The 227,910-nt window shown below is 49.1% G+C and overlaps 5 protein-coding genes across 14 annotated transcripts; 4 read left to right on the top strand and 1 right to left on the bottom strand.

Moving 5' to 3' along the window:
- Positions 1-7,596: 7,596 nt before the first annotated feature.
- On the bottom strand, positions 7,597-56,559 carry FAM131A (family with sequence similarity 131 member A). 3 transcript variants are annotated; one of them, XR_009755811.1, is made up of 9 exons: positions 56,425-56,559; positions 50,529-50,590; positions 30,863-31,047; positions 29,065-29,158; positions 26,226-26,335; positions 24,667-24,748; positions 23,344-23,490; positions 14,208-15,155; positions 7,597-11,630 (listed from the first exon to the last, which is right to left on the bottom strand). XR_009755811.1 is itself a non-coding variant. In XM_061561498.1 (9 exons), the coding sequence occupies exons 2-9, from the start codon at positions 50,557-50,559 to the stop codon at positions 11,608-11,610; spliced, it is 1,140 nt and encodes a 379-aa protein (XP_061417482.1). In that variant the 5' UTR covers positions 50,560-50,590; positions 56,425-56,559; the 3' UTR covers positions 7,597-11,607. The 3 variants fall into 3 exon arrangements, 1 of the variants encoding a protein (XP_061417482.1); XR_009755812.1 differs by lacking the exon at positions 56,425-56,559 and adding an exon at positions 55,085-55,999; XM_061561498.1 differs by having other exon boundaries at positions 14,688-15,155.
- Positions 56,560-63,282: 6,723 nt separating this feature from the next.
- Positions 63,283-154,313, top strand: LOC133348565 (polyamine-transporting ATPase 13A3-like). Of its 4 annotated transcripts, XM_061561449.1 has the most exons (34): positions 63,283-63,562; positions 72,869-72,935; positions 87,715-87,888; positions 88,468-88,623; positions 88,904-88,974; positions 95,632-95,712; positions 97,589-97,658; positions 99,624-99,758; positions 107,264-107,336; positions 108,598-108,729; positions 111,132-111,308; positions 114,694-114,851; positions 116,146-116,334; positions 116,717-116,778; positions 117,713-117,863; positions 118,373-118,522; positions 120,479-120,496; positions 121,186-121,339; positions 121,740-121,860; positions 123,355-123,479; positions 123,994-124,154; positions 125,612-125,713; positions 126,745-126,824; positions 127,935-127,977; positions 129,239-129,348; positions 129,831-129,927; positions 131,791-131,863; positions 132,271-132,448; positions 132,602-132,774; positions 133,737-133,825; positions 134,666-134,746; positions 138,222-138,269; positions 143,173-143,244; positions 148,270-154,313. In XM_061561449.1, exons 2-34 carry the CDS (start codon positions 72,879-72,881, stop codon positions 148,459-148,461), a joined length of 3,753 nt encoding a protein of 1,250 aa, XP_061417433.1. In that variant the 5' UTR covers positions 63,283-63,562; positions 72,869-72,878; the 3' UTR covers positions 148,462-154,313. The 4 variants fall into 4 exon arrangements, with proteins under 4 accessions (XP_061417433.1, XP_061417434.1, XP_061417435.1 ...); XM_061561450.1 differs by lacking the exon at positions 120,479-120,496; XM_061561451.1 differs by lacking the exon at positions 138,222-138,269.
- Positions 154,314-175,290: 20,977 nt separating this feature from the next.
- On the top strand, positions 175,291-205,010 carry LOC133348594 (guanine nucleotide-binding protein G(I)/G(S)/G(T) subunit beta-1-like). 3 transcript variants are annotated; one of them, XM_061561499.1, is made up of 11 exons: positions 175,291-175,449; positions 178,444-178,537; positions 180,384-180,422; positions 183,752-183,858; positions 190,302-190,365; positions 191,455-191,561; positions 194,162-194,217; positions 195,761-195,827; positions 197,051-197,252; positions 202,279-202,495; positions 203,107-205,010. In XM_061561499.1, the coding sequence occupies exons 2-11, from the start codon at positions 178,481-178,483 to the stop codon at positions 203,211-203,213; spliced, it is 1,023 nt and encodes a 340-aa protein (XP_061417483.1). In that variant the 5' UTR covers positions 175,291-175,449; positions 178,444-178,480; the 3' UTR covers positions 203,214-205,010. The 3 variants fall into 3 exon arrangements, with proteins under 3 accessions (XP_061417483.1, XP_061417484.1, XP_061417485.1); XM_061561500.1 differs by lacking the exon at positions 190,302-190,365 and adding an exon at positions 189,340-189,403; XM_061561501.1 differs by lacking the exon at positions 175,291-175,449 and adding an exon at positions 175,469-175,539.
- A 2,701-nt stretch (positions 205,011-207,711) lies between these two features.
- POLR2H (RNA polymerase II, I and III subunit H) lies at positions 207,712-216,848 on the top strand. 3 transcript variants are annotated; one of them, XM_061561512.1, is made up of 7 exons: positions 207,712-207,912; positions 208,155-209,012; positions 211,414-211,555; positions 213,546-213,629; positions 213,764-213,857; positions 214,189-214,272; positions 215,879-216,848. In XM_061561512.1, the coding sequence occupies exons 3-7, from the start codon at positions 211,483-211,485 to the stop codon at positions 215,994-215,996; spliced, it is 453 nt and encodes a 150-aa protein (XP_061417496.1). In that variant the 5' UTR covers positions 207,712-207,912; positions 208,155-209,012; positions 211,414-211,482; the 3' UTR covers positions 215,997-216,848. The 3 variants fall into 3 exon arrangements, with proteins under 3 accessions (XP_061417496.1, XP_061417495.1, XP_061417497.1); XM_061561511.1 differs by having other exon boundaries at positions 208,109-209,012; XM_061561513.1 differs by lacking the exons at positions 207,712-207,912; positions 208,155-209,012 and having other exon boundaries at positions 211,446-211,555; positions 213,553-213,629.
- A 3,175-nt stretch (positions 216,849-220,023) lies between these two features.
- Positions 220,024-226,357, top strand: MICOS10 (mitochondrial contact site and cristae organizing system subunit 10). The gene is made up of 4 exons (XM_061561515.1): positions 220,024-220,278; positions 223,221-223,268; positions 225,399-225,508; positions 226,127-226,357. Exons 1-4 carry the CDS (start codon positions 220,215-220,217, stop codon positions 226,160-226,162), a joined length of 258 nt encoding a protein of 85 aa, XP_061417499.1. The 5' UTR covers positions 220,024-220,214; the 3' UTR covers positions 226,163-226,357.
- Positions 226,358-227,910: the final 1,553 nt, after the last annotated feature.

Below are 227,910 nucleotides of genomic sequence, written 5' to 3'. Positions count from 1 at the left end.
TTTCGTGACTGCAGGAATCCATACCAAACAGGACAATATATTTTGACCTTCGTGTAAAGGCCATGTGAGTCTGTTGGTCTCTGGATCATGTAAGTGCATGCTAGTTTATGGATCTATGGATGTCTATGTATGGGTCTCAATGGAAGTCTATTCGTCTCTTTGTAAGTCTACAGTTAATATAACTTAATGTGAGGCTATGATTCTCTCTAAGTCTATGGAATATGTAATTGAATGTAAGTCTATGGGTCTCTATGGAAGGCTATGGGTCTCTATGTAAGTCTCTGGGTCTCTATGTAAGGCTATGGGTCTATATTTAAGTATATGGGTCTCTATGGAAGGATAGTGGACGCTGCTCTAGAAGAGGCACAGGATAAGAGGACATGGAGGGAATCCGAGCAGCCGACCCCATCCAATCGGGGGATTGCAGTTGGAAGATTCACGAATCTTTCCGTGATCCACCAACACTCGCCCGCCAAATCGCAAGATTACAGGGTTACGCCGCCACGCCCGGCAGTGGAATGTATTTGCAAAACCGAGCCAGACAAAGTCTCCCACTGTCTACAATCAGCCTCGTCTTTTAGACTTCGTTGTGGAATTGGTAGTGAACACCTGCGTACGACACACGCTTCTTTGCACCCTCATAATCAGCCGTTGTTCCACGTTGTCAATGCTCATCGTTGGCATCCATATATCGTGGCAGATGAATATAATGTAGGGGTGGAAGATGGCAGCATTCAGGCGGACCACTCACTCTGTTCAGTGAGAAATCACTACGAATGTTATCAACGCGGCCACTGAAAACCGAGCATCGATCTCCCGGTCTCCAGATAAACAACACAATGTAATCAATACTGATTTGTTATATTTTTTTTATTAAAGGCACAAATAATAATAATAACAAACTCAACTCATTACTCATTAACATTGTCTTGAAGAGAAAAAGTATTAAATCGGTGACAGAGGGAAAGTCTAAACTGTACGCTGAGTCTCGATTGGCTCTGATTAAGGACCATGTACCGAAACGTTAACTGAGAGACAGGCAGAGGAACACATGGATTTGAGATCGGAGCCAAGTTTGATCCATCATACCGTTAGCACACTAAGTTTGCAATCACAAGGTCGCTAGTTCGATTCCATCTCACAGCTCGGTGGTTTGAACTTCTTTCTAACCGTACATAGCCAACCTTTGGAGGTGGGGGGGGAAGGACAACAAATGAAACACAAAAAGCAGTTCTAAAGAAAGGAGTTTTTAATTTGTATTGAAATCTTGACTTAAAGCTTTCGTTACTGCAGGAATTAATATTCTTTGGGTCTTTCGGTAAAGTCACATAGATAGGTTCAAAGAGATAGGTTCAAACAGAACCTATATTCTTAGGTTTTTTCGGTAAAGTCACGTAGGTAAAACATCAAAATTAATAAAAAATAAAATAAAATGATCTTTATTTTATTTTATTTTTATTAATTTTGATGTTTTACTTACGTGACTTTACCGAAAAAACCTAAGAATATGAATCATTGCAGTCACGACAGCTTCAAATCTAGAATCAAAGAGAACCTGTCTACGTGACTTTACCGAAAGACCCAAAGAATATTTGTATTTAAGTTTATAATTTGTATTTAAAAGTGCATAGCTCCAGTTGCTTCCTAATAGCGGAAGAAAGAGCGTTCCAGACGGCCGCAGAAGGGTATCTAAAAGCACGCGTTGCAGTGACTATCTTTGTTCGATGGTTAGCCAGAAGCCGCTGCGAGGATAACCGCAGTTTGCATGATGGTTTATGCTCCTTAACGAGCTCAGGAATTGTGGTTTGTTTGTGGCAAGCACTTTGTGTGTTAAAAGCACGACTTTTTAAACTTTGACCGTTTACACCCATACCAACCTTCCACTGAAAAGGATCACTGGTTCCTGATGTTGTGAAAACGCTTACCGGTTTTAGTGGTTGTCGTTTAGCAACCCCAGTCTGGTAACCGTGTCTCAACACTGCCCAGCAACATCACTACTACTTGCAAGGCAGTCCCAGTTTCATACAACTGGGTACAGCAACTGTTGAGTACAACAACTGCTGTGGCATTGGATTGTGTGCTCCAGGCATAGGCTTGTGACTTTCAGTTATTTGAGTGGCAGTTTTTACACTTTTTTTCATATTGCTTTACAATGTAAATGTTTATATATGCACGTATATTTGTAATCTAATTAATTAAATTGGCAATATGCTACACACAGTAAATTGAGAGCAGGGTTTCCCCTTTTTTCTGGCAACAAAACAGTTGTGTTAAGATGTTAAAACACCAAACTGAAACCTTTTACAAGGAATCATGTTTGCATCAACCACAATACTTGTGGTCAGAATGCAAATAAAAAAGTACTCTGATAATATATGCAATCTTTGAAACTGATTGGTCCACACTGGAGCAGAATTATTTTGAGCCGAGTCTCAGGGGACATCCTCTGGTCTAACACCGTTTTGAGACTAGGCTAGTACGTTTTTTGTTTGCATTCTGACCAGAAGTATTGTGGTTAATGCAGACATGATTCCTTGTAAAAGGTTTCAGTTTGGTGTTTTAACATCTTAACACAACTGTTTTGTTGCCAGAAAAGAGGGGGAAAACCTATTCTCATATTTTGGTACTGGCAAAGGAGGTCCCATGACACAGTAAATTGGCTACATTTTGGTATTCATAGAAATAATGGAATTTTGATACAAAAACTGATATACCGGTGTAACAGGCTAAAATAACCCCTGCCCCGATTAAACCCGGGTATAGTTTGGCCCAGGCCAGAGTATACCCGTGGGGGATAAAGTGTCCTCGGCTAAACTATACCCCCCGGGGGTTTAAGCTCGACTGGGCCAGACCATACCCCTCCAGGCCAGAATATGCTCCATATGAAAGTTCAAACGAACTTCAATCGATATCTAAAAAGCGTATAAATGGAAGTAAGAATTTGATCAATGGAAGCATTTTTAAATCCTTTATATTAAGTTCACTTGCTTGCTTGCGTGCTTGCTTGCTTGCTTACGACCGTGCAAATCTTTTGGTCGTTTTTTAACCAACTTCCCGTGATCCAATCGAGCTGACATTTTCCACACAGACTCGTTGTGCCAGACAATTAATGTTCGTGAAAAAAAATTCCCCAAATTTGACACTTTTTAGGCAAAAAAAAATTATTTTACATATATTCAAATAGAACTCATTCATGGCTTTGGCTGAACGTCACAGTATAAGAGCCCAGAGCGTAACCCCTCCACAGGCCGTGGCGGAGTAGCGCAGTTGGTAGTGCCCTCGCTTCCCATGCCAAAGGTCGCGGGATCGATCCCCGCGTCCTCCACAGGCGAATATATTTTTTAATCCTTTATATTAAGTTCGCTGCCACGCATATAAAGGATTTATAGTGAAAAACTTTGTTTTTACGGGTTATACTTATTATGGTCAGGGATAGGGATAAGGTTAGGGATAGGGTTAGGGATAGGGTTCGGGTTATTATTATCAAAGTTTTTCTGGTTGAAGCAATCAAAGTCTATGTGTTTACAGTTTTAAATAAAATGTTGGAAAAATTAAGTAATTCATGTGTATATCGCTCAACACTATTACTATCATGGGGGTATGATTTGGCCTAAAGGGGTATAATTTGGCCTTGGCCATAATATACCCCAGAATATAAATTGGCCTAGGCCATAATATACCCGGGTATAATCTAGCCTCGGCCGTTTTAACCCCGGGTATACTACGGCCTGGGGGTATACTACGGCCTTGTTACACCGGGATCACCTCACCATTGAGTTCGCTGGGTATTTCGAGGACAGTGAATCTGAGCCCATCCAGACTGAGTCCCAGTGTGCGCTGTACAAACCTAGGAAACATGCAATGTTGGGCTAACGTTGGCATGCAATTGGAACCGTTGGAGCAACGTTGGCCCAACGTTTAATGTTTACTCAGAAGATGTGGGCATCAATGAGCAGCAAAAAGGTGTGGAACCACGATGGGATTGGTTGGGTGAGTTCCATGAGCCCTGTACGAGAATGCACCTGGCGGGCCCCAGGAAGGGCACTTCGGATCTGCAGGTGTTTGTAGAAACGTGAGAAATCCTGTCGTGTAATTACAAATCAGTCACTCCCGTTCTGGAGCAGTGGAACTTTACCGTCTGGCGTAAACGGGTTCTTAAATGTCACATTCACCAGTATTCACCCCACGAAAAACAATTATTGCCCACACCACCAACACAGAGGGAGGGATTACACGAAATTACTGAGGTCACTCGAAGGTACATAGCAGTGCCCGTGGGCTGCTGTAGGGAACGCTATGCCCAAAGGGCACATGCCACCGACCACTCGGATGGAAACAATTTGTGTTGATCTTTATGGTGGGACCGTATCAAGCCTTCTTGGGACCACGCAAAGGTCAGTTCTTCTTTTCACAATTTACAAGTGGACTAGCTGCCACTAGCTAGCCAGGACGGAATCGCGAATGCCACCATGTAATCCACTGCTGTATGAGGGACTTCCCACTACGTGTGGGTCGTGGGGAAGGCCACTATATCCAGGTAATATTTATAGAAGTCAGGGAGAGATAGGTCTCCTGTAACATTGGGGGGAAGTCAGAGAAGCATAATCTATCCTAGGGATGCCATGCTGCCAGAGGAAGGATGATACTTTATTGAAGAGAAACTTTGGGATCTGGGTTGAGATCATTGTAAACAGACAGAACCTGCAGGAGTATAATTTTTTGCATGAAATTCAGCCGGCTAGCGAATGGGAATGAGGATCAGGTTCCAAAGGTTTTAGAGAGGACTGAATCTCTATCAAAAGTGAGGGGAAATTGATCTGTGAAGCCTGTTTGGCATGAGGAACCCAACACGTTTTAGATTATGCTGGATTCCAGGCAGAAGGACATCAGTCTGGATTCAATTGACTCAACTGAATTTGCACTGAGATTGGGTTTTTATTGTCCCGCGTCATCCGTGTAAAGGTCAATTTTTGCTTACTACCCGATGGAGCTCAAACAGTTTGTATTTTGAAGTTGAATTAATTTGTGAAGTCTTACACCGTCTGAGCGATGAACAAGGGACATTCACCGCAGAGATGGAGCGATGACATCAGCTCGTGCACAGGACCTCGATGGGATTTTGCATTGTGAGGGATTGCAACGGCTTGTGGAGGCGTTCATCCAGCAGTGGACAGATCAAGGCTCATGATCACGATGACGAACTCACAACACACTAAGCCGTCCGCTGTACATCGCCATCCTGGGATTGACTAAGTGCAGTGCTGTCACCAGAGCAAGCAAAACTTTTCCAGCCAATAAAGACCACCCAATTTAAAACGTGCTTATGTTCATGACGACGATAATAATGCCATTTACCCATAAAAGCCTGACCGAGTCTCAACTCTTATCAAGAGGGTCCTGCAAGATGTTCGGACATCTCCATTGAATGTTTGGCTCGTACCCAGAGAAGATTGACCCGTACGAGGGGGGTAACACTCAAAGTTCTGTACTGATTTATTCAAGAATCCATTAATTTATTTTACCAGGTAAGGCCCACTGAGCTATATAGTTATTTTTTAGAAGTGACCTGGCCACAAATGAAAGCTTAACGAAGTGGCTTATCATGTAGAAATTTATAGCAGCCAAATACTGGACTCTTAATCACATGTTTTTTTACATGTGGAGGGAAAATCCACGCGATCACGGGGAGAGACATAGAGAGACACGCAAACCCCAAGCATACAGCAGGAGTCAGGGTCGGGATTGAACCCAAGACCTCCTGTATACCAGGCGAGGTAGTTAACGTCTCACCATATGACAGCCACCACCCAGCCCCAGGCAAGTAATGACCATATACAGACCCTGCTTTGCTTCCGAGATCTGCGGTGATAGGGTCCACTCAAGGTGATATGGTCGTATATGTTTATATTGACATGCTGTACGTATGAAGAGTTGTTTCAAAAACAGAGGCCAAACCCAGGCCGGTTTTACCGCATTCTACAGGGTGATCCAGTTTTCCGGTCACCCCAAAAGAATTGACCCCGAACATGTTTTTCCCTTTGCATATTCATTTGTTACAAATAAATATTACTTATTTATTTCAGGTGGCTGATTCGAGTTCATATGCTATTGAAGAACGGCTCCTCGTGAGCGTATTGGGCTCATGAAAGATAACAAACCAGAACAATAAACGATGAAAAATGATCAAAAGGATTTCTGTGAAATATTTAAGCTCCAGAAAAAATGGAAAATACTGAGACGGGAACATAAGCTGTTTTACACAGGATCAGTGTTGGTCAACAACAAAAAACAGGACTGGGAGACACCTTCAAAGCGAGCCGATGCGCAGCGTTTGTGGAATAAATTAAATTAGAGGTCACAAGACATCTGGACCTCCCTGTACAGTACATCAGTAATTGTTTAGGTCCGCTCACGTGAGTGCGTCCTCTGCCGGTCACACTGAGAATATTACATTTTAAAAAATTAACCCGTAAAAACAAAGTTTCTCACTCTAAATCCTTTATATGCGTGGCGGCTAGAGTCCTCTCGTCCTCTGGCTTGAGATGGCTGCCACCTATGGGTCAGATGATTGTCTGCCACCATTAAGCAATTGGTAATTAAATATTTTAAAAAAATTCCCTAAACAGTGTAAAATTTAGGAAAAAATTTTTCACGAAAATTGTCACGCACAACGAGTCTGTGTGCAAAATGTCAGCTCGATTGGATCACGGGAAGTGGGTTAAAAAACGACCGAAAGATTTGCACGGTCGTAAGCAAGCAAGCAAGCACGCAAGCACGCAAGCAAGCAAGCAAGTGAATTTAATATAAAGGATTTAAAAATATATAACGATCACCCGCTGGCCCATCATCAGTGCGGATAAAGAGTGAGTGGATGCTGTGCAGAGAGAGGCGCGTTACGAGTTGGGAAATTATAATCACAGGCATCCCCCGATTTACGAAAGGGATGCGTTCTTCAAACAATGCGCATGCAACGAAATTTCGTAAACTGGAATGGCTTTTTTTCCAATGATTTAATACAAAAAAAAATCAGGGGATGTGTTTGGGACAGTTATTACAACTCTACGCCTAACCTAAAAATATACACCAATACAACTTTTTACAAATAAAACAATAAATGACGTAAATATTAAAGCGATTGAATGATGATTTAAAACGAAAATATTTCACCTTTTAAGGAAAACGATCGGCTGCATGTTGGAACGACTGCCAAGGGCGATGTGGAGGGCTCACTGCTGCACTGCAGGGATGGATGACGCTGCCTTCCAGAGTGGCTTCTCGTCTCATCTCGTGGCGCGTGCCATCTGAAACGTCGTTCACGCCGACATTCGATTCCATTAATCGAAAAAGTGTCCGTAATTTTGTCAATTGCGTGAACGCCAAATTTTGTCAACCGAACGTCCGTGCATCGAGGAGTATCTGCATCATTACTTTCGAGATCTGTCACTTCTACGATGGCCACCAATCTGACCTCTGGGTGGCTGGAGCAGCGCGTTTCGTCACCGCCACCCCCACACATCAGCATCTCGTATTCCCCAAACGCAGCCGACAAACAAAACAACACGCGGCAAGGCGTTTGGCAACAAATAACGTTTAATAACAGATTTGCCCAAATAAAACGTAACTTTCTGTACATACCGATGAGTGGCTGCAGACCTGGACAAACCAGGGTGTGCACACGCACCCTGGACCTCCCCCCACCCAGGTCCTACAAACCCGCACCCAAACTCACAGCGCCACGACCTCCGTTTAATATGGCTGGGGCATTAAACAGCCTTTTAGTAAGCTCGCCGACCGACCGCCAACACCATCGTCGTCATCGTAGGTACGCTCTTCACTGAGAACAGGCAAGAGTCGTATCAACGTGAAGTCGGGTTGGCTTAACGACGACGCGTTAAAGAAGAAAACCCCGACGGCGATCGTGCGATTTCACGACGACGATGGCAGCAGTAGCAGCAGCAGCAGCCGGTGTTTAGTGACGGATTGTTGCGAATGGGTCAAACCCTCTGGCTGTCCATGCCGTCTCCCCGCTCCGTGCAGAAACGTGTAGAGGGCACGGAATAACGGGGAGGGGGCTCGGAGAGGAAAATCATGAGGATGATGAAGTGAAAAAAAGGCTGTGCCCTTCTGGGAGGGGGCCCTTCCTCCGGATTGAATCTTGAAGCTGAACGTTCCCAAAACTGAGCCGAGGGAGGCCACCCTCTTCAGAACAGTTCTTGGCTCGTAAGGAAATCATCAAAGCGCGCGATGCCTCGTCGCTGAAAGCGTGGCCCATGCAGTGTCCCATGAGCCATGACGTCGGCGTCTCTTCACCGAAGCACGGACACCGTCGAAAAAGTACAGCACGCTTCCGTGGAAATAAACGATGAAATCGCGCCAACGCAAACAACTTTAAGCCGATGCATATCAAGCCACTGAACATTAGCGGGCAACGTGCACCGAAGACAATTCAAAGGATAGAGCGCGTCACTTAAGAGAATCAAAAATCATGAGAAAGGCAAGAGGCGGCGGGGTTTTAAACGCGGCGCGCGTTCCCCGTGTCTCATGCGGCGACTTTCTTCACGGTCACCGCACGGGAAGCGTCGCAGGGAATCCGCTGCGAAGCCACCACCACCATCACCACCACCGCCACCACCACCACCGCCGCTGCCGCTACTGCAGCCACCTGCTTCAGTCCGTGGGCTAAAGCAGAAGTCAGTGTCGGCCGAGGTGCAAAACTCTTAGTGGTTGAGAATATCCTTGACTTTCTCTTTGGTTTTTTCGGTAAAGTCACGTAACCTACGTGACTTTAGCGAAAGAACCAAGAAGATGAATCCCTGCAGTCACGAAAGCTTTAAATCGAAAAAGTCACGTAGGTTAAAAGAAAACAAATACATTTAATCACGACGTTTCGGAGGCAACACTTGAAACAGCAATTTTGCTGTGACGGTTTCACCTGAAGACGGAAGCTTGTGTTGCCTCCGAAACGTCGTGATTTAATTTATGTGTTTTCTTTTAACCTAAGTGACTTTACCGAAAAAAACAAAGAGTATGAATCCTTGCAGTCACGAAAGCTTCAAATCTAGAATCCTTGACTTTGTTTTGGTCTTTCCCATCCACCTCACCAACAAATTCAATTCCACTTGTGCAATTGGCATCGTGTCATGAGAAATAATCATAGCGATGGGAAACTCTCGCAAAGCAATGCATCACCCCACGTGGTAAAGAATGGCCTGTGGAAGCAGATTTCACAGCACTACATCGGAGATCCTTTCATGCGGTCGTTAATGCACACACAGTGCAGGGATTCCACATGCCCTTGTATAATTATCAAACGACATTCAAACCAATGTTTTTTTTATTCTCAGACCTGGATTTCAGCCAAATTAAGTAACAAATAATAATTTTATATCATGGGTGGTTTTTTTGTGTGCAGCCATTGGTGACTGGACTGAGACCATCGATTTACTCCACCTAAGAACCCGGTTTAAACGTGGGTGGACGAATCATGGATTTGAATCAAGGATCCCAGGAGTGTCCACTTCGAGTTCTGAGCCCTGAGCCACTCGAAACATGGGTGAGTTGAAATGAATTATGATCTAACCCAATTATTTGACGAAATAAATTGCTACCATTACAGTTGTGCATGGGTGGAGCAGTGGCGTGGTGTTTTGTGACATGACCTCGATGACTGGAAATCGGCTCAGGGCCACGACGAACATCAGTGCAGAGTGATATCTAACCGGCGTGATGAAGCATGTTCAAATGACCCCGATGACTGGTACGGTGAGCTAACGTTTCAGTTTTGGCACCTCGAGTGGTGCCGACACGCCAGACATCTGCCCCGGGCCCATGACAACCCATTTCACTGCAACTCTCGCGTGTGGCGCCTTGTCCACACCTTCAGGTTTGGCCACGTATGGCCTTTGTAAACGATCGTGGCCCACCCAGCAACGCGGCCTGCCAGCAACGTGGCCAGCCGGCAGAGAGAGCCCTTGGCGATGACTCAACTCCCTGAGGATGCATCACGGCAACGTCGCTCCGCCTGGTCTCTGTGTCATAAAGACTCGGCCGAAAAACGAAAAACGAACTTCTCTGACACACCCTTTCTACAGTTTGCCGGCCTCACATTTGGCCTCGGTCTCACGTGAGAAACGGACCCCAAACTCAAGCGGCACCCAGAAAAGAGCCTCACTGAGGCTCACGAGTCTCTCTCTCTCTATATTGGGACCTCTTTTGCGATGCTCGGCCAAATATTGTAAAAGTAACATATCGTGGGTTTTTTTTTTTTGCAAGCGGAGGGAATCTGGAATAACCAGAAAATAAAACTCTACGCATACGAGGAGAAAACAACCAAACTCCGTTACACAGGTTGATTCTGCTTGCTGTACCGTACTGCCCCGTACAGCGGGAAGCTTGTATGTTGCCTGCTGGAAAACGATGCCCGTTTAATTGAACACGCACGCGTGAATCACAGCGGCCGTCGCCCGGCAGACTGAACGGGCGATCGCGCGCCTCCCTATGCAGCTATTGCGCGTGATGAGGGCGAGATTGTCAGTGGTGGCGAGTTGTAAAAACTACCTCGCCTGGTATACAGCGAGGCCGCGGGTTCGATCCCGACCCCCATGATGCTTGTGTATCTGGAGTTTGCATGTACTTCCCGTGATTGAGTGGATTTTCCTCCGTTTTTTTCCTCCACATTTATAAATATGCGTTTGAGTTTTTGGCAGCTAAAAATAGCCACGTGATAAGCCACTTCATTGCGCTATCATTTGTGGCCAGGTTGCTTCTGAAAAAGAGCTGTATAGTTCAGTTAGTTAGTTAAAATAGTTAGTTTACTCATCTGTACAACAGAAGTCATGTTCATAAAAAAAACGTCTATGCAGTGTAAGTCAAGACAATGCATGATGGGCTGAGAGGGCATGCGGTTCCAAGAGTAGAGGTTTGATCAGGAAAGGAACGTAATTTACTTATGTTTTTTACTTGAAGGCTTTTGGTTGGGGAGAGATAAAATATTTCCCGTGAGCCATGAAAGCCGCACAGGGCGTCAATGCTCTTTCACGAGGCTCGTTGCAGTTGGCATGTTAAGCCAAATTTCATGAGCGTATTGCTTCGTGCGGAACGGAAACCGGAGAAACCCGGAGAACATCCACACAAATATGGGGATAACACAAAAAGCTTCCACACGGATGGAATCAAGAACCAACTTGCTAATAATACTTTCATCCCGTGGCCACCTCGCAGCCCAGCGAGCCGTTTGAGAGTCTCACGCGTGTGCATGACCCCTCTCACCCTCGTCCCCAAAGTGCAAAAACCACAATGTGGCAAAGAAGAGACCGCAAAGTCAGATAGCAGGAATCAGTCCGTTATATGCAGAGGAGAAACGTCTTTAAAATGTTGATTTGTACAACGGGGGGAGGGGGAGGGATGGCCAGGGAGTCTTCATTTCAAACCGGTGATCCTTCCTCTGTATTCGCCAGACCGGCGATATTTTCTCTGCATTTGCCCTCGTCCAGCGGCGGACTGACACAAAGATGGATGGGGGTTGTGTGTGTGTGTGCGTGTTTTCGCGAGCCGAGACAGCAGTCGCGTCCGAGCGGAGGGCGATCCGTGACACGGCATCCGGCGAAATCACTTCCTTTTGCCGCTCCCTCCTGTTGGAATACAAGCACGAGGTCAGGTGACGGAGGCTCGAGTAGCAACTGAGACCACGGGGAGTCGTAGCCGATGTGTCCGCCCACAGGGGCCATGCCTCTGCTGCGCTGTTGCCGTCACCAGGACCATTGGGTGAATGAAGGACCGACCGACCGATTGGGCAACCGATGCTTGAGGCTCGCCGTGTCCTCCCAGTGACATTGGGGGCATTGGGACGACCGTGGCGGCTCTCTGTGGCAGTCGCCACGTGCGCCACGTGCATTTGGACCTCTCGCCTTGCGGGCGATCGTTTTTACACGAAGTTTTTTTTCGTACGATTTTGTTCATTTCCTAACCCCCCACGTATATACACGACCCCCACCGATGTTTTCATTTTCACTCGTCAGTAAGGCAAAGTCTTGAGCCAGCATGCAGCAATATAACACGAATATTTGTGTGTGTGTGTATATATATCGCGCGCTGTGCTCGCTAACAGCACTTGCCCCATAAGTCTGTTAAGGCTATACGGGGGATTTTTGTATGTGTGTGTGTGTGTGTCTGTACACACTTTTGTGTACGACTGCATGTACGATTGTGTGTGTGTGTGTTCGAGCGCCACGCGTGTGCGGACACGTGCACGCCAATGCCGGTGCGCGCATTGTGCAGTCACACCCCGATTCACGTCTTTCCCCTTTTCGTCGTTTCGCAAACACGTCGTCGTCTTCGTCATCGCCACTTTTATTAATACCACGACCCGATTTGCGTCGTCTCAACCTCCACATTTACGTCGCTGACAGCATCGTCCGTCATTCCTCGTTATCCGTCGCCTCTCAGCATTCGCCTCCACCACCACCTCTCCTGTGAAATCGCTTTGATTTTACGTCGTTTCGATATTCGTCGTCGCACCTTTCAGGAACGCATCCCCGACGTAAACCGGGGTATTACTGTCGTTGTATTACGCTTGTTGTTCTGGTCTCCTCCCACCAGGTTCCTAGTCAATCTGATAGCAAACTGCGGCATTAAATTCTGAATTCTCCTATAGGCAGCAGACCGTCCTCTTCACTGGAGAACGATGTCAGAGGACGGGTGAGAGTGACAACAACCCAAACTATTTACAAACTAAACTAAAACACATGCGATCACTGCTGGCGGCTCTACAGGGGACCTCTCTGTCTAGACGGCGCCTTGTGCCGAATTAGAACACTGCCCGCAAAATTACTCGGCAGGGATCATAACGCAGCAGCAGCAGCAGCAATCATCGCCAGCAAGCAATCATCGCCACCCCCGTACTGGTAGATGGAATGGCCCAGGTCACCGTTGCAGATGAGGCTGTATCCAGGTTTGTTTGCGTTCTCACCTGGTCAAACAAATTAACCAAATTTTCTCGGGAGGTTTTACCACGTGACCATCAATCCTCACGTCTGCATGAGACCAATGCAAGTGTAAAACAAAACAAAAACTACGCTTGTTTCGCGTCAGTCATCGGTGACTGGGCTGGCACTGCACGTTAGAACGTGGATTTTGGTTCGTGTGGGTTATCAAACCTGCAAGTTGAACACAGGTCCTGAGTAATTACGGATCAGTGGCAGAGCGTTACATGTACAATAATGTTGGTCTCATCCCCGGTGCACTATCGGCCTCGCGCCATAAAGAATCCAATTAAAAATATCACGGTGGGGGAGTAGGGGGAGAGGAGGAGGAAGTGTGACCCCCACGTGCCCCGAAGCACGGCAGCCGCGCAGGAGTTTTCCCCAGAAATATACACGCGCGCATGACCGTCAGCACCAATGTTTCAATTCTCAAGAGCTGGAATTTTGCCTAAATTAAGTGCAAACCCAACATATGCAGTCCATGGGTGACAGGTCTAAGACCACCAGGTTAGCCACGGGTGGCCGCCCCGATTCAAACCCAGGGTCTCAGTGGTGCTGGCTAATTGCTCTGACCTCTGACCCACCCGGATACAACAGCGGTGTTTTTTTTACATTTGTATTACTGAATGGCGGAATTGGTGGAGCAGCAATTATCGCACACTGCGCTATGAACCTGTGACATCAGTTTGATTCCTCGCCATGGCTAACATTGGTGGCGAGTAATATCTCGACCAGTCCTGGGCCTCCCACCTTCACCAACATGTACTGACCAGCGTGGTGAAGTATAGTCAAACTACGCCTATGACCGAAAGAGCATGGGGAGGCCTTCATCCAGAAGTGAATTAACATTAGACTGTAAATTATTATTAGTACAATACTACCCCTATTCACGTCTACTCCTTTCACGTCGTTTTGCAAATACGTCGTCACTTTATTAACAGCGTTTCCCGATTTGCGTCACCTCAACCCCCACACTTACGTCGCTGACAGTATCGTCCGTCCTTTCTCGTTATCCGTCGCCTCTCAGCCCTCGCCTCCACCACCACCTCCCCTGTAAATCGCTTTCATTTTACGTCGTTTCGATATTCGTAGTCGCACCTTTCAGGAACGCATCCCCGACGTAAAACCGGGGCATCACTAGATTACTACTCTGGCAGGAAAGTCACAAGACAAAGGCTCGATGATACCACAAAACCTCTTCTGGAGTCACTTCACACGGCCGCTCACCTCACAGCAGATGGCGCACGCGCCCGCAAACAGCAAATTTCTCCGCATCATTCGAATGTAGAGATGCCCGAAATCCACCAAAAACAAAACAACAACGCGAGCCCGGTGAGCCACGGAGCACCACGAGCCTCCCGGTCACTTGCTCAGTACGCGCGTGCGTGCACGGACGCGCGCGTGCGTGTGTGTGGGGGGGGGGGTTGCACGAAGGTAGTGCACGTGCGCATGAGTGTCTGTGCACGTGTGCGTGTGCACACGCATCGGTGCAAGTGTTTAGCGTTTAACAAACGCGCCCACACGCACGCACCCATGCAGTACATGCAGCTTGCACACATGCATCACGCGCTAGTCTACGCCTGAACGTGCGTGCGCGTGTGTACATGCGCATGCGCGCGTGCGCGCGGCCAGAGGTGATCGCCGCGTGACCCCGACCGCCCTATGTCGGCGCCACCTCCGCCTTCAAATCTGGCAAGAGCACCGCACCCGGCGAATTTCGGTAACCCCACGGCGCCCCGAGCTGACGCTGCCGCCCGTCATCCTCCTCTTCCTCCTCCTCCTCTTCCTCCTCGCCCTCCAATTCACCCTCCTCGTCCTCCCGCTCCTCCCGCTCCTCCTCCTCTCCCGAAGGCAGGAGCGTCCCCGCGGGAACGCCGGCGCGCCCGTCCTCGTTCCTGACAAACGTCTGCAGGGGGAGACACTCGGGGGCGGCGAGGAGGCCCGGGGCGAGGTCCGGCAAGCGCTGCCGCTCGACGGAGGCGAAGCCGTCGGCGAAGCCGCGGCACACGAGCGTCTCGAGCGTCTCGAGCGCGACGCCGTCGGGGGAGAAGAGCACGCCTTGAACGCTCTCCGGCGAGAGCACCGGTGGTGTGCGCGCCGCCGCCAGCCGGCGCAGACGCGCCTGCAGCACTTCGGACAGCGACACGGAGGACGGGAAGCGCTCCAGGTCGCAGTCTGCGGGTGGAAGAAACGGGCGCGCCGGTGAACGGGCGCGCTGATGGATGGGTGCGCGGCCACCCCCCCCCCCCCCCCACTCTGAATTGCTCCCCTCTCCCAGCCCATTTCTTCCCTCTTCCCTGATAGCTTAGTCCAGTCATGGCTTCTTCCCTTCCTCCCTTGCCTGCCCGGCGCTCCTTGTTTCCTGCTGCTGCTGATCGTGAACCGTGCCCCCTCTTTATCCTGACTCCCCCCCCCCCTCCTACTGTGGTGTGCCAAAGGGGTAATAGTTTTTTTTTTACACATTCATAAAATCAAACATGTAGATACATTTAAACAGATGCAAAGCCATGCAGAAGCATGGAAACGTAGAAGCACAGACACTCGGATGCAAACACACCAAGCCATATGCAGCCTAATGGATATTTAAAAATAAACAACGGTCTCCGTTTGGAAGAAAGAAGCCTCTGATTGGTCGGGAGGCAGACTTTAAAGGGACAAGAAGGTTCGAGAGAGGAGCGTGAGGGAGATGTAAGTGGAGAGCACGAGGAGTGGGGACGCTCGGAGGAAGATACAAGCAGGAAGACAGGAACGAGCCGAGGGTCCCTCATTGTGGAACTCGTTAGTAGTGTCCCTTACACCTCATTTGCCAGTAAAAAATATGATAATTGTTTTTTTACCCTTTTATCTAGCAACAAAACTGACACCTTTTTTTTACAAGGAGTCATGTTTGCATAGACCACAATACCTGCAGTCATAATGCAAACAAACTTTAAATGAAAAGTTGCTTCCTCATTTCTTTGCCATCCGAGTCGTTACACTATTATAATTTCACGTGCGGAAACACAAATGCCTCCCGAGAAATTTCCCAAACAGCAAAATCACAACTAGCAAAAAAAACACAAGTTAAAATCGCTCCTTATCTGGAGGTGGGTAGGGTCCCAAATTGAATGCAGACAGCTGTCACACAATTACGCAGTACCATCGTGGCTGCAGTACTTGAAACAGTTTTAGACTCTACCTGTGGATTTATAGACAAGACGGGAATATGCTTGGCCGCGTTATTGAGTTATCAAGTGCCCTTGACCCTTCAGCCCTCCCTTTGATATTCCTTCTGTATCCTTGACTCTTGAAAAACAATTTTAAAAATGCTTTTTGTGTTTAAAAAAAAAGCCATTGACACAATAGGCCATCGCAGCCTAATCTCAAGACTGAAAGACTGTGGCGTTAGCGATAAGGGCACTTCGCATGGCTGATTCTCACATTATATTCACCTCCTACGCATTTTCCATATGCTGAATTCCTCTTGATATGCAAATTATTTTGTTTAGGCGCTCTTCTTCCCACCTCCCCCCCTCTAACCCAGCTTAAATATACGCTCCAAGCTTGGTGGTGCTTCATTCTTCGCCTGAGGACGGCTGCTTGCGTTGTGGCCGAAACGTCGTGAGAATTGTTTTATTATGTTTTATTTTTATTATTTTATTACTTCCCTTCTACGTGACTTTACCGAAAGAACCAAGAAGAAGGGGAAGAAAACGGTGCACAGTTGTTAAAATAATGCATTCAACTCGTTCCTGGTTTACTAACAACAACTCACTCACCCACTCACTCACTCACACTGCAGGTCACATCGACTCACTCACCCACTCACACTGCAGGTCACAACAACTCACTCACCCACTCACTCACCACACTGCAGGTCACATCAACTCCCTCACCCACTCACTTACCACACTGCAGGTCACATCAACTCACTCACCCACTCACTCGCCACACTGCAGGTCACAACAACTCACTCACCCACTCACTCACCACACTGCAGGTCACATCAACTCCCTCACCCACTCACTTACCACACTGCAGGTCACATCAACTCACTCACCCACTCACTCGCCACACTGCAGGTCACATCGACTCACTCACCCACTCACTCACACTGCAGGTCACAACAACTCACTCACTCACCCACTCACTCACATTGCAGGTCACATCAACTCACTCACCCACTCACTTACCACACTGCAGGTCACATCAACTCCCTCACCCACTCACTCACCACACTGCAGGTCACATCAACTCACTCACCCACTCACTCACTCATACTGCAAGTCACAACAACTCACTCACCCACTCACTCGCCACACTGCAGGTCACTTTTTCTTCTTCCCTCGCACCGTTTCCACTTAGTTTTGCTCTCTGATCGTCGTCACTTATCTCAAGCTCCTACAGTGAAAACCTTTCTCAATTCAGGAAATGCGTTAACTCTGACCAATTACAGCTTTTGGTAGTGCTGTTCGTTGCCTGCCGCTTAACTCTTTTGGACCTTTAGTCGGGCCTGGGCTAAGCAACTGTATTTAAATAAATATATTGGACAAAAGCTGAGCCGCTGGAAAATTGTTGTGCTGATGACACGACCTTACATAAGCCTGCAGCACCTGTGGATGAGGAACATATTAAATAGCATTTCAATCACAATCGGCGGGACCTCACATCAATAAGGCTCCTGCGAAACGCGAGCGAAAGTAAACGCTGATCCCTTCTTAGCCATAAGTCCTCCTCGCTATTTAAACCTTCGTGGTATTTTTAATTAAACACCGCGTGCAGCTCTCTCTCGCTCAGCCGAAAACGTCAAATCCTACAAATATGCTGGCATCTGCCTTGGATTCATGGCCGAATGTTAACGATCGCATTTCACACCCACGGCCCGGAACTGCATCTGCGTGGTGAAGCGCAGATGACGCCTTTCGCTCGCTCGCCCGCTCGCCCGCCAAAGTGTTATGGGCTGATGATGCGAGCGACATTACTGCGTTATCTTCCGGCTGAGTCGCCCTTGAAAAAGAGCTTCATACATCGATGGGATTTACTCAGTGGGAAATAATCTTCTGATTCTTATGACTGACTGTGCGTGGGGTTGGGTGGGTGGGTGGGGGGCGGCTATTGTCCTCCACTAACGGTCGTCGTTGATCTGACTGAGTTGGTCAGATGGATACAAAGTGAATAGAGACATTACCAAAAAAAAACTTACAATCAATAAAAAAATCACGTGAAAGGTTCTACGTCAAAAATAAATCACGTTACTGTCAGCCCACTTGTTACATCCACCTGCATGGCCATGGTTGGCCACGACGATGTTATTTATAAGCCAGCGCAAGTCACAGCTAATAAAAATAATTGTGCGTTTGCTATTCGTGCCATTCTTATAGTGCACAAGGCTATCACGAAGGAAGGCGCTGCTGCGTTGGACGCGTGCTGATGTTGCTATGTGTCATCCCAATTTAATCATTTGCCGGCAGTATCTGAAATTTGGAAAATTTGGATCATGACGCCGGCACACAATGACATACACGTTTCAAATGACGACAGGGGGATCTTTAACGTGCACTCTGAAGAGACGACGACACCTAGCATTGTATCGTTAATACACCCGCAGTGAAAACCAGGGCTGCCTGTCAGATTCGAACCGTGGACCTCTGCAACAAGTGGCGAATGCGCTCCCACTGGGTCACATGTCCCCACCCAGTCTGGCCTTTTACGGACGCCGCTGGGGCAACGAACTTGTGGCAGCAGCAGCAGCAGCAGTCCTCTACCGTTGGCTCTAATAATTTCCCTTCCGTTGCTGATGCTTCCATGTCATTCCTCTGCTCTCTTAGGGCCTCCACCTCCATCAGCCCATCTTTTTCCCAGCCACCCTCTGGTACCGCTGGTCTACACAGTAGGGGGCAGCACGTTCCCACTCGCCTTGCCGCAGGCAGTAATGTTTGTCACGTGACATTTTTTATTTTCTCATTGCTGGAATTTAGCAAAACGAAGCACAGGACCAAATTTAATGTGATGGGTTTTTTTGTGTGCAGTCATTGGTGAACGAGCTGAGGTCATCAATTCACTACACTCAATAACCCGGTTTTAATCTCAGGCCACTGCCTGCATTTGAACACCAGAATCTCAGCGCTGTGAGCTACATTGCCTTGCGTGGATTCCGCTCGTTGGTATGCTTCTGATATGACCGTACCATAGCTGCCTGTTCCACATTTATTTGGTTATTGTTCGTTCCACTTTCAAGTTCTTTCGAATGACTTCATCTCCTATTCTACCTAAACTTAGAAATATAATGGAATACACACACAGAGAGTCGGCTAACATAACAGTCAACACCCTAGTTTAACACGTAGGCTTTCGCGACCAATGTTATTCATAATCAACGATTTTGGGTTTAGATCGCGTTTATTTATAAATGTGTCGTAACCCTCCACCACCCGACACGGCCAATCAGTAAAAATGTGTCACGTTGACAAAGACAAATAGTTCACTGCTTTAGCCCACCGGTGTGTTGAAGCCAAATTGTAAATGTTGTGGCTTCAACACACCGGTGGGCTAAATCAGTGAACTATTTGTCTTTGTCAACGTGACACATTTTTACTGATTGGCCGTGTCGGGTGGTGGAGGGTTACGACACATTTATAAATAAACGCGATCTAAACCCAAAAACGTTGATTATGAGTCAACACCCTACCTGGTTGATTACGTTCTTCCAATGATTGCTACATTTAAGAGAGAGATAAAACACAGAACCGGAGACACATAGACAGACACGTAAGCAGAGAGAGATAACACAGAGACACACAGAGAGAGACACACAGAGTATCTGTGAGACCCACTGCTTATCTGCTTATCTGTGTTGTATTGCAAGAAATGTCTAAGTTTACTAGGTTTTTCTCTCTTTTATTTGTACCTGATGATGATTTGCTTGTGTTGCAATCTAAACGTCGTCTGCTATTATTAAATTCATTATTTTCTCTTTCTACGTCACTTTACCGAAAAAACCAAAAAGAGTCACTCCCATAGTTTATAATTCCCCGTGCCGGGGAGATGGAACCGAACCGCCGACCATCGGGGTTTGCAAGTCCGGTGCGCTGCTCACTATTGCCCCACGCACGAGTTAAGATGCGGAGAGCGTTCCTTCATCCACGGCGCTTCACTGAACATTGCCTACAGCTCGTCTTTTACATTTAATGACTGTTCTCTCCCTCTCAATTGGTTTTCTGCAACAAAGTGGATTTATTGGTTGTGCAGTCCGAATGTAAACACGTTTCATCATTGCCTTCTACATCATGCGGTGGTCGTTATCTTGCTCATATTGTTTATTAGTTCGTCAGTATTTTTTTTTTACGTGAAATGTTTTTTTTTTAATCTGATATCGCGCTTAATTTAAAGGTTTATTCATGGAATTTAACAGTTTTGTGATTCTTGGTCCGTGTCTTCACTGTGTACATGTGCAGTTGTAGCTTTAGTAACTCAAGTATCTCTTGATAAAGAGTCTCAATGGGCTCCCCATCTGGTTACAGATACGCCTGTCTGTCTTAAACACTCAGACGCACAGACAAATAGACACCCAGATGCACAAACACACAGATACACAGACACATATTCGCACACTCACAGATATATAAAGACGCAAATACACAGACACACAGATGCAAAAGAGACTCAGAGACATAGACACTCAGATGCACAAAACACAGATACACAGACACACACGTCCACGCAGACCCACAGATGCACAGAGACGCACTGACACACAGACCCACAGATGCATAGAAACTCAGACACATATACACGACGACGCAGAGACACACAGACGCAGAGACACAGTCTCCGGCAACAGTGTTGGGTGGATATCGGGCTGTGGGATGGCAGGATTGTGAGTGCCGCTCCTCTGCCATTCACCCCGCTCTGTCGACACTTGGCAACCCCCCGGGTGTGTCCACTGACGAGCCGCCGCTTAATTGATGCATCACAAGGAGGGCACTTGAATGCGGCACGCCTATGGCCAAATTGCCCGGAATGTGCCTGGTCTCGTCGGACTAAGCAGGGGTTGCTTGAGCCTGGGTCGCGCTCGGATGGGCGACCTGCGACATACGCATGGGCCAGTTTCTGGTCTGGCTGCGGGGCTACGTGGAGCGAAGCGGAGGGCGGTGCAGCAAAAGACAATACAGGTAGTCCTCGACTTACGATGGAGATGCGTTACGACGACCCCATCGTAAGTCAAAAATATCGTAAGTCGAAGATGGCCTCGCCTACCCAGGAGTCTTAAAGAATAGTGATAATTTATCAAAACAGAGCAATTTACAGTACCGTACTGTATAAACTATATACTGTATGTATTTATTAATTACAATACTGTGTTGCACAGTAAAATGTAAAGTAAAAAACAAGGTAAACGTTTAGCCTACCTATATGAACTGCAATTTAATAGAAAGTTTTTTCAGGAAACAATCCTATCTGCTATAAAAAAAACTTTTAACATGCATGAACGTATCGTATCGTGGTAACACCCTAAAATGAAATCGTTCGCTGCTGCGTTTGCCTGCCGCGCGAAATTTAAAATATTTTACAATTTTGTCATATCGCTATCGCCATCGTAAGATCGAAATATCGTAAGTCGGACCATCGTAACTCGGGGACTACCTGTATTGTACCCTAACTCTATCCCACAAGTGTTCTTCATTGCAATGTCTCGCAGGCCACTCGTAGCCCCTGGTGGCCTTTAGTGCGGTCACTGACGATCGACAAATGTGAGAACACCCTCTTTGCAGGCGGTGTGGCAGCCCTCATACCGAAGTCTTAGGGACGCCACGGTGGCGAGATGTGAACTACTTCGTTTGGTATACAGGAGGTCGTGGGTTTGATCCCCGATCCTGACACCTGTATATTTGGAATCAACACGAGTATTTGGCAGCTATAAATTTCCACGTGATAAGCCACTTCGTTGAGCTTTCATTTGTGGCCATGGCGTTTCTGAAAAAAGAGCTATATAGCTCAGTGGGCCTTACCTGGTAAAATAAAAAAATGTTGTAATTAGCAGTTATCGGCGAAAGTGCCTCCCCCCCCCCCTCTGAAAATGAGTGAATAACACTGCTCTATACTCTTTTTTCTTCACGGTTCCACCTGAAGACGGAAGCTTGTGTTGCCTCCAAAACGTGGTGATTTAATTTATTTTAATTTTTTACCTACGTGACTTTACCGAAAAAACCAGAGTATGAATCCTTGCAGTCACGAAAACTTCAAATCTCGAACACCGCTCTACACTAACCCCTACACCAATACTAACTCTGCACTCCCCATATCTATGCTGCCCACCTTCACCAACTTTCGCCAGCGAGTGTGGCGGATTATGGCCACGTAATCCCTACGACCAGCAGAGAGATAGTTTACAGATCGCTGGACATGTACAGCCCAGTACAGCCACCTTGGTGACACTGCTGCTGCCTTCTGAGTGGAGAACACCAGCCGTGTTGTTGCTGTGTGAGCGCACGTGGCCGTATTGGTGCCGTAAGGACCACACGTGCTTGCGTACTTTAGCTGTGCGTGGTCTGAGTGCGTACATGCGTGTGATTGTATTCGCATGTGTGCGTGCCTGCCTGCCTGCATGTACCGGTGTGTTATGGCGTGTGGGAATGTGTATGTTTAAGGCGAAACAGGGATCTTCCTCTGTGTACCCGTGCTGGTGTGGTTAAGCGTGTGTAAGTAGGTGTGAGTGTGTGTGCCTACCCATGCTGTTGTGGTCGGATGTGTGTACGTGTGTAAGTGTTTGAGTACTCATGCTGGTGTGGTAGGGCGTGTGTAGGTATGTGAGTGTGTGTGTGCCCGTGCTGATGTGGCAAGGGGCCGTCCATAAATGACGTCACGCGATTTTGGACGATTTTTGAACCCCCCCCCCCCCGTCGTCACACGCCGTCACAAAAAGTCAGACCCCCCCTCAAATATGACGTCACAAAGCTCTGCCCCCCCCCCCCAAAATACAACATGCTTCAAATCGCTTTAAACTATTGTCATTGTTGTGCGTATTTAATGTGGCGCTGCACTCTGATGTTGTAGGAGTAAACATTTATTAAAAAGTCTATTTAATTAAGTAGAACGTGTTGTCTACATTTATTTAAAGTTGCGCATTTTTATGTGACGTCACATTTCTCAAACACCCCCCTCCCCGCGTCACACATCGTCACAAATGTCTGACCCCCCCCCCCCCAGGTGCGTGACGTCATTTATGGACGGCCCTTAAGGCGTGTGTGTGTGTGAGTGTGTACGTACCCGTGCTGGTGTGGTAGGGCGTGTGTGCGTGTGTGTGAGTGTGTGCATGTGTGTGAGTGTGTGCGTACCCGTGCTGGTGTGGTAGGGCGTGTGTGCGTGTGTGTGAGTGTGTACGTACCCGTGCTGGTGTGGAAGGGCGTGTGCACACAGGGGATGTGCACCCACTCCCCTGACCCATCCCCCATGTCCCCGTCCTCACCATCTCCCTCCCCGGACGACCAGGCCCTGAGGCGGGCCTCACTCAGGGCAAACTGCTGTGCCACACCTGCACCGCAGGACCGCACAGCCAACCACACAGCACCGCACTGCGTTACATGGAACAAGGCCGTACACACTCCCCTCCACCCCCCCAATATTCAAATATGCTCAGAATGTCCCCCCCCCCCCCAATATATTGCTAGAAAATAGATATCTGTTTATATCATTGTGGTTATGGTTGTACTGTGTTAATCCCTAATCTCTGTCATTACATACAATGAAACAAGAAAAGGTAAAAAAGAAAAAAACAGCAATGTAATATAATATAATACACTATTAGACATTATTGTAAATATTTTATAAAAAGTCCATCCTGTGTGTTAGTTATTTTTTTTTATCTTAGGCAAGAAATTCGCTTTCATATTTAGATCTTTTTTTCTGGGGGGGGACCCCCAGAACCCCTGTAAGATTTGGTCCCCCCCAATGTTGACTCCATGGCTACGGCCTTGACAGGGAACCACACAGAGCCCTGCTGGTTCAACCACCATACTCCCTGTGTGTATATGTGTCTGTGTGTTACGTGGGGAGCGGTAGTGTACTGGTTAGCACACTGCGCTACAAACCCGGAGACCCGCGTTAAATTCGCGCTCACGGCCAATACCGGTTACTAATATCTGAACTGGTCCTGTGCCTCTTCAGGGTCGACTCAGCCTGAAATGGAATTCGGTGCAATATGTAAACAGCACTGGGGAGACAAAAGCGGTCAGGCATGGGGTTGGCCACCCACCTCTTTTGTGTGCCGTGCTGGCCTTAATAGGTGCTCGCTAACAGCACTTTCCCCAACAGTCTGTTAAGGCTACATGGGGGATCTGTGCTTTGTGTGCACGTTTGAGTGCGAGAGCATATTGAAGTCTGCGTGGGCAGCAGTGGCGCTGTGGTTACAGCACTGCGCGACGAACCCAGTGACCTCACTTTGATTCCTATCCATGCCCAACATCAGTGCTGAGTTATATGTGAAGCGGTCCTGGGCCTCGCCTAGGTCGACTGAGCCTTAAATGAATACCACGTGTGGTGCGTAAAGGTCACTCAGGCAGCCCGGGCATGGTGCTGGCCACACCAAGCACTCGTGTTGCCGTGTTGGCTTTCAGAGGTGCTCGCTAACAGCACTTGCCCCAACAGCCTACTCATGTCTATGTGGGGGATCTTTGTCTTTGTGTGTGTGTGTGTGTGCAGGGTGAGGTACCCTCAGCAAAGCGAGCCTCTCTCTCCCCATCGACCATGTCGGTGGTGTCGCAGTACGGGGCGTCTGTGTAAAGCGTCGACTCCTGTGCACACAACACACAAAGACAAAGATCCCCCGTGTAGCCTCAACAGACTGTGGGGGCAAGTGCTGTTAGCGAGTACTTATGAAGGCCGGTACGGCACACGAAGGGGTGGGTGGCCAGCACCAAGCCTTTGTCTCCCCAGTGGCAATGTTTTACACACCGCACCAGGTACTCATTTGAGGCTGAGTCAACCTCGGGGAGGCCCAGGACCAGTTCAGATAATCGTCACTGGTGTTGGCCATGAGCGGGAATCGAATTCAGGTCGCTGGGTTCATAGTGCAGTGCGCTAACCGCTAACCACGACACGACCGCTCCCCACAAAAAACACCCAATGCAGTGTCTCACACACACTGCATCTCCGCAGTGTCCGGTGGTAGGTATGTGTGTGTGTAGGTATGTGTGTGTATGTGTGTGGTGTATTTGGAAGCTGTTGTATGAAGAGCAGAAGGCGGCGGTGTATGCAGTAGAGGTGATATCTGTGAACGTGGTGATAGTGGTGGTCGGGTGTCCAGTGTGAGTGGTAGTGGTGGTGTATGTGGTGGTAGTGGTGTGTGTGGTCGTGTAACAGTGTAAGTGGTAGTGGTGTATGTGGTGGTAGTGGTATATGTGGTAGGGTAGCAGTGTAGATGGTAATAGTGCACGTGATATAATAGTGGTGTAGGTTATATGTGTGATTGTGGTGGTAGTGGTGCATGTGGTCAGGTAGTGGTGTAGGTGGTAGCGGTGTAGGTGGTAGTGGTGCACGTGGTCGGGTAGTGGTGTAGGTAGTAGCGATGTATGTGGTAGTGGTGTACATGGTCGTGTTAGTGGTAGGGTAGTGGTGTATGTGGTCGTGTAGCGGTGTAGGTGGTAGTAGTGTCGGCAGCAGTGGTGTAGGTGGTAGCGGTGTAGGTGGTAGTAGTGTAGGTAGCAGTGGTGTAGGTGGTAGCGGTGTAGGTGGTAGTAGTGTAGGTAGCAGTGGTGTAGATGGTAGCGGTGTAGGTAGCAGTGGTGTAGGTGGTAGCAGTGTAGGTAGCAGTGGTGTAGGTGGTAGTAGTGTAGGTAGCAGTGGTGTAGGTAGCAGTGGTGTAGGTGGTAGTAGTGTACGTAGCAGTGGTGTAGGTAGCAGTGGTGTAGGTGGTAGTAGTGTAGGTAGCAGTGGTGTAGGTGGTAGTAGTGTAGGTAGCAGTGGTGTAGGTGGTAGCGGTGTAGGTGGTAGTATTGTATGTAGCAGTGGTGTAGGTGGTAGCGGTGTAGGTAGCAGTGGTATAGGTGGTAGTAGTGTAGGTAGCAGTGGTGTAGGTGGTAGCGGTGTAGGTGGTAGTAGTGTATGTAGCAGTGGTGTAGGTGGTAGCGGTGTAGGTAGCAGTGGTATAGGTGGTAGTAGTGTATGTAGCAGTGGTGTAGGTGGTAGCGGTGTAGGTAGCAGTGGTATAGGTGGTAGTAGTGTAGGTAGCAGTGGTGTAGGTGGTAGCGGCGTAGGTGCTGGAGGGCCCACGTGGTAGGACTGGACGTGGCCGTGGTCCCAGTCGTTCCACTCGATGAGGTGAGCCACCCGGCCCCGCGCCATGGGCTTGGTGACACGTGCACGCACGCTCTCCGACAGACCTACCCGCGCACCGCCACAACACAAACAGACCTGCTGTACATAGACGTGCGTACATATTAGTTCCATCATCATCATCATCACCATTAGCCATGGTCAATCCACTGCTGGATGAAGGCCTCCCCCCAAGCCAATACCACCGATGGTTCTGCAATGCAACATTACACCGAGCAAAGGGGTCGGCATGCGGCTCCTTAAGGTCTGCTTCATGAGGATATTCACTTGCATTGCGGCTCTTGAAATAGAGTTTTTTATCTTAATCGAATTATTGTTATTTTGGTTGTCGACCCCTGACCTTGCACCAGCACACAAATTCATTCTATCGCTCCGTCTCCCCCGGCTGACGACCCTCCGATACACGCCTTCCATTCTTTGGCTGCAACTCCGTGATTATGCTTATCCACCGGCCATCTTTCCCTTCTGGCGATGTTTCCTGCCCAAGCCCACTTACTTTTCTTCAGAGTTTGGACCATGTTAAATAAATTGCGTACCTTCTCTAATGCAATGGCAGTCATGTGCGGGTCTCCCTGTGCTTCTTTGCCTACCTTTCAGTATTTGTTTTGTATTTTTCGTTGATGACTGCAGCGCTTCTTATTCCAAATGTCATAGCAGGAGGTACCCACCCATTGAAAGCGTTCTTCTCAAGCAGCAGTGCCCGCGTGACTTTTCATTGTCAAGCTCAGTTTTACCCAAAAAGCACTTCAGCCTTGCCCTTCACCGCCTCTTCATCTCATCGGTGTGATCCCGTGCGTCGTCAGTAGCCGCCCCACGCTCACGAGCTCTCGTGTGTTTTCCAGTTGTGCCTCTCCGACAGATGTCTCCGGTTGTTTAGCGATTTGGTTGAGCATGAACTTTAGTGTTCTCGATCGGAATTATCCTGAGGCCAACTTTGCAGCCAGCCGTCTTTATTCAGTTATTCCAACATTTCCTGCAGTTCACTGCCAGTGGACACGTTAAGGGTAATGTCATCATCGTGCAGATTAGTTTAATCATTAACAGCTTTTGTAAAGCCACTACCAAACGAAGGTCTCCCAAAACCTTGTCAGTCATGAGGGGTTGTTTGACCATACTTCACCACGGTCGTCAGTGTGGAATGGTGAAGTGAAAAATAATAATATTTTGGAGGGGAGGGGAGATTTGTGACCGGGCTGAGGCCACCAATCAGAAAAAAACTCAACACATGTCCGTAAAAAAACACTGCTTTAAAAGAGGAAAATTACATATAATAGATAACAATTCAGGAAATGACCCTTCTATATGACAAATAAAATGGTAGTATCACTAAATAATTTGTTTAGTATACTCACAGTTATATGCCAATTCAACCCACGGTCTCAGCAGTGTTGGCTCAGCATTTCTAACCCAGAATAAGCCTCCAGGACACCACTCATAATGCTTTTACTGAAGCCCCCATCATCCAAAGCACCCCACCATTCCTCTGCCGGTGGCAGTGGGCGATCGTAAACCACATGGACACCTCCCATGGGCGATGTGCATCGCATCTGATGCACGAGCGGCGAACTTCACGCAATGAAATTCGCCGTCAACAGTCGCCCCTAACAATCGGTTTGGCCGACAGGACGACAAGAAGTCAATACGCATCCGACGATGCTCTTGAATGGATATCAGGGCCCGATCTGCCCTCGTAAATGTTGCCATTCACATTCGACAGAAGACAACTAATCAGAGTGCGAGAATAAAGCGGCATTTTTTGGTTCTTTTGGTAAAGCCGTCCTCAGGTGAAGAACAGGTCTGTCAGACGCTGTCTTTCTGACAGACCTGTTCTTCACCTGAGGACGGCTGCTTGCGTGATGGCCGAAACGTCGTGAGAATTATTTTATTATGTTTTATCTATATTATTTTATTATTTCCATTCTACGTGACTTTACCGAAAGAACCAAGAAGATGAATCCCTGCAGTCACGAAAGCTTTAAATCGAAATTTAAAGCGGCATTGACAACAGGAAGGAGGCCAGTGGGAGGGCAGGGGAAAGAGAGGCAGACATACATTGAGATGGCAGGAAGAGGCAATCGAAGATTTGGAAGAGCGTGCTAGATGTAGGTGCCAAGAGACTGTGAAGAGCTAGATATATTAGCAGAGGACTTGCCCGGCAGTGGGGTGTTCATGGACAAGATAGGGAGAAGAGAGAGAGAGAGAGATATCGTAATGAAAAATAATGGATGTATGTTGAACTTCTTTCGCACTGTACATAGCCAATCTTGACTTGAAGCTTTCGTGACTGCAGGAATCCATACTCTTTGGTTCTTTCGGTAAAGTCACGTGGGTAGAAAAATTAAATAAATCACGACGTTTCGGGTGACAAGCGTCTGTCATCAGGTGGGAAAGCATGGCCTGCTGCTGATGCAGACTGTTTAAAAGAGCTGATGACGGACGCTTGTGTTGCGCCCGAAACGTCGTGATTTATTTTATTTTATTTTTAATACCTACGTGACTTTACCGAAAGAACCAATGTACATAGCCAGTACTGCACATGTGGTATTCACGCCATCCCTCACTTGCCAGCAGCTATAATGGTGCAAGCTATCACCCAGGGAAGGCGCTGCTATGTTTCACAAACAGCCTGCAGTAGTTGCACAGCAGGGGGCGATGTTGCCATCCGTAATCCCAATCGATGAACGAATTCACATCCACGGGCAAGCGGACGTCCCGCACAGTTTTTGCGCTCAACGGCGCTGTCAGCGTTAACCGGGGCAACCACCACTGCCCTCACCTGTGATGGACGACCTGGCCAACGCTGTTATCCCGGTAAGAGTTCGTGACCTCCGAACCCTGGGCAGGATCTGCGTGGTGTCCTCAACGGAAGCCTGAGAAACGTGTGCGCACACAAATGCAAAGATTTCCCACCCCCCCCCCCTCGTTTAGCCGACACGGGACAAGAGGGGCTGGGTGGCCAGCATCACGCCCGGCCGCCTTTGTCTCCCAAGCAGCGATATTTACACATCACACCAGTTACTCATTTGAGGCCCAGGATTGAGCGGGAATCAAACTCGGGTCGCTGGGTTTGTAGCTAACACATGAACACACATGGACACAGGAGTGATAGTACAAACACATAGGCAGGATATTGTACATAAGTGGAATGTTGTTTGGTGTCCAATCCACTTCCTATTCTGTTTGCTGTTTAAAATTGAACATCTGGTCCGCTGGTCTTTTTTGCTGTGCTTACAGCCTTGCCACCTGAGCTGCTTTGTACAGGTCTGCTTGCTATGTCCATCTTGTATGCTGTACATGTACTTTGCTGTAGTGCGTGTGCGTGTGTGTACAGCCCATTGTCTGGTCTATTATGTTTACAATTGGCCGTTTGATCTGCTGTGTGTACACTGTCAAGTCTGCTCTCTGTGTATATATGCATCGTGCTCTCTGGAGCTTTGGTGACTGACGATATTGTACTGATGAGTCCCAATATGAACGAAACCGTTCGACAGTTGTTGTCTATATCTGTCTCACTGCTGCCTCTCGGTTGGTCACATTCGTTCTAGATTTTAAGTTTTCGTGGCTGCAAGGATTCATACTCTTTGCTTTTTTCGGTAAAGTCACGTAGGAAAAAGAAAGTAAAAAAAATATGAAAAAACAACTAAATTAAATCACGACGTTTCAGAGGCAACACAAGCTTCAGGTGTAATGGTTCCACCTGAAGACGGAAGCTTGTGTTGCCTCCGAAACGTCGTGATTTAATTGAGTTGTTTTTTCATTTATTATTTTTTTTCCCTACGTGACTTTACCGAAACAACCAAAGCATGTGGTCACATTCGGTCCAATTTATTTTGACGGCGACATAAACCAAGAGGAGTTTGCCCTTCGGGAACCGCTGATGGTTTTTTGGACAACACACAAGGGCCCACAGTGCATTTTGCGTGCATTACCCTGTGCGTTATTGAAAACTTGCGGTGTTTCGGCCTGCACAATTTGTTTCTGTTACGATCATAGCGATGGCGATTAGATGGCGGGTCTTCTAACCCCACCGTTTACACATTTTGCATTGAGCTCTGCGTTGCACGGCTCTAAGATCCGCTCGCTTGCCCGTCTCTCATGCGAGCGCCACTGTGTGCAGGCTGCTTGTCCGAACTGTCTGGTGGTAACATCCACCGCTGGGGCGCCACGGTGTCGGGATGTTAAATACCTCGCCTGGTATACAGGTGGTCGTGGGTTCGATCACAACTGTGACACCTGCTGAATATTTTGAATTTTGGTTGTATCTCTCTCCCCGTGGTCACGTGGATCTTTCTCTGCGGGTCCTCCGGTTTCTCCCACCGCATTTAGACTCTACACGCGTTTAGAGTATTTCGCTGATATAAATTTCCACACGACGATAAGCCACTTCGTTGGATTATCCTTTGTGGCCAGGTCGTTTTTGCAAAAATAATAAAGAACAGCTATACAGCTCAGTGGGCCTTTCCTGAAACAAAAAAGTCTACAGCTGATAAGCAGCGTGCAGCCAGGAGGCAGCTCGAGTGAAACTCGCTTCGCGGATGCATAAAAAACACAGCCCGGCGTCGTGCAGCGGGCACCTCGCTGGTGTTGCCCGAGAGGGCGGGAGCGCTCGGCCCGCTCGCCTCCGAGCTGCAGCTCCCCAGGTCCCCTCTCGCCAGGCCTCCCTGCACCCCCGTGCTCCCAGGGACGCTGACGCTGCTCCCTCCGCCGCTCCCTGGCCCATTGCTCTTGTGGGGCCACTCGCGCAGGACCTCTGCCTTCACTGCTCAGAGGCGACAAAAGAGAAACCGCAAAGCCTCAAAGATCGTACCGTACCCGCCGCTCCCACACATGCACACGTCGTCTCGCTTGAACAGACTGCTGGGGGCAAGTGCCGCTTGGTGAGCACTTACTGAAGGTCGATTAGCACGGTTAGTTATGTATGGCGCCAAAGAAGTTCAACGTACACACGTGCAACGGCGCACGTGCGCTGGGGTGGTGTGGCCAGCGCAATGCACGGCCAACTTTGTCTGCACAAATGCTGATGTTTACACGCCGCACCCAGGTACACGTTTTAAGGCTGCGTCGACATGGGAGATATCACTGGTCAACACACTTTTTCTGGCATAAGGTATTCCAACGGGTTTAAGGTAATTTTGGGGTGCTGATTCCAAATCTGGCATCAGTTTTTGTCTACCACATCAGGTTTTTGAGATATCAAATATTGCATTTTCAATAAAAACTGCAGAAGAAAAATATTAAATAAATGTGGATATCTACATAAAATGATATTATAAACACATTATCCTAAAAATACAGCACCATATTTTAACACTAAAGCAGTCACTGACTCGCAACAACTTGCAATCATAAGTGACAGAGTTAATTTCGGGTGAAATCAATGAAAATGGGGTATGCCGATAGCATAAAATGAGATGTGATTGCGCAAATCTGATTTGGAATCAGCACCCTGAAATTAGTCTAAAACAGCTGAAAAAGTCCAGGCCAGAAATTTTTTTTTTGTTGACCAGTGTAGTCGCCATTGATGTTGAACTCCATTCACCGGGTTTGTATCGCAGCACGCTAGCCACTGAATTACCGCTCCCTACTGTATGTATGTTCAACTTCTTTCGCACCGTATGTAGCCAGCCGTACTATTCGGAGGTGCGGGGGAAGGACAACAAACTAAACACAAAAAGCATTTCTAAAAAGTGAGTCTTCAATGTAGCTCCAGTGGCTTCTCAATATCGGAAGGAAGAGCGTTCCAGACGGCCGCAGAAGCGCATCTTATAGCAAGCAATGCAGTGACAGAATACCATCTCTCAGAATTGCAAGAAAATACTGTATCGGTTTTGATTGCCTACGAAAGGAACATTCATCTGCAGCATGGCATGTAGGAAAGTGAATGCCCTAAAGTTTGGATGAGTAACGGTCACAATGAAGCGAACCAAACCAAAGTGCACCAGGGTTGCGAGCTCGTCATCGATCAGCCGAGTCACTAATTGGTCCACGCGCCAGACCAGAAATCGGTACAACCTCAAGTAGCAAGAAACTTGGGTTCCACAGTACCGATTTATTTACACGGTCAACGACAAGCGGATCACTCGATAACCCCACTTATTTCAAGTGGTTATCGCGTACATTCATTCAGCGTTACTGCCCTCACAAAGAAACTGGAACCACGACGCGTAAATGGCCCACCTCGTGTGGCGCCGACAGGTGAGATACCTCGTCTAGGCTCGTGGATTTAAATAACCGTACAACTCGCTCACATTTAGCCTTGTCGCCCTGCTTGGCCAATTACAACGCTGAGCATTAAACACACCGCCAGGCGTGTGCACGTGTGTGCCAGGGGCCCGTTGAAGCGAAACGACGGCCGTTCTCTGGCTCGGCGTGGTGCACCGAGTTATCAATGGAAATGCCTCACGACATGAAGCCGATAGCGCAATTGGAATATGCGGGGAACAGAAACAGACGGCTTGAGTAAGAGACCCGCAGGGGACGAGGGCGATGCCAGCGAATGCCAAGTAAGGGCAAATGAGGCCCATGGGTTGGGTGGTGGTGTCAGTTCTACGCACAAAGACAAAGATCCCTGGATAGCCTTCTCAGGCTGTTGGGGCAAGTGCTGTTGGCGAGCACCTATGACGGACGGAATGACAGGGGTGGGTGGCCAGCACCATACCCGGCCGCCTTTGTCTCCGCAGTACTCATTATTTACAGGTTGCACCAGGAACTTAAGGCTCAATCCATCTGCGTAAGTGCCAGAACCGGTGCAGATGTAGTGGCGGTACGCGCTGACAAGGGGGGCGCGTGTGTGAGTGCGCCGGGTGTGGCTACGTCGCGTGGTATAGTGGTGACGCGCGCTGACAGTGATGGATCACGTGGCAGCGCGTGGTGCGTGGTTGTGTGCGCTGACACAAGATGGGAAAAAGGATCGTGGGGCAACGCGTGGTGATTGGTCAACTGGGGTGGGTGCTCTCAGCGACGTCCGCATGGGCTCCGCCTCCCCGGGAGCGGAGGACTATAAAGGGGGACGCGCGGGAGCACTCGAGGAGTGGTTAACCAGTGAAGATCGAAGACGGAGTTGGAGAGATAGGGCCCTGAGACCCCTAGTCCCGCTGTCCTTGTAAGGGCCGGGGCCCTGTGCGGCTCAGAGGCGAGACTGTGGGACCCGCGGTCTGACGTCCATGTGGGGCGAGGCTGTGGGACCCAGGGGTCGAGACTCATACCCCAGCCGGGGTGGGTTCCCGAGAAGCTACTGGGGCGGAAGAGCCCGTGGGTGTGTAGCCGGGGGAACCGCGCAGCTTAGGCTACAGTTGGCCATACGTGTAAATAAGTTTGGTGTTAATAAAAGTGTGCTACCCGTTAAGTCGTCTCCCGCCAAGTTACTACATTACACAGATATTCACCACGAACATCGTCCATGAGCGGGAATCGAACTCGGGTTCCCTCGCGGGTTCATAGCTCAGCACGCCAACCACCGCGCCGCCGCTCCCCGAGAGAGACCAAAGACAAAGATCCCCCGTGTAGCCTTAAGAGACTGTTGGGGCAAGTGCTGTTAGCGATAAGCACCTACGACGGCCAGAACGGCACATATGGGAGGGGGGGGGGGGGTGAGTCGGCGGTCAGCACCATGCCCATCTGCTTTAGTCTTCCTCGTGCCAATGTTTACACAGCACACCGGGTACTCAATTGAAGCCAAGCTGACCTAGGGGCGGAGGCCAAGGACCGCTTCGGATAATCGTCACTGTTTGTTGGTGGCCGTGAGCGGGGATCGAAGTCGGGGGTGGGGTTCATAGCGCAGCGCGCTAACCACCAGCGCCACCGCTCCCCGAGAGAGACGGCACTCTCATTACGACTCTCCCGCTCTCTCAAGGGCAACGCGTTGACGCTCGCGGTCCGCTCCATCGATGGGAGCGAGAGCGAGTGGGAGAGAAGCTTCGATCGCTGCTAATTGCGCGGCAGCATCGCCCTTGCCTCGTCCAAGGCGCGGGCGTTATTTTTAGACCAAGCTCCAGCAGCAAACCAGCAGCCAGCGGCAGTCCCATCGGGTGGTGGTGGCGGTGGCGGTGGCGAAAGGAAAAAAAAATAAGAAGCGGCCCTTCCTCTGCCCGCGGAGGGCCATTGCCCTCGTGAGACGTAAATTTGCCGGGCGGCAAAACCGGCCATTAATCGCCGCAAGTGTCCCGGCTCGGAAATTTACAATGACGTCAACAACAACAACAACACCACCACCGCTACCAACAAAACCTCACAGAACTGTCATGCATGTCGCGAGGTGACGGTGATGGCGAGGGTTGTATAAGGACGCGTAATTGAGCTGTGCGTAACCTCTTTTCGGAGTCAGCGAATTAATCAAAGTCCCGCCGGATCAAAGGTTCGGAGGGGCGATGATCATGTTGGGGCAATGGCCAAACGTGTCGGAGAGTTCTTGATATGAAGCTTTCGTGACTTCATTAATCCAGGAATCCATATTCTTTGGTTCTTTCGGTGAAGTCACGTGGGTAGAAAAAATAATAGATCACGAAAGTTTCGATCGCAATAACAAGCGACCGTCTTCACCTGAAGACGAACAAACCCGAGAGTACGTGTCGGAGAGTGTTACAAGCGCGAGGCCACGGTGACAGGATGCTTGTCGGAGTGCTGTACCATACCGAGCCAAGTCCTGGGTGTCTATCAATGGGCTAATGCCTGCGGTGTTATAACACTGATCCTGTGCATCTGAGTGGTCCAGCGATTCCAACCAGAGGTCGCAAACGGGTTTTGATTCCTTACCCGTACCCGTACCCGGCCGCACCAGGGTCGCAAATGGGTACCCGTACTCGTACCCGGCCGGGTATGGGTACCCGTTCCCTACCCGTACCCGTACCCTACCCGAAATGAGTGACAAACGGTTACTCACCAGTGACTCACGGCCTACCCGTACCCGTACCCGGCCGTACAAGGGTTGCAAACCCGGCTGGATACGGGTAGCCGGGTATCGGGTAGGGTACGGGTATCGGGTACCCGGTTGCGACCTCTGGTTCCAACCCAGGAGGTAAGGGCGTCTGTCCATTTCAACGGGGCTGATGTCCATGCCATAGCCAGTGGCACTGAGGGTGTGTGTTCGAGCACTGGACCTGGGTGTCTCTCTCCCTCCCCGCATGCAATTACATCTTGGTGTGTTTAGCAACTGAATTTAAATTATGCTGTTGGTGTCATTGCATGGGACCACGATGCACATCAATTTCGCAACGAGCGGGGCACCACTTTTGTGGAGAACGCCCCCCGCAAAATGGCATCACAAAACTACAGCAGTCATTCGACAGCCACGTCAAGACGCCTCATCTCCGTCTGTTTCCATCCGCACGTTTGTAGAATGCTTACCGCACGCGCGAGGCCGTGGGTTTTCTCCGGGTGCTCCGGTTTCCTCCCACGTGTCTAATAAAGTCAGCTCGTCATTAATTGGCTGAAAACATCTTAAGATAAAAAACCCAATGTAGCAGCGGTAGCAAGGCCCTCCTTAAAAATAATTATACGACTGCGTGGCTCTCCTGGATAAATACGTTTAACAAAAATTATCCACACAAGGGGCACACCTTTACATGCTCTTAAGGGAGTGTTCGTCGCATGCCTATCAATCTGAATATTTTGTAATTCTCAGAGCTGGGACTAACGACATGTAGTGAAAAAAAACGAAGTTATTTTTAAGACCATGTTTAACACGTGCATTTAAATGCTGCTGACACGAGAAGACCTTGAGGCCTTCATCGGATGTACAATCCATTCTATGCAATTTTACGTTTCCTCCCATGGTGACCAGACCCTGTCTGCTATAATTATGTCATAGGCTGTAACGAGCCCAATTATCACATTCGTAAGCAGCCATTTATGGTGAAAATTATCTCCGCTAATTCCCCCACCTGCTGCACACAGATGTTTGGCGTGCGCCCTTCCGTCATGTGAACACAAGAGGGTAATGGGATTACAATATCGGTGAAATTTAGGCGGCTGGTCTCCGCCTCTATCCGGCCCTCGCATGCTCTCCTCGTGCATTCACACCTTTTTCGATTTAAAACTTTCGTGACTGCAGGGATTCATATTTCTTGGTTCTTTCGGTAAAGTCACGTAGAAGGGAAATAATAAAATAATAAAAATAAAACAATAAAAATTATCACGACGTTCCCATCGCAACACAAGCAATCATCATTAGGTGTGAAAACTACAGCAAGAACATTTTAGCTGAAGTGGGAGAGATGCTGTAGTTTTCACGCCTGATGATGATTTTATATTTTATGATTTCCCTTCTACGTGACTTTACCGAAAGAACCAAGAATATTCACACCTTTGTCAGGGTGCACAGCAAACACCCCTGAGGATCTGGGCCCTAGCCAATTGCACGCTATCAAGATGCGCGTCTGCTGCCGTCTGGAACGCTCTTCCTTCCGACATTAGGAAGCCACTGGAGCTATGCACTTTTAAATAAGCCAGACCCCGCAGCGTCGCGCGATTGGCATGGGCCCCGCTCCAAGAAATGAAATTCGGCCTCCTGTCCGTCCTTCTCTCTTCATCGTAGCCAGGCACCTCTGGGTCCCTCCGGCCCGTGGGTCGTGATAGTGAGGTCACGGGCCAGACCCATATGGGATGCTGGGTTCAAGCCCTGAGGTTGGGTGTCTCTCAGGAGGATGACGGCCCATGTCTGGGAACTGAGCCATCGCCGCTAAGGGTGTAGGTTCAAGGGTTGATGCCCATGTCAAGGCAATGAGCCAGCTCCTAGTTTACAGCCAAGGAAGTGGGCGGCTCTCACTGTGGCGCTTCCCATATTGGGACACTGAGCCACTACTTACTGAGGTCCTGAGTTTAAGCAGCCCTGGCTAATTTAATTCATAAACTAAACCAAACTTTTTTTTTTTACAGGTAAGGCCCACTGAGCTACGTAGCTATTATAGCAAAGTATAGCTCAAACAAGTAGTTTATAAGTGCGTGGAAATGTATCGCAGCCAAATACTATGAACGCATGTTGATTATAAATGTGGAGGGAAAAACCGGAGGACCCGGAGAAATGGACGCGACAATGGGGAGAAACATGCAAACTCCAAATATACAGGCGTCAGGTCGCGTAAATACATAAATGTGTCGTTAAACCCGCCACCACCCGACACAGCCAACTAGTTAGGGTTTAATGACACATTTATATATTTACGCGATCTCACCCAAAAAAAAACCCCTCTGTTATGGATGATATTGGTCGCGAAAGCAAACGTGTTAAACTGACAGACATCTGGGTCGGGATCAAACCCACGACCTCCTGTATACCAGGTGATGTAGTTAACATCTCGCCAACGCGACACTCCTCTCGTCACCGCAATGATCGTCTCCCATTTCAAACCATGCGATTGGTGGGAACTCCACATTTTTCCGTTGGGGGGGTGGGGTGAGTCCTTCCAAGGAAACTATTGCCTGAAAAAAGTAAGCATAGGTTTTAACCTTACTGGTAATAAAACAGGTGTTAAGATTTTGATTTAAAGCTTTCGTGACTGCAGGGATTCATATTCTTGATTATTTCGGTAAAGTCACGTAGAAGTGAAATAATAAAATAATAAAAATATAAAACAAGAATATAGGTGTTAAGATGTTCCACGATTGTCTACCTACCACAAACTGGTATAAATTGTATTGACCCAGGGTGGATGAAAGACGGAGTCGTCCCATGGTCGGGATGTGAACTCACACTTTACCGACTGTGAGGCTTGCGCTTGAACTGCTGTGCCATCTACCCGGATTATTTGTCCCCACGGAGGGTAATAAGCTCTTAGCGTGCAGTGTCCGATAACTGCATGAAAATATTCCACTCTCGTCCAATCCTCCCTCCGTCATATTCAGAAAAAATTAATGAATAATTGAGTCATTGCTGGCAAAGTGGTTAGCGCAATTGCACCATTAACCCGGTATCCTGAGTTCAATTCCTGGCCATGCCTAACTTTGGTGGCAAGTGATATCTGAATCAGTCACGGGTCGTTACCTTCGCCAAACCTGCACTGACCAGCGTGAGACAATTGCCAAAATCGCCGAAATGCATGGAAAGGGTTTGATCCAGCGGTAGATTTACAAAGGGCTGTATTTATATATATAGTTTGTACTCATCTTAATTATATTCCAAACTGTCCTATCGACGTCTGGTTACCATGAGATAAAGCCATTTCCATTTGGAACTCTTGCAGAGAGCCGTGTCAAATACAGCATGTTCTCACCTGCCACGGAGATGTCCGTCACACATTACTAAAACTTACATGTACAATTTTTTGGATCTGGATTAAATCAAATTAGGAAGAAAATCTAATTTAACACGGTGTGGGTTTTTTTTTTTGTACAATCATTGGTGACCGGGGCGAGACCATCACCTCTGTACGTGCGGGGACACCAGTGTCACCACGAGTGGCTGAAACCCAGATTCAAACTCAGGCTCTTAGCGTTGTAGGCTCAGTGGTATCAGCCACCTCTGTCCGTCACTCTACTCAATACCGAGTAGCCGTTGCCTCGATTATGAAGCCACTCAACGCTGTGAAAACTTGGACGTTTATATATAACATCACCATACTGTCCCCTCGGTGACATTTACAAAAGTATCCATCCGATTCTCTGTCTCCCTCTCGCCCTCTTTCCTTCCCACTTCACCAAACACGAACCTTTCCTCCACGTTCCCTCCTCGTCACACGCCGTCACCCAGACAAACTCACTTGGCTCGTTGTTTAACCGCCCCATATCAGGCCGGCAGCCCCCCCCCCCCCCCCCCCGCTGTGGCTCTGACTCCACCTGAAACAAGACCGTGTGGAACGGTGTTCTTGTGATGCAGCTGGGCGCTGCTGCCGGGTCATCAAATTTGCCACCCGGCGGGAAGTCTGCCCTTACCAACCCCACGCCTGTGTAAGCATCGTCAATCTCGCCGCCTCCTGCTCGGCGAGTGTGGGTCGCTTGTCCTCATAGAGTTGAGGTCTTTACTTTAGCACACGGGTTTGAGAACCTTTTTTCTGCCAAGAATCGTTTGGATATTTATAACATCATTCGCGGCCCATACAAAATGATCATCTTAAAAATTAGCCTGTTATATTTGGTCAAACATTTAATTAACTCACCCCTAATGCGATGGCTGGAACTGCTTCTCTTTGGCGAGGCGTGTGATGTTAGCTGGTATTGATGATGTTGCTACTCTTTTCCACGTTTGCTCCGAGATTTATTGAATTTCGAGTCCCGCCTGCGGTTGCCTTGGCAGGGCCAGACCCAAATGAATTTGCGGGCCTTACACGGCCCGCGGGCCGGACGTCCCCCACCCCTGCTTTAGCAGGTGGTTTCTCAACATATGTCCGATTCGGGTTTCATTTATCGGTTGCGCTACAGTCGCTCCGTTGCCACGGTCTTCCACCGTGAGCAAGAGCATCATGCCTCGCCAGGAGAGCACGGACGTCCCGTACATGGCAGTGCCACTGCTATTCATGGCTATGAATGCACCATTTTTCTGAATGCTACTTACATATCGTGGTAAGTGCACGGTGTAAGTATGTCTGTTTAACTTTTTTCGCACCGTACGTAGCCAACCGTGCTAATTGGACAACGAACTAAAGACAAAAAGCAGTTCTAAAGAAATGAGTTTTCAATCGAGATGATTTGAAAGTGCATAGCTCCCAGCGGCTTCCTAATATCGGAAGGAAGAGCGTTCCAGACAGCCGCAGAAGCGCATCTGAAAGCACGCGATGCGGTGACCATCTTTGTTCGATGGCCAGCCAAAACGATACAATAGCAACTACATGGACAACAGCCCTTTACAGGTCTAGAAACTTCCAAGGGGCAGGGAGAGCAAGGAGGAGGGGGTGGTCCTGAAATGTCAAGATTTTCAAATACCCCCCCCCCCATTCCCCTTACATTAATTAATAAACATATTCAATGTATTTCTCTAGTGAATACCAATGAATTAAAACAGTTAAGTTTCAAGACTGCTGGATGAACAAGGGCCTCTAGATATTTGTCAATCATATGTGCTCTTTGACCATACTTCACCAAACTGGTCAGTGAGGATTGCTGAAGAGCAGTTTCGATATCAGTCACCACTGATGAATCGAGCTCAGGTCATTAGGTTCATAGTGCAGTGTGCGAACCGCTGTGCCACCATGCACTCTCCCAAGTGATTACGTAGAGTACAGCAGGGACGTGCGGTCAGGGGAGGCAGGGGAGGCAGAGCCTGTCATACGCCAATGAAAATAGCTGTTACTAAAATAAAAAAAAGAATAATAAATAAAATAAAAATTAAGATGTTTCCACTGATGTGTGTTATCAATGTCATTTCTGTACGATTCCAATCATTTTTATAGTCAAAATCGGCAAATTTGCGGAGCTCCGCTGCAAATACAGGAAGAGATGAGAGGTGAGGCAGCAACGAGCTCAGCCTCCCCTCTGATTGCGCAACCCCTCAGTAACTGGATGTAGTGTGGGCAATAAGCGCGTGCCTGTTACTATCTCAGTTTGTCACCAATGTAATGTTGGTAGACCCCTTCATTTCATGTCCTTGTTCGTTGAGAGTAGCCCAGCCATTGACCTCACCGCACGTCACTGGAGTACAGCAGTTATTAGTTGATTAATACGCGGCTAACGGGCGGTGATACGGCCTCGTGGAAGCGAATTCGTCGCCTATAGCAGAGGGTCACGGTTCGAATCCAAAGGCTGCGCTGGTTATTACTGCGCCGCCCACTTTACAAGTGGACGTTAAAAATCGTTGACGTCATTCGCAAGAGTAGGCCCATGTGTGCCGGCGTCACGATTCAATTTCGTAAAATTACAAGTGAATACGTTTCAATTATACAGAGCAACCACAAGGGCCCTTCGAAAAAAAGTCACGAGACTCGGCAAGGCTTTCCTAGATGATCAAGCGTCACAATTAAATAACGGTTAGCGGGCCATTGCCCGCGCCCTATTGGCTTTGGCGTCACACTCCACGGGAGGGTAATTGCTTGATTCACTGATGGTGGAGTTGGTATATTTTAAGTGTTTAGCGCGAGACCCGAAAGCAATGTAGAAATGTAGTCTTCTTCTTTCGTACGGCTGATGGAGATGCGGAGAAACAACTACAATTTCGCCTTAAGGTGGTCAGACTGAACAACCGCGCCGGGAGCAGCGGAGTGTATCGCTGTAATGTGTCTTTCGTATTTGTGGATCGGGCGTTGCGTCGTTATACGAAGCTTATGGCGGGACCCCGGGGTCCCATAAGCCCCCGGCTCTCGCATAAACTGCGTTGCGACGTAATTTTATGTCTGTTGAAGGCGAACGACACGGCAATCTATTCCTCTCGACGAGCTCTACACGATGAGCTCATTAAAGTTTCAAAATTTTGTTTATGACTACGGCAATTTTGGCAACGACGGGTGCTTGGTGAAGAACGAGCGGATTGATTTCTGGTGGATCGCGGCGTTTATGTGCGCGGTGGGACAGAGTCGCCAAAAATAAATAAATCATTTTCCCTTCTTGGTTCTTTCGGTAAATTCACGTAGAAGGGAAATAATAAAATAATACATTTACATATTATTTTATTTATTTGTATTACTTTATTATTTCCCTTCTACGTGACTTTACCGAAAGAACCAAGATGAATCCCTGCATTCACGAAAGCTTTAAATCGAAAAATAAATTGCAATTTTGATTTCCGTTTATTCGAGACCCCGGGGTCCCGCCATGAGGTTTGTATGTTGTATGGTCTGTTCTAGATGACCACAGTCGCACACTGGAGCATCAGGTATCTATCTGCACCTGCCATGGTTTGTGCAGTGGATGCGCTTTAGGGTGGACCATGAGCTTCGTGGAAGATCAAACCCAGGGATATTCTGCGTTGGAACTTTAGGCTGACCCTACCCTGTGAGTGAAATCAATCAACCTCTGGGCCATAACCTTTTGGCGGACCAGATTACATTTTGATGTTTGCATTTTTATATCCATAGGCATACACTTAACCAGAGGTGTGCCACATTTCAGATGTCAGTCACTCGGTCATGATTTTATCTATCTACAGTGATACTCCGGTTTACGTCAGGGATGCGTTCCTGAAAGGTGCGACAACGAACATCGAAACGACGTAAAATGAAAGCGATTTCACAGGGGAGGTGGTGGTGGAGGCGAAGGCTGAGAGGCGACGGATAACGAGAAAGGACGGACGATGCAGTCAGCGACGTCAGTGTGGGGGTTGAGGTGACGCAAATTAGGTCGCGGTGTTAATAAAGTGACGACGTGTTTGTGAGACAACGTAAGAAGAGAGACGTAAGTTGGTGTACTAATGCACTAAATATGCATGTGCTACGTACTGTTAATATGGCACACACGAAAGACTGTGTAGATCAGCGGTCGGGAACCTATGGCTCGCGAGCCATACATGGCTCTTCCAGTGACGGCATATGGCTCCCAGACAATTTTGAGTTGAAAAAATAATAAAAAATAATTAGAAATTCAGTTTGGAACTGATTTTAAAATACTTGTGATGTTGCTTAATAATACTGTGTCATTTTAAAGTAAACGGAAATTAGTTTTGAAGATAAATTTCACGGGTCACGCCTGCACGAAGCTCAACCTCACCACGTATGAACCAGACTACAAGGCCATCAGCAAAACCATGCAGCACCAGAAGTCGCATTAAGAGTAAGACATATTTAATTTATTACACGTTAAAAATACTATATGGCTCTCAATGAAATATATTTAGAAATATTTGGCGTTTATGGCTCTCCCAGTCAAAAAGGTTCCCGACCCCTGGTGTAGATCATGGGACTTTCCTTCCCAAATATAACAATTGGCTAAAACCTATTCTTATAGACTGTGTACATGATCGGTCCTTTTTTTGGGGGGGGGGGGTGCGAGACTTGGGCCAGATTTTTTTAGAAGGTAAATCATTGAAACACAAATTACGCACGGGTAGGTAAGTATAACTACTTTCTAGATTTGAGGCTTTCGTGACTGCAAGGATTCATTCGGTAAAGTCACGTAGGTAAAAATTAAATTAATAAAAGTAAAATTAAAATAAAAATCACGATGTTTTCGGAGGCAACACAAGCTTCCGTCTTCAGGAGGAACCGTCACAGCACGATTGCTGTATCAAGTAAAGAGAAATTCTAAGAGACCCGTCCTTGTATATATACTGGTTGAGGGGGGGAGGAGCCAAGGTAGGCACCTGGATCGGAGTTTTGTTTTATTATTGTGAGGTTGGTGTGGCTGAGGCTGCTGCTAGGAATGAGCCTTTGTTGTGTAGACTGGTTGAAACTGGGAGGTGCCAGAGTTGTTAACTACTTTGTCTCATCAAAGGGGTGCAAGGCTGCAGTAAAGGTTAAGAACCACTGCTTTAGAGAGACTCCGCCCCCCCCCCGCCGCCAAAAAAAATCCACACCAGTCCTGCAGTGGCTGATGATGCCGATTACATCACCAATACCCCACACCGCCACCTCCCGTCCAGCGGCACACGCGTGAACAGAGTTCGGCGTCTTCTCCCCACGCACTCCGTGGGGGAAGAGGGGGGTGGTTTGTGTTTCGTGCACGGGGAAAGGAACATTCTTTTTCCGATGGCCAATTGAGAATGCACTTCGTCGGGGGAAACACGTTGTGCACTGTATTAGCGGAAACGACTTTTGGGTGATTCAAGTCACACGTAAAAGACGACCGTCTCGTGCGCCACCACCGTAGCATTGGCATCGTTTACCGCGACTCGCGAGTTTTCAAGTGCGTTCGGCATAGAGCCGTTTCAATACGGGGCAACAAAAAACGTTGTCTATTTGTTTGTGTTTCTCCCTTGTGATGGGAGTTTGTAGGATGAACGTTCAGATTTATAAGTGTACGGGGTGACCAATACGGTCTGTAACAAGGTAGGCACTGATAAGGGGTTGACAGGCATGTTTTTTGTGATCGCCCGATTCGTGATTTACTACAATAAAGTTTTTTTTTTTTGGGGTAAGATCGCGTCATAATAAATGTGTAGTTAAACCCGCCACCACCAGACACAGCCAATTAGTAAATGTTTGTCACGTTAACAAAACGTGCTAATTCGTTACTAGTACAGCACACCGGTGTGTTGGAGAGTACACCCATAATTGATTTATTTACAGAACACACAGCAGGCGCGTTATGGCCTATAATATAACAGCACCCCTCTGTCAATCCACTGCTGGATTAAGGCCCCCGCTGCCCCCCCCTCTCCCGCACACACCGTGGTGGTCCTGGGGAGTTGTGTTGGCCATACTTCACCACGCTGGTCGAGAGTGCGAGTTGGTGAAGTGCGTGGCAGGCACCCGGGACCGGTTCGGATATCACTCACTGGGAGTGCAATGTACATAGGAGGCACGCAATAATAATTGTAGAAACTTTCATAATACTTTCATTTTATATAGCTTCATTCATGCCAACAGCATCCCACAATGCTGTACATTAATTACACTTAACGATAATCATAACTCTCTACTTACAATGCCAATCCACTGCTGCATGAAAGCCTCTCTGTGCCGTGTCGTTGGACATTTTCTTCGACTTTGACCATAGCTTTCTAGATTTTAAGTTTTCGTGACTGCAAGGATCCATACTCTTGGTTCTTTCGGTAAAGTCACGTAGGTAAAGAAAATAAGAAATACAAATAAAAGATAAAAATAAAGAAACTTAAATGTGATTACATTTTATTTAGTTTTATTTTTTTTTTTTCTTCTTTTCTTTACCTACGTGACTTTATCGAAAGAGTATTTGACCATACTTTACCACGCTGGTCAGTGCCGTTGGGTATACAGGTGGGTGAGAGCCAGGAGCGGTTCAGACAACACTCGCCCAGGCTGTCTCTGGTATCGGCCAATCAGTTTCAGAGGCAATGCAAATATTATCAGAGCATGTTTGTTTGCATGCTTTTCCACAAGTATGCATGGTTAATGCAGACCTGATGCCTTGGAATGGGTATCTATTGTTTGTTTGAACATTTTAACACCTATAATGGAGGGTTTTTTTTAGTTAAGGTTTGTCACATGAACACAATGTGCCAATTAGTTACTAGTTCAGCACACGGTGTGTTGGAGAGTAGACCGACACCATTTACATTTCGAGTACGACGTTTCGCTGGTAATTGCAACCAGCCTCATCAGGCAACAGCCAGAGTTTTGGAGAAATCCTCTTCCTGTTTCGGTCTTAAATTGGGTGTGTCGGGTGGTGGCGGCTTTAACGACACATTTATATTTACGCGATCTGACCCAAAACACCTCTGTTATGGATAATATTGGTCTATGGGCAGTGTTGAGTCTATGGGCAGTGTTGAGTCTATGGGCAGTGTTGAGTCTATGGGCAGTGTTGAGTCTATGAACAGTGTTGAGTCTATGGGCAGTCTTGAGTCTATGGGCAGTGTTGAGTCTATGGGCAGTGTTGGGTCTATGGGCAGTGTTGAGTCTATGGGCAGTGTTGAGTCTATGGGCAGTGTTGAGTCTATGGGGTAGTGTTGAGTCTATGGGCAGTGTTGAGTCTATGGGGTAGTGTTGAGTCTATGGGCAGTGTTGAGTCTATGGGGTAGGGTTGAGTCTATGGTGCAGTGTTGAGTCTATGGGCAGTGTTGAGTCTATGGGCAGTGTTGAGTCTATGGGCAGTGTTGAGTCTATGGGCAGTGTTGAGTCTATGAGCAGTGTTGAGTCTATGGGCAGTGTTGAGTCTATGGACAGTGTTGAGTCTATGGGCAGTGTTGAGTCTATGGGCAGTGTTGAGTCTATGAGCAGTGGTAGTCTATGGGCAGTGTGGAGTCTATGAGCAGTGGTAGTCTATGGGCAGTGTTGAGTCTATGTGCAGTGGTAGTCTATGGGCAGTGTTGAGTCTATGGGCAGTGTTGAATCTATGGACAGTGTTGAGTCTATGGGCAGTGTTGAGTCTATGGGCAGTGTTGAGTCTATGGGGTAGTGTTGAGTCTATGGGCAGTGTTGAGTCTATGGGCAGTGTTGAGTCTATGAGCAGTGCTGCTTAATGTACAAGGGAAGTTGATTCGAGTGGAGAGGTGCTGCAAGCGGGTTTGGGCACAGGAATAAGGAGGGACAGAGAGAGCGAGAGAGACAGAGAGAAGATTGGGAACGAAGAGGACGAGAGGAAACATGGAAGGAGATCAGAGAGGTAAGATGAGCTGGGTCAAGGCCACGTAGAGACTTAAAGACGAGCCTCGGGTGTTTGAGAAGAAACGGGAAGCCAGTTCCGTCGATTCGCGTCATCGTTGCGCAAAATGCTCCCATGTTACGACAGCGCACGAGAACACAGCAAGTGATGACGCAGGACGAGCGAGACCGAACAAAACGAACCACGGTCAGCGGATGGGACAGACCATACACGCCGTGCAAGACCGATGACGAACACGACGAGACGGACAGAGTTATCAGCGAGACGGCAACCAATCGAGGCGGGACGCCGGGAGGACAAGATTGGACGATGCGCACGGGACCAACGTAACGAGGGGAGAGAGAGATGCACGAGTGAACAAGTAATGCTCAAACGAGAGAGCACGGAATGAGATTGCCCGTCTCCTTTACAAAGCAGGAGGGTGAAATGAATCAAAAGCGTGAGCGGCAAGAAGGGTGACTCATCACGTAGCAAGACATATCTCGTAATGTGTGTAGGCATGCACGTGCCAATGTTTAAATATACTGCGTACGCTGCATACGTAGCGCGGAACGGTGGCGCAGTGGTTGGGGTGCTGTACCACGAGCCCGGCCACCCGAGTTCCATGCCCGGCCACGGCGGTCAGGGTCGTCGATGTGGGGGTGCGGCGGCCGGGGCAAAAAACCCCCCACTGTGTGGCCCCCCCCCCAAACGCCTCCACAATTCCCGTCCGTCTTCATCAACAAGCGCTGACCAGCATGGTGAAGTATGGTCAAAGTCAAACAATGACCGACACGGCACGGAAGAGGCCTTCTTCATCGAGCAGTGAATTGACAAAGGACTTTAGCTATGTAGTCGTGTGCTTCGTTCGAATTATTTCGCACATAAATTGCACTCCCGTGGGGGGCAGGAGGGAAAGCCACGTGGACCGAGTGCAGTTGCTAAGTGAGTTGCCACATAGCGGGACTGTGAGAGACAGCGACGGATGATTTGGGCAGGCCTTCATCCAGCAGTTGATAGATCAGGGCACATGATGGTGATGCTTGCATCGCATAGAGCGTGCTAAGTGCGTGCGTGCCGTGTGTACGTAACATGAGGCACAATCAGAGCTAAATCATGCCGACTGCCCTCCCACGCAGCTCCATAATTCTTTGTTTAACCCTTTCAGGGAAAACGCTTGAGTGTAGAACCCCCCCCCCCCCCCGCCAATGCTTACGCAGGGGAATTGAACGAGACCGGTAATAAATGTTTAAATCTTTAAAGAGCTTTCTGCATTACAAAGTGCGCACTGCTGCTGCTTTATGCCCTTCATAAAAATGTTATTTTCAGAATATGTACGCATTCCACCCTGCCCAAGCCTGCACTGTGTGTGCTTGTCTGCTGTCAGTAGCCCTCTACCCGTGGTGGAAATTCCACATTCCCACCCAGGTCAGCACCAATGACGCATCACGATATGTTAAAAAAAACCCCACAGCACTCTGCAAATCCACTGCTGGATCCAAGCCTCCTGAGGCCGTAGCAGTCATTGGGAGGGGGTGGGGGGGGGGATCATACTTCACACGCTGGTCTAGTGCGGTTTGGTGATGGGGGAAGAACGGTTCAGGACGAGTTCAAATGTCACTCGGCCACTGCCGCTAGCCGTGGCTAAGGAGCTGAACTTCAAGCCCCGGGGGTTCACAGCGTAGCGTGCTAACTGCTGCGCCACCTCTCCTCTCCCCAGACAACGTAGAACAACATCATAAATCCTTGCTAAGCACCAGATGAAATTACTCTAATGGGTATTGTGAGAATGATGAAGCATGGTGAATGTACGAATATAATTACAGAAAATCCCTGCAATGAATAGTAATGCGGTGGGGTTTGACATTTGTGAATGGTCAAAAATCTATAGTTTAAATGCGAAAAAAGTACACAATTAGTAATGGTAACAAAACTACTCCTATTGCTCTTATACTGGTAGGAACCTCCTGGTTACACCAGCCCACAGGGGATTATTGTGTCCGTCCGTCGTGCAGGGAGGCGCTGGGTGGGGAGGGGAGGGTGGGGAGGGGCTGGGTGGGGAGGGTGGGGAGGGGCTGGGTGGGGAGGGTGAGGCTGGGTGAGGGGTGGGAGAGGTGGGGCTGGGTCGGGAGGAGCTGGTCACCCCGTGGTGCCCTTATAAAACTCAACGTTTAACCTACTCACGCCGGCTTGTGCCCGCCCTCACAGTCGGGCATATTTGCGGAATACACCACGCCGCCGTTGACTCTGGCCATTGACCGAGCAACCCAACGTTCCTACCAGCTCCCTCCGCAGGAATGTGTTAAAATACAACAAACGCACGAGCAACCCTGGCGATCAAATCACCTGGAACGCGTCTGATCTCAACAGATCTAGGAAGCTAAGCCGGCTTTCAGCCTGGCAGTGCTTGGACGGGTGACCACGACGAACCAACGTTGCCATCAGCCTCTGCGTAGCCACGTGGCGAACAGCAGAGGCGGGTGTGCTGCGACATCCATTGTTGTGCTGTACTTCTACGCCTCCACATCGTTGGACATTCACCAAACGCACACTGAGCAGCGTGGTGAAGTATGGTCGAATAACAGCCCACGACCCGCACAGCGTAGAGGATGGGAGGACCTCATCCAGCAGTGGATTGTTAAAAGGGCTGCGCGTGTACATCAACAGCCACCAGTCATCATTCGCCTTGAGTGGATTACGAGTTATATACAGACGAGAGAGTCCGTGGGTCTCTGTGTCCATCGTCCTATGCAGATTCCATGGCCTATGTTATCCAGCGGCGTTTGTTCAAAGCAAGCAAACTCTCGACTGGTCTCAACTTTTCAGAGTTTCATCAGCAATGTGGCATCTTAAAAATAACTGTTGCGTGGGTGTGCACAATGTACAGCACGTGTATAATCTGTGGGTGTGTGGAGTGTGTGGCATAGTCGTAAGTCAGAGTGGTCTCCTGCTCAAACAATCAATGAGGCAGCGACCATCTCCAGTTTACAGGCCTGAGTCAGTTGTGGAAATTCAACATTCATATGGCAGAGGTGAGTCCATCCACAGGACAACTACTTTTGACCCTCCCTACGAAGTGGTATCTATTTTATCGACCCCGGAGATATGATGGGCTTAGTCACCCCCCCATTCCCCCCCCCCCCCCCCCCCATTCCCTCCCCCCCCAACCAGGGTTTGAACTCCCACGCTTCCAAACTGCGAACCGCTTGCTCTACCGCCGAGCCAGCTGGCGTGTAGGTGTGTGCCAAATCTGGCGTGTAGGTGTGTGCCAAATCTGGCGTGTAGGTGTGTGCCAAATCTGGCGTGTAGGTGTGTGTCAAATCTGGCGTGTAGGTGTGTGCCAAATCTGGCGTGTAGGTGTGTGTCAAATCTGGCGTGTAGGTGTGTGTCAAATCTGGCGTGTAGTGTGTGTCAAATCTGGCGTGTAGTGTGTGTCAAATCTGGCGTGTAGGTGTGTGTCAAATCTGGCGTGTAGTGTGTGTCAAATCTGGCGTGTAGGTGTGTGTCAAATCTGGCGTGTAGTGTGTGTCAAATCTGGCGTGTAGGTGTGTGCCAAATCTGGCGTGTAGGGGTGTGTCAAATCTGGCGTATAGGTGTGTGCCAAATCTGGCGTGTAGGTGTGTGTCAAATCTGGCGTGTAGGTGTGTCAAATCTGGCGTGTAGGTGTGTGTCAAATCTGGCGTGTAGGTGTGTCAAATCTGGCGTGTATGTGTGTGTCAAATCTGGCGTGTAGGTGTGTGCCAAATCTGGCGTGTAGGTGTGTGTCAAATCTGGCGTGTAGGTGTGTGTCAAATCTGGCGTGTAGGTGTGTGTCAAATCTGTGTGACGTACATGTGCGTAGGTGCACTACGAACCCGGCGACCCGAGTTCGATTCCCGCTCACGGCCGACACACCCAGTGACGATTATCTGAAGCGGTCCTGGGCCTCCCCTAGGTCGACTCGGTCTCAAATAAGTACCTGGTGCGGTGTGTAAACATCGCCACTTGGAAGACAACGGCAGACAGACGGGCGTGGTGCTGGCCACCCACCCCCTCGTGTGCCGTGCTGGCCTTCATAGGAGCGCGCTAACAGCACTTGTCCTAACAGTCTGTTAAAGGCTATACGGGGAATCTTTATATTTGTTTTGTTTTGTGTGTGTGTGGAGTGGGGTGCGCAATTCTTACCTATGCTCCTCCGTGAGCCGATACAGCCCATAGCCCCGTGGCCACTCTTCGCAAGCTAAATCCTTAGCAACATAAAGACGAACAAACACACAGACATAAATCAACCAGGTTTGTTAACATCGATATTAATTTTTTTGCATTGCCAGTAAGCGAATGGTAAATACTGGTTCAAAACAAGGCCCGGTTACCGATTTGCCGCACATTTAGGAATGTCTCGAGCAAGGGTCGACAAACCAAAACAGAAAAGGAAAGGCATTTTTCGAATTCGGTAAAAAATGTATCAAGATATCAAGAGCCGTAATTGCAATGTGAATACGAAACTGTTCATGCTTAATAAATGTCACGAATCAGTCCCTTGGGGGTGGCGAGCCACGGCCAGATTTTTTTTTAGAAGGTAAATCATCGAAAGACAAATGTAGCACGGACACGTAACCCATGTCTTTATTATAACGTTATACTTTTCTTTTTTTACGATTGAGAACGAAAATGTGTGCAAGGCTGCAGTAAAGGTTAAGAACCACTGGTCTAGAGCAATGAGCACACACCGCGTATACCGAAGTGACCGAGAAAACAGAGGCAGCTGCTGTCGTTCAACGGTTAGCAAGCTGGACATGGCGTGATCCTCGAAACAACAAAGGAAATTTCGTGACTGCAGGGATTCATATTCTTGGTTCTTTCGGTAAAGTCACGTAGAAGGGAAGTAATAAAATAATAAGAAAAATCTAGTTATTATGTTTTATTTAATTATTTTATTATGTTTTATTTTTATTATTTTATTACTTCCCTTCTACGTGACTTTACCGAAAGAACCAAGAAGGTCAACGAAGGAAAGTTTGTTCATCCCCCCACCACCACCAACCGGCCCTGACCACCCAGCGATATACTGGGCAAGGGTGGCACAGTCGGGTTTTTTACAATCGGGATTAATTATCTTTTTATATTAAACCCGATCATCTGAGATTGGGAGAAATCCGGTTTAATTGGTTCTAATTGCAGAACGATGGGCTTCATCCATTCCAAGCGAAGGAACTCACTGGCGGCGCCCACGATTGTGGAGGAGAAGCTCGTGTTCATCAAGACCAACCTGCCCGCCGCATTCTACGACTACCCCGTGCCCGACGGCCCCCCCGAGTACGATAGCAGCACCGACGAGGAAGCAGCCTAAGCCTTGGATCAGAGTTTCGTATTCATTAAACCAGGTTTTAATTCCCCGAAATCGGGTTTAATTGCATTAAAGAAAAAACCCGATGCCTGCCGCTAGAAAAAAATCGGTTTTTTTTTCCACCCATGATAATGGGGCAACTCCGCGGTTAGTGTGGATTGGCAGGTTGAGTGTGGTGGTTGATGCCGATGCAGATGATCAGCTACAATTTCACGTTCACGTGGTCAAAGCCAGACAATCGCGTCAGGAGCAGCAGATCGGGCATTGCGTCGTTAAATTTCGATGTAAAGCTTTCGTGACTGCAGGGATTCATCTTCTTGGTTCTTTCGGTAAAGTCACGTAGAATGGAAGTAATAAAATAATAAAAATAAAACAATAAAATAATTCTCACGACGTTTCGGCCACAACGCAAGCAGCCGTCCTCAGGTGAAGAATGCTTTCATTCTTTTATTTTGATTATTCTCAGGTGAAGAATGCTTTCATTCTTTTATTTTTATTATTTTATTACTTCCCTTCTACGTGACTTTACCGAAAGAACCAAGAAGACATTGCGTCGTTGTACGCTGCACGGTCTGTTCTGGATGACCACAGTCGCACACGACTGAAGAGATTTTACATTTCCATTTGTGCATCAGGTATCCGCATCCGTCGTTATTTGTGCGGGTGAGGGTTCAAGTCAAGTGTAGGGTGTCCTCTTCTTGGTTCTTTCGGTAAAGTCACGTAGAAGGGAAATAATAAAATAATAAATATAAAACATAATAAAATAATATAATAATATTATGTGGGTGTCCTGTCACCACTTCCAACACGAGTTTGGTGTCCCTCCCCCGCACCTCCGATAAGCACGGGTTTGGCTACGCACGGAGCGAAAGAAGTTCTACACGCGTCTGGCGATAGCATCGAACAGATGCCCTCTGGAGCTCCCTCCAGCGTGAGCCGGCAAAACTTGCGGGGTTGCGCCTTTAGCCCCGGTTAACCTCGTCTGAGAATTGGTCGGAACGCACCGCGCCAGAGTAATCGGTGCTTTCGTTCACAGCATTTGCACAGGAAACGATTGCAGGCCCCCCCGCCCTGTCGTGCCCGTGCACCGATAATGGTGAACGGTTACCGGTTTAGTCGTTTAACAACCCCAATTATAAGACAAAGACAACGGTCCCCCCGTGTAGCCTTTAACAGACTGTAGGGGCAAGTGTTGTTAGCGAGCACCTGTGAAGGCCGGAAACGGTACACGAGGGGGTGGGTGGCCAGCACCACGCCCGACCGCCTTTGTCTCCCTAGTGCCGATGTTTACACACCGCACCAGGTACTAATTTGAGGCTGAGTCGACCTAGGGGAGGCCCAGGACCGGTTCAGGTAATCGTCGCAGGTATTGGCCATGAGTGGGAATCGAACCCCAGGTGGCCGGGTTCGTAGCGCAGCGCGCTAACCACTGCACCACCGCTTCCCATGTATTATATTATAAACACACACGCACATAAATACACAAAAGCACATGTAGACATAACATAAACACACAGACGCGCATACATATACTGTAGACACATAAAAGCACACGAACATACACGTCTGAAAACACGAATACAATCACATCCATGCACATGTCCATGAACACAAAAATGCATCCACACAAATACTCTACGTACATGCACAGCCATAACAACAACAACCACGACACTTGTGCCAGGCTAGGTGCACTTTGAGGCCACATGAAGTGTCAAACGCCCGCTGGCAGGTTACGGAACAGACCCAGGTGCCATGGGTCGACTGCCTGAGATTCTGGGCAGATGCACCACCTGTCCCCCCTGCTGTGCCAACTTGCTGAGGTTTTATCCGCCCGGCGCTCTTATCTTTGTTGTGAGCGTCACTCATCTGGCCTTCGCTGTGACTGGTAGGCGACTGCCTCCAACTGCCCACGTGTGGGCTTCAAAATGCTTCTCTAAAGAGGCCGATATTGACACCGTTGTTACCAGTCATCGGCAAGTCCACTCAGCTCCAAATTCTTCTGTGCCGCATCAGTCCTTTTCTTCTCTAGCATGTGCCGGGCCCGTTCAGTCCCCTCTATCCGGCCAAACTGAAGCTGATTATGCATGCGGTGGTTGGGCATGTGGGCTACATGACCCAGCCAACGCAGCCTTACCTGCCAGAGGCGCTGGGACCCGGGTATAGATTGGTCAAGGATCTGTGATAATCACACAATCCAGTTCAGTTAAAACCAGGATGGATTTTATGCAGGCCAGCCTGAATCTTTAAAACCGGTGCAGGTGTTCATTCAAAGGAGTCCACGTTTCAGAAGCATGTTTCACAAGCACACGTAACTTTGGCCGAGCAAACTCGCGATAGGCCAAGTAGCTTCAACACAGCATTACGCAGCCGATGAAACGATTCCGCTCGATTGATTCCATAGTGAGACCTCCGTTGCGAAAAACCGGAGCTGGTCATATGGACACTAGCCAGGAATGGGAACTTTTCTACTCTCTTCACAACTGCCCCATCACTCATGGAGAGTTGAGGGAGTGTTTGATAACATAAAATATCCAGGCAGGTGCTTTGTTTTGGTGTGGTTGGAAGTACGGCCCCACTTCTTATTAGCATGCTCCAGGTTCAGCAGTAGATTATAAATCTCCTCAGTGAGCAGCAATGACCAGATCATCAGCATACGTAACATAGTTGACCAATCTGGAGCCATCCCTTGATTGCACCCAGGCATCCGCCTATTGTATTTGTACCAGATGGAAATGTATCCGATACTGCCATGGAAAGCTTCTCGAATTACATGGACATTACATACCTGTTGCACCCCAAGGTTAAGAGAAAATGGTTTCGACTACCGGCCCACACATTTTTACCCAGGCCTGTTCACAACCTTGAAGATCCAAAATAATTGCAAACAGAGAGGCAGGGCTCCTGAAAGCACGAATAACAACCCAAAACCTAGGCCTATTGATGGAATCATAGACCTTGACTAAGTTAATAAAGCAGAGATGTAGGTCCCGTCAAATATCCCTCCACCTCTGGTGTAACAGGCGGACAGAGAATATTGCATCTGTATGTACATATGTTGAACTTCTTTCACGCAGTACGTAGTCAACCGTGGTAATTGGAAGTGAGTGAGGGGTATGGACAACAAACAACATAGGACCACCCCAGTCTAAAACCACATCGGGGCTCCGCAAGCCTGACAAGGCGATGTTGAATCATCCTTGCCAGGACCTTTGCCGGCACACTGAGGAGGAAGATGCCCTGGTAGTTGTTACAATCTGTGACGCCCATCATTCTTAAAGAGTGGGACCACCAGGGCATTCTTCAATTCTTCAAAACCCATCATACGGACCAAACGCTTGTAATTATGCCACATAGGGCAGCTCGCAAACAATTGGCATCCTCTATTACGTACGTTTGGGAGGTCATCTCTGCATGGCGCTTTACTGGTCTCTGGCTCCGGATTGCTTTCTCAACAATATCGGCAGGCCAGTCGCAGGAGATTAATACACAAACACGCATACGGCACATACATGTACACACCTGTACTGTATATACAGAGTCGTGACTACGCATCGTTGCCTCTGTCAAATCTGGAAATTACGAGTAGACCCATCGTAACAGAGCAAAAAATGTTCAAGCAAAAACATTGCAAGTTTAAAACCACGCACAGAAACGCGTACAAAAGCATCAAGTCCTTGTGCAATATGCCAAACCATCAGCAGTCCCCGAATAACTAACTGCATTGTGCATTAATTTTCTGTTACACTTCCTTACATAATTAGTGACAATGATGTTTAATTAAGTTGATATTGTACTTTATAATGCTGATTATGATGAAGATAGTATGACGAGGTAGACAAACTCCATGACGCTGAAGTTACGGTTGTTGATGGCAAATCGTGATGATTAAGTTATTTATATGTACTTTGTTGTTCTGATGGTGTTTATCATGTTTAATTATTTCATGTAGATGATGCTGATGGTGGCGTTGCTGATGCTGCTGACGATATTGCTCATAATGATGATGCTGTAAATGTTATGATGCAGTTACTGATTATGATCATGTTGATATGAATGATGCTGACGATATTCATGATAATGCTGCAGACGATGATGATGTTCACGTTAATGATGATGTTCACATTTGCTGATGTTAATAATTATATTGATGATGCTGATGATGTTAAATCTGCTGATGCTGAATATGTTGATAATGATCACTGTATTTAACGCTGTTGTTCATGTAAATGCTGATGATGATGTTGACATTAACGCTGCTGCTGTTGCTAACGCTGCTGATGCTGCTGCTGATTTTAATGCAAACACTGCTGCTAGTAATGATGATACTAACGTTGCTGATGCTGATGACATCAACGCCGCTGCTGATGCTCTTGATACTAACGCCGCTGCTGCTACTAACGCTGATGCTGCTGGTGATGATGATACGACCGCTGCTGCTGCTGATGGTGATATTTACGCTCGTAATGATATATAAGGCTCATTATGATATTAACACTGCCGCTGATTATGAGACTAAGGCTGTTGCTGATATTAGCACTGCCGCTGATGATTTGAACACTGCTGCTGGTGATATTAACCACGATACTATCGCTGCTGCTGATGAAAATTATGATTAACTCTGCTACTGATGATATTAACGCCGCCACCGCTGCTGCTGATGACGATGCTTTTAACCCTGCTGATGCTCACATTAACCCAACTGCTGCTGATGCTGCTGATGCTCATATTAACCCTGCTGATGATGATGATGGTGCCGCTGCCGCTGCTGCTGCTGGTCAAGAAGCCTCTCTCGTCGTCTCCGCTGTGATCTCGTCTCCTCCCGGCGCTCCGCGTGGGGAATCAAGAACGAGGCTGCTCCCAGCCCCCCCTCCTCCTCCTGCTGCTGCTGTTCCTCCTGCTGCTGCTGCTCCTGCTGCTCCTCCTGCTGCTGTTCCTTGTGCTGCTGCTGTTCCTCCTGCGGCTGCTGTTCCTCCTGCTGCTGCTGCTGTTCCTCCTGCTGCTGCTCCTGCTGCTGTTCCTCCTGCTGCTGCTGCTGTTCCTCCTCCTGCTGCTGCTCCTGCTGCTGCTGTTCCTCCTGCTGCTGCTCCTCCTCCTGTTCCTCCTGCTGCTGCTCCTCCTGCTGCTCCTCCTCCTGCTGTTCCTCCTGCTGCTGTTCCTCCTGCTGCTGCTGCTTCTCCTGCTGTTCCTCCTGCTGCTGTTCCTCCTGCTGCTGCTGTTCCTCCTGCTGCTGTTCCTCCTCCTGCTGTTCCTCCTGCTACTCCTCCTGCTCCTGCTGCTCCTCCTCGATCCTCGCTCCCCTTCAACGCGGCGGCAGTCGCCGCAACGCTCTCCAACTCAATGCAATTGCTTAACGAAACCACGCGCACATCATCATCATTATTTTTTTGGGTTAATCGCGCTACGGCGCGCGTGGTTTTTGTTTGTTTGTTTGTCCGTCGACGTTGCTTTGTTATCTTTAGTTTTATTGCACAGCAGCGGAGCGGCGACGCGGCGGCAAGCAACGATCACGCGCGCTCGTGAGACGTGCAATGATGCAAGGCGGCGCCGTGCGCTCCTCCGCCGCGCTCAGTCGACGGACCTGCGCGATGACGTCACGCCCTGCGTTGTGACGTCACGCCCGGCGCGCCGACGTCACACTCGTCGCTGGCAACGTCAACGGATAAATCTGAACGATTAGCAGCAGTAGCAGCAACGTGTGTGTGTGTGGTTGTCTTTGTCTTACTGGGAAGACAAAGACGGCCGGGCGTGGTGTTGGCCACCCACCCCCTCGTGTGCCGTGTCGGCCTTCATAGGTGCTCGCTAACAGCACTTGCACCTATTGTCTGTTACAGGCTACACGGGACATAGTTGTCTTTATAACCCGTTATAATAGGTGACGATTCGGGAAATGGCCCTCCTCTTTTTCAAAGGCCATAAGAGAGTAAGCCGATAAGAGATGGAGTGGATAATGAGAGTTGGATAATGAGAGTTGGCCATTGGAGAGATCGGCGATAAGTAAACAATTGAGTGACGGACAAACCCTACAATCTTACAGAGTATCAGCACTAAATACAATTATTTATGTTGAAAGTAAAATCGTAAAAATTTGCTGGCACAAGATAATACAAAACTCAACACAATTGCAAATAACACGGTGTGTGTGTGGCCTTAAATTATATACCGTATTGTAGACGATATATAATAGGCAACGTTTTGGGCAATGGGCCTTTGTCATCGCTCATCAAGACAGTGTTATGGGGGAATGTGTTTAGTTGCGGTTATTTGTGCTTGGGCACCACTAACCAACGCAGCATCACCAAATACTTTGTTTACTAATGTGGGAGAACTCCACTTATCCGCGCTCATGTCGGGACCAAGTAACCTTGGGTTTTTACTCCACTTATCCGCTGGGGGATAAAATACAATTGCAGATCGTCACGGTAAAATAGTACAGTCGCATAGGTAAAAAATAAAATAAATGAAAACAACTCAATGAAATTTCGATATAAAGCTTTCGTGACTGCAGGGATTCATCTTCTTGGTTCCTTCGGTAAAGTCACGTAGAATGGAAATAATAAAATAATAAAATTTTACGTAATAAAATAATATAATAATGAGTTATTTTTATTATTTCCATTATATGTGACTTTACCGAAAGAACCAAGAAGACAACTCAATGAAATCACGAGCTCCCTTCTTCAGGGGGGGACAACTCAGCGAAAGCTACGAAGGAGGCTTGTGTTGCGCCCGAAACGTCGTGATTTAATTGAGTTGTTTTCATTTATTTTATTTTGTACCTACGTGACTTTACGGATAAAAGCAAAGAGTATTAATCCTTGCGGTCACGAAAGCTTCAAATCTAGGATTAAATAGTACAATTTTTGATTTAAAGCTTTCGTGACTGCATGCAGGGATTCATATTCTTGGTTCTTTCGGTAAAGTCACGTAGAAGGGAAATAATAAAATATAAAAAACTATAAAAAAAATAGTGATTGTTTTATTCGTTTTATTTTATTATTTCCCTTCTACGTGACTTTACCAAAAGAACCAATAATATAAAATAGTCCAGTTTATTTTATTTATCCAGATGAAAAACTTTGAGACCAGGGTTGTCACAATCCTGACCTGGGTTCATCAACATGGCAAAACCAAAAAAACAATATAAAGTAATGCAAATAGCAATCAAGCATAAATCAGAGCGAACACAACTGTGTGCCATGATGAATGGAACACATTGCACACACATAAATCAATGCTAAGTAATACATTTCCTGTAGCGTACGTTAACGAGGGCAGATTACTATTTGACTGCTCATAGCGCAATTACAAATTAAGTTATAGAAACATTTAACAAATGTCGGGCGACCATTGTTCTAATTTGTAAATATACGAGGATTTTTGCCAAATTGAATGGTAAGTGAAATCTATTTAAAAAATCTACATCTCAGCATCAATTTGTAATTTAGATTTGGAGAGTAACCAGTGACACCTTTGAAGCGATGGCATTCCACGTGTTTAGGGCATGAACAGATAATCGATAAGAGCCGTTTAATACTGGTAGGAACCTCCTGGTTACACCAGCCCACAGGGGATTATTGTGTCCGTCCGTCGTGCAGGGAGGGGCTGGGTGGGGAGGGGAGGGTGGGGAGGGGCTGGGTGGGGTGGGGAGGGTGGGGAGGGGCTGGGTGGGGAGGGTGGGGCTGGGTGGGGGGTGGGAGGGGTGGGGCTGGGTGGGGAGGGGCTGGTCACCCCGTGGTGCCCTTATAAAACTCAACGCTTAACCTACTGACGCCGGCTTGTGCCCGCCCTCACAGTCGGTCATATTTGCGGAATACACCACGCCGCCGTTGACCCTGGCCATTGACTGAGCAACCCAACGTTCCTACCAGCTCCCTCCGCAGGAATGTGTTTTGCTACTTGTCTTCCCTCTTCCGTGATCATGCGGGACACGGGAAACCCGTTCTGCAAAGTAGAGTGGGAAACCCCGCATATGATTAGGGCACGGATAATGATTTGTCACGGACTCTACAGTTCCCGCAGATTATCAGCTTTGTGGGTAAGATGGTCACAGATACGAGAGCTTAGATTTGAAGTTTTCGTGACTGCAGAGATCCATACTCTTTGGTTTTTTCGGTAAAGTCACGTAGGTATAAAATAAAATAAATAAAATCACGACATTTCGATTGCAACACAAGCAATGATGATGATTGCTTGTGAAATTATTCACTTGAGTGGCACGTGTTACCTGAATGGAATTTCTAAACAGAAATGTTTAACTGGAGTGGAACATTTACACTTGCCTCGCAATTTAAACAGATTTGTTTTTTTTTATTTGACATATAACCTTGCCTGTTTACGCACTAGTGCAATAATCACCCGAAATCCATTTTGATGTTTCCGTAACTTAATTTTACTTTGATTTAGTTTTTGTTTAATACTGTACGTAATTTGTCTGAGCCAACTGTCGTTACAGAAAAATTATTTTCTTCAATATTGATTTATTGTTTGCTCAATGGACATAACGTACGCAGGGCTTCGTTGTATTACTCCGATTTATATTTGCTTCGATCTTGTCCTTGTTTGCATCGAATTAAAATTGCCATTTTGGTGACCCAAGTCACTCTTGAAAGATTCGAATATCATGCTCTCTTGGTAACTGTTCGTACGTGAAGAATAGCTGGTATACATTTCCACGTAAACACATTCCTGCGGAGGGAGCTGGTAGGAACGTTGGGTTGCTTGGTCAATGACCAGGGTCAACGGCGGCGTGGTGTATTCCGCAAATATGCCCGACTGTGAGGGCGGGCACAAGCCGGCGTGAGTAGGTTAAGCGTTGAGTTTTATAAGGGCACCACGAGGTGACCAGCCCCTCCCCACCCAGCCCCACAACTCCCACCCAGTCCCACCCTCCCCACCCAGCCCCTTCCCACCCTCCCCACCCAGCCCCTCCCCACCCTCCCCACCCAGCCCCTCTCCACCCTCCCCTTTCCACCCAGCTCCTCCCTCCCTCCCCACCCAGCCCCACCCCACCCTGCCCTGACCACCCAGCCCCTCCCTCCCCACCCAGCCCCTCCCTGCACGACGGACGGACACAATAATCCCCTGTGGTCTGGTGTAATCAGGAGGTTCCTACCAGTATAAGCCACTTCATTGTCATATCATTTGTGGCCAGGTCGCTACTGAAAAAGAGCTACAGTATATCGTTCAGTGGGCCTTACCTAGTAAAATTAAAAAGTAGTTTTAGTTTATAGTATATGGCAATTAAAAAAATTGTTCATCAGGAAACATTGAAAAAATTTGCAATTCTCATCAGGCCCCATGCTTTTGCAGTCTCCGACTTTTTTAGTCCACTCCGTCATCTCGATGTATGGCCTATGGAGAAGGTCCGTTGTCTAAAACGTCACCTATTATATCGTTTCGATTCAGTGCCACAGTGTTATTGACTAATGGGTTGGGGTTTGTGTTGTTGTTGTTGTTTATACCCTCCTGAGTTTCACGCGTGATTAAGCAAAAGATACACTCGAGATTAAATGTTTTATTCAACAGGGTTGTGACTCACGTTGGCTGAACATATTCAGAATCTTTAGACTCGAGGAATCCGATGAGCTATGAAGATATTTTATTGGTAGGAACCTCCTGGTTACACCAGCCCACAAGGGATTATTGTGTCCGTCCGTCCGTCGTGCATCCAAAAATGGGAGGGGTGGGGCTGGGTAGAGAGGGGAGGGTGGGGAGGGACTGGGTGGGGAGGGTGGACAGGGGCTGGGGGGGAGGGGACGGTGGGGAGGGGCTGGGTAGGGAGGGTGGGGCTTGGTGGGGAGGGGAGGGTGGGGAGGGGCTAGGTGGGGAGGGTGGGGAGGGGCTGGGTGGGGAGGGGCTGGATAAAGGGTGGGGTTGGGTGGGGGGTGGGAGGGGTGGGGCTGGGTGGTGAGGGGCTGGTCACCCCGTGGTGCCCTTATAAAACTCAACGTTTCACCTATTCACGCCGGCCTGTGCCCGCCCTCACAGTCGGGCATATTTGCGGAATACACCACGCCGCCGTTGACCCTGGCCATTGACCGAGCAACCCAACGTTCCTACCAGCTCCCTCCGCAGGAATGTGTTTCACAGATGTCCAGTAGGGGCGGGTCAGAAAGTTACAACAATACAAAAAAAAACCCCAATAGGAGTGCAAAATAGAGAATAGGTAAGCAAGTCACGAAGATAATATAAAAAATGAATTAGGTAAATAAGTACAAACTGCATGCTGATAAGTACCGATAATGGTGGCACACATTAGCATCTCGTTTTAACAGGCGTCAGGTATGGCATCATGGCTCCACTGCTCTGATGATTCCTTCTAGATTTGAAGCTTTCGTGACTGCAAGGATTCATATTCTTAGGTTTTTTCGGTAAAGTCACGTAGGTAAAAAATTTAAATTAATAAAAGTAAAATAAAAATAGCTGTATCAAGCGATAGCTGTATCAATTGATACCGCTAACGTGCTGTGACGGTTCCACCTGAAGACGGAGGCTTGTGTTGCCTCTGAAACGTCGTGATTTTTATTTATTTTTTATTTTACTTTTATTAATTTTAATTTTTTACCTACGTGACTTTACCGAAAAAAATCTGATGATTCCTAATGAAGGCGACACAGGTACGAACACCGATCGATGCCCTCTGCCTTCCTGCTGCCTCTCTCGTGAAAGACTCGAAGCCAAACGAGTCAGGGTCGCCTTCTCGGCGTTGGGAGGCGCTCTTCAGCCGCTCGCAGCTCTCTAGCCAATTGAGGAAACTGCTACGGATTATTTGGTTTAACACATCCCATCAGCTACACGACATATAATTATATTTAAAAAAGCAGACGTTACGTCTCGCTCCCATATCTGTCTCTCCGCATGAAAAATACAATTTATTTTTATTTGTACACATTCCATCAGCCACGCAGCCTTCTGAGAGCGAATAATGAGAAATCCCAGCCGAGAGGATCGATTCGGGAATTGAATTCGGGAATCGCGAGCCGGGGGGTTGAATTTGTGAATCCAGGAGGGTGGGTGGGGGGGGGTTGACGGGGGGGGGGGGTTGACGGGGGGGGGGTTGTTAGAGGGGGGGCGTTGAGGGGGGGTGTTGCGGGTGGGGGTGTGCGGGTGGGGTTGGAGGGGGTGTTGGAGGGGGGGTTGGAGGGATGTTTGAGGGGAGGGCGGGCTAAGGGAAGGGGGGGGGGTTGAGGGAGGGGGGGTTGAGGGGAGGGGGGGGTTGAGGGGAGGGGGGGGTTGAGGGGAGGGGGGTTGAGGGGAGGGGGGATTGAGGGGAGGGGGGGTTGAGGGGAGGGGGGTTGAGGGGAGGGGGATTGAGGGGAGGGGGGGTTGAGGGGAGGGGGGGTTGAGGGGAGGGGGGGGTTGAGGGGAGGGGGGTTGAGGGGAGGGGGGTTGAGGGGAGGGGGGATTGAGGGGAGGGGAATTGAGGGGAGGGGGGATTGATAGGGGGATTGAAGGGAGGAGGAATTGAGATGGGGAAATTGAGAGGGGGATTGAGGGGAGGGGGCTTGAGGGGAGGGGGCTTGAGGGAGGGGCATTGAGGGGAGGGGGGGGGTACGTCACTTCCACGTCAGTGTGAGAGAGAGCCGAGAGCTGAGAGGGAGGGAGTGAGAGTGACAGTACAGTGCTGGTGGAGTGGGAGGGAGAGTGGCTGCCAGAGTCTACCCCCCACGCGGTCCCGGCCTTCTCTCTCTCTGTCTCTCTCCCTCCCTGTCTGTCTCTCTGTCTCTCTGTCTCTCTGTCTATCCGCCTGCTTCTCGTATAACTCGCCGAGGTGAGACGAGGCGACGGGGCAGACGAGGCGAGGCCACGGACGAAGCTTTCTCCGCCGCCGAGAGAGAGACGATGGCGCTCAGCTGACATCGCGACAGCGGTGAGGAGAGACGCAGTGTGTACTGCCGTGTAACACGTGGACTGTCGGTACTCTGTGATGCAGTACACGTGATGCAGTACACGTGATGCAGTCCACGTGTTTACTGTATTACAGTACACGCGTGATGCAGTACACTGGGTACTGTGTTACAGTACACGCGCGTACTGTAATACAGTACGTTGTGTACTGTATTACAGCACACGTGTGTATTCTGTAATACAGTACACACGTGTAAACTGTGCATTGTATGTGTGTACTGCATGGGGTTTGGACTATCTGTGCTGCTCACGCAATACACGTGTGTACTGTATGTGTGTGTACCGTGTGTGTGTACTGTGTGTGTGTGTACTGTGTGTGTGCGGTGTGTGTGCACTGTGCGTGTGTACTGTGTGTGTACTGTGTGTAGTGTACTGTGTGTGTATGTGTGTTAGTGTACTGTGTGTGTGTACGTGTGTTAATGTACCGTGTGTAGTGCACTGTGTGTGTGTGTACTGTGTGTGTACTGTGTGTGTACCGTGTGTGTGTGTGTACTGTGTAGGTGTACTGTGTGTGTACCGTGTGTGGTGTACCGTGTGTACCGTGTGTGTGTACTGTGTGTCTGTGTACTGTGTGTAGTGTACTGTGTGTGTACGTGTGTTAGTACGTGTGTAGTGTACTGTGTGTGTACGTGTGTTAGTACGTGTGTTAGTGTACCGTGTGTAGTGCACTGTGTGTGTGTACTGTGTGTGTGTGTACCGTGTGTTAGTGTACTGTGTGTGTGTACCGTGTGTTAGTGTACTGTGTGTGTGTACTGTGTGTGTACTGTGTGTGTACTGTGTGTGTGTACTGTGTGTGTACCGTGTGTAGTGTACTGTGTGTGTGTACCATGTGTAGTGTACTGTGTGTGTGTACCGTGTGTGTGTACTGTGTGTGGTGTACCGTGTATGTACTGTACTGTGTAGTGTACTGTGTGTAGTGTACCGTGTGTGTGTACTGTGTGTAGTGTGTACGTGTGTTAGTGTATCGTGTGTGTGTACGTGTGTGTGTACGTGTGTGTGTACGTGTGTGTGTACTGTGTGTCTCCGTGTGTGTACTGTGTGTGTCTGTGTGTGTACTGTGTGTGTGTACCGTGTGTGTGTACTGTTTAGTGTACTGTGTATGTGTACCGTGTATGTGTACCGTGTGTTTGTGTACCGTGTGTGTGTGTACCGTGTGTTTGTGTACTGTGTGTTTGTGTACTGTGTGTGTACGTGTGTACTGTGTAGTGTACTGTGTGTGTACGTGTGTACTGTGTAGTGTACTGTGTGTGTACCGTGTGTAGTGTACTGTGTGTGTACTGTGTGTGTACCATGTGTAGTGTACTGTGTGTGTGTGTGTACACACAGCAACATGTAGTGGCGGCGACCGCACCACGGCGCCTGTGCCAGGCTAGGTGCACATTGAGGCCTAGTGAAGTGTCGAAGGCTCGCTACTGGCAGGTCATGGGTGCCTTGGGTTGACTGACTGAGACGGCCGGCAGGTGCAACACCTGTGCTCCATATTGTGCCAAATTGCTGTATTTTATCCGCCCGGGCACTCTGCTCGTTGTTGTGAGTGTCGCTCATCTGCCCTCCGCTGTTGGTGGAGGGCGACTGCCTCCAACTGCCCAGCAGTAGCAGCGTCCTTTACGAGCCTCCTCCGCAGAGGCCGATCTTGGCACCGCTGGTACCATTCAAGTTCACTCAGCCCCATGTCCTCGTGTATCACATCAGCCCATTTCTCCTCTAGCCCGTGCCACGCTAGGAGTTGAGCCCCCTCTATCTGGCCACACACAGACTCGCGCGTACAGACACAGAGTTGGCTGTACACCTGAGTGCCTATTATGTAACTGTGGTTGTGACTCATTTATTGTGGCTGCATGAAGGAATGGAGACCCGGATTTAGGATTCTTTTTTCGTTAACGAGCCACAGAATGGGCATCAGTAACCTCGATGGCCCTAAGCCATTGGTGGGTATTTCAAATTGCTAGAGAATAAGCCTGGTAAGGTGTGGTAAAAAATAACCCCCACTATGACTGACATGCCATGTGGTGGCAGTCATATCCAGCAGTAGACTGACAACAAGGGCTGTGGATTATTCATCATCAGTCCATGATTCCGTTTTTCAGTTTCATTTATTAGGTATAGCCCTGTGAGCCATGAGGCTCTTGAACTCGGGTGCAACCGCAACAAACAAAAACATGAACAAGGAACATCTTAGAGTGACGACGCAACAGAAACGTCCAGGAAAAAACAGTGAAATCTTGTTGGGAAGAATGTCGATAATACTAAAAACTACTTTAATTTTTTTTATTTTACCAGCTAAGGCCCACTGAGCTGTACAGCTCTTTTTTCAGATCAATCGACCGCTGGATAAAGCGCTCCCCAAACCTACATCATCGCTGTATAAAATACGAGGTGAGCTAAAAATAACAAGATGCCTGTTTAAGACCAGGATATTTCTACGTTTCGGGTGGCTTGTGACTTTGTAAATACTTTAAATAGTCTGGGTGGGTGAGGTTGGGTAGTGAGTGACATGAGGTAATGGATTCACTGAATTTTCAATGAATGAGTCATCCACATTTCAACCTTATGGCGGGACCCCGGATCCCGAATAAACGGAAGTCAAATCGTAATGAATTTATTTATTTTTTGGCGACTCCGTCCCACCGCGCACATAAACGCCGCGACCCGCCTGGCACGGATCATTCTGTTGTCACGTCGTGTCCAAGCGCAGCGAGGACGAATGCGCAGAAGAGCTGAACAAGCGAACGCTGCACTCCATGCTCGGGTACGGGCAGGATCATAAGTCTTATCAAAAGCTGCTCAAACTGCCGACACGACTTAAGTCCTTTATTTGTCATAACGTTATGCGTAACACAGTGAAACTGCTGCCTTATCTTCATTATAATTTGTGACCTACCAATTTTGCGGTTAAGCTATAGTCCCCACATTCTGCTCGTATCAATGCGGATAAGAGGAGCGGCGACCCACTACTCTGTAGAGTAACATTGGTATAAACGCTTGTTACAGTATGAACAGGGCATTGAAAACGAGTACTATTTTTACATACTGTTTACAAAGTGTGTTCACAAATCCACACTGAGGAACACGATGATTGACAGAGGGGTGTAAATAATTTTTTTGATAGTGTATTTAAATAAAGGTACAGCAGGTAAGTAGTTTTCAGTTTTAAAGGCATAGTTTAACAAACAAGACAACACTTGCCACCATCCTTTAAACCCATTGGTGAAAAAGAGCAAATTTTTTGTTTACATTATAATTGAATGTTTAGGCGAGAGCTGGGGGCTTATGGGACCCCGGGGACCCGCCATAATGTCCATTTGAAAAACGGTTAAATGCATTCCAGAAGTGAATACGTGGATTTTATTGTGAATGAAAAGTTTTGAAGGACATCCCATTCAGTCTTGCATCGTCTTGAAGGCCACAATGCTTGTTGACTCCTGGGTCTCACGATGAGTCTTGAATCAGCCTGTATCCGAAATCCCTGTGGCAGGGACCAGTCTGACAGAGCAACAGTCAGAGTGATGCCCATTTCTGTTTTTCGGCCATGACCAAGGTTTTAACTCAAAACCTTGTGATTTTGAGACACGTGCTTTAACAGAATCAGAATCTTTTCATTTTCCTGGAGAAATCCGATGAGCTATGAAGCTCTTTGTCACAGATGTCCAGTAGGGGCGGGTCAGAAAGTTACACCTGTGCCACCACCAAGTAGGGCTAATGTTTTATACTGGTGGGAGAATGTTTATGTTGTTACTAGGAATGTTTTAAATTTCGATTTAAAGCTTTCGTGACTGCAAGGATTCATCTTATTGGTTCTTTAGGTAAAGTCACGTAGAAGGGAAATAATAAAATAATAAAAATCTTTCTTCTTCCTAGCATTGTTCCCGCTGTGGCGCAGGGTCCGCTTTTCGGCATTGTCTTCTCCATTTGGCTCGGTCCAGGGCATCTTCAGGGGATGCGTTGACCGTCTTCATGTCTTCCTTTATTCGATCCATCCATCGCTTCTTCGGACGTCCGCGTGGACGGCGGCCCTCTGGCTCAATACGCATGGCAGTCTTGGCCACTGATGACTCTTCACTTCGCATCACATGGCCGTACCACCGAAGCCTTGCCTCAAGCATCTTGTCCGCAATGGGGGCCACACCAAGTCGCTTCCAAACATCTTCGTTCCTGACACGATCCCATCGAGTGAGCCTGAGGCTCCATCTGAGCATCCTCATCTCCATTGTGTGGAGAGCTTGTTCGTGTACAGTTGTGGCTGGCCAGCACTCGGATCCATAGAGTGCCACCGGTCGGACGATGGTCTTGTATATTTTTCCCTTCAGCCTATCTGGCATTTTCCGATCACAGAGGACTCCGGTGACAAACAAAAAAATAAGTAATGTTTTATTATATTTATTTTATTATTTCTCTTCTAGGAATGTCTTGTTGAATTTTGAGACGTATTTTGTCAGTGCCATCCTTTGTGACCTTTTTAGCCGATCGATTATTGAATATCTTTGTTCTGTAGATGAAAACTAGAGTGACCGGAGAAAACCCCATGCCTTCCAAGAGAGAACGCTCGCACAGTTCGTTACGCATGGAACCTGTCAGGAACCTACTTGCTATCCTGCCTCGTGCAAGTGCCGCCTTGCCTTCCTGCCGATAGTTGTCTCGAAGTACAGGTGCCATCACAGAGTGATCCGCCGACACCTGTGTATCGCAGCCGGAGCCAACGTGCTGCAGTGTCTCCTTGCAGTGAAGTAACTTTGTGAACTAATGGATGTACGTCTTGACGGAACAAGAAATTACCCCGCGGCTCTTTGGAATTACACCACCGCCCAATTGCGCGCAAACCGACAGGAGGAAGGAAGGGGGGAAGGCTGAGGTCTGGTGGCATCATCCACGACCTCTTTGCCTCCATTTGAAAGGTTGGCCTCGTGATATTTGCAATGACCGCCATTGGCTCTCTAAAAAGAGCTATGCACGTTACTCATTTTGCTCCCACGTAGGATATGGAGGTTGTGCCGTACAGGTAGCTCTCCGACGTGTCTTCAGGATCCACTGTATCGCTGTGTGTTGTTTAGGCACATGGTCTGACGTTCACTCTGCGGTACCGGTTTTATCAAGGGTCAATGACATTGGCCTGAAATAAGATTTAAGCTGGACCATAGCATCTCTAATTTGATGATGAGTCACATTGATTATAAGACATGGTCACGAGATGCTGTTGCTAAGTCGTGGGGCTGTAATCGCAGGTGGTGTTTGAAGGGCGGTGACGAGACCACGGTGCCATGGCTGTTGTTTGCTAGGGGGTGCAGCACTGTAAGTAGGTCATCGTGTTCTGCCCTCAGTTCACTCCCGTTCTCCTAATATGTTTTGTTAAACAGTTTTGGAAAAAAAGTTAGCGCAGACAGACTACGCAAGCACAGCATAACGTGTTTATTATTTTACGTAGTCGGTTATGCAAATTGCATCTTGCAACGCTGTACAATTTGTAACACGCACAACGGAAGCACGAGAAACCACAGACGAAGATGGAGGCAGCCAGAACCGGTGCTCCCAACGATTGCCCAAGCTCGATGATCTGCAAAGAGGAGGCGATATTTGCCATGTTGTAATCCCAATTTATAATTTGCGAATCTTATTATAAAAGCCCGGCATTCCGTTTGTCCATTTGTCCTTCAACCTTTCAAAAGGCCTGAATGAAAAAGTTATAGAAAGTGGACCCCCCCCCCCCAGATATGGGGTGTAAAACGTTGCTCCAACAGGTTTCCACAAATTGTCGATCCCTCCCCCCCCCAAAAAGTCACACCCTACACAGTGGCGTAGCTAGGATATTTTGCGCCCGGGGACAAACTATAAAATTGGCGCTCCCCCCCCCCCCCCCCGTTTAATCACATACCAAAATGTAATTACATGACATGTAGGCTGTGTGTGGCGGGATATATAAACTTTTAGGTTGAGGTGTAGATTTGTGCAGTAGTTTCAGGCTGTCGCGCCCGCCGCAATAAGTTATAATGTAACGTTGTAAGCCTCATTTTGGCGCCCCTTTACCTTGGCGCCCGGGGACATATGTACCCCCCTGCCCCCCCCTAGCTACGCCTCTGACCCTACATATAATAGAGTCAGTAATATCGGCACATATTTGGGGGGGGGGGGGTGGGAAAGAAGATGACATCAGTGGGGGCGATGGGCAAGGCGCAAAGCACCGAGAAGCCCTCTGTAGGAGCTGGTATGAGGCGGCCATAGGCTGCCTAGATTCTAGTTTTGTCAAATGTGAAGCATGACACCGGCACACAATGGCCTTTCGTGAAAGACGTCATGGCAGCCTTAACGTCCACTGCGAAGCAGACCGCACGTAGTATTTTATGGGTTGTTACACACCGCAGTAATAACCAGGGCTGCCTCTCGGTTTAGAATCTCGAACCCATGCAACAATCGGCGAACGTTCAACCGCTTGGGCCGCCTCACCGCCTCAACAAGGTCTCCCGCACTTAATGTGAGCTCTTTACATTGAGCGTGATGTTTTTTTTACCAATTGTCAGGCCCAGGCAGTGCATAGCAACCTAATTTGCATTTGAATGGAGGAGACTGGCGAACGTGGAAAGGTGGGACTGTGCTGTGCAAAACCCCACTTACAGCCACCTACTATAAATTATGGAGGTGGCAGTGGTGGTGCAGTGGTCAAGACGCTGCACTGCGAAACCTCCAACCTGAATTTGATTGGCGAATTATGTCAAAACTGGTACTTCTCCCTGCCCTTCCTCTTCACCAACCTGCGCCGGCCGGCGTGGTGAAGTATGATGAAACACGAACGAACAACCCCCGTGGCTGGTATGGTGGAGGGAGGCATTCATGCAGCGGTGGATTGTGGTAGATTTTTTAAAAAATCTTAAATTCTTTTTGCATGAAGAGGCAGGGTGATGCAGTCGTAAAGCTTGTGCCTCACAGCAAGAAAGGCCCGGGTTCGATTCCAGATTCGGGAGCCTTTCTGTGTGGAGTTTGTATGCCCCCCCCCCCACTCTTCTACATCCGTTCCCTCCCAGGTTCTCTGGTTTCCTCCTGTAGCTACAAAAAAAAAAACCCCCATGCAACTTAACTGGTAATGCACAACAAATTTCCCGAAACTGAAAAACGACCCGCAAATTACTCAGTTGGGATTACACGTAGTAGCAGCAGCAGCAGCATCGCACCTTGTTGCAGGAAACTGGGCAGCACCCTGCCAAAAAAAAGAGTCTTGTCACTGAGTGGGTCTTTTGTAGGGCAAACAAGCCTATTATAATAACATTAATAGGAAATAATTTTGTCCTGAAACCGAGAGAACTTCCTTGTGGAACTCGCAGCGAGCGGCACGACTTCACACTGCTTTCTGTGGAACGGCTCCGGAGGGTGACGGCCGCTACAGCGGTCATGCCAGAGCCGTTTCTCTCATCCCACACGGGCATACATGTGCAGCGCTGTTGGGTCCTCCACCCCAGGAGAGGAGCCGCGCCAAGCCCCCTCTCGATTCTTCCACGAAGAACCTGCATTGCGACAATTCGACCAATTGACCTTTTTAAGGAGAGCTCTTTGCGTATTTTTTGAGGAAGTCGTGGGAACAACCGGCAGCGTGTGCAGGACTTGTGGAACGCACGTGTGCGCGTACAGCCCCGTCTGTCAATCCACTTCTGGACAGAGGCCTGCCCAAGCCATCGCTGTCAATCGGCCGTGGTCAGGGTTCGGTAAGCAAAGTAAAAAGAAGAGACATTTTTGTTAATCCAGTAAAAAAAAGTTATTTCAAGATCCGCAATGCACTCTTTGGTTCTTTCGGTCAAGTCGCATAGAAAGAAAAGAAATTAAATAATAATAGAATACGACGTTTCGATTGCAACACAAGCAACCATCATCAGGTAAGAATGAATGAGAAAAAAACATAGTAAACTTAGAAATATAATGCAATACAACACAGAGAGTTGGCTAACACAACAGTCAACACCCTACCTGGTCGATTACATTCTCCCAAAGATTGCTAAATTAGAAGTTAAGTGTGAGTTGTGAGGAAATCCTCCCCGTAGAGGTGGTTCAAACTAGAATCGAAGCTTTCGTGACTGCAGGAATTACTCTTTGGTTCTTTCTGTAAAGTCACGTAGAAAGAAAATAAATTAAATTACCCGCAATGCATTTGAATACGAGTTCTAAAGGGTACTTTAGAACTGCTTTTTGTGTTGACTTTGTTGTCCTTCTCCCACACCTCCGATTAACACGGTTGGCTTCGTACGGTATGAAATTAGTTCAACATACATACATACTTAATCAATAATGTGACGAAGCAGACTTTAAAAAGTCATGTGGCTCCGGAGCCGCAGGTTGCCGACTCCTGGCCATGGTCAATTCACTGCTTCATCACGGCCTCTCCAAGCCCCGTGAGGTCGTGAGAATTACTTGACCGTACCTTGCCATGCCGGTCAGAGGTAGGTTTGGCGATGCATGCAGGCAGCGTAGAATTACAGAACAGCGATGGATATTGCTGCAACTTGCCTCTGCACCCCACAATGTAGGCGCCGCCGCAGCTTATAGCACTTGATTTATGAGTGGTGGTTGCTCCCGCCCAATTGCTCCCGCCCAAGCACGATCCTGGCCAAAAATCCTGCTTAGCATCTGAGATATGATGGTGTTGGGTGCATTCTCAGCGATTTGGTCATGGGTAATATTTAACTTTCGACGGTTGAAAACATGTGTTCCTCAAACATGGTTAATCCCACGGCAATAATAGGTGGCATAGCAGCCGTCATCGTTTGTTCTCAAAGCTGATCTATGGAATGAAGTGAAGACACGGGCTGACACCATCAACGAGCTACACTTGAGAATCCGTTTAATCATGGGCGCCAGGCCCACTATGAGCCTCCAGAGAAACAGATCAACGCCAACACTTCTGACTTGAACACCGGACCTTGTTGTGGTTGGCTCAGCATCTCTGTCACAGCCAGTATGAGCCCTCTGTGAGATGAGAAACACGTATCCCCGGGATTTGAACCTGTGACGCTTGTTGATTGCCCCGACTGGCCACAGTGAACCGACGGAGGGAGAGGCCATTGACTCTCGGGCTGGATATCAAGGACTTCATTTACATTGGATTAGTGCCTGGACTGACACAGGCTTTACAAACCCCCGCGAACTTCCTTTTGCTCCGCGTCTGCGGCGTTTGCGTTTGAGCGCGCGCGTGTGTTTCGTTCACGAGTTTCTGCGTCCTAACGCCCGTCCGCCCGCGCGTGTTTTTTGTCTGCGTGTTTCCCCTCCCCCCACCACCACCACACCTCACCTGCAGCTGAACGAAGATGGGAAGTTCGGAAAAGGACGAGACGGTGGTGAACGAGGGGAAGGAGGATGAGATGGTATGTGAGGACTCCCGTTCCCCCCCCCCCCCCTCTCTCTATCTCTCTGTCCACCGCACGGTGCGGAATAGCCTTGCGGTGATTCTCCGCCTTCCCTGGCGATTCCAGGGATCGGTCACGATTCGAGTCGTCAAGCGATGGTCGCTCGTCCCGCGGTTCTGTTTGTTGACGAGGGTTCTCTCTGTCGGTCTCCGCCGCGTGGCTCGGAGCAACTGCCCACCAATTCACCCCCAGCCTTCCTCGCCATTTGATGACCCGTCACGATTCGGGGCCGCGATTCCATTGATGAAGCAATTGTTCGTCGTTTGCTTAGAATGTGCATACCGCACACACGATTCTGTGCACGTATCGCCGATGTGGGGAAGCCAAAATTATTTCCTGCTCAAGATTAATGGTGAGGATGGCATTCATCTCCCCCCTTCACAGGCCTGAGCCAGCGGTGGAGATTCTACATTCCTATGGTGGGGGCAATTTGACCCACAGGACAAATCGCCGTTGACTTCCCTAAAAATTAGTATTCATTTTGTTAACGGTGGAGGGGCGATCGGCTGAGTCAACCTGCAACCATTTGCATGCGCAACCTTCCGATTGCGAGCAGCTGGCTAAAGTTGGGCCAAGTAACGATGCGTGGATCCAGCGATTAAAATCGATCTTCATGTTCACGATACACGCAAATCGAATCGTGCGATGCACGCATCGATTATTTTGATCTTGTGTATGTTGCATTTACTTACTCGCTTCACATCGCCCCCTGCAGCCAATGGAAATGCTGAATTCAACCCAACGGGGGTGATGTAACGCTTTCCGTATGCATTTGCCCTTGGACGTATTTAATTAGCAGCCAGCAACAGCGAGCTGTCAGCAAAGCGCACGTTTGCCTCTGTGCAAACCGCACCACTGGCTGTTTGTGTGTCTTTCAAGTTTTCAGCAACCCTTTGATGTAGTCCAAACGCAGAAGGTTGACGTGCGATGGTCAATAATATTGAGTGTCCCAAGAGGTCTGTCACCGGGGAGATGGAGCGATGAAATCTGCTCTTGCGCAGGTGGTGGGTGGAATGTTGCATCGCAGGAGGATGAGAGATGGCAGTGGCTTGGGGAGGACTTCATCCAGCAGTGGATTGACCATGACTCATGATGATGATAATGATGAATGACGTAAGCGTTGGAGCCAGATTAGATGATGACATCGCGTTGCACATGACGTGGCATCACATGTGATGATATCAGACGCATGCGCATGGCGTGTGACGTCATCGCCATGGGAAAAAGGCCAAACTTTGTTGAATTTATTGTCGAACTTTAGTCAAGCCTGTGATAAACGCTTCCCGCTTTTCATTCGGGGTATGTCCCCAATAGCGACGAAACATTAAACTTAAAGTTCCGATCATATTGAATTATCTTTACAAGAGTTAAGTCCCCTTCCCTTAGTTGTAAACCATTAAAAAACTCTCCACAAATCCGAGTGTAAAATAATCCTACCCTACACACACCAGGGGTGCGGCGGTTATCGTACTGCGTGATAACAAAAACTAACCCGAATTCAATTACCGACCACGGCTAATATCAGTGACACAAGTAATGTCAAAACGGCTCTTTCCTCTCCCCAATGGCCTGCAAGGTGTGGGCGAGGTCATTCATCCATTGGTGGGTTGGTTGAGAATGACCGGAATAAAAATTTTTTTGCACACATTATCTAATTTTACACGCACCATGCGATGCGTAAATCGTGAGCGTTGTAATTTGATAATGAGCTCTGTGATGGGCCGAAGCACGGTGCGATGCATCCAGGCAACGGAAAAAGAATGGGACGCGGTTTCACGGAGGTGATTTCCACCACGCCTGCCCGTTGACACGTGCCAAGCGAGTAAATACACACGCAGACGTTTTGCCAATCCACTGCTGGACGAGGGCTTTCCCACGCTAACGTGGCTTGTGGTGAGGGTCATTTGACCATGTTTCACCACGCTGGTAAGTGCGGATCGGTAAAGGTAAGGAGCGTAGATGTGGTCACATAGAAGTACAGTACAGCAATGGATGTTGCTGCACTGTCCCCTGATGCCCGCCACGCAGCCCCACAGCTTCACAGCCACAACCCGCCGTAAATTTCCGTCGCTCATCCAAGCTTTATCCAGGCTCGACTCCGCTTAGCTTCCGAGATCCGACCAAATCACCCGCAATGAGTCGCGACTCGCACACCCCGCGCCAGACTAAAGGAGCCCTGCTCACAACTCACGATTGCTTCACAGCTGCGTTATAATAATGGTTATACATAATACCAGGAATGCCTGGATGAGTCTTGAGACACTTGTTCAGGTGACTCCTCCTGCATTGGGCTAAGTTGGCCACTCATGAGAGTTTGACTTCATGTGGGAGGAAAGCAGATTTTTCCTTTAAGAAACACTCAAATGTACTCACAGATGGATTCAATAATCTGTTGCCATACTGTCATATTCTGGCCACAACTTGCAGTTCAAGCCTGGTAGTTTTGGGCAGGTTCTCATCCAATAACCCGCTAAGCTCAACCCTGTTTTGCTCCTGAGATCCTAGTGAAGTTGGCCGCTTCCAGGGTGGATTGCTCATAGCCCGGATCCAGGGGCTGTGTCTCTCACTTTAACAAAGTGTCTCAGCCTAATCTTTAAATACACAGCAGCCCACGGGAGCAGGCGCCTCGTTACAGAGCCGGGAGCCAGTGGTTGCGTAGATTTAATGTAATTATACTGAGGTAGAACTTCCAAGTGGGGGCACGAACATTGCAGACTCCATCCTTAACCTAACCAGCGGCCTCCGGGAACCATTTGCGGGTCGGTCACTTTTTAATTTTTTCCCAACTTCTTTTTTTAAACCTCTTTTTTCAGGCGAGATGTTTTTTTCAGCCAGTTACTGATGAGCCTTCATACTTTCCGCCGCAGAAGCCGGGGTGTGCTGCTGATGTCGCTTGAACACACGTGTGGGATGATGCGGTGATGCCATGTGTCCTCACGCCATACTCGCTTGGCGTCATTAGCCCGGCCGCTGGCTCTGCTTGGCCCTGGGACAAAATTCAGATGTCTTGTGAGGCCAGGTTTACGCGATTTAGTTCAAGAAGGCAAATAGCCAGCGGAAAACCACCTGTACCGTAATGGCACAATGCTGGCTGTGCGCGGACAGGGATTGTGATTATGGCTGGGTTGGCCTGAAAGAACAGATGGCTTTGTCAGGACACTGAACCAGCAACTCTCTCACCTAGGGTAAGTCCTGGTCTGTATGTCTCTCAGGGAGGTTGATACCCATATCAGTGATTTGAGCCAGAACCTTTTGAAGTTCTGCGATCAATCTCTGGGGCTGGGTGTGCCTGAAGGAAGATATTTTCTTTGTGGTTTGGTGAACCAGCAACGTTGATATGCTAGGTTGAGATTGCAAAGCTGGGTGTTGTTATTCATCTTCCTCTGGCTCAGGGCCATTGCTTTGAACTCTGCACCAGCTGTTTTGGGGATCCGTATGCATCTGTGAGCATTATGTGTTTACCTAGGAGTGTTCCTCGTGAAATGAGTGCAGTCAGCTGAGGGTCAAAGTATGGGGAGATATCTGTGTGCTGGTTAGGAGGGGGTGATGGAGAAGTGAGGGCAGAGTTTGACCACAGTGGACCGGTGAGACGAACGCTGAGACAGCGTGGTTCTCATTTCTTCTGCATGCTTGCAACGCTACTGACGGCTGTGTTTATATTCGGCTCGCTACGATATGGTGACTGGGGGCGATGACTTGGCCCAGCAAGAGCGCGTTTGCCACTTGTTGCAGGGGTTCGCGGTTCAAATACGGCAAACCGCCCTGATCATTGCTGTGGAGTGTATTGACCAAAAAATACTACTACGCGTCATCTGTTTCGTAGTTGACGTAACAGATCCCTAGACATCATTTCGAAACGAGGTGTCAATTGTGTTGCCTGCGTCATATTCAAACTATGCCACATTCGATAACATTACACTGCAAATTACTCACTGGTATTTCTACATAGCACTTCATCAACCCCTACTGGCAGAATAATGTCTGCCTGCAGTCCAAGTGCTAAGTCACCTTGTGTCACACAGGGTCGGCTGCAACTGGGGGGTGCTCTTTAAAATGTTTGAGATGAGATATGATGAAAGTCGCTCATCGCGTGTAGAGCCCCGGTGTAAACTAATCTTTTTTTTTATTCTACGATTCCAGGCTCACAACAAACGTAGCATCCTATTTTGCAAAATATCGATTTCGTGATTCGTTTGCTCACGTTATGGGTAGCTGATATCGCGATAACTGCCATATCGTGGAAATCAACGTGGTATCGTTGACGTGTTGTGTTTATATGAAGCAGGCACGCTGTGATTCACTCTCCCCGGTGATTCAATGCATTTGTCACAGTTCAACTCAAGAATCTATACTCTTCTGCGAATCGATGCTCTTCTCGTGTTTATTGTTTCCGTCGCGCTCTGTCTTGCTTGTATTTTCCGTCACGCTTGGGTCATTCCATGCCAATTCAACCAGAGCTGTTGCCTAACAGTCAAAAATGTTGCCAGAATAAAAATCACCTGGGGAGTTTTGGGCTCGCTGAGTTGAAAAATGCTCGGAATTTTTTAATATTTAATTCGAGGTATGACCTGACAAGGGTCAACCTAAAATAAAAATATGACCTTGACTAGAAAACTCACCCTGGGCTCAATGTAGATGCCAAAAAAATTAAATGCCTAATTTCTGAGTTGGCGTGGAATGACCCTGCTGTCAATTGTCGGTTTAATTGCTCGACTAATTCGGATAACACAGAAATACTGTAGCTGCAAATAAAAGTCCCACCGTTCACATGTGTGCCGCTGGACGGGAGGTGATTGCTTGATGATGTCATCGGCATAATCAGCCATGTTACCCTGGGCGTGGCTTGTGCGGGGTTTCCTGCCTTCGGGAAGCAGGATGTGGATGGGCGGCTGCCATTTTTTAAGGGGCCGAAGTAAACAATCAGAAATAAGTAATATTTAAAACAACTTTTTATTTAAGACACGCTTTGAATGAAATGTACCGTACTAGTAATGGCAGAACTCCACGACTCCAGGAAGTGGCCCCGAGGCTTGCCACAACACAAGGGACCGTGGTGATTTACAGCCAACGTCAGTTGAGCGTGGACAATTAGAGCCGTAAAAAAAATTGTTTTAAAATATATTTTTTGAATTTTTAATGATAGAATAGAATATTGTCATCAGTATGACATACCTATACCAAGTTTGCAGTCGATACGACATTGGGAAGACGGTTGAAATTGAGTTACAAGATTTGAGGATACAACAGGCAGAGTGAGTTAAATAAAAGCGTGTAAAATGTTTAAAAATATACATTTAAAATGTTTAACGATAGAATATCGTCTTGTCATCAGTATGACATAAGTATACCAAGTTTGCAGTCGATAGCACATTGGGAAGTTGGTAAAAATTTAGTTACAGGATTTGAGGATACGACAACAGACGGAGTGAGTTAAGTAAAAGCCTGTAATAAAATACTAGTCGATTATACATATTTGTTGATTAATCAACTTGCTTGACTAAACTTTTTGTTTTTGTTCGGTAAAGTCGTGTAATTTTGCTGGAGCAGTCAACACCTCATGACGGTTGCTTGTGTTGCTTCCGAAACGTCGTGATTTAATTGTATTTGTTTTCATTTTAATTTATTTTATATATATTTTTTTCACCTACGTGACTTTACCGAAAAAAACAAAGAGTATGGATCCTTGCAGTCACGAAATCTTCAAATCTAGAATTGATTGACTAATTTTCCAAACTCTACTTTTCTTAATTCTAGATTTGTCTGTCTGGACTTGTTTCAATAATTATACTAACCTAATGGGCCATTAACCATTCCACAATCTTAGTCTCGTTTTTAGCAACTAATTTGTATTCTTTCGTCATTTATTGTCTCATAAAATGTGTGTACATCATGAATCATCAATGCTTATATGCATAAATAATGTTTATCAGGGAATTGCGTCAGACTTAATATACAGTCTATCGTAATCATCATCCACGGTCTACCTACTGCTGGAGCAAGGCCCCCCCCCTCCACCCCAAGCTGTCGCCATCTCTCATGGTCACGCGATGCAACTGACACATGTGGCTTCTCCGCATGAGCTGATTTAATTTCTCCATCTCTCGTGGTCATCGTCCTGTCGGGCGCGTTACCTCCTTTGGCCGCCACTCCGTTGTTAGTCTCGACCACCGGCTGTCAACCCTTCTCGTGACTTGTCCTGCCCCAGGTCCACTTATGCTTCCTATCAGACGTACAGGCGGTCCTTTTTGTCCGTTCGTGTTCATCCTACCCCCCCCCAACCTCTCCACTTGCACGCCGGCCATATAGGCACACGGACACACGAATACACAAACAAGCACATGTGGACGTATTGTAATGAATACACAGAGAGGTGGATACACCAACACAACAGGTACATGAACATAAGGAAACACTGACACACTGAAGGACATGGATTACACGGATACACGGACACATGGGGACCAGGAGTGGACAGTAGGCAGCAGATGGTGTTGGCTTTGCAGTGGCGACAAGTTGAATTTCTGGATGGGTGTTTACTCATACTATCATTCCTCTGGGGCAGAGAAATAAGTCCAGGCGGTCCATGCTTTTACGCCGCTGCCGCCACAATGCGTTCCTGGAAACCCCATCGTAAATCCTGACCCTATTTTTTCATAAACTCTCAAAACAGTAGAAACACCACTTGTGATTTAAACTTTTATTGGCCATATTTAACAGGGTTTAGGAGGTAAAAATCCACAAGACCACATGAGGATAACAAAAGCTCCACACCAAGTGACATCGGAAACAAGACCGACTGTTCAAATGCGTTCAGAGTCGTGTCGGAAAAGATGCCTCGGAAATCAAGTTTCTGCGTTGTGAATCGATCCATGGTCGAATGATATCAACGTGGTAAACCAGAGACCGCCTGTATTTTATTGAAAAACAAAAACCATGGGAAGGTACAGCGTACGGTCAGACGTGGCCACGTACCGCTCACGCTTCTGCGAGTGGTAGAGTTTACTGCTGTGCCCAGAAACCGCGATAAAGTTGTCCTGCAACCAAGAGCATTTATGGTAGAATAGTAGATAAGAATTTCTCACGAATTCACCCTGAGGCTCTTAGAGGCTAGGGGCGTGGGGGCTCTGAAAGCCAAGCAAAACAGCTCCCCACACGCGTCTTTTCACACTTCTCAGTTTTGTGTTTCGTTTGCTTTGTCATTAATTTTACACATTCTTGTAGAAGATTAAATGCTGCACCGACTAATTCGCATATGTTCTACAGGCACAATGCTGTGTGGTGCTTTACCATATCGAGTTAAGCTTGCAATAAGTGCTGGAATCTACCTCTTAATGTCATCAACTTTATGTATACTCTTAGTTTTTTCGGTAAAGTCACGTAGGTAAAAAATGAAATTAAAATGAATAAAAATAAAATAATAATAAATAAAAAATCACGACGTTTCGGAGGCAACTTGATACAGCAAATCTAGCTGTGACGGTCCCACCTGATGACGGAGACTTGTGTTGCCTCCGAAACGTCGTGATTTTGATTTTTGTATTATTTTATTTTTTATTAATTTTAATTTCATTTTTTACCTACGTGACTTTACCGAAAAAACTAAGAGTATGAATCCTTGCAGTCACGAAAGCTACATAATTGTTGTTGGTGATGTTACTTTTTATTCTCTCTGGCCTGGTGGCTCGGCAGTGGAGGGCAATCGTAAGGTTGAGTTATCTCAGCCATTCAACCTTCTCGTGTCGATCAAACGAGTACCACTCTGTGGGGAAGCCAACAGTGGTTGTCCTATGGATAGACTCGCCCCCGCCATTGAAATGTGGAATTTCCACCACTGGCTCATGGCTGTCAACAGGAGGTGGTGTGCACCAGTGCCTCAAGGCTCATCTGAGCTGAAATTACTTTGACTCTTGACTTGTAACCATGACTCCACTGTAGCAATTAGTAGAAATTTGATAGGTACGAGTGAATCGTCTTATATCATTTGCAATCGGCATGTTGTCCTATAATAGTAGCATAATGAATAACACGATATTCATGTTATTGTAACAATTTAATACCTTTCGATTTAAAGCTTTCGTGACTGCAGGGATTCATCTTCTTGGTTCTTTCGGTAAAGTCACGTAGAAGGGAAATAATAAAATAATAAAAATTAAACATAATAAAATACAATTCTCACGACGTTTCGTCCACAACGTAAGCAGCCGTCCTCAGGTGAAGAATAGGTCTGTCGGAAAGACAGCGTCTGAATGAACACCACCAAGCTCATATGCAAATTCCTTTGTCAAGGCGCCCTAACTCCTCTAACCCAGCTTAAATATACGCTGCCAAGCATGGTGGTGTTCATTCAGATGCCGTCTTTCCGACAGACCTGTTCTTCACCTGAGGACGGCTGCTTGCGTTGGGGCCGAAACGTCGTGAAAATTTTATTTTATTATGTTTTATTTTTTCTATTTTATCGTTTCCCTTCTACGTGACTTTACCGAAAGAACCAAGAAGATGAATTTAATACCGCTATACAACCTCTCTGATGTGTTTTCGGCTTGTACCGCCGGTTGTTGGTCACGGTGTCTGACGTGTCGCACCATGCGCTGGGACCTTCGGCCATCATGCCGAGTAACACATTAGCGGTGCAACTCGTAGCGCACGGCCGCAGAGTGATACAGCACACAGCCGCGAAAACGGATGCAGTACAACCTGATGATGTATCAGTTTTACGATGCGGTATATACAGGGCCCATAAGTTATCTAAACTAAACTAAACATTTTATGAGAATTGGTTTTTTACCCTTTTATCTGGCAACAAAACTGACACCTTTTTTTTACAAGGAGTCATGTTTGCATAGACCACAATACTGTACCTGCAGTCATAATGCAAACAAAAAAATAGCTCTGATAATGTATGCACTGTCCTTGAAGTTGATTGGTCCACACCCGAGACAGCTTTCCTTAGAGCCTAGTCTCACATGGTGTTGGACCAGATGACGCATTATGACCGCAGGTATTGTGGTCAATGCAAACATGACTCCTTGTAAAAAAGGTGTCAGTTTTGTTGCCAGATAAAAGGGTAAAAAACCAATTATCATATTTTTTCTTCTGGCAAATGAGGTTCCAATGGTGTAAACATTTTATTTTACCAACTAAGGCCCACTGAGCTATGTAGCTTTTTTTCATATGCTACCTGGCCAGAATTGATAGCTCAACGAAGTGGCTTCTCATCATGTGGGAATTTATTGCGGCCAAATACTCGAAATGCATGTTTCTAAATATAGAGGGAAAACCCAGAGGACCCGGAGAAAAATCCACGAGGAGAGACATGCAAAGTCCAAACATACAGGCGTCATGGTCGTGATTGAACCCGCGACCTCCTGCTGCGTAGCAGGTGAGGCAGTGAACGTCACGCCACCGCGGCCCCCTCAACACTGGCAACTAAAGCAGGACTCTTAAAACGCAGCTCGTGACGTCCGATTGCGCCTCCAACAAACATGTTATCGCGAGCACTTGCCCGGCGTTTCAGAGATCGACGTTCAAATATAAGCGCGTGGATTACCGTACCCAAGGGTTTAGGGGGGGGGGAAAACAAAGGAGGGAACCGAGCTGGTGGTCGAAGTGACCTTGCCACGTGGCCGCAGTGACGCACCGCGCGCCGCCGCCGCAGCGCGACAACGCAGGCCGATTTAACAATTGACGCCCCGTATCGTCACAGTTGTTCGTCTGCTCATCGGTTATTGATTACCAACTAAACATGTGTTGATTCACTCTGGGCGATCGGATGAATTCTCACAATTTGCCACCAAATGTTAGATACAAAAAAAATCGACTCGTCGCCCGCTGCTTTGTTTGCTCCCTTTGCCTAGAAAAACATTGGCGTCTGATTTGCATGCCAAGGTAACAGTGCAGCCTTGCAATTGCTTGATAACACCACTGTTGGGCCAAAGGGCCTTCTGCTAGAGGGAGTTCTAGAGGACAGATATTTTGGAGGTGTCAAATACCCACACTTTACCCCACCGCATGTCACCTGCCAATCAATTTCAATGTAGTGTGTACCCATTTATGCTGCATCTGATTTGAATGGGATTTGCATGCATTGCAAATAATATAATCGGTGCCATTTATATGGCACTTAAGTGCCTTAGTAATTGAAACGGATACCCACAGCCCTTGGACTTAAACACAGGGTCTCACTTATACTGGCCTCATTGCTTCTTGGCATGGCTATTATAAATGACCTGAGATAGAGAGAATGACGCTGTGGTGGCGAGATGTTAACTATCTCACCTGCTATACAGGAGGTTGTAGGTTCGACCCCAACCCTGACACCTGTATATTTGGAGTTTGCGTGTCTCTCTCCCCGTGGTCGCATGGATTTTAATTCGGGTCTTCCGGTTTTCCCCCTTCACATTTAGAATCAATACGCATTTCGAGTATTTAGCTACTATAAATGTGCACGTGATAAGCCACTTTGTTGAGATTTCATTTGTGACCAGGTCGCTTCTGAAAACGAGCTATAAAGCTCAGTGGGACTTAACTGGTCAAGTTAAAAAAAAAATAGTTTTAGTTACAGCTTGGACCCAGCAGTGTGGTGATGCTGGTTAAGTGATGGGCCATAATGAGTCCTTTTAAGAGACCGAGAGACACCCAGTGATTGGGCTTCGATCCTGAACAATTGCTATTATGCCATGGCCACCGTGAACCCCAATGGGTCCACCAACCAGCTTGCTTGTCATTATTGTACAACGATGCTCATGTTTCGATGTAAAGCTTTCGTGACTGCAGGGATTCATCTTCTTGGTTCTTTCGGTAAAGTCACGTAGAAGGAAAATAATAAAAATAAAACATAATAAAATAATTCTCACAACGTTTCGGCCACAACGCAAGCAGCCGTCTTCAGGTGGAGAACAGGTCTGTCGAGAAGGCAGACTCTGCCTTCAGGTGGAGAACAGGTCTGTCGAGAAGGCAGACCCTGCCTTCTCGACAGACCTGTTCTCCACTTGAAGACGGCTGCTTGCGTTGTGGCCGAAACGTTGTGAGAATTATTTTATTGGTTTATTTTTATTATTTTATTATTTTACTTCTACGTGACTTTACCGAAAGAACCAAGAAAAGGCTCATGTTCCTGCAGGAATCGATGTTCTGGATGTGATGGATGCAGAACTGGCGGACTATCTTGGTTTTTTATAGAAATAAACTCGACACATTTGTTTCTAATACTGTGGCTTTAGAGAGTAAAAGTAAATAATCGGTGTACATCACAGAGAGGACCCAGAGAGGTGTCCTTGCTGTTTGCTCTGAAAGAAAGGCCATTGCTGGAAATGTCACCTGTTGTATACTTTTTTAAGGCCACAGTGTCATTGACGATTTTTTTTACTTTTTGTTGTTGTTTGTGCTTGCGTACCACTGCCAATGCAGCATCGCCGATGAACTCGTTCAGTTTTTAAGTAGGTTTGTAACCGTACGTAAATAAAAACCCCCGGTTGAAAACTGTTTACCGGTTTGCCGCGCCTAGAGAATTGTCTGGATCAGTGAAGATAACACCAATGCCTCCGGTGAGTGAGAAACAACGGCAGCTGCACGTTGGACTCTAGGTCCCAGGGGCCACCGGTCGTGTCCCAGGTCAGCCATGGCAGCTGAAATAACGGGGAGCACCAGCGCAGCGGAACGCGCGGGCACCCGGCGTGCGGAGTAGCCGTCGCCCCAGACGGCACAGGGCAGCCACCGGCCGTCGCAGAACGAAGCCTTCATGCTGGCATATTGAAGTTCAATGCGTAGGCTTTCGCTGACCAATGTCCATAATAAAAGTAGTAATATTTTTTTTGTGTTCGCTTGTGTGAATTTAAATGTGTCATTAACCAGCCACCACCCGACACAGCCCATTAGAAAGGTCTGTCACGTAAACAAAATGTGTCAATTAGTTACTAGTTCAGCACGCCAGTGTGTTGGAGAGTAAACCTACGGCATTTACAATTTTAGTTGAATTGTAAATGTTGAAGTATTAACTAATTGGCAGATTTTGTTCAGGTGACAAGCCTTACTAATTGGATGTGTGGGGTGGTGGTGGCTTCGCGACACATATTTACGCGATCTAACGCAAACAAAATAACCTTTATTATGGCACATTCAAGATAACCAACACTATATCTTACCTTGAGACGCCACTTAATAGTTGGTATAGCACAATAACCATAATAATTAACTTTTTACATGAGCACAATCTGCAGACTCAACACAATCCTAACTTCTAAACAGAGTTAGTGGGTTATCAGGTGATTTCAGAAAAACTCTCAGTTATGTATAAGCAGCCATACAAATGTGCTTACTCACTGCATGTGTCGTACCTGGGTGTGCACACTACAAGGGGTGGAAAGTCCTCCACCACCCTGGCAGATAAACTTACAAACAAAATAACAAAGGGGTCATTGGAGTGTCACGTCACGGTGAGGTGTGGGAGAGCTTCTAGTTCCAGCTTACTGGTGGGATGCAGGCAAGCCAGATGAGTCAGATGCCTTTCTGTGACCTCCTGTCCTAGGTGCTGGCTAAAGTGGCCCCTCGGGATAGTCATCTTGTTGGGTGACTTTAATTGCTGAGTTATAAAACTCTCCAGTGTGCGACTGTGGTCGCCCAGAACAGACCCTGCAACTTATATCAACGCAATGCCCCATCCACAAATACGTAGGAGACGTCACGGCGATAGACTCTGCTGCTCCTGATATGGTTATCTGGTTTGACCACCTGAATGTGAAATTGTCGTTGTTGCTCTACATCTACATCAGCCACATTTAAGAAAGAAGAAGAAAGAATGTTTGAGTGGGTCATGGCACAGGCACCTGGACTGGAGTAATCGGAAGGCATGGACTAGATCGGTTCAATAACAATGCTAGGAGGCTGCTAGACTTCTGTGCTGCCCATGGATTTGTAATCGCCAACACGCTGTTCCACCATCGGAGCATCCACACAACATCATGGGTGTATGCCGGATCCAAGCAAGAACATCTTCTGCACTATATAAGGATGGAATAGCAAATGTGGCCCATGTCCTTGACACCAGGACCCACCGTTTGACTGATCTACCTGCTGATCATTGGCTTGTCATCTGTAAGATGCGCCTGCCATTCTTTCACTGTGGTTGCTAGTCATTCACCTGGGACCCATTTCAAACCCATAAGAACCTGGTCTCGGCTAGCTAATGAGAGTTGCAAGTGAAAATGTCACCATCACTTGCAGCTGGGGTTGGCATCATTCCCCCTCTCTTCCTGATGCCGAGGGGAAACAGGTGAGGTTCAGGGCTTTGGCTTATGCAGCTGCTATTGCTACAGTGGGTACGCAGTCCAAACCACCCTTGTAACTCTGGCTAACGGAGGAGGTGTTCTGGCTAGCTGAGAGAAAGCGACAACATCTCACGTCTGAGAATAAGGGGCTTCCCGAAGCCTTTGCTCAGAGGTTGACAGAGCCATGCAGCGCTGCAAGGATGAGTGGTTCTTGCAGGTTGCTGAGGAGATGGAAACTGCCTCATTAGTTCACGATCATAAATAACTCGTATATAACTTGCAGCACCACACCTAGTACTGTGTCTATAAGAAAAAGAGTGCTGATACGATATCTGACCCCCAGGAACAGGTCTGCAGGTTTTCTGAGCACATCTGTGAAGTCTTTGTGGAGGGGAAACCCCTCAGCCAAGTTAAGATCATGGGGTTAGGTGGGGTTGACCCTGCTGGGGCTTCCATGCTGGAGGTAGTAGCCACCCCCTGTGAGTGGCTGGCTAATGTGCCATCTGTTGATGAAGTACGAAAAGTGATCCAGAGTCTGAGATGGGAAAAAGTGCCAGGCAGAGATGGCCTCCCAAGTGAACTGCTGAGGGAGGGTGGCAATTTTGTGCAGGCTGCCCTATGTGACATCATTATTACTGTCAGGATCACAGGACAGGTTCCGCAGAATTGTAAGGATTCCCTGGTGGTCAGTCCCTCTTCTTAACCCTTTCCCATTCCGAGACGTCTGGGTTAATTTTATTTAGAGAATCATAGCGCTGCTGTTTTTAAAGGCATTGTACCCACCGCAGAGAACTGTAGCGACACGACCGCACTCTATGATAGGTGGCGCCAAGCTGTACCAGACGCTCTCCCGCATGGCCTTGTGGGAGCCTCTGTACCAATAAAGTTGTTTTACTTCTTATTCCAATTTTGTTCCAATAACGTGCGTGTACGTGATTGGAATGGAACCAGAAACAAAAGAATTACTTCCATGGGTACGTCATCAGAATGGGAAAGAGTTCAGAACAGGGTGCACACAGATTGTTACATCATTCCGAGCTTCTTGGTTCTTTCGGTAAAGTCACGTAGAAGGGAAATAATAAAATAATTAAAATAAAACGTAATAAAATACAATTCTCACGACGTTTCGGCCACAATGCAAGCAGCCGTCCTCAGGTGAACAGGGCTGTCGGAAAGACAGCTGTATTTAATAATGTTTTATTTTTATTATTTTATTATTTCCCTTCTACGTGACTTTACCGAAAGAACCAAGAAGATGAATCCCTGCAGTCACGAAAGCTTTAAATCGAAATCATTCCGAACATTACAATTGCAGTCATGATCGGCGTGGCTGCTGGATTCAAAGCCGTGATTGCGTGAACGCTAGGCCGTGTTACCGCCCTTCAAGCAGCAGTGGATCGATGTTGGTTGACTTCGCCCCCCCCCGCGTTAACGCGCACGTGCGTGTGTGTGTGTGTGCGCGTGTGAATGTGCAGGAGGTGCACGCCTTCCGCTGGTGCGCGTGGAAGCTCGTGCTGGTGGGGGTCGGTGCCGTGTGCACGGGCGGCCTGCTACTCCTTGCGCTCTACTGGCTGCCGCGCTGGAACGTGCGGGCGACGTGCTCGCGCTGCTCGCTGCAGCAAGCGGGCATCCTGCTGCTGCGCACAGCGGTACGCAAACACGTGCGCAGGTTGCGTATACAGGCGTGTACAAAGACATAGATCCCCCGTATAGCCTTGACATACTTTTGGGGCAGGTGCTGTTAGCGAGCACCTATGGAAGGCCGGCAACGGCACACGAGGGGGTGGGTGGCCAGCACCACGCACGACCGCCTTTGTCTCCCAGGTGGCGAATGTTTTTTACACGCCGTAGCAGGTACTCCATTAAGGCCGAGTCGACCTACGGGCGGCGTGTACATGCACACATGCAGGCATGCTCGCGCACAAACACATACTTGCGCTGCTGCTGTGTGCGAGCATATTGCTACTGTGCGCCACAGTATTTGTGCGTGTCGGTGCACGTAGGTCTCGCACATACACGGCATGCAGGCACACACACACACAGGTATGTACACAGGTGTGTGTATATACACACAAGAATGTACGCACTCGCGCAGGTATGTCCCCACACACATCTGCTGTACCCACGACAGCACATGAGCATATTGCTGAATGTGCACGCACGAGTGCGTCTGCACGCATGAGGGTGCTGGTGTATGCGTGCACGTGCTTGTGTGTGCGCGTGCGCAGGACGAATTCAGTATCTGGTACCGCGTCAAAGTGCGTCACATGGTCAGCACCTCCACCAATCAGAAGCCGCTGTCTATGGGGGCAGATGAGACCGATGACATCATTCGTCTGCTGAGCCCAACATCGTCGTCGGCATCCGCGGAGCACGAGCACAGCGTGAGCTCCAGCCCTGCCCGCCACTCGCCCCCCACTCGCCCCCCACTCGCCCCCCACTCGCCCCCCACTCGCCCCCCACTCGCCCCCCACTCGCCCCCCACTCGCCCCCCACTCGCCCCCCACTCGCCCCCCACTCGCCCCCCACTCGCCCCCCACTCGCCCCCCACTCGCCCCCCACTCGCCTCCCCACTCTCCAGCCGCTCACCTGCCGTTTGCCCGGCGCTAGGCGGCCGCTAGCCCGCCGCTCACGAACCCTTGCGTGTGTGCGTGCCCACCACAGGTCCGCTACTTTGCACACCATTTCGTCAAGTACCTTTGGGATCCCATGAATTACAAGTTCATCCGCCTCAGGTGTGTACAGCAGTCGTGCACGTACACATACCCACAACCAACCACGTACATACGCGTGTGTGTTTATGTATGCACACTATGACGGCTATACAGAGGATCTTTGTCTTTTTATACGCAAAGAAAGAGCTCCCATATATAGCGATGAGTAGACTTGCGGCAAGCGTTGTCAGCGAGCGGCTATGAATGCTGGCACAGCACACAAGGGGGTGTGTAACCAGCACCACCATGCCTGGCCACCTTTGTCTCCCCGTGGCAGACGTTTAACACCACACGAGGTAATCTGTTAAGTCGACCTTGGGAAGGCGCAGGACCGGTTCAGATATGGTTCCTAATGCGGTGCGGGATCGTAATGCGGTGCGCTTGCCGCTGCACACCATTACCCAACTGTGCACGCCCATACATGTGTAGAGGTGATACGCGCTGGGATTAGGGATCGTATGCCAGCGCGTAATGATTGGCTGTGTAGGTGGTGACGCGCGCTGACGGTGGAGGATCAGGGGTCAGCGCGGGGTCGTGGGTTACGGGGTACTGATTGGCTGTGGGCCCGTGACGCGCTGAGAGGGAGTGATCGGGTGGCAGCGCGGTGTGATTGGTAGAGGAGTGTTAACACGCGCTGGGGAAAACGGATCGTAGAGAGAGTGCGTCATGATTGGTTCACTAGGGAACGATGCTCACGTCGACGTCCGGATCAGCTCCGTCTCTCGTGAGCAGGGGCTATAAAAGGGGATGCACACAGGCGTAAGGGCAGTATGTAACCAGCGAAGAATGAAGACGGGGATGAAGACCTAGGGCCCTGCGGTACCTAGTCCCGCTGTCCTAACGGGACCGGGACTCTGTGTAACCCAGAGGCGAGTGTAGTGTGTAGCCAGAGGCGTAGGGTCTACACGAGTCGAGTGTAGTGTGTAGCCAGAGGCGTAGGGTCTACACGAGTCGAGTGTAGTTTGTAGCCAGAGGCATAGGGTCTACACGAGTCGAGTGTATTGTGTGTAGCCAGAGGCATAGGGTCTACACGAGTCAAGTGTAGCGTGTGTAGCCAGAGGCATAGAGTTTACACGAGATTAGTGGAGTGTGTAGTCGGAAGAAAGGAGACCACACGTATTGTGAACGTAAAGATTGAATAAAAGTGTGTTACCCATCAAGAAGTTCCTGCCGTCAATTCCAATACTTCAACTGGCGTCAGAAGTGAAACGGTCTTCCAAGCATGGAGACAAGGAAGACCCGTCGGACCCACGGGATTGACCGCGGGGACAACCTCGACGACTCGGGCCAGCTGGCATCGGGGGGTGAGGACGAGGAATTGCCCACGCTGCAGGATCCGCCGACGGCGCCGGACGAGCGACGGAGGACCGACGCCGTGCTTCGCGAGGCGCACTCCCGCCTGGCGGAGCTGCTGCTCGCCGCCGCGTCCATCCTGGCGGAGATCAGCTCGTCGGGAGGAGCGGGGACGGCGGTGGACGTTCTGCAGGGTCGCCCCGCAGATTCCCGCCAAAACGACTTGGCGATTCCCGCCATTTCATCTGCGCCGACTTTTGGCAGGAACGGCCATCACCACGTGGCAGCGGTTCTCCAAGCGCGCCCGCTTACGTCACCAACGCGCGCTGCGGACCGCCATCAGACACCCGCCACTGGGGCCGCCATCTTACACACCGACGGGGCGGCGGAGAGGAAGCACGGGGAGGAGGACGACTTCATCTTTCAACAGCGCCTTCCCACGTTGTCAGCCTTCAAGGCGGAAGGCGGGGATTGGAGCCAATTTCAGCGCAGGTTTTTGGCGCATCAGGAGATGTCCGCCTGGTCCGACGCTACGGCACTGCGGGCACTGCCTGCCATGCTGGACGACAACGCGCTCGCGGCCTTCACGTCCGCACGCAGGTCGGACCGCTCCACGCTCAAGGATGCGCTGGCTCTCATGGCCAAGGTCTATGGTCCTCCCTCGGCGTGCCGCCATCATTTTTATGCAAGACGGAAGGCGGACACGGAGACTGCTCGCCTACCGCACGGCGTTGCTTGCTCTCGCCGACGCCGCGTTCCCTCGTATGGACGAGGAGGGCCAAGATGCGATGGTTTTGGAGCAACTGCTCAAGTTGGCGCAGGACCTGGGGGTCCCCATCAACACGGCCTACGAGACCGATATTTCTTCCTTACGGGTCGCTACGAGCATACAAGCGCACGAGGTCCTTCAACGTAAACAGGGGGTCGTCTGCAACGCTGCCGTGGCCTCAGCTCCGGGCCCGGTAGTCACCGTGCCCCAAGTCGTCAGCCCACGAGAGGAGGCGTTCATCGCAGAACGACCGGGGGACTGGAGGTCGGGGGGCCGTTCGCCTCTGCGAGCGGCCCGCAAGCTGGAGCAACCGAGATCTCCGACGACTGTCATCACGTGCTATAACTGCGGCCTCCGGGGCCACGTGGCCTCCGGTTGCCGCGCCCCACGTCAGCGCGCCATGGGACCTCGGCTGGACGACGAACAAGGCCCCAAGTCATCCCTGCAAACCCCGGCAAGTCGCGGCACCTCACATGCTCGGCCCGCATACTCGACACGTATGGGTCGTCGCGTTGCGGCGGGGGAGAGCCGAGTAGAGTTCGGGGATTCGGTTCGGAGAGGGGGGTTCGGCCGGGACCGGGGGGACATTAAATGGTCGGAGTTGGGGCACAGAATAGTGGCTGCCTCAGCGGGTTCATCCGTCGTTACCGGATCTATTGATGGGGTCGAGGTCAGGGTGTTAGTGGACAAGGGGGCTCCCGAACGCTTGCTGACCGACCAAGGGAAACATTTTTCGAGTAAATTACTGCAAGAGGTGTGCGACCTGTTGGGTACTAAGAAGGTGCGTACCTCCCCGTACCACCCGCAGACGGACGGGATGGTTGAGAGGCTCAACAGGACATTGACTTCTATGCTGTGCCAGCAGGTGTGTGAGGCACATGTTGATTGGGACCTGCAGGTTCCTGGGGTCCTCGCCGCGTATAGAATGGCCCCCCATGCAGCTACGGGGTTTTCCCCGTTTTATCTGATGTACGGTCGGGAAGCCGACCCGCCCATGGAAACGCAGCTGGGTCTGCCCGCACCACGGACTAATTCGAAATTGGCAGAGCATATTAAATTTAACATTCATAAGCTGACAGAGGCAAGGGAGGCCGCACGGCTTAATTCGCGGGCTCACCAAATTGCAAACGAGCGGTTGCGTGCACGGAAGGTGTCCGTGCACAACTGGGAACCAGGTGACAGGGCCTGGCTGCATTGCCCTCAGGCACCTTTGGCTACGTCGCCTAAATTGTTGAAGCCATGGCGGGGACCCGTGGAGGTCGTGCGGGTTGCACGCCCCCAGTGCGTTCAGATAAAATGGGGAAAACGCCGTTGGTACGTCCACCCCTCCCGACTGAAACCGTTCTCGCCTCCATATGGCCTCCCCTTGTGTCGTGAGGGCCGAGCATGTGACGTGACCGACGACCCTAAGGGGGAATTGTCTTTGCCTGCTCCTCACATGTCTCCGCCTGATCCGCTCCCAGGTGTCTCGGAACTGACAGCTGCCGACCACCGGCGGCCGGATCTTCGCGGCGGGGCCGGTCCTTCCAGGCCCGATCCGCGCCGTCTAGAGCTGCCGGAGCCACCGGACGTATGCCAGCGTCCCGTCCCATACGACGGACCGGCCAGACGGACTCGCGCTAGGTCGCGCTACTTTGTGTGACCTACCATGTGAGGAGTCGTGGCAGACGGAGCGCCTCGGCACTGCGTTTAGTCACAGAGACACGTGGCTCGTTCGTTTTCGGGTGTTCGCTCTTATTGTGTTGTTCGTCGGGCTGTATATTGCTTCATATTTAAGTGTTGTGTTGTGTTGTTGTTGTTGCGTTACGGGGCACACTGGGAGGTGGAGTTTCTTTATTACTGCGTTGACGTTAGGTTGTGTTGTTGGTTAACAGCCGGGCCGGCTGCAAGCTATGTGGGAGGGGGTGATGTAGAGGTGATACGCGCTGGGATTAGGGATCGTATGCCAGCGCGTAATGATTGGCTGTGTAGGTGGTGACGCGCGCTGACGGTGGAGGATCAGGGGTCAGCGCGGGGTCGTGGGTTACGGGGTACTGATTGGCTGTGGGCCCGTGACGCGCTGAGAGGGAGTGATCGGGTGGCAGCGCGGTGTGATTGGTAGAGGAGTGTTAACACGCGCTGGGGAAAACGGATCGTAGAGAGAGTGCGTCGTGATTGGTTCACTAGGGAACGATGCTCACGTCGACGTCCGGATCAGCTCCGTCTCTCGTGAGCAGGGGCTATAAAAGGGGATGCACACAGGCGTAAGGGCAGTATGTAACCAGCGAAGAATAAAGACGGGGATGAAGACCTAGGGCCCTGCGGTACCTAGTCCCGCTGTCCTAACGGGACCGGGACTCTGTGTAACCCAGAGGCGAGTGTAGTGTGTAGCCAGAGGCGTAGGGTCTACACGAGTCGAGTGTAGTGTGTAGCCAGAGGCGTAGGGTCTACACGAGTCGAGTGTAGTGTGTAGCCAGAGGCATAGGGTCTACACGAGTCGAGTGTATTGTGTGTAGCCAGAGGCATAGGGTCTACACGAGTCAAGTGTAGCGTGTGTAGCCAGAGGCATAGAGTTTACACGAGATTAGTGGAGTGTGTAGTCGGAAGAAAGGAGACCACACGTTGTATTGTGAACGTAAAGATTTAATAAAAGTGTGTTACCCGTCAAGAAGTTCCTGCCGTCAATTCCAATACTTCACATGTGCACGCCCAAAAATACACACGTGCATGCATAAGCACACTCAACCGCCATTTATCTACACACATCCAAACACTTGCATGCATGCACTCTCTCTGATAGTCACACATGCTCACAACAAAGACAAAGATCCCCCGTATAGCCTTAACAAACTGTTGGGAAAAGTGCTGTTAGTGAGCATCTATGAAGGCCGGCATGGCACGCAAGGTGGTGCGTGGCCAATGCCATGCCCGACCGCCTTTGTCTCCCTAGTGGCGATGTTTACACATCGCACCGGGAACTTATTTGTTGACCTCGGGGAGGCCCAGGACCGGTTTAGATAATCGTTACTTGTGTTGGCCGAGAGCGGGAAGCAAGGTTGGGTAGTTGTGTTCGTAGCGCAGCACGCTAACTACTATACTACCGCTACCCATATGCTCACAGCAGTCACGCAGTCACACATACAAACACCTTCACAGTCACACACAACAACAATAACAACCGCCATTCACTACGAAGTGGCGGCTATGTGCGGCTATGTGCGGTTTCAGGCCACGTGAAGCATCACACGCCCACTTAGTGGCAGTCACACGCAGTCAGTCACACGTGCTTAATCACAGGCCAGCAGTAAAAAGTGCTACTGTTATAGCCGAGTTCATCTGCTGGAAACTTGAATGAATTTCTTGCTTTGTGTTAAGAGGTTAATCGTCGTCACGAATAACATTGCTGACTGGTAAGTTACCGTGTATCTGTTTTCTTAATTGATGAATGGGTGTGCTAATTAGATTGTTAATTAACGACCTGCTCCGTCGGTTGCCTTATTTGACGGGCGGACTTGTTAAATTCTTGACGGCTTTGTCTGCTTGTTTTGTCCTCTTCTACGCACGTTTTGTTACGAGCGGCTTCTGAACACACAAACGCTTCCGCGGCCGCCCTCTCCCCCCCCACACCGAGTGTTTTGTTGTCATCCTCGTCGCCCTCTCTCCCCCACACCGAGTGTTTTGTTGTCGTCCTCGGCCGCCCTCTCTCCCCCCACACCGAGTGTTTTGTTGTCGTCCTCGTCCGCCCTCTCTCCCCCACAGCGAGTGTTTTGTTGTCGTCCTCGGCCGCCCTCTCTCCCCCCACACCGAGTGTTTCGTTGTCGTCCTCGGCCGCCCTCTCTCCCCCAAACCGAGTGTTTTGTTGTCGTCCGCGGCCGCCCTCTCTCCCCCACACCGAGTGTTTTGTTGTCGTCCTCGGCCGCCCTCTCTCCCCCCACACCGAGTGTTTTGTTGTCGTCCTCGGCCGCCCTCTCTCCCCCCACACCGAGTGTTTCGTTGTCGTCCTCGGCCGCCCTCTCTCCCCCCACACCGAGTGTTTTGTTGTCGTCCTCGGCCGCCCTCTCTCCCCCCACACCGAGTGTTTCGTTGTCGTCCTCATCCGCCCTCTCTCCCCCCACACCGAGTGTTTTGTTGTCGTCCTCGTCCGCCCTCTCTCCCCCCACACCGAGTGTTTCGTTGTCGTCCTCGTCCGCCCTCTCACCCCCAACACCGAGTGTTTCGTTGTCGTCCTCGGCCGCCCTTTCTCCCCCACACCGAGTGTTTTGTTGTCGTCCTCGTCCACCCTCTCTCCCCCCCACCGAGTGTTTTGTTGTCGTCCTCGTCGCCCTCTATACCCCCCACACCGAGTGTTTTGTTGTCGTCCTCGTCGCCCTCTCTCCCCCACACCGAGTGTTTTGTTGTCGTCCTCGTCCACCCTCTCTCCCCCACACCGAGTGTTTTGTTGTCGTCCTCGTCGCCCTCTCTCCCCCACACCGAGTATTTCGTTGTCGTCCTCGGCCGCCCTCTCTCCCCCACACCGAGTGTTTCGTTGTCGTCCTCGTCGCCCTCTCTCCCCCACACCGAGTATTTCGTTGTCGTCCTCGGCCGCCCTCTCTCCCCCACACCGAGTGTTTTGTTGTCGTCCTCGTCGCCTCTGCCAGGGGTCTGGAGGAGGCGGTTCCTCTGGCGGCGTTTTACTCGACCCGCTCGCACGGCCTCCATGAGGAAGCGCAGCAGTACCTGTACGTACGCCGGCACACACACACACACAAAGACAAAGATCCCCCATGTAGCCTTCATATACTGTTGAGGCAGGTGCGGTTAGCGAGGCTGGCAACGGCAAACGAGGGGGTGGGTGGCCAGCACCATGGTCGGCTGCCTTTTGTCTCCCGAGTGGCGATGTTTACACACCGCACCAGGTACTCATTTGAGGCTGAGTCGACCTAGGGGATGCTCAGGACTGATTCAGATAATCATCACTGGTGTTGGCCATGAGCGGGAATCGAACTTTGGCCGCCAGGTTTGTAGCGCTGCGCGCTAACCACTACACTACTGCTCTCCACACACCAAGAGACCCCCCCCCCCCCCCCCCCCCCCCCCCCCCCCCCCCCCCCCCGTGTAGCCTTAACTGCCTTTCGGGGCAAGTGCTGTTAGCGAGCACTTATGAAGGACGGCACGGTACACGCACATCTACGCACACATTCGTACACAGTGGGTGGGGATAGGCTGATATGCAATGGTACGCCACACCAAATGGGTTTACTGACACTTTTCAGATCGGTTCCCCTAATCCTGCACCATGATGTTTTTGTATAAGGGGAAACGGCGGTGAACATAGGCTGTGGCACAAAGAGCCCACATATATATGCTCACATAAGACAAGTATAAAGTCCCCCCGTATAGCCTTTAACAGATTATTGGGGCAGGTGCTGGTAATGAGCAGCTTTGAAGGCCGTGACAGTGCACGAGGGGGTGGGTGACCAGCACCACACCCAGCAAGCTTTGTCTCCCCAGCGCTGATGGTACACACATACACTGCACCAGGTACTTATTTAAGGCCGAGTCGACCTCGGGGAGGCCCAGGAGCGGTGCAGATATTCGCCACTGTTTTTGTTTGTGAGCGGGAGGTGAACTCGGGATGCCAGTTTCCTCGCGAAGTTTGTTCCAACCACGACGCCACCACTCCCCCCAGTTGGCTCACAAATGTGCACACCCACAAGCACAGTCCGTCACAAGCACACTAAACAAAACTTTAAATTTTTTACGAGGTAAGGCCAACTGAACTGCATAGCTCTTTCTCAGAAGCGACCTGGCCACAAATGATACCCCAATGAAGTGGCTTATCACGTGTAAATGTATAGCAACCAAATACTCTAAATGCATGTTGATTCGAAATATGGAGGGAAAAACTGTAGGATCCGGAGAAGAATTCACACGACCATGGAGGGGAGCTTGAAAACTCCAATGTTCGGGCATCACGGTCGGCATGGAAGCTACGATCTCCCTCGTACCAGTCGAGGAAGTTATCATCTTGCTATTGCGGCACATTAATGATGTGGGTGTAAGAAGCATCAAATTCTCGCTGTCTGCTTCACATTCGACGGTGAAGATCTCCTGCCGCCATTCGAAACGAGGAGGCCACTGCGTGTCGGCGGCACGGTCTAAATTTTGGTCAAATTAAAAAAAATGACTCGGTTGAGATTCCACGTAGCTACATTGCTCGCTCCCTACGGTGCGACCTACCCTCCTTCGCGCGAAAGCTTTGCTCTAGAGCAGTGGTTCTTCACCTTTGCTGCAGCCTTGCACCCCTTTGGTTCTCAATCGTAAACAAAAAATGTGAATGTTAATAAAGACATAGGTTTGATGAAACAAAGTAGTTGTACTTACGTGCCCGTGCTTAATTTGTGTTTCGATAATTTACATTCTAAAAAAATCTTGCCATGTCTCGCACCCCCATCAAGGGCATCTCGCACTCCCAGGGGGTGCGTGCACCCTAGGTTAAGAACCGCTGCTCTATAGCAATGGCGCGTGCAACATCGTCGTTAATTGCTATCGTGTGTGTGTGTGCGCGTGCTCGTGTGTGTGCGCGTGCTCGTGTGCGTGCTTGTGTGCGTGCAGGCGCACGTTTTACGAGGAGAACCAGATCGCTGTCAAGGTGCCGTCACACCTCAAGCTGCTCTTCAAAGAGGTGCGCGGCCAATGGGCTACCGCAGCAGCAGGCACAGCAGCAGTAGCAGCAGCAGCAGCAGGCGCAGCAGGAGCAGGCACAGCAGCAGCAGCAGGCGCAGCAGGAGCAGGCACAGCAGCAGCAGCAGGCGCAGCAGGAGCAGCAGCAGCAGGCGCAGTAGCAGCAGCAGCAGGCGTAGTAGCAGCAGCAGCAGGCGTAGTAGCAGCAGCAGCAGCAGTAGGTGCAGGAGCAGCAGCAGCAGGCACAATAGCAGCAGCAGCAGCAGCAGTGCAGCAGTAGTAGCAGTAGCAGCAGTAGCAGCAGCAAGCACAGTAGCAGTAGTAGCAGCAGCAGTAGGAGCAGGCGCAGGAGCAGCAGCAGGCACAGCAGCGGGCCCCCTCGGTGTGAGTCGAGCATAGCATCGCCTCGTACGGTGATAACAATTGTCAGCCACAAGCCCCGTCTCCGTCCTGTAAGATGTGGGTGCTGTGCAGGCTGCATGGGCAGGCTAGGGATGTTTCTCTGCGCCATGAGACGACTCTTAAGGGCCCCTCACCTCTTGTCGGGAAGACGGCCACTGGAACTCTTGCTCGTCTTCGGGATGCAAGGAGAAACGTTCCTCTCCCGCCCTACGCGCACCCCTTCGTCTACCTCGTACAAAATGAGACTGGGCTTGGGGATGACAACAAATAACTCGGTATGTGAAGAGGCTGTTGTGTTGACGCCTTGCTGCGTGGAGAAGCTGCGAAGAGGGGTTGTGTGTAAGCTGCTACATCGTTGCTACCTCGTTTGGCACAGACTGTTGTGTTAATTGCTGCGCTGTTGTGTTCCGGGTTTGATGTTAGCTTCCTCGTGGTGCACGTGAGCACATGGGAGAAGAGGCTCCTGGTCTTGGGTGTCTCGGTGGCGAGAGATGTTAACTACCTCTCCCGGTATACAGGAGGGTCATGGGTTCGATCCCGACCTTGACGCCCGTATATTTGGAGTTTGCGTGTTCTCCCCGTGGTCGCGTGGATTTTTTTCAGGGTCCTCCTCTTTTTCCCTCAAACATTTATAAACAACGTGTTTTCAGAGTATTTGGCTCTGATATATTTACACGTTAAGAGCCACTTGGTTGAGCTATCATTTGTGACCAGGTCGCTTCTAAATAACACATTCCTGCGGAGGGAGCTGGTAGGAACGTTGGGTTGCTCGGTCAATGGCCAGGGTCAACGGCGGCGTGGTGTATTCAGAAAATATGCCCGACTGTGAGGGCGGGCACAAGCCGGCGTGAGTAGGTTAAACGTTGAGTTTTATAAGGGCACCACGGGGTGACCAGCCCCTCCCCACTCAGCCCCACCCCTCCCACCCCCCACCCAGCCCCTCCCCACCCTCCCCACCCAGCCCTTCCCCACCCTCCCCTCTCCACCCAGCCCCACCCCTCCCATCTTTTGATGCATGACGGACGGACACAATAATCCCCTGTGGGTTGGTGTAACCAGGAGGTTCCTACCAGTAAAATATCTGTATATCCTTACATGGTAAAATGAACATCGTTTAGTCAAGAGTTTAGGCTCGTGTGAAATCTCCTGACGTGCATGCACCTCGCCCATCACCCCTGCAACCCGTTCCATCGCGTGGCAACGATGGCAACATTAAATGTTTTTTTAAGGCGGTATTTCCACATAGGCCGGACAAAGTCTCGCCACGACTTGCATTACGTCTCATCCCTGCACACATTGAAAGGAGGGCACCCCCAGTGGCAGCTCTCTCTTCCCATTCCTTCTCTTGCGTGTGTTCATTTGTCCCCGTGTGCCCCCGTGTGCCTCCGTGTGTCACTGTGCCCCTGTGTGTCCCCGTGTTGTGTCTATTCTCCCTGCGTTGTCCTCGTGTTCCTCCCTTGATGCCTCTGTGTGTTCCCCCCATGCCCCCCTCGTATGCCCCTCGTATCCCTACCATGTCCCCCCTGTGTGTGCCCGCGTGCTCCCCCCACGTGTCCCTGTACAGGTGCTGAACCCGTTCTACATCTTCCAGGCGTTCAGCGTGGCGCTGTGGATGTCGGACGAGTACTACTATTACGCCTCGGCCATTGTTATCATGTCCTTCATCTCCATCGGCACCTCGCTGTACTCCATCCGAAAGGTGAGCAACCCCCTCCCCTATCCCAACTCCTCACTCCCCCGGCCCCCCCCACCTCTCTAAACCATACATATGTAATGCGGGCGTAAATGGGCGGGGCGGATATGACGATCCGAGAGGGAGGAGTCAGGGTGACGTGGGGGAGAAGTTATAGCGGGGAGACAGGAAGCTATCTGGGTCAGTCGGGGGAGTGAAGGGTGGTGAACACGTTGGGTGGTCGCCGTGCCTCAGCCTGGTGGCTGAGGGGCTCATGACGGCGCCAGCCAGCGGGGTGGAAGAGAGAGTGGAGGATTGAGGTAGGAAATGGCGAGATAGCCATAGAGGCCACGAAGGGCTGACATTGGGAGGTGGCGAGATCGCCACGCACGGAGGTACAGGGAGCAGAGATGGAGCTGCTGGGGGAGCAGCCAGAGGGCTGTACCAAGAGCCTGCAGCGGAGCTGCAGGAGCGTGGAAGGCTACGGGAGCGAAGGCAGATGTGGGGCTGCCAGGGAGAGAGTCTCAGGAGGAGTGCCGTGTGGGAAGGAGAACGCGAACCCCAAATAAAGGACACGGAGTCAGCAAGAAGTGTCTGAGTCCTTTTATTACACTGGAGTCAGAAGTGAAACGGCATCTCAAAACAACTGAGAGAAAGAAGAAAAAAAAAATATTCCTGCTACATCATCCGACGACGACGACCTTCCTCAGACAGTGGACCTGCCTGCGATGGAAGAGGAGATCCGTTCTGGAACGAGTACGGGTCCGGGTGAGCAAGGTGTCGCCGCGTCGGTGGACCTGTCTGTGCCGGAGGATGCCAACTTACGATGGAGACAGATGGTGATGCAGATGGGGACCTTGAAAATCGTGCTGGCGCGACTGTGTGAGTTCACCACGCCGAGGACGACGTCGGGGAGGCCCGGTGGTGATCCGCAGGCCTCTGCCTTTCCTGCGCTGCCAGCGCCATTGCCACGTGGCACGAAGACGCCATCTTGGGCGTGGCAGGGGAGAAACGGCGGGAAGCCGCCATCTTGTCTTCACCGCGGCGGGAGGACGCCGCCATCTTCAACATCGCGGCGGAGAGGCAGCCTTGCGCTGCCATCTGGAGGTGCCGCGGGGTGAGCAGCCTGCTGTGAGCTGCTGTTTTTCGAGGGGGTGCTGCGAGGAGAAGACGCCGATGCTGCAGCTGCTGGGGCGGGAGCTTCCCGTCCTGGCTCGGGTGCATGACAACGGAGCCGTCAAGTCGCCGAACGAGTTCTGCGAGGCGTCTCAAGTTGCCACCCTGCCGTCCTCTTCTTGCTGCAGCCCCGGGCGAGTCATAACGATACGCACCCGGCCTTAACACACACCTCACTCATCTTTCGAGGGCCGGGGGGGGGCTATTTTGGTTTTCTCTTATGACTCGATTGTGCGGAGCGCGGTTCGGACTGTCTGTATGTGTGTGTAATAACGATGAACGCGCTATCTGCTTGTTGCTTGGTGTCAATATAAGTGTGTGCGTGTGTTGAGAATGGACGGAGAGTCTGCTGTATTTGCTGAGTGTCAAATTGTGTGTGTGCGCTGCTGCGTGGAGTTGTTATCTTGATGGTGAAGTTAATTATTAACTTGGGAGCGTCGGGTATCTTGCGCTGTATTATTTGTGGGTTACCTTGTGTGATGGGCTTAATTGGAAAAAAAATATATATATTTTTTTGGTGTATTGTGCTGCGAGGTGCTGTGTGCGATGCGATTGTTGCAAGAGAGAGAATAATTGTGTTGTTGCTGCAAAGTTACGACAGGATTAATGGTGTGTTGGTTGCCTGCAGATCTGCTTGCTATTGTGCTTAAATGTACGCGTGTGATCGCGATATGCTGATTGCATGTGCTGTTATACCGTTCTGTATGGTTATGGGGTGCGATGCAGTGGTTGACTATTGGAATTGAGATTGTTATTATATTGTGCGTACTTGTTGGAAATTGGTAACAAATTGGAGGGGGACCCAAAAATTTGGTTGTATGGGTGTTGTGCACACGAGATTGCGTGTATATTATAGGGGTAATTGAGCTTTTTGAAAATGAGAGTGCGCGATGACGCCGTTGTGGGTGGCTTAGATGTTAATGCTAATGGGATCGTAAATGGGCGCCAAGTGGCGTCGTGTATTGGTTGATTGCATGCAGCCACGAGTTGCTTTGCGAGTTGGGTTGTGTAACTAATGTGGTTGGTAAAATATTGGTTAAAAATTCCCCGATATGACTGCTGCGCGCAGCAAGCTGGGGCTGTGCGTCTATCGTTGTTGGGGTTGTTACAATAAGACGGGGGATGCATTTTGTGACCCCCAGCATAGGGAAGCTGGGGTGCACGAATGGAGAAAACTGGCCACGTGTTCGCACGTTGGGCCGCCATTTTCTGGCCACGTGTTCGCACGTTGGGCCGCCATTTTGCGCGCACGCGGGGTATGGCGACGATGCGCTTTGCGGAAAGGGCCGCCATTTTGAGTGCGCGCGAGAGATTGCGCGAACGCGCTGGGCGAAGGGGGACGCCATTTTGAGCGCGCGGGAAAAACCGGGGTGGGGCAAATATTCCATCTGTTATGCCTGCCATTGTTGATTGGGTGATGCACGAGTTGTGGTCACATCGGCCTATGGCTGATGGCTGACCTGACAGCCCGGAGGCGAAACCTCCGTGGTATGTCTTAAACTAATGGGCCATGTGCTCATATGGCTCGGGGAGTCATGGTTCAGTTGTGCGGTGGCAGACTGAACCTGGTGTGCCGGGGGCTCACGGGATCTGGGTTAGGGTGTTATTGTCTCTATAAGAGAACATTGCCCCGTGGGGGGAGTACAGGGGGTCTGGCATTGCTGGGGGATGAACCTTCCCTGGGCTATAAAGCATCGGACTATACGAGGCTGGTGTGTGTCCATCTCTGATGGGATAGTAAGGGAGGAGCATGGCCGAGTTGCTGCTCATCCCCGAAATTGCACTAGCTGAGAGTATGGTCAGTGGATGTTGCTGTGGGTTGACGACCACGGTGGGGGTTAGGGCGAGTTAAACGTTACCGCTGGGGAGCGTGGCTCTCTCCACGCGAGGGTGTGTGATTAGGTGTTTTGTTGGGTTGCTGAGAGTGACCATGGGTACATGCTGTGTACGTGCGATGTCTGTGCTGGTCCTCAAGGGAGGACTGCTGGTGGGCAAGAGCAGGAAGAGTCGTTGCTTGTGTTGTTGTTGTTATAATCTCCGTTGTGTCTGGGGGACTCCTGATTGTGATGCCTTCGCCCGCATTATTTTGTTCTGTTTCAGCCGAGGACGGCTGGGATTTTCTCTACGGGGGAGGGTAGTGTAATGCGGGCGTAAATGGGCGGGGTGGATATGACGATCCGAGAGGGAGGAGTCAGGGTGACGTGGGGGAGAAGTTATAGCGGGGAGACAGGAAGCTATCTGGGTCAGTCGGGGGAGTGAAGGGTGGTGAACACGTTGGGTGGTCGCCGTGCCTCAGCCTGGTGGCTGAGGGGCTCATGACGGCGCCAGCCAGCGGGGTGGAAGAGAGAGTGGAGGATTGAGGTAGGAAATGGCGAGATAGCCATAGAGGCCACGAAGGGCTGACATTGGGAGGTGGCGAGATCGCCACGCACGGAGGAACAGGGAGCAGAGATGGAGCTGCTGGGGGAGCAGCCAGAGGGCTGTACCAAGAGCCTGCAGCGGAGCTGCAGGAGCGTGGAAGGCTACGGGAGCGAAGGCAGATGTGGGGCTGCCAGGGAGAGAGTCTCAGGAGGAGTGCCGTGTGGGAAGGAGAACGCGAACCCCAAATAAAGGACACGGAGTCAGCAAGAAGTGTCTGAGTCCTTTTATTACACATACAAAGCCGAAGAGAGAGAGAAGTAAGATATGGAAGAGACGGGGAAACAGAGAGGGAGAGAGACAGAACGATTGAGAGAGAGGGGCAGAGAGTCAGAAAGAGAAACGGGGAGATACACTGACACAGAGAGAAGCACACACACACGAAAAGAGAGAAAGACGGCGAGATTGACAGGGAGGAAGGAGACGTAGATATAGGGAGAAAGACACGGAGATATATGGAGGGAGACGGAGAGACCTTTGAGAGAGATGGGGAAGCGCACCATCTCTGAGGATGCCCCATCTCTGGTGAGTTGCTTGGGGGGCGAGGCGGCTGGGCACATGCCAAGCCGGTGTCGCCACCGTCCCATTATTTGTTTGCCCCGTGCTGTCCTCAAAGGGTGCTCGTTGACCGCAGATGCCCTGAACACCCTGCGAGGCTAAAAGGAGGGGGGGGGGGCATAGCGCATGTTTATGTCTGGGGTAGGGTGATAGTGTAGCAGTGTTAGCGAGCTGCGCTGCGAACCCGGCGGCCCGAATTCGATTCCCGCTCGCGGCCAACATCAGTGCCGGTTATCTGAACCGGTCCTGGGCCTCCCCTAGGTTGACTCAGCCTCAGTTCCTGTGTAAACATTGTCACTAGGGAGACAAAGGCGGCCGGGCGTGGCACTGGCCACAGACCACTTCGCGTGCCATGCCGGCCTTCATAGGTGCTCACTAATAACACTTGCTCCAAAAGTTTGTTAAGGCTACACGGGGGGGAATCTTTGTCTTTGTTTATGTCTGCAAGGTGCATGGATAAGAATGAGCACACAGTGGGTGTTCGTCGTGCGTCTGTCGACTGTATTTTTCATGACCTATTTAACGGGCAAAAGCATAACTTGTTAATTATTAATAACAATGGGTTTTGTACCATAACATTTGAAAAACTGTGCCACGGTGTCTCTTCCGACCGCTATAATATCATTGTCTGGATATTTCCCAATCCATTTTTTTAAGTGAGTGGAGACTTTACAAACGTGCAATGAGGACCGCTGCACTTTTTCTCCATTGCTGCTGCTGCTGTTTACAATAAAATCGATTTGTGTTTGACGCCGGGGCGTCTTGGAGCGCGTTGTGCGCGCGAAAAGTAACTCGCATCTCATCTCGACACAATCGAAGGGCACAAGTCGGCTCGGCACCTACAAGTGGACATGATTCTGTCGGCAAGGGGCGAAGATTGCTGCTGTGTGTCATCCCAATTGAGTAATTTTGCGAGTACATTTTAAAGTTTGCCAATTTTGGCCCGTGACACCGGGCACCCACTACCCTGCTAGTTTCAAATAATGCCAGGGGATCTTTAAAGTCCAATGTGAAACAGATGGGGCACAGTAGTAGCAGTAGTATTTCTAGTGTTAATGCACACCGCAGTAGTCACCAGGGCGGCCTGTTGGATTTGAACCGTGGACCTCTGCTCAAAGTGTGCAAATGCTCCACTGCTGGGCCGTGTCAACTGCCCCCAAGCTAACGGTCGGATCTAATGTGCAGAAAAAACCAGACAGAATGATGCAGACAGTACAGCGGAAACGCATAATGCAGTGTAGCAGGGACAGACGGTCCAGGTGAGACATACAAGGTAGCTTTTAGAGCACAGACGATACAGACGATACAGGTGAGAGACCCACAAGGTGGTGTAGAGGGACAGACGGTCCAGGTGAGACAGCACAGACGTGGCAGAGTGAGGCAGAAAGTATAAAAAAGGACGGACAATGCAGAAGAGTCACGTAGGTAAAACATTTAATAAATTAAAATGAAAACAACTAAATTAAATCACGACGTTTCGGAAGCAACACAAGCGGTTCCACCTGAAGATGGAGGATTGTGTTGCTTCCGAAACGTCGTGATTTAATTTAGTTGTTTTCATTTTAATTTACTTTATTTTTCACCTACGTGACTTTACCGAAAACAACAAAAAGTATGGATCCTTGCAGTCACGAAAACTTCAAATCTAGAATTTATACAGAAGAGACCGAGCAAACAAGATGCTGCAGACCTGTCAGTACAGATATGACACACGACAAGCGAGGCAGTACAACCAAGACAAAAAAAGTAATCGCATCACCACCCTGAAATCGCAGCAATCCATTGGATGGGATTGGAGAGGGAAGAAAGGTTATAGGATGTGGGATGTGTGGGGAGAGGTGGTGGGGAGGTTATTCCACCATAGATGGCTATTAATAGCAAAGCAACTTTAGCAGGACTTGAACCCTTAACTTTGAAGTGGCTCGCCATTGAGCGGAGCTGCCCCCAGACCTTGACGCTGCCCACTTATTGCTGCTGTTGTTGCTGAGAGGGAGAGAGAACAGCTGATGGAGAGATCACGACTCCAAAGTTCGCCGTTTGTCGCCAAAGCAAGCACATTTTTTCTCTCTCCTCCGTTATCAGTTTTGCGTCAGTGGCAGCCAGTCTGAGCGGCCGTAAACCAGCAGAACGTTGCAGGGCGTTGGTTATATTTTTTTCTAATTGCATTGTATTTCAAAGGAGCCCAAAGGGTTAATTAGCTGTCGTGCCTGGAAAATATGACCGCCATGTGTCAGTCTCGTGCTGTCACGAAAACTACGAGACCCCCCCCCCCCCTAAAAACATCCGTTTTAAGTCGACACACGAAAGACAAAACCGTGCAATATGCATGGAATTCTGTCACGCTTTCTAACATTCGTTTGAGCATTTTAGAGAGCTCTGCGCAGGTTGACGATGTGATTCAAACTTAAGAAAAGTCAGTGGGCTTGTGCATGGCTAGAAGGGATGAGAATAATGTTTAGTTTTATTGAGTGTCGTTCATGCAAATTGCATCCCACAACCGCCGAGGAGCTACGGATGAGCTGGAAGGCAGGGAGGCCATGAACCGAATGCAACAATTGCCCAGGCTCTGCAGTCCTCTACATTTTAAGATGTTTTCAGCTAATTATTGAGTGTTTATACACACACACGAGAGGCAACTGGAACACCTGGAGAAAACCCACGCAAGGGGGTTGCAACATTGTATCCAATACAGAAGGCACATTTCATATTAGTGCACACTTTGCTATCCTGCTGTCTGATAAACCAGGGTATAGCAAAATAGCAAGCTCAATGCACTCGGGAAGAGAGTATCGCAGCATTTATGCGGTCCACCAACCCTTGCCGCCACAGTGCTGGGTTACAGGCCACTTGCACAGCCACCACCACCGAGTATCTGAACCGGTCCTAGGCTTCCCTGAAGTCGACTCAGCCTTAAATGAGTACCTAGTGCGGTGTGTAAACAACATCAGTACCGTACTGGATTGAGGCAAAGGTGGTTGGACGTGATGCTGGCCACCCGCAATAGGTGCTCGCTATATGCCTATGTGTATGTATGTGTAATGTGTGTGTGTGAGGAGTGGTAGTGTGTAGTGGTTAGCACACTGCGCTACGAACCCGACGACCCAAGTTCGATTCCCACTCACAGCCAACACCAGTGAGAATTATCTGAGCCGGTCCTGGGCCTCCTCTAGGTTGATTCAGCCTCAAACGAGTTTCTTGGTGTGATGTGTAAATATCGCCACTAGGGAGACAGAGGCGGCCGGGCGTGGTGTTGGCCACCCACCCCTTCGTACGCCGTGTCGGCCTACAATGATTCCTCGCTAACAGCACTTGCCCCAACAGTCTGTTATGGCTATACGGAGGGTCTTTGTCTTTGTGTGTGTGTGTGTATGTGAGAGCAGCAATACTTGATGCTCCATGACATGGTCGAAGCTCACAACGTGGTCGGGGTGGTCGTCTGCCGTCCAGGGAAAGGTAAGCGTCCCTGTGTGTGTTGCTGTGGTGTTGGCTCTGCACGTGGCCCATAGTCCAGCACTCTAAAGGCAGGACGGTTGGTGGATCACCACACAAATATTGTGAAACTCCGTTCCTGCGGACGTCCAGGAGGTACTGTAGCCTGGCTCGCCATGAGAAGGCGGTTCAGTAAATGCAGACTCCACCTGTTGTATCGGTATGGAATCGAGTGTTGCCCCCTCGCATGTGTGGGGTTTCTCCGGGTACTCCTCCCACACGTAAAAAAAAGACTCGCGCTCTTCCGTGTGTTGCGGATTGTGCCGTGTTGTGAGATGCAGTTTGCATGAATGGCACTGCTTATACTTATCGTATATATAATTGTATAGTGCCTTGGTCCAAGGCGCTTTAAAATTGTACATTAGATGAAAGTGATTAAAATAAAGAGTGGGATTATTAATCAAAGTGGTGTTGTAGTTATGGTGACAGGAGGACAGGTGGAAGTTGGTAAGAAGGGGTTGGGGTAGGGTTAAGGGTAGTGATAGGGGTTGGAGTATGCCTGGTCGTAGCTGTGAACGGGGCAGGGAGTAGCAGTAGGATGGGCTCGGGGAGAAGAGATGAGGGTTGTTTTAAGGAAGGATCAGAAACGGGTTATTGTGAAGATGATTGTTTTACGTGCAGTGGGAGTTGGTTCCAGTGACGGGTAGCGAGAAGGGAAAAGGATTGAAAGCGAGACTGGGCGCAGGGCGAGGGAGGCACACAGAGAGGGACGGTAGAGACTGAGACCAGAGAGGATGGGTAGGGACAGTGTGGCAAGACACGAGAGACGGGGGAGACACTTTACGGGGATAGAGCTTTGTTTACCCCCCGCGCGTGAGGAGCAGGTTTTCTCCCGGTGCTCCGGTTTCCTCCCACGTGTATAATAAACACAGCTTGTCATTACTTGGCTGAAACCTTCTTAAGATAAATACCCAATACGTAGCAGCGGCAGCAGGAGCTTCCTGAAAAAGAGTTGTACGACTCCGTGTGGCTCTCTTAAACAACTAGATTATTAGGAGCTTGCTAACAGCACTTGCCCCAACAGTCTAATAAAGGCTATAGTATGTAAGTGTGTATGTGTCTCAAATGTGCATCTGTGTCTCTCTGTTTGTGATTCTATAATTGTCTCTGTATCTGTGCGTCTCAGTGTGCATATGTGTCTGCATGTACCTGTGTCGTGAGTGTGTATTAGTATCTGTGTACGTCCGTGCGTGTGCGCTCATCTCTCTGTCCTCACTTCACCCAGACCCGGAGTCGATCCTGTCCACGGAGTTGGTTCCGGGAGATGTGATGGTGATCCCGCCCGGTGGGACCATCATGCCATGCGACGGAGCTCTCATTAGCGGAAGCTGCATCGTTAACGAGAGCATGCTCACAGGTCAGCCAGCGAGTCGCTCGCTCGCATACTTGCTCACTCACTTGCTCACTCACTCTCTCGCTTACGTGCTCACGCAGTCTCCCAATCAGTCAGCCGATCGTTTAATCACTCAGTTATTCATTCACATGGCTTGGCAATCATTCAGGTCGGTTTGTCAGTAAACGATCAGCCAGTCCGTAAATAAAGACAGTCATTCACCTTAGCTAGTGACTTAGTGAGTGAGCTGTTCAGTATGTGCAGTTATATAATCATTTGCTCTCTCGCTCAATAAATAAGTCAGGATATCTGTCAATCAATCAACCAACCAGTTAGTCAGTTACTGGATCAGTCGGTAATAAGCCAGCCAATGAGTGAGTGAGCCAGTCCGTAAGATAATCAGTGGGTCTCTAGCTCTATCAGTAATATTGTCAATAAATAAGTCAGGATATTTGTCAATCACTCAACCAGATAGTCAGTCACTGGATCAGTCGACAATAAGCCAGTGAGTGAGCGAGTCCGTAAGATAATCAGTGGGTCTCTAGCTCTATCAGTAATACAGTCAATAAATAAGTCAGGATATCTGTCAATCACTCAACCAGTTAGTCAGTCACTGGATCAGTCGGTAATAAGCCAGTGAGTGAGCGAGTCAGTCCGTAAGATAATTAGTGGGTCTCTAGCTCTATCAGTAATACAGTCAATAAATAAGTCAGGATATCTGTCAATCACTCAACCAGTTAGTCAGTCACTGGAGCAGTCGACAATAACCCAGTGAGTGAGCGAGTCAGTCCGTAAGATAATTAGTGGGTCTCTAGCTCTATCAGTAATACAGTCAATAAATAAGTCAGGATATCTGTCAATCACTCAACCAGTTAGTCAGTCACTGGATCAGTCGGTAATAAGCCAGTGAGTGAGCGAGTCAGTCCGTAAGATAATTAGTGGGTCTCTAGTTCTATCAGTAATACAGTCAATAAATAAGTCAGGATATCTGTCAATCACTCAACCAGTTAGTCAGTCACCGGAGCAGTCGACAATAACCCAGTGAGTGAGTGAGTCAGTCTATCAGGAATCCATTCAGTCTCACAGCTGCTTCCTTCTCACTTCTCTGGGCTCTTTCCAGGGACTCACGGTAACTCTTATAACCATGCCCGTGTCTCATTTTCACCACCCTGTTTCAAAGCGAGGCTCCGTCAGCCCGCTGCGCTTGAGAACCTCGGTGTCAACTCGGATTCGCGCCCAGAATCTCAGCGGTGTGGGCTCAATTTTAATCGCAAGACCGTCATGAACCCCACTGTGAGACATCCAAACCGAGGGCTTGAACCGAGCCTCTCAGTGGCGCTGGTTCAGTACTCTCATCATGGCTCTTACGAATAAAAGTAGTTTGTATATAAGTAGCGTCCAAATGACGCAACTTGGTGAAGGGCGATCGACGTGGGATGCCGAGGCAGGGAGGCACAGGAGATATGGGAGGGAGTGAGAATAGCGCTGTGGCGCAGCTTGGAACGAAGGAACAGGCGCCCAGCACCACCAATGAACCCCAGGGGCAGCGAGTGCACCAACAACGAGCCCCAGGGCATCCTTGGGATAGAGTTATGGTTCTTTTTTTGTTCATGAATAGTGAGACCTATTTAGCTTCAAGTTGTTAAACTGAGGCATCTTTTACGTTCTGACTCGGTGTCTTTGTGCTTCTTTATCATCATCATCACAACCACTACCACCACCATCGTCATCATCACAACCACTACCACCACCATCACAACCACCACCACCATCATCACAACCACCATCACAACCACCACGACCATCATCACAACCACCACCACCATCATCATCACAACCACTTCCACCACTATCATCATCACAACTACTACCATCATCACAACCACTACCATCATCGTCATCATCACAACCACTACCACCACCACCATCATCACAACCACTACCACCACCATCATCATCACAATCGCTACCACCACCATCATCACAATCGCTACCACCACCATCATCATCACAACCACTACCACCACCATCATCATCATCACAATCGCTACCACCACCATCATCACAATCGCTACCACCACCATCATCATCACAACCACTACCACCACCATCATCATCATCACAACCACTACCACCATCATCATCATCACAACCACTACCACCATCATCACAACCACCATCATCATCATCATCACAACCACCATCATCATCACCTTGATCACAACCACTACTACCACCACCATCATCATCACAACCACTACCACCATCATCATCTTGATCACAACTACCACTACCACCATCATCATCATCACAACCACCATCATCATCACCTTGATCACAACCACCACTACCACCATCATCATCATCACAACCACTACCACCATCATCATCTTGATCACAACCACCGTGGTCGTCTCCGCTGGCAGGCGAGAGCGTCCCCGTCACCAAGACGAGCTTGCCGCGCCCGGCGAGTGACGCGACGGGGCAGGACGAGTTCTTCGACGCGGAAGCGCACAAGCGGCACGTGGTGTTCTGCGGCACGCACGTGGTGCAGACGCGCTTCTACAGCGGGGAGAGCGTGCGGGTCGTCGTCGTACGCACAGGCACGAGACGGATACACGACACCGCCACTATCGCCTCTATCGCTACCACCCTCTACCACTACTGCGACCGGATCTACCACTACTGCCCCTACCACTACCGCCCCTACCACTACCGCCCCTACCACTACCGCCCTCTACCGCTACCGCTTCTACCGCTACCGCCCTCTACCACTACCGCTTCTACCACTACCGCCATCTACCACTACCGCCATCTACCACTACCGCCCCTACCACTACCGCCCCTACCACTACCGCCCCTACCACTACCGCCCCTACCACTACCGCCCCTACCACTACCGCCATCTACCACTACCGCCCCTACCACTACCGCCCCTACCACTATCGCCATCTACCACTACCGCCCCTACCACTACCGCCATCTACCACTACCGCCCCTACCACTACCGCCCCTACCACTACCGCCCCTACCACTACCGCCATCTACCACTACCGCCCCTACCACTACCGCCCCTACCACTACCGCTTCTACCGCTACCGCCCTCTACCACTACCGCTTCTACTACTACCGCCCCTACCACTACCGCCATCTACCACTACCGCCCCTACCACTACCGCCCCTACCACTACCGCTTCTACCGCTACCGCCATCTACCACTACCGCCCTCTACCACTACCGCTTCTACTACTACCGCCCCTACCACTACCGCCCCTACCACTACCGCCATCTACCACTACCGCCCCTACCACTACCGCCCCTACCACTACCGCCCTCTACCACTACCGCCCCTACCACTACCGCCCCTACCACTACCGCCCTCTACCACTACCGCCATCTATCACTCCTGCTTCTACCACTACCGCTTCTACCACTACCGCTTCTACTACTACCGCCCTCTACCACTACCGCCATCTACCACTACCGCCATCTACCACTACCGCCCTCTACCACTACCGCCATCTACCACTACCGCCATCTACCACTACCGCTTCTACTACTACCGCCCTCTACCACTACCGCCATCTACCACTACCGGCATCTACCACTACCGCTTCTACCACTACCGCTTCTACTACTACCGCCCTCTACCACTACCGCCATCTACCACTACCGCCATCTACCACTACCGCCCTCTACCACTACCGCCATCTACCACTACCGCTTCTACCACTACCGCTTCTACCGCTACCGCCCTCTACCACTGCCTCTACCCCTGCCGCCTCGTACCTCTACCGCTACCACCTCAACCGCCTTTGCTGCTACCTCCCTTACACCGCTAACTCCCTCTACTGCAACCGCTCCTGCCGCTTACCGCCCGCTACCGCTTCTACCGCTACCGCCCTCTACCGCTACTGCGACTGTATCTACCGCTACCGCCCCTACCACTACCGCCCCTACCACTACCACCCCTACCTCTACCGCCCCTACCGCTACCGCCCCTACCGCTACCGCCCCTACCACTACCGCCCTCTACCACTACCGCCCCTACCTCTACCGCCCTCTACCACTACCGCTCCTACCACTACCGCTCCTACCACTACCGCCCCTACCACTACCGCCCTCTACCACTACCGCCCCTACCACTTCCGCCCTCTACCTCTACCGCCCCTACCGCGACCGCTCCTACCGCTACCGCCCCTACCGCTACCGCCCTCTACCACTACCGCCCCTACCGCTACCGCCCCTACCGCTACCGCCCTCTACCACTACCGCCCCTACCGCTACCGCCCCTACCTCTACCGCCCCTACCTCTACCGCCCCTACCGCGACCGCTCCTACCGCTACCGCCCCTACCGCTACCGCCCTATACCACTACCGCCCCTACCGCTACCGCCCCTACCACTACCGCCCCTACCGCTACCGCCCCTACCGCTACCGCCCTCTACCACTACCGCCCCTACCGCTACCGCCCCTACCGCTACTGCCCTCTACCACTACCGCCCCTACCGCTACCGCCCCTACCTCTACCGCCCCTACCTCTACCGCCCCTACCGCGACCGCTCCTACCGCTACCGCCCCTACCGCTACCGCCCTATACCACTACCGCCCCTACCGCTACCGCCCCTACCACTACCGCCCCTACCGCTACCGCCCCTACCGCTACCGCCCCTACCGCTACCGCCCTCTACCGCTACCGCCCTCTACCGCTACCGCCCCTACCGCTACCGCCCCTACCACTACCGCCCCTACCTCTACCGCCCCTACCGCTACCGCCCCTACCGCGACCGCTACGGCTGTCTGCTCCTACCACTATCACCCTCTCCCGCTGCCGCCCTCTACCATTACCTTGGTCCCTGTATCCGCTAGTACCTGTGTTTGTGTGTGTGGCAGAGGTTGTGGGGAGTGGTTTGATTCTCAACCGTAGCTAACATCACAGGTACGTGACATCACGGTTCTGGGCCTCTCCTAGGTTAACTCGGAATAAAATGAGTACTCGCTGCAGCATGTAAACATCAGCACTGGGGAGACCAAAGCAGTTTAGTCTGGTGATGGCCATTCCTCCCTCTCATGCCCAATGCCAGCCTTCATAGGTGCTCACTCACAGCACATGCCTGAACAGTGTAGGTTACGCGAGGATCTTTATCTTTTGCGTGTACGTATTTGCGTGTTAATGCTCTTCTTTAAGCGCGTGCGTCTACGTACACACTTGCACGCTTGTGTGGGCCTTTCCTGGACTTGCCAGTACGTCTTAGACACGTTTCATGGCGAGAGAGAAGTGCACCTCGTCTGACACAAGAGCTGTCGCGATGTCACCACCACCTCGTGTGTTAATGCTGTTTTGTGTGCACATGTGACTACATAGGTGAGTGTGCCCGCATATGCATGTGTACAGGTGGGGAGCAGAAGTGTAGTGGTTAGCACTGGGGAGACAAAGGCAACAACAGGGCAGAGGTCGCAATCGGGTATCCGATACCCGTACCCTACCCGATACCCGGCTACCCGTACCTGGCCGGGTACGGGTACGGGTACCCGTTTGCGACCCTGGTGTGGCCGGGTACGGGTACGGGTAGGCCGTGAGTCACTGATGAGTAACCGTTTGTCACTCATTTCAAGTTCCTAGAATCAACCCACCCGCGCCTGCAACATGGCTTCATCCCAGAGGTCGCAATCGGGTACCCGTACCCTACACGATACCCGGCCGGGTACGGGTATCGGGTAGGGTACGGGTACCCGATTGCGACCCTGGTGCGGCCGGGTACGGGTACCCGTTTGCGACCCTGGTGCGGCCGGGTACGGGTACCTGTTTGCGACCCTGGTGCGGCCGGGTACGGGTAAGGAATCAAAACCCGTTTGCGACCTCTGCAACAGGGGCTTGGTGCTGTCAACCCCACCTCCTGCGGCCGTGCCGGCCTTAATAGGTGCTCGCTAGCAGCACTGTCCCCGACGGTGTGTTAAAGGGGGGGGATCTGTGTACCACGTGTGCAGGGTTCGGCACGGCCAAGGGGCAGCTGGTGCGCTCCATCCTCTACCCGAAGCCGACCAACGTGCGCCTCTACCGCGACGCATTCCGCTTCCTGCTCTTCCTGGTCGCCGTGGCGCTCGTCGGCTTCATCTACACGGTCATCTCCTCCACGCTCAAGGGGGTACGGCTCGCACGCACGCACGCACAGGTCCCACGCGCACACAGCTGTTAGCGAGCACCTATGAAGGCCAGCAAGGTATGTACGTATGTGGCCAACCGTGCGGGGAAAGGATAACAAGCTGAACGTAAAAAGCACTTCTAAAGAAATGAAGGGGTGGATGGCCAGCACCACGCCCGACCGCCTATGTATCCACAGTGCTGATGTTTACACACCACACTAGCCACTCATTTGAGGCCGAGTCGACCTCGGGGAAGCCCAGGACCAGTTTAGATATTCGTCAGCAATGTTTGGTTCGGATAATTTCCACTGGCGTGGGCCGTGAGCGCGAATTGAACTCCGGGTTTATAGCACAGCGCGCTAGTCCACTGCACTACCGCTCCCCACAATCAACACACAAAGATGCCCCATATAGCCTTAACAGACTGTAGGGGCAAGTGCTGTTAGCGAGCACCTATGAAGGCCGGAATGGTACACGAGGGGGTGGGTGGCCAGCACCACGTCCGACCGCCTTTGTCTCCCTAGTCGCAATGTTTACACACCGCACCAGGTACTCATTTGAGGCTGAGTCGACCTAGGGGAGGCCCGGGACCGGTTCAGATAATCTTCACTGGTGTTGGCCGTGAGCGATAATCGAACTCGTGTCGCCGCGTTCATAGCGCAGCGCGCAAACCGCTACCACTACCGCTCCCCAACACACAGACATCAACACCCCAACACACCACAGCTTGCGTGCAAAAATCTTCTACACACAACTCACACGTAGAGCACGCTTGTACACACATCTCTCACAGCGCACAAGAGGCTCACCATCTTATCACTCGAATGTCCTCGCTCTGCTATGTGTCCTCTGCGAGCTTGTAGGCTTCTTTGCCCAGTGTTTAGCTTGTTTCCAACTCGGGTACCATCTGTGCACGTTTCTCTACACGTTTCATGAGCACCCCTTCCGCTATACGTGTCCTCACGCCTTCCCTTGTGTCTCCCCGTGTGTCCCTGCACGTCCACGTGGCTTCTCGTGCATTTCCTTCACTCCCCGTGTCAACCGTTGCGACCCTGTTTCTTTCTCCTGAATCCCCATTTGTTTTACCTCGTGTCTCGTTATGTCTCCCCTGTACGTCGCTGTGTCTCCCGGTGTCTCTCCGTGTCTCCCCATGTGTTTCCTTATCTCCCCGTGTCTCCCGTTGTATCCCTGTGACCGCCCCCCCCCCCCCCCCCTCGTCATGCATTGCCACGTCTCACCTTGTGTCCCCATGCGCCCCCCGTGTGTCCATGCCCTCCTGGCGTCACGCACCCACAGGAGAAGGCGTCGAAGATTGTGGTGGAGGCGCTGGACATCATCACCATCACGGTGCCGCCGGCGCTGCCTGCCGCGCTCACGGCGGGCGTGGTTTACGCGCAGCAGCGGCTGAAGCGGGCGGGGATCTTCTGCCTGAGCCCCAACCTCATCCAGGTGTCGGGGCACACGCACCTCGTCTGCTTCGACAAGGTGGGAGAGGGTGGGGGGTCCTGCGCGGGCAGGACCATCGTGATTCGCACTCAATTGCCCGCTTGCTTTGCTGCTCGATCGATTGCCCACTCACTCACCACTCATTTACTCGCTCGCTCACATGCTCACACACTCATTCGCTTGCACGATCACTCACTCACAGACTCGCTCGCTCACACGCTCCCCCACTCACCCACTCGCTCACACGTTCACTCGCTGGTACGCTTACTCACAGACGCTCTCACTCGTTCTCACTCGCTCATTTGGTCGCACACTCATTTGCTCACCCACTCACATGCTCACTCACTCGCTCGCGTGTTCACTCCCTGCATCCGTGTGTGTTTGTGCCCACGTGCGGCCGTGTTCCCTGCGTGCTTAACAGACGGGAACCCTGACGGAGGATGGCTTGGATCTGTGGGGCGTCATCCCGGTGGAAAACAATGTGTACGTGTGACCGCACGCACAATGCTGACACACACGTGCCAATACTATCACAGCAACAATAGGTGAGACTAGGTTCTCTTACGAGTATGGTGACGTCTGGTCGAATAACCCTCACGACCTTCACCGCTTGGGGAAGAGGCCCTTGTCCAGCAGTGGATTGACAAACGGGCAGCACGCGCACACGTGCTCCGACACAGTGTGTGCGCGTGTGTGTACGTAAATATAGAAGTGTGTAAATATGATGTATAATTGTATATATAAATGCGTCTGTGCATTTGTACGTGTGCGCGTGCTTTTGTGTGTGATTCGGTTAGTGCACGCGCGCATACGTGTGCGTGTGATTAACTGTGTATGTATGTGTTGGTATGGTGTAGTGGTTCTTGCATTGAATTACAAACTTGGCGACCTTTGTTCCTTTCCCGGCCACAGCTGACGTCGCTGGCAATTGACATCGATTGATATTTGAACCGGTCCTGGGCTTCCCCTTGGGTCAACTCGGCCCTAAATGAGTACCTGGTGCGGTGTTTCATCATTGGCACTGGGGCAGATAAAGGTTGCCGGGCGTGAACGTGGCCACACCACCCCGTCGTGTGCCCTGCACCAGCCTTCATAGGCGCTCGCTATCAGCACTTGCCCCCACAGTCCGTTAAGGCTACACGGGGGATCGTTGTGTACGTCAATGTGTGTGCAGCTCTCTCTCTCGGGGAGCGGTAGTGTCGTGGTTAGCGCGCTGCGCTGCCAACACAGCGACTCGAGTTCAATTCCCGCTCACGGCCAACACCAGTATCCATATCACCACTAGGGAGACAAATCCGGTCGGGCGTGGTGCTGGCCACCCACCCCCTCGTGTACCGTTCCGGCCTTCATAGGTGCCCCTAACAGCACTTGCTCCAATAGTCTGTTAAAGGCTATCCTGGGATCTTTGTCTTTGCAGCTTCTCTCCCGTGTGCACCGAGGTGTCGCACCCCGAGCTGGTGCACACGCCGCTGCTGGCCGCCATGGCCACCTGCCACTCGCTCACCCGCATCGAGGGGCAGCTCACCGGGGACCCACTCGACCTCAACATGTTCAACGCCACGGGATGGGTGCGTGTGTGGCACATGTGTGTGGTGTGCACGCTTGCGCAGCATTTGGTGTGCGCGCGTGCGCAGCATGTGGTGTGTGTGTGTGTGTGCGTGAGTGAGTGGTGCGCGCATGCACAGCATGTGGTGTGTGTGCGTGCGTGAGTGGTGCGCGCATGCACAGCATGTGGTGTGTGTGGTGCGCGAGTGGTGCGCGCATGCACAGTGTGTGCGCTCACGAGTAGTGCTCGGTCGAGACGGTGGTGAGGCTTCGTGAGGAGAGGGGGTGGTGAAGAGATATGTGGTGGTGAGATGGTGTGTGGCGTTGAGGCGGGTGGTTAGGAGGTCGGTAGTGAGATGAGTGCTGAGCGAGGTGGGTGATTAGTGCAGTGTGTGGTGAGAATGTAGATATTGTTAAAGTGTATGGTGGTGATGAGGTGGTGGTAAGTTTGAGGAGGAACTGGTGAGGATGAGGTGTTTGGCGAGGTGAGGACGTGGTGAGTGGATAGTGAGGATGTCCTTGTTCCCTGTAGGTGCTGGAGGAGGCCACCTCGGATGAGAACGCCAAGTTTGACACCATCATGCCCACCGTGGTGCGGCCGGCCTGCAACCCCAACGTTGCCACCAATCAGAAAGCGGTGTGTGACGCCGACTCGGCCAATCCCAACTCGGATCCTGACGTGGTGAGTAGCGTTTCACTGCGCATGGGAATGAAGGCCGAACGAGTCACGCGGGATTCATAACGACAGTAAAGGCATTTGCAGCCATTCGTATTGGTTATCACAGAGCCACCACCACGGCCGCCCAGCTTTGGGTAGTTGCACTCGCGAGACAACCACGCAAGACAAAATCTCACTACCGCCGTATAGTTACGTGGAAGATAATTGTTTCTAGTTTGAGAACGTTTGGTTTATATATGGAACTAGCGGGAAGTACCCGGCGTTGCCCGGGTCTTAAAAATATTTGAAAACTACTCTGAAATCTCTAACAGCAATGCGTACTGACTGTGGTGGTACCTGATATGATTACAGAAGTGCATACTGTGGTACCTGCTTTCACTGCAGCAGTGCATACTGTGGTGGTACCTGCTATGATTACAGCAGTGCATACTGACTGTGGTGGTACCTGCTATAGCAGTATTTATCGACTGTATAGCACAAAGTACTCACCTAACAGAGTGGCGTGGTGAGGCCTAGTCCCGTGCAGAGCCTCCGGCCTCACCTAGATTGTACAGCCAGCCGAGGTGCGTGAGTTGGTATGGGAAGAGCACAGAAATAGCACTAAATCGCTAATTAAACTAATTAAAAGTTGGCGGATGTGAAAAAGGAACAGCGCTTGCTCACCGCAGGGCTTACGGCGTGGTACCTGGCTATTTTATTTTTACATGAACCCCACCGTTGGAGAGCCAAGCGCGCGGCCACACACAAACCCACATACAAACCCACACACAAACCCACACAAAAACCAACACACAAATTCTGACTTTTATATATATAGAAGAGAAGATAGATTAGCCTATGCTTTGACACACATGAAACTGAATGCACCATTGCAGTCCCAGCGTGGATGAACAGTCCGTTTGTCAGGGCACGTGCGACCCCGCGGTATTTTATGAGCATTTCTACCTCATCAAGAAATGTGGACAAATTAATTCCATCTTAATTACAGTCCCAAGTGGTTTGTCCAGGTCCTCTGGCTTTTCCCCTCTAGATTTAGAAATATGCGTTTAAGGTATTTGACTGCTATAAATTTCCACATGATGTGCCACTTCGTTGAGCTTCTGAAAAAGAGCTATACAGCTCAGTGGGCCTTACCTGGTAAAATTAAATTTAAAAAAATAGTTGATTGGTTCAGTTAATGGTTGTGAAACTCCCTTCCCGTGGGCTTCGAGGAGGTGCCATACCGTGGCCCTTCAGGTGAAGGCGAATCAGCAATTGTTGACTCCACCTGTCGCATCTGTATGGAATCGAGTGTTTCCCCCTCGCAAGTTTGGGTTTTCTCTGGGTAATCCTCTCACAGGGAAAAAAAAAACGCTCGTCGATTGCCTGACGGCCATGCAGGTCACACGGATTGTATCGTGTTCTCAGTTTCGCATGAGTGATGGTGCTCCATAAACACATTCGCAACACCATTCACTCATTTTGTGCTTCGTTTGTCTCGTCTCGGATGGGTTTTTTGTTCGTACGTTCGCTGTTGTTTGTTCCGCTCGCCTCACGTGGTGGCCATTTGCAGATAATTTTCACCGAATGGTAAACGATCGATTCCTCGTGCAAAGCGAGGGAACGAGGGCAATGGGCGATGCGAGATGTTAACTACATCGCCTGGTGTACAGGAGGTCGTGGGTTCGGTCCCACACCTGACGCCTGCTGTATATTTGGAATTTGCGTGTTCTCCCCGTAGTCGAGTGGATTTTTCTCCGCGTCTGCCGGTTTTTCCCTCCACATTTAGAATCAACACACCACGCGTTTAGAGCATTTGGCTGCTATACATGATCAGCCACTTTGTTGAGCTATAATTTGAGGCCAGGTCCCTTTAAAAAAAAAAATAGCAGCGTTGTAATAGCTCAGTGGGCCTTACATGGTCAAATAAAACGTTCAGTTTAGTTTAATGGTAACGCTTCCTTGTCGTTGTGTTTTTAGGAAATGTACGAGATCTCGGTGAGTGACGTATGCGGCGTTGTCTCCGGGCGCCGTGGCGTCCTTCCTACTCCCCCACTCGCAAAATTAATTCCGCGAGCCCCCCCCCGCCCCTTCTTGCTGCCTCACGATTCACCTTTTCCCTGTGCAAATCACTTGCCCCACCAGTGCGCTAAAGGATGTGTGGGGGATCTTTGTTCTTATTTGTGTGGGTCTATGTGTGTTGATCTGTGTTGACAGGTATTCTGTGTGTGAGAGATCTGAATGGTGTGCGTGTGTGCAGATTGTCTATGAGATCAGTGTCTGTGTGTGCATGTGTGTGCGTCGGTTTGTGCGTGTGTGTGTGAGTAGTGGCATTAAGATTATATGTGTGTGTGTGCGTATCTATGCGTGTGAGTAGAGCGACTATGAGATAGCTTTGTGTGAGTGCGTGTCTGTACGTGTGTGCGAGGAAAACAGGTATGAGATCGTTGTGGTTGTGTGCCTTACTGTGTATGTGTGCGTGTTTATGTGAGTGGCTATGAGATTGGTGTGTGTGCGTGTCTGTGTGTGTGTGTGTGCGCATATCTGTGTGAGTGGCTATAAGATCAGTGTGTGTGTGCGTGCGTGTCTGTGCGAGTGGCTTTGAGATCGGTGTGTGTGTGTGTGTCTGTGCGAGTGGCTTTGAGATCTGTGTGTGTGTGCGTGTCTGTGTGTGCGTGGGCGAGTAGAGTGGCTATGAGATCGGCGTCGTGCGCGAGTTCCCGTTCTCGTCGGAGCTGCAGCGCATGAGCGTGGTGACGCGCACGCTGAGCGCCCGCTGCATGCACGCGTACACCAAGGGCGCGCCCGAGACCATCATGCGGCTCTGCGTTCCAGCCAGCGGTAGCGCACGCACACGCACCTATATGCACAGGACAAACACGTACAAAGACAAAAATCCCTCGCATTCGCCTGAACAGGCATTTGGGGCAAGTGTTGTTAGCGAGCACCTATGAAGGCCGGCATGGCACACGAGGGGGTGGGTGGCCAGTGTCTCGCCCGGCTGCGTTTGTCTCCCTAATGGCAATGTTTTCACAATACATCAGGTACTCATTTGAGGCTGAGCCGACCTAGGGGAGGCCCAGGACCGGTTTAGATAATCGTCAGCAACGTTTGAACCTTGATTGGTGAATCTTACTTGGGTCGCCGGGTACGTAGCACAGTGCGCTGACCGCTGCACCGCCGCTCTCTCCCTCCCCGGATGCCGTCTCGGTGACTCCGCTCTTCCCGTGCGTCTCCCCAGTCCCCAAGGACTTTGCCGAGGTTCTGGAGCAGCACACGCGGAAGGGATACCGCGTGATCGCGCTCGCTCACCGGGCCCTGCCGCACAAGCTCAACTGGCACCGGGTGCAGCAGGCGAGCCGGTAACGCAGCCCGTGACAACGTCGCCGTCATCGTCAACATCGGCATCATTGTCAACATCGATAACGTCGCTATCATCGTCAACGTTCCCATCATCATAATCGTCGACATCGTCATCGTCGTCAATATTGCCATCGTCGTCATCTTCGCCATCGTCGTCATCTTCGCCATCGTCGTCATCTTCGGCATCATCATCAAAATCGACATCGTCAACGTCGGCATCATCGTCAACGTCGCCATCAACGTCGCCATCAACGTCGCCATCATCGCCATCATCGTCAAAATCGACATCATTGGCATCATCGTCAATATCGGCGGTCCTGGGCCTCTCCTACGTCAACTCAGTTTTAAACGAGTACCAAGTGCGGTGTGTAAACATCGCCACTGGGGAGACAAAGGCGTGATGTTGGCCACATATGGCCTTGTCTGCTGTGTTGGTCTTCAGCGTTGTTCGTGTGTGTGTGTGTGTGTGTATGTGTGTGTGTATGTGTGTGTGTATGTGTGTTGTGGGAAGCGATAGTGTAGCGGTTAGCGCGCTGCGCTATGAACCTGGCGACCCGGGTTCGATTCCCGCTCACGGCTAACACCAGTGACGATTATCTGAACCGGTCCTGGGCCTCCCCTAGGTCGACTCAGCCTTAAATGAGTACCTGGTGCGGTGTGTAAACATCGCCACTGGGGAGACAAAGGCGGTCGGGCGTGGTGCTGGCCACTCACCCCCTTGTGTACCGTTCCGGCCTTCATAGGTGCTCGCTAACAGCACTTGCCCCTACAGTCTGTTAAGGCTATACGGGGGATCTTTATCTTTGTCTTTGTATGTGTGTGTGTGTAGCAGGGACGTGCTGTCAGGGGAAGCAGGGGAGGCCAGAGCCTCACCTGTCATACTCCAATGAAAATAGCTGTTACTAAAAGTAAAAAAATTAATGATAAAATAAAATAAATATTAAGGTTTTTCAAATGATATGTGTTATAAAAGTCATTTCTGTACGATTCCAATCATTTTTATAGTCAAAATCGCCAAATTTGCGGAGCTCCGCTGCAAATACAGGAAGAGACGAGAGGTGAGGCAGCGACGAGCTCAGCCTCCCCTCTGATTGCGCAACCCCTCAGTAACTGGATGGAGCGCGGGCAATAAGCGCGTGCCTGTTACTATCTCAGTATGTCACCAATGTAATGTTTGTAGACCCCTTCATTTCATGTCCTCGCCTTCCATACTCCAGGTAACTTATTTCACGTATGCGTATAAAGATATTTAGGCTCGCTGGTCTCGTCATGAAACTGCAATGAAAAGCACCAGTGGAGGCAGCCATCACATCTGGCTCACTGAGGGGAGCGTGTCTAACACGCCCCCCTCAGTGAGGACACGCCCCCTCCGTGAGGCCACGCCCCCCTCAGTGTGTGAATCTGGCTCTGACACAAGCCAGTGCCTCCCCAGCCATTGGCCTCACCGCACATCACTGATGTGTATGTATTTGTGTGTTCGTGCCTGTACGTAGTGACACGATAGAGAGCGGGCTGCAGATGCTGGGTCTCATCGTAATGCAGAACAAACTGAAGCCCGAGACGGAGCCCGTGCTGCAGCAGCTGAAGGAGGCGCGGATCCGAACCGTCATGGTCACGGGTAACTGAGCGGCACATGGGGACGAACGCAGGGGGGGCGTGTGCACACACGCACACACGCAGGAGCGCGCTAACCACGACACTAACGCTCCACAAGAGAGGAGCTGCACGCGCACATATATAGACAATCCCCCGTATAGCCTTTACAGACTGTTGGGGCAAGTGCTTTTAGCGAGCACCTATGAAGGCCGGGAGAGTACATGAGGGGTTTGTGGCCAGCACCACGCCCCGCCGCCTTTGTCTCTCTAATGGCGATGTTTACACACCTCACCAAGTACTCATTTGAGGCTGAGTCGACCTAGGAGATGCCTAAAACCGGTTCAGATGATCGTCACGGATGTTGGCCGTGAGCGGGAATCGAACTCGGGCTGCCGGGTTCATAGCGCAGCACGCTAACCGCGACGCCACCGCTCCTCACAAACACAAAACCACATACACACATGCACATACACACACAGTTGCACGCACCCATGCCCAAACAGCCCCGCTGCATTTTCCCGTCAATGTATTCACAGGCGACAACCTCCTAACGGCCATGTCAGTCGCACGGGATTGTGGGATGGTGCACGCCAGCGATGAGATCATCGTCACCGAGGCGACGCCTCCTGGAAACGGTCTCCCGGCAACCATCACGTGGCACCCGGAGCGGCCAATCGGCAACGAGCAGCCGCAACAGGTGGGCGTGGCCATGGTGCCAGAAATGGTGTCCGGCCACACGTGGCAACGTCAACCCCCCCCAACTGCAAAAATCTGGCAGCGCTTTCCTGGGTGAACGAGCGTAACGGTAGGAATACAATGATGGGAGCGGCACTGATTGAGGTAACGTTGGCGGTAGCCTGGGGTGTTGGTTTGGGCTGTCATAGATATTTGTGCACGTAGATCAATGGGCGTGTGTCGGCCTCAACAGGTGTGGAAATGCATGGTGGTGGCCATATTCCGACCACCACCGTGCATTTCCACACGTTGGCGCTTACTAACAGCGCCATCGCACCGCAGGTCACGACACTTCACCTCTCTGCTTCTTCCTTTGCACTGCTCCAATTTAGAATTCCCTCATATTCGTCTCTTTTCCCAATAACCTTGCTCAATTCAAGAAACGTGTCGACACTTACGACTTTGATAGTGTAATAAAAGGACTCAGACACTTCTTGCTGACTCCGTGTCCTTTATTTGGGGTTCGCGTTCTCCGTCCCACACGGCACTCCTCCTGAGACTCTCTCCCTGGCAGCCCCACATCTGCCTTCGCTCCCGTAGCCTTCCACGCTCCTGCAGCTCCGCTGCAGGCTCTTGGTACAGCCCTCTGGCTGCTCCCCCAGCAGCTCCATCTCTGCTCCCTGTTCCTCCGTGCGTGGCGATCTCGCCACCTCCCAATGTCAGCCCTTCGTGGCCTCTGTGGCTATCTCGCCATTTCCTACCTCAGCCCTTCGTGGCCTCTGTGGCTATCTCGCCACTTCCTACCTCAATCCTCCACTCTCTCTTCCACCCCGCTGGCTGGCGCCGTCATGAGCCCCTCAGCCACCAGGCTGAGGCACGGCGACCACCCAACGTGTTCACCACCCTTCACTCCCCCGACTGACCCAGATAGCTTCCTGTCTCCCCGCTATAACTTCTCCCCCACGTCACCCTGACTCCTCCCTCTTGGATCGTCATATCCGCCCCGCCCATTTACGCCCGCATTACAATAGTGCTGTTTGTTGGCCGTTTGGTGGTTTGGGCCTTTGGGCCTGTGCTCAGCAAGTTTGTGGGAAAAAACAAACCTGGCCCAACAGTCTCTGAGCCCAGATGGGAAGGTCTTCTTCTCATTGCGTGAGCACGTACAGTTGTGATTGTGCGTGCATGCGTGAGTCTGTGATCGTGAATTTTGGGCGTACCAGTTATATTCCCGCCAATACCAGTGACGATTATCTGAACTGGTTCGGTGCCTCCCCTAGGTCAACTCGCCCTCGAATGAGTACCTGGTGCGGTGTGTAAACATCGCCACTCGGGAGACAAAGGCAGCCGGGCATGGTGCTGACCACACACCCCCTCGTGTGCCATGCCCTCACGTGCTGGCCTTCATAGATGCTAGCAGCACTTTCCCTAACAGTCGGGTAAAGGCTATATGGGGGATCTTTGTCTTTGTTTGTTCCACAGGGCTGCGTGGTGAACATGTCCTCCAATCATGAATTCCACTTTGCGATGAGCGGAAAGTCGTTTGCCATCATCTTTGACCACTTTCCGGACCTCCTGCCCAAGGTGCTTAGCACACTCTTACACCATCCCGCCCCACGCTCACGCCATTCTAGACCACGCCATACTGCTCCACACTACACCACACCAAACTCCACCACACACCATGCCACACCGCACCATATATAACACCGCACCAAACCTCACCACGCCACGTCATACTGCAACTGTTGTACATGATACACCCCACAGCATTGTGTCACAATCACCCCACACCACTCCAGCATACGACAACAAACCAAACCGCATCGCACTGCACCATCCATCGTTCTTCACCACCCCCGCACTCGGCACACTGTACCACGCGTCGTTGGGCAGCACGATGGCACAGTGGTGACTCGTGTCTCGTGGCAAGAACGACCTGGGTTCGATTCTGACTCGGGGAAGTTGCTATGTTCAGCCCCTGTTCAGCGTGGGTTTTCTCCGGGGTTCTCCAGGTTATCCTCCCATAGCTAAAAAAAAGGGCAATGTAATTGGTATTGGTCAAACAACCTGATGCCAGGCCCCTCCTGAGAGTCTTGGACTCGGTGTGGTTTTTATAGGTAGATCAGTAATTATTTTTATCTTAAAACTTCACCCGCCACGTCACGGTGCGCCATACCGCACACTGCATCACACCGAACACCGTGTCGCATCACGCCATGTGCCATGTCGTCACACTACACACCATGTCGTACCATCTCGCACACCTAAGTGTGGGTCGCGTTTTGTTGACTGCGTGTGATGTATCTGTGTTCCGTCTTGTGAGGAGCGGCGACGTGATTAGTGCACTGTGCTACGAACCCAGCGACTCGAGTTCAATTCCCACTTAGTGACTAATTTGTGAACCGATCCTGGGCCCCGTTTATGTCGATTTGGCCTTAAATTTGTACTGGTGCAGTGTGTCAACATCAGCATTGGGAAGACAAAGACGGCCGGGCCTGGTGTTGGCCACCCACCCCCTTTTGTGCCGTGCCGGTCTTCATACGTGTTTGCTTACATCACTTGCCCCAACAGTGTTTAAGGTTATTCGGGGGGTCTGTCTGTCTCGTGAGCAGATTGTGCTGCGTGGAACCATTTTTGCCCGGATGTCTCCAGACCAGAAAACACAGCTGATTGAAGTTCTACAGGGCATGGAGTAAGACATTGTGTGTGTGCACGTGCATGCCTGTGTGTGCGTGTATGCAAGTGTATGGAGCGGTAGTGTAGTTGTTGGCACGCTGAGCTACGTCCGAAAACTGTGCACGTAAAAAGTTGTGCAGCGTTGTACGATGCAAGTTTTCGTGAACGATGCTGTATTCAAGAGCACCTTCAATTACATTAACCCAGCCCGCTTCGTGTGTGTTTGTGGAAGGATACATGTGTTGCGTGTATATGTATGGATGTGTGTGTGTATATGTGTAGAGACGTAAATAGCGTCTCTACGGCGTATATGCCGACTACAACTACAATCGATAAAGGAGTGTGCACGTACATCTCGTGGGAGCCGACAGAGACGTGGCGGAGAAGCAGGCCCTCCAGCGCAGGGTCCCGTCGCAGAGAGAGAGAGGGGGGACGTGCCAACTCAGGGGAGTGAAGGGGGCCCGGAAACGGGGGCCCGGAGGACATGTGACGCTGGCTCCAGTCCCGTCTCGAGAGACCGAGGAAGGAGCTTGGCCGGAGGCGGAAGCGAGGCCACGCTCGAGGGGGTTAAGAGGGACTGGTGGAAAGAGCAAACCGTGTGGCTTTGCTTCGGGGGTCTTGGAGCGTCGGTCGTTGGGGACTCAGTTTACAGAGACCCCTTTGGGGGTCTTGAGTAACCCCGAGTATTGTTAACCCATAGCCCTGTTCGGTTGTGAATACATCATGGTGCCTCCAGAGTTCTGTGTGTGCCTCGTGAGACACACACTACATATGCATGTGTGTGTGTGTGTGGGAAGCGGTGGCATAGTGATTAGCGCAACTCTGAATATCGCATTCCTTGATTTGATTCCCGGCCAATGTTAACATCACCGGTGACTTGTAACTAAACCCTCCCCGAGGTCACCCGAGCCTTAAATGAGTACCTGGTGCGGTGTTTAAACATCAGCACTGAGGAGAAAGAAGTGGGCGGGCATGGTGCTGGCCACACGGCCGCCTTGTGCACCACTCTGCCCTTAATAGGCGCTCACAAACACCACTTGCCCCAACAGTCTGTTGAAAGCTCTGTGGGTTGTGTCTCTCGTCTCATCCTGTACAAGTGCTGACGTGGCCGTCTGCTGTTTCACAGCTACTGCGTGGGGATGTGCGGTGACGGAGCGAACGACTGTGGGGTGAGTTGCCGCACATGTGCATATACATACTGCATGTGTACACACACACACGTACTGAGCGAGTACTCACACACACAGCATGTACTCTGACACGCACACACACACACACACGTATGTAATCATGCACATCTGGCCTGAGCGGCTCGCAAGCAGAAGCTTTGCAAGTTCAAATCACGGTTGGGAGTTGACACGGCTCATCATCCCTCCTGGGGTCGATAAAATTAGTACCACCTTGTGGGGATGTCGGAATGCGGGGAGACATTATAAGAACGGACGTACGAGGGTTCCTGCAGAGTTGAGACGTTGGGGGAAAGAGTGAGAGCTCAGGGTCAGGGACTACTCTGGGATTTCTCAAGCTCTTGCCAGCGTGATGTCGGAGTTTTGGTGATACTATTAGAAACTAAAACTACTTTTAGTTTTACCAGGTGAAGCCCAACGAGCTATCCACCTCTTTTCTTTTATAGAAGCGACCCGACCACATATGATCACTCAACGAAATGGCTTATCATCATGTGGAAATGTATCGCAGCCAACTACTCTAAATGCACGTTGATTCTAAATGTGGAGGGAATAACCAGACCACCCGGAGAAAAACCAACGCGACCACGGGAAGAATGTACAAACTCCAAATATAAAGCAGGCGTCAGGGTTGGGATCGAACCCACAACCTCTTGTACACCAGGCGGGGTAGTTAACGTCTCGCCACCGCAGCGCCAAGTAACAAGACATTGTGTTGAAAATCCACAAGACTTCTATATGAATCCTAGATTACTGCAATAGACTAACCCTTAAAAAAACATTGATTAATGCAGATAATTTTATTTAAAAAACCTGCATTAAACTGCTAATTAAGCATAAAACAATTGTGACCAAACGACTTGGAATCAAACAGTGGTTTGGTAGTGCAGTTGCGGATGGTGTTGTGTATGTAGTGTTATTGGTGGTACTGCTTTTAATAGACTTTTGTGGCAGGTGCTGTGAGCTGGCCTGCCACACGAGGCAGCGGCGTGGGCCAGCCCCACGCCCCTTGCCTTTGTCTCTGCAGTCCGAATGTATTCGCATCGTACCGGATACTCATTTTAAGGCTCAGTTGACATAAGGGAGGGTCAAAGTCGCTCACCAATGATGTTGGCAGTGGCCGGGAATGGAACCAAAGTTGCTCGGTTCGTTGCGCGCTCACCACCGCGCCCACCACTCCCCACAACTCGCACAGGACCACCACGGGGTAAGTGTCGTGCTGGCGGCGGCGGTTGTGTTGCAGGCGCTGAAGCGAGCCCATGCCGGGATCTCGCTCTCCGAGCTTGAGGCGTCCGTCGCTTCCCCGTTCACCTCCAAAACGCCCAACATCTCCTGCGTCCCCACGCTCATACGGTAACATACACAGACGACACACGGCACCACTCGTGATGCACACACAATACGCACGTCACTCGGATACACTCACACAAACGGCTTACGTATAGCACACAGATACACGGTGTACCCTGCGGTACACGCGACACACACTCCCGTAACACGTGACATAGGGTTCACGTGGGACATGGGACACAGGGGATACAGAGGATGGACAGGCCACGAGAGATAGAGATGCATGCAGCACACAGACATGCACACGTGGTCAAGTGGGACTTTCATTGTTTCTGCACTTTGCTTCGAACCGGCGACCCGAGTTGGATTCTCGGCTGCGAACGTCAATGACGAGTGGTATCTGCAGCCATCCTGGGAATCCCCAAGGTCAACTCGGCCTTAAATGCATATCTGGTGCGACTGCTCGCTTGCAGTACTTGCCTCAATGGTCTTTGTCGACTGTGCGGGTGATCATTGTTTTTGCACGCGTGTGCGCGTGCTCGCAGGGAAGGACGTGCGGCTCTCATCACCTCGTTCTGCGTGTTCAAGTTCATGGCGCTCTACAGCATCATCCAGTACCTGTCCGTGCTGCTGCTTTACTCGGTACGCACACCAACGCAGCTGCAGCAGCGCCATTAGTGCCCTGACCGCGACTTGCTCGCTTGCTCTCACCACGAGGCCGATGTGCGTCACACATGCGCACTTTGGAACGACGGCACTCCGACCTTTCATTTCTTTGTCACGGAATATTTCCCAGGCCGCTGCGTATAGTGAAGGGTTATCTTTAACACTTGTCGCCATCACACGGGGAGAGACGGTTAAGTTCAGGGAAGCAATGCTCGGTTTTTTGGGCGAAGACAACCACCCCCCCCCCCCCCCCCCCGAGGGACGTCATCGACCCAGAAGGAGCCGCCACTAGTATAACCAACACGGGTGAAGACAGCGGAATAAAGGTTCTCATAGCAGCCCCGATGGCCTAGAGCAACGCCGCCTGTTGAAGTCTGTTTAAGCGCAACGATCGGTGCTTTTAAGTCCAGACTCAAACCATTTTTCATCTCCAGCGCCCATCACTTCCAGTCCGGTTCTACGCCGTCCGCGCTTCTGCCGAATCACGGCTCGTTCAAAATTTCACATTGATTGATTGAATGCATGCTGGGTGTGGTGTGCATCCTTCCTCGAGTAAATAAACACTTTTGAAATTGTTTTTTTTGCAGGGATACGTCCGGTATGTGTTCAAACGCTCTTTGACTTTCCAGTTGGTTAAATTTCGATTTAAAGCTTCCGTGACTGCAGGGATTCATATTCTTGGTTCTTTCGGTAAAGTCATGTAGAAGGGAAATAATGAAATAATAAAAATAGAACAATAACATTCTCACGACGTTTCGATTGCAACACAAGCACAATCATCATCGGGTGTGAAAGCCACAGAGACAATTTCAACCGAGAAGATGGATTCTGTCTTAGCAATCATTGGAAGGATTTGATAAACCATTTCGGGTCTTAATTGATTGTGTTCACGCTTACGATGACTTTCAGACCGCATTCCATTTTCTTTCTCTCCCCCCTCCTCCGTTCCGAGCATAGATGGTTCGTCCGTCTGAACAACTGCCAGTTGCTGTCCGTGGTGCTGACGTTAAGACTTTACCGAAAGAACCAAGAATATTCTTCCAGTTGGTTGTTAATACTCATTACAAATGTAATGTTGAAATATAACCTAATGCACAGTTTAAACACTGCACAATAAAGTCCTGGATTTTTTTTCTTCTCCAATTTTATCCCGATTGTGCTTTCGGTGCCATGGGATGAATGATCCGTTTGGATCTCTCGCAGAGCGTCGCTACCCTCTCCGTGTTGGAGTAGGGACCATGTAAGCAGATACCACAGAGCTACCTCTGAGATCCCTTCTAGTGTCCGCTGACCCACGCGGTCAAGGGCAGCAATTTTTCAGCCATCCTGCCGCCCAGGAGTGTTCATCTGACGGCATTCAAACTGTTTTTTTTTAATTCTCAAATCTGAAATTTTGCCTAAATAAATGCGGATGCACATTTAATGTCATAGTTTTTTTTTGTTACTTTTTTTTATTATGCACTCATTGGTGAGTGGACCACACTTGAGAAACTCACTTTACTCACAGGCAGTGGCTGAACGCCGGATTCGAACCCAGGTATCTTAGCAGTGCCGGTTCAGCATCCCTGACCTCTGAACCACCCGACCACCTCAATACTATTTTTTTAATTGAGCCCGCAACTGCAAACATAATAGAGGGCATCTGAACATGCAAGCAGCAACCACATCACTATTATTGTCATTGCATCTCCTTAACACGGCCACCACGTATCCAGGACCTTGGAACAGGGATGCTGATGTACCCAGAGGTTCTGACGCGAGGATCGTCACGCCGACAGAGAGAGTCCCCGCCATGGAACCATGATTCTTGCAATCTCTTTTCTTCTTTTTTTCTTCCAGATTTTGAGCAACCTGGGCGATTTTCAGTTTCTCTTCATTGACTTGGCGATCATACTGGTTCTGGCCTTCACGAGTGAGTATTGCTATCCCCCCAGCACTATCATTATCAGCAACATCACATTAGCGCACCATCATTGTCGCAAGAATAATCTTCATTAATAACACTATAATCAGCACTCTAATCACCATCAGGTATCATCAGCAGCATCGTTAACATCAAGACTATCAGGAATGGCGCAGTCAAAATAATTATCATTGTTAGTATTGCCATCGGCAACATCGTTGACATTCATGGAGTTAGCATCGTTGGAGAGGGTTAGTGGAGAGTGAAATAAAGGTGCCTGAAAAAGAGTGGGCGAGCGAGTGTTTGAACGAATAGTTGAGTGATGGAGCAAGTCGGTGAGATTATATTTAAGTGAGCGAGTAAGTGAACAAGCGCACGAGCGAGTGGTATTTGTCTCTCGGCCCCCGCCCCCCCAGTCCCCCTGAACGGTGCGTGGCCGCAGCTCACGGCCATGGGCCCCCCCAGCTCGCTGCTGTCCGTGCGCCTGCTGCTGTCGGTGGCGGCGCAGGCGCTAACGTGCCTCGGCGTGCAGGTGTGCGCCTTCCTGCTCACGCAGCGGCAGCCCTGGTACCAGCCGTGGGCGCCCAACATCACGTGAGCACCGCTCGCGCGCACGATGAAGCGCACACAATCGTCCATGTGACCTACACGCGCGCGCACACACACACTCTCCAACAAACACGGACTGGTGAAGGAGTCTCGCTCAATGTACCGGCTTCACCATCTTCACTCCCCCACCCCCTCCAGGTTGTGTCCTGGCGAGGAGACGCCGCTCAACTCGACGCACTGGGAACACGACGAAAACAACATCCGCAATGCCGAGAACACGACGCTGTTCTTCGTGTCCTCCTTCCAGTACATCATCGTGTGCTTCGTGTTCGCCAAGGGGAAGCCCTACCGGCAGCCCGTCTACAAAAACCGTACGTGGCCCCACGCGGTGCGCATGTGCGCATACGTGCGCGCGTGTGTGTGTGCGCGTGTGTGCGAACGCCAGTGACAATTATCTGAACCGGTACTGGGCCTCCCCTAGGTCGACTCAGCCTCAAATGAGTACCTGGTGCGATGTGTAAACGTCGTCGCTAGGGAGACGAAGGCGGTCGGGCGTGGTGTTGGCCACCCACCCCCTCGTGTGCCGTGCCGGCCGTTTTAGGTGCTCGCTAACAGCACTTGCCCCTACAGTCTGTTAAGGCTATACGGGGGCATCTTTATCTTTTGTGTGTGCGCGTACATGCGCGTGTGTGCGCGTACGTGCGCATGTGTGCGCGTGTGTGCGCGTACGTGCGCATGTGTGCGCGTGTGTGCGCGCACGCACGGCGGTTGGAGGTAGTCGCCCTCCAGCAACAGCAGAGAACGAAGGAGCGACGCTCATAAAAACAAGCAGAGCGCCGGTCGGATAAAATGCAGCACAGTGGGGAGCACAGCTGGCGCATCTCGGTGAACCCCTTGCACCTGGGTCTGTCCCGTGATCTCCTCCAGCAGTGAGCATTCCACACTTCACGTGATGGAACGCTCTTCCTTCCGATAGTAGGATGCCACTGGAGCTATGCACTTTTAAATCATCTAGATTGAAAACGAATTTCTTGAGAACTGCTTTTTGTAATTAGTTTGTTGTCCTTCCCCCGCACTTCCGATTTAACACGGTTGGCTATGTATGGTACGAAAGAAGTTCAACATACATACCTTACTGGCTTTCAGAGGTGCTCGCTAACAACACTTGCCCCAACAGTCTGATAAAAGCTATATGGGAAATCTTTATCTTTGTGCCCCTCCATGTTTGTCCAAATCATTAGCTCACTGCACTTGGGTTCAATTCCCAGCCCTGGACACGGCTATCTTCACTGACGACGATCCGAACCGTGTCTCCGTGTCCCTGTGCGAGCAGGTCCCTTTGTGGCTGGGCTCATCATTCTCCCGGCGTTCCTCACTTTCCTCATGTTCTACCGATATCCCGGCATGGATGACTTCTTTGAGGTATCTCCTGCGTTCGTGCGCGTGCACCTGTGTTCATGTGCGCATTCGCGTCGTGTGTGGTGAAGTTGTTGGCGCACTGCACTATGAACGCCTAACAGTGGTGACGAATATCTTCACGCCTCCTCTAGGTCGACTCGGATGTAAATAAGTACCTGCTGCGATGTGTAAACATCGCCATTGGGGGAGACAAAGGGGTCGTGCTGGCCACACCACCTCCTTATATACCGTGTTGGCCTTCATATGTGCTCGCTGTCTTGCCCCAAAAATTAAGCGTATATGGGGATCTTCGTGTGTGCATGTGTATCTGGTGCCTTCATAGGTGCTACTCACTAACAGCATTTTCCCCCAAAAAAATCTGTTGGGGCTATCCAGGGATCTTTGTCTTTGTACCTGTTGCAGCGGTGAACTTGCGTCAGCGAGCCTTCCATACTTCATGTGGCCTCAAAGCGAACCTAGCCTGGCACAAGCTCCGTGCTGACGTCACCGCCACCTAGTGGCCTATGGCGGCTATTGTCGTGGTGTCGTGGTTAGTGTGTCGTGTTTTGAACCCGGCGATCGGGGGTGGATTCCCGGCAATGGCTGACATCGTTGGACGAGTGATATCCATGCTGGTCCTGGACCCCTCTTAGGTTCGCTCGCCATTAAATCAGCACTTGGTCCAGTGTACGAACATCGGCGCCGGGGAGGAGAAAAGAGCGGCCAAACATGGTGGTGGCCGCTCCAACCTCTGGTTCACTGTGTCACTCACCGCAAGAGTGTTAAGAGCTGCAGGGGGGATGTTGTCGTTGTCGTGTGTGTGTAGTTTGTTAAAGGCTATACGGGGGATCTTTGTCTTTGTAGCTGATTTGCATCCCGACGGTGTGGAGGTGCTACATGTTGGGCTTTGTGGCAGCGAACCTGGTGATATCTGTATTGCTCGAGGTAAAGCAGCATACATACACACACACCGCTTCAAACACACACACGCACTCATTCACGCACACACACGCACTCATTCACGCACACACACGCACTCATTCACGCACACACACATAGTTATATCCACAGACCGGCAACTTCCACCTGGGTACACACACGTGCACACACACACACACGCTTGCACAACCTCATACCCCTCGCTCGCACACAATACACACACACGCATGTGCAGAGACCCAAACTAATTCACACACATACATGCGCGCTTACATACGGCAAACCCCTTCATGGACACGAAATGCACTCGCACTCGCACAGATTCACATGCACGCACACACACACGTGCACAGGCACACGCACAGGCACACATAATTGCACCTATACAGATGTCCGCACCCGTGAAGACATACACATGCAGAGTCCTACAATAATTGGCTGGCTGACCTGGCCATGACGAACCACACCCATAATTCGCCGGGGTTAGTGGATCACGCAGAGGTAGAACCTGCAGGCCTTTAGTAGGCAGTACACCAAGTAGGTCTCTGGCAGGATTTAATATTTTCTGCTGACACTTCGAATCAGAATCTTTATTTATAGTGGAGGAATCTGAAGGAGTACAAAGCTCTTTTTCACACACGTCTAGCAGGGGTGGGTCAGAACGTTACAACAATAAACGGTACAGAGACACGATAGCAATTCAAAGTGCAGGAAAGGTAAATAAATAACTTGAAAAATATAGACAGAAATAAAACTAAACTATTTTTTATCTTACCAAGTAAAGCCCACGGTGATATTAACTTATTTTTCAGAAGCGACCTCGCTGCAAATGATTGCTCAACAAAGTCGCTTATCACGTGGAAATTTACAGCAGACCAATAATGTCAATAATTAAAACGCTTGTTTCTAAATCTGGAGAGACATGCAAACTCCAAATATACAGGAGTCAGGGGTCTGGATCGAACCCCTGATCTCCTGCATACCAAGCGACAAAAATAACATCACACCGCCGTCGTGCACCTTAAATAGAAAAAAAATATAGTATAGAAGTTCAAATTGCATTTGTATATCGATTTTGAAGCTAAAACAACAGCAAAAACATTCCCAGACCACACCAAGACAAAACACAGTCCCGCAACAAAATTGTATTGTACATTAAAATTGAAGTATTGTTACATTGTTCAGAATAAAATCCATAAACCACATTGGCTAATGTGGCTGTATCCAGTACTAAACTTCGGATGTTCCATCTCAAACGCGTCAAAATATTTTGGTTAAAAACTCAACAAATAATCCATGTGTTATCTCCCGGCACTCCGGTTCTCCTCCAATGAAGTAGAAACAAAAGGAAAAAAACCTCAAGTGGAATTGATTTGAAAGTCCCGAACAACAGGAACCTCCTGAAAAATTTGCCTCGTTGGGGCTTTCTTGGCCGATCAATTAAAAACAAAAGATTGTTACCATTTCTGTAGTGAGTGTGATGCGCTCACACTCGTCGTGAGTGTGATGCGCTCACACCCACGCGCCCAGCCGTGATGCACTGCATGCTTTGGGCATTTGTGTGCCGTTTGCTCGGCTGCTGCAGTTGTGCTTGTGGCGGGCGACGCGTTGCCGTCGAGCATGCACGGTACGGTACACACCCTTGTCCCGGTCATCATTGCCCCGTCCCCAATCGTCGCCCGGCGTTACCGCGAGCAACTTCAGCATCAACTCCCATCACCGACAGCCGTAGTCATCATCAATAGCATCGCCTTTGTAAATGCTCCGTCATCACCAACCGCGTGATCGTCATACTCGGCAGCGTCACCGCCAACATCCCGTTATCGTCCCCCACCAGGTAATGTGTAAGTATGTACGTTGAACTTCTTTCGCACCGTACGTAGCCCACCACGCTAATCGGAGATGCGGGGGGAGGACAACAAACTATACACACAAAGCGGTTCCAAGGAAATTAGTTTTCATTCTAGATTTTAAAAATGCACAAGCTCCTAGTGGCTCTAGATTTGAAGCTTTCGTGACTGCAAGGATTCATCCTCTTAGGTTTTTCGGTAAAGTCACGTAGGCAAAAAAACAAATAAATAAATAATACTAATAATATAAATAATGATATAAACAAAATTATATAAATAATGATATAAACAAAATAATGATTTAGTTTATATCATTATTTCTATTATTTTTATTATTTACTCCGAGTGGCTTCCTAATATCAGAAGGAAGAGCGTTCCAGGTGATCGCAGAAGAGTACCTGAAAGCACACGATGCGGTGACCATCTTTAATAATTAATTAATGAGTATAGTTTACATTGCATTATTATTATTCTCGTCCCCCTTCACTAACACCCCGTCATCACCGCCAATAAATAATCGTTATTGTCAATAACATCCCTGCCATCATCATCATCATCTGTCACCATCTCTGATATGTTATCATGAAACTCTTAGCCATTCTCACATCTGTCATCATAAATACCACCGCCGAATTCCTATCGACTGTCATCGTCATCGTCACTATCATCATCGTCGTCATCATCACCAGTCGTCGTCAGCGATAGCCACACCTCGTGCTACCCCGCTGTCAAGTGTCACGTGTCTCTGTTGCGTTGTTGGCTTTGCCGCGGCGGTTTGTGAGTGCACAGTGCATGCCCCCTGTTCGTGACTGCCCCCCCCCCACCCTCCACACCGATCCCTCGTGAACAAGCACACTCACTAACGAGCACGCTTACAACGAGCCCGTTAGTTCGTGAGCTGACTGGCTAATGAGCTTTCTCTGCAATGAGCAGGGTTCTTAATCGACCATTTGGCTGTTAGTTGCTTGACTGGCAAGCTGGCGAGATAATTGGCTCGTTGACTTGCTAGTTGATTAACTTGCTAGTTTATTCGCCGATAGGGTAATCACTTAGCCCTTCAGCCAGCTTGCTGGCTGGCTAGAGTTCATTAGCTGACCAATTGAATGTGTTTCATTGTCTACTTGAATTATCCGGCTGATTGCTTAGTTAATTATCTGGCTGGTTGATTATTTTGGCTGGCTAGTTGCTTGGCGGGCTGGTTATCTCTCTGGCTGGTTAGTTAATTAGCAGGATAATTAGCAGGCTAATTAGCAGGCTAATTAACTAGCAGGCTAGCCTGTTGGCTGGTTAGCAGAGGTCGCAAACGGGTTTTGATTCCTTACCCGTACCCGGCCGGGTACAGGTAGCCGTATCCTACCCGTACCCTACCCGAAATGAGTGACAAACGGTTACTCACCAGTGACTAACGGCCTACCCGTACCCGTACCCGGCCGCACCAGGGTCGCAAACGGGTACCCGTACCCGTACCCGGCCGGGTACGGGTAGCCGGGTATCGGGTACCCGATTGTGACCTCTGCTGGTTAGCTGGCTGATGAATTGTGTGTCTGTCTCGCCAATGGGCGGGCGGGCGCGGTTGGCTCTGAGCTAACGGCTGCGGGCACGGCACACGGTGCCGCCCGGTCTCCCCACAGGCATCGGTAGTCACCGCCGCCTCCTACATCGAGTCCCAGCAGCGCACGGTACACTCCTCTTCGCAGGGCCTTCTACGGACCCCGCTAATAATAGTAACCCTGGTTAACAAGCACTAACCTCTCTAATCAGAACTAACCCCACTAATCGCATACTCACCTCACTAACGACCATTAAGAAGCGCGAATCTGCAGTGACCTCCACTAACAAGCAACAATCACCGCTGGGCGCTAAAGACACCCAATTAACGTTTGCCCTCTTCTCGTCCCGTGCGTGCACACGCGCGTTCGTATGCACGTATGCACATGCCGACACGTGCGTGTACACGCGGTCAGTAACAGTAGGCGCGTCCATATGGGTGTGCACGTGGACCACGTGCTCATTCGTACGGGCGTTCGCGCGCGGCCGTTGTACACGCAGGTGTGGCTGTGTGCGCGCATACATACAACGTGCGCCTGTGTACGTACACGCGATCATGCATAAACGCACCGTGTATGTGTGCATGTGCGTGCATATGCGCATATATGTGGGTCTAGTTTTTAATGCACGCGCACATACACGTTACTATGTGTGTGCTTGAAGCTTGTAAAAATCGCATGGCTTCCTGTGTAAATGAGTAAGAAACAGCGTGAAAGATTCAATCAGTTGTTTTGACAGACCATTGGCAAATGTGCTTTAAAGCAAACGCTCCTGGAAAGCATCGGTTGGGATGACACATAATATAGTTTCTTCTCGAAATCTGGATTGGTTAAAAAAAATGTTGTGCCATTGTCAGTGAGCCACTGCAATTTTTTACAGCTGATATAAATGCTTTGCACTGCGTTTTTTTTAATATACACGTGTGTGTGTGCTTGTGTACATCTACGTGTTTGCTGTGTGCAGCTATACACTCGTGCATGCATACACAAGAACAATTCTTTGGTAATGGAAATTCAAGCACATTGCCTATTTACGCGCGCCGATGACCGAATCACCGGCAATGCACCCGACTTCGTTACGTCATGAAGCCAAGCAGGTTTACGCCTGGATAGCGCTTGGGCATCAGAGGTCAATGCAACAAAATCCGCTGTTGTACTGTGCGTTTATGCTCCCTGCCCTCACCAACGAGCGCAGGCCAGCGTGTTGAGCTGCGGTCAAATAACCCCCTCGATCTGCACGGCGTGGGGAGGCCCTCATCCAGCAGTGGAGTTGACATTGACACGTGCACTTGCTGTGTGCCTGTGCGCATGGCCTCGTTGATGAATTCCTGCCAACCCGCTGAGATGCACGTTCAGACCTCTGTTGATCCTCCGTCCGCCACGCAGTTCGAGAAGTCGACTCAAATTGGAAGTTCGTGAGTTCAATTCCTGGTCAGGCACATTATTAGTGTGAGGTGAATAGGAGTACCGCCTTGTGGGATGTCGGCGGTGGCAGTCAGATGGATAGACTGGCTTTTGTCACAGGAATCTTGAATTTACACCACGAGATCGACACTGCCAGTGAATTCTAGATTTGAAGTTTTCGTGACTGCAAGGATCCATATTCTTTGGTTCTTTCGGTAAAGTCACGTAGGTGAAAAAAAAAAGGAAAACAACTAAATTAAATCACGACGTTTCGGAGGCAACACAAGCTTCCGTCATCAGGTGGAACAGCCACAGTAATTTTGTTATATTTTATTTTTACCTACGTGACTTTACCGAAAGAACCAAAGAATTTACTGCCAGTGAAGTGTAGCAGACTCCCAATTTTGTTGTAGCCTGGACACACTTTGAGATTACAATAGTTTGTGTGCATTGCCTCCCTGTGCAGTAATTCCATTACCATGGCATTGATCATTTTCATGTATACACATACATACACACAGGCCATATAATTTACATGTACGTGCGTGTACCTTGGGGATTATCAAACTCCATTCCACTGATAACCGCCACAATGCATCTTTCCACATTTACCAATCTTCTCCGTTCGGATACACCTTAAGCCGTTACACACTGCACGTGTCTGATGATTGGCCAACATGTTCCGCGTCGATTCAAATTAAGATCCGCGGTATTAACTTTGGGCTACGTTGTGGGCAGCAGAATGCAGTGCATCAAGATCTATTGTTGTACTGTACTGCGCCCCAACGTCTATGCGCCCCACTTTCACCAATCCGTGCTCACCGACGTGATGATTATGTTCTAATGACCCCCATGACTTGCACGGCGTGGGGAGGCCCTCATCCAGCAGTAAATTGACAAAGGGCGCACACGTTGATTTGAATCTCGGCGCTCGCCGCATTTCTCGGGGCGAAATACGATCGTTATCATCAGGCAATTGCAGAACATGACGACTTAATTTTGTACTTGGAGGTGGAAGATCGGTCGATGTGAAGAGACCTGTCGTGGTGGGTTGCGAAAACCCGAATATGTAAAGCTGGTATTTCTAACGCACCTTGAGTGTGTGCATTGGTATCACGCGTACGCACTAACACGCACTTTTCCGTCCGCATGCTGTCTTAACGGGTGTGCGTTATAACGTGACCCCCGTCAGGTCACGGTCCGTGTGCTACGCGCCTGCACACACGCGAGACGCACGCACGCGAGCACTTGTGCGGCATCCCATGACCCACTGCGCAAGGCCCCGTCTACGTTAATATTGATGCTCATTGCCGTCAGGGTGCGCAGTAATAGAATTGAAATCGGACTGAAAATTTGATCTTTAATTATGCAATCAACGTTGATGATGATGATAGTCACGGTGTTAAAATTAATTGATTTTTAAAAAAATCTAAATAATTTAGTTCAAATCATCGTGAAACGATGCCAGTCGAACGTTTTACGCATCGATGGACAAGACGGCGCACGTGTAACCGTTGTTGCCGCCAGAGTGATTGGACTGATTGTGGGTTTACACTCTGCGTGATGGTGAAATTTTACGTTTAAGTATCGATTACTGTGGGTGTGTGACGGACACGATGGGCATTGATTTGGTCAATTGTCGTTTCGATTTAACAAATAACGATGATTGCAGGTGCCTGGGAATAGGATTGGCAAGAGGGTGGAGTGGTGGTAGATGACATATTTAAAGAAATTGTGCATGTGATGACGATGTTAAAAAAAAAAGAATACTGTAAACAAATGTTTTGATAATTTTTATGTAAATGGTATGTTTGTGGTTCAGTTAGATTTGTTTTGAAGAAGCATGAGCCGAGTTACTGAATGTGAAACCCCTTGTCCTGTTACAAATGGACCAATTGGCCTGTGCGTGGCAGGGCACACGTGCGAATCGGGTGACTTGGGGGCAAGGTTGGTGACAAACTTAATTTGGAGCTTTCGTGACTGCAGGAATTACTCTTTGGTTCTTTCGGTAAAGTCACGTATAGAGAGTATTTAATTTATTATTTTCTCTTTATACGTGACTTTACCAAAAGAACCAAAGAGTAAGGTTGGTGACCTCGCGTCGAGATGGATGAGAGGAATTTGTCAAATATCCGCACCAGGACCCTCCTGAAAAAAATGAGTTATGAGACTCGGTGAGGCTCTCCTGGGTACAAGATCATTGTTACAAGACACTATAATTATACGGGAGCTAAAATATACGTAGCTATAAACATACCATTTATATAAGCAGAAAATCTTCATGTGTAACCACCCAAATATGGCTGTATCAGCTCACATGACCGTGAATCGAATGCATCCACAGATAACTCGGTGGCATCCGTGACGAGATGCGTTTGGTCTGACCCATCCTTTGGTGTCTTATTAAAAAAAAACGACTCGCACATTTCCACCAGCGTCCCACAGCCTCTTTCGCCGAAACGAACAACAACGGTGCTCGGTTTGACCAGGTGCTCGCTGGAACCCGTGCCCTGTTTGTTAACTTCCCTCCTCAATTCGCCACGCCAAACCGTTGCGGTCGGACTCCGGTTTCGTTCCCAGCGATGGCTATAACGTCAGTCGCAAGTCGCATCTGAAATGATCCTTGGCCATTGACCAACGCCAAACCGGCATGGTGAAGTATGGTCAAGCAGCGACCCTATAACCGCCACGGCGTGCTCCGGACTTTGTCCAGCGGTGTGTTGACGGTGGGCTATAAATTATATTATTTATTGTGAGAAGAGCGATTTGTATATCGCTGACAACTCATAGCGATATCGTTAGAGCCAGCATTGCTGAACGTTCAGGCTGGGTGTCCTTCTCACTCTCTTGGGTGCTCGATGGATTTTTACGGCCACTCAGCCAGCACTGCTCGAGGTCCAAGGCTTGAATTCAGATTTCAGCCACCCGTGATTGAAACCAGGTTCTCAAGAGCACGGAGTTGGTGGTTACAGTCCAGTCCACCAATGACTGCACGTAGAAACAAGACATTTGCTTACGTTTGATTGTTCACTTAGTGTAGCTGTATTCTCCTCGGAGAACTCAAATTTTTAACGTATATTAGATGTTGGACACGTGGGGAACCATTAAGCAACTCTGTCTCGGACTATACCGTGCTGAGAGTACCGGTCACAAGCGGCGATGAGGTGTGGTGCTGGTGGCAATGTGGAAATGGTCAATAACAAAGGACATGGTGATTGTCAAATTCCGATGGAGAACAACACATCTGGATGAGTTGTTGGTCATGTCAGTTGAGGATGGCGTCATTTAAAATTTCTGAGACTCGATATATTCTGCCGATGTAACCGACATCACAGAAATGTGCAAAATCTAAATGAAAATGTGGCATAGCACGCTACTGCAACGTAGCGTGTAAATATGTTCCAAGCAGATCGCTTGTTAAACTCCAAATATACAGCGGTGGTATATTTTTTTGAAATCGACAATCAGTTTTTACCTCTCGTAAAAAAAAAAAACTGAATGGGAGAGTGAGTGCAGAATACGTCGGGTCTCTTAAGAAATCGGCAATCCCACCATTGTTATCATTTGTCTCGCAATGAATTTTGACTGCGTCGATTGTTGTTGTCGCTAATTATGAAACGGTCCCCTGCAGAATTTAGCGTGTGATAACACCAATCAGTGGGCGGAAAATTTTCTCCAGCGAACTCGCCGTGGAGACCGACAGGTTTGTGGAAACCCGCGTGCGCGCACGGCGTACGCAGCGTGACGTACGCGTTATGTCTGCTTGCGTGTGTTCTGTTTTTTACGATTCTGTGCACGAGTACAAGCGTACGCTCGTTCATTCCGCAATCTCTCTGCAGGCGTACCCGTTTGTGCATGTGCGACGAGCAGAGCGTCGAGTGGATATGATGTATAGCAAGTTGGCGGAAGATCTTTAACCCTTGGGTGTGTCCATCTGTGCCTTGCCGGGTGGTGGTGGCGGCGGCGCACGCCTGTAATCCAGCACCCGCCTGTAATCCAGCACCCGCCTGTAATCCAGCACCCGCCTGTAATCCAGCACCATGGAGGCAGCGAGTGTTTGGTTGTGAAACTCCCTTCCCATGAGCGGTCGAGGTGGCCATATCCTGGCTTTTCCACAGAACGTGGTACAGCAAAGTGTGGACTCTTCTCCAACTGCTCCATCTGTATGGGATACGATGTTTGCCTCCTTGCGTGCGTGGTTTCACCACAGGTGCTCCGGTCTCCTCCCGCATGCGTGTAAGCACTCGTCGATTGGCTGAAAACAGCTTAATATGTAAGGGGAGTGCAGAGCATGAGCAATTGTTGGTAGCGCCGGCTGCCTTCTCGCCCATCTGTGGTTCCTCCTCGCGCCGCCGAGTCTTCTGCCCTCTCCCGCCGAGAGGGAGGCGAGCACTGCGCGCGATAAAAGCTGAAATGATGATGAGCCTTCACCACTCTTCATGAGCTCCCGTCAGTTGATTATTCACCTCGTCACGTCGACTCGGAGTGACCATAACCATGCACAGAGGCAGTGGTGCCGGAGTCACTTAGCGCCAATAATCCCACACGTGTGTGTGTTTTGGCTAGTGTTTGTGTGTGTGTGTGTGCATGTATGTATGTATGTGCAAGTGTGGCCACTTGCGTGTATATGCCTGTGCTTGTGCGTGTATGGGGAGCGGTGACGAAGTGGTTTAGTGCCGCCCTACGAACCCGGCGGAAGATTCCAAGAACACAGGATGAGATGTTACTATCCTTTGTGCAAGCACTTCCAAGAGTTCATGAACAGTGAGCCTGGTGAAATTTGGGGAGCGCATCGTCAGTAGTGAACCTTTGGTTCCTAGGGTGTTTCGGCCTTTCATACTATACACCCTCCCCAAAGGTGGCCAGCGACAGGGTGATCAATCCTACGCTTGCGTCCCATTCCCAATTAGTCATAGGAGTTGCCTTGTTGATAGCCAACATCCCATGGGACTATGCATGGCAGGGGCGTCCTCCCTGAGTCAAGCATTGTTGACTGCATACCTCCTGGCCCTCTCACTTTGGGGCCCAGCTGGGGTCTTTCCTCTTCATCCAGAGCCACTGACTGCTGCCTTCTGCCGCCTCTGATACAGCTCTGATTGCCGAACGCTGGCTCTGGCCCTTAATTCCCAGGTCTCTAAGAAGTCTGGTTGTAGATGTTGCCACAAAACCTCTGCAGCCCACCTCCACTGGTCGGACTTCTGTGTTCCAGCCATGATGCCGTGCTTCGGCAGCTAGATCGGCATAGCGCAGATGTTTTCGCTCATAAGCCTCATCTACTGAGTCCTCCCAGGGTACTGTGAGCTCAATGATGAAGAGCTTCTTGAGCGAACGGGACCAGAGCACCATGTCAGGTCTTAGGGTGGTGGTTGCGATCTCCGGAGGAAACACAAGTTGCCGGCCAATGTCAGCTAGCATTTTCCAGTCACGGGCCAAGCGCAGCTGGTCTCGCTCTAATGGTGTTGAGCCGCTCTTTGGTGGTTTAGCCCCTTCGCGGACAAAGGTCGTCCGTAAGGGGTGTGATGCTGCTGGAAACCTGAGTTTGATTCCCCGCTCACGGCCAACGCCAGTGACCATTATCTGAACTGATCTTTGGCCTCTCCCAGCTCGACTCAGCCTCAAATGAGTACCTGGTGCAGTGTGTGAACATTCCCACTGGGAGACAAAGGTGGTCGGGCGTGGTGCTGGCCACCCACCCCCTCGTGTACCGTTCCGGCCTTCATAGGTGCTCGCTAACAGCACTTGACCCTACAGTCTGTTAAGGCTATACGGGGGATCTTTATCTTTATTGGGTGGAGCAATGGCATATGGGTTTGTGCACTTCGCCACAATCCCAGTAAACTTGAGTTCAATACCCGACCATAGCTAAAATCAATGGCAAGTGCTCTTAGAACCGGTCTTGAGACTCCTTGCGGTTGACTCGCCCTTAAATGAGTACCTGGTGCCATGTGTAAACATCCGCATTGTGGGAAACAGGCGGTCAGTTTGGTACTGGCCAACACCCACGCTCTTGTGTGCGGTTCCGGCCTGCAAAGCTGCCCCAACACAGCATGTACGGGTGTTTGTGTGTGTGCACGCATGCTTGTGCATGTGGGTGCATTCTTGTGCATTAACTTAGCAGCTTGCAAAATGCGCCGCACTAAGAAGCACTTTTCCACCCACGCTTTTGTGCACCCTTGCTTTCGTGTGCCTGCCTGCGTGTTTGCACACACACACACACGCGCCTGTGTGCATGCATTCCCCCCCATGCCCCCATGCGTTCCAGCGTGTGTACCTGCATGCGTGCGTATGTTCTGTCCTGCTGGCCATGGCGGTGTATGTGGATATTCTTAGGTTTTTTCGGTAAAGTCACGTAGGTAAAAATAAAATCAAATTAAAACTAATAAAAGTAAAATAAATAAATAAATTGCCTCACTTGATACAGCTATCATGCTGTGACGGTACCACCTGAAGACGGAAGCTTGTGTTGCCTCCGAAACTTCGTGATTTTTTATTTATTTTACTTTTATTAATTTAAATTTTTTACCTACGTGACTTTACCGAAAAAAACCTACGAATATGAATCCTTGCAGTCACGAAAGCTTCAAATCTAGAAGGTGTATGTGGAGACTGTGAGTATGTGGGGTAGTGCTGGATAGTTAGTGGCGGCTAGGTTAGGGAGGGAGGGAGGGAGGGGAGGGAGGGGTGGTGGCACAGTTGGGTCTGGGTTCTCTGTTGCTCTAAATCTCGGCTAAAGCGATTATCAGGAGATGCGCGCTCTCTCGTTCACTCGCTCTCTCGCATTCGGTCGGTGCGTCCGCACAAATCGGCCAGCTGCTGAAATTGCCACTTGGGTACGAATCGACTGTTTCTGTCGGATTGGCGATATATTTACGGAGAGACGCCGAACAGGCGCATTTAATCCGATCCATTGGCAGTTGGGTTTGTGGATCACGTTAGGAGGTTTTCCACGCGTGTGACTTGGCCGTTTTGTCAATCCACTGCTGGGTGAAGGCCCCTCCCCCACGCCGCGCTGGTCAGTGCGGGTGTGTGGAGGCAGGCGAGCGCAGACGGATGCGAGGGTTTTGTATCACAGCAGAGCTAGAGCCGCTCTCGCACTGCCCGCGCCGTAAGCCTGCAAGGTGCTTTAGGATGCTGCGGGGGTGGGGGGTGTGGGGGTCACATGAGCGGTCACCGTGAGCCGATGCTCAGACTGCAGAGTTACGAGGTGACCAGTAGGTGGCAGTACAGCAGCAAGGTTGCGTGCCCGTCTCTGGGGTTTTGATTGATTGTCAGGGGAAGTCCAGGGTTTTGAATTGGATGATTAAATTAACGATGACATTATTTTTTAATATACCTGGTTTGGCCAACTATTTATGTAACTTCACGAATGTTGACAAGTTCCTCTGTTGAAGCTGCAGATGACTGATTGGCCAATCGACTGCCTGTGTGACAGCTGCCAAGGTGCATGTGGCCTTTCTGACTTAGGGGCCGTCCATAAATGACGTCACGCACCTATTGGGGGGGGGTCAGACATTTGTGACGATGTGTGACGAGGGGGTGGGTTTGAGAAATGTGACGTCACATCAAAAAGCGATTTGAAGCATGTTTTATTGTTTTTTTGGGGGGGGGGGGCAGAGCTTTGTGACGTCATATTTGAGGGGGGGGTCTGACTTTTTGTGACGTCGTGTAACGAAGGGGGGGGGGGCGGGGGTTAAAAATCGTCCAAAATCGCGTGACGTCATTTATGGATGGCCCCTTACCGCCTGATGTGGCTATCGCCATATCCCTTTGTGAACATTATGACGAATGCGCCACCTGCCAAGTGACGACATTCTGAATGACTAGTGGACTAACAGCCTCGCTGTCTTGTGTGGTCGCCTGCATGTGCCTTGACCAACACTGTCTGGTTAACACTGACTAACAAACTTAATGGCTGACTGATGACACGGCTGACTGGTTGCATCATTGAACGGCCGCCTGCATGGCTGACTGACGAACCCAAATGGCTGACTGGCTGGTGTGGCTATCGGCACGTTTCTGTGTCAACATTCTGACCCAATTGAATGACTTAACAGGCCGGCTTGCCATCATTGCTACGCACCATGTCAGGAGTGTGGATGACCAGTTAAAACACACGCCCTGCCTGCCTGCCTGCTTGCTTGCCTGCCTTCCCTGCTGACTCCCTTGTGTGTCTATCTGCAATCTCCTCCTGACTGACAGACGGGCAAACTAAGAAACTGCCTTCCCAACGGACCGCCCGCCCAACTAACTCGGACGTGTTTTCCGGTTGTAGCGTGCTACCGCTCCGCATGATGTCCACCGTTTCGCTTCACATTGCTGGGAACTTGTTCGTGCAGAAGCTTGTGTTGAACAACACGCGGGGTACAACCCAAGATATCTTCGAAGAGCTATCCATTGCAACCACGGAAACCCGTGCCGTAGTACAGCTGACTGCCCAACCAGCTGACTGACCAACCGACTGAATGTCTGGCTGACTGATGGACTGATAGATAGACAGATTGTTTGTCCAATGCACCGTCTCCCTGGGCGATTGACTGACTGCATGTCTTGACGGACTGAATAACGGTCTGCCCGTCTGTTTGACAGATCGACTGGATGGACTGCCTTCCCGGCCAGCTGACCAATAGCTGTCTATGTCTGAATGAATGTGACTGAATGGACCGGCCACCCACCGGCGCCCACCCGATCTGACCGCGTGCCTGGGCCGCGTGCGTGGCGCCTTTTGCAGTTGCCGCTGTCCACGCTGTGGGACGCGGGCCTGGGCGTGCGCCTGCAGCGGCTGCTGCGGCCGGGCGGCAGCGCGGCCAAAGCACGCTACAAGCGCCTCGCGCTGGAGCTCATGGAGGACCCCGATTGGCCGCCCGTCAACGTGACGACGCAGGCGCCCGAGGAGGCAGCCGCGCTGCACGCCGTCACGTGACCCCCCCCCACCCCCTGCCATACGCACGCACGCACTGACATGATGCACGCGCTTACGGACAGACCCTTGTGAACAAATGCACACGTGTACGGACACACGCAGACATGCATACGCACGAGAACAGAGACTTGCGCAAAACCTCACACTTACTTCAGACGCACAAGCGTACGTGCACAATTCTAAACATGTACGCGTGCTTAGGTATACACGTAGTGCATGGGCCCCGAGCAGCAGTCAGTACCCCAGCTGAGGTAGCCAGACCTTAGTTGTACCGATTTAATTATTCGGCCAATAGTTAACTGCTCACTTCCGATGTTACTGACCACGTAAATGAATTGGAACTGCAAAAGCTCTGCCACAGCAGGTGGTACCGACGGGTGAATGTTTGGCCTGGTATCGTGGACTAACACACGACTGTGTTTAGTCCTGCACAGACGTACGCAATCATGCATAGACATGCAAGCACAAGATAGGATGCACAAACACACTGGACGCACGTAAATCCACACACGCAAATACAAATACACCAACCCACCCGAAGAGATCGGCGTACAGACACACAGCAGGTCTGATCGCAGGATTCCGTGGCCCCACATTGCACAGCGTTGGTGCCACATCAACTCCATTGGTACAAAGCCATGAACCTCCCATCACCCCGAGCACTTGGATGCACACGCACACGTCCACAATACGCACACTCGCCCACTTGCACAATTCCAGTTGCTTCCCGACATTTTTTTTCTGAATCACTGCGGCTGCATTGGCCTTGGACTCTGGACCTCTGCTCGCCAGCTCCGATCCCGATCTTGATCCCGCTCCCAATTCCGCATGTTTTTATGACTTGAAGCCACCAGCTGCATTGATCCGGACAGTGGAAGGGGATCGATCTTCGGCCCTCCGGATTTGACCAGCTCCTGTTGCCTCGTCCAGAATTTTTTTAATTGTTAGGATCTGAGTTGGATTGACAAAATCCCACAACTTTTTTTAAAAACTTGCATCGTCACGTGTACATTGTTTTAATCAACATACGTGTTCAAAGAAAGGTGGTCTATATAATTGAAAAGAAAGTCATTTAGTACATTGCCGCGTTCAATTGAGCTGACTCGTTCAGAGCAGTGAGACTTCCACTGGTGAGGTCGCGATTGACTTGGCCCCATCGTCATCGTCGTCACCACCATCGCCTTCGTCACCTCCGTGCGCATCGTCGCTCGTCACGCTCATATTCATCATCGGTGTCGTCAGCACCGTCAATACCACCATTCGCTGTCGTGATCTCCGTTACACTTAGTTATCATCCTCACTCGGCATCGTCATCGTTATCATCACTCTGGGGTTGATAGGGAATGAGCACCGCCTGGAGAGGCTGCTCTGTCTTGTGCAGTGAAGCCACTGGCGACTTGTTGGTGTATTTATTTGTGGAATAGACTGGGCTTTGCCAAAGTAACACGGAATTGAATTCTAATACCACTGGCTCAGGACCAGTAACGGAGGTGAGAGCACTGCCTAGCACTCCTCTTTAGAGTTTGACGGTGGAGACCGATGTTAATTTTAGTTTGTCTTTTTTAAATGAAGTGCTGCGCAAGTTTCTTGAATCACGCCGCTCGAATCACGAGCCTGGGAGACGTCTGACAAGGATGCCATCGATTGATTAATCGATGTTCATGCATCTCTTAATGAAACATACCAACGCAAAAAACAAACCACTCTTATCTTGTAACGACATGCCCAGGTGGTGTACGAGCGTGTGTCCCGGGCTGGCCGACACGAGTTAAAAAAAGACGCCTTTACAACGGCCGTCAAGAACGCAACCATCGCACTCGAGTGATCACGCTGCCATGTCACCGCCATGCCTGCAAGTCACTTTAAAGTCATTTTTATCATTGATAAATCTCCGAAATTCGTGTGGGACAACCAGAGGCGCAGGTCACGGATACGTGTCGACAAGACCAGGCGTCTCCTCGTGTTATTGCGTTGCGGTATCCTCCGACTCGTGTTGGTTACGGGGTTCACTTTTACGGGTTTCATGAAAGAAAATCTGAAGCCAAAAACGTGTCCGCGGAACCGCGAATCGCTTTTATCCACGCGGCATTGAATCGGGGGAGGCCAGGGGTACGAATCGGTCGATCGAGTCGGCCACAGTGCGACTACAAGGCGTATTCACGGACTTGTGATTAATGTGGGTGAGCAGAGACTCGATTCGTCGGGAACCTGCGGCTTAATCGCCCCCCCGGGCGTGACTCGTCGGTCGCGTGTTAGTTCCGTGAGCCCGTGGGCAGCGTCTGGACCTCCTGTTGGGTGTGGGGAGCTGTGGGGGGCATGGCTTGACTCAAACCTTAACGCGAGTGGTGACGGGGGTGGCCAGTTCGGTACATCACTGGGAAAACGAGGGCGAGTGCATGCGTGCTGCTGGCCCGACTACAACCACCACCACCACTACTACTATCAGCGTTAGTGCACATCCACCACTGTGTCTCGCATCAATCTGCATCAGCACTGCAAGCAGCACCGTCATCACGATCACCTGATATCACCAACACCACCACCATTTGAATCACCACCACAACTTCCGACACCACCACAACCACAACTACTGACACCACAATCACAACTACCGACACCACCACAACCACAACTACTACCAGCAGCACCACTACAACTACCGACACCACCATAACCACAACTACTACCAGCAGCACCACCACAACTACTGACACCACCACAACCACAACCACTACCAGCAGCACCACCACTTTGCCACCCCTTTGTTGCTACAGTCACAGGAAGATGACGGCAGCCACTTTCAATTGCAGACAAGTTGTCAAATTGGTACACGCTCAGGTTCATCGGAGATACGCTGCAAGGCATTCTGGAAAAACTCACCCCACCTTGCACACACCGCCTATTGGAGAGTATAAGCGTGCGTGAGCAGGCATGGCAGCATGATTGACAGCCGGTAGCCTCAAACACCCTCGAACTGTGGCAACCGACCGTGCAAATCTAATGTCCACAAAGCGATTACGCAGACCGAGGTCACCAGGTTACCGGACCATCCGACGCTTAACACGATGTCTCCAGATTTCAGGATGCCTTGCCAAAAAAAAAAATGTGTTCCAACTGGGGCTGTCCGGCATGACCGTAAACATTTCTGCGGGCGAGTTTTACCTGGGACCCTGAGAGAGACACACCCATAATAGACCTCCAATGCATTTTCGAGGTTTGTACCGCGTGTCCTTTTTTCGCACGACGTCCGAATTAATTCGGTTCCCGTGACGAAACGTCGGACTTCGCGCCCACGCGTCACGAGCCGGGAAACGTTTGTCGGGGGGAGCCGCACAGCGGCACTGTCGCGAAAACGCAAGCGGCAGTCGGAACGACACACGTATCGTTCCTCCTAGGATCGTAATCGGACGAGCCGTGCCGCAGATTAGAAAGCTGGGTAAGCACCTTAACGCGCCACTCGGCGATCCGAAGGACACGGATACTCGTCCTTTAGAGGGCGAGCGCTTACGAGCGCAGCTCAGCTGGGCTCCACTCACCCTGGGGTGGGGGGGGGGTGTGGCTGGCCGATTTGTGAGCGCGTGCGTCTGTGTCTCAGTGTTGCGTAATTTATGAGTAATTTAATGCGAATGTTCTTCTCAAGATTTAACTTTTAAGTTCCCGATCAGTTTTTTTTTTCTTCTTCGTGATACGGATGTCGATCATTTTCAATTGCGTGCCCACGTTTCCAATTTACGGTTTCTATTCATGCGCACCGCTGCAAGCCAAACGTATCCCAATCCCACTTCTACCACCTGGCGAAACAGGGACGACGCGAGGTGCAGACGTGTAGCGATTCGTCGCCCACAATCCGATGAATTGCCACGATTCTAATTCACAATTCAATTGAAGAATCTTTTTATTTTTTATTTTGACCTTCTCATCTCTGCAGTCTCATTGACATCAGTTGGCCTTGACGTAACTGCGTAAACTATTGTACACACAAATAAACGATACCCTTGCAACACGTTCAAATCGGTGCATTAACCAACCATCGGCGTAATAAGTTCAATTGAGGATTCGTCAGGTGCCGTTGAACCACACAACTCTTAAAATAAAACATTAGGAGGCATAGCTTGGAGGGGTGGAACTTTACATCCCCCCCCCCGCCCCGTTAGATCGTCCACGGAGGACAGAGGGAGGGTGTGGAGGAGCGAGGAGGTAATCTCAACAGGGATTAGATTTAGCGCCGTGTGCGGTTGTGGGATTCTGCAGGGTGAAGAGAAGAGTGGATAATAGGGGGAGGGGGCCTGTGCACTGTCGCTCCACACGACTGCCCTTGTCTCCCGCGGGCTACGGGAAGGTGGCCACCACTCCCCGGTTTTTATCACTTATAATAAGCAACCAGCCCCCCCCCCCCCCCCCCCCCCACCAGATTTTGTCTCCAGGTACAGAACCGGAGTTTTACATTGTTCATCTCCACATCGCCAAAAAATTGCTCGGTTCCGATCGAGTGATGTTTCATTTACACTTTCAATACACTGCTCGTTTAGATTACATTGAGTAAATGAATATTATTTGTTATGATTTCAGATTAGATGGATAACACTGGACTGTGCGATTTTTTTTCTTTCTAAAAAGACGCACACAAGGACAAGGCTGTCGATTTAAGTTAAATGAAGACGAGTGGTAAGGTTCGTGGGAGGGTTTGAATTCCTGCGTGGAACCAGAACTCCGTTGACCTGCAACGTTTACCCATGTCCACACGATCAGTTTTTAACTTTACTTTTTTTTTATCACTGTCAGATTATTTAAATTATTACAGTTTAATAGTATTTAAATTCACGTGTTTTTGTGTGCGTGTGTGTAATGAGTGAATGTTTCGCTGATGTCTCAACCGCGAAAAAATATTTTACAAAAACATTCTCAGAATTGGCCCGTGGGAGGTGCTCTTTCCTTTTGTTTTTAATTCATGAATTTTTCACAGCCGATATTTTTGTTGTTGCATCCGCAACCGAATTTTGGTGCAAGTCTGCACTGCGCAGGTCACGCCGATTCAGGCTTGAATAAATAAATAGATCCCCATTTCAAATCTCGCGCTGGATTGTAAAAGCACAAATTGCAAAAACTACTTTATTTATGTACAGTTATACACATACCCTAATTTATGGATTTTTAAAATTATATATAGAAATCAATCACGCTCGATACGTGGTAACAAGATACAGTGCAACTCCCACTTGCATGGAATATCTGTACCTGCATGGGTACCTGCATGGTGAAATAAACAGTCAAGATTGATAACTCGCACGGCAACTGGATCGTCAGCGAATGGAAACTTAAAGACGTAATAATCGCCGTTCGCGACTGACGCAGCTCAAGAATAGCGTTGCCAATAATATCCTAACACCCACTGGCAGAGCCAGTGGGGGTGGGGGGGAGGGTGGGGTGGCACGTGCCCCCCCCAATGATCCGATCGAAATCCCTAATTTCGATCGGATCATTGGGGTTTATTAGTAATAAATAGGCATTTTGCGACCCCCACTGCCACTGTGTAACATATTATTATGTGCCAGGGACTCTATGAGATGATAGGACAATAGTCCGAGTCCATATTTGGCAATAAGTAACGTCAAAGCAGTTATAAGTGACTCAGAATTGTGCGCAGTTGCGTATACAGGACACGACTTCCCTGAAGGCATTCACCTTCAGCGAGCGCGATGCCGATCACAACGCGGTTCGAATTCGACCCTCGATCGATGGCTGCGCCATCGCCGCACATGCGTCGAATAAAAAGCAAGGGACAAGTCTTTACTTACTAACAACTCCTCTATCATAATAATTGGTTCTTTACCCTTCTATCTGGCAACAAAACTGACACCTTTTTGCAAGGAGTCATGTTTGCATAGACCGCAATACCTGCAGTCATAATACAAACAAAAGAACATAACTCTGATAATGTGCACTGTCCTTGAAGTTGATTGGTCCACACCCGAGACAGCTTTCCTTCGAGCCTAGTCTCATATGGGTTGGACCAGATGACGCCAGAAGGCGCACTCACTAGTGCGCCTTTTGGCGTCATCTGGTCCAACCCATATGAGACTAGGCTCGAAGGAAAGCTGTCTCGGGTGTGGACCAATCAACTTCAAGGACAGTGCACATTATCAGAGTTATGTTCTTTTGTTTGTATTATGACTGCAGGTATTGCGGTCTATGCAAACATGACTCCTTGCAAAAAGGTGTCAGTTTTGTTGCCAGATAGAAGGGTAAAGAACCAATTATCATATTTTTACTGGCAAATGAGGTCCCCATAGTGTAGAACTCCTCTATCATTTTTCATTGCTGGAGGGGTTGCCCCCTCTACCTGAAAATCCTGGCTCCGCCATTGGTAACACCTGCAATAACGAGTCCGCATATGCAAGCAGTAAAAATCATTGCTAAGGTTTGCTTTTTTGTTCTTTCCTGGAATGTTGGGGGCACACAACAACAAAAAGATGTATCTTGTTGCCAGTCCAGTCCTTACTGTGGGACGAGCCTTGTTTTGTCGCTTAGAGATGAGCCCCAGATTGTCGTGTCTGCTGTCCCAGTGAGCTGATCGTTCAGATAAGAGCTACAAAGTTAGGATTAAGGTTGACGATTTGGCTATGGTGACTCGATTTCCAGCGCGGTGTTTGGTGTTCGAGAGCAGGGTTGGGTGTCAGTGCCAGTGGGCTGCTCGTGCATGTTAGTGTTGTGGTAACGGTTAGGGCCACTTTTGTGGTTTTGCTGTTAAGTTTGAACGTCGGAGGTTGTCTTTCAGGGTAGTGGCATATTTTCGGATGGAGAGCGAGGTGCTTGCCGTACTTTTGGCGACATTTCTAAGTCCTATTCTGTTGACAAGAACGTTCGAGTCCTATTATGTTGCACAGAGCACTCGCTCAGGACTTGGATGAAGATCTAACGAGACCCTGAAACCGCCGCTCAATTTTTTTGTCAACTTTCCCATCCAAAATTAAGACACGGGGCTCCCCTCGTCATGACCGGCCCAGCCGACTCTCGATCGTGCAAATCTCTATCGAGCACGAGGCAACTTCAACCCCACTCCCAGCCACCTGGTGCAAAAATCTCCTCTCGTAAATCCACATTTGTTCAGGAGATAAAACAACGCTCTTTATATTGCCCTTCCTAGCGCAAGGGTGTGAACGTGTCTCGGTGTTCGTGGAGTCGACTTCGTACGTTATCTGTCCAACAATCGCTTTGAAGTCCGCGGGGAGTTTGTACCGTTGAACCCTTTCCCATTCCGATGACGTATGTGTGTACGTACGTACGTCATCGGCACAAAAACGGAGGTAAAAGGTCAGGCGGGAGGGAGTTTGGCACAGTTTGGCGCCAGCTATCATAGTGCGGTCGTGTGACTAGAGTTCTCTGCGGTGAGTACAATGTCTTTAAAAACAACGGCGCTATGCCTCTCTAAATAAAGTGAACGCTGAACTGCTTGTGCGTTGCGCAATTCAGCGGTGAATGGCACACCTCAGAACGGGAAAGGGGTTAAGTGTTCCTCAGCAATCATTCAAGTGCGGCACTGTTTCCCCTCTAGAAGCGCCACGGTGAACAGGACTGTGACCTGCAGTTTTGTCCCCCTAGCACTGGCCCCTGGTGTTGGTGGATGCCAGGCGCGTCCGTCAGCTGTTCTTAAAGGGCTTGCGAACCCGACGTCATCGGAGGCAGTTCTACAAGCGCCCACAGTTTCCTGTTTTCTAATATTTTTTTTTATGTACATAAAGAGATAATGAGAATTCCGAGCTTTCTTCAATTAAAAGCTTTCAGCTAATTATTTATTTAGGTGGCATATTTATTCGCTTTTGCCGAGATTATTATTTTTAAAAAGTTTCAATCATTTGCATTTACAATGTATATGTTTGTCCACACTCGATGGTTTTAAAGCGTTGTGACCTTTTTGGTCAAAATAAGAATGTGGAAGGAAAATCAAAGTATTTTAGTTGTGCAGCAGCCGACCAATCAGGACTCCATACACCGGCTTACTTTGTCCAATCAGATGTCGGTGTGTAGTCGCCAGCCAGTCAATGAAGTAGCAATCTGTCAATCACTCGTCTGGGGCCGACTTTGCATGTTTTTATTTGATCAAAATCAAATGTCTTTCTTGAAGTAATTTTCAGAATGGGCATGAATTGTGCAACGTAAATGCTTTTTATTTTTCTGGGAGACGTATTTCGGCGAGTGAAATTGGCTCTGTTGTAACCGTACAATCTCCGCCGTTGATTTATTTACCCCCCCCCCCCCCCCGTGTATCGACCGGTTAAAGGGGGGTCCCAATTCCGATCTCCCCGAGGTTATCTTCCGATTGTATCCAACTTCACGTTTGCAGTGATTGAATCGGAACCCCATCGAAAAAGAACCGCCGCTTCCCGAACAAAGTTATCACGGCAGAGGTTTCAAAATGTAAATCTCTGCAGTGAATTAAGCCATTGGCTGTTCAAATTGTCGAGGAAGGAATAAAAAAAAAGTGTTTTTGTAGCAAGTTTGACGTTTTTACCAAATTTCTGGATTGGTCCGCACGGTGGGCTGATTTGCATCTATGGAAATATTCTCTGTAAGATAAAAGCTTAAGATGCGAGAACACAGACGGGCGGAAATGTCGCCAAAAACATCTCGTCAATCCACGCTCGGTCGTCACCTGCGATGGATTCGAGCGGCACACGGGAACACCTCTTTTGAACGCAAAAAAAACCCCGTAAGTCCGGTTCTCACAACTGTCGGCAGTAGTAGAGACACTGTTGCTGTGACCATCGTGCTGTGTTGCCGCCCCGCGTGGCAACTTAAACAGCCCTGTTGCTGCTCAACATCTGTCCTTGAATTTATTCTCTTTGTCCAGGTGTGGGCGACCTACGGCCCATGATTCCGATACATACGGCCTGTGGCCACGTGACACCCGCTTCTTTGAAACAATATTTATCCGCCACTGCAGGCACCTTGGCTGCATTAATCGGGTCCTACGGGGGGGGGGATGATTTTGACCTGCCAAAACTGTTTTTAATTTTAGTGAGGCCCAGTCACTTCTGTGACTTGTAAGTCTTGCAGTGACGGAAGCAAGCGAGGTGTGTGTCAATGTGTGGTTGTCCATCAAAGGGGATTTTAAAGTCCTATTCGCCCATCAGTAAGAAAAAAATTGGTTCTCCACCCTGCCTTGGGTGTCACCGTTAACGGATGTCGTCTCATGTTCTCTGATTGTTTCTTACAGGCCGTGGCCGGCGCGTTCACGGTTTACCTCTACCATTTTTAATGATGAAATATGCAAGCTTTACGCAATTAGCGTTGGTTAAAGTCCTGGCTTTTTTTCTTATTCGTAATCACATTTTAACTGTTTTTGAGTCCCATCATAATGTGGGGTTTGCGCTTCAGGCGAAGAACATTAGACTTTCGGTTAACCGATTCAAGTAAGAGGAACAGTGGCGTAGCTATCGAGTGTGCAGACGGTGCAGCTTGTACACCGGGCCCTACTGACTGGAGAAGGGGGGGGGGACCAAGGCAGTTGGAAAATTCGACAGAACGTCCCCCCCCCCCTTTTTCATTCCTTGGACCAGGTCGCATGCCAACCACACTCTGTCACTGCGTGCAAAGTTGTTACCAGCTTTGTTGGACGAACGATCGCATCTGTCGCAGCATACGTGCTGAGTGTATGTGCCTCCTAAGGCTTGAGTCCATGAACACTCTAGCCAGCAAAATGAATCGCACAAATGCAAGCTGGTTTCGTGGGGATGCATGACAAATGATGAATGAACCAGCGGGGGTTAATCGAGAGTCTACTGTGGGTCCGCTCTGCGGGGTACACCTGGGAAATAAGTTGAGCTGCTCAGTCGGGTTCACACACTCGCATTGCCACATTGATCGGCGCGAATTTTGTCGGTCGACGTTCGTTGCCAACCGTTAGCGATTTTTATTGTTTTTACCATGTTTATACATCGGTAAAATCCCTAAAAGTCTTACAGGCGTATTCTTGGTTCTTTCGGTAAAGTCACGTAGAATGGAAATAATAAAATAATATAAATATAAAACAATAAAAAAAGATTATTTATTATTTATTATTTCCCTTCTACGTGACTTTACCAAAAGAACCAATAATATGAATCCCTGCAGTCACGAAAGCTTTAAATCAAAAGTCTTACAGGCGGTTTACTGCTTTTACGACACAATGCGTTCCTTGACACCCCGTCGTAAATCGGGACCCTATTTTCCCAAAGATGGTAGGAACGGGAGGAACATCACTCGCCGGTGTATTTTTGTTCCTTTTATCGGCCATATTTAACAGGGTTTAGTAGGTAAACATTCACAAAAACACGTGAGGATAACAAAAGCGTCACGCCAAGTGACATCGGAAACCAGACTGACTGTTCAAATGTGTTCTGAGTCATGTCGGAAGATGCGTTATAAGTCAAGTTTCTGCGTGGTGAATCGATCTCTGCTGGAGTTATATAACGTCGTTAATGTGGATTGTTGTAAATTGGACCGTCGTAAGCCGGAGACCGCCTGTTTATTAAAATAAGTGAGTATTAATCGAAGCAATAACTTTTTCCCCATTGAATTTTGGCCAATTTGTAATCCACATAAATGAGAAAATCATTTACATGCAAATTTAATGGCGTTTGGTGATGTTTTCAGAGGTGCAGTTTCTTATATCAGCAATTATGTCATCATGTAGTTCACCGGTGACATTGTGATATAGTTCGTGAAAAACACCTCTATTCTGAATAGGAAAAACATTCTTAAGGTTGCTAACAGCGTAACGGATCGTCAGTATCAATTTGAAAGTACACAATACATGCATCGAATCGCGTGTGTAAAAATATATTTATTTTGATTTGTATAAGTTGTATGTGATAGGTTCGTCACCCTGTGAAGCCACGAGGGGGGCGCATTACACTTAATTCTTGATTCGAATTGTGACTCAAAATCAATACATTTGTTGAATTGATCGTTATACGACTGGACGAAACGCCGAGAAAATTGTTGAGCCACGGGAAGTCGTACAGGCACCATTGCGACGTGACAACTTGGCGTTCGAGATCACCATTCAAGCTTGGATGAGGAGCAAAGCAGAGGTCGCAACCGGGTACCCGATACCCGTACCCTACCCGATACCCGGCTACCCGTACCCGGCCGGGTACGGGTACCCGTTTGCGACCCTGGTGCGGCCGGGTACGGGTACGGGTAGACCGTGAGTCACTGGTGAGTAACTGTTTGTCACTCATTTCCCAACGTCTTGTCTCTTCTCACAATTCAAGTTCCTAGAATCAACCCACCCGCGCCTGCAACATGGCTTCATCCCAGAGGTCGCAATCAGGTACCCGATACCCGTACCCTACCCGTACCCGGCCGGGTACGGGTAGAGTACGGGTACCCGTTTGCGACCCTGGTGCGGCCGGGTACGGGTACGGAATAAAAACCCGTTTGCGACCTCTGGAGCAAAGTGGGCAGCTTCGCGGATGACGTCGGAAAGTTTCCATTTTTATTCCCGGTTCATCGTGGGATTATGCACAAAGCTACCAAACATCCCGGTTGGATCAACCGGGACACATGGTGGGCTGGTAGTTGCTCCCTTTGTCTCACCCACCCTCAGGCACTATCTCCACCCCCATCTGCTTTGCACTCTCCACTTGAAAAAAACTGAGAGAGAAAGCACTTTTTTTATCTAATGCTTTGGCGGGGAGGCCAATGACACTGGGGCAGCTTTTGTGGAACCACGGAGACCATCCTCGTCACACCGGAATCTTTGGTATCTTTTATGCAAAGTGGTCAAGAATACAACAGCGCGGTTGTTGGTTTTTTCGATTTAAAGCTTTCGTGACTGCAGGGATTCATCTTCTTGGTTCTTTCGGTAAAGTCACGTAGAAGGGAAATAATAATACAATAATAAAATCATTCTCACGACGTTTCGGCTACAACGCAAGCAGCCGTCCTCAGGTGAAGGACGGCTGCTTGCGTTGTAGCCGAAACGTCGTGAGAATTGTATTTTATTATGTTTTATTATTATTTTATTATTTCCCTTCTACGTGACTTTACCGAAAGAACCAAGAAGATTAGCTCCGTTGTTGTTTCTTTCTGCCTCCGTTGTTACGAAGCCCCGGCGACGTGAGGGGAACCGACTGAGTCTAGTTCACACGCTGTATTATAAAACATTTTAAAGTTGACGTTCTGACTCATTTAACATTTTAAAGCTGTAGTTGCAAATCTTCACTGCTGGCTTGGATTTGTGTTTTTATGTCTGCCGATGTATTTAATTTTTGCCCTATTGTGTGTGGAGTTTGAAGGGTTGTGCGGAAATGTAATTAAAGATGATGCTCTGGGAACAAGGTGTACAGTACCTGAGGTGTGTACAATGGATACAGTAAGAGCCTGGCAGTCGAAGCCACGCACAAAATAATCGCCAAGGATATTAAATTCAGTTTAACCAAACCACTTTGCTCGTGTGTCTTGATGTTTTGTGTCTTACTCTTTGGTTCTTTCGGCAAAGTCACGTAGAAAGAAAATTTATTAAAAAATAGAATACGACGTTAGATTGCAACACAAGCAACCGTCATCAGGTAGAAATAAATTTGACAGACACACAAGGACATTGACACAGAGTCATTGGGTCTCTGTGTGTCTCTCTCAGTTTGTGTGTCTTCAAGTTTGTTGCATGTCGGGAAGTACGCTAAACATTTTGAACAAACACACATAATCACAACTTTGCCTTTTATATATATGGAGATAGAATCCTGAGACGTTGGAGCATCTTAAAATAGAATGAACTAATAATGACCGCTTTAACTGTAATAAATGCAATATATGGATGTGATATAGAAGCAAAATATGTGATTTGCGGTATTTCACCGATGGATGCTTCTAGTCTAGATTTGAATTTAAAATGTCGGAGCTCCACGTGGGGAGGGGCTGGGTGGAGAGGGTGGGGCTGGGTGGGGGGTGGGGAGGGGCTGGGTGGGGCTGGGTGGTGCTGGGTGGGGAGGGGCTGGGTGGGGAGGGTGGGCTGGGTGGGGAGGGGCTGGTCACCCCGTGGTGCCCTTATACAACTCAACGTTTAACCTACTCACGCCGGCTTGTGCCCGCCCTCACAGTCGGCCATATTTGCGGAATACACCACGCCGCCATTGACCGAGCAACCCAACGTTGCTACCAGCTCCCTCCGCAGGAAAGTGTTATCTCGAATGTATTTGTAGTGTAGTCGCCATTATTATTAGCATCTGATTTTACGATCCAGTATTTCGATCGGATTTTCGCGATACTTTCGAGTGTAGTTTTGTTCATGTGCAGAGATTTGCGATAATTTGATACGAAAGGCAATTTATAAAATAATTTGCACGTTCACACGCATTGGTAAATATCTCGCGCGTAGTTTTTGTTTAATCAAGAGTCAGAGGCGGATATATTGTTTTAAATTATCTATATTTAGATGTTTTCTCGCTGGCTGCTGGCTGGGTTCTTCTCCACCCCAACAGGAACAACTGTCAATCTAGAGCTGAAGTTTTCGTGACTGCAGGGATCCATACTCTTTGGTTCTTTCGGTAAAGTCACGTAGGTATAAAATAAATTAAATCACGATGTTTCGATCGCAACACAAGCAATCATCACCAGGTGGGAAAACCACAGCAAGAACATTTTTGCTGAATTTTCTTGCTGTGGTTTTCCCACCTGATGATGATTGCTTGTGTTGCGATCGAAACGTCGTGATTTAATTTATTTTATTTTATACCTACGTGACTTTACCGAAAGAGTAAGGAACAACTGTCGTTAGTGCCTGCTGCGGGTCGTTGCCGCCGAAACTAGCTGGGTAACTGGCTAAACAGGATTTTTTATCCGTGTAACAAATCAACACTGACGTCATGGGACCTCCTTTGCCAGTACCAAAATATGAGAATAGGTTTTCCTCTTTTTTCTGGAAACAAAACAGGTGTTGAGATGTTAAAACACCAAACTGAAACATTTTACAAGGAAGCATGTCTGCATTAACCACAATGCTTGTGGTCAGAATGCAAACAAAAAACATACTCTGATAATATTTGCATTGTCCTTGAAACGGATTGGTCCACACCAGAGACAGCTTTCTTTTGAGTCTCGTCTTGCACCTTTTGGCGTCCTCTGGTCTAACACCGTTTTGATACTCAAGAAAGCTTTCTCTGGTGTGGACAAATCAGTTTAAAAGACAATGCAAATATTATCAGTGTTTTGTTTTTTGCATTCTGACCACAAGTATTGTGGTTAATGCAGACATGCTTCCTTGTAAAAGATTTCAGTTTGGTGTATTAACATCTTAACACCTGTTTTTCCAGAAAAAAAGGGGAAAACCTATTCTCACATAAACATTGATTTGCATTGAAACGGCGAAAGAAGAAATTCGGAAGATAATTGAGAAGAATGTCAGTGTGTAACGCGCGTGACGTCACTCCACGTAGACCAGCCGCCATTAATAATCATGAGCAGGTGACGTCCTCCACATGGACCCCCCCCCCCCGCCATTAATATTAATTAGCAGGTGACGTCACTCCACATGGGGGGGGCGAGGCGCTTCCTCCCCCTCCTCGGCGTCAACTCACAACCCTCACTACAAAGGCAGAACCCTCACGTCATCACGCGATGTCCGTAACGCTGTTGAGACATCGAAGTAAAAAGGACGTCATGATGAACAAGGGATTATAACTTTTAAATTAAATACGTCTGTGTCACCGCGCCCTTACAAATTACACACCAATTGATGCAATGCATATCTCGTCGCGATCTGCTTTTCGCTTGCAAGTTTCAGATTTACTGCAATACACCCGTCTTTGGAGGGGCAAAAGGCGAGTAATGGATATGGACACAGAAGACTGACCACTTAATTTTCAATTTGTCCTGTGATGAACGTAATTATTTTGCCAGAATACTCTTTACATTCTTAAAGATATTTTTTTTTAAACCTCGCCATACATATTATCTCCTTGTCATCTTATTACGTAAAAAAAGCTTATTACTTGTAGTGCCCCGAGTACAGGATTGCGAGAAGAGTATTACAATTACAGATTTCTATTATTTTCCGTTGCGAGGCAACGGCTTCTCTACTCGCGGATTAAAGAGAAAGAAAGTCAACATATTTTCTCTGGTAAATATAACAAAAATATTGTTTTGGTATTTCAGGTCGGGGGGGGAGGAGCAATTACCCATCTTCACCTGGTTACCTCCACTTTGTAAAAATGATGTTGCCAAAACGGTAACGGTTCCTGAAATTTCACCCAAATCAGAGTTTACAGTCGCAAGCGTCGCGCCCCACGTGCGGAGGTGCGATGGGTTGCACTACGTGCAACGGGTTGCACGTAGTGCAACAGGTTGCACCACGCGCAATGGGTTGCACCACGCGCAATGGGTTGCACGTAGTGCAACAGGTTGCACCACGCGCAATGGGTTGCACCACGCGTAATGGGTTGCACCACGCGCACCACGCTGGGGGTCGGCGTGCGGGCGAGTGGCCCAGGTGAGTGGCCCAGGTGAGTGGCCCAGGTGAAAGCAGCGCAGGTGTTGCCGCTGTGGCAAAAGTGAAGAGTGCGATCGCATGGTGTACGCACGAACGTGAGCGGATGTGTCCGTCTGCCTGCCTGCCTGTGGTGCGTGTGTGTGAGAGAGAGAGTGCGTACGAGTGTGTGTGTGTTGAACACCAGGATTATCACAAAATCTCCTTACGGCTATTTGGGTCAAATGGGAGTTAATGTAGCATTAGTAGCTAACACACACGCACGCACGCGCGTGTACGTATACACACGCATGCACAGCACATGTTATATTGCAAAATGTATACACGTGCATACGTACATAAATGCATGCATAACACGCAACAACTTTATAATTGTGCCATAACAATAAACGTATGCGTATGTACAGCCCTTTGTCAATAGAATGCTGGATGAAGGCCTCCCCACGATGGTGCTGGTCGTAGGGGTTGTTCGACCACACGCGGAGCGAGAGGGCTCAGTCCTTGGTCCAGATGTCACTCGCCACTTGCCATGGCTGGCAATCGAACTTGGGGGTCACCGAGGTCCGTAAACAAAGTGCGCCGTGCTGCCACAATGCTCACTTCGTCGTCAACAACGACGACCAGGATGTATCCGCTGTTGGACGAAGACCTCCACCCCCCCACATCGTAACCATCCCTCGGGGTCTCGCAAAACCACACGAATTCGTGTAGTTTTTTTTTCTTTTTTTTATTATCTTTTTTAACCTATCTACGTTATCTTCTTGGTTCTTTCGGTAAAGTCACGTAGAAGGGAAATAATATAATAATGAAAATAAAACAACATAAAATAATTCTCCCCGCCCACCTCCTACGCATTCCACAAGTAGTGACTAATCCCATATCTGCATTTCCCATAAATATGCTACATTCCTCTTGATATGCAAATTCCTTTGTCAAGGCGCTCTTCCCCCTCCAACCCAGCTTAAATATACGCTGCCAAGCCTGGTGGTGTTCATTCAGACGCTGTCTTTCCGACAGACCTGTTCTTCACCTGAGGACGGCTGCTTGCGTTGTGACCAAAACGTCGTGAGAATTATTTTATTATGTTTTATTTTTATTATTTTATTTTTTTCCTTCTACGTGACTTTACCGAAAGATCCAAAGAATATGAATCCGTCCCGTTTTGTCAACGCGCGACCTCACCTCGTCTCCCAGGTTCAGTTCGTCCTCCGTAAGCAATTTCCTCCCATTTGACCTGCCATTCGGGATCGGGTTCTTTATCCTACTGGAGGAATCCGATGAGCTATAAAACTCATTTTCACAGATGTCCAGTGGGGGCACGGAGTCAGAACGTTAGAACAACGAACAATACCAATTTAAAAAAACCACGATAGCAGTGCACCGGTGGAGTTCTGGCAACGTCCTGAACAGCGATGGCTCCATTTTTCCCGTCGTGTCAACAACCCTGATCCGTGAGCCGTTCCTCGTTCTCTCTTCCGTCCAATGCAGTTTCCGGCATGCATTTCTCCTCCGATGCTCTGCTAACTTTTTCGTTGTTGTAGCTTCCGTTCCATTTGCTACTGTTCGTGTCCATTTTGTTGTTGTAATACGAACCCCCCCCCCTCCCCCCCCAAATAAGTTCAGTCCCACTGCACGAATAGAAGAATGAGGACTCAATCAATGAAGAATTTAGGCGCTTCGTCATCGGGTTTAATGCCTTCAACTAATAGATGCGGCCAAATGTGATCGCACGTCTTTGATGGTGTCCGTCTGAGAATGGCATTGGTCACTGGAACGTCGTCATCATCAACATCCCACTCTATGGGGGTTTCTTTCCTGGAGTCGGTGAATGTTTTGAAATGTAAAAAAAAAAATTGACCCGCGACACATTTGTCAAAAACACTGCGGCTCTTAAAATGAAAAGTATATAATGGTCGACGTTTCGGGCAATGCCCTTCTCAACAGTACAAAGACCAGTGAAGAAGCGTGTTTTATGTTCTTCGTGCACCACTGCCAACGCAGCAGTATCCCCAGATACATCGTTTCGTTGTGATATATAGATCCGCATAGAATTCTGGTTATATGATGCAGTCTATTGTGATTATGTCAGTACACACCACACACACACCGCACGTACACACGTATGGTGTGCATGTTGTTACACACGCGCGCACACACACACGGTGTGTGTGTGTGTAGTTTGTATAGTGTGTGTGTACACACACAACACGTGTGCCCAGTAGTGTACATAAAATACACATGTACGTGCACCGGGCGTTTGTCGGCTTATGCCCCATATGCAAGGGCATATACAAAACACAGTGCACAATATGCATAATGTACATAGTGGTAAGTTGTCCTGATCCGTGGCTAAGAGGATTCTGATTAGGACCGACGTCATCACTAATGTACTGTGGACTCCACCATGACGCATGTAGGGGTGCGCTTGGCAGGGGGACGTGGGGGGGGGGGTGTTGGCATGCACTGATTTGCACCCCCCCCACATCCGCCCGCCTCCAGAGATGTCATGGATTGATCACACTTTGGAGGTTAAGATTCGATTGGAAAAAAAAATTCTTCTTTTTTTTATGTCGTTTTCATCGTCTCGTTTACGTAGTTTCGATCTGTTCTGTCTCGTGCGAACAGTTTTATGCACTACATTAGCCTCCAGGTGATGGGCAAAGGCGTAGCCCTGAAATATATTGCCCATTCCACTGCTTGCGGATTGAGATTCTCCGCCTGAGGGAGCGCCCTCTGGAGGGTGTTTTTTGGCCTACTCTTCCACGCTGGCCAGACGTCTTGAAAGAAGTGGGATCACCCACACTTTACCCAACCACGCGACGAGACGATCAACTAAACGGTACAGAGAGCAGCATTCAGATAAATAAGTAGGGCGATGTTGTGGCCAGCAGAGGGCAGTGCAGCAAAGTCGATTGTTGCGTCCAACTTTCTATGTTCCCCCCGATCCGTCACCTTTCACTGACCCGCACTGACCAGCGTTTGGTGAAGTATGGTCAACATAGCACCTGCGACCCCGCGCGGCGTGAAGGGTGGACCTCGACCAGCAGAGGATTTACAAGGCCATTAAAGATGGATGGGAGTGGCCCCGCGGTGACATCGCTGGAGGAATAGAATAGTTCATCACACACGTAGTATCATTATTATTATTTCTAGGTTTGAAGCTTTCGTGACTGCAAGGATTCATCTCTTAGGGTTTTTCGGTAAAGTCACGTAGGTAAAAAATAAAATATTTTTTTTATCAAAGTAATGATAGAAATAAAATAATAAAGCACAATTATTTTATTTTATTTCTATTATAACTTTTATTATTTTTTTATTTAATTTTTTACCTACGTGACTTTACCGATAAAACCTAAGAGTATATTATTATTATGTTTATTCTCATGACCGCAGCTTCGTGTCTATGTAGCCCAAGGGGTCGGCAAACCGAAATAACAAGAAGAGCCATGTGTGTTTTTCGAATTCGGTACAAAACTCAATGTATGCGAATAAATAAGCACGGACATTGCGTCACGAAGCAGTCCGTAAGAAGCCGCAGATTTCCGACCCACTTGACGTGGATTAACTTTAGTAGTTCCAATTTAGCACTCTTAGGCTTTTATCGGTAAAGTCGCGTAGGTAAAAAATAAAAATAATAGAAGTAATAATAGAAATAAAATTCTTTTTATTTTTCGACTACGTGACTTTACCGAAAAAAGCCTAAGAGTATGAATCCTTGCAGTCACGAAAGCTTCAAATCTAGAATTCCAATTTAGTGTTATGTAATTGATAACAATTTACTTATATATATCCAGGAGAGCCACACTGAGCCGTAGGACTTTTTTAGGAGGGTCCTGCCGCTACATTGGGGTTTTTAATTATACAAAAAATTTCAGCCAATTAATGAGAAACTTTTATTAGACGAGTGGGAGGAAACCGGAGCACCCGGAGAAACCCCACGCATGCGAGGGGGAAACACTCTATGCCCGTACCGATAGAAACACAAGGTGATTATTCCACTTGCTGTACCGCCTTCTCCTGGCGAGCCAGGGTATGGCACCTCATCGACGCGTCCACGGGAAAGGAATGCCACAATATTTGTGTGGCCCACTAACCCTCGCTGCCTCCACAATGCCGGGTTACAGGCGTGCGTCGCCACTACCGCCCAGCTTGACATACACACAATAGTCGAACAATCAGCAATGTTTTTATTTAAAGCTTTCGTGACTGCAGGGATTCATATTTTTGGTTCTTTCGCTAAAGTCACGTAGAAGGGAAATAATAAAATAATAAAACATATCTTTTATTATTTTACTTTGACGTGACTTTACCGATAATAAAATAATAAAATATATTTTATTATTTCCCTTCTACGTGACTTTACCGAAAAAACCAAGAATATAATCAGCAATGTGTAAAAATAACAAAAAACAGCACTGGGGAGACAAAGGCGGTCGGGAATGGCCTGGCCACATCACCCCCTCGTGCGACATGCCAGCCTTAATTGGTGCTCGCTAACAGCACTTGCTCCAACAGTCTACGTATAGGCTATACGGGGGATCTTTGTCTTTGTGAGTTTTGCGAATGACACTTACATCCGGCTGCCTGTGCACCCACGTGAAGCCACCCATTTATAGTGGCACAGCTTCATCATCGTCGTCATCACTTTGATCCATTTCGGAGTAGAACACAACTTGGTAAATACTCTTGACCGCACAGAATTACACAACTGAGGAATTGTGATCATCACAAAATGGTCTGTTTCACCAAACAAAAATACAGCACGAGAAAATATTTTTGGTCACCAGCCCCAGGTACCTTGCGGACCAAATGTTCTCCGTCGGCATTTGGCGAAGCGTGCAAACCCCTGCACCGGTTTCAAGTTTCTGAGTCTCGTCGGCAGAGTTCCGCCCGGAGAGCAAATGTTCAAGGCAAGGAGGCATGACGACCACAATTGTGGCCCATTCAGAACAGTCCAGGAAGTTTGTAGAAAGAGTGTTTGTCTTCATCACCACGGCCGTCGTCACCACGGCAATTAGCACTCTTTCCACCTCTTAGTTTTTTCGGTAAAGTCACGTAGGTAAAAAATTGAAATTAAAATTTATAAAAGTAATAATAGAAATAAAATAATAAAAAATCACGGCGTTTCGGAGGCAACACAAGTCTCCGTCATCAGGTGGGACCGTCACAGCTAGATTTGCTGTATCACCAGCAGAACTGAACATCACCATTATCATCAACTTCGCAATAATCACCACCACCATTGCCATGATCCCTACCACCAAATTAACCACATCATCGCCCTTGCCATCACTAAATCACTGTCATTTCCACTTTCACCACCACCATCGCCATAATCTCTACTAGCAACGTCACCACCATCATAATCCTACCATCACTAAATCACTGTAATTTCCACTTTCACCATAATCACTATAATCACCAGCACCACCGTCGCCATCATCCCTGCTATCAACGTCACCACTTTCACCATCATCACCATAATCACCACCATCGCCACCATCCCTACGATCAACGTCAGTCACCACCGCCATCACCATCATCAGTTGGTGATGTAACGGCGATGCTTAGGCAGATTAAGCGGCACGCTGGATTTCCGAGTTTCAATTACCTGATGAAGCTCAAAGCAGTTTGAGAAAAAATAAACGTTGTCTGTGTTTGCGTTGAGTTCAGTCAACACCGGTGAGCTTTATTGGTCAGTATGCGATCAATACATTGGCACGAATCAACAATATCCGTGTAAACGTGACAATCATGTTGGGTGGTGGAGGGTTCATTGTCATAATCAGAATATTTATTAATACTGGAGGAATGCGATGAGCTACAAGGCTCTTCCACACAGATGTCCGGTATAAAACTACCCCATGGCCTCTGTATGTGCTGTGAAGAAGGACAATTGCCCAAAACGTTGCCTATTATATACTATTTTTTTAAGGCAGTGTTATTGGCGGGAGTGTATTTGTGTTTGTGCACCACTGCCGATGGAGAGGCAGCAGCAGCATCACCAGATAACTTGTATATTAAAAAAATCATCATCACTACCGTTATCATTACTTCCTCGACCACCTCAATCGCCACCGTCACCATTATCGCAACGTTTGAGAAAACCAAATTGGCGGACTGGTTCTTTTTTGGTTTGCAATTTTAATTCCCCGGTGACCCGGCTGAGGCCAACTAGCTCGCTGCACTTGAGAGGGCTGTTCGTGTCATTGTGTATCTTCGGGATATTCTTTAACGAGGGATCTTCCACATCTGCAATAGAGAACGCGGGTTTTTGGTCCATTTAACGGCTCATCGGTAGAAGTTAAAGACATCCACAACAAAAACCACAAAAAACATCCACGAAGAGAGAGAGAAATTTTTTTGTCAATGTATTCAACACGCCAGGTAAAGCCAGCGCATCAACTGAGCCTCTTACTTTGAAAAGGAGCTTAGATAATACGTCGCCTGCCTCCCCCCCACCAAGCCTCGTTGTTGAATCTGAATAAGCGGCGGTTGTGCAAGGTGCGCGCCACTTTGCCCCGAGCGGTGGTAGGCACGGCCGCCGTGTCAGTGACGAGCCGGGTAGTAAAGCCAGCGCAGTAAGTGAGCATCCGCTCCCATTAAGGCGCTTACGAGAATCTGGCTGCCCCCCGTGCGCCGTGATCAGGAAGGACGCTGCTGCTGCTGCTGTTGCTGCCACGTGAGTTGGGAGGCTTGAGGAAATGCGCCGCTCGCATTAATCCGCACCCCCCCCCCCCCACCTCTATAATCGCTCGACTACAAAATAAATAAGCAGACAACTCGGTATGCCCTTTTCACCGTGTCTGTCCTTCCACATCGAAATATCAAAGTATTTTTTTGACACATCCCATCGGCCGCACGGACCTTCTGGGAGGGTGATTTAGTTTTACTGGTAGGAACCTCCTGGTTACACCAGCCCACGGGATTATTGTGTCCGTCCGTCCGTCGTGCAGGGAGAGGCTGGGTAGGGAGGGGAGGGTGGGGAGGGGCTGGTGGGGCTGGGTGGGGAGGGTGGGGAGGGGCTGGGTGGGTGGGGAGGGTGGGGCTGGGTGGGGAGGGGCTGGTCACCCCGTGGTGCCCTTATAAAACTCAACGTTTAACCTACTCATGCCGGCTTGTGCCCGCCCTCACAGTCGGGCATATTTTCGGAATACACCACGCCGCCGTTGGCCCTGGCCATTGACCGAGCAACCCAACGTTCCTACCAGCTCCCTCCGCAGGAATGTGTTTTAACACAAGCAGAACTCTGGACCGGTTTCGACACGCAGCGTCTCATCAGCAGAGCCAGGCTTGCTTAAATCAATGCTGGTGAACTGCCAGATTTTTTAATCGGCAAGGAATCCCCCTCTGGTAGTCATGGGTCCTAGTTCGGCACAAACCTATACAATACAACATAATAATTATCATCGGGCAGAGTCACTTGACTCCCCAACGGAGAGTGTATTATAACGGGCGCTATTCCGTTCACACCATGTCATGTATGTTGAACTTCTTTTGCACATTACGTAGCCAACCGTGCTAATCGGAGGTGCCAGTGTGCAAGTTACAAGCACGTTGCCGTTGCTTTTCAAATGAACACGATACGTATCTCTCCCACGTGGTTTGCGGGTTGTGCCGCGTGGTGTATTGGGCAACGAAGTCCGACGTTTCGCCTCACGTGGCGGGAGCTTCTTCAGGACCTCGTTTCGTTCGTCGAGTTGTTTCGTCCGGCGCGTCGGCTATTTTTTGTTTTGCGACCAATTTTTGCGGATCCCGATGGTTTCTGGGTCAGGTGGCGCGCGAGTCAAAATGTGTGTGTCGCAAGACCCTCCTCCACCTGACGCCCGCCAATTGACAGAGGCGTGTCGCGTGAACAAAACACGTGCCAGTTGATGACCGCTTCGATGCAAGTCCGCGACACGGATACACGTAGTAGGGAAATAATAATACATACACTTTGTTTTTTTCGGTAAAGTCACGTAGGTAAAAAATAAAACAACTCAAATTCTCGATTTAAAGCTTTCGTGACTGCAGGGATTCATCTTGAATGTCGCCCCCTTGCCATATGACCTGGAGGACTTTGTTCGTCTGAATCCATTCAGACGCTGTCTTTCCGACAGACCTGTTCTTCACCTGAGGACGGCTGCTTGCGTTGTGGCCGAAACGTCGTGAGAATTGTATTTTATTATGTTTTATTTTTATTTTTTATTATTTCCCTTCTACGTGACTTTACCGAAAGAACCAAGAAGATGAAAACAACTGAATTAAATCACGACGTTTCGGGCGCAACACAAGCGTCCTTCTTCAGGTGGGGACAACTTAGCAAAAGCACAACCGCTTAAGTGGTTGTGCTTTCGCTACGTTGTCCTGAAGAAGGACCCTTGTGTTGCGCCCCAAACGTCGTGATTAAATTTAGTTGTTTTCATTTATTTTATTTTTACCTCCGTGACTTTACCGAAAAAACCAAAGAGTATGAATCCTTGCAGTCACGAAAGCTTAAAATCTAGAAATAATACATACATTCACCAAGGACACTTAATGCTGAGTTGACCTAGGCGAGGCCCAGAACCGGCTCTCATTTTGTTTGCATCCAAACTCGGGCTCCCGGGCGGGTCGTAGCACGGTTCGCTAACCACGATGCAAACCGCTCGCCATAGTGTATGGCACAGTACTCAAACACACCCCGCATGTCCACCAACACGTGTCATTTGACCACCATGAATCAAAAACAATAACCGCGAAGTAAGCGAAACACCCCGGGGTCTCACAAAGTGTGTCCACATTCAACGAAGATCCTAACCCAGTCTCTGGAAATGCAAAGGGGCAGAGGTGGGTGGGGGGTCGTGTGTGTGTGTGTGTGCCCGAGTGAGTGCACGTGTGTGTGTGTGTTGCATGCCGCGTGTATTTGGTGTCCGGTTTATGTAGTTGGCAGTGCGGCTGATGCATCTGCCAATGTCGCCCCCTTGCCATATGACCTGGAGGACTTTGTTCACTCTTGTGAACTCCGGCCAGCCAGACAGCCACTCCACATGGCCTCAGAGTGCACCTATCCTGGGCACAAAGCTCCTGTTGTAATATCGCCGCTATTTAGTGGCTAATGAAGGCTAGTATTGTGCTTGTTTTGTGTTTAGGTGTGCGTGTGTGTAGCGGTTAGCGCGTTTTTTTTTCGCAAATTCGCTTTAAGATTGACGTTTCTTTATTGAAAGTGCATCTAATAAATAATTATACGCAAGCGACAAAGTGGATTTGGTGTCTTTATTTATTTCTTCAGCACTTGAGACAAAAGGTAAGTCTAATTTATGCTTCTACATTATGGTAAAATAGACATTTCTCGGTGATTTCCCAGATATTGTATGGATTTCCAATTTATTTCAACCCCAGCGACCGAAAGCAGAAGAGAATAAAGTATCAGTGTAGTGAATTTGAACAAATTGAAGGTCAGTTATATACAGTGCTACAGTGAAATGCAGTGAAGTGTTTGAGAACTTCGTTTTGTGCAAAATTCACTGCCATTAAATTTACACAAGATGCAATTATACTCTACCCATTTTTTTCGTCAATATTACAGCTTCCGTCTTCGGACGGACAAACAAGCTCGGATATTTATACAATAGTCAACGTTTCAAATGTATGACCCTACTTCATAGCACATACAATCTCCAATCTAGCTTTACCGTGAGTGCGTGTGTATAACAGCACTTGCCCCAACATTCCGTTCAGGCCATACGGGGGATCTTTGTCTTTATCTTGCGTGGGCTCAAAGTGCACCTAGACGGGCACAAGCACCACGGTGACATCACCATCACCACCATATGGTGGCAAATGGCATCTGCAGCTGCTGCTGTGTGCACACACACACACACGTGTGCACGCACACGTGTGTGTGTGTGTGTGAAGTGATTCGCGCGATGTGCTACGAACCAGGCCCAACCCGGGTTCGATTCCCGTTCACGACCAATAACAGTGACGAATATCCGAACCGGTCCCGGGACTCCCCTAGGTCGACTCAGCCTTAAAAACGAGAACCCGGTGCGGTGTGCAAACTCCCGCACTGGAGAGACAAAGGCGGCCGGGCGTGATGTCGGCCACCCACCCACCCCCTCCGTGTGCCCTGCCGGCCTTTATAGGTGAAGTTACTCGCTCACGACACTTGGCCCACAAGTCTGTCAAAGGCTACAAGGGGGATCTGTGTCTTTGTTGCGTGTGTGTGTGTGCGTGTGGGGGTGTGTGTGTATTGTAGTAGGTGTGTGTGGGTGTGTGTGTTGTAGTAGGTGTGTGTAGTGTAGTAGGTGTGTGGGTGTGTGTATTGTAGTAGGTGTGTGTGTGTGTTTAGTGTAGTAGGTGTGTGTGTAGTGTAGCAGGTGTGTGGGTGTGTGTAGGTGTGTGGGTGTGTGTATTGTAGTAGGTGTGGGTGTGTTTATTGTAATAGGTGTGTGTGTAGTGTAGTAGGTGTGTGTGTGTGGGGGTGTGTGTGTGTAGTGTAGTAGGTGTGTGTATAGTCTAGTAGGTGTGCGGGTGTGTGTATTGTAGTAGGTGTAGGTATGTGTATTGTAGTAGGTGTGTAGGTGTGTGTATAGTGTAGTAGGTGTGTGGGTGTGTGTATTGTAGTAGGTGTGTGTGTATTGTAGTAGGTGTGTGTGTGTGGGGGTGTGTGTGTGTAGTGTAGTAGGTGTGTGTGTATTGTAGTAGGTGTGTAGGTGTGTGTATAGTGTAGTAGGTGTAGGTGTGTGTGTAGTGTAGTAGGTGTGTGTATTGTTGTAGGTGTGTGTGTATTGTAGCAGGTAGGTGTGTGTGTATTGTAGTAGGTGTGTGTATAGTCTAGTAGGTGTGTGTGTGTAGTGTAGCAGGTGTGTAGGTGTGTGTATAGTGTAGTAGGTGTGTGTGTGTATTGTAGTAGGTGTGTGTATAGTCTAGTAGGTGTGCGGGTGTGTGTGTGTGTAGTGTAGCAGGTGTGTAGGTGTGTGTATAGTGTAGTAGGTGTGTGTGTATTGTAGTAGGTGTGTGTAGTGTAGTAGGTGTGTGTTTGTGTAGTGTAGCAGGTGTGTAGGTGTGTGTATAGTGTAGTAGGTGTGTGTGTGTGTATTGTAGTAGGTGTGTGTGGGTGTGTGTGTGTATTGTAGTAGGTAGGTGTGTGTGTGTAGTGTAGCAGGTGTGTAGGTGTGTGTATAGTGTAGTAGGTGTGTGTGGGTGTGTGTAGTGTAGTAGGTGTGTGTGTGTATTGTAGTAGGTGTGTGTGGGTGTGTATTGTGGTAGGTTTGTGTGTGGGTGTGTGATGCTGCCGCGGATTTCTAGCCGCCTGTCAACGTCAGTGCTGCCGGGTCCTGGGTTTGAGTCGCTTTAATCTCGGGGAGGCGGAGAGAGCGAGAGAGGGGGCGTGGGGTGGGGGGTGAACGCAGAGAGACTTAACCTGGACACAGGGACACGGCTTAGGGAGAGGGACACTCACACAGACACACGCTCACACACACACGCGGGTAGTGGGACAAGGCGAGAGAGAGAGAGAGACAGACACACAATCAGCTGGAACAGCGCAGCAGGTGAGTTGGACAAAGCTCGCGACGACGACGCCGCCGACGTCTTCTCTCTGGGTTTTTCACTCTTCCTGTTCGCCGTGCCGGCCTTAATAGGTGTTCGCGAACACGAGAGAGAGAGAGATGGTTTTGTTGTTGTTGTGATCACAGAGTGGGATTTTGTTGTGTGTGTTTGTTGTGTGTGTGTGCCTGTGTTGCAGGCTCTGCCGCTGCTAGTTTGTACAGAATTAGTTTTTGGCTGAGTCAGGATGTCGTGTGTTCTGGTTTCGTTTCGTGCGTTCGTGCGTGTGGTGTGTGTGGTTGTATCGTTTTACGTTCTTTATGCAGGGTGTATATTTAGATATATTTCCACAGGTCGATCTCTCTAGCTTTGTGATATATGTAACGATTAACGTTCTATATGTAGGAGATTTTTTTCTGCAGGACTTCAAAAAAACTTCAAGCGACATTGACATCCTTTAGGCTTTCCCGTGCGTTCTGCAGGCGAGATAGCCGCGTGGCAGGCAATCCGGTAAATGTGTTTTTTTTTACTTTGAATTCTCAGAGCCAGATTTAGCCAAATTAAGTTCAAGACGAAAAGTAACGACGCAGCTTTGCGCGCGCTGTGATTTGAGACGAGGCAGAGGCAATCAACCTCACTCCACTTGAAAACCCAGTTTAATCACAGGGCAGCTTGCCTGGATTGGAACACGGGACCACAATAATGCTGACTCAGCACTTCGACTTCTGTACGTTGAACTTCATTCGCACCGTACGTCGCCAACGGCGGGATGATGATGGCACACTTTCTTTTTTTTTCCCACGCAGAGGACATCTATCTCTCTCTCTCTCTCTTATTTCTCTGCTCTCTCAACCTGGTTCGTGGAAATACATTGGCAAAAATTGCCGCAGGCCTAATTTCGTCACGATGTTGTTGGGGTTTTTGTAACGTCAGAGTACGTGTGAGTTTCCTCCCCCCCCTCTCCCTCTCTCTCTGAAGATAATGTTGCCGAGAGACCAGAGGCTTTCTGTATATTTGCTTTCTGGAAGAGACCTCTACCCCCCTCTACCCACCCACCAGAAGCCATTGCTATCGTCTAAAGGTCCGATCAGGGGCCGGTCCGTGATCTGCCGTTGTACACAGACCATGCCAAATCAGAGGCCGGTCTTCCGTATATTTTTTTGCCTCTCCAGAGGGGCCCCATCTCCTATCAGAGTATCGTCTGTTAGTCTATTGGTTACAGGATGCATTCGCGAAAGTAATTAGTAAGTTTCTTCCTGACCCGTGTATCGTTAGTTCAATTTGAATGTGCAATTGTGTTGTGTTGCTGTGGTCTGGGACTGTTTTTGCTGTTTTGCTGCCTTGTCCAAACTTGGGAATTGGTTTACTTAAGAAGTTTGAACTTATGTTCTTCATCTATTTTACGTATTTATTTTTGTCATCTGCTTACCTTTCCTATACTTTGCACTGCTGCCGTTTGTTGTATTTGTTGTAACTCTCTGACCCGGTCCTACTGGACATCTGTGTAAAAAGAGCTTCATAGCCCATCGGATTTCTTCAGGATAAATAAAGATTCCGATTCTCAGGATGAGTCATCCATACTTCTGAAACTATGGGACACTTTACGTCCGTGACTTGTGAACACAAGCGCCATCGGTTGAGTTAAAATGTAATTCCTTTGATACTGATGACTCGTTCTGACGAACGTAAGACTGTCGGTCTATCAGCCGGCTGTCTAAAGAGCTGTCAGTGACACTGGCCTGTCAGCCTCTTTCTTCTAGGGGACCCATTGTGAGAGACGGGGACCGTCTACACATTGTGTAAATACTCCACGAGAGACGACACCGTCATTTTAAAGACTTCACCAGAGACTGATGATTATGATGACCAGCTGGACAGGGCGGTACAAGCACTCTGCGAGGCTGTGTTTGACGGGACACGCTGCTGCTGGTGCCGCTGCTGCTGCTGCTGGTGCCGCTGCTGCTGGTGCCGCTGCTGCTGCCGCTGCCGCTGCTGCTGCCGCTGCCGGTGCCGCTGCCGCTGCCGCTGCCGCTGCCGCTGCCGCTGCCGGTGCCGCTGCCGCTGCCGGTGCCGCTGCCGCTGCTGCTGCCGCTGCCGCTGCTGCTGCTGGTGTTGCTGCTGCTGCCGCTGCTGCTGCTGGTGCCGCTGCCGCTGCTGCTGCCGCTGCTGCTGCTGGTGCCGCTGCCGCTGCTGCTGCTGCTGCCGCTGCTGCTGCTGGTGTTGCTGCTGCTGCTGGTGCCGCTGCCGCTGCTGCTGCTGGTGTTGCTGCTGCTGGTGCCGCTGCCGCTGCTGCTGGTGCCGCTGCTGCTGCTGGTGCCGCTGCTGCTGCTGCTGCTGCTGGTGCCGCTGGCTTGCTGCTGCTGCTGCTGGTGCCGCTGCTTGCTTGCTGGTGTTGCTGGCTGCTGGTGCCGCTGCAGTGCTGCTGCTGCTGCTGCTGGTGCCGACTGCTGCTGTCCTGCTGCTGCTGGGCTGCTGCCGCTGCTGCTGCCGCTGCTGCCGCTGCTGCTGCTGTGCCGCTGCTGCTGCTGGTGCCGCTGCCGCTGCTGCTGCTGGTGCTGCTGGGCTGCTGCTGCTGCCGCTGCTGCCGCTGCTGCAGCTGGTGCCGCTGCTGCTGCTGGTGCCGCGCTGCTGGTGCTGCTGCTGCTGGTGCTGCTGCTGCTGGTGCCGCTGCTGCTGCTGCTGGTGCTGCTGTGCCGCTGCTTGCCTGCTGGGTGCCGCTGCTGCTGCCTGGTGCTGCTGCTGCTGGTGCCGCTGCTGCTGCTGGTGCCGCTGCCGCTGCTGCTGCTGCCGGTGCTGCTGCTGCTGGTGCTGCTGCTGCTGGTGCCGCTGCTGCTGCTGCTGCTGGTGCTGCTGGTGCCGCTGCTGCTGCTGCTGCTGCTGGTGCTGCTGCTGCTGGTGCCGCTGCTGCTGCTGCTGCTGCTGGTGCTGCCGCTGCCGCTGCTGCTGCTGGTGCTGCTGCTTCCGCTGCTGCCGCTGCCGCTGCTGCTGCTGGTGCGCAGGGACGGTGCCTCGCTCTGACCGCACCGCTCAGCCACAATGAGTGAACTGGAGAAGCTACGCCAGGAGGCGGAACAGCTACGCAACCAGATCAAGGTGCGCGCCCTTGATCTTCGAGCAGCACCATCAGCCTCGCCTCGGCACTCTCACCATCAATATCGTTGGCACCGTCGGCATCATTCTCAACGTTGTCGCCACCACTGTCAGCACTAGCACCACAACAACACCGTCGATGGCACCGTCAGTGGCGGCAGCTTCTTTTATGTCATGACCGCCATCAACGATACCATGAGCAGCATCCTTTAAATCACCATCAGTATCATTACCAGTCCCATAAGCAGCGGCTTCAACAGCAACATCAATCAGTACCATCGGTAATATTTTAAACATCACCATGAATATCAAAGACATCGCCAGCAACATCAAAGACAAAGATCCACTGTATAGCCTGTAACAGACTGTTGGGGCAAGTGCTGTTAGCGAGTTGCATCTATGAAGGCCGGCACGGCACAAGAGGCGGTGGGTGGCCAGCACCACACCCGGCCACCTTTGTCTCTCTCGTGGCCATGTTTACAAACTGCACCAGGTACTCAATTGAGGCTGAGTCGACCTAGATGAGGCCCAGGACTGGTTAAAATAATTGTCACTGGTGGTGGCCGTGAGTAGGAATCGAACCCAGGTCGCCGGTTTTGTAGCGCAGCACGCTAACCACTACGCTACTACTTCTTGAATGTGACCACCACTACCACCACTCATCACCTTAACCGTCACCACCGCTGAAATCCTCGTCATCATCCTCCAAGTTCATTTCATCGATGCCAACTCAGCGTGTAACGACGCGTCGATATGTCACGGACAATCGATTCTTGCACTCCAAACACAAATCAATTAATTTGGGCGTGTTCGCGTCAAGCATTTAAAATTTATTCAAATTATAGATGAATGTTACATTTCGGCTCGTGGACTGAGCAAAACTGTGGCAATGCGACATCAAACGACACGCGTTAAAAAAGTGAAGAAGAAGGCTTTCACAACCACAATTACGATCCACAATTCATTTATTTTGGGTTGGATTATCGTGTATGATGCCAGTTTTTTATTTATTACCACAACCCTCTAGAGTCTATCAATTAGTCGCATGGGCAAATGTGCCAGTTGATTTGTTTTTTCAGAAAACCGGAACATTTGTTTACAAGCAATAAAACGTATAATTAGAGCGAATCGTAAGGTGTAAAAAAACAATTACACAAATAACAATCAATTATGATTGGAAGGTGGCCGGGCGGCACAGAGATCTGAGCTCCAAGCTGGCACCGCTGAGACCCTGGGGGCCACTCGTGATGCCACTGGGGTCCCCACGCGTGCAGAGTTCATGGCCTCTCAGCTCGTTCAACAAATGGCCCTGCACGAAATTTTGGCTTGAATCTTATCTCGAGAGCTAGAGGGAATGGTTCTGACTCTCGTGCAACGAATATTTCCCTCTTTGGCAGAGCAGGCGGTAGCTCTGTGATATCCACTTCTGCGGGGGCCGTTCTCTTACACGAAGAGTTGCACTGCACCACTGTGCGAGCAATCACAATGGGTGCTTCGTTTCGTGACGCGATGCCATAGCTGAATTCGGGAAATAAAGTGGGTGGTGAAAAGTAAAAATTTCTTGAATCGGGTTACGAGCTCAATTCCTGAGAATTAATCGAATCGCTGTGTGGGGGTGGGAAATTGTTACATTGTATAGAATTTTCGAATGTCATGTTTACAAGTAATAAATACGACGATTGCGCTTTAAGTGGCAGATTTTTTGTTGTTGTTGCCATGTTAAGGACAGGACCACAAACACCACCGCCACCACCGCCATCAGCATCGGCCATCAGCATCGCCTGCCGCGCGTGCGTGTGTCCTGCCCATTGTTTCTCACGATCCCTGCCTGTGCCGTTGTGTGTCACAGGAGGCCAGGAAAGCATTTGCCGACACCACCTTCGCACAGGTACTGTTGCCCCTTCTTTCCTGTTTGTAGGTTTCACAGTTTGACAACGGCATTCTTTAAAGATAATAGTTTGCCAACATTCTTAATTTTAGAACTTTCGTGACTGCAGGAATTATTATTTGGTTCTTTCGGTTAAGTCACGTCTAAAGATAAAATAATAAATTAAATTCTTACGCTAAATTATCGTTGAACAACAGGCAATATTTGACCAACGTTCCCACCCCCCCAACCCCACAAAGGTTATAAGTATAGTGATAAAAAATAAAATCATTTACAGCCCTTTGTCAATCCACTGCTGGATGAAGGTATCCCCAAGCAATGTCGGTTATGGTGATTAGTTCATCATGCTTGGCCACGCTGGTCAATGTCCATTGTTGAATAATTAATAATGATATCAGAGCAAGTGGCACTTTGGCTGACTACCTGACTGGTCACATTGGTTGTGTATCGGCATGGCCAACAATCATCATCTCCTTGCCACAAATGAACCACGATACCATGGCTATCTCGTCAAGGAGCATAAACCATCACGCAAACTCTGGTCATCCTTGCAGCAGCTTTTGGTTGGCCATCGAACACAGACGGCCACTGCATCGCGCACTTTCAGATCTGCTTCTGCGGCCGTCAGGAACACTCTTCCTTCCAATTAGTACAGAGTTTGTTGTAGTACTGGAGTTAGACTGATGGCCTTAATCTAAGTTGTCTTGTAGTTGTTGTTGTTGTTTGACTTGCATCCCACTGGCATTTTTGCACACAGCATTGGTGTACGGTGTTTTTTCTGGAATTGTTGCTGTTTTTTTTCCTGGATTTTTAGTTTGCACATAGTCACATAGTCACTTTAAGATGTTCACTTGTTCGTGTTTTTGTTTGTTGCGGATGCAACCGATTCAAGAGCCGAATGGCTCACAGGGCTATGGCTAATAAATAAACATGAAAAAAAGACTTGAAAATAGGAAGACACTGGAGTTATGCACTTTTAAATCATCTGGATTTGAAACAAATTTCTGTAGAACTTATTTTTGTGTTTAGTTTGTTGTCTTCCCCCCGCACCTCCGATTATTGCGGTTGGCTCCGGGTCTGTGAATTAAGTGAATTAGTAGGTTGCCCTTCCCCTCACTCTGATCCTCACCTCAACAGCTCACTGCTCAGTGTTAATTGCAGTTTGTCATTGACAAATCTAAAAATAATCTGCCCGAGCCAATTTGCGCAGCGTCGATTTGTGTTTGTGCAACAACTTGCCATCTCGCTTGTGCTGCGGTTGTCTTTGCCCTGAATTAGATTTGCTTCATTGCTGTATGTTCTTCTTGGTTCTTTCGGTAAAGTCACGTAGAAGGGAAATAATAAAATAATACAAATAAAACATACTAAAATATAATTCTCACGATGTTTCGGCCACAACACAAGCAGCCGTCCTCAGGTGAAGAATCAGAGCTGTCGGAAAGACATCGCTCCAATGAACACCGCTAAGCTTGGCAGCGTATTTAAGCTGGGTGGGAGGAGCAGAAAGCCTTGACAAAGAAGTTTACATATCAACAGAGGAATTTAGCATAGAAGTAGCTATGATAATGTGAGAGATTAGCATGATGTTAAAGTGATAAATTAGCATGTAACTGGGAGATTAGCATGATAGTAATGTGAGGAATTAGCATGTAACTGGTCACGGAAGTGGCTATGTTAAAGTCATAGTTTACAACCCTTATTGGTCACCCCGTGTCCTTATAGATCTCAACGTTCATCCTACTAAGTTCCATCACAACGGAGAAACACAAACTAATCGTAAAAAAAAAATTGCCCGTATTGAAACGGCTCTATCCTGTATATTATTTAATTTGTGCTGGTTTTTAGCATTTTGCTGACCCATGTCAGTCGTGCAACTTACACTAAACCTGGTCTCTCGAGTTCTTTCCTGTTTAAACAAAGTAAACTCAACTAAGTACGTGTAGTATCACATGGTTGAAATCAACTAAACTAAACCAAGTATGTGCCGTACATACCACTTTGTGGGAATTCGACATTTCGTGCCCCGTGAAGAGACGGTTAAAGTGCCCTGATGCAAAGGGTGTGATAGTTGCTGCAATGTTTTATGTTTTCTCCTGCATGTATAAACACTGATTAACTGGCTGAAATTAACGAAATATATAGAGGACTGCAGAGCTTGGGCAATTGTTGGCGCTGGCTCACCGCGTGGCTCACTTCCCGCTCGTCTCCGCTTCCTCGGCCATTGTTTAAACGCAATTTGCGTGAACAACGCTATATAAAACGAAACATCACTTTTATTATGATCAAGATTTTAAACGTTTAGTCCATTAATTATCCGAAGTAATTATATTCTCTTCACTATTTTGAAGATTTTCTTAATACTATGAATGTTATATATTTGGCCAGCGCAGGGGTTAGACTTGTGCCTTACTTTAAGGAGGGCCTGGGTGTGACTCCTTACTCAGGTGCCTTTCTGTGTATTGGGTTTTCTCTGATTTTTCCAGTTCCCTCCCATAGCAAACAAACCATACTGTGTAACTGGTAGTGACCAAACATCCCAAAGCTGAAGATTTCCCCAGAAAATTACTTAATTGGGATCACACACAGCAGCAGCAACATCACCGTCCTCCTGCAAACACCTGGCAGTACCCTCCTTAAAATAGTCTAGAGACTCGGCGAGGTTTTCCTGGTTAAGCACAATAATAATGGATGTAATTTACATACCTGTCAACCCCTTATCAGTGCCCTACCTTCTTACAGACCAATTCAGCCCTTATTGGTCACCCCGTGTCCTTATAGATCCCAACGTTCATCCTACAAAGTTCCATCACAAGGGAGAAACACAAATAGACAAAAAAATATTGCCCGCATTCAAACGGCTGTACGCCGTATGGACCTGAGAACTCAATTTCCCTGTACAAGAATACGGGTAAACCGTATGGGTTGACAAGTATGGATTTACATCCACGCATGCATTGACATTACCGCTCCTAGTGTGTGTAACGGTGGGGAGAGGCTGTATCCCGGTATACATGCCAACGTTGGCTCGACCTTGGCGCATGGTTCGATTTTGTTGGCATGGCCCAACGGTTCCACGTTGACTGGCTGGGTAGTTGGCACACAAACGATTCCCGCTCGCATCCAACATCATTGACGGATATCCGAACCGGTCCTGGGCCTCCCCTGGGTCGACTCAGCCTTAAATGAGCGAACATCGGCACTGGGGAGACACGAGCGGACGGGCCTGTTGTTGGCCACCACCCTCCTTTGTGTGTTGTGCCAGCCTCTACAGGTGACCCAACAGCGAGTTAAAGGCTGTCTGGGGGGAACTTTTGTTTGTGTGGCTGTAGGTCACAGCCAGCTTGGACTCCGTGGGGCGGATCCAGTTGAGGACTCGGCGAACTCTGCGTGGTCACCTCGCCAAAATCTACGCCTGCCACTGGGGCACCGACTCACGGTACGCACTGGTGGATACACACACACGCATGTCTACAACGACAATAACAACCACCATTGGGCACTAAGTGGCAGTGACGTCACCACGGTGCTTGTACCAGGCTATGTGCATGTGTGTATGTGGGGAGCGGTAGTGTAGCGGTTAGCGCGCTGCGCTATGAACCTGGAGACCCGGGTTCGATTCCCGCTCACGGCCAACACCAGTGACGATTATCTGAACCGGTCCTGGGCCTCCCCTAGGTCGACTCAGCCTGAAATGAGTACCTGGTGCGGTGTCTAAACATCGCCACTGCTGGCCACCCACCCCCTCGTGTACCGTTCTGGCCTTCATAGGTGCTCGCTAACAGCACTTGCCCCTACGGCCTGTTAAGGCTATACGGGGATCTTTATTTATATGCATACTAGCCTTACTACCCGGCTTCACCCGAGACTTGGATTCTTGTCTTGGATTAACACACGGCCTACGCGGAGGGTGGGGGTGGGGGGGATGCGTGACGTCAGCAGGCACACTGCGTGATGCTGCAGCATGCGGGTGACATCACAGATGTGACGTCACCGCTCACTTGCCGTGCAAAATATATGCATTATTGCGCACCCCCCCCCCCCCCCTCAAAATACAAAAGTCTATTTTTTATACTGTTTGCATTGTGTACAGTCTGGAAGCTACCCACATGCCAAATTTCAAGTTTGTTGCTTGTTGGGAAGTATGCTAAACATTTCCAACAGACACACATATTCACAAATTTCCCTTTTATATATATATAGATACACACATGCATATCTTCATGCACATATACACATGCATATATACACACATGCATATAGGGGCCATTCATTTAGTACGTACATATGGAGGGGGGAGGGGGGGTTAACCCAAATGCGTACGCTTGCGTATGGGGGGGGGGGGGGGTCTACTGACAATGTACGGATAGTTAGAAAGTCCGGCAGTGGACTATCTGTTTGCTTAAACACGTGAATATTATTAATCCTTCATCATTTCTGCGTGGATTAAAAATCGGCCGTTCTATAGGATTCGGGAGGTGGGGGGGGGGGGGTGTAAAAAGTACGCGTGCGTACAGGGAGGGGTGGAGGGGTCAAGTTTTGACAGATTTTTGCGTACGTTCTAAATGGATGGCTCCATACACACACAAAGACAAAGATCCCCCGTATAGCCTTAGCAGACTGTTGGGGCAAGTGCTGTAGCGAGCACCGATGAACGGCCGGAAGAGTACCTGAGGGGTGGGTGGCCTGCACCACGCCCGGCCGCCTTTGTCTCCCAAGTGGTGATGTTGTTTACACACCGCACTAGGTACTCATTTGAGGATGAGGACCAATTCAGATGATTGTTACTTTGTGATGGCCATGAGCGGGAATTGAACTCGGTTCGCCGGGTTCGTAGCACGGCGCGCTAGCCACCACACTACCGCTCCCACACACGCACACACATACACGCACACACGTAAACATCTGCTCTTGTGAGAGATGATGTCGTGTGGTCTTTAAGCTCCACTTTGTAGCAGATGGCTCGCTATGGTAAATTCACGCTGAAGCTATGCGTGACCTTAACAGAAATCTAACTGTGTACTCTGTGAAAACTGGCTCGTAGCCTTAACAGACTAGTGCGATGCGCTACGAACCCAACCACCCGAGTTCAATTCCCGCTCATGGCCAACACCAGTGACGATTATCTGAGCCTGCCCTGGGTCTCTCCTACATCGACTTGTCCTCAAATGAGTACCTGGTGCGGTGTGTAAACATCGCCACTTGGGAGACAAAAGCGGCCGGGCGTGGTGTTGGCCATCCCACCCCCTCGTGTGCTATGCCGGCCTTCACAGGTGCTCGCTAACAGCACTTGCCCCAACAGTCTGTTAAGGTTATACGGTGCGGGGGGTCTTTGTCTTTTGTGTCACATGTGTAGGCTGTATGTGCTCGTGTGGCCATTTGTATTCGAGCTTGTCACTGTGAATGCAAATTCTCGTGTTTTGGTGTGTGTGTGTATATATAGACTTGTGGTATGTGTGTGCGTGTGTCAGTATGATGACTTCACCTGTTTACCCAAATTACCTGGGTCTGTACCCCCCCCCTCCCCCCGTGACCTCTTCCCATTGAGCCTTCACTCCACGCAGCCTCGGCTTGAACCTAGCCTGGCCACCCCAGGTCAGCGATGGCATCGGCGGACCTTGGTGGCGAATGATGGCTGTTTACTGTCGTTGAATCAAAATGAAAAAAAACGGAATATGTATTGACACTGGAGGAATTCGATGAGCTGCAAATCTCTTGTTCACAGACGTGTGTTCCATGTTTAGATTTGAAGCTTTCGTGACTGCAAGGATTCATGTTCTTAGGTTTTTTCGGTAAAGTCACGTAGGTAAAAAATTAAAATTAATAAAAGTAAAGAAAAAATCACGACGTTTCGGAGGCAACACAAGCTTCCGTCTTCAGGTGGAACCGTCACAGCACGATTGCTGTTTCAAGTAATTTTAATTTTTTACCTACGTGATTTTACCGAAAAAAACCCTAGAATGTGTGCCATGTGTTCCGTATGTTGAGCGACATTTTCTGGCCTTTTGCCCGACTCACAATGCAGGCAAAGGGGCGGGGCTACCACAAAGTGGGCGTGTCTACACGGAGTTTTGGGCGGGGCTAGTGGCTGAGTGGGCGTGGTCATAGAAAAATGGGTGGGGCCGTTTGAAGGAGGGAGGAGCTACAAACTCGGCACGTGTCCTCGCTGAGCCTCCCAGATGTGGTAGCTCTTACGTATGTACGTTGAAACTTCTTTCGTACCGATTTAAAGCTTTCGTGACTGCAGGGATTCATCTTCTTGGTTCTTTCGGTAAAGTCACGTAGAAGGGAAATAATAAAATAAAAAAAATTAGACATAATAAAATAATGGCCACAACGCCGTGAGAATTATTTTATTATGTTTTATTTTTATTATTTTATTATTTCCCTTCTACGTGACTTTACCGAAAGAACCAAGAAGATTCTTTCGTACTGTACGTAGCCAACCGTGCTCATCGGACGTGCAATGATATGAAATACAGTGAACGAAATCATTGATTCTGCTCATAATATTTTTAAAAACTGAGCTTGGAGTTTCTCGTGTGGGACCAGTTGCATAGCCAATGAGTGTGCAGGGGGTGAAACTGCAGCACAGCTCACAGGCTTGAGGCCAGAGGGGCCCAAGCGCCGGGCTATGAGGGCCTCATTTCATTCCTTGCTGCGGGGCCCATGCCATCCATGCTCCGGCACCGCGTGGGTCCCTCCTCGAAGCAGCAGTTTCCTCCCGCGCCGTTGCATCACTGCTAGCGATCGTTTGACTTCTAGGGGCAGCCATGGAGCTTACAAACATTTCCCAAAAATAATGTGTAAAAGCCACTCAGCCTTTGTGCATTCTGCAAAAAAACACCAGAAGTTCATAAAGAACTGCACTTGTGGGCCTCTTGTCTTCGCTTATCACCAAAGTACATTTGAGCAAATGCAGTGATGCAGTGATCAACAGCTTCGGACCGGTTTGATCCTCATTACGAGTTATCGGTAGTAGAGTATCGTCACCAATGCTCGCTGCTGCAACGTTTGCCCCTCGGCACCATGTACAGTGTCTGGGGTCTCTACTCCCACACTTCGGGGCTCATTTGCTTGGTATTCGCCAAGGAAGTCTTCAACTGAAAACAATTGTCTCTTGGCGCACGGTTCATGCAAAGCATTTTCCGCGCAGGCTGCTGCAACGTGAATATCAGAGGGAGACTTCCTCATTGAAACGCATCGCTTGATGTTGCACTGTTGCTCTTTCAACATGATAACCCACAAGGTTCCACCCCTTACTGACAGGCCCTGCTCGTGCGAATATCCTTGCCGAGTCATGTGACTCCTACGTGTGTATGTGGAATTGTGTAAGGAGTAAGAATGATTACGGGTTAAGTTTGAACACAAAGCTCATTTGATTTATATTATTTTTTACACAGTTGTCGAACACAATCCCAAAGGCCCCAAATAGTCGAATGGCCAGGAACAAATAGCGCTATCAAAATTATAATGTTTAGATTCTTATTATTATTATGAGAGCTTTGGAAAAGCAACGATGGTAATACATTCCAAAGTGCAGCAGTGCGTGGGAAGAAGCAGAAAGGGAAGTGTTAGACCTTCAGTGTAGTGGGTGTATGTATATATGTTGAACTTCTTTCACACCATACGTAGCCAACTGTTCATTGGAGGTGCAGGTGGGTGAGTGGGTAAGTGAGTCTGTGTGCTGTTTTGACCTGCAGTGTGGTAGTTGAAGACAGTACGGATGAGACCAAACAGTCTGGTAGCCTGAGTATTTTTTCTACTGTCATATTTTCAATGTTAACTCAATCATCTGCCACACGTTTTTCCTGGACCTTACGCTCTATGCTCGCGGGCAATCCACAGTCACGTAATACCAAGAACGATGCGGGCGTGTTCGATTTGGCAATTAAATAGAGTTCTCTTGCATCGCGTACCACACTGCCATGTCAGAGCATTTAGGCGAAGGGCGCAATATCGAGCGTCGTGGTTCTCAGATTTGTCTGATTATAAGCATTTTTTTGAGCTCATTCTTTGACAAGTAACTTTCACACAGAGCACCAGATACACAAGGAAAATGAATACACGTGTATGTCGATGTTTTATGAGTGGACGTCAGGCCATGTAGCCACCAGAGCCATGCGACAGTCTCATCTTCCAGCACGTGCAACAAGTCCACCCGGCACGCCCTGACGCACTGCATAGCCGTTCTCCTGATCAGCAGAGACCCAACTACATTTGTGTCAAATCTCAACTCTCAATTGACATTGGTCACTCTCACAAGCATCCGCATATGCAGCCCACGACTTCATCTCATAACATCCACACGTGGTGGTGGTGTTGTCGTTTATTGAACGCTGCAAGCATCTTAGAGTCGCGCCAATTGGGTCCTAGAGGAGAAATCAATTTGGCCTGGCACCACTGTTTCTAATTGTAGTCGCGCCGAGTCACTGCTCTCACTGCAAGGGCCCTCTCTTGCAGTGACGGAAGTGGCCGAGCTGTGCGTTGACAACGTGAGCTGCTTGTTGTGTTTAGTTTGTTGTCCGTCCGCCGCACCTTCGATGAGCACGGTTGGCCACGTACGGCGTGAAATCAGTTCGACACACGTGGTTGCCCACCAAAGGTATTTATTTGAAAGTCGCGTTTGGTCCTTGGCAAGGAATCAGTTGCCCACCCATTATCTGTGTGTACAGTATTAGATTGCAACCCAAACTATGGACTGTACAGAAAACAACTGTGGTTCGCACTTTTTCAACGCAGAAGGAGGAACAGCGAAACTTCACAAACTTTCTCGTGAAGCCCTCTCATCGTGGCCAGCAGCAGACCTCGAAGTTGGCACTTAGCTCTTGAACACATTGCTGCTGCCATACGCAAGAATCTAACACATTAGCTCCTCTACGTGTGTGTGCATATGTCTTGTCTGCGTGCCTATGCGTAGAAATCTAGTGAGTGCCTCGCAGGACGGAAAGCTGATCGTGTGGGATACCTGCAGTACCAACAAGGTATCACGGTGTGCACGTGTGCGCACGGCGTGTACCCACACGTCGTTCCACCGCCCTACCTCCCTTCCCAGTCCATCGCTCCCGTGCCTCCATATTTGCATCTCATTTGTGTTTTGTTGGCATTCCCGTGAGCGCGTGTTGCTGTGTTCAGTGGTTCACCTGCGTACATGCGAGCACATGTGACAGGGCAGGTGTGTGTGGGTTCGTGTGCATTTTTCCGGGTTCATTTGCGTCTTGGGTTTTTGTGATCATTCGTGTTTGCATTTCCTTCGCAGTGTTTGAACTTGCGACCGTGTGTGTGTGTGTGTTTAACCTCACTGTGCCGTTACAAGGTCCACATCTCGGTGTTTACAAGGTGCTGTGCATGTTGCCGATTTCAGCACATTTGTGTTTTTGCTGCATCTGATTGACCCATGCCATGTGTGTCTGTGTCTGTCTCCATCTCTATCCTGTCCACCTGCTTGTCCACCTCCACCTCCCAATGTCAACACGTCTCAACACCTTCACCTTCCAACACCTCTTCCTCACAAATCCACTACCTTCCAAAACATTAACCTACCAACACCTCTCATGCCTCCAATAACCAATTCCTCTACATAACTACACCTAAACCTACACATTTCTCCACCTATCTTAACCTTCATTAACCAACACCTCGGCCTCCTGATGTCCCCACCAACAAACTCCTCTCTCTGCCAACACCTCTATTTACCTACACCTCTACCACCCCATATCTCCACCTACCAATAACTCTACCAACCAACACCACTCTCCCAATGTCTCCACCTACCTACACCTCCACCTCCAATTATGTCCACCTACCTTCTTCCTCCTTATCGCCCCATTCTCTCCACCTCTCATCTGAATTCCCTACTCACCCCCTCTGCTCTCACCCCAGCTTGTTATTGAGTGCATCCCAGGACGGCAAACTCATAGTCTGGGACACGTATACTAACAACAAGGTAACTAGGCGAGGCTCTCACCAGGCCTCACTGCAATTTGACAGTGTTCCTTGAAAACAAAATGATACACCCCATACCCTTTTAGTAATATCTTAATGCGTCACCTACAATGACCTCTTGACGTCCGGAAATTGTGACCTCGATCTTAATGATCTTATGAATATGTATGTGAATCATGTATACATTTTTTGTTACCAATTGATGCCCAATTACCCTGGCAGCATGAACACACACCAAAATTCTTTTTTATTCTATATCTGTGGTCCGAGCCCAGTAGCGACCCTGTTTAATACTGCCGGGGGTATTACCAGTAAAAAACTACACGTCGTCTTCTTCATAATGGACGTTCAAGATCCCTGAATAAAAAAAAAAAGAGTCGGCAATGTGCGTTGGCATCACAGTCCATATTCGCCAAGTAAGAAAAAGTACTCGCAAATTACTTAATTGTAAAAAAAACAAGCCACACGCAACAACGTTGACCCCTACTGTGAAATTAGTGCAGGGCCCTGAGACTCAGGCTGTCCTGGGTTAATAAAGGGCAATATTGTTGCTATTATTATTAAGGCCACACGTTGTCACGGTGGGACAATGGAAGTAACAGGTGTTTGGTTAGCATCCCTCAAGAGTCGTTCTTGCACACGCACCATCGTTAGCCTCACAGTGAGCCGTTTCCCCGTGGCTGTCTGCCAATTGAGACCACGTATCTGGTTTAGACAAAATTAAGTGGAAAACCAAATTAAATTACGTGTGCTCTGTGCACACATGCATTTGATGACCCGGATTAGATCTTTAGCCCGCTACTCCTGACAACCCAAGTTTAATCGCGTGCTGATGAACCCTGGATTCAAACCCACGAATTTGGCGATGCTGGTGCAGTGTCTCTAACTCAGCCATGAACCCCATTTTTTAAAGAGACACACCCAGACCCAGGACTCAAACCCAGGCCTGGAGGGGCATTGGGCTCAGGTGACCCTGGCATCTACATTGTGGGCCCTCTTAAATCACCTGGCCACCTCATCCCTCCCACGACTTTATAATGTGATGACCTTGACCTCATAACCCGCTGACCCGAAGCCCGATCGCCACCAGGTCCATGCCATCCCGCTGAGGTCATCGTGGGTCATGACGTGCGCCTACGCCCCCTCGGGAAACTTCGTGGCTTGCGGAGGCCTCGACAACATGTGCTCCGTGTACAGGTGAGCGGGGAGGGGGGGGCATTTGGCCAGGGCTATGGCGATGTATTGAAGGAGGGGTTGAGGTAGGCTACGGGGTATGTATAGGGTAGGGCTATGGATAGGGATAGGATACGGGGGTTGGGTTATAGTTAAGGTTATGGGTGAGCTTAGGATTAGGGTGGGTGAGTCATTTCAGCAGGTTTAGGGTTAAGGATGGGGTTCGGGTTATGGGTAAGGTAAAGACACGGTCAGTGGTCACGTTAAGCAATTGGAAGGTCACGAGTTCAATTACTGGTTGGGTGTGACTCGGCCAATCATCTCTCCGGGGTGATAAAATAAGCACTTAGTGGGGAGGTCAGCAATCCCGTGGAATCGCTTGCTCCTGCCATAGTAATATTTGAATTTCACTCGCTGGCCCAGGGCTCTTAGTGGGGAGATGAACGCAACCTCAATGCTCATTTAAGCAGGGAATCAATTTTTATTTTAAACTAAATTATTCAGCGATGCCGCTGTGTTGGCAGTGGTGTGCAAGCACAGGACAAAACTCCCATCGCATCCCATCAAGAACACCGTGTGTGTGTGCGTGTGGCCTCAAAGGAAACTATATAATGGGCAACGTTTCCGGCAACGGCCCTTTTTCCACGGCACATTTTTTTAAAACGTGTTTCATGACAAAGTACTGTGAATTAGAGACTAGAAATTGTGAAGCCAAAATCCTATAGTCCTGATCGGGCGTCAGCAACCAAATGAACAAGAAGATAAAAAAAATTGTTCGAATTTGGAAAAAAAAACTGGAGTATTTCAAGAGCCACAATGCAAATGTGACTACGAAATGGTGGTCCTTAATAAATAACGTCACGAAGCGATCCTTAAAGAGCCGCAGGTTTGCCGACCCCTGGCCTAGATACTCTTTGTGGCGGTGATGTCATTGGCAATCCCTGACGAATGTCATCATGAGGAATATTTTGTGTTGCTTTCCTTACATAGATTCATATAGCGCTTTATTCCAGGGTGATTTCCGACAATTGTAAACATTGTACATGTGATGGTGGTGGTTGAAATAAAGAGTGTTTTTTTTTAATAAAAGTGGTGGTGTTGCTATGGTGACAGTTAGGAAAACAGGTGGGAGTGGTTAAGGAGGGGTTGGGGTAGGCCTGGTCGTAGCTGGGGGGTAGGGGCAGGGAGTAGCAGTAGCATGGGCGAGGCAGAAGAGATGGGGGTTGTTGTAAGAGTGGAACGGAAGAAGGTTACAGTAATTGTCATCTCGTGGTGGCGAGATGTTAACTTCCTTTCTCGGTATACAGGAGGTCGTGGGTTCGATCCCAACCCTGACACCTGCTGTATATTTGGAGTTTGCATGCCTCTGTCTCCCTGTGATTGCGTGGATTTTTCTCCAGGTCCTCCGGTTTTCCCCTCCACATTTAGAAACATGTTTTTAGAGTATTTGGCTGCTATACAATTTTCCACATTATAAGCCACTTCGTTGAGCTGTTATTTGCGGCCAGGTCACTTCTGATAAAGAGCCATATAGCTCAGTGGGGCTTACCTGGTAAAATAAAAATAGTAAATTTATGTGCAGTGGGAGGTATTTTTTTTGCATGTGTACACCCAAGATCCCACAGGCAAATAACAACCCCAAAGTGATGGACCAACAGATGTCGTTCTTCTATGTTTACTCATCTACTGTGACTCTTTTGAGATGTTTGACCAGCGTGGAAAACTGGACCACATACCCTCTAGATGAGAGATGTCTCGAATTTAGGCTCTTCTGCCGGCAATGTGGTGAACAGTAATTTTCAAGGGCTGTACCTTTATCTTGAGAGTTTAGCGAAGGTGTGGGTTAATACATTTTATATCCACATTCAAATGCAGGGTGATAATTCCTGGTTCTCTCAACCACTCACCTGGTGTTCAAACTAAATGAAATTATTTAAATTTTGCCATATAAGGCCAACGTGGAAATTTATAGCAGCCAAATACTCCAAATGTATTTTTATAAATGTAGAGAGAAAAATTGGAGGACCCCAGAAAACAATCCACACAACCACAGGGAGAACATGCAAACTCCAACTAGACAGCAGGCGTCAGGATTGGGATCTAACCCACGACCTCCTGTATATCAGGCGAGGTAGTTAACATCTCACCATCGTGACAAGTTATGAATTGTGTGAAGCCCAAAGTTGATGGTGTATTGATGACGACAAATCAGGGTGATGATGATATTCATTGCACAATTGCTGCGTTTGCGTATGTGTTGCATGCGTTGTGTATGCACACGCTTGGGGAGCGGTGGCGCAGTGGTTAAGCCACTGCACTATGAACCCTGCGAACAGAGTTCGATTCCTGCTCCCGGCCCACATCGGTGACGATTATCTGAACTGGTCCTGGGCATGCACTAGGTCGACTCAGCCTGATGTGAATACCTGGTGCAGTGTGTAAACACCAGCAATGGGGAAACAGACCCTGGCCGGGCGAGGAGCTGGCCACACCACCCCCTCGTATGCCGTGGTGCCCTTCACAGGTGCTACTCGATAACAGCACTTGCGTCAACAGCCTGTGTAGGCTACACGGGGGATCTTTGTCTTTGTTCACACACTTGTCTGTGGTTTTGTGACCCTCAGTCTCAAGTCGCGTGAGGGAAATATAAAGGTCACGCGTGAGCTCCCTGGACACAACGGTACGCACGCACACAACAACAACAACAGCCGCCATTCGCCACTAAGTGGTGGCGACAACACTACTGTGCTAGTGCCAGGCCAGGTGCACTTTGAGGCCATGTGAAGTGTCGAAGGATTGCTTCTGGCAGGAGGTCACGGGACAGACCCGGATGTTATGGGTTGACTGTCTGAGATGACTGGCTGATGCGCACACAAAGACAAAGATTCCCCCCGCATTGCCTACAAAGGCTGTTGGGGCAAGTGCTGTTAGTGAACACCTATTAAGACCGCCACGTTGCAGGAGGTGGTGGTGATTGAATGGGCGAGCGTCACGTCTAAAATTGGTGCTGTGGGCTGTTGTGGGGCTACGTTGCAGAGAGCAATGGAGGCAAAATCAAGTGTTGTGCTGTACTATTGTCAAATGTCTATGCCCATTGCCTCTATATCATTTCTGCAAATGACACATAATGTATATGTTAATGGTCAAATCTGTAAATGACGAGAAAACGGATTGTAAAATAAAACTAGTGCAGGCCAGAAAACCATACATTTCAAACCATGAGTTGTTTGAAAACTTTGGACTGCTGGAGCGAACTAAACTGCACAAATGACACAGAACAGATGATAAATACCACGGAGAGATGGTAAAAACAAGATAGAAAATGTGTTCCTCATTGAAGTCGCGAAGGCTAATTAAATCGCCTAAAATTCATGGCTTGTGATTGGTGTGCCACAGACGGCAACATTTGCTGGCCTTGTGCTCGACTCGGAATGTCGGTAACAGGGTGGGGGCTACCTGAGCAGTGGGCGTGACCACGTGAGTTGTGGGAGGGGCTAGTGGTTTAGTGGGCGTGGCTATAGAAAGTAGGTGGTGCTGTTTGGAAGAGAACCGAACAACTTGGCATGTGTCCTGGCTGAGCCTCCCAGAAATGTAGTAACTCTTCCATATCAACAATAGAGGTTCATCTTCTTGGTTCTTTCGGTAAAGTCACGTAGAATGGAAATAATAAAATAATAAAAATAAAACATAATAAAATAATTCTCACGACGTTTCGGCCACAACGCAAGCAGCCGTCCTCAAGTGAAGAACAGGTCTGTCGATAAGACAGAGTCTGAATGACACGTCCTGGGCTTGGAGCGTCACAATAGAGGTTTTTGGGTTAGATCACGTAAACAAAACATGGCAATTCATCACTAGTTCAGCATGCTGGTGTGTTGGAGAGTAAACCCACAACATTTACAATTCGAGTACGACGTTTCACCTGTAATCACAACTAGCTTCATCAGGTGGACAACAGTTGTGGAGAAATAAATTAGATGTAGTGACTTGTGATCCAATCAGGTGTAAAAGCCAGGGCGGAGGGTTGATGTACTTACATGCGCTCTACGTATGTACGTAGAAACTTCTTTTGCACCGTACGTAGCCAACCGTGCTCATTGGAGGTGCGGGGGAAGGACAACAAACTAAACACAAAAAGCAGCTGCTCGTGGATAGGTGAAAGGTTAACCCGTTGTTTTTTGTTAACACGTTGTTTGCGTTGCGTCTCCGCGCTGTGCCCTCAGGGTATCTCTCCTGCTGCCGCTTCCTCGACGACACCAAAATCCTCACCAGCTCCGGAGACACCTTATGGTTACTACGAGCAACAAAAACACAACAATACATAATACTTTACAATACACCACAAACGACAGATAACTCGTATACAGCAACAACGACAACTCCAATTTCAGAAAAGCCATTCATACACCAAGATTATGCTTTCCAACATGCGTTTGTTCTCAACGAGCTTTTGATTAGCCCATTTTGTGGCAGTTCGTGTCCAGATTTTTGGACAACCCTTCAATTTCGATTTAAAGCTTTCGTGACTGCAGGGATTCATCTTCTTGGTTCTTTCGGTAAAGTCACGTAGAAGGGAAATAATAAAAATAAAGCATAATAAAATACAATTCTCACGACGTTTCGGCCACAACGCAAGCAGCCGTCTTCACCTGAGGACGGCTGCTTGCATTGTGGCCGAAACGTCGTGAGAATTGTATTTTATTATGTTTATTTTTATTTTTTTATTATTTACCTTCTACGTGACTTTACCGAAAGAACCAAGAAGATGAACCCTTCAATTTGTCTGGTTTTCTATCTGGCAAGTACCCAAGACCGACGTATCTTTATATCGTGCGCAGGTTGCGTCATATTTGATCGTCTTCATCGTGCCTCCCACCCCCACCTTTGTTAATGTATAACCACTCTCAAGCTGACTTTGAAAGCGTGAATACCGCAACAAATAAAATACTACAACACGACAACAACTTCAATAACGGTGCAACAGCACGGCAAAAGTTTATCAAACACAGCGACGCAACAAAATCGTACGACGCAACAACAACATTATGCCGCGTCGATGCCACGAAATAATAATTTAGCGTCATTGTGGAGAATATTCAAACAAAATTTATTGGCAGCAATTTATCTTCATCATATCTGTTCCACCACGAAAAAAATATACGTTTTTTTAATGTGTAGTGACAGATATATTAAGGTGATATATTGTCTGCTAAGTCATTTGGTGTAGGTGAACCTGAGGGTTGCTCATCTGCCCTCTGCTATTGTTGGAGGGTGACTGCCTCAACCTACCCAGTAGCGTCGATCTTGACACCGCTGGTAGCGGTCATCGGCAAGCCCACCTAGATCCTCTCACACCACATCAGCTCCATCTCTTCTTTTAGCCTTTGCCGTGCCCATTTAGTACCCTCTATCCGGATGAACAAAAGCAGCCTGGGCATACACGGTGGCTTTCGCGAGTCTCACCAGTGTTTCACTGTTGCCCCACTGTGTCCCCTCCCCCGCTCCCCACGCAGCTGCCTGTGGGACATCGAGACGGGCCGCCTGTCCTCCACATTCATGGGCCACACGGGCGACGTCATGTCGCTGTCCTTGTCCCCGGACGGGCGCATGTTCGTGTCGGGCGCGTGCGACTCGTCCGCCAAGCTGTGGGACGTGCGCGAGGTCAAGTGCCGGCAGACGTTCACGGGACACGAGTCCGACATCAACGCCATCAACGTGAGTGGCGCCAACGCGTGCGCTCCCCCATTAACGCGCTGGCAGCCAACGGAGCCCGGCAGCTTCTCGTGACTATAAAATGCATGGCCGTGGTGGCGATAGCGGCGATGGTGGCAGTGGCCCTGGTGGCGGTAGTGGCCAGAGTGGCCATGGTGGCAGTGGTGGCTGTGGTGGCCGTAGTGGCGGGAGTGGCTTTGGTGGCGGTGGCCGTGGCGGTAATGGCCATGGTGGTGGTGGCCGTGGTGGTGGTGCTAATGACCCTGGTGGCAGTGGCAGATGTGGCGATAGCCGTTGTGGTGCATTGGTTAGCGCATTGTGTTACGAACCAGACGAATATTTGAACTGAGCCTGGGCCCTCTTCTAGGTCGACCCAGCCTGAAATGAGTACCTGGTGTGGTTTGTAAACATCTGCACTGGGGAGACAAAGACAGCCGGGCATGGTGTTGGCTACCTACCACCTCGTGTGCCGTGCCGGCCTTCATAATTGTTTCTAACAGCCCTTGCCCCGACAGTCTTTTAAAGGCTACACGGGAATTCTTTGTCTTTGGTGTGGTCTGACTCGTAACCAGATGAGAAGACACGTGATTATCATCAGTAATTAATCATCAAAAGGCTGGCGCTTGCATTCTTAATTTAAGCTGAAAAAACACATACAATGCAACTGCTATTAGCCAAACATCCCAATGCTCGAATAATAACCAACAAATTACTTTATCGGGATTACATGGAGCAACGTCCTTCCCCCCCCCCCCTCAAGTGTGAAAAGTCGTCAGAACCCTCCGTGAAAAAGAGTCTCGAGACTCATTGCAGCTTTCCTGAGTGAATAAGTTTCAAGAATAAAATGCTTCTCTAAAGACAAAGTAAATGGCAGTGTTATGAAACGGGGCTCCCGTAATCGCATCGCAAGTGGGACGGTCGGAGGAGAGAGCGCGGAGGTGGCAGAGGGCTCTGTGTGCCTGGGCAGCGATGGCCGTAATGCAGCGGGCTGTGAGGAAGGGAGGTCAAGGAGAGCAGCGTTGCTTTAGCAGGGCAGGTTTTTCATTGGCTATCGGAACCAATTTGGAAGAGGAGAGAGATAAGAAAATGGTGTTTGAGGCAGCAGTGCTTATTTGTTATCCTGTGTGGATCAGGACCATAACTAAGCAACACAGGTGTCCGAGATGGATGATAGGAATTTTGCGGCAAGATAGGATAAACAATGTTGCAATTCCGGAATTGAACGTGGTGGCGAGATGTAAACTTCCTCACCTAGTGTGCAGGAGGTCCTGGGTTCGATCTTAACTCTTGACCCCTGTACATTTGGAGTTTGCATGTCTACCCCGTGATCACGTGGATATTTCTCCAGGTACTCCAGTTTTTTCCTCCACATTTAGAACCAACAGTGTGCATTTATAGTATTTGGCTGGTAGAAGTTTCCACAAGGATAAGACACTTAATTGGACGATCACTTGTGGCCAGTTCGCTTCTGAAATAGAGCTACATAGCTCAGTGGTGCGTTACCTGGTAAAATAAAAAAAATTGTTTAATAGTTTATAGGTAAGTGTTGGAGGTATGATGCGGAAAAGGTCTCGCTGCGTAGGACGTGTGTGGAGGATGGAAGAGGGTCGGTTCCCAAGACCGGCATTGAGTGCTGTCCACCAATCCGGCAACAAACAAAAAAACAATCTGGGCAGACCTAAGACGAGATGGTGGGAGACTGTTTGAGCTGATCTTGGAGTCCGCGTGTCTCCTGTGCTGCAGCAGTTGTGGGGATCTGGCGGAGAGGTTTGGAAAAGTGTTGGCAAGGTGCGGTAGCGGCAACAGCTGTGGCCATAGAGGCCTCTTGATCTAGAGTAACCTTGACGAGATCACTAAAAATGTGCTCGTTCTTGTCGGATCTCGGAAGCTCAGCAGGGTTGAGTCTGTATATATGTATGTTGAACTTCTTTTGCACCGTACGTAGCCAACCGTGCAGATCGGAGGTGCGGGGGAAGGACAACAAAAAGCAGTTTCAAAGAAATTGGCTTTCAATCTTGGGTAGTGCTGGGATGATTGATCACCAGTACTTGCAGGGCTACACAGTGGGCAGCAGAGGGCAATGCCGTAACTGTACATTGTGTGTCCCACACTTCCAATGCACGATGGTTCGTCGCATTCAGCAATCCGCACTGACCAGCGGTTTGCAAAGTACGTATGGTCAAATAACCCCCATGACCTGCACGGCGTGAAGAGGCCCTCATCCAGCAGTGGATTCATCGTTATCATCATCACCACCATCATCACAACCGTGAAGACCAACACCCTTACAATCATTACCCTCCTAACCATCGTTACCATCATAATAATGATCCCACTCATAATTATTACCATCAATCACCCCTACTTATCTCATTGGTATTGCCATGAATAGGGCACCATTGTTTATTTATCAAGTAAAGTCTCACTAAGTCTGCAGGGTCTTACATTGCGATGTTTGGCATGTTACATTATTGTGAGTTTTGTGTCGTCATCATCTACCATCATATTGAACATCACCCCTCCGGAGCAGTAAGAAGGCTCTAGGACACAGCAAATAGTGGGGGGCAGAGACACTGTCTGATGTGGGGGCTCACACAAAATGCGTGCGTGCGTGTGTATGTGGTCAAGGTGGGGAGCGGTAGTGTACCGGTTAGGGCGCTGCATTGAAAACTCATGGACCTGGGTTTGATTCCCGCTCACGGCTAATACCAGTGACAATTATTTGAACCGGTCCTGGGCCTCCCGTAGGTTGACACAGCCTCAAATGAATGCAATGTGTAAACATCGCCATTGGGGAGACAAAGGCGGTCAGGTGTGGTGCTGGCCACCCACTCGTGTACCGTTTTGGCCTTCATAGGTGCTGGCTGACGGCACTTGATCCAACAGTCTGTTAAGTCTATACGGGAGATCTTTATCTTTGTGGTCAAGGTGTGCTTGTGTGTGTTGGAGCGCATGTCTGTTGGTACGTGCATGTGTTGGTGCTTGTGTGTATGCATGTATGTTGAACTTCTTTCGCACCGTACGTAGCCAACCGTGATAATTATCGGAGGTGATAATTATAGGAGGTGTGTGTGTATTGGTGTGTGTGTGTTGGTACGTGTATGTTTGTGCATATTCAGAGGTGTTTGTGTATTTGGAGATCGTGTTCAGAGTGCGTTTATGTGTTCAAGACATATGTTAACGTATGCTTGGGGTGTGTGTATATGGGTAAGGGCAGTACGGCTCCTCATGGCCGTGGTTACTAATTGATGCGACAGGGTCTCGGATAAGCACGTAACCTAAGTGGTCATAAATAATAATTGAGACGGACAGACAGGCCCAGTTGAGGTGAGAGAGAGTTCGGGAAAAGGGGTGTGGCCGGGTCGAGGTGTGGATAAAAGTTGGCGTGGAACAGGGCTCTGGGCTGCTGCTGTGGCGGAACCAAGAGACCATCGTTCGCTGTCGCCATCTTGAAGCGGGTCGCCTTAATCGTCTGGGATCGGTCACCTTGTCGTCTTGGAAGGCTAGAGTTAATATTGTCTCCGTGACTACTCCGCGTCCGCTCCTGTGTAGTCAGCCAACTACATGGGGAGCGTCGCGTAGATTCACAGAAGTTACCCAGCTGTACATCGTCCAATCGCAGTTACCCGTTAAATTATCAGTGAGTCGGCAGACTTGATTCACAATAAAGAGATACATAACTGAGCAGGACGGTGTCTCTGAGAGCTACATTACATATGTATGGTACGTGTGCTGTGTTTTCACTGTGTGTGTGCTTGGATTGCATTTATGTGTACAGGATGTGTGTGTGTGTCTGGTGCATATGCATTTTTTCGAGGGGTGTGTTCGAAGCATATGTTTGGGGTGTGTATATCAGCTAGGGGTAGTTTAAGGTCTGATTACGTGGGAAACATGCGTAAGAGAACAAAGGATTTTGAAAAATACGGCTTGAATGTCCATGTGTATGCACACATACACCTGTTCTTAAGCCAACACCGCAGTCGAATCATTCCCGAGTTCCCATGCTAATCAAGGGTGCACGTATTCCCAACTAATTCCGTTGTAAATTCATGGACTTAAAATTATTTTATTCAATCTACATTGTCAGAGCGATGATATGATTTCTCTGACCTCTCGATCTAGCTCAAACATTATCCCTCTCCGTCTCTCCAAGCATATCTTCCTCTTTCCCACTCACTCGCTCGCTCTCTCACTTTCAACTCCACTCTCTCTATATATTAAATTGTCTCCATATTCTTTCCACCATCTTTTCATCCGTGTCTCCATCTCTCTTCCCTTCCCTCTCTCTTCGCCAAAGACAATGATCCCTCGTGTAGCCTTAACAGACTGTTGGGGCAAGTGCTGTTAGCGAGCAGCACCTATGATGGCCGGCACAGCACACACGAGAGGGGGTGGATGGCGAGCATCACTTCATAATAAAGGTTTTTGGGTTAGATCACGTTATTTATAAATGTGTCATAACCCTCCACCACCCGACACGGCCAATCAGCAAAAAAGTGTCACGTTGACAAAAGACAAATAGTTCACTACTTTAGCCCACCGGTGTGTTGAAGAGTGAAACCACAACATTTACAATTTGTTGAGTACGACGTTTTGCTGGTAATTGCATCCAGCATCATCGGGCAATTCGCCAGCATCACGCCGGACCGCCTTTGCCTCCCTCGTGGCAATCTTTACACACCTTACCAGGTACTCATTAGAAGTTGAATCGACCTAGGGGAGACCCAAGATCGGTTCAGATAATCATCACTGGTGTTGTCCGTGAGCGGGATTTGAACTCGGGTCGCCAGGTTGGTAGTGCAGTGCGCTAACCGCGACGCCGCTACTCCCCACACGCACACTCTGACTCTCTACCTCTCTCCCGATTCCTTTCATTCTCTGGACATCTGCGAAAAATAGCTTTGTAGCTCATCGTATTCCTCCAGTATGAATACGATTCTGATTCTGTTTGCCCATCTCTAACCCTCCCTCCCTCTTATCTCTTCACTGTCTCTCTCTCCCACCACGCCCCGGTGGTCTCTGCCCTCAGTTCTTCCCAAATGGGCAGGCGTTTGTGACGGGCTCCGACGATGCCACGTGCCGCCTCTTCGACATCCGCGCCGACCAGGAGCTCTGCGTCTACGCCAACGACGGCGTGGTGTGCGGCGTCACGAGCATCGCCTTCTCGCGCTCCGGCCGCCTCGTGCTCGCCGGACACGATGACTTCAACTGCAACATCTGGGACGGCATGAAGCAGGAGAAAGCCGGTGCGTGCATGGTTGTGAGGGTGCGAGAGTGTGTGCTGTGTGCGAGTGTGTGCATGTGTGCGAGGGTGTGCATGTGAGCGCGTGTGTACATGTGTGAGAAAGCTCGCAAGCACGTGTGCATGTGAGTGTGTGCGTGTGAGTGTGTGCGTGTGAGCGCGCGTGTGTGTAAGCGTGCGCGCGTGTGTGTGAGCGTGCACACGTGTGTGTGAGCGTGCACACGTGTGTGTGAGCGTGCACACGTGTGTGTGAGCATTACACAGGGGATATTTGCCTCTTGTGCTTGGGGAGCAGTGGAGCAGTGGGGCAGTGGTTTGCACGCTGCGCTCAGAACCCGCCGACCCGAGTTCGAGTTCCACTCACGGCCACCAACACCAGTGACGATTATCTGAACCGGTCCAGGGCCTCCACTAAGTCAACTCAGCCTCAAATGAGTACCTGTTGCGATGTCTAAAAACATCGTCACTGGGGAAACAAAAGCGGTCGGGCAAGGTGCTGGCCACCCACCCTCTCGTGAGCCGTGCCAGCCTTCATAGGTGCTCGCTAACAGCACTTGCCCCAACAGTCTGTTAAGGCTATGGGGGGAATCTTTTTAGCTTTGTCTTTGTGTGCAGGCGTGCTTGCGGGCCACGATAACCGCGTGTCATGCCTGGGCGTCACGGATGACGGCATGGCCGTGGCCACGGGCTCCTGGGACAGCTTCCTCAAGGTGTGGAACTGACGGGCGCAGGTGTAGTCCGGCACGGAGACGGACATGGCTCCCGCGGGATCCAGCTCGCGGCCACGCATGCACACACACGTGAACTGAGACTCGTACAAGATACACGCGCACGGACAGATACTCGTACCACACACACACACACGTGGACAGAGACTCGTACAACATCCACACAAACAAACGTGGATATAGACTCGTACAACACACATACACACAAAGACACAGACATGCATACACCAAATATATACATAAATATACGTTATTGATTATGGGGTTAAGCCACGTAATGCTCTTGACCATGTTCGTGTCGTGAGACCCTCCATCACCCGACATAGCCAAACAAATTCAATTGTCACATGCACAAGCATTTGACACGCCAATTATATATTTTTGTGACTATTTTATTTGCCTGGCTGTGTTGGGTGGTGGAGAGTCACGACACAAGTTTGGCTGGATCATTATTGTGGCTTAACCCAAAAATCTGTTACGATTCATAATATTGGCTGCAAAAAACCTACGTGCTATGATATGCTCATACATTTACACATGCAGCATATACATAGATATGTACACACATGCACATATGATATAAAATATACATACGTACATATACAAAAATGAGCCCAGCAATACACACATACGTATACACACACATCTTGCACACACACACGAACCATATCATCCCCAGCCAGGTTCTATCCACTGCTCGATAAAGCCCTTTCCCCGGTCACCGCCATCCCTCACCAGTTGCGTGATGCCATGGTCCATCTCACTGCTGCGCATAACACCGGCACACAAACACGCACGCAGTTAAACACACCACGCATATTCAGCACTCACTCATACCTGCATGGAAACACAAACGTTCAAACACACTCCAGGCACATGTACACAACCACGTTCTCACATGCTGTGCACGTGACACACAATATGCACACTCGCTAACTTGTGTATAGTATACCTATCACCCAAAACACACACACACACGTAGACTTTCACTGACCCTCGTGTGTGTGTGTGTGGTTAAAATAACACTGTCTCTCAAGACCGTCTCTATCTATACGAGGAGGGGCCCTGCATGGCGCTGTTTGACCATTTGCATGTATGAGTGTTGGGCTCAATGTGGGAGGAAACCGGAGAATCCGGAGAAAACCCGCCACGCATTCGAGGGGGGTACCACTCAGCACTGCCATCTCCTGGCCACCTTGGAGCCCCAATGCCTACAACACCTGGCACGCCCTGACTGTCATCCATGAAAGCTCTAAACAAGATCAATCATGCTACTTCGGTTGGTAAGGCCCATTGAGCTTCACAGCTCCGTTACAAGGGACATGACCGCAGCTCAAGTCCGTGGCGACGGTCACGGGACATCGCAGTTACAAAGGGAACCATAGAATTCCATAGAGGGCTCTACATTTGCATAGAGCTCTGCAGAGTGACTTAGAGATGTGTAGACCACACAAGCCCAAGACCGACGGCAGTGTCACAGGACATCATCGCAGGGTGGGAATGTGCAAGCTGGCAAGAGCAAAAAACAACAATTGTTGACATGAAACCCACACACCAGAACTTACTACAAACAGGATGAAAATAAATATTACTTAAAAACAATACAAAAAAAACAGTGTATGTTAATAAAGTGTACATACGGCCTTGGACACAATGGTATATAGGACTGAGCTGCAGCATTTGCGGTTGTAGGAGGATCAATCATCCTTCATGGTCTTTAAGCAAACGTAACGAAGATGCTTTTGGAATTTAAAATGATGGAATATTAAATATAGAAATATATATATAAAACATGAAACATGACAGAACACGAAACGGCACTTGATGGTCTTTAGTAACATTAAAAAAAAGATCTTCCACGGATAAACATTTTTCTCAAGGGCAAATGATAAACCACATAGTGGAGCTTAAATAAGAAACAAAAAGCACTCAACACAATTGGCAATAACACTGCGGTCATAATAGGAAACGTATAAGAGGTGACGTTTCAGGCAATGGCCCTTCATAGTTCTTAAGTGAAAGGCCGATGCAGGGCCCATTGCTCAAAAGGTCGCCCCATTATGTGTTTGCTTGAAGGTAGTGTCATTGTCGAATGTGTGTTGAGTTTCTATCTTGTGTTACCTGTGCTTGTACACCACAGCCAACAACAGCATCGCCAAATCATGTTTCATAACGGATATTAGTTCAAGTGCGCTAGCATGCAAGCACTCGCCATGCTCAGCCCTGCTTAGCTTCCAACGTCTAATGCGTACAAGGTGATGTGGTTGTATGCATGTGGTATGCAGTACGATGTTTACACACCTCACCAGGTACTCAATTCAGGCTGAATCTACCTACGGGAGGCCCAGGACCGGTTCAGATAATCATCATTGGTGTTGGCCATGAGCCGGAATCGAACCCGGGTCGCTGGGTTCGTAGCACAGCAGCGTGCTAACCGCTACACTCCCGATCCACAGAGATGTTAAGTGCAGCGCACCCACACACACGTTCACATCGTTACTCACAAAGTGTCGTAAACCGCACATACATTAAAATCTAGTGCACACAAACCACTTCACTCATCTCTATGCTTACACTTCACTACGCATTCACGGCGCATCTGAGATTCACGGAAACGTAATGAAGCACATAACGTGCACAGTCTATATTATCGCATTATTTATCCACTTAGCGAATAGAAATCATGTATATGTTTGTTTAATCGTCATATACATCGACATTACAGCGCATGCATGCTGACATATATACACACGCACGTATATAATTACACACAGCCGTGCAGACACACGCACAGCACATGCACACGTGTGCTAAATTAAATCGGGCACAATGTATAGATTTTGTACACGCATAACTGCATATAGACTTCACATACATGTTAACATGAAGACTGTTATTGGGAGCGTCATGTGTATACCCACTTACCTGTGTACATACACAAATACATCCATTGTAGTCATTGTCCGATTAATAGTACCCATACAAAGACACGCGCGCACACACAATGTTCACACTGCTCAATGGGTTAAAACATTCAATTCCATTTCATATCGAATACAATGCATACATATGCACACCTATGCTCACAATCAGTGGCGTAGCGTGGATGGCAATGGGCCCTGGTGAAAGCAATAAAATTGGGCCGTCTCTATACAATTATCTCCCCCCCTCCACTTTACGGCCCTCTCGGTATCCCGACTCCTGGACCTCTGGCCCCATCGCTCGTGAGCTACGCCGCTGTTCACAATGTAGGCTCATATGCGCCACTCACACATTCCCCCTTCTGTAGGCAAAGACTGGTGTTGTGGGATGTGTGTTGTTCTTGTAAAGTGCTCGTGGTTTATTTAAAGTAAAGAAGTACTTGCAGCAAATCAAGAATGAATTTGCGTGATTTTTGTTTACGTGTATTCTTTTGCGTTGATTTCCCGTTTATATATTTTAAAAAAATGCTTCTAATGAGTGAAGAATCATCCTGCACCTCATAACAACGGTTTGTTTTTTGCATGAGCACCCTTGACGCCAGGGCGTCTCAAATCCCCCTTATGATAAGCGACTTGCATCACAAATCTCAACACATTGGAAAAGTCACCCCCCTCCCCAGTGGCAGCTGTTTTCACGATTCAGCAACTGGCCTGCAAGCGGACATCAGTCTGCCAGTTGGGAGGCATGGGGCGGAGGAGGGGATTATTTCTCTGTGTACCCCCAATCGGGTAATGTTGCACGTTACTTTTCCACAATGCCAGAACGCGGTGGTATACTCATTTCGAATGACATAGGTGGAATCCTTTCACGTCCACTGCAAAGCGGATGGTGGTGCGCAATTTATGGTTGGGACCCCTGCAATAATAACCGGGGTGGCCTGCTGGAATCGAACCGCGGTCTTCTGAAACAAGAGGCAACGTGCTACCACTGGGCCGTGCCCCCCCCCCCCCCTCCCGTGGAAGGTGACGCAATGGAACCACTTCTGGAGTCGCCTCGATCGCAATCTTTCGCCAAACGTTAGAAAAAGGTCCTGTTAACACCCTCAATGAAAACTGATGAAAACCTAAAAAGGCAATTAGGGTTATATTGGAGAGGGAAATAAAGTTTGTCTACTAGCAGTGTCCAGGTGGCTCAAAGGTGTTATGTGCGTTCCTTTGTGTTTGAATCCCACTCAGGGCCAACACCAGTGACGATTACACTGTGTAACACATTTTTTTTGGTTCCTGGGTAGTGTTATTTCCTAATTGCTTATGCCTCAAAAGTACAGAAAATGTCTATTATTCCACACAAACTTTGCTTTTGTGAACAGGACAGTGATATTTTGAAATGTACCTATTTTCCAGAACATTCCAGATAGATTCAGTGCTGAGTAAACTTGGAGTAACTTGTAGAACATTCTCGAACTTTCCAGTAATATAAATAGTAGTATAAATACAGGGGCCTTAAGCCCACCAGTTCAGTTTAGTTCCAGCTGCCGAAGTGGATACATATCTGCATTTTTCTGAGATGGCATCAAGAGGCTTCAAGCGTCCAGCAGACGCATTTTTTACGTCTGCGGCTAATTTATCAAGGCGAGCGAAAAAGTACTCTGTGGAAGCATCTGCTAAAATGTGTGAGGCCTACAAGGCATATTTCGGCATTCCTGTCGGGGATCAAGGCAATCCCTGGGCACCTGATTTCACCTGCGAGCAATGCAAAAAAACTCTGGAAGGTAAGATGGGCAATTGTTGTTCGGAATTTCATGTTATAAAATGTGTTTAAATATTTTAAATTGGAATAGTTTTTAATTTTCAAATGTTTTACAATTTTCAATCTTATTAAAAAATATATTGTATTCGAAAAATGTTGCGAGAATCTCTTGCACATTAGTCATTGGTGAAATAAATGTATTTTTTCGGATGGTACAGAGGGGAAAAGAGATCCATGAAGTTCGCTATCCCAAGAATTTTGCAGGAACCCACTGACCAATCAAGCAACTGCTACTTCTGCATGGTGGACCCTTCCAAACGTCGGACTGGCAAGAATGAACCTGCTATCACGTATCCGGACCTTCATCCATCGCCCCGGTGCTGCCATGAGCTCTGCATACCCACTCCTCCGGAGAGAGAGCAGCCGTCTTTAGAAGAGAGCAGCAAGTCAGAGAGCGAGGAAGATGTATATCCAGATGACAATTTCAGAGGTGGAGCTGAGGAGAGAAACCCATACTACCCCAACCAAAAAGACCTCAACGACTTGATCAGAGATCTTGGTCTCGCCAAGTCCAATGCCGAGCTTTTGATGTCTAGACTCATGCAGTGGAACTTGTTGGATGAAAGTGTGCAAGTCGCAGATCAGAGGAAGCGTCACCAACAATTTTGCAGCTTCTTCACCCGTTAAGAAGGGCTCTGCTTCTGCCACCATGTAACCAGTCTATTCAAGGCAATCAAAATCGCCTGTAACCAGAATGAGTGGCGCCTCTTCATTGACAGCTCATTCAGGAGCCTCAAAGCCGTGCTGCTCCATAATGGTAACAAATACCCGTCTCTTCCCTTGGCTCACTTGGTGCACCTCAAAGAGGATTACAACAGCATCAAGACCTTGCTGGACGCCTTGAAGTATGATTAGTATGGCTGGGAGGTCATCGGAGACTTCAAAATGGTGGCATTCCTCATGGGTCTCCAAAGCGGTTTTACCAAGTTTCCCTGCTATCTTTGCCTTTGAGACAGCAGGGACACCAAGGCGCACTACCACAGGCGGGACTGGCCACAGCGGACCGAGTTCTCTGTGGGGAGGAATAACATCAAGTGGGAGCCACTGGTGAACCCCTGGAAGGTGCTGATGCCACCACTGCACATAAAATTGGGCCTTATGAAACAATTTGTCAGAGCTGTAGATAAGGAGTTGGCAGCTTTCAAGTACCGTCAAGACTTCTTCCCTAAGCTGAGGAAAAGGTCAAGGCCAGTGTCTTCATCGGACCACAGATAAATAAGATCCTGGAGTGCAATGAATTCCCCAAGAAGCTCACTAGTAAGGAGAAAGCGGCTTGGAACAGCTTTGTCGCAGTGGTTCGTGGCTTCCTGGGCAATCACAAGGTCGACAACTATGTGAAGCTGGTTGAGACTGGTGGAGAACTAAGGCACAATGGGCTGTAGGATGTCCCTCAAAGTCCACACCCTTGATGCTCATCTTGGTAAATTTAAAGGAGAACATGGGAGCGTACTCGGAGGAGCAAGGCGAGCGCTACCACCAGGATATACTGGACTTTGAATACCGCTACCAAGGACAGTATAATGAGAACATGATGGGAGACATTTGGGGGCTGATTCGTTAAAGTGATTTACAGTATAAACGTAAATCTCGAAAAACTACTCATTTCTAAAAAAAATTGTCATAATTTTTGTATTACTTTAGTATAAATACATGTTAATTTTCATTCATATGTTTTTCTGACTTTATGTGAACGAAAAGACACAAATTCGCCCGTTTTTTCTTTGAAAATAGGTACATTTCAAAATATCACTATCCTGGTCACAAAAGCAACATTTGTGGGAAATAATAGTTATTTTGTACACTTTTTAGGCATGAGCAATTACGAAATAACACTTACTACCTAGGAACAAAAATTGTGTTACATAGTGTTATCTGAGCCAGTCATGGGCCTCCCCTTGGTAAACTCAACCTCAAAATGAGTTCTTGGTGTGGTGTGTAAAAATCACCACGAGGGAGACAAAGGCGGTCGGACGTAGTGTTGGCCACCCACGCCCTCGTGTCCCGTGCCCGCCCTCATAAGTGCTTGCAAACAGCACTTTCCCCAACAGTCTGTTCAGGCTATACGGGTAATCTTTGTCTTTGTATGAACACGTCTATAAGAACCCGTGTACAATGTTACCTAAACTTACTTTAGAACTGCTTTAGGGCCGTCCATAAATGACGTCACGCGATTTTGGACGATTTTTGACCCCCCCCCCCCCTCGTCACACGGCATCACAAAAAGTCAGACCCCCCCCTCAAATATGACGTCACAAAGCTCTGCCCCCCCCAAATTAAACATGCTTCAAATCGCTTTAAACTATTGTCGTAGTGCGTATTTAATGTGGCGCTGCACTCTGATGTTGTAGGATAAAACATTTATTAAAAAGTCTATTTAATTAGGTGCGTGACGTCATTTATGGACGGCCCCAAAGTGAAATCTACAAAGTATAAAAAACTTTTGTCGGCTTAATTGGTCCTAAATAAAACCATATTTTAACCCACTAAAGTATATTTTCCTAATTGCAAAAACCGTGCTCATGACTATGTTAGTGAGTTTTTGGGCATAGGAATACACATTGTGGATTAGTCGGACTCTGTGAGCCACACAGCCAGGCACAACATACCATATTAATTCAAATGTGCCTTAGTCTGGCTCTACGAGCCCTAAATTCCCCTGAATCCTCAGTAAAAACATTCCTGCGGAGGGAGCTGGTAGGAACGTTGGGTTGCTCGGTCAATGGCCAGGGTCAACGGCGGCGTGGTGTATTCCGCAAATATGCCCGACTGTGAGGGCGGGCACAAGCCGGCGTGAGTAGGTGAAACGTTGAGTTTTATAAGGGCACCACGGGGTGACCAGCCCCTCCCCACCCAGCCCCACCCCTCCCACCCCCCTCCCAGCCCCACCCTCCCCACCCAGCCCCTCCCCACCCAGCCCCTCCCCACCCAGCCCCACCCCTCCCAGCCCCACCCTCCCCACCCAGCCCCTCCCCACCCAGCCCCTCCCTCCCCACCCAGCCCCTCCCCACCCAGCCCCACCCCTCCCAGCCCCACCCTCCCCACCCAGCCCCTCCCCACCCAGCCCCTCCCTCCCCACCCAGCCCCCTCCCCACCCACCCAGCCCCCTCCCCACCCACCCAGCCCCTCCCTGCACGACGCACATGGGGTTACCACCTGCCCCAAGTCTGACCAGAGAAATATGTGAATCGGTATGTGTTTTGGGTATCAAAAGTTGATTTGTAACGAGATTTGTTGGAATTACGTGAACTGTATTCTAGTTTTGATATACCCAGGCCAAGGGAGCGAACAAATCGACTTTTTTCTTTGCTAAAGGTGGCAACCGATGCCCCGAATCATACTCATCGCATCGCGAAATGTAATCGCTTCCAAACGATTCGATTCCATTGCCCGCTTCACTCCTACGCAGGAATCGCTGGTTAACATCGATACCAATCGATTCTTTCCCTCCACTTTGCTGTAAAAGGGAATCGATTCGGTTCACCTTCATCGACGCCGATTCGGATGACGTCACCGCGAAGCGAGACGCGAGAAGATGGCGGGCATCCTCTTCGAAGACATCTTCGACGTCAAAGACATGGACCCCGAGGGGAAGAAATTTGACCGCGGTGCGTCTTCCTCGCGTCTTCCTCAAGCGGCGGCGGAGCCGGGGCCGTTAGCGGGGTGGTTCGCGCCGCCGGGGTCGGGTTGAGTAGCGGCTGGCGTGGTGTGGAGTAGTCGCCCCCCCCCACACGGCCAAACACGTGTTGGTGCTCGACTAGAGTAGGCCTCGGCGTGTTGGGTTGAGTTCTGGAGAGAGTTACTGACTTTATACTTCATTTATTTTACTCTTTGGTTTTTTTCGGTAAAGTCACGTAGGTAGAAAAAAACTTTTTATATATAAAATAAATTTACTTATTAATACATTTACTTATTTTACTCTTTGGTTCTTTCGGTAAGGTCACGTAGGTAGAAAATACATTTATTTTATGGATCCCTGCAGTCACGAAAACTTGAAATCTAATTCTAGATTTGAAGCTTTCGTGACTGCAAGGATTCTCTTGGGTTTTTTCGGTAAAGTCGCGTAGGTAGAAAATAAAATAAATGAAAACTAAATTAATTCACGACGTTTCGGGCGCAACACAAGCGTCCTTCTTCAGGTGGGGACAACGTAGCGAAAGCACAACCGCTTAATTTAGTTTTCATTTATTTTATTACATTTTTTACCTACGTGACTTTACCGAAAAAAACAAAGTATACTTCAAATCTAGTTCTTGACTTTGTTCGTGTGGGACGCGAACACACGCTCATGTGTGTCTCTGTGTGCTTCTGTGTATCTTGTCTGTTATCGTGTGGTTGATGTTGGTGTTGTTTGAGGCATCCGGGCGTGGTGCTCGCCACCCAAACCACCTCGTGTGCCGTGCCGTCCCTCGTATGAGCTCCTCTTGTTCCTACAGTCTGTTACAGGCCATACAGGGGGGAGGATCATTGCTGTTGGTGGAGAGCAACAGCAGCTGTAGTTTTACATCGAGGCAGTTTGATGCAGATAATTGCGTCAGGAGTAACGGAGTCGTCAACGTTGTGAGGACCCCTGATTCGTATACTCCGGCGTTGAGTTGTGATACGTTCTGCGGTCTCTCCTTGGATGACCACAATCTCCACATACTGGAGAGTTTTAATTTCCCGTGTGTGCATCGTCAACAACTGTGTCAGCATCTGCTGCCGTGATTTATTTCTCGTTGGTGTTTGTGACTTCTTGGGAATGGAGTTCTTTGTGTCTCGCCCGTCTCGTATGTGTTACACACGGTTTATCGGTGCTTATGTCCCATCTTTGTCTCTCTGCCCAGCCTCTGCTTACCGACCTTATCAGTAGAGGGCAGTGCAGGAACATCTATTGTACAGCAGCACTGGTATGTGCTCATACAAGTACGGCTTTTATTCTCGCGCCGTACTCGGTGTGAAGTATGGTCAAGTAACGCCCCACGACCAGCAGGGTATAAGGACGGAAAAATTCAGCTGTGCATAGAATGAAAAACGTTTGATTTGTATAGCGTCTGTATACAACCGCATCTCAAGATGAAGTACAAACACAGGCATCGTGTGCTTAATTTGGAAACGGAAATCGTGGGCCCTGTACTGGGAAACTCAAGGAACCTCCTGAAAAAGAGTTGAGATGCGGTGAGGCTTTGCTGGCTTAACAAATGTAATTATTCTAGATTTGAAGCTTTCGTGACTGCAAGGATTCATACTCTTTGGTTTTTTCGGTAAAGTCACAATAAAATAAATGAAAACAACTAAATTCAATCACGACGTTTCGGAGGCAACACAAGCTTCCTTCAGGTGTAAAAAAGCACAGCAAAATAACTTACTTTGCTAAAATAACTTATTTTGCTGTGCCTTTTTTAATAACTTAATTTGCTGTGCCTTTTTGACACATGATAAAGGAAGCTTGTGTTGCCTCCGAAACGTCGTGATTTAATTTAGCTGTTTTTATTTATTTTATTGATTGTTTTACCTACGTGACTTTACCGGGAAAAGATGTAATAATGCACGTGAACATGTGCGGGTATATATTGTGTACGCGTGCACATTGTGATTTGACTGCTGCTGCGTCTGCAGTTTCCAGGCTGCACTGTGAGAGCGAGTCGTTCAAGATGGATCTCATCCTGGACGTGAACACGCAAATCTACCCCGTCGACTTGGGTACGTTCACAGCCACGGACCACACACTTGCCCCCTCGCGTGTGCTGACTGGGGTTTTTAATGACCTCCTCGTTCGCAAGACGCGCAGGCAATCGTCTGTAGACTTGAACGAAGCGTCTCTCGTCTCTGTGTAGCGGATAAGTTCCGTTTGGTGGTGGCCAGCACCTTGTACGAAGACGGAACTCCAGACGACGGAGAGTACAACCCCTCAGACGACCGGCCGTCCAGGTACACATGGGCGCACATTGGATATGTATATGTTACACACACGTATCGGTCTGTGTGCGCACATGTGCAGCGCATTTGCATACGCGTAGACTTACACAGTACATACAAAAAAGCCTCTTGAGTTAAATTCCTTACCACGGCTAATATCAGAGGTGGATATACTTAAATGATGGATACTTTAATCTTTAGTGTAATAATTAATTTTATCTGAATTATTACATGTGTAATGTGCACAAACATATATGTACGTGTGTATACATACACTTACAGGCATGTACACTCGTACTCGAACACCTATGACGACTGTGCGTGTGTTCTCTGCTGTGCGCAGGGCAGAGCAGTTTGAGTACGTCATGTACGGCAAGGTTTACCGCATCGAGGGCGACGAGACGTCCACTGAGGCTGCCACCCGCCTGTGAGCAACCACGCACGCGAACACGTGACATACACGTGCGCACAGTAGCCTCGCGAATACATATTCTGATTCTGAAAAGGGTGAGCGCCCTGTAGAATTTTCCTGCTTTTTGAACCCCGGCCCCATGCTCCTCTTGACTTGTGGACGCCTGTGCAGTTGCACTGCCTGCACCACCCCGATAGCTACTCCCCTGTGCACACGCCACACATGTGCGCACCTTCTCAATCGCACGTCGCAGCACCTACAGAAAAGTGCGGAACCTAAGTTCTCGTTGAAGCATGCTTTTTGACCCTGATATGACGTCGCATACCTTAACGCGTCAGTACTTTGTAGATAAGAGTTGGTGGATCACGTCGATTTATCAGTCTTAGAAACCCGTTGGGCTGCTGCGAGGTGGCCAGGAAATTGCAGTACAGAAAATAGGTTGTGAACCCATGTATGTACACCTTTAACCAAACTTTCTTTTATATTGCCTGGGGCCCCGTGATTTCGATAATGCTTTTGCTGATAAAGTCTGTTAATCCAGCAGTGTTTAACAAACCTGATTCAACTAATGAGACCCCGAAGGTTGAAACCGGTCCAGAATATAATTCTTTAACTAATTTTGCTTGGTGTTGCTCTGGAAGGCCAACACTGGACAAAACGTATTGTATTATGTGTGGACATTGTTCTGTTTATATATGCGCAGGCCTTTGACAATTATTTCCTCATGTGCATGGGTTTTCTGCTGGTGTTCTGGTTTTCCTTTAGTACCTTTGCATGCAAATCACTTTTAAATGGCATTGGACAACCATGCCAGTACAGGGCTCTCCTAAATTGTCTTTGACGATTTAGGCTTTAATGAATAATAAATTATTGTATTGTTGGCCCTGATTCAAGGCTGTAAACCTGTCCCTTGGTTTTCAGTTTCAAGACAGAGCCTATAATAATTCTTTCTTTGGTCTGTGGTCATTCCGGAATTACTATGGAATGTCTCACTCGTTTGAAAGTTACAGTTTACATGCAATTCCACTTGAAATTTGCGCAGGTTAGCTGACACGTGCTATGGATTTAACCACGGCGACCCGGTAGTTATTTTGAGTGAAAAGGAAGGCATGCAGTATATACTTTTAAGCCCTCTGTTAATCATATTATTTGCTGTTGTTTGACTTGCATCCCACTGGGATTTTTGCACACAGCGTTGGTGTACGGTGTTTTTTTTTGCTGTCTTTTCTTGGATTTTCTGTTTGCACTTAGTCACATATTCACTTTAAGATGTTTTTTTGTTCATGTTTTTGTTTTTTGTTTGTTGCGGTTGCACCCGATTCAAGAGCTGAATGGCTCACAGGGCTATACCTAATAAATGAACTTGAACTTGAGTAAACAAGACTCCTGCAGTACCTCCTCGAGGAGTTAATGTATATCATATTAAGTTGTCTTTCCTATTCTTTATTTGAATCAATAGCTGATAAAAAAATATATAACAGCCGGACTTAAAATTTGGTGAAATTATTGCAACGACGATCATTCTGAACTTGCATTTGAAACGTGCTTGTTTTTCTGACGTTGATTCACTAATCGAGCCTCCTCGCTCCCCTCTTTCAACCCGCCCACCTGCCCCCCACAGGGCTGCCTACGTGTCATTTGGGGGGCTGCTCATGCGCTTGCAGGGCGACGCCAACAACTTGCACGGGTTCGAGGTGGACTCCAGGGTCTACCTGCTCATCAAGAAACTGGCTTTCTGAGCTGTGTGCGTGTGCCAGGAGTGAATGTGTGTGATGTTATTTGTAAGTAATTGAGTGAGGAATGACAGTGAGTGGGAGTGCACACTTTTGAGTGTGCATGTGAGTGAATGTTACGCGAGTGACTTGTGGCAGTGAGTGCGCACTGTGAATGCTAATGGGAATGACTGTGATTGCACACTGTGTGTGTGAGTGATTGTGTGTGTTGAGATTCAGCTATCGCTTGTCACCGGTGTTGAACACCACAGCCAACAATGTAACCAAGGAGCCCCCCTGTCCAATTTGTTCCCTCTGCATAGCTTGCCATCTGGGATCCTCCGGCCCATGTGACCTAGTGTAGTCGCACCACCTGCATGTCTGCATGCGCACACTGCCCCTAATTGCACACTGACATAACCTTGTGTCTTTGGGAAGTTATGAGTGGTTATCATCCTAAGAAATTATCCCAATGACCCCAGGTTACATGTTGGCTGTGGTGCTCAACACCAGCAAGGAGTGATATTTGAAGTTTACTTGCCTATAATTGAGCACCTGGTGTAGTGGTGGTGTCAGCCTCAGATTCTCATTAACAGCACTTGCCCTAACATTGTGTAACATGTATTTGTGACTACATCTCATCACATGTATGAACAAACCCTTTGCAGTGTTGTCAGGTACATTGAAAGTTGCTTGCACAATAATGTGGAGTTGAAATCTGACTTGTGCTTACACGCACACACCCGTGTGTACCTGCAATAATGGATATCGTTGCCCAAAATAGGCACCCCAAGGCGCAATTGAACATTTTTTATTTCTGGAGCATGTGTCGATGTGTGTGCCGTCATATTTATATTTCAATAAAAATGATTTACATTATTGTGTTATTGTGTGTATAACTGTCTGGTACGTCCAAGGGACACCACTGGAAAACTATATACCTAGGGCAGGTGATGAACGTGGACTGAGATAAAAAGGATGAAATGAAGCGTGGATGAACGTGCTTTTGAAAAGCTTCACTTGATAATGAAAAGCAACATACAAATATATCTACGTGTTTTTAAGTTGGTATTACCTATGGTAACTCAGAAACACGGACATTGATTAAGAATATGGCAGCTAAAACTGAAGTATGCAACATGATTGTCTGGGATTACATTACAGGATGAGTGATGCATGGGTTTTAGAGCATGCAAGTTAAATACAATTTTGATTGAGGAAAGTAGGCTTGGGGTGGGATGCATCCATAAAAGGATCAGTGGTTGGTGAATCTGGATACCAACCGAAGGCCAGGCAAAGAAGGAATGTGCCCATAGAGGATGTCCATTGTATATGTAGTGAGTCCAACCGAGTTGCAGACGTCTTGGGAGCAACACGTTTTATTAAACTTTTAGCGCAGCATACTCCAAGCTATTAACAACACTCCAGGGTGGTGGTCACCCAATTAACCACGCTACGGCGGAACTAGACACGGTTCCGCTATCCCAGTCTGGACCACAAGCTGGGTCCCGGACCGCGTGGCTGGAGGCTTCTTCAAGCTGGACGTGGATCTCCTGCCTCTCCAACAGTAAGAACTCAGGGCCCCCCTTATATTGGGCTGGGGCTGGCTCTGCCTCTCGCCCCGCCCACCTCAATCTCTCGCCATTTCCCGAAGGTTCTCGAGAGTTCTTCTTGGACCATGTGACCACCCATTGGCCCCCTCCCCCGGTGGTCCCCCTCCAGTATCATCCGGTCACATGTCCCCAGGTCAGCCAGAGTATCATTCCGCCAATGTAACCCAAGCTGGCTGACACTCGCTCTCTCACGCTGTGCGTGGTGCCACCGTGCTTAATCAGCACTCACCCAAGCCCCCACTAGGGCTGGTACTACACACAACAGGAGACATCCCATACTCTTCGTTCTTTCGGTAAAGTCACGTAGGTAAAAAATGAAATAAAAATTAATAAAAATAAAACAATAAAATCACGTTTCGGAGGCAACACAAGTCTCCGTCATCAGGTGGGACCGTCACAGCCAGATTTGCTGCATCAAGTGAGGCAATGATTCAAGATGCAAGCCCCTTAATGCAGCCAATCTGGCTGTGACGGTCCCACCTGATGACGGAGACTTGTGTTGCCTCCGAAACGTCGTGATTTTATTGTTTAATTTTTATTAATTTAATTTCATTTTTTACCTACGTGACTTTACCGAAAGAACTAAGAGTATGAATCCTTGCAGTCACGGAGGCTTCAAATCTAGGAGACATCCCGCTGTGGCTTCGCAAGCCCGGCACCACACAGTGACATTCCCAGTCACGGCATATAGATGGAGTTTTGAAATCAACTCGTGTGCAAGCGCTGGGCGGATTGTATTGCATTGCAGAACCAGGATGGTTGGGGACGGCTTAGGGAACCCTTTATTCAACAGTGGTTTCTCGATTGTGTATTATGACAATGTCGAGGTCTGTGATCCAAAACGAGAGGGCTTTAGGATAGAGCGTTCGTGTAGTTTTCCTTTCCGTTGAAGGATCATCGATGCCAGTGGTTTTCTGCATGGTCCATATTTTTGGGTGCACGACCACAATCTTTTAACTTTTCATTTACGGAGGAGATACACGCATCGGCCTGTTGAACGGTGAATTAATGATACCGAATATAAGTTGAATTCCAGCTGGGAATACCTGTGATAAGAGGCACGTGAGCTCGATGATGTTTTAGGGGGTCTCGTTTTGTGTATTCAAATTCACGGCTACACGTTCGTGAAATGGCCCCTTAAATGAGTCACATTTGATACCAAACCACTGAACACTTAACAACAGTTTTACGTTTTGTCAGCAGAGGGCAGTGCAACAGCTTCCATGGTACTGCATGGATTAAGGACTCTATGCTCTCCACCTGCAACCACGCACTGACCAGCGTGGTGAAGTATGGTGAATCAACCAGTACGACCCATATCATCCCTCACCCAGCAGTGGATTGAGGCCAGCCCCTCCCCGCCCAGCCCCACCCAGCCCCTCCTCACCCTCCCCACCCAGCCCCACCCTCCCCACCCAGCCCCTCCTCACCCTCCCCACCCAGCCCCTCCCCACCCAGCCCCACCCTCCCCACCCAGCCCCACCCTCCCCACCCAGCCCCTCCCCACCCAGCCCCACCCTCCCCACCCAGCCCCACCCTCCCCACCCAGCCCCTCCCTCCCCACCCAGTCCCTCCCCATCCTCCCCACCCAGCCCCTCCCCACCCTCCCCACCCAGCCCCACCCTCCCCACCCAGCCCCTCCCCACCCTCTCCACCCAGCCCCTCCCCACCCTCCCCACCCTCCCCACCCAGCCCCTCCCTGCACGATGGACGGACGGACACAATAATCCCCTGTGGGCTGGTGGAACCAGTGGGTTCCTACCAGTATTACAGACCAATTCAGACCTCATTGGCCACCCCGTGCCCCTATACATCTCAACGTTCGCCCTACAAAGTCCCATCACAAGGCAGAAACACAAACAAATAGACAATAATATGTTTTCGCCCCGTACTGAAACGGCTGTACGCCGTATGGAACTGAACACTCAATTTCCCTGTTCAAGAATATGGGGTAAACCGTGTGGGTTGACGCCTATAGGATCGAACCTACGACCTCCTGTATACCAGGCGAGGGAGGTAACATCTTGCCACCGTGACACCCCAGTAACAATAATTCGGTATATCACAATACATTACATGAAATATATTTTTAAAAAACCCTCAACACATTCGTCACTAACACTGTGTGCGACCTTGAAAGGAAACTATCTATAAAAGTAGACGTTTCGGGCAATGACCCATCACAGCACATGGCAATATATCCCCAACAGCTTAAGAACATTTTAAAACCCCATCAGGAATCGACAATCCCGCGTTAATCGAAACGTTACAGCTTGTACGCGATTCTTACCGCACGTAGCACCGCGGAATCGGATCGAATCGGATCGGATCGCGGTCCGGAGAGCACGAAGCCCGTTTCGCTAGAAGCGGTTGGAACGACATCGATTACGATTCGTCAACAAAATCGTTGGCGGGTTTGGAATCGACGAGAAGGCGATTCTCCCACCTCTGGTGAGTTCGCGTTGGGGGAGAGGACGCGGTCGGACAGGAGTTTGGTGACCCCCAAGCGGGCGACTCGTCCCCTCTTTGTCTCCCCTCATCTCTTCCCCTTCCCATCGTCTCCCTGATCGTCTTCCTCTCTTCCCCCCAGCAGCAGCAACAACAACAGCAACAGCAGCAGCAAACAACGGCAATGTCCGAGCACGAACACGGCCGCAAGTGGGACAGATGTCTGTCGGACGCCACCGTGAAATTCGGTGAGAGATGATTTTTATCTTTTCGCTCGGCTCATTTGTGCGCTTGCACGACGCTAATTCTGGTGCATGGCAGCGACGTCGATGTCTGCCGGCCACGGCCGACGGGGGCTTCCTTCACGAGAGATGATTAGATGATGAGTTTGGTGTCGTGTTTTTGCTAGTGACAGGAGCGCAGAGACGACCACACTAAGTGTGAGGTTTGGGTTGCGCGTGGCCCAACAATCGATCTGCCGTGGCCCACAATCGATCTGCCGTGGCCCAATATCGATCTGCCGTGGCCCACAATCGATCTGCCGTGGCCCACATCGACTCTGCCGTGGCCCACTTACTCTGCCGTGGCCCACGATCACTCTGCCATGGCCCACAATCGATCTGCCGTGGCCCACAATCACTTTGCCGTGGCCCAACATCGCACTTCCATTGCACCTAACGACGTCTTGAAACCTTTTCATTGCTTTAAGATGCGCGCCATCGGCCTGGCAGTGATGTTTAAATGCTGTCGGTGCATACCGTGTCCAACCCCCGTATTCTGATACGGGGGAATTTGAGTTTTCAGGGTCCATACGGCGCTACAGCCGTTTCAATCCTGGCCAACAATTATAAAAAGTCGATTTGTTTGTGTTTCTCCCTTGCGATGGGACTTTGTAGGATGAACGTTGAGGTCTATAGGGGGCACTGGGTGACCAGTAAGGTCTGTAGTAAGGTAGGGGCACATTCTAAGGTGGTTGTCATGTATGTTTATGGGTTTTTCCGTGTTCGGTATTTTAAGTTCACAACGCACGCGAATTGTCGCTGCACTTTTTTTTGGATGCCACTTGCCCGCCAAAAACGAGTCGACACTTTGGCGGGGCTGTCATTGAGGAGGATGGGGGTGGTGGTTGTGGTGGTGGTGGTGATGATGATGGTGGTGCAAGTGACTGGTTGTGGTGGTGGTGGTGATGATAGTGGTGATGGTGGTGATGGTTGTGGTGATGGTTGTGGTGATGGTGGTGATGGTTGTTGTGATGGTTGTTGTGGTGATGGTGGTGGTGATGGTTGTTGTGGTGATGGTGGTTGTTGTGGTGGTTGTGGTGATGGTGGTGGTGATGGTTGTGTTGGTTGTTGTGGTGGTTGTGGTGGTGTTGGTTGTTGTGGTGGTTGTGGTGGTGATGGTTGTGATGGTTGTTGTGGTGATGGTGGTTGTTGTGGTGATGGTGGTGGTGATGGTTGTGGTGGTGATGATGGTGGTGATGGTGGTGCAAGTGACTGGTTGTGGTGGTGGTGGTGATGATGGTGGTTGTGGTGATGGTTGTGGTGATGGTGGTGATGGTTGTGGTGGTGATGGTGGTGGTTGTGGTGGTTGTTGTGGTGGTTGTGGTGATGGTGGTGATGGTTGTGGTGGTTGTTGTGGTGATGGTGGTGATGAAACCGCTGTCGCTATGGAGGTGAAACCCGTCCGCGCGCGGCCTCTGCGCCCAAGGTCAACGCGAGTCTCGAGTTGCCCATTGCCAGCCGCACTGTGCGCACGGCGGGTGATTTTGAACTCGTTGGGTTCCACGGGGGCCACTGTACGTGGTCACTGTACGTGGGCCACTGTACGCCGCTCAATGTGCCCCCGAGTCGGGCTACTGCACGTAACGCACTGTACGCCCCAGCCCCCCCCCCCAGCACTGTACGCCGCAGCCCCCCCCCCCCCAGCTACGCCCCAGTCCCCCCCCCGCACTGTACGCCGCAGCCCCCCCCCCCCAGCTACGCCTCAGTCCCCCCCCCCCCGCACTGTACGCCGCAGCCCCCCCCCCCAGCTACGCCCCAGTCCCCCCCCCCGCACTGTACGCCGCAGCCCCCCCCAGCACTGTACGCCGCAGCCCCCCCCCCGCACTGTACGCCGCAGCCCCCCCCCGCACTGTACGCCGCAGCCCCCCCCCCCCCCAGCTACGCCCCAGTCCCCCCCCCGCACTGTACGCCGCAGCCCCCCCCCCCGGCGTACAGTGCGCACTGTACGTGACAGCGTGCTGTGTACGCGCTACGAATCCGGCGAGCCGAGTTCGATTCCCGCTCACGGCCACCAAAACCGGTGACGATTATCTGAACCGGTTCCTGTGTCTCCTCCCCTAGGTCGACTCAGCCTCAAGTGTGTACCTGGTGCGGTGTGTAAACATCGCCACTGGGGAGACAAAGGCGGTCGGGCGTGGTTCTGGCCACCCCACACCCCTCGTGTGCCGTGCCGGTCTTTATAGTGCGCAGTCACGGGTAGTGCCCATTCCGTGACTGCTGGAGGTCACTACGCACCATCATGTGCGCTGCATACACTGGGCATGATGAGAATGTGTTGAGCGGTGGTGGTGGTGGTGGTGATGGTTGTGGTGATAACGGTTGCGGTGATGGTGGTTGTGACGATTGTTGTGATTGTGGTGGTCGTATGGATGATGATGGCAGTAAGTGGTGAGTAATGGTGGTGATGTTTAATGCTGTGAGTGTTGTGATGGTTGGTGTCGATGATAGTTGTGGTTGATGCTAATTGTGTTGATGGTTGTGGTAGGTATTAGTGATTGCGATGATGGCACAGCAGTCGTGCTGATGGATTTTGTTGGTGGTTATGTTTATGGTTTTAAATGCAGTGGAGGATGAGCGATGCTCACAACAATGAACAGAGCGCCAGGTGACTAAAATACAGCTAGGTGGCATAGGAGCGCAAATAGTGCATCTCGGTCATGTCACCCATAACCTGTGTCTGCCCTGTGGCTTCATGCAAGCTCTGTGGTAACATCACTGCCACTTAATAGCGATTGTCAGCTATTATTGTTGATGGTAGATGATCAGTGTTTGTGTTTTTGACAATTGGTGGTTGCGTTCATGTTATTAATGTTGGATAATGCTCGTATTGACAGTCTCGATAGTAGTTCTATTGATGGATGAATGTCTGTGGTGTGAGTACTGACACCATCTTCGAATCTGATCCACAGGTGCAGGTCTTGCTGTGGGACTTGTGTTTTCAGTCATCTTCTTCAAGAGTGAGTACACATCAGCACACCCATTATCGACCATAACACATCACCATACCATTGTCATCCAACATCAGTCATCACTATCCAATATCACCTATCACGCACAGCTAGGCCTCGGCAAGGCAAGGTAATTTACCCTTTTTACCGGGTAAAAGGGTAAAGGTGTCGACATGCCAAGGGGTAAGGTAAAGGGTAGGGTAAAGGTAGCTCGAAGTATTACCCGGTAAATATGGTACCTTGTTCACCGCTAAAAGCTCCGTGGCGCAGTCCGTGGCCTCCATTTAATAAGTAATATTTTTAAAAAAACTTTTTTACAAACACGCCTTTATGAAATGTACGAGTAATGGCAGAACTCCACGACTCCAGGAAGTGGCCCCGAAGCTTGCCATAACGTAAGGGACCGTGGCCAATTACAGCCAACGTCAGCTGACTGTGGACTATTAGACCCAAGCCGAAACATAACATATAAAAAAGAATGTTTAAAAACAGATATTTTTATGATAGAACATAGTGTTGTCATCAGTATGACATAAGTATATCAAGTTTGCAGTCTATACCATATTGGGAAGTGGGTTAAAATTGAGTTACAAGATTTGAGGATACAACAACGACAACAACGACAACAACAACAGACAGAGTGAGTTCAAAGAAAGCGTGTAAAATTGGAATCGAGAGTATTCTATATGAATAAAGCGCTCTGCCTAGCATTTACCGTTATAAACCTTTTTCATGTGTAGTAGTACCCCAGTAATTACCCTGTAATCGGGTAATTTGTATTGGGTAAAGGGTAGGGTAAAGGTAGGCTCGTTGCTTTTTACCTTTTACCTTACCTGCTAAAGGGTAAAAGGTAGGGTAGAGTGATTGTATTGTCGTAAGGTAAAAGGTAAGGTAAAGGTAGGCTTGTTTTTTACATTTTAACTTTTACCTTACCTTGCCGAGGCCTACGCACAGCTCATGACCCATCGTCAACTGATTAATAAGCCAATATTAAGGCCACGAGGAGTGAAGACACAGTGGAAAACACGCTGTGTGACAAATTTGGCTTTCTGAGTTTATGGCTAATAACTGCCAAGTGATATCTTGAGCAGTCCTGGGTCTCCGCAAGCTTAGCCGAGCCTTAAATTAGAACCTGTTGTGGTTGGTGCACATCAACAACGGACATAAAATGCTGCTAAGCATGGACATGGCCACGACAGAATATCTTGTGTCATGCTGGCTTTCATAGATGCTAACAAACAGCATTTGTCCAAGCAGTCCCAATAGGCAAAATGGTTCTTTAGTATGTGTGTTTGTTATGCGGTAGTGTAGCAGTTAGCGTGCTGTGCTATGAACCCGGCGACCCGAGTTCAAATTCTTGCTCACGGCCAACGCCAGTGACAATTATCAGAACTGGTCCTGGGCCTCTCGGAGGTCGACTCACCCTTAAATGAGTACCTGATGCGACGTATAAACTTCAGCAATGTGGAGACAAAGACAGCCCGGCGTGGCTTTGGCCACCAACCCTCTCATGTGCTTGTCGAATTTAATATACAGTGGTACCTCGGTATACGTCGTTAATTCGTTCCAGAAGGTAGGACTTATACCGAAAATGACGTCTACCAAACGCAATTTTCCCATAAGAAATAAAGGTAAAGGAAATAATCCGTTCCAGAGTATAAGAAATTATATTTTATATGGAATATTATACATTAATGGGGTTGTATAAAATACTTTAGACACTGCTTATTACTAAAATGCATACATAAATTAAAATAAATGCATAAATAAATTAATATAAATTGAAATAAAAATAAAATGTAACGTCACTTTACCTGGCTGAGAGGAGTTGATAGCCCACGAGGATGGTGGTGAGGAAGGGGAGGAGGCGTGAACGGGGTCTACGCGGGTATGCGGTGACTCATCCCGACCCATACAAGTTCTAGCAAGCGCGTCGTATCCCAAGCAAGACGTCGTATCCCAAGACATTTTTTCCCTCTTCAAAACGCGACGTATACCAAATTCGACGTATTCCAAAGTGGTCGTATACTGAGGTATGACTGTATGCTCATGAACAGCATTTGCCCGAACAGTCTGTAAAAGGCTGTTTTCGGGGATCTTTGTCTTTGTAAATGTACTTACATGTGTTTATGTTTACAGGGCGGGCATGGCCAGTGGTGTTTGGGGCAGGGTCTGGGTTTGGCATGGCGTACTCCAACTGCCAGCGCGACTTTCAGAAACCATACCTCGTGCACGGGGCATACGTGCAGGTATGGGCATAGACACACGCATATACACAGGCACATGAGTAGGCGCATAGATAGTAACATTCATAGACACAGTTACAGCAACAACTGCCCTTCGCCAATAAGTGGTGATGATGTGACCACGTTCTTTTTATTCCACATGAAGTGTCAAAGGCTCGCTGGCCTGCCGAGGTGTTAACCCATAACACCTAGGCAGACCTAGGTGTTATGGCTTAACAGATGCATACCACCTATTCTTTTCATTTTGCCAACTTGCTTTTTTAACCACCTGGCACTTTGCTCGTTGTTGTGAACATTGCTCTTCTTCCATCCTTTGTTGCTGTCACACCTTTCACAATCCCTATTCCACAGAGGAAAATCTTGAGACTCCACTGGTTTCTGTCGCTGGCAAGTCCATGAGTAGACACACACATGGCCGCACAAATAGATGCGCACACGGGCACATGAGTACACACAAGCCTATGCAAAGCATAGCAGAACCCTTGTGAAAAATCACGAGACTAAGCGAGGCTTTCGTGGGTAAACAAGCGTAAGAAAGTAAAATCATAAATCAGTGATGGATTTTGTTCGATAAGTAATGATGTTTGTGTTTAATCGGTGATGTTGGTTTTGTCTCTTCAGGACGATGCCAGCAGTGCCGCGACAGTCACTGAATAACGACCTTTGCTTTAAATATTAAACAACTTATGCATACTCGCACACGAGCGTGTACACATACTCGCACGCCCACATGGGTGTGAACACGCTTGTTCTTGCTGTCATCGGCACGGGATTGTGTGCGTTTGTACACGCACGTGTGCCTCCGAGGGATGTCTGGTGATCTGGTTTAAATAAAGATATATTGGCTCTTTATTGTATATTGTATCTACTCTTACTAGTATGTGTTGTGGATGCTTGCTGCCGTGTCACGGTTAGCCCCAGACGTTTAAGTTATTTGGTGATGACAGTGATCCTTCGTGTTCTGTTATGAATGCTCTAAAGAAAAAAATACATGTTTTCTCAGTAATTAAAAAACTAAACATTTTTTGATCAGGTGAGGTCCACTGAGTTATAAAGCTCTTTTTCAGAAGCGACTTGGCCACAAATGATTTCCCAACGAAGCTTATCATGTGGAAATATATAGCAGCCAAAGACTCTAAACACATAAAGGCCATAATTATAATAATTATTGGGGGGGGGGGACACCCCCCCCCCCCCCAATATTCAAATATGCTCAAAATGTCCCCCCCAATATATTGCTATAAAAATGTAAAAATAATAATTGCTATGCTATGTAAATTAAAACAATTGCTAACCTTGGCCACTATCTGGACTTGTCTTCATATAAATCAATGCATAGATTGCTGTTTATATGATTGTGGTTATGGTTGTACTTTATTAATCCCTAATCTCAAACATTACATACAATGAAACAAGAAATGGTAAACAAGTAAAAACAGAGCAATGTAATACAATACACTATTAGACGTTATTGTAAAAAAAAAAGTCCATCCCATGTGTTAGTGAATTTTTTTATATTTTAGATATTTTTCTGGGTTGGGACTCCCAGACCCCCTTGGAAGATTTGGTCCCACCGAATATTGACTCCATGGCTACGGCCTTGAAAGACATGTTTATAAATTTGGAGGGAAAGACTGGAGGGTCCTGGAGAAAAATCCACGCAATCACGGGGAGAACATGCAAACTCCAAATATACAGGCGTCAGGGTTGGGATCAAACCCACAACCTCCTGTATAGTAGGCGAGGAAGTTAATGTCTCGCCACCGCGACACCCCAACTTTACTGAGGTTTACTACCAATGTAACCTTTCAGGATATGAAAGTAGTTTCAGTGCAATGCTGCATACTTAATAGTTGTGATTGAGATGGAGGTGTAAGTCTAACCCTTCTATTCCACCTTATCCACTCACACAGTCTTTCTGGCACTCACCCAGGATGAAATACGGAGACTAATATTGGCTACAAATAACATCTCGTTAATACTAAAAGCCACGGCTAAATTTGTTAAGTGTCAGTTGCGAATTCCTAATCATTAATTGCAAGGTGCACTATAGCAACATGGATATTTGTATGCACCTGCCACGCCAGTCCACAGAGTTCCAGTCTTGGGTCCTTGCTCTGGAGAGAACACGAGTTGCCAAGGAGTACAGGTCGTGAGTACAAGGGCATTGCTCATGCAGAAACGGCCTGGGTGCACGATTGCCGTGAACTCCGCACAGGAGCAGGTCATAGATTTGTGGAAGCAAAGGAAGATGGACTCTGCCAAGGTGAGTCGTGTTGTTGTCGGCACATAAGGGTCGGTAGAGGGTTGAGCCGGGGACCGGGGCAGCAAGCGCCAATACGATCGCCGCCTAAGGTGAATCGCCGCGTTGGGACCTTGACACATGACTGAAAGCCACCGGGAGC

The sequence above is a fragment of the Lethenteron reissneri genome, chromosome 27 (genome assembly GCF_015708825.2).
Source record: "Lethenteron reissneri isolate LAM-NWPU_2019-01 chromosome 27, ASM1570882v1, whole genome shotgun sequence".
In the NCBI taxonomy this organism is placed as follows: domain Eukaryota; kingdom Metazoa; phylum Chordata; class Hyperoartia; order Petromyzontiformes; family Petromyzontidae; genus Lethenteron; species Lethenteron reissneri.
Note: the sequence above shows the minus strand (reverse complement) of the source record. Positions and strands in the feature narration are given on the sequence as shown.

Coding starts and splice junctions, on each gene's coding strand:
- FAM131A (XM_061561498.1), bottom strand. CDS start 50,559: ATGGGCTGTATCGGCTCACGGAGGAGCATAG. Junction 15,156..23,343: donor GCCCTTCCACACCAGCACGG/GTACGTACACAC, acceptor TTCCACCCGCAG/ACTGCGACCTGGAGCGCTTC. Junction 11,631..14,687: donor GGGTTACCGAAATTCGCCGG/GTGCGGTGCTCT, acceptor GTATTCCAACAG/GAGGGAGCGGCAAAAGGAAG.
- LOC133348565 (XM_061561449.1), top strand. CDS start 72,879: ATGGGAAGTTCGGAAAAGGACGAGACGGTGGTGAACGAGGGGAAGGAG. Junction 87,889..88,467: donor TCCTGCTGCTGCGCACAGCG/GTACGCAAACAC, acceptor GCGCGTGCGCAG/GACGAATTCAGTATCTGGTA. Junction 143,245..148,269: donor CTCGCCGTGGAGACCGACAG/GTTTGTGGAAAC, acceptor CGCCTTTTGCAG/TTGCCGCTGTCCACGCTGTG.
- LOC133348594 (XM_061561499.1), top strand. CDS start 178,481: ATGAGTGAACTGGAGAAGCTACGCCAGGAGGCGGAACAGCTACGCAAC. Junction 190,366..191,454: donor ACACGTATACTAACAACAAG/GTAACTAGGCGA, acceptor GATCGCCACCAG/GTCCATGCCATCCCGCTGAG. Junction 191,562..194,161: donor AACATGTGCTCCGTGTACAG/GTGAGCGGGGAG, acceptor TGTGACCCTCAG/TCTCAAGTCGCGTGAGGGAA.
- POLR2H (XM_061561512.1), top strand. CDS start 211,483: ATGGCGGGCATCCTCTTCGAAGACATCTTCGACGTCAAAGACATGGAC. Junction 213,630..213,763: donor AATCTACCCCGTCGACTTGG/GTACGTTCACAG, acceptor GTCTCTGTGTAG/CGGATAAGTTCCGTTTGGTG. Junction 214,273..215,878: donor ACTGAGGCTGCCACCCGCCT/GTGAGCAACCAC, acceptor TGCCCCCCACAG/GGCTGCCTACGTGTCATTTG.
- MICOS10 (XM_061561515.1), top strand. CDS start 220,215: ATGTCCGAGCACGAACACGGCCGCAAGTGGGACAGATGTCTGTCGGAC. Junction 220,279..223,220: donor GGACGCCACCGTGAAATTCG/GTGAGAGATGAT, acceptor TCTGATCCACAG/GTGCAGGTCTTGCTGTGGGA. Junction 223,269..225,398: donor TTCAGTCATCTTCTTCAAGA/GTGAGTACACAT, acceptor TTATGTTTACAG/GGCGGGCATGGCCAGTGGTG.